The 285470-nt window shown below is 48.0% G+C and overlaps 3 protein-coding genes and 1 long non-coding RNA gene across 40 annotated transcripts; 2 read left to right on the top strand and 2 right to left on the bottom strand.

Moving 5' to 3' along the window:
• Positions 1-8318: 8318 nt before the first annotated feature.
• On the top strand, positions 8319-110160 carry TNRC6A (trinucleotide repeat containing adaptor 6A). Of its 22 annotated transcripts, XM_070064560.1 has the most exons (26): positions 8677-8861; positions 9283-9330; positions 35251-35338; positions 43362-43383; positions 62786-63229; positions 64169-64270; positions 75137-77731; positions 79042-79218; positions 80699-80874; positions 82026-82058; positions 83667-83747; positions 84065-84116; positions 88653-88795; positions 89179-89325; positions 89482-89619; positions 89985-90113; positions 90547-90624; positions 90886-91096; positions 94270-94401; positions 100647-100805; positions 101832-101972; positions 103167-103274; positions 104546-104767; positions 106087-106157; positions 106919-107058; positions 107363-110160. In XM_070064560.1, the coding sequence occupies exons 6-26, from the start codon at positions 64222-64224 to the stop codon at positions 107736-107738; spliced, it is 5358 nt and encodes a 1785-aa protein (XP_069920661.1). In that variant the 5' UTR covers positions 8677-8861; positions 9283-9330; positions 35251-35338; positions 43362-43383; positions 62786-63229; positions 64169-64221; the 3' UTR covers positions 107739-110160. The 22 variants fall into 22 exon arrangements, with proteins under 22 accessions (XP_051703476.2, XP_051703483.1, XP_051703482.2 ...); XM_051847516.2 differs by lacking the exon at positions 64169-64270 and having other exon boundaries at positions 8319-8861; XM_070064568.1 differs by lacking the exon at positions 89179-89325 and having other exon boundaries at positions 8682-8861.
• On the bottom strand, positions 67193-76430 carry LOC138847034 (uncharacterized). The gene is made up of 2 exons (XR_011384649.1): positions 67689-76430; positions 67193-67322 (listed from the first exon to the last, which is right to left on the bottom strand). It is a non-coding gene; the product is annotated as an uncharacterized lncRNA (long non-coding RNA).
• Positions 110161-122812: 12652 nt separating the features above from the next.
• SLC5A11 (solute carrier family 5 member 11) lies at positions 122813-173347 on the top strand. Of its 6 annotated transcripts, XM_051847381.2 has the most exons (18): positions 122813-122957; positions 123180-123234; positions 130426-130598; positions 132144-132302; positions 136428-136499; positions 138834-138938; positions 140373-140432; positions 145786-145890; positions 147254-147359; positions 148927-149007; positions 150403-150608; positions 152830-152965; positions 163713-163820; positions 164107-164257; positions 167587-167755; positions 168122-168337; positions 170356-170524; positions 173043-173342. In XM_051847381.2, the coding sequence occupies exons 4-18, from the start codon at positions 132168-132170 to the stop codon at positions 173246-173248; spliced, it is 2025 nt and encodes a 674-aa protein (XP_051703341.1). In that variant the 5' UTR covers positions 122813-122957; positions 123180-123234; positions 130426-130598; positions 132144-132167; the 3' UTR covers positions 173249-173342.
• Positions 173348-178357: 5010 nt separating this feature from the next.
• On the bottom strand, positions 178358-271410 carry LOC100357058 (rho GTPase-activating protein 17). Of its 11 annotated transcripts, none has more exons than XR_011384646.1 (22): positions 271228-271410; positions 232708-232747; positions 228024-228128; positions 222880-222953; positions 221241-221352; positions 220557-220633; positions 216128-216239; positions 211137-211205; positions 210899-210980; positions 205888-206015; positions 203972-204083; positions 203629-203710; positions 201896-201976; positions 200241-200354; positions 195936-196027; positions 194299-194455; positions 192425-192658; positions 190335-190504; positions 185878-186498; positions 184470-184725; positions 182877-182925; positions 178358-179151 (listed from the first exon to the last, which is right to left on the bottom strand). XR_011384646.1 is itself a non-coding variant. In XM_008257896.4 (21 exons), exons 1-20 carry the CDS (start codon positions 271278-271280, stop codon positions 184679-184681), a joined length of 2562 nt encoding a protein of 853 aa, XP_008256118.1. In that variant the 5' UTR covers positions 271281-271410; the 3' UTR covers positions 178358-179151; position 184678. The 11 variants fall into 11 exon arrangements, 6 of the variants coding, with proteins under 6 accessions (XP_008256118.1, XP_008256119.1, XP_008256117.1 ...); XR_516932.4 differs by having other exon boundaries at positions 184678-184725; XR_011384647.1 differs by lacking the exon at positions 182877-182925.
• Positions 271411-285470: the final 14060 nt, after the last annotated feature.

Genomic DNA, 285470 nt, shown 5'->3' with positions numbered 1-285470 from the left:
CCCCCAGAACTCTTCCAAACGCTGGGAATGCCACCGGGTCTGACCACGGCTGAAACATTTTTATTGTTTCTTATGTAGTTAAATATACATTGTCCCATGATCCAATAATTCTATTCCTAGGAATCTGAGAAGAATAAAAACATATATCTGCTGTATAGGTCCACACTAGAAGACTCAGATGAGGCTGTTCATAACAGCTTTATTGATAATGGCCCCAAACTGGGAAACAGTCCAACGTCCATCATCAGAAGGCTAGGTAAACTGTGGAATAGCCATTCAAGGGAATAATTCTCAGCAATAAAAGGAAATGAGTTGATATATGCAATGATATGAATGACTCTCCCAGGCATGTTCAGGAAAGAGAAGCCAGGCACAAGGGGTTAACCATGGCATGAGTCTATTAGTACGAGCATCCAGAACAGACCGTATCAATTCACAGTGACACAAATCAGAAAAGTGGTTTAAGATGCTGCTTGGGACTACCACATCCTACATCAAATTGTCTGGTTTCTAATCCCAGTTCTGCTTCCAACCCAGCTTCCTGCTTATGCACATTCTGAGAAAGATGTGGCTGGTAAAGGCTTAAGTGCTTGGGTTCCCGCCACCACATGGTAGTCCCAAGTTGAGTCCCCAGCTCCTGGCTTTCACCTAGCCCAGACCTGGGTATTGTGGGTGTTCAGGGAGTGAACCAGCAGATGGGAGACTCTCTCTCTCTCTCTCCCTCCCTCCCTCCCTCTTCCCCCCTCTCCACCTTTCGATAGATTAAGCTTTTTTAAAAAAGAAAAGTGGATTCTTGATGGCATGTGTGCTACAAGAGGGGGTGCAGGTGAATTCCTGAGAAAGGTTACAAAGGAATGCTCAGAAGTGATACGAGTGTTCTATGTTTGGATTAGGATGATGGTTACAGGAGCATATTTATTTGTCAAAATGCATGAACATTTTCACTGTGCCTGCATGAATTTTATTGTATGCAAACCATGAACATCACCACTACAGCAAAAGAGAGGGAAGAAGGATCTGGAGTTTTCAGGGTGTGTGAGAGGGGTAGCAGAGGAGAAACCGATTGGGGGAGGCTAAGAAGCAGGTCGGACCACTTGCTGATGTGTTGGCTGTGGGAGGCAAAAGTCAGAGCGAACTCTCAGGTTGCTGGCTGGGGCAGCAGAGCAGTGTTCCTGATCCTGTCACATGGCTCTGTTCTAACACTCTCTTCCTGTTCTCCCTCCTACCTTGCTGACTTCTTCCCTGCAGTATCAGACTGCCTAAGGACTGAAGCTTCTGCTCTTCTCTAAATGGGCAGGTGTTGGGGCACAGCAGGTGAAGTCACTACAGTGCCTGGGACTCAGTCCCACTCTCCACTGCTGATCATTTCCTGCTAATGTGCCTGGGAGGTAGCAGGGGATGGCCCAGGTTCGTGGGTCCCTACCACCCAAGACCCACATTGAATTCCTGGCTCCTGGTTTGTGCCGGGCTCGCCACAGTTGTTGAGGCCATTTGTGGAATGAGCCAGCAGATGGAAGATCTTTCTCTCCCTTTCAAATAAGAATAAATAAATAAATAAGTTTAAGAGAAGAGTGGGTCTCAATAATGTAATGCAGTTAACTCTCCATTGAGCCAGCATTGTGGTGCAATGGGTTAAGCAGTTAACCCTCCATACTCATGTGTCTACATTCTTGGATTCTGTCAACCATGGATCAAAATTATTCAGAAAAAAATTGCATCCATACTGGGCATGCATAGACATTTTTCTTGTCATTATTCCCTACCCAGTAAAGCAAAACAACTCTTTACATGGTGTTTACTTTGCAGTAGGTATTATCAGTCATTTAGAGATAATTTAAAGTATATTAAGAATATGCATATATGGAAAATGTGCACAGGAAGTATGCAAATGTTCTGCATGTTATATAAGGAGCTTGAGTATCTGCAGATTTTGATGTCTTTGGGGGGACCTGGGACCAGTTCCTCATGGATACTGATGGATGACTGTATCCATGCACTCCACACTACTCCTCATAGGGTCTGGGGAACAGCTGGAGTAGTTTTAGTTGATGCAATGAGGGGAGAGGCGTGTGCTATTAAGAGTTCACAGCTGGGGCCAGCGCCGCGGCTCACTAGGCCTTGCGGCGCCGGCACACCGGGTTCTAGTCCCGGTCGGGGCACCGGATTCTGTCCCGGTTGCCCCTCTTCCAGGCCAGCTCTCTGCTGTGGCCCGAGAGTGCAGTGGAGGATGGCCCAAGTCCTTGGGCCCTGCACCCCATGGGAGACCAGGATAAGTACCTGGCTCCTGCCATCGGATCAGTGCCTTGCGCCGGCCGCAGCGTGCCAGCCGCAGCGGCCATTGGAGGGTGAACCAACGGCAAAAAAGGAAGACCTTTCTCTCTGTCTCTCTCTCTCTCACTGTCCACTCTGCCTGTCAAAAAAAAAAAAAAAAAATTCACAGATAGGAACCGTGAATGCTAGATTGAGACAGTCCCACAAAATGAGGAGTGCCTCCTCTTACTGGACACTCACACTGATGTGAAAGTCACATTTATGGGGCCTGGCTTTGTGGCTCAGTGGGTTTGAGCTGCCATCTACCTTGCTGGCTTCCCATATGAGCGCTGGTTTGAGTCTCCACTGCACCACTTCCAATCCAGCTGCCTGCTAATGCACTCGGGAAGGCAGCAGAAGATAATCCAAGTGCTTGAGCCCTGACCACCCACATGGGAGACCCAGATAGAGTTCTAGGCTTCAGCCTGCTCCAGCCCCAGCCAGTGCAGCCATTTGGGAAGTGAACCAGCAGATGAAAGATTCTTTCTCTCTCTCAAATAAAAATAATACAAAAGAAAGCCACGTTTATGATGATCTGAGGTGACACTTCTCTGTCTTCAAAGGTTTTATGCACCTGAACATTTCCAGTAATACACTCACCACATAAATGGAGGGAGAGATGCTTTTGTTTTGTTCAAACTCAATTGAGATTCATTCCCCATCCTGGAAAAATTACATCTGGACATGACTACAGCTCATGGCGTGTGGGTGATCAACCTGACACTGCTGTGTGAGTCTGCATTGTGCAGTAGTGGCACGGCACATTGGAGCTGGCACCTGTCCACTTCCCTAGGTCTTCCAGTATGGGCAGTCCCCCAAGTGATCACAGAGGGAAAGACATTCTGTCTAATTACAACCACTTTCCTTTTACTTCTCCTTTATATCAGAGATAATCTATTACATGTGTGTTTTTGGAATTATGCCCTAGGTAAATTATATAAGGGTATTTCAAAAAGGTCATGGAAAATGGCATTAAAATATATTTTGGAGTAAAATTTTTGAAACCCATGCATAGTTTTTCCATAATATATGTTTTTTCATGAATGTTTTTGAAGACTCATTATACATGTGGGTTGAAAACGTTTCTTCACCAAAGTAAACTTTTTTTTTTAAAAAAAAGATTTATTTATGTATTTGAAAGTAAGAGTAAACAGAGAGAGAAGGAGAGGCTGAGAGAGAGAGAAAGAGAGAGAGAGAGATCTTCCATCTGCTGGTTCACTTCCTAATTGGCCAGAATGGCCAGAGCTGAGCCAATCTGAAGCCAGGAGCCAAGAGCTTCCTTCAGGTCTTCCCACGTGGGTGCAGGGGCCCAAGGACTTGGGCCATCTTCCACTGCATTCCCAGGCCATAGCAGAGAGCTGGATCAAAAGTGGAGCATCTGGGACTCAAACCAGTGCCCATATGGGATGCTGGCACTGCAGTGAGAGAATTAACCTACCATGCCACAGCGCCAGCCCTGAGAAAAAAAAACTTTAATTTAAAAATATTATGTGTGTGCCTTGCTTTAAAAATATATATAGGGCTGGTGCTGTAGCATAGTGGGCTAAGTCTCTGCCTGCTTTGCCAGAATCCCATAAGGGATTCAAGTCCTGGCTGCTCCTCTTCCAACCCAGCTCTCTGCTATGGCCTGGGAAAGCAGTGGAAGGTTGCCCAAGTGCTTGGGCCCTTGCTCCCACGTGAGAAGCTCGGAAGAAGCTCCTGACTCCTGGCTTCAGATTGGCTCAGCTCCAGCTGTTGTGGCCATCTGGGAAGTGAACCAGCAGATGGAAGACCTTTCTCTCTGTCTCTCTGCCACAGCCTCTCTGTAACTCTACCTCTCAAACAAATAAATAAAAATCTTTTTTAAAAAATACATATGTATCTCACTATAGTATTTGGTGAAGACTTGGAAGAAAAAAATCCTTTTCTTTCAATACATAGTATCTGAAGGTTTAGGGTGGTCATTTATCCTTTCTTAGGAAGATAAGAAGAGTCGGAAAACATGTATGCTCTAGTGCCCTCAAGGACTGAAGGAACATGGGGTCAGTGTTGTGGTGCACCAGGTTAAGCTGCTGCCTGTGAGGCTGGTGTCCCATAGGCGTGCTGCTTCGAATTCGGGCTGCTCCACTTTGGATACAACTCTCCACTAATGTGAAAAGCAGGGAAAGCAGCCAAAGATGGCCTGAGTTCTTGGTCTCCAGCAGCCATGGGGGATACAGATACTCTAATGGAATTTCAGGTTCCTGGCTTCAGTCTGGGCCAACCCCTGCCAGCCGTTGAGGCTATTTGGGGAGTTAACCAGCGGATGGAAGAGCTATCCTTCCTTCCTTCCTTCCTCCCTTCCTCCCTCCCTCCCTCCTTTCCTTCCTTTCTTATTTCCTTCTCTCTCTCTCTCTGTGCATTTGTGTGTGTCTCCCCCTCTTGCTCTGTAACTCAGCCTTTCAAATAAATCAATCTTAAAAAAAAAAAGAACAGAAGGAACTGATGTGGGCATTTCGCACAGTGGTGTAGTTGCCACTTGGGGGGCGCCCCCATCCTATGTCACAGTGCCTGATTGGAGTCTCCTCTCCACTTCCAGTTCCAGCTTCCTGCTAATGTGCACCTGCTAATGTGGGAGGCAGCAGGGGGTGGCTCCAGTACTTGAGTCCCTCCCACATGTGTGGGAGACCTCAGCGGAGTTCTTGGCTCCTGGCTCTGACCTGGTCCAGCCTTAGTTGTGATGGGCATTTGGGGAGTGAACCAGTGGATATGTGATGTCTTTCTCTGTCCCTGTCTCTCTGCCTTTCAAGCGACATGAAAATAAATAAATATGTAAAGAAAGGGAGAAAGACAAATGCAGAAAAGGCCTTATTTAAATTTGTAGAGCCTCTTTACATGGGATTCTTTTCTGTTTTTTTTTTTTTTCTAAGATTTATTCATTTATTTAAAGGCAGAGTTACAGAGAGAGAGAGAGACAGAGAGACAGAATCTTCCATCTACTGGTTCACTCCCTAATTGGCTGCAATGGCCAGGGCTGGGCTAGGCTGAAGCCAGGAGCCAGGAGCTTCTTCTGGATCTCCCACATGGGTACAGAGGTGCAAGCACTTGGGCCATTTTCCGCTGCTTTCTCAGCTACATTAGCATAGAGCTGGATTGGAAGTGAAGCAGCCAGGACTAGAACTGGTGCCCGTATGGGATGCTGGCACTGCTGCCGATGACTTAACCTGCTGTGCCATAGCACCAGCCCCCTTCTCCCACCCCAGTTTTGTTCCTAATGAATACATAAGTAGAATAAAAATGGTGGCCTGTTTTCATCCACAAAGATGACACTCAGGTAAACCTCCAGCTTGAACCCTTCCTCCACGATGGCTGGATCCTGGTTTGACTCTAGCACCCTTCAGTTCTCAGCGGAAACTCATATTTTCAAAGAAGCCTTACTCATTATGAGTAATGCTATGCTCCTTTGTTTCATGCTTTCTCGGGGCAACATTCCTTTCCTTCTGTGCACCTCTTGTAGTTTGCAGCTATGCTTTTTATGGTTTGCTTTTTAAAGCAAACTAGCTAGACTTAGGTTGCCTTTAAAGTAGTTATGAGTGCCAGAAAACCAAGCCCTAACACAATATGTGGCACCATAATAGGTACTTAACAAATAGTTGTTGTGTGGATGAACTGTCATTTTGGTATTCTGGGGTACACAGGTGAGACATGGCCTAAAAATAAGAATTTGAAAGTCATCTGCATTTAAACAGTGCTTAAATACAAAAGAACTAGTGAGATTACATGTCACCAATGCAAAGTGGAGAAAGAAAAAGTCTAAAAGAGAGCATTGGGAATCTCCAACATTCACTTTGTATAAAGTAGGAAATGCTATATGTATGTGTGTGTACATATATATATATGTATATACATATATATGTATATATATATATACACACACACACAGACACAGAAGAATGGCTACAGAGATAAAAAAAAAAATCTAAGAAATGAGACTCCTTAAGGAGGGAATAGTCCACCATGGAGATGAAGCTAAGAAGTAAATCAAGGTGACAAAAAAAGTTACCATTGAACGTGGCAGCTTCAAGGTCATTTGTGGCCTTGACAAGGGCATCAAGGGGAGAGGACTAGACATGTCAGGGTAAGCAGGAAAGCAGGGTGAGCAAGTGGAAGCCGCTTGTGCAAAATGATTTTCCAAGAAGCTTTGCTGGAAAGGACAGCAGGAAAATGGAATGGACAGGAATGAGGTGTCAAGCGGGAATTTGGGGGTTTGGTGGTTTTAAACAGAAAGTTACTAGAGTTTGTAGGATATTGGGAAATACTTGGTTGGAAAGACTGATTATTTGGTAAAGAGAAAGGATAATAAGAAAGGACCCCTTAGTAGATCCCCAGTGAAGAATCCATGCTGGCCTTATATTATCAGTCTTCTTTGACCTACTTGTACATGCCAAGCTTAAGAGATAATTAAAAAGTGACTAGCATGAATTCCCGTAGTGCACTCTATTGTAGCCCAGGAGCGACCATATGGGATGTGTCAAACCACGATGGGCACACCTTCAAAAAAAAATCACATCTTCTTAGGCTTCTTTTGGGGCTGGGAATTAGCCCCAGGGTTTCTTAACCTTGGTGCTACTGGCATTTTGGTTCAGTGTGCTGGGGCACTGTCCTGGGCATTGCAGGATTGTTCTGGAGAATGTCCTGGCTTCTACACAATAAATACCAGTCGCACTCAATGTGACCACCAAAAACCAGATATTGCTCAATGTCCCCAGGGGTGGGAATTGGTGGGCAAGTTGCCCTGAGAACCACTGAGATAGTCAAACCTCAGAAAGTCTAATTAAAAAAAAAAACTAGCTGATCTTAACAGCTGTGCAAATGTTGATAAATATTGCTGTTTTCATTGCCTTCTGCTGTTGTGGAAAATTATTCATAAACCTGGTATGAAAACATATTGTGCTACACATATATGTTCATTTTTTTTAATTCCTAAAAAATATGGTAATGTATTTTTTAAGTAGAAAGGATCATGAAAGAAAAACAAACACGGGATAATGGCAAGAGAAGAAAAGTCACTAGGGTTTCTGTGCTTCGGTGCCCCCCTATTTATTTTTTTTTCCAAAAAAAAAAAAAAAGCGTTTTTCACATGCTTATAGTATAAGAAGAAAAAACAAACTAAAAAAAAAAAAAAAAAGCTCCTTGTATCATCAGTTACCATTTGGGGTCCTGGTTTTCTATCTTCCTGGCATTCATTCATCAGCTTAGTCACTACATTATCTTTCTCGGAGAGCACAGGGAGTGGACAGTGCAGAGCAGTTTTGCTTGTTTTTAAAGGGGAGAGATTTGAGCATGCCTGAAAGCCCGCCGAAGGGCGTGGGTTAGAGAAAGGCAAATGGGATGAGCCCCCCCGCCCCCCCCCCACCGGGAGGTTTCTGAGAAGGTAAGAGGGAACGGGGTCCTTGGCACGCAGAAGGAGCTGTCATGAGGGGAATGTCCGTGTGAATAATGTTATCCGATTGTATCGACATGCACACTGTATCCACCTGTAAGGGATCCATGTGTCTTGTTGTATCTACACGGATACTTATTTACTTCGTCCACACCTACACCTCCCCACTTACTCCATTGTAACCACCCCTCCGCCCCCACGCCCGTATTCCTCCTCTACATCATCTTGACAATCTCCGAATGCAGACCAGAAGCCGTTTCTGAAAGCCACGTCGTCACGCTGGACATTTTGCTCCTCTGACAGCTTTTTTTTTCACCATCATCCATGCCACGGCTGCTGGGTGACATGTCTGGAGATGCCCAGGGTGATGGCCCGGGCAGGCGTTCGTGCCCCGGGAATTGTTGAGTCAAAGGGTGTGCGAAATTCGGTGGATTAAAAAAAATCGTTCCGAAACCTCACAAACCGCCTCCAGGTATGCATTCTTTACCTGAGAAGCCCGGAATACCTGGCCCAAGGTCAAAAATAATCAGGAGTGGCCGAATTCAAAAGCCGCGCGGGCTCCTGCGGCAGGGATTAGAATTTGCGGTTTAGGCGATTTTTTTTTTTTTTTTTTTTTTTTTTTGGCTTGTGTGTCAGTGGGGGATGGGCCGGGCGGCAGGGAAAGGAAACTTGTGTCGCAGCAAAGAAGGTGGAAGAGGAGGAGGACGAGGAGGAGGAGGAGGAGGAGGAGGGGAGGAACCCAAGCCAAGCCGGCCGCGGCGACAACGGCTGAGCTCGGGGCTCCGAGGGTCCCCCTCAGCCGCTCTCCCTGGCACCTCGGAGGCCGTGACCTCCACGGAGGTCCCGCCGGGGGTCGAGCGCCACTCCAGGGCGGTTGCCAAGGGCTTGCCCCGTCTGCGGGTCCAGTTGCTAGGGCCTCCATCTTGGGACTGGTGGCCGCGGCGCCCCCGGAAGGGGTTGCCGAGCGGGGCATTCACTTCCGGTCTGGGGCCTGCGGCGGCGGCGGTGGCGGCGGCGGCGGCAGCGGGTCGGTGTAGAAAATGGCGCTGGTGCAGCGGCTCGGGCCTCTCCCCGCGGCGCTGCGGAGGGCTTGAGGCTCGCGAGCCTCATTCACCGCGCCCCACTTGCTCGTGCACTTTACACACATGAGGTGAGCGGCGCGGGGGGCCTCCCTGCGGGCGGGAGCAGCCTGGGGGCGCTGCCGCAGGGCCCGCAACTGCGGGCGACGGTGATGACGGCGCCGGGGCGTCCCCGGGACCTCGGGCCTCGGCGGGAGGGCGCGGGGCTGCGCGGCTGCGGGGAGCCGGGCGGGTGGCCCGGAGGGGTTGCGCCTGGCCGCGCCGCCGGGGCCGGCCCCGGGGGGCTGCGCCTGCCCGCGCCGCCCGACCGCAGTCCCGGCTGCAGCCCGGCAGCTTTGTGAGCCCCCTCCCCCGCGGCTCCCCACCCCTCCCCCATCCGGCCCCCGGCGCGAGCCTCTGCCGCAGCCACTCGGTGTTCACGCGCTTCTCGTTCTGTTTTTTGTTTGTTTGTGTGTGTGTGTGTGTGTGTGTGTGTTTTGTGTTCTGTTTCAGAGAATTGGAAGCTAAAGCTACCAAAGACGTAGAAAGAAATCTTAGCAGGTAAGATGGGCGAGCTTTGCGTCTCCCGCCGCGTTTTCCTGTGCGTTCCCACCCTGGCTCGCCCGTTTTCTGGGTTTCCAAGTTCCCCTGTGTCATTTTCTTTCGCACGCAGGGAGCAGGCATTGGGGAGAAGCGGCCTGAGGGAATACTGGCTGGAGGGATTGCGGGGAGATGCGTAATGACGCGTGTGTGCTTTTCTTTTATTATTATATTTTTTGTTGTTGTTAAAAAAAAAAGCCAAAAGCAATTGTTGTAAACTTAGTTAAAGCATTCTCACCCTTTTAGAATTTAATTAGGGGACTTGTGCATTAATTACTATTGTAAATGATTGCAGGCATTGTGTGAGTCATGATTGAGGCGGCCCTTATGGCGGGCTGTCAAACTGTTTTGGCTTCCCCGTTATTACTTTGTAGCTCAAATTGTTGCCTTTATAAAAAGATACTATGTGTTCGTTTTTTTTTTTTTCAACACTTTGTAGTCAGGCGGATTCTGTTGCATTGGAAACAGTTTTGCCCTTGAACTTCAAGCAAGCATAAACTGCGTTTTGTTTTTCTTTTGAATCTGCATTTGAGATTATGTTCTTTGCATGCTTTTTATTTTTACTCAACTGGTAAAATAATTAAAAATCTGTTCCCGGTAGGTGGTTACCGTTCTTACTGGGCTTGAGTGCTTTTGCACTGGGAACTTAAAGCAGCCACAGCAAAGGGAGGGTTTTTTGGTTGTTGTTTACATGAGCCTTTATGGAAATGTTTGGCTTTATTGAGCTGTAATTGCTTAAGCATCAGGGGATTGCACTGTACTTAACTCTTTTTCACATTCATTTTCTGTCTTTTGCTTTCTTATTCACCTTTTTTCTTTTCGAATTCTATTGGGACACTCAGGAGAAATTAACCCCTTACGGGAACTACTGTCTTTCACTTGGACAGAATTAAATAAAAAATTCTCCAATGGCAAGTCTTAGTGTAGTTTGTGCTTGATGAGTGTTAGTTTTAGGGTTATGTTGGAGTTATTAACACTGTTCAGGTCACCTGCATATTGCTCACCATGTACAGTTGTTTCAAACTGCTGCGTTTGGGAGCGTTGTAGGTACTAATCTTTGCAGAGAATCCTTAAGGAATCTTCAGCTGGTGAAGGGTGGTCACCATTGGTTTACCCAGGAAAAGACTGCTACTACTCAAAGAAATTATGGCATCATTTAAAGGAAATTAAGACTGACATCCCTGCCTGAGTAACAGGTAGATATTTGCATAGGTTTTGTTGTCAGAAGCTGTTAAAGAAATGTTGATATGGAATCATTAAAGAAAACAGACTGAGTTCTTACAGTATAATTTCAGGAGCATAGAGGAGCTTGGGGTTTGGGTCTGTTTCTCATGCTTTTGTCATATAATTGTGTCATAATTCTTATGAAGATGTTCTAGGATTGGGTTAAAAATTTTCTATAGGACAAGTATAATTTTCATGTGCTGTTACCATTGGCCAGCCATGAATCAGTTTGAATTCCAGCTCTGCCACTTTTTTTTTTTTTTTTTTTTTTTGACAGGCAGAGTGGATAGTGAGAGAGAGAGACAGAGAGAAAGGTCTTCCTTTACTGTTGGTTCACCCTCCAATGGCCGCTGCGGCCAGCGCACCATGCTGATCAGATGGCAGGAGCCAGGTGCTTCTCCTGGTCTCCCATGGGGTGCAGGGCCCAAGCACTTGGGCCATCCTCCACTGCACTCCCTGGCCACAGCAGAGAGCTGGCCTGGAAGAGGGGCAACCGGGACAGAATCCGGCGCCCCGACCGGGACTAGAACCCGGTGTGCCGGCACCGCAAGGCGGAGGATTAGCCTAGTGAGCTGCGGCGCCGGCCTCTGCCACTTTTAAAATATGACCTTGACACTTGGCGAGTCACTTAGCGTGTCAGTCTAATCTATAAAATGAGAAACTTGGACCAACTAGTTGCTAAGGTTTGTTAGGCCTCTTGGGTTATATAAAAAGGAGTCAAGTGCTGTCCATGCCCACAGAGGACATGTACAATCTAATAGGAAGACTATAAAAGGCACATAAATAACTGTAATATGATGTAGATGACATAGGGGTCAAAAGTAGATGCCATCCCATTCATGTGCTTAAGGATCTTCAGTTGGTCCAAAAAGCACAAAAAGGAAATGCAGGCATCTGGGAGGTTTTAAGGCAGTGTGTACTAAGAATCCAATGAGAGGAGCATTATTTAAAATGAGAAGTGTTCTGAGGAGGGAGAGAAGCAATTAGGTGGTCAGATGCTGCCGCCCCCCCCACCCCCAACAGCAGTCTTTATAGACTTTAGTGCTCTCCCCAGGAGGCCCAGGCAGTGTATTTGGTTAATAAACACTTATTGAGTGTCTTCTGTATTTCAAATGCAGGATAAGGTGGGGGGGGGGGACTTGGGGGAGGAAAATGTAAGGGGCAAAATTTGTTGAATGCTTCTTAGGGACCTGGCACATTTGCCCAAGGACTTTATGTGGAGTCCTCTGATCTTTGAGAAATGCTGAGAGGTGGGTGCTATTATTATCTGTTTCACACAAGAATTGGAGGCATAAAGAGTTTAGGTAACTTGCAAGAGACCATACTGCTGGTAATTGAAACCTGGCAGACTTCAGATGGTATTTATACTGTCTCTTACTAGAGGCATGGCTCTTCGCCCTTGAAAAAATGGAACATTTCTTTTGGGAGGTAAAACCCACACATGCATACCATGTGTCTGGATCAGTTTCTCGACCTAGGCCCTGTTGACATTTTGGAGCAGATAATTACTGTGAAGACTGTCCTGTGCATTGTAGGATCTGCAGCACCTGCCGGTAGCACTCCCTGCACAGTTGTGACAGTCAAAAATGTTTCCAGATATTGCCAGATGTCCCCAGGGGTGGGGGTGAGGCAAAATCACCCCTGGTTACGAACTACTGTTCTGAATCTTCATTTGGATTTTTCATGCAGAAACCCCAAGCCTTTAGATGTTGAATTAATCAAAATAGCTTTTAATACCATGGGAACGCAGCCCCGCTCGTGCGGACTGTCAGTTTGGAAGTCTAGTTTCTGAATGTCAAAGAGGTTCGGCGATTTTCCTTTTCCTCTGCTGAGCAGCAAATCTTTTTCAAGATGATGTGCCAAGTAGCCAGTTCCAGTTAAATAAAACTGGCACAAGGGATATATTTTAGTTTGCTATCCCAGGTAAATTGTCTTTTAAAATTCACTGTTGGGCCTTAAAGTGGTCACATTTATGTCAGTATTGTGGGCAGTTTTAAGAAGGAGCTCTGATGTGTAAGAGTGAGCACCCTTGGGATCAGTTTTGAAAGAGCAGAAGTCAGAAAAGGGTGCAGGATCCAGAAGGCTCAAGAGGTTTTGGTGTAGCTGACCTGTTATAAAAGGCACATGTAGCAAAGTACTTGAAGGTTCTTGAATGTCAGGTTGAGCAGTTTGTGCACCAGTCTTTAGGTGTGAGGAGCCATTGCTTGCCTTTGGGTAGGGTATTAATGGGATAGGGATTAGTGATCAGATTTATTTATTGGTAGATAACTAATGGGTCTAGGCAAGAAGTGAAGGGCTGAATTAAAGTGATAGTAGAAAAGAAGTGAGTTACTGAGAAGGTGGACTGTGGGATGTGGGGTGTGATTAGTTGAGTCAAACTACTCATACATGGAGGGGTTGGGGTTGGGCTGCTTCTAAGGTGTGTGGGGTATTGACCGACCCCTGAACAGAATAGAGGTCAGAGCAGAAATAGGCATTTGGGGAAGAGGAGCTAAGTTACATTTTCCAGTTAACAACAACTCTAGTTCAACAACAGATCTATTTTAAAAAATACTTTGGAAGCCAAAGCCATGGAATCATTGAATATTTAAAGCTGGACCGTAAGCTTCCAGATCAGTCAGTATTGTGACTCCTTCACTTTTCACTTGAGAGCACTGATGGAGACAAGTCCAATTTAGTACGCAAGGGTGTATTCTCTTAGCAAGTGACAGAGCTAAGTGGGTTTTGTGTCCACTCTAAGTGTCCTTCCCATGAAGCACTGTTTTAAGTTACACAATAGATAAAATACAATTTTGGTTTCTCCCTTCTTTCTGAAAAAGGAGTTACCTCAGTATGTTATGCCCATTCCAGTGGTGAGTTTAATGTGGAATCTGTTGTCTGAAGTAGCACTTAACATGCTTTGCGATTTTTTTTTTCCCTCTAATATACAACATTGGTAAAGGTACCGTGTGCCAGTAATGTGACCTCTGAGGTGGGGCGCTTGTGTGTGGGACACTTGCCTAGAACAGATGCAGCATCAGAAGAGGTGAGGGCAGCAGGAGGAAGCCAGGGCAGTGCATCTCCCTGGCTAACGTGAGCTCTGGACCTTTATCTGCAGGATAGGAGTGAGAAGGATTACCTCCTGATTTTGTTAGGCCTTATTTTTTTTTCTTGTTAATATGCCTTGCAGATTAGGAAGTTCATTTAGGTATCTCTAGCAAATTTGAATTATAAACATAAAAAACAATACCATTCTGTAACCTGTTTTAAGTTTTGGTCTCTGAAATATATGAAAGTATAAATTGGAAAGACTTAAAGTCCTTTAGATTTCTGCTTTGTGACTAATTCAAAAGTGTTGCCCATGAGCAGAAAGACTAAAATGTAGACTTACATATAGACTTATGATGAGTGGATCACAAAAAGTCAAGAAAAGGTACCCTTCTGGTTTAAACTTTTATTTTTTAATGTTTTTAAAAATTCATCTTATTTGTTTGAAAGGCAGAATGACAGAGAGAGGGAGAAAGAGAAAGAAAGATCTTCCCTCTACTGATTCACTTCCCGATGGCTAGGGTTGGGTCAGGCTGAAGGCAGGAGCCACCTTGTCTCCCCTTTGGGTGGCAGGAACCCAAGGACCTGAGCTGTCCTGCAATGCCTTCCCTGCCATATTAGCAAGGGGCTGGATAGGAAGTGGAGCAACCAGGAATGGAACACTTATATCTTTTCCTAGGTGTACCAGCTATATTAATATTTTGCCACATTTGTTTTATCATGAAACATCACCCCAAAATGTGGCAAATGTGGCAAAATGTGCCACCTAAGAAGTTTAACTTTATTATTAGGTCCATATTCACATTTTCCTAAAATTTTTTGTAGTGCTTTCCTTAAAAATGTGTTTTTTCTCTCAATTTCTTAATTCAGCACTGCGTTTAGTTTTGTATCTGAAGTTTCCTTGCATCTGGGGTAGCTCCCTATCCTTTTTGTGACCCCCTCCCCCCAACCTTTTTAAAGATTTATTTTATTTGTTTGAAAGACAGTTACAGAGGTAGAGACAGAGAGAGATGTCTAAATCTGCTGGTTCACTCCCCATATGGCCGCAAGGCGGGAGCTGCACAGATCAGGAGCCAGGAGCTTCTTCCAGGTCTCCCACGTGGGTGCAGGGGCCAGGGTCTTGGGCCATCTTCTGCTTTCCCAGGCAGAGCTGGATCAGAAGTGGAGCAGCTGGGACTCGAACCACTGACGCCCGTATGGAATGCCGGTGTTTCAGGCCAGGGCTTTAACCTGCTGCGCCACAGTGCCGGCCCCTGTGCCCCTTTGATGACTGGCATTTTGGAAGAGTCTAAAACTTGTTTCTGCAGACTTCTGTTTGGAGTTGTCTGATTGTTTCCGTATGATTAGATTCAGGTTGAACCTTTTTGGCAGGAATAACCCAAAGGTGATGATGTGTTTGTTCTCAGGGCATCTTACCAGGCTTCCTCAGTATTTTTAAATAGATTAGCTGAAAGCTTATCTAATATTTTTATCTTTACACTGATTCAGTGTTTCTTTCATTTTAGGAAATGCAAAACAATTAGTTTAAGTGGAGATAGACTTTTAAATATTTGAGGTTATAATAATAACAAGTCTTCAGTTTAAATTGGTTGTAAGGTTTGTTTTTATGAAGCGTTATTCTGAAGGTAACTCCCTTATTGTGGGACATAGAAGTTGCTTGTTTTTAGCTTTGACTGTGTTGAACTGATAACTCTGGTAGGAAAATGAAACAGGCTGGGCTTGTAATACACAATTCTTAAAAGAATGTCCCATTGAAATTGGAATGACTATACCACCAGGACAAGGGTTCTCATCCTGGGCTCCACAGAGAGACTACAAATGGTATGAAGTAGTCTGAAAAAATTGTGTGCTTAAAATACACACACACACCTACCTTAGCATTTATCAGATTTCAAAAGGTCATTACTTTTCAAAGACTGAGAAACATTACAGTGTAGGGAGGTTGTTAGAGGAGCTGAATAGTATCAGTAAAAGGGAGATTTTTGAGATTCAGAAGAGAGAAAGCTCAAATAAGGCATGGTTTCTCTCTATATTAAAAAAACATGAAACTATAGTTTACATTTCTTATTTAAGATGCCTTATTTTAAACATGATTTGCATACTCTGTATATGTGTTTGGGTTGGCTATGAAGGAGAAACCTTGCCATTTCTGCTCTTGTAACGGGGAAAAGCATTTTGAATTTTCGGCAGTAGGATGTTATGTGAGGATGACTCAGCTTACTTCCCTTTTCAAATGGAATGTTCAAAACAGATTGAGACCTGGCTGTGGAATTTTATACTTTGAACTTACAAGGTATTTTCTGCAAACAATGATTGATGGGCTTTTGTATACTAGCAGGCAAGAGGAGGCTAACTTGTTTGTTTCTGCTTTCTTGTTGGTGGTTTTCAATCAGTGAACATTAGTTGGGCAATTTGCTGCAATGATATTGAATATTTTTGTAGTTATGACATCTGTATTTTGTTAATACGGGTCCCTCCTTTTCTCCTATTTTTAAGTTTCCCCCTAAAACAAGTGTGTGTTCGTCAGAAGGAAATGTTGTATATGATATTTAAATATGCACTGATTTAAAATATATGTTTAACTATTACTTAGTTGTTTGTTAATGCACTATACAGAGGTTGTCATAGAAATATAATGTATTATTCTACTTGTGACTCCCTCGGCTTTGTGAGGCATATAAGTGAAAAATGCTAGTTTTTAAAAACAATTTTAAGATTTATTTATTTACTTGAAAGAGTGACAGGGAGAGTCATTGAGAGCGTCTCTCCATTGGCTCACTTCCCAAATGGCTGCAACAGCCAGGTCTGGGGACCAGGCTGAATCCAGGAGCCAGGAACTCCATCATGGTCTCCCGCATGGGTGGCAGGGGCCCAGGGTAGGCATCACCCACTGACTTCCCGGGTGCAAAAAATCTTACTTTGTAAAGATAGAAGGGGACATAACATTGTGCATTTTCTGCACTGCAGCAGTTAATCATCCTCATGCCACAGTTTAGAGTGTCAGTCACTATTTCTTAGAAATCTTTGCTAGCTCACCAGTGACTCTGGAACTGAAGCCCTGATTCCTACTTGTGCTTAAGCTCATCTCTTCAGCAGTAGCCCTTTAAAAACTCCTTTTTAGAATGCATCCCTTAATTTCTCCATCAATTTTTTTGTAACAGCTTTACTGATAGGAAATTCACATGCCATAAAATCCACTGTTATGCAGTGTGTGATTTAGTAGAATTACAGTTGTGGAGTCACCATCACTAATTTCAGAACATTTTCACCCCCTGGGCCAGTGCCATGGCTCACTTGGCTAATCTTCAGCCTGCAGCGCCAGTACCCCAGGTTCTAGTCCCAGTTGGGGCACCGGATTCTGTCCCGGTTGCTCCTCTTCCAGGCCAGCTCTCTGCTGTGGCCCGGGAAGGCAGTGGAGGATGGCCCAAGTGCTTGGGCCCTGCACCCGCATGGGAGACCAGGAGGAAGCACCTGGCTTCTGGCTTCGGATCGGTGCAGCGCCGGCTGTAGCGGCCATTAGGGGAGTAAACCAACGGAAGGAAGACCTTTCTCTCTGTCTCTCTCTCTTTCTCACCGTCTAACTCTGCCTGTCAAAAATAATAATAAAAAAATTTCTTTTCACTCCCTACCCTAAACTCCATACCTAATAGCAGTCACTCCTGTTTGTCCCTCGCTCCAGGCTCTGCCAGCCACTAGTCTGCTCTTTGAATTTGCCTGTGCTGGACATCCATATAAATGAATCATACCGCATGAGTGTCTTTGTGTCAATCCTACCTCCTCTAAGATCCTATGTTCAAGGTTCATGCAGGTTGTAGCCTGTATCAGTTTGTGAGACGTATTCCATTGTGGGGTTATGCCACATTTTGTTGATGGACTTGTGGGTGGCTTTCACTTGGACTGTCACGACTGAAGCTGTTATGAACGTTCATGTACCAGTGTTTGTGTGGCCTGTGTTCGGTACTGTGAGATGCATACCTTGAGGTGGCCTTGCTGGGTTATGTGGGAGGAACTGCCAGGCAGTTTCCAAAACAGTCAAGCCATTTCTCTTCACCAGCAGTGTGTGAGGGTTCCATCTTCTGCACATCCTTATCACCACTTGTAGTGTCCTTTTTGATTATAGCCATCCTAGTATTATGGTTTTGAGTGACTCGTGGTGTTGCCCATCTTTTAATGTCATCCTTGGCCACTTGTATATCTTATAGTGAGAAATGTCTATGTGCTCATTTTTTTAGTTGGGTTATATGTTTTCTTCCATTGTATTGTAAGATTTCTTTGTATAGTTTAATAGAAGTCCTTTATTTGATACATGATTTACAAATATTTTTCCATTCTGTGGGTTTTTGTTTTACTTTCATTTAAAATTTCTAAATTTTATTGACATAAAAATTGCACATTTATAGAGTAGCAGATGATGTTTTGACATATGTATGCATTGTGTAAAGTTCAAATCAGGGTAAGTAAATGTATCTCTTCAAACATTTATTATTTGTGGTAAAAACATTCAAATCCTTTTTTTTTTTTTTTTGAAATATAGAGTATATTATTGCTCTCTGTGCACAGAATATCCTCACTTCTATAATTGCAACTTGAAACCTAATGGCCAACGCTTCCCACTCTCTTCTCTCTCCAGCCTCTGGTGATCACTGTTCTCAACTTCTGTAAGATCAGTTTTTTTGATTGCACATAAGTGAGATTGAACAATATTTGTCTTTTTTTGCTTGACTTATTTCATTTAACCTAATGTCTTTCAGTTCCATCCATGTTGTCACAAGTGACAGGATTTCATCATTTTTATGGCTGTGTGGTATTCCATTAAGTAAATATATATATATATCACATTTTCTTGGTCTATTCATCACATCTTAGGCTGTTTCCATTTCTTAGTTGTTGTGAATAGTGTTGCAATAAATATGGGAGTGCATGACATGCACTGTGACTGCTGGTCTTTTTGATATGCTAATTTTATTTCCTTTGGATGTATACCTATTAGTGGGATTGCTAAATTATATGGTGTTTCTGTTTTTAATTTTTTGAGGATCCTCTATACTGTTTTCCATAGTGGCCAGATTAATTTATATTCCCACCAGTAGAGTACAAAGTTTTTTTTTCTCTGCATCCTGCCAGTGTTTGTAAGCTTCATCTTTTTGGTAATAATCATTCTTCTTTGTGGTGCCTCTTGAAATACAGAAATGAGGCCGGTGCCGCGGCTCACTAGGCTAATCCTCCGCCTTGCGGCGCCGGCACACCGGGTTCTAGTCCCGGTCGGGGCGCCGGATTTTGTCCCGGTTGCTCCTCTTCCAGGCCAGCTCTCTGCTGTGGCCCGGGAGTGCAGTGGAGGATGGCCCAAGTGCTTGGGCCCTGCACCCTATGGGAGACCAGGAGAAGTACCTGGCTCCTGCCATCGGATCAGCGTGGTGCACCAGCCGCAGCGCGCAGACCATGGCCGCCATTGGAGGGTGAACTAATGGCAAAGGAAGACCTTTCTCTCTGTCTCTCTCTTTCACTGTCCACTCTGCCTGTCAAAAAAAAAAAAAAAAAGAAAGAAAGAAAGAAATACAGAAATGTAAAATTCTGTTTGTCCAGTTTACATATTTTCCCCCTGTGGTTTGTGCTCTTTGTACCCAATCTAAAATCACGTAGTTCACTCATGGTGCGTTTTCCTTGAATAGTTTTAGAAGTTGAGCTGTTCCATTTAGGCCTATCATCTATTTTCAGTTACTTTTTGCATATGAAATGAGAATTCCAGCTTTCTTCTTTCTTCATTCTGTCTGGTTGTGCCAGCACCATTTGTTGAAAAGACTTCCTTTTGGCCCTCTTGCTGATCAGCTGATCTTAATTTGATGAGTTCTGTCTCTGGACTCTGAACCACTCATCACTATGCCAGTTCTACACTGTCTTGAATACTGTAGCTTTGTAGTAGATTTGAAGTCAGGAAGGGTAGTCCTTTGCTTTTGTTCTCTTTCAAGATTGCATTAACTGTTCTGCTTGCATTTCTGTATGAATTTTTGGATCTACTTGCTAATTTCATCCAAAAAAAAAGCAGTTAGGATTTTAATAGGAACTATGATGAATCTGTAGATCAGTTTTGACATCATTGGCATTTTAATTATATTCAGTCTTCAGATCATGAACATGGAATCTGTTTCCATTTATTTAGGTCTTTATTTTTTTAAGAGTTGTCATAGTTTTCAGTGTACAGTCATGCATGTTTTATGAAATTTATTCCTAAATATTCTATTTGATGCTATCATAAATGACATTGTTTTCTTGATTTAATTTTTGGATTGTTCATTGCTGGTGTATAGAAATCCAGTAGATTTAAAAAAAAAATTGTTGAACTACACATAAAAGGTATTTACAGTGTTACCATTTTAAGTGGCATAGTTCAGTGGCATTAAATACATTCAGACTGTAGTCCAGTCATCACCACCATCCATCTCCACATCTCTTCACCTTACAAACTTGAAACTCTGCACCTGGGAAGCAGTAAACTTCCCATTCTTCCCGTCCGCCCCAGCCCCTGGCAACTACCATTCTACCTTCTGCTTCTCTGATTCCTTTAGGCACCTCATTAGTAGAATCATCAGTGTGTGTTCTTTTGGGACTGGCTTATTTTGTTTAGCATAATATCTCCAAGGTTCTTCCATGTTGTAGTATGTGCAGGCTGATTGATTTTCATATGTTGATCCTGTATCCTGCAGCTGGGATGAACTTGTTTACTAATCCCAGTAGTCTTCATATATGTGGATTTATTAGGACTTTCATGTCATCTGTGACTAGAGATAGCTTTTTATCTTTTCCAATCTTGCCCCCACACCTCCACTTGATTTTTCTGACTAGAAGTTCCAATACAGTTTTAAATAACAAGTGGCAAGGTTGAACATCTTTGTCCTCCTTAATCTTAGAGGAAAAACATTTATTCTTTACCATTAGGGATGATAGGCTGTGAACTTTTTTGAGATGGCCTTTATTAGGTTTGTTTTTTTTCCTAGTGTGAGTGTGTTTGTCTTGTGATGAATGGGTGCTGGATTTTTTCAAATGCTTTTTCTTTGTCTGTACTCCTTTGTCTTAACATACTCTATTTGGTTTTCATGTTAACCAACCTTGCATTCCTGTGAAAAGTCCTGTTTTGTGTAATCCTTTTTATATGTTGCTAAGTTTGATGTATTAGTCTTTTGCTGAGAAATTTTGTGTTTGTATTCATAAGGGTTATTGTTCCCTTTTTTTTTTTTTAAAGATTGATTTATTTATAAGTCAGAGTTACACTGAGAGAGAAGGAGAGGCAGAGAGAGAGAGAGAGAGAGAGGTCTTCCATCCGCTGGTTCACTCAATAGTTGGAGCTGCGTGGATCCAAAGCCAGGATCCAGGAGCTTCTCCGGGTCTCCCATGTGGACTTGGGCCATCTTCTACTGCTTTCCCAGGCCATAGCAGAGAGCTGGATTGGAAGTAGAGCAGCCAGTACTTGAACTGGCACCCATATGGGATGCCAGCACTGCAGGTGGCAGCTACTTGCTATGCCACAGTGCTGGCCCCAGGGTTATTGTTCTATAATTTCTTTGTATCTTTGTTACCTAGTACCCATTTTGATCTAATATGAAATCTAGGCCATTAGCTGTTGGTTTGGCATCTACTTTATTCGGCTACAATCTTTTTTTTTTCTTCAAAAATTTTATTTAGTTTATTTGAGAGAGAACAGAAACAGAGTGAGATCTGTCATCTGCTGGTTCACTCCTCAAATGCCCACAATAGCCGGGACTGGACCAGTTCAAAGCCAGGAGCCTGGAACTCAAATCTGGGTCTCCTATATGGCTGGCAGAGACCCAATTAGTTGAGCCATCACCCGCTGTCTCCTGCTGTGTGCGTTAGCAGGAATATTGAATTCAGAGTAGAGTCGGGATTCAAACCCAGGCACTTAGAATGGGATATGGGTGTCCCAATCTGCATCTTTACTGCTATGCCAAATGCCTGCTCCTATAATAACTATTTTTTTTAAAGATTTATTTACTTACTTGAAAGAGAGAGAGAGATCATCCATCCACTGGATCACTCCCCAGATGACCACACAGCCAGGGCTGGACCGGGCCCAAACCAGGAGCCAAGAACTTCATCCATTCTCCCACCTAGGGACAGGACCCCAAGTGCTTGGGCCATCTTCTGCTGACTTCTCAAGTGCATTAGCAGGAAGCTGAATCAGAAGTGGAGCAGTTAGGAATTGAACCTGTGCCCATTTGGGATACTGGCATCAGAGGTGACGGCTTACCCTACTGCGCCACAGCAATGGCCCTCATATAATTATTTTTATATATTCAATTCCATTTTTACTGTATGCTCTCCCTCCTTTGGTTGCAGCCTTTGTGCCTTAGCCATAGCCTAGTGCAGCATTTTATACCAAGTCTTTTGTAACAATTAACGTACACTTATGTGCATCTGTTAAGCAGGTCATCAGTATTGCCTAGTTTAATCTTCATAGCCACCCTTTGAGGGAGTTACAGTTTGAGACCTCCTATAAATTAGGAGATGGAGGCTTTAAAAAAATTAAATAAATTACTTAAGTTACACAAGTAGTGGGGTTGAGATTTAAGTCTACTTTTATTTGACTTTGGACCCAGAGCTCTTCACTGTATGCTGTGTTATCTAGGAAGTGTGTGTTTGAATAGATGGGAATTAAACCCATCCTTAAAAACAGTAGAATGTGGGTAGGAGTAAAAGTGAAAAGAGTGCATTTTTGGTGGTGACAGTGGGGTTATAGTGTTAGTAGAAGCAAGGAAGAGGAATTGGCATCTAATTAGAGTTGCCCAGTGCCAGAAAGTACAATACAAGTAGAGCAACTGGTTTTTTCCCCTCCTTGGACCAGTAATTAGTCCTATTTGGAAGAGTGAGATTAACATCTAAAATAATTAGAACATGGTACTGTTTAATTAGAGGTCAAGGGTGAGGCTAGTATGGGCTGGGAAGAATCTTGAAGGAACTAGTAATTAAGCTAAACCTCAAAAGAGGAGTAGGATTTAGCTGGTAGATCTGGTAAACTGGGTTTTGGGTCAGCTTTACCACAGCCTTGTACCATCTGACAAATCACTTAGGTCCTCTGATCTTGAGTTTCTTTGACTGTCAGAGGGAATCATGTCAATTGTGTTTCATGGTTGTAGGTTTAAAAGCAGCTTGTAAACTGTAGAGTACATCTGTCATTATGGTGGGGTATTTATTATTTCCTCAATTTCTAATCTCACTAATTTTCCCCGGCTTGATCTTTTTTACTTTGGAATATTTTTTTTTTTTGTTTAAAGATTTATTTATTTATTTGAAAGAGTTACACAGAGAGAGGAGAAGCAGAGAGAGAGACAGGTCTTCCATCCGATGGTTCACTCCCCAGATGGCCGCATTGGCCATAGCTGCGCCAGTCCGAAGCCAGGAGCCAGGAGCTTCTTCCGGGTCTCCCACTCGGGTGCAGGGGCCCAAGAACTTCGGCCATCTTCTGCTGCTTTCCCAGGCCATAGCAGAGAGCTGGATGGGAAGTGGAGCGGCCAGGTCTCTGACCAGTGCCCATATGGGATGCCAGCATTTCAGGCCAGAGCATTAACCCACTGTCCACAGTGCTGGCCCATTAGAATAATTTCAAATATAGAGAAATGCTGTAAGAATGGAACAAACAATCCCTGATTAGCTTTCGCCATTGTTCCTTAGATGTTAATATTTCATCACATTTGTGTCATTCCTGCTTTATATATATATATATATATATATATTTACCATTTCAGAGTAACTTGCAGTGTGATACCCCTTTATTTTGCAAACTTAAATATTTCCTAAAATCTAAGACATTTCCTTAGTAACTATATTACCATGATAAAAATTGGGAAAGTCACATTAGCACAGTAATTTATTTAGTAGAGAGAGGGACAGGGAGAGAAAGGGGCAGGCGTTTTTTGGGGGGGCACACTCCCATCCACTGGTTCATTCCTTAAATACCTATAATAGCTGAGACTTCTGTGCCAGCTTGGTAGAACCAGGAGCCAGGAACTCAGTCACATCTCCCATGTGGATGGCAGAAACCTAATTACTTTAAGACATTACCTGCTGCCTTACAGGGTATACATTAGCGAGAAGCTGGAATCAGGAGCTGAAGCCAAGAAGGGAACCCATGTACTCCCTTGTGGAATGCAGGCACCCTAATCCACCTCTTAATTCGTAGGCCAGTCGCCTTCTCTTGGAACAGTCTTAATATTAAACTGATCTACAGACTTTATCCATATATTTCCAGTTGTCTAAATAATGCCCATTAGAGCAAAGCAAAAAATTCTTCCGGGTAGGGATTCAATCCAAGATCACAGATTACTTTTAGTTTTCTCGTACTTAGTTGCCTGCATTCTGGATCATTTTCTTAATCTCTGTTCTCTAGATCCTTGATACTTTTAAGGGAATACATGTTAGTTATTTTGTAGACTGTTCCTCATGTCTAGATTATGATATATGTTTTGGCAGGACTAGTACAGATCTGATGTTGTGTTTTTCTTAATACATCGTATCAGGAGGTGCATAGTATCCACTTAGGTCATTACAGATGATGGTAACTTCAACTGTTTGGTTATGGTGGTAGCTGTCAGGTTTCACCACTGTAGAGCTGGTATTTTTCCCTTTGTAATTTTTTATAAGATTTTAATTCATTTATTTGAGAGGTAGAGTGACCAACAGTGAGAGGGAGAAACAGAGAAAATGTCTTCTGTCCGCTGGTTCACTCGCCAATGGCCGCAACGGTCAAGATGCGCCAATCCAAAGTCAGGAGCCAGATGCTTCTTCCCAGTCTCCCATTGGGTGCAGGGGCCCAAGCACTTGGGCCATCTTCTATTGCTTTGCCAGACCACAGCAAAGAACTGGATTGGAAGAGGAGCAGCCAGGAGTAGAACCGGTGCCCATATGGGATGCCGTTGCCACAGGCGGAGGATTAACCTGCGCCACAGTGCCAGCCTCCTGCTTTGTAATTAGTACTAATATGTTGAGAGATCCTCTCAGAAGATCTCTCACAAATACCTTGTGTCTCATCAGTGTTCTTGCCAGGATCAGTGAATTGTTAAATAACGATCTTTTAAGTCCACCATTGTTTCTACATTAGTTGATATTGTCTCCTTTACCCATTCACTGACTCATTCATTCATGCCATTATGGCATCATCAGATATTTTATTCAGTGGTTAATAATTCTTTATTAGCATTATTTATGTATTTTTAAAAAGACTTATTTATTTGAAGAGCATAGTGAAAGAGCCAGGAACCCCCATCCAGGTCTCCTACATGGGTGCTGCCTTTGCAGGTGCATTAGCAGGGAGCTGGAGAAGGAAGTGGCGCAGCCAGGACTCAACTGTAGCTCTGAGATGGGATGCTGGCAGTGAAAGTGGTGACTTAAACTTGTGCACCACAATACATGCCCCACATTATTTACATTGTTGCTCAAAAGTTCCCTTTTAAACCCAATCTCCTTTTTTTCTTTCTTAAGATTTATTTATTTGAAAGGCAGAATTACAGAGAGGCAGAGAGTGAGAGAGGTCTTCTATCCACTGGTTCACTCACCAAATGGCTGCAACAGCTGGAGCTGGGCCAATCTGAAGCCAGGAGCTTCTTCCAGGTCTCCCACATGGGTGCAGGGGCCTAAGGACTTGGGCCATCTTCTGCTGCCTTCCCAGGCCATAGCAGAGAGCTGGATTAGAAGTGAAACAGCCAGGACTTGAACCAGCACCCATATGGGATGCCAGCACTGCAGGCGGCGCCTTTACTGGCTATGCCACAGTGCTGGCCCCACCTCATTTTTTAAAAAAAGATTTATTATTTGAAAGGCAGAGTGACAGAGAGTGAGAGCGCAAGTGTGCTTCCATCTGCTTGTTCACTCCCCTGTGTTCACAACAGCCAAAAGTGGGCCAAGCTGAAGCCAGGAGCCAAGAACTCCAAGCTAACAAGGTCTCCTATTTGGGAGGCAGGGGCCAATGATTTGGGCCATCTTATGCTGCTTTCCCACGTGCATTAGCAGGGAGCAAAGTAGTCAGAACCAGTGCTCCTATATGGAATGCTGGCATGCAAGCGGTGGCTTTACTCACTGAACCACACTGCCAGCCTTATTTCCTTTCATTTTAACAACAAAAGATGACTTTCAGAACCTGACACACACACACACACCCCATTTAACTATAAACTTTTATGGCTGTTTCGTATTGGGAATGTAGAGGAGACCTTATTAATTGGTTTTGTAGCTGCATAACACTCCATTTCATGGAAGCATCAATTTTATTTGAATAATTTTGCATTTGCAAGTATTTACCTTTGATGGTAAGGAGCCACCAACATATCCCCCCACCTGTGATTAGTTTCTTTGATACATTTTTTCTTTAATCTCTTTGTACCTCCTGATAAGAACTAGTCTTCCTTATTTTAAAAACAAACTATAAAACTTCATTTTATCATGTACTTTTCATTTCAGTGACAAAATTTGAAGAACTGACCCAAACCCCTGAACTTACAGCCCCTAACTGTTTTTGCAACAGTTGGATTTCTGTTACTACTATAGGTGAAATTATAATTTTGAAGGTTATGGTACCAGTGACTACCAATAATTGTATAATGCTAGTCTGGTCTTGTGTTTAATTAAGGTAGTAGGACACAAATGAGAAAAAAGAATGGGAGGAGGGGACTATCGCAGGGAGACTAGGAGGAAGTAAAGTGGCACCGTGTGACAGAAGACACTGTTTAGACAGAAGATGTGAAGTGTGTATTTATAACTGGCCTGTAATGTTCAGCTGAGAAGTAGTTGCTCACCGATAGTCCGATTGTGCCCTCTCGAAAGTTACTTCCAGTTTTCTCTTAAAACAAAATGGAAACAGTAACTGCTTGCTTGCCTCATTGTTGTCATTTCTGACAACAGAGTCACCAGTTTAAAATTTTTGATTCTGAAAATCTGGAGCTGTCATTAACATGTCTCATTTTTGTCATTCCTGTCAATATTGTCAGCTATTGCAATTTATGATCATTTTGGATTTTTCCTTGCTTTTCCACGGTCACCATTGTGATGCAGTGCCTTGGATCTGCACCTGAATCTCTGCAGCGCTGTTCTTACCCTGTTTAGCCTACTTATTGCCTGTTGTTTTTTTTTTTTTAAAGATTTTATTTATTTGAAAGGCAGAGTTAGAGTCAAAGAGAGAACCTTCCATCCAGTGGTTCACTCCCCAAAAGGCTGCCAACGGCCAGAGCTGGGCCGATCCAAAGTCAGGAGCTTCTTCTGGGTCTCCCATGTGGGTGCAGGGGCCCAAGCACTTGGTCTATCTTCTGCTTTCCCAGGCCATAGCAGAGAGCTAGATGGGAAGTGGAGCAGCTAGAACTAGAACTAGTGCTCATATGGTTTTACCTGCCATGCCATAGCACCAGCCCCATTTATTGCCTATTTTTACCTAATGGTTTTCCTGCTTTTTGCTGTTCTGGTCAGTTCTGTCCCCTAAAATTGTCATCCTGACAGGTCTCTGATGTGCTGAGCTCATGACTTCTGTGCTCCCTTGCCTGAAAAGCCTGTGTACTCTGACTGCAGAAATTCTGCCTTCCTGTCCAGTCGTTGGGGTTCACTAAGGTGGCCGCCGGGACTTGATGTGGCTAGGGCTCACTACAGCAAGAGTGTACGAAAGAGCAGCTGCGGGAAGAGGCACCCAGGGTGACTCCAGGGGAGAGCTGGGTGCGGGTGTCCCCGAGTGTCCTCTCCGTGGAATCTGAGAGGACATGCTGAGTTTCTCCAGCATTAAATTGTAAGGAAGTTTAACATGTCTGCAAGGGGAGCTCGTTAGAAATTCAGTGCCCAGGGTTTCTTTTAGGTGTTAACTCTTGTAAGTGGCCTTTGCCTGACACGTGCCCAAATTCCATGCTTTCAGAAGCAAAGCAGGAGTTTGGGGTGAGCCATATTGTTGGACAAATAGTTTAGGCACAGTCAGGGGTGCTGTTAAAAGTCACTGTGTGATATTCTGTGGTATTGACTGAATCGTGGTTTAACTTTTCCCTTTTTTATTGGCTTTTACAGTATTCACCTTTGTGCAATTCCTGTTTAGAGGCTAAATTGGAGTTGATAGATAATAAGGTAGTGACATCTAAAAATTCATTAGGAATAGGTATTTCCAAATTGCTCACCCGAGGGCTTTGAGTGACTCCATATTTCCAGTAATAGTGTGCAAGGTTATCTTTTAAAGAGGTTGATTTCAGTGATGTTTGTGCTGTGAATGTAGGAAAAACTGGCCATCAGGCATCAGGAAGTGCAGGAGTCAGAGACATCCCTTCCCTGGTGTGTACTCTGCTGCTGAGTTAGGTCCTTGCCTTGCACTGTATCTCCCTGCCTCCTGGGACTCCTAGTGTCTAACACAAGTCTACTTCCAAATCTCAGATATACACGAAAGTAGAGTAAGGAATCTATGAGAACCCATTGCCCAGTTTTGGCAGTAGCCAACAATCTGTGAATCCCATTTTATTTTTCTCTCTTTTGGGAGAGTATAGTGGGGCTTGGAGTCATGAAAACAAATGCTAAGCATCTGACATTTTTTATAATAGATTATAAAAGTAATGCGTGCTAACATAGTGTTTATTTAGAGGTGTGCTTTTTAAAAATAACTCAGCTAAATACTTGCTCCAGAGTGGAGCAGCCCTGTTGTTTCTGTTTCTAGGTCAGGGGTGTTTCCCTGTGTCTTTCTCTAAATTTTCATTAAGACATTCAAACATGTACAGATACCTCACTTTAAAAAAAAATATGGAATAAGCACTGTTCACACTTCTGCAGCTTGCTTTTTTCATTTTTTTTTTTTATAAAGATTTTGTTTATTTATTTGAGAGTCAGAGTCACAGACAACAAGAGGAAGAGACAGACAGGTGCTCCCTCCGTTGGTTCACTCCCCAAATGACCACTATGGTCGGAGCTGCACCAATCCAAAGACAGGGGCCAGGAACTTCTTGCCAGTCTCCCACATGGGTGCAGGGGCCCAAGGATTTGGGCCATCTTCTACTGCTCTCCCAGGCCATGGCAGAGAGCTGGATTGGAAGAAGAGCAGCCAGGACTAGAACCGGCATCCCATATGGGCACCGCAGGCAGAGGATTAATTTACTGTGCTACTCCACTGGCCCCGCTTTTTTCATTTAAAGGAGTGTTTAGGGACGTTTTTATAGAACTCATTTCAATATGACATACTATGTTGTAGCTATTTGTTTATTGATGGACTTTTTTTTAACTTTTCAACTCTTGTAAACCTTGCAGTGAACTTCCTTGTGTATATACCCTTGTGTACTAGTGCTTTATTGCTGTATGATACATTCTAAAGAATGATGTGTGTGGCTGGGTAGAGTCTGTGTAACTTAAATTGTTACAACTATTACCATCATACTTTCAAAAGGTTTTGGTAGTTTTCATTCTCACCAACAATACAAGAGTTCTTTCTTCATTTTCTTCCTTACTAACACTGAATATTATTGCACCTGAAAAAAATTTTGCCAGTAAAACTAGTAAGAAATGTTCTTTTTCTTTTGGCTTTTAATTTTCCTTTATAAAATAAAATCCAGCAATTATATATGTTCGTATGTATATATATACATGCATATATATATGTATAGTTGAAATTTTAAAAAAAGTTTGTATTTCTTTATTTGAAAGGCTAAGTGAGAGAAGAGATATCTTCCATCTACTGGTTCACTCCCCAAATGCCTGCAACAGCCGTGGCTAGGTCAGGCCTAAGGATCTCTCATATAGTTTTCCCTCATAGGCAGGAATCCACACACTTAGGTCCTCTGCTTCCTCCCAAGTGCATTAGCACTAAAATGTATCAGGAGATGAGGGCAGATTGGATCCCAGGGACTCTGATATGAATCTCAGGCAGCAGTTTAACCCTCTATGCCACAACATGCCTCAGGATTGTTGTGCATTTTCCATGATTTTTATTTATTTATTTATTATTATTATTTTTTATTTTTTTGACAGAGTGGACAGTGAGAGAGAGAGACAGAGAGAAAGGTCTTCCTTTGCCGTTGGTTCACCCTCCAATGGCCGCCACAGCTGGCGCACCGCGCTGATCCGATGGCAGGAGCCAGGTGCTTCTGGTCTCCCATGGGGTGCAGAGCCCAAGCACTTGGGCCATCCTCCACTGCACTCCCTGGCCACAGCAGAGAGCTGGCCTGGAAGAGGGGCAACCGGGACAGAATCCGGCGCCCCGACCGGGACTAGAACCCGGTGTGCCGGCGCCGCAAGGCGGAGGATTAGCCTAGTGAGCCGCGGCGCCGGCTGCATTTTTTCATGATTTTTAAAAACAGAAACCTTTGCTCATTTCTGATAGCTTTCTAGTTACCTCCCCGTTTTTCTCTTTTTTAAAAAACTTGAATTTTTCAAATGGGGGATCTCGCAGCTGTTCACTAGCTGTGCTTGTTTCTTTTACCTGGCTCACCCACAAACATTCACAAAATAAAAAACGCTGAAGTTGCTCTCAAAGATCACCACTACTTGGGTCTCTATTGTTGAAACCAGTATCTGTTCAGTCTTTGTCATTCTTGGAGGTTTTGCTGTTTTTGCACCTAATTACACACCAGTGTTCTCGGAACTTTATTACATTGCGGTTTCTGCAGTACATTCTGTTGAAATAAAAGCTTGTGTAGGCATATGCTTTTAGGGAAAAATGTGCTATAAATAAGATTGATCACTTAACCTATGTAAAGGAAAAGGATTTATTCTGTGTGTTTTTTTAAAAATTTTTTAATTTTCATCTTATCTAAAAGGCAGGAGAGACAGAGATCTTCCACCTGCTAGTTCGCTCTCCGAATATCCACAATAACTACGGCTGGGGAAAACTGAAGCCAAGAGTCCAGAACTCTGTCCAGGTCTCCCACGTGAATAGTGGGGATCTAAGTACTTGAGCCATCACCAGCTGTCTCCCAGGGTGCACATTAACAGGAAGCTGGATCAGAAGCAGAGGAGCCAGGACTCAAAACTGGCCAGAGGCCTAAAGAGTGGTGATCTTTAAGAGAGCCAACTTCAGGGACCTGTGTTGTGGTGCATCAGGTTAGGCTGCGGGCTGTGATGCCTGCATCCCACATGGCAGCCATTCATATCCTGCCTGCTGCGTTTCTGATCCAGCTCCCTGCCAGTGTGCAGTGCAAAAGCAGTGAAAGATCCAAAGCCAGGAGCCTGGAGCTTCTTCCAGATCTCCACATGGGTGTAGGGACCCAAGGACTTTGGTCATCCTCCACTGCTTTCCCAGGTGCATTAGCAGAGAGCTGGGTCAGAAGTGGAGCAGCTGAGACTCAAACCCGCACCTATATGGATGCCAGCACTGCAAGTGGTGGCTTTACCTGCTATGCCATAGTGCCAGCCCCAACTTCAGTATTTTTTTATTTTGTGAATGTTTGTGGGAAGTTTATAATGGGGCAACCTGTGATCATAGGCATCATCCGAAGCAGCTTTTTTAAGATTTATTTGAAAGGCAGAGTTACAGAGATACAGGGAAAGGCAAAAAAGAGAGAGAGAGATCAGTCTTCTATCCACTGGTTCACTCCCCAAATTGCTGCAATGGCTAGGACTGGGCCAGACTGAAGCCAGGAACCTGGACCCTGGCTCCAGTTGGATTTCTCACATATGTGGCAGAGCCCAAGCACTTGGCCCATCTCTGCTGCCTTCCCAGGTGCACTAGCAGGGAGCTGGATTGGAGGTGAAGCAGCCAGACCTTGAACTGGAGCCCATATCAGATGTGGGCATCACAAGCAATGGCTTACTCCTGTACATTACATCGCTGCCCTCCTCCAAGCAGCATCTTAACTGCTATACCAAATACCCACCCCTCTCTGTGACTTCTGAAAAGAGTGCTGATACTTACTTTGGGAGATAGCATGGTGTAGAGAAGCATCTTAAATGAGTCTTTACTAGGATTTAAATCCTAGAAGTGGAGTGTTTGGGCACAGGTGGCATTTTCATGTTTTTCCCAGTTGGCTTTCTGGGGGAGGAGATGTGGGAGAAGCATAGTTGGCTGTGATAATGGTGTTGAAGAGTAGAACTCTTTTCCGTATGCTTAACAATATCTGCTCATATTAAAATATTTGAGAGAAAATGTGGTTCATCTTTTAAAAATACCAGGAATATTTATGGACAGGAAGGCCCTTGCTACCCTCATTAAAAAGCCTTTAAAGTGCAGTTTGAGGGAGGAACAAATTCCAGATAGTTAGGCAGCATTTGTGGAGTAGAATTGTGGTGGTACGGAAGGTCAGGAAAGGACAGTCTGTAAATCACAGGAGAACATGGTGAGTAAGTGCTGAAGATGCCGGTGTTTCTGCATGAGTGGCCGTAACACCCTAACGTAAGTAGGGTAAAGGTGGTCTTAGGTGCCACTGAGAACTGGTGGGATGAATTCGTGATGAGGCGTTTGAGTGCATACTAGAAGTATTGTGTTAGGTAAACACTCCTCATCCAGTCATTGTAAAAATACAGTGAAGTAGATATACCAATAGTACTTCCAAAAGTCTCTAGGGAATAGAATTAAAAGAGAAGCTTGATATCCATACATATTTTTTTTTTTACAAAAAAAGATTTATTTATTTATTTGAAAGAGTTACACAGAGAGAGAAGGAGAGGGAGAGGGAGAGAGGTCTTCCATCTGCTAGTTCACTACCCAATTGGCTGCAACGGCTGGAGTTGCGCTGATTGAGCCAGGAGCTTCCTCCATGTCTCCCACATGGGTGCAGGGGCCCAAGGACTTGGCCATCTTCTGCTTTCCAGGCCATAGCAGAAAGTTGGATCGGAAGTAAAGCAGCCAGAACTTGAACTGGCACCCATATGGGATGCCTGCACTACAGGTGGCGGCTTTACCCACTGAGCCACAGCACCAGTGCCCATACATAGTTTTTTTAATGCACATTTTCCACAGAGTTTTTTTTTTTTTTTTTTTTTTTGAAGTACTTTAGAATATGGTCATTTATCTCTCATTAAGAAATTATATTTGCAGGGCTGGCGCCGTGACACTGCTGGCATCCAATATGGGTGCTGCTTCAAGTCCTGACTGTTCCCAATTAATGACCCAGCTCCCTGCTAACGGCCTGGGGAAGATGCTCCTGGCTCCTGGCTCCTGGCTTCAGCCTGGCCCAGCCCTGGGCGTTGCAGCCATTTAGAGAGTGAACCAGTGGATGGAAAATCTTTCTCTTTCTTCTCTCTCAATAAAGATAAGGAAGAATTATATTTGGGAGAAAGAGATAGAGTGAGCGCCCATTCTCTGATTCACTCCCCCAGTGCCTGCAGTCCCAGCTGGACCAAAGCCAGCATCAGTGTACTCAGTCTAGGTCTCACTTAAGTAATAAGAACCTGACTACTTTCCCAGCGTCTCCTTTATCAGGAAGCTGGAGTCTGGAGAACCAGAGTCAGGCATTGAGCCCAGGCACTCTGATGTGGGACATGGGCATCATAAATGCTATCTAAATGCCTGCACTATCCTCAGTTTAAAAATATGAAGAGACTGAGGCTGAAGAAAGTTAAGTATTCAGAGCTAGTGATCAGCCTTTACCTTTGAGTTCTGCATATCTTGGGTCAGATAACGTGACAATGTATAACTTAATTGGCTTTGTTTACTAATTGTATCTGCTGCTGTAGGTTATCTAGATCCTTGGCTTTCCTAGGATTGTAATATGAATGAACTTGTTCACTCTTAACCTCCCTCAAACAGAATATGAATGAGTCATGGTTCCTGTTGGCATGAACACTATTCCATTAGGCACATGTCAGTTGTACTTGCAACAAAATGACAGTGAAATATAGCAACAGTTATACTTTTCTTCCCAACATTTAGTTTTAGCAATTATATACTAAATTAGCATTTGTTATTCATAACATAAAATATTCATTTTAGTTTTCAGCGTCTACCTGCCTCTCCTCTCAATCTCTTCATCAGCAAAGCCAGCTTCAGTTTTGTTTAATCTCATTGCAGTGCACATACAGCATTCCTTCCCAGTCTTTTATTTGCTTGCCTATCTTTCTCATTTGACCTTCTGCTTCATCCCCACTGCCATTTGTGTTTCAGTCTTGATAAATGATTTGCACTTTCATAAATGTCTAGTTCAGATTCCCACACCTCTCTCTGTGTCTGCTTGATGATTATTTTGTCCCCTCTGGACAGCTTCCTTAGGACAAGGTTAGGTGCAGTGTGTGTGTGTGTGTGTGTGTGTGTGTGTGTGAGAGAGAGAGAGAGAGAGAGAGAGAGAGAGAGAGAGAGAGAGTGTTCTTCATGATTTTGTGTATCATGATTTTTGGATGTCAGTATGAATCAACTTCTAGGTTGTGGATTCTAAGATAATTAATGAAGGTAGCTGGAGTGAGTTTTCTGTACTTTTGCACAGGTTTCCTTACCAGTGTGTCCTGTGTTGTAGACATGTCTGTTACATCTTAACTGTGAGAGGAAGGGATGATGCAGAGCTGTGTGTTTGTGAAGGTTGTTGATTGATAGGCTTCATTTTAGAATGTCATTGAGGGAGTGACCTAGCCTCTAATAAGACGGGTTTTGTTCTGGAGCAACCAAATGCATTGCAGGAAACTACCAGTCTGCTTTGTATGGTTTAGTTTCTTTGGAGAGTTGTTGTGTTTTTGTGTGTTTGTTTTTTGTTTTAGGCTGGACTCAAGCAGCTGCTGCTATCTGTAGCTCTGTGGGCACAGGCATGGGAAATGAGTGGGAAGGGAGGAGGAACTGGCCTTTCTGTTTCGTGGGCACTCTCCACCTTGTGTCTGTTTCTGCTCCCCATGCTCTGATCCTGGCTCCTCTCTAGAGCTCCCTGGGAAAGGATGAGCCAGAACATGCAGAATTCTCTTGTGTTTGTTCTTGGATGTGGCCTCCTTTGCTCTTGTTCATTCATAAGCTCTGAATAGTTAGTGCCTTTATTCATGAATTTCCATGAGGTAGAGGGGGAAGGAGGAGGCAGACACATTTGCTCAGTTTGTCATTTTGAAATCCTGAAGCAAAGGTTCTGTTGACAACTTGAGCATTTGAGATTTAAGAAAATTTAAAGAGGCTGATATTATTGATTGTTTCCTGAGGATGGATAGGCCAGTTTGGAGTGTTTTGTGGAATATGGAATATTCCATATTGTGGAATATGGAATATTCCATATTGTGGAATATGGAATTATTGTAATGCTGAAATGAAAGTCACCTATTTACAAATAACTTATGCTTTAAAAATATTTCTAAAGCTATGTAGAGCAAGTAAATCAATCTAAAGGTGCCCCTAAATGCCTAGGCAGGAGAGGATTGTGGGAGGTCCCAGACACTGCCATTAGCTACTGGTTGATCATTGGTTACCAATAGCAAGGTAACGCCAACTTACAGTGTTTACATTCTAGAATTGGAGGAAACTGCTGATTTCCCAATGTACATTGCTATTTCAGGCCATATTCCTTGATATGACATTATTAAAATAAATGCTGTGCTACTAATAAAAGTGAATTTTACTGTATTGTGGCTATATAGATTTAGTTTGCAAGTTGTGTTTTATTTCAACGAATGATGGAAGAACAATTTGCCATGTTTTCTAACAAGTAAAAATGAACTTTTATGCAACATTATTTTTATTTCTTAATATATTTTGGGAAAGTTAATTGCAACTGTGTGGTTCAGGGATTTAGTGCAAGAAGAAGAACAGTTGATGGAAGAAAAGAAAAAGAAAAAAGACGACAAGAAAAAGAAGGAAGCTGCTCAAAAGAAGGTAGTATGTATATGAAATATTTATGTTAAGTGATTTAAACATAGATTTAAGAAATTCCTGGATTTTTCAAAAGTATTTGATTTAGTGTTTTAACTTCACCAGAGAATAATTGTAATACTTAATGTTTGAATATGCATATGAAGTAGCTTTAAGAGTGTATACAATTTAATGCATAGTTATTTAATGTTGTAAATTTTTCAAAGGTAAGTACATTATATAGGTCTTTATCTTTCAAATTACCTACTCCTAGGTGTTTTACAGTGTGTCCTAAGTGGGAATAGCATGGGCTCTGTAGTCATATAGAGAGGCTTTGAAACATCACTCTCCCACATAGCACATAGCATAGCGTGGCTTTACATTTTATTTAGCCTCTCTGGGCCTTAGTTTCCATAAGTTTTATAAAATGAAGATTAAAGTACATAAGAAAACATAATATGCATAATAGAAAATAAAGTAATACAGGTGTATAGTATTAAAGTAAATGATAGATATAATAAGGAATAAAGTGTCAATTCCCTTTTTATTTAGAACCTGGACTGATTTTTTTAAAATCTGTACTTTGCATTAGGATACTATAAAATAAGCCCAAGACATTATTTGCTGCAAAAGAATTTTAACCAATACATTATAAGAAATTAACTAAAGCAACTCAAGGCAAAAATAGGCTGTGTATAAGAGAAATTTTTACAAACTGTTAATGCTAAGGGCTGATGGCAGATAACTACACTTTATGCTCATCTCCTTGTGCATCAAGGTTTCAGGGACCTTAAAATGTTCTGAAAGACCCAGTGAAATTAGTATTCAATTTCTCTATTGTAATGAAAATTAAGTTTTAATATGTGCCTCTTTTGTGCCCAGCACTGTGCTTGGAGCTGGGTACTGTATAGACAGACTACTTGTCTCCAGATTGTTCCATAGGGAAAAGGGAACTGTTTGTTTTTGTGGAAGATGTTGAAGCACAGCCTGGTGCATGACTTGGCCTGAGATTGGGCAGAGACGGGGCAATTTTTTTTTTTTTAACATTTATTTATTTGTTTGAAAGGTGGATTTAGAGAGAGAGAGAAAGAAGGAGAAACACAGAGATCTTTCATCCTCTGGTTCACTTCTCAAATGGCCACAATGGCCAGGGCTATGCCAGACTGAAGCCAGGAGCTGCTTGTGGGTCTTCTACTTGGTGCAGGGGCTCAGGGACCTGGGCCATCTTCTGCTGCTTTCTCAGGTGCATCATCCGGAAGCTGGATGGGAAGTGGAGCAGCTGCCACTCAACTGGCTCCCATATGGGATGCAGGCAATGCAGGGTGGGGCATAACCCACTGTGCTACAGCACTGACTCCAGGGAAAGTTTTTTAGAATAGAAATTACTCATGTGAGTAAGGAACAGAGTAGAAAAGGACTCTAGCAGAGTGAATTCAGAAGTAAGTACTCATAATCTGTATATGGTAAGGTGTGGGCTTTGATTGGAGGTTAGCAGGAGAGAGTAGAACCGAGACAGGAATGGTTGGTGATATCTGTCGGTTTCTTGGGAGCTTTAGGCTTTGGGGAAGATCCTGAAGGTGTTTTAGTAGAGTGACATAAAAGATTTGTATTTCAGAATTTTTGGAAAATTGTGGAGCTGGATTAGAAGGAGTTGATACCAGAGACCAGTGAAGGGACCATGTGAATAACCCAGAGACATTATCTAAAGGATACTAAGGGAGAATAACCTAGATTGGCATTTAGGTTACAGATTGAGTGACTAAGTAATGTTTTGAGAGTTAGTTGTGTTAGGGGACACAAAGAAAGGGGAACTCATAACTCAGTTTTGCATGTGCTGAGCTTAGGGTATCAGCAGCAATTATTAAGGCAAAGAGTGGAGCACAGAGCATCTTGGAGAGTACGAGATGAAAGGAGGTGACAGGTGACCCTAGTCATCTACCTGCCTTTTGGTTGTTCTTGGATGACTGGGGGTAGGGGTGCCTAGGTATATGTCTCAGTTACCATAGGCTTCTGCTATAGGGTTTGGGCATTGACTGATGCCTTGGGCCTCTGCTACAGGTCAATTTATGTAGAATGGTCTTTGCAGTCTGGTCAGTTCTTGCTCAGGATTTGATAAGAAAAAGTTGTGTTTTCTGTAGGGCTAACATAGTGTGAAGGCTTCTTAGCTAATGCAAGGAGCTTCTCAGAAACTTCTAAGGTTTATGGGGGGGATGCTTGGATAAAGTATATGTAGAATCGGTAGTTTGGCAAGCATCTGAGTGTTGCATTAGGCCTGTTGGCCTCTACATTTAAAAGAGTTCAGGATGTAGCTGCCAAGACAGAATGTATATGAAATGACTGGAGAAGAGGACAAAGGCAGTAGATATGTGAATTTATTTGAAATTTATACTATTTACCAAGGAAATTCTAAGAAGGGATGGGGTCACTAGAATAATTTTCATGTACATATTTTTTAGGAAGATTTATTTATTTATTTATTTGAAAAGCAGAGTTAGAGACAGACCAAGATCTTCCATCTGCTGGTTCACTCCTCAAATGGGTGCAACAGCCAGGCCAAAGCCAAGATGCAGGAGCTTCCTACAGGTCTTACACTGCTTTCCCAGGCACAGCAGGGAACCAGAAGTGGAGCAGCCCCTGGGACTTGAACCAGCACCCATACGGGAGGCCAGCTCTGCAGGCTACAGCTTTACTTGCTACACCATAGCAGCGGCCTCTTAGATATATTTTTATAAGGATAATCTTTTCAAGTTAACATACACAGATAATGGTTCTAATTGTTTAAGTTCATCTTTATATTGTTTTGTAATCAAATGTGAGTCACCAAGTCAGTATAGGTGGTCCCTTATGTGTGCCTGCTATAAATATGCCTCTGGTACATGGTGATTATTGCGCCATTCAGCTTCTCACCAAATCAGAAGTGACAGCGTCTTGTGGTCTTGCCTCACCCCCATGCTTGTAGTCTCATCGCCATCATGTCCTGCTAGAACTGTCATTAGAGGCTTAGAGATAGTTTTTCCTTCTTTTGCCAGATCTTCAGCACTGATAGGGTATTCCTACTTATCCATAGACACGTAGTAATATGTACCCATGAAAACTAATAAAAATGAAAGGTTTTTTTTTTAAGATTTATTTTTTATTTCCTTGAAAGGCAGAGTTGCAGAGAGAGGAGAGCCAAACAGAGCTTCCATCTGCTGGTTTACTTTCCAAGTGGCCCCAACAGCCACATCTGGGCAAGGCCAAAGCCAGGAGACCAGAGCTGCTTCTGGGTCTCCCACATGGGTGCAGTCTTTGGGCCATCTTCTGCTGCTTTTCCAGGCAATTAGCAGGGGGCAGATTCGGAAGTGTAGCAGCCTGGTCTCGAACTGGTGCCCATATGGGATGCTGGTGTCATGGGTGAAGGCTTAACTTGCTATGTGACAGCGCCGACCCCCATAAGTGAAAGTTTTAGGCTTTTAATACATGTTAAATTTGATAGCTTAACCTGCCACTATAAGTAAGCTTACAGGTGAATTTGAATACAACCTGCTGGTGAAGTGAGGATAGCTGGTATTTCCATAGCTTGAGCAAATAGTTTTTTAATAAAAAAAGAAACTTTGAAGTGGGCACATCCCATATGAGAGACTGAATCGGAGGACTCTGAAGACAGGTTTCTTCGAGATTGTCTTTGGTCTGTGGTAGAGGCCAGCAGGGGTGTCCAGGCAGGCATCAGGCATCTTCATGAGTCAGCCAGTCAGACCCCTTTGTAAAAATATTGGAGCATAAACTCACTATGGTAATAACAGATTATCTTTTATGTGATCTGTATAGTTTCATTTCTGAAAAAGACTGAAGGTATTATCTGTTCTAAGCTATTCATTTTCAGTGTAGGGAAGCTAAGCATCAGAATGAGTTAAGTGGCTATCTAACCTTGCTTTCATGATGGTGGCAGAATTAGGAATAAGAGTTGAAGTATGCTAGCTCCTCCACCCATTGCTTTTCTGAAACCCTGTCCCATGCTTTATCCTCTTGATATAGAACATTACTTTAGTTTTCACCATCTAAAGATGAACTTTAAAGTTGGGAAATAATATGCAATGATAATTTTTTAAATAGGGCATAAAATAAGTACCTATGCCATGAAACAGAAATACATAGATTCTAGCAGTCTCTAGTAATCACTTTGGTGGTTTAAGGTAATTTAAACAGACACCAACAAGGATCACTAAAATATTTTTATTGATAGTTTTTCTTATTTTATTACTTAAATATAAATATTGTTTCTCCTATAAGGAAATTTTGCATAAAAACTAGGTAAATTTTATTATGCTTCACCTTCAATCGTTTTCTAATTAATCCATTATTAATATCTCCATTAATTAATGACAGGATGACTTTAATTTTTTTTGAGAGCCATTTTCATAAAAAACTGTGTATAATGCTGTTTCACATCCAGGGATCAAGCTATTTAGCTGTCTTCTGATTCTGGGGCTTAGGGTGTGGGAACATGGTTTCCATACCTTTAGGGAGGGAGGGACAACCATAGTAGCAGTAGGTTGCCACAGATTTCTCCCCAGGTTTCATTTTTTAAAGAAAAACTTTCTTAAAGGACTCTTTTTTTTTTAAAATATTTATTTATTTATATAACTGAAAGAGTTAGAGAAGGTGAGGCAGAGAGAGAGAGAGGGAGAGAGGTCTTCCATCTGCTAGTTGACTACCCAATTGGCCGCAACGGCTGGAGCTGCACCTAGCCGAAGCCAGGAGGTTCCTTTGGGTCTCCCACGCCATCTGCTTTCCCAGGCCATAGCAGAGTGCTGGATCGGAAGTGGAGCAGCCGGGACTCAACTGGTGCCCTTATGGGATGCCGGCGCTGCAGGCGGTGGTTTACCTGTTACACCAGCAGCACCAGCCCCTTAAAAGAATCTTAAGGGAAGGGTAATAAAGGAAAAAGGGTGTTGAGAAATGTGTTAATTATAGAAGGATAATTGTGTGTGACCTTTAAATGTGGAATTGTAGTTTCTAGAAAGCATATAACGTGGAGGGCTGAGGGAAAGCAGCAGTATAAATTGGGATCTTTTGGTGTTAGAATGTTTCAACACTCATGGATTGTTGTTGTTGTTGTTGTTACTGTGTTAAAGGTGAAAGGATTTTTATAGTTTTTTATTTAAAGTACTGAATTTTATGTTTAAAGGAGATTTGGGTTATAGAAAACTTCCGACTTCATTCACCTTGGGGATCATATTCAGCTACCATAATTAGTCAGTTTTCTCAGGAACCTTGGGAGCAGCATGACCAGGCCTGAAGCTGTGCGCTCATCTAGGGCAGTTAAATGTATGCTTTCACCTTTTCTCTTTTTCTCATTTTTTAAAATTCATTTTATTCAGCAGACCTGGATTCTAGACTGGATGCTGCTAGCTAAATCATAGGAAAGTTCTCTGAGTACTAGTTATCCCACTTAAAATAAGTGAACTGAACTAGATTAAGTCTTTATTCCTAGAATTAGGCTAAAATACAAAAGAAAAAACAATTCCTGGGAACTGGGAGTGAGTGTGCAGTCAGCATATCTCCAAATGTGAGAGAAAGGACTGAGGCAGAGCTTCACATGGCCGCCGTGACTGCAGGAGCCACGATCTATTGGGTGCTTTTCTGTCTGTTAGGTACTGTCCTAAGTGCTTGATACCAGTTACATTCCTTTCATCTCATGACAGTTCTGAGGGGTGTGGGTGTTTGCCTTTGTTTTTTTTTTTCCTCTGTTTTATAGATGAGGCAGTCAAGGTTTGGAGAAGTTAATTAACTTGAACAAGGTCTCACAGTCTAAGTGGTAGGCCAGGATTCAAATCTAGGAAGTCTGGTTTCATACATTAACTTGATAAGCACTGAAGGATGCTTGGAGATCTTGAGAGTTGGGCTAAGCAGTGCAGAGCCTTACGGAAACAAAGCAACTTCCGTGTTCTCTGTCTGCCACTTGTGGCTCGCAGTTGTAGCAACTGTGATCATTGTTTGTGGAGTCACAACTCAGATTTAAGGAAAACATTTAAAATAGAAAGCATTTTGCTTCTAAATGTGTCAGAACATCTTCTCTTGTGCAAGATCTACAATGATAGATCACATTTGAACAGCGTATAGTTTTTTCAAAACATATCTTTCATGTTTTATTTGACTCATAATAACCCTGCAAGGTGAGCAGAACAGTTATTTTCTCCATTTGGAGGAATAGGAAACTAAGACCCAGAGGGTTTAAATCATAAGATCATTTAAAAGTAAAAGGAAGTAGTTGAGGATAATATTAATGTATCTTATAGAACTCAATATAAGGAAAAATGTTACTATTTTAATATGTAATCAATATGAAGTATTATTAATGAGTTACATGATATTTTAAAAATACTGAAGGTTAGAAATGGTAGTTGCACATCTCAATCTACTCTAGCCACATTTCAGTAGCCGTATGTTGCTAGTGACTGCCATTTCGGACAGTACAGACAGTTCTACTTGGAATATTCCATTTTTAATAATTTGAAGGCACTAGATTGCCAGACCAGCCCCAGAAACCTGCATTAAAGAAATGGGACTCTTGTCATTTCCCCTTCCTTCTAATCAGTTGGGAGCTCTGGTACTTAAAAATCCCTTCATTGTATTTGGTGTTCTGAGGGCAAACAGAACTTTGGGATTTCCTTTGGTGCCATTGTAGATGACAGAATAGTGAGGTTGACCGTTGTTCTCAAGTAGCATGGAGTTGTTTTTCCTAAGGAGTTGTGTAGATGTCCTTTTTGTAATACCTAGAAGAGCATTATTTTACACCTTGGGTTTTAATAATATGGCCGTGGCTTCTATACACTGAAACTTAGTTTTAGTGGAAGTAAACTCTGAAAGAGGTCAACAGGTTTTTAAAAAGAGATTTTTAATGTGCCAAATAATTTTGTAGTAATTCTTTGGCAATGATTTCTCCCAGAAATAAATTGTTGTCAAGTTAATTGACTGTCTTTTGACATTGTTCTCTTAATTTTTTCAAGAAATTTTGATTCATAGAGTAAAAGATAGGTGTCCATTATTTAGTCCTTCACTGGTGCCCTAATCCCTGGTAAAGCACTTCAGTCCCTGAATGGACTCTCTGGCTCTCAGGGGAAAGATTAATATTTTATGTGACTTCACTATTAGAGTGATTACTATAGTTCTTACCATACATGTGTATATTGATATAATTTAAAATGGTATTTTTGGTGACCTAATTTGTACATGACTAAGCAAAGTCAATTATGCCATATCACAGTTAAGGGAAGCCTTTTCTTCATTTAGAAACAATTGCTGGTTATTCAGTTACTAATTATTCAGTCTTCCCTGCCTCCTTCCCAATTGTATCTGTTTTTCAGGACTCTTACACAGTTGGTCTTGAGCAAGGGATCGATTTTTGCCATTGGAAGTTGTAGCTTAGTTGCCTTGAGACAATCCCACTGACCTCCAGCCCTGGTCACAGTCATTTTTATGAATTCTCAGATGTGTCAGGAGTAATTTTAGTTTCCAAGTTTTTCCCACTCACAAATATTTAAAAGTTGACCATGTTTAGCCATAGCAACTTCAACTGCTCCACGAGTTAAACTTATTACTAGCTTGGCCAAAATGATTCTATGCAGCTTTTCTTACAGAAGGCTTAATTCATCTGTTATCATTTGTATCAATTTTTTAACTTACTTAAACATGCAAAGCTTATTAAGTCCATTAAATATAAAGGTGATAGTTATATAAAATCATTTTTAAATTGAATAGAAATGTGTAGTTCCCATTTAAAAAGCTAATTTAGTCATACAATGATGTCTCCTATGATTTGTGTGTAAAGAAACATTGCAAAAACTTTTTATTAATAAAACATAGCATCAAGGAAATGGGGCACATCTGTGGGAAAAGCATGCTTTCTTTGCCTGTCTTTTCCTTTGCAGTCAATCTAAATGACTGATTCTTTATTTAATAAAAGTATATGGCTTGTATAATAGAAATATTTGAGCATTTTATCATAACAATCCATTTCTTTCAGTTTCATATTTACATTGTTTTTTGTTTGTTTGTTTTATTTTAGGCCACTGAACAAAAAATCAAAGGTACGTTGTTTCAAGCTACTTTTTATTCTTTTTTTCATTAAAGCAAGTTTGTTTATATGCATTTTTATTCACCTCCAGGATGGGAGAGAGAAGAGCATGAAGGAAACAGGGTGGGAACAGTTTCTTCAGTGACAGCACCTTGGAGTCATCTTTGGGTGTTATGGTTTACTGTGGTATATAATACCACATTCAGAATGTGGTGCCTCAAGACCTGCTTAACACTTGTCTCCTAGGGTAAACACCACTTCCTAATGCACCCCTTGTTTTGAGTCTTTGTGCACATGAACCTTTCCTTCAGTCTTCTACCTGAAAGTCTTCTGGTGTGGGGCTACCACGTGACCCACAGCATCCCTTGTAGGTTCTGCTGCTGCTCTCCTAGTTCTCCATATATTGTCCCCACATCTTCTTGAAGTAGAAGTGACATCCATCTTGGTAGTATCAGCTAGGGTATTGCTCCAGGTTGAACATCACCCAATGAGAGACTTCAGTGTGAGAAGTAAACAGAAAGCCTAATTTCTCTTTGATTCCATATCAGGAGTTCATCCTAGGAGCTGACTACCTGGCAATGAAAGATGTCAGGCTTTTAGAGGGTTCTGAAGTGTTTTTTTTTTTTTTTTTTCTTTAGCTATATCAAGAGTGTGATGCCTGCATTTGTTTGTTGCATGCACTCATGATACTGTCTTTACTTGAGGTCTACATTAAAGTAGCATAGGGTGTGGTTGTACTGAATGAGTAAGATCAGGCATTGCTTATATTTCACTGGAGCAAGCCTAGCAATGTGAGGACACACTCCAACCCTGTACAGTGTAAACGTGATTTGGCTGGAAAGTCTGAAGTTGTCTTGAAGTCCAGAGGATTGATTATTAGCTTAACATAGGGTTTAAGAAAGACCTCCTTGAGACTGGGTGTCCTAACAGATGAAATGGCAGAGGCGTCAGCATGATTCATGGCGTAGAGAAGTAGTGTGATGTTATATGCAATGGTGTCGCTATGCCTAGAGCATTAAATACTCAGTGGCAGTTGTGGTTTTTTTTAAGCAGTTAACCACTGTACATGGAGTGTTGAAATGTGAGTAGAGATGAAAAAGACAAAGCTTAAGAGAAGAAAGGCATTCTGGGAAGAGGAGACAAGTGGACAAGATCAGGGACTGTGAGTATGCAGCATTTGTCTTTCGCAGAGAAGAGTGCCGTGAGGAGGTGAGAGAATGTAGGCCTGGAGGTAGGGAGACCAGAGGGCTTCATGCTGCTGAGGAGTGGAGAGCCAGCAGAGGTGTTTGCCTTCAGAGTGTCATGGTTAAAACTGTCTTCCGCGGCGTCTCGGTCAGGAGTACCTGCTGTCACAGTAGAAGCAAGATCTTCAGATGGGGAAGAGAAGGATTAGAGAGCATAATAAGAGCTTAAACTGAGGTCTTTTCCATAGGTGTGAACGAGTGACAGATGTGAGGGATAATTGATGGGATTGGCAGCTGGTGAGATCAGAAGAGGAATTCAAGGTGAGATTGTGGCTTTGAATCTGGATGTCTAATACAGTTAACAGGGACGTGGAATACAGGCCGGAGCATTGCCATATTAGCTCCCTAAACTCTGCTTTCCTCACAGCACTCCACTGCATAGGAATGTTAAGTTGTCCCTAGTTGTTCCAGCTTGAAGGCCAAACTCCTGCTCAGCTTTCAAGACCCTCTGTAATCTGAGCCGCACCATGATGTAAGCAACATGGTTCCATCACTCCCTTGTGCATTTTAGAGCACTCAGCTCTTTCATGTTCATGCCTTGTTCCTTTTTGTCCGACTTCTCAGCCAGGGATGTCTTTAGTATGCCTTTCAGCTTTTCTGTGCCTCTCAGAATTCATCCAGTGGATTGCTCAAACTGCAGCGATCTCCCCCTGAGCAATTTCTTAGGATTTCGTGATGTATCCTACATTTGGGCACTTGATTGTATTGTCACCGACTCCTGTCTGACACATGGTATTTCTCCAACCTGATCTGAGTGCCTACCCTTTACATCCTGTCCACATGTAAATCATTTTATATCCTCACGTACAACCTGAGTGTGTTTGGGTCTTGTTCTTAGATTTCCCACAAGTCTGAGCGTGTTAGACTGAGTAGATGGAGTCTCTTCAAACAGATTGTTGTTTTGCCAGCTGCTTCACTCAGTTCATCCTTCTTTTATGGCACTTACCTTCATAAATGGTTGTACTTCTTCTGATTCACAGAAATGGGTTTTTCTTCTGTATGCTATGTGGTATTTATGGTTTGAAATTCACAGTGTTTAGAAATTACAAACTGGGCAGGCGCCGCGGCTCAATAGTCTAATCCTCCACCTTGCAGTGCCAGCACACCGGGTTCTAGTCCCGGCCGGGGCACCGGATTCTGTCCCGTTTGCCCCTCTTCCAGGCCAGCTCTTTGCTGTGGCCCAGGAGTGCAGTGGAGGATGGCCCAAGTCCTTGGGCCCTGCACCTGCATGGGAGACCAGGAGAAGCACCTGGCTCCTGCCTTCGGATCAGCACGGTGCGCCGGCCATTGGAGGGTGAACCAACGGCAAGGGAAGACCTTTCTCTCTGTCTCTCTCACCGTCCACTCTGCCTGTCAAAAAAAAAAAAAAAAAAAAAAAAAAAAAAAAAAAAAACAAAAAAACAAGACTTGAGGGGCAAGTTTATCTCCTCAATGTGTGTGTGTGTGGTTTTTTTTTGTTTGTTTGTTTTTGTTTTTTGTTTTTTTGACAGGCAGAGTGGACAGTGAGAGAGAGAGACAGAGAGAAAGGTCTTCCCTTGCCGTTGGTTCACCCTCCAATAGCCGCCGTGGCCGGCATACCGCGCTGATCCGATGGCAGGAGCCAATCCAAAAGCCAGGAGCCAGGTACTTATCCTGGTCTCCCATGGGGTGCAGGGCCCAAGCACTTGGGCCATCCTCCACTGCACTCCCTGGCCACAGCAGAGAGCTGGCCTGGAAGAGGGGCAACCGGGACAGAATCCGGCGCCCCGACCGGGACTAGAACCCGGTGTGCCAGTGCCGCAAGGTGGAGGATTAGCCTAGTGAGCCGCGGCGCCGGCCTCCATGTGTTTTACTAAACTTAAATTTAGAATGACTTTACATTTGTAGAAAAGTTGGAAAGATGGTTATAGAGATTTGTCATATACACTTCACTCAGTTTCCCCCACTGTTAACATCTTACATTACTGTGGTACATTTGTCAAAACCAAGAAACTGACATAACTTGCGCTGATTCACCTAGACTTTCTTTAGGATTTGCCAGTTTCACAAAGTAACTTTGAATTTTGGTTAAAATTTTGAAATCCATGGATATGAAAAGCCTACAGAAAGCTAAAAATGTATACTATGAAAAAGCTGTGCATAAATTTCACAAATTTTTTGTAAGAAACATCTTTTGAAAATTTTTTAATTTATTTGAAAGACAGTTGTTTCCCATCCATGGTTCATGCTCCAGATTCCTGTGATGGCTGGGGTCGGTCTGGTTCAAAGCTGGAAGCCAGGAACTCAGTCTGAGTCTGTCATGTGGGAGTCAGGGTCTCAACTGCTTGAGCCGTCACCTGCTGTCTCCTGAGATGTGCATTAGTGGGAAGCTGCAAACAGGAGCAGAACTGACCCTGGGACAGACACTCTGATAAGGGATGCAGGTGTCTCAACCACAAAGTCAAGATCTTGTCCCTAAACTTGTAATCCCACATTCCATGAACTTGTTGATGCACCTTCATATTATGGCGTCTATAAAAACAACATGTGTAGCCACCTGTGACTATCAAGTGTTTGGAATGAGATGTGGCTAATGTGACTAAGGAACTTGGTTAGAGTCAGGCTGCTAGTGCTCAGCCTGAGCATCAGCTATTAGGCTGTAGTACCCCCCGTAGAATTCTGTCTTAGTGAACATTTCTTTTCACAACTATTTCCCTTTCCAGCTGAATAACACCTATTAATACTGATGTCATGCAGTGGCAAACCTATTTTTAATATAAGATTTTTTTTGGTAACATAATATAAATTTTGACCAGCTTTCTTAGATTAATACAGTTAGTTTTTATTTGTGGCAATGGATTCAGGATTCATTAAATTAAAATGCAGACCAGTGTAATGAGTTGCATAATGAAGTTGTTTCAGGTTTTTACCTGTGACTTCAGCTTTGAAAATTTAAAAGTTTTTCAGAGCATGAGTATTTGAATGTTTGGGTAATTAGAATGTCTTTTTAAAATATGAGTATCTCAGTGAAACAGTAAATGAGTTAAGTGTTGAAAAGTTTATGGTGAGATACAGAGATCGATCAAATTTAAAGTGCTCTATGGCCTATATAATATAATGACTGGTAGGCATTAATTTCTCATCTTCAGCAAGATTTATTTATTTATTTTATTTGAAAGGCAGAATTACAGAGAAAGGAAGAGACAGAGAAAGAGAGAGATCTTCCCAGACTGAAGCCAGGAGCTTCTTCCAGGTCTCCCACCTGGGTGCAGGGGTGTGAAGACTTGGGCCATCCTGCACTGCCTTCCCCAGGGAGCTGGGACTCAAACCGGTGCCTATATGGGATGCTGGTCCTGCAGGCCATGGTTTAACCTGCTGTATCACAGCGCCGACCCCAGAAAGTAAAACAATTTTGAGGACCAAACAAACTTACTCTAAAAGCTTTCTGTATTCTTCGATCTCCTGGGAGGTCCGCATATTGATGCCAGATTTAGTGCGAATACAGTACAGCCCAGAACCCCTAGAGTCAAATGATCCTCCTGCCTTAGCTTCCCAAATAGCTGGGACTTAAGGTGTACCCAGCCTTTTTGTTTTTAAAGAATGATTTATTTATTTGAAAGGCAGACTAATACAAGAGTGGGAAAGACAGGTATTTTTCATTTGTTTCTCATTCCACAAATGTGTGAAACGTCCAAGGCTAGGCTATGCTGAATCCAAGATCCAGGAACTCTATTCAGATCTCCCATATAGGCCTCAGGGGCTTGTGGGCTGTCTTCTGCCACAGCATTAGCAGGAAGCTGGATTGTAAGCATGGAGTAACCAAGACTTGTACCAGGCTCTCAGAGAGAGGTCTTCTATCTGCTGGGGTTCATGCCCTGAATGGCCACAACAGCCGGAGCTGAGCTGATCCAAAGCCAGGAGCCAGAAGCTTATGCATGGGTTCAGGGGTCCAAAGACTTGGGCCATCTTCTGCTGCTCTCCCAGGTGCATTAGCAGGGAGCTGGATTCGAAATACAGCAGCAGGACTCAAACCAGCGCCTGCAGGCTGGAACTTTAACTCGCCACACTACAGTGCTGGCCCCTCTCATTGTATTTCCATTTTCATCTTTATTCTAGTAAATGTAAATATATTTTTTAAAGACTTTTATTTGTTTGCCTGTGAGCTCAGCTTACCATTCCATTTTTTCCATAGTTTTAATTTATTGTTTACAACATTGTTGACTGTAATCCCTGTGTGTTATACATCAGATCTCTAGATTTATTCATGTTATGTAACTGTAACTTTGTACCTTTTGATTTACATCTCCCTGTTCCCCTCATCCTCACCCCTGATGACACCATTCTACTCTCTACCTCTGTATATTTTTGAAATCATATAGTATTTTTATTTCTTTGGCTTGTTTCACTTAGTATAATGTGGCTTTATTTATTTTATGAAAGAGTTACACAGAGAAGAGGCAGAGAGAGAGAGGTCTTCCATCTGCTGGTTCACTCCCCAGTTGGCTGCAACGGCTGGAGCTGTGCCGATCTGAAGCCAGGAGCTTCTTTCAGGTCTCCGACATGGGTGCAGGGGCCCAAGGACTTGGGCCATTTTGTGCTGCTTTCCCAGGCCACAGCAGAGAGCTGGATTGGAAGTGGAGCAGCCAGGACTAGAACCGGTGCCCATTTGTGGTACCGGCACTGTAGGCAGCGGTTTTATCTGCTACACTGCAGGGCCAGCCCCATCGCTTAGTATAATGTTTAACCATATTGTGCAGATGGCAAGATCTCCTTTAAGGCTGAATATTTTTTCTGTGTGTGTGTGTGTGTGTGTATGCACACATGCATGCTACAGTTTATTTCATCTGTTAACAGACACTTAAGTTTCCATGTTTTGCAGATGAACAAGAGAATACACATATCTTCTAGGATTCTATTTTTTTCCTAAGATTTTATTTATTTATTTGAAAGGCAGAGTTACAGAGAGGCAAAAGCAGAGATACAGAGAGAGGTATCTTCTATCCTCTGGTTCACTCCCTAAATGGCCATAGCTGCTGGGGCTGGGCCAAACCGAAGTCAGGAGCTTCTTCAGGTCTTCCACATGGATGCAGGGGCCCAAACAGTTGGCCCATCTTTTGCTTTCCTTCCCAGGTGCATTAGCAAGGAGCTGGATTGGAAGTGCAGCAGCCGGGACTTGAGCCGGCGCCCATATAGGATGCTGACACTGTAGGTTGCAGCTTTACCTGCTTTGCCACAGCACAGGTCCCAAACACAGATATATTTAGCAGGTGCTGATTAAATTCTTCTGGGTATATATCCAGAAAAGTACTCTCTGGGTCACATGGTAGTTCTGATTTTAATTTTTTGAGACTCCATTGGGTGTTAATTTTCTCAGTGGTGAAGCGTTCTATTTCAGGAACTTTGGTGGCTTGACAGGGATTAATGCATAGATTTTTATAGAAAACTGAGGCCCAAATAAGTTGTGACTTCAAGTGTGTAACATAATAGCACTCATAAAAAGTACTACTCATGGAACTGTTGAAGCCACTGAAAGCTTAAGATGCCAGTTCCAGAGACTCTAGTCCCAAGACTGAAGCATCATCCCTTTAGCACACCTGTGGTCCATTTCTGTCAGACAGGTGAGGAGGTTCTGCTATTAGAACTGAAGTTTAATTCAGTGTTTTCTCTATAGTATACATAGCAGAAATATTGAGTTTTGTTTTATTGACTGGTATTGAGTGTAATACTAGACTAGGTTATGATTCCAAATGTGGTATGATCATTTTTTGCTTTATAGGATTTTTTTTTTTTTAAGTGAGATACCCTTTTTTAATTTGAAAGGCAGAGTTAGAGGCAGAGACAGGGAGAGATCTTCATCTTCTGGGTCACTCTCCCAGTAACTGCAGCAGGCAGGACTAAGCCCATCCAAAACCAGGAGCCAGGAGTTTCTTCGGGTCTCCCACATGGGTACAGGGGGCCAAGTACTTGGGCCATCTTCGCTGCTTTCCCAGAGAGATTAGGAGGGAGCTGGATCAGAAGTGGAGCAGCCAGAACTCCAACTGCCACACATGGGATGCCATTGTCTGCAACCCTGGCCCTGTGGGATGTCTTGAAGGCACATGTGTTAACCTTTTTGAAATGGAAGCAGAGGTTTATATGGTTAAGTTTTACTAAAGGCAGATGGTTTTTTTTCTACGGATGTGCGTGTAGCAAATACAATGTGTAGCTCTGTACTAACAGGATGAAAAACATGATGCTTTCTGCTTTCATGGGGAAAAGTCAGTAAAATTAATATTTTTAGGTATACCAAAGTCAGCATTTTCCCTTTCTTCTTATTGAGAAGGAAAATTATTTATATGGATATATATATATATATATATATGTTAAGTCTAAAATTATGTGCTCAGTAAATGAAGACTGCTAAGGGCTCCTTTTTTCACTTAGGCAAGAATCACTTAGTCTTTTTTTTTTTTTTTAAAGATTTATTGTTATTTGTTTGAAAGGCAGAGTCATGGGGTGGGGGTGGGGGCAGGCAGATCTTCCTTCTGCTGATTCATTCTTCAAACGGCCACAACAGCCAGGGATGTACCAGGCCAAAGCCAGGAGCCTGCAGGTTCTTCTACATGGCTGTACTTCTACTACATGGCTGCTGAGGCCCAAGCACTTGGGCCATCCTACACTGATCTTCCAGGTTTATTAGCAGCAAGGCGTCAGAAGTAGTGGTAGAACCTGCTATGCCACAATGCAAGTCCCAGAATCACTTAATTTCTAACAAATATACTATGTGTTTGCTTATAAATACTAACAAATTATTAAAATTGGTAGAAATGGAAAATTTTGTATATTCAGATGTCTTTGATGAAACTGAGTAATATAAGACAGAATAGATAGGAGAAAAATAAAAGAGTGCAATGAGCAAAGTGAGCTATTGTCAATAACTAGCTAGATTCAGGAGAAAAAAACGAAAATTGTTGGAAGTTTGTAGGAGCATCTGAAAGTTGGGTCCTGAACCCTGAGATTCCACCTTGGCAATAATTTGTTTCAAAGGAAACAAATCTGTTGCCTCCTGGTTTAAATTTTGGAGTAGAAATAAAGATGGATTGGCAAGAGAAGCTTTGTCAGTTATAGTGAGTTACAGGGAAGCTCTAGAGTAGGAAAAGCCACAGTGTACACCATAAATTGCTTGTCTGTGTTTAATTTATACTTTAATATTTCTTTAAAGAACGCCATTTCTGTCCCTTCGAATGCATACTGAATGAGAGCTTTCTCTGAGTGTGGAAGCCTTCAGGAAAATGTACTTGGTATAGCAGGGCTTTGGGGTAGCAGTTCTGGCCAGAAGCCAAAAGCATTGAATTATCTACTGAAGATAATCTGGGAACTTTAGCATAGATGCAGCATACTGGCTAAAAGTCCAGGTTTCTGAATCAAATAGACTTGAATTTGAATATTTCCTTTTTACTTCTCATTTCCATGACCTTGGCAAGTTTCTTAACCTCTAAACTTGGTCTCTGAAAAGGAGATAATGCAGCCTGCTTCAGTGTTGTGGGAATGAAAAGTTATATAGAACATAAGCTATAGGTTCCAGATGTAGTAGATGCTGAGTGTATAACACATATCTTACTTCTAAGTGTGCTGTTTAGAAATTCTTGATTTGTAGCTCTTAGAGATGCACTAAGCTAAAATACCACTTCAGCTATTCCGGTAGAAATGAATGGTAGCATTTTGTCTTATTTTTCCATTAATGTTAATTCATAGAGCATACCTTCATGTTTTAGTTTTATCAGTTTTAATGATTATAAGTAACTTTGAAAGTGGCTAACCCATAATTAGCCATTCCTGTTTTTTAAAAAGATTTATTTATTTGAAAGGCAGAATGACAGGAAAAGGGAGAGATAGGCCAATGCCAGAAGCCAGAAACTCCACTGGGGTCTCCCACTTGGGTGGCAGGGCCCCAGGACTTGGACCATCTTCCACTGCCCTCCCAAGTGCATTAGCATTTTCCCTTTTGTTTAGAGTTTGTTTTTGCTCTTGTAATTAAGATGAAATATAATGTGCAAGTATACTAGAAGGAACATTTGTTTGTGGGGGGTGGGGTGGGAAGAGGCTCAGATTTAAACTGCGCTGTTTACCAGATGTTAGAGCAAGGGCATCTTTCTTCTGAGTCTCAGTTGCCTCTTCTGTAAAATGTGGATATTTTAAATGTATAGAATCATTGTGAAGCTAAAGAGATAATAGATAACCTTGCCAGCTGGCATCCTACTGGTGTGTGATCAATTTTGATTTTTACCACTGTGGTATTGCCGTATCCTAGCAGTGTTTCAGCCTCTTGTTTGTTTATTTTTTAAAGATTTATTTATTTGAAAGAGAGGGAGAGACAGATCTTCCATCTGCTGATTCACTCCCCAGATGGTTGCAACTGCTGGAGCTGGGGCTGGGGCTGGGGCTGGGCCAAGCTGAAGCCAGGAGCTTCTTCCAGGTTTCCCATGAGGGTGAAGGGGCCCAAGCACTTGGGCCATCTTCTGCTGCTTTCCCAGGCCATAGCTGAGATTTGTATTTAGAATCTTTTACTTTAAATCATTGTTCCTGCTACTAACTTCTAGATAGCTTAAAAAAAAAAAAAAAAAAGATTTCTTTATCTATTTGAAAGGCAGAGTTGTTACAGAGGGGCAGGGGGAGGGTGGAGAGAGTCTTCCATCTTCTGGTTCATGCCCCCGATGGCCACAATGCCTGGAGCTGCACCAATCCGAAGCCAGGAGCATTTTTAAGATTTATTTATTTATCTGGAAGTCAGAGTTACAGAGAGAAGGAGAGGCAGAGAGAGAGAGAGAGAGAGAGAGAGAGAGAGGTCTTCCATCCATTGGTTCACTCCCCAGTTGGCCACGACGGCCAGAGCTGTGCCCATCTGAAGCCAGGAGCCTGCAGCTTCTTCCAGGACTCCGATATGGGTGCAGGGGCCCAAGGACTTCTGCCATCCTCCACTGCTTTTCCAGGCCATAGCAGAGAGCTGGATCGGAAGTGGAGCAGCCAGGACTCAAACTGGTGCCCATATAGGATGCCAGCACTGTGGGTGGCAGCTTTACCTGCTAGGCCACAGCACCAGCCCCCCTAGATAGCTTTATAAAGGTGTTATCCTTTGAGTTAAAATGGAAGCCAAAGTTCTAGGTGTTGATATAGGGTCTTAGAGAAACTCCAAACTTACTTAGACCTGAAAGCCCTATGTGATACTTGTTTTTTTAAAATACAGTTTCTCCTTAGTAAGTGTGAGGCTGTGACTCTGAACAATTCTAATTAAGCAAATTTGGGGTACCCATATGGGATGCCAGCACCACAGGCAGATACTTAACCTACTGTACCACAGCACTGGCGCCATAAACTTTTGCTTTTAAGGGATGTGCCTGTACCTGGGAGATAGATCTTTAATTATTTCACTTTGAAATCTTACACATTAGGACAAGATTCAATGGATAGTTTAACTAGAGATTTTGCAAATAGCATGTTGTGAATATTGTAGGTGTCTTCCATCTCTGAATGATGATCCTATACTTTAGATCAGATACAGCTTGCTCATTTTGCTGAAGAGCATAATTTGTTTATAGGTTGATTTCATTATAAATTTCTTCAGTGAAGAAGCTTAGGGAAGTTTCTTATTAAATGATGTAGACCTGGAGAAGTTATCAAGATAAAGGAGCTGTTCTTTTTGTGTTAGTCATTCAAGATAGGGGATGTTTGAATAGAAAGCTAAGCGTCCCACAAGGGAGCAGAGTTAAAGAGAATACAGTCACATATTAGAAACATTAACGATAGAGAAGAAAGGAGTAAGTGATATTGCCCGATAGACAAATTTTAAATATGCTAGTTGTGTGTTAACTTTTATTCTAAGGTTTTTATTTCATAGCTTAAAATAATGGCCTGTAATAAAGATTTTAAAGAATGTTTATTTGTAGGGATGATCCTTTAAAACTATCATTTGGGCTGGCGCCGCAGCTCAATAGGCTAATCCTCCACCTGCAGTGCCAGCACCCTGGGTTCTAGTCCCGGTCGGGGCACCAAATTCTGTCCCGGTTGCTCCTCTTCCAGTCCAGCTCTCTGCTGTGGCCCTGGAGTGCAGTGGAGGATGGCCCAAGTGCTTGGGCCCTGCACCCCATGGGAGACCAGGAGGAAGCACCTGGCTCCTGGCTTCGGATCAGCGCGGTGCACTGGCCGCAGTGGCCATTTGGGGGGTGAACCAACGGAAGGAAGACCTTTCTCTCTGTCTCTCTCTTTCTCACTGTCTAACTCTGTCAAAAACAAAACAAAACAAAACACTGTGTATTCTACAGATGTTTACTAAAATGAACATCTGTTTTAATTTTTTCATTCCTTTTAATAATTCAAATCCATATTTATATGTGGTTATTTTCTGGAGATAAACTTTAACACTGTTTTTTAGAAGTGTTATGATATTTTGTATATACTAAACCTATCATTTCTGCCAGTATTTCAGAAGATTGACTATGTAGCCAGTGTGAACCCTATTGTCAAAACTAAATTGTTGACTTATAAATAGGATTACTGTCAAGACTTTTGAGTTATTAAGGCATTGAAGTTGATATTTTGGGGTTGGTAATATTCAGATAATTGATGAGAGTTAATTTTTAAATTGTTTCTATTAAACTTGTAGATAGTAAAAATGAAGTTCATTATTTTTCTGAAATGCATATATTAAAATTACATTTTAAATACTATTTTAAAGAAATATTAAAGAGATTTTGTAGAATTTGAACTTGGTGTATTTAGAATTTTGGTTATTACATTGTCTGTTACGTATTCCTTGTTGTGAGGTAGGCATTTGGCACAGCCTGGGATGCCAGCATTCCATGTCAGAGGGCCTGAGTTTGAATCCCAGCTCTGTTCCTCACTCCAGCTTCCTGCTAATGCAGTCCCTAGGAGGCACCAGTGAGGGCTCAGATGGTTGAGTTTGTAGCTCCTGGCTTCAAGTAGATGCATTTTTGTTCAGTGAACCAGCTAATAGGAGATCTCTCTCTCTCTCTCTCTCTTTCTCTCTCTCTCTCTCTCTCTTTCTCTGCCTTTCAAATAAATAAACCTTTAAAGTATTTTAAAAGACGTGGTTGTGAGTTTTTACAAGTTCATAGAATTTATTTTTATAGGATATGTTTTTACATGCATAATACAAAACTCGAAGTAGAAAAGTGGCAAAAATTAGTAATTCTATTGTATTATTCAGTCGTTTTATTTCACAAAATTGGAAGCCTAAATTTGGAATGTAGTTTAGAAAATGTTGCCTTCAGTTCTCTGAATAAACAGTTTTTTCATTCTTAAAAATCCAGCTTATTTATTTATGGGCCAAATTTGGATTTCACCAATCTCCTCTATACAGTGGCAAAAAATATATATGCAGTTTCTTACTGTATATGTATGTTTTATACTAACTGAATAAAGTAGTTACCGTTACTGTCTTCCTATTCATTGTTCTGTCCTTTTTACCAATTCTTGATTACTTCATCTCACGAATGCTGGTATTCTGTGATAGCTGCTCATCAGTGGTGTTCTGTGTTCTGTGGATTCGGTCATCTCCTATGCTGCCAGTTCTTAAATTGTTCATTCAGCCCGCAGGTCTTAAGCCTTGCTGTGCTTTGTGTTTGGAGTGCCAGTGATAACGTGAGAGAGAAGTAAGAAACCAGAACCTGAGGGCACATGCACTGCCGTGTAAAAGTTGTGAGAGTTTTATCACAATGAAGAGGGGCAACTTGGTTTCTAAGACGCTTCTGAGATTAACTGAATCTGAGTGGGCTTAGGTTGTGATTGAGTGTTTCCGAGTTGGGCAGGAAGATTTGCATGGAGGATATCAAGGCATCTTAGGCAAAAGGAATAGTGACTACTTGGTGTGTCATGGAAGAGAAGGGAATGAATGTGGATGTAGCAGGATGAGAATCTGGGAAAATGGTATAGATGTGTCATACCAAGGAGTTTAAGTTAATTTTGAAAGTGATTTTTGATGCAGAGAACTTGGGGAGGGGTGAAAGTGGGTGGAATGGAAATAGAGGCTTGAGCCAGGGAGACCCATTAGGGGATTTTGCAGGGTAAGGTGATGATGACCTTAATCACAGCAGTGGCACTGGGGACACTCAGGTGAATTTGAGTTCTATCAAGGAGATCATCTATTAGGCTTGTTGACTGACTAGACAGATGTAGGAGGATGGGGAGAAACTGAGGATGATATTCTTGCCTAAGTAACTAGGTAGTCTACTGAGTGAAGTGAACACATGTTTTCTCCTACTTTTTTTGCACTTACAACTTTTTTTTTCCCCTTTTCTTCTGTTATTTAAACCAGCTCTTTACATCCTGTCATTTCTTCTCACTTCTGTGACTCTCATGACTTCTTTTCCTACCTCTATGTTGAGTCCTAAATCCATAACTCCAGAACCATGTATTCATTTGGCTTTCTGTCACAGTTGATCTGAGGACAAGACCCCTGGAAGGTTCCCTGAAATTCTTTCTTTAGATGCACAATGTCAGAACTATTTTCGTAGTAACAGGAGTTCAGTTGCCCTCATCACTCTTGCTTTTGAATATATAATGGAGTGTTCCAGAGGCTACGTATTGTGGGATATCAGAACTGATTGGGTAGAGGTGCTTATGTGATCGTGCATTGCCTTTTGTTAGCCAGAAAGGAAAAGACTTGCAAAAACGTCTAACACTGCCATGCATTTTGCTTTGGGGAAAAATACATTTATATTAACATGAAAGCTTTATGTGAGTTAATAAATATTATTCAAATTTCTCTTATTAAACTTCTATAGGATAATATCTATAGACGTAACCTATATAGGAAAACCATTTGGAGTTCTCATTTAAGACTATGAAGGAGTCTTGAGACCAAATTAACTGCTATCCTTTTGTAACAAACCTAATAAAACCTAAAATGAAACTCATTCTTGCATACTTCCCAGACATGATTTTTGTCTTGTATTTCAAATCTTGGTAAATGGTACCACTGTCTATCCAGGTTCCCAGGTCAAACACCTGGGCTCACCCCTTATTCCTTCTTTTCTTATCCACATGTTAATATTAATCATTAACATTTATTGAGTACAACCTAGGCTCTGTTCCCAGTTCTTGTCATCTATCATCTTGTTAAAGCTTCACGATAAACTTACCCTTGGTTCACAGATAAGGAAATGGAGGTATAGTGTGGTCAAGTACCCTGCTTGTAGTCATAGAGCTAGTAAGTGACAGAACTGAGATTGGAATCTGTAAAGTCTTTTGAATCTGTACTTATTTGTCCTGGAGCAGTTTATGTAAGATTAATATTACATTTCTTGATAAACACAGGCTTTCTTGATGTAAAGTCATCTGGACCTGGTGCTTTTTGAAGGATAAATCTTGGAGAAACTTTGCAGTTTCTTTTGTTTATATTACCAGCCCTTCTCTTCCATGAGCTTGTTTTGGTAAATTTTATTTTCGAAATTGCAGCCAGTAGGCCAAATCTGGCTCACTGTCTGTTTTTGCATATGAAACATTGTTGGAATACAGTCACATCCATTCATTTACCTATTATGTGTGACTGCTCTTATACTCCAGTAGCAGAGTTAAGAAGTTGTGGCAGAGGCTGTGTCGTTTGCAAAGTCGAAAATGTTTACAGTCTTGCATTTTATGTGAAGAATTTGCCATCCCATTACAGAACATTATTCAGTTCAGCTGATTTTTCTGTTTTATTGGTGTAAGTTGTGTATAATATTCCTTGCTTTCCAGAATCTACATTTGAAGTTAATGTCTTCCTTTTTATTTGCAGTACCATTTACATCTCTTCTTTTTGATTATTTGGAATCAGTAAAATTTTATTTGACTTATTCATAACAATTTTATGTTGGTGTTTCATCATCTTCTATCTTCTGCAGCTACCTAAATGTCACTAGATTTAGAGGTATATCTTTCTTAAAAATATTATAGTAAAGTGGCTGGCACTGTGGTGTAGCGGGTAAAGTGCCGGCATCCATATGGGCACTGGTTCAAGACCCTGCTGCTCCACTTCTGATCCAGCTCTCTTCTGTGGCCTGGGAAAGTGATGGAAGAGGGCCCAAGTGTTTGGGCCCCTTCACGCATGTGGGAGACCCAGAAGTTCTAGGCTCCTGGCTTTGGATTGGCCCAGCCCGGCCGTTACAGCCATTTGGGGAGTGAACCAGCAGATGGAAGACCTTTCTCTCTACCTTTGCCTCTGTCTCTCTGTAACTCTGCCTTTCAAATAAATAAATAAACCTTTAAAAATAAAGTATAGGAAAAACAAAAAAGTAAGATAGCATTGATAACTAAAAATATGTGGTCCTGAGGAGTCTGTGAATAAATTTCCCCATTTCTTCTCTGTTGATACTTAAACTACTTAACTCTCTTTCCTCTTCGTCAGTGTTGAATCATTCCCTCTAGATTTTCAAACTGTTTATAATTAAGTGTAAATAAATATCTCAATTTTAGAAATTTTTTTTTGTTTTTCCATTTTCATTTCACAGGTTAGCTAGTCGCTTTTTTCATAGCTACATGTCTTAGATTTATTGATTTACTTGTAAAGTCATTTCTTTTATCACTGAATAAGTCATTCTTTCTCTTTCCTTTAGTTGATTTTTCACATTCTTTAATTAGATTGTAACTTTTCTCAGTTTTTGGGAATAATTAAGGCTATAAATTTTTCCATGAGTGCTGGTTTAGCAGTATCTCAAAATTTATTAGTTGTAGTGGTTTTACTATTTTTTGAAACCCTGAAGTTTGTATATTTATTTCATCTTCCACTTGGAATTTATTAAAGACAGTTTTATTTGCTAGTTTTGTTGTAGTGATGTTTTTGTGTGAGAAATTTGTATTGTCATCCTGAAACATCTGCGTTATTGTATTCTTTGCCCTTTATTGATGTTTTTTCAGTACTGCATGGGGTAGGGGTGTGTGTCCTTGAATAGACTTTCTTCCATGACTGGGTAATCTTCAGAAAGGTATTACCTGTTTTCAGAGTGTATCGATTTGGTTTGGTAGGGTTTTCTTTTCCAGTTTCTTCTCTTTCTGTCTCCGTTTGGTTTACATATTTTGATACTGTGTTGTCGTTATATAAAAGTTCTTAACTGTTTATATATTTTTACTTCTCTTATTAATATATCTCTTAATCTCTTAATCTTTTTGATGTTTTTCTCCTTGAGTTTTCTTTTGTCTAATATTAAGGTTGCTTTTATTTTAATTTTCTTAGCATTTCTTGGTAGTATATACTTTTTATTTTTCAGATTTTCTGTATTGTATTTGTTTCAAAAGTGCCTTTTAAAAAGTATATTCCTTCAGTTTTTCTTTTCTTAACCTAGTTTAATAGGCTGTGTCTTTTAACATGTGCATTTAGCCCATGTACAGATATTTTAAGGTTTACTCTTGGCATTTTCTTTTGAATGTTATATTAACCACAATTTTGAAACTTTTATTCTCATTTTCTGTATCTATTGAACGGATGGAGTTTTTAATGTTCTTCTCCCCCACCCCCTTTCTGGTGGTTTGAGAGCTTATTGATAAAATTAGTTTAGATTTTTAGCTGCACATAGAGAGTTGCCAAAATATTTCAGTATTTATATCTGTTCTCCAGTAACCCTTTATCCCCCACCTGGTACCCACTTGTTAGCTGCTTTTTTATTCATTATTACCTTATCACAATGTATTTCTGAGATTATACTTCATTATTTAGTTTAATGTTATAATTTATAGATAATTGTCTAAAGTGTTAGCTGGTTTCTGTGAATTTTTCCTGGTCCCAGAAACAAATGCATGTCTTGTTCTTGTTTTCCGCTTGGTGCTTTGTGGAGGCGTACAGTAGTTCTTTGAACTTGAGGTGGGTTGCTGGGTCACAGATGTAGATACTGCCGTGAACCCTGGTCACTTGTGATGTAGTGTTAAGGTTCTTTACATGTTTTTATGTAGGCTATTCAGTGTTTAGATGCAGGTTATCTTCTAAGTTTTGAATATATGAAATGAATTTTCTTGCTTTCTCACATGTAACACTTTGTTTAGGTATAAAATTGTTACCGCAGTGTAACAGTGTATAGTGTGTGAAGGCATGTTGACAGGCACTGTATGAGCATAGCACTAATGGTACCACTTTGCTCACATTCAGTTGCCAGATGCAATGCTGAGTCTAGTGCTAAGCATATAATACTGAGTTTGAGCTTTTATGTTCCCTGATTTCATGGTTATGGGAAACTTTTGGTTTTGGAAGAACTTCAGAATATTTCATTGCCTTATTTTCCTCATGAAATAAGTGTCTTTAATAACTAATATTTGCTTATTTTTATGTGATGCTTACAAAGGAATGTACATTATTGCTACATATTAGAAGCATTAAATTGTCTATGAAAGGAAATTTTCATACACAGCTATAGAAAACACTTGGCCCAAATTATTAATACGAGACTTGTCTGGATTCCACACGATAGAATGCTTATCATTTTTTTTACTGTGATTCCTCCTGCATGGCTTGTTTTACTTTAGAAATTAAGTCATACTAGGGAAATAACAGGCCAGAATCACATATTAAAAAGTATTAGTATGAGTGACATGGGCTAAATCCACCAGATGTTTAGAGAAGACAAACAGTGGTAAAGTTAGATTGTTAAATGAATAGAGGCATAGAGCTGAGACGGAAAGGAAGTAGAGTGACTATTCTGACAAACACAGGTGACCAAGGTTTTAATCAAAGGGTCATATTCATTGTAGGCATTTTGTAAATATTTCTTTTATTTCAGCCACAATAGTAGACTCTGTAAGTGGTTCCCATACACTGCTCACTTGACAGAGATCGTCCCTGCTGCATAGAGAGGAAGACCCAGAGATAACCCAAGTGGTAGGGGTGGGGCTATTTTAATTCCAGAACTGAAGCTTTAACCATTGAACAGAGGCTTTTCTCTGTGTCCTCAGCAGTAACGTGGAGGTGTTTACTTCACTTACCTGTCACTGGTGTCTATGAAGATGTAACAAAATCTCATAGGAACATTAAGCTGCTACGCAAGTGTAAGGAGGTATTGTGGGGCCACACTGTAGTGCTGCTCCAGCAACACCAGCTTCCCATATTGACACTGGTCCGAGTCCTGGCTGCTTCCTGCTAACGCGCCTGGGTAGGCAGCAGAGGATGCCCAAGTGCGTGGGTGCTTGCTGCTCATGTGGGAGACCTAAATGGAGTTTCAGGTTCCTGGCTTCAGCCTGGCTCAGCCCTAGCCATTGTGGTCATTTGGGGAGTGAACCAGCTGGTAGAAAATCCTCACCTCACCCCATCTCATCCCCACCCCTGCACTCTGTCTGTCAAATTGAAAAAAACAAACAAACAAACAAACAAAAAAAAAAAAACCCTTGTTTTTTGAAGTGGTAGTGTGCTAGTCTCTAAAGAATAGGCACTATTTATATAGCTAGTGTTCTGTACTTTGTAATCATTAAAACTTTTGACCTTAGGCTATGCTGCATGGCATAGGCATCATTCCCATTTTCCAGAGGTGATAACAGGCTCAGTGAAATTTATTCAACTTGTGCAAAGACGCACCAAAAACTTGCATACTGTACTGTCTCTCGAGTTTTAGAGGTTGGTGTATTTTGATTGGTTTAAGACATTTTCATCAAGTTTGCTTCATTTCTTACAGGTGTCTAAAACAGGTGTCACTATTAACAGTGTCTGATTTTTAAGACAGTGTATCTAAGTTATGCCTCCAATTTTGATTATTCTCATAGGGCTTCAATTCTGTTGTCTTTGTGTTTATTTACATATTCTGAATTTGTCTTATTTGATTCAGACTTTACATGTTAACAATGAAGCCAGCAGGTTTTCTGTCCTTGTTCTTGAGTTATGTTCCGAAGATGAAAAATTAGGGACAAGGTCGAAGACGAATATGAGTAGTTACTAGGGAAAGGCTACCAAAATTGATGTGCCATGTTTGTTCTTTTAGTCGTGGGGTCTTTGGTTATGTAATGAATGCTTGTCCTCAGATCAGAGAGCAGTATGGGAGAAGAGATGGTGAGTGTGAGTTGGATAGGTAGTTAGCAGAAGAATTTGACCCCCGTCAGTGATGTGTCCCAAGAAGACTTGAGTTGTGAATGAGGCTGTCCCTGAACACTTGAAGCTTCTGTTCCTTTAGGATTGTTTTTCGTAGTGCCTTTGAATTTAGATGGCTTACTGTGGAGGTATACTTTACTGGCTAATCTTTTCCACCCCTTTTCTTTTGTTGGGATTAGTGCCAGAACAGATAAAGCCCAGTGTAAGCCAGCCTCAGCCTGCCAACTCTAATAACGGCACTTCCACAGCAACCAGCACTAATAATAATGCCAAGCGAGCTACAGCCAACAGTCAGCAGCAGCAGCAGCAGCAACAGCAGCAGCCGCAGCCGCAGCAGCTACAGCAGCTACAGCCGCAGCCACAGCCGCAGCCACAGCCGCAGCCGCCGCAGCAGCAGCCACAGCCGCCACCACAGGCCTTGCCTCGGTATCCTCGTGAAGTACCTCCACGATTTCGCCACCAGGAACATAAACAGCTTCTAAAGAGGGGTCAGCATTTTCCAGTCATAGCAGCAAACCTGGGATCTGCTGTTAAGGTGTTAAACAGCCAGTCAGAAGGCAGTGCTTTCACACACCAACAGCCACAAAATAACGGAGAGGTGCAGAGCAGCAAAAACCAGTCAGGTGAGAGAAGGCGTTTCCTGCACGGCTCGTCGCTGGCAGTGTAGCAAGGTCATGAACTCAGAGCTTTGTGGTGATGTGTTTGTATTTATCAGGATCTGGGCTTTAATGTCAGATTCTATACAGGAAATTGTGAATGGGGATTCTTAAAATGTTTCCTGTAAGTTACCTGCCCTTCCTACTTTCAAAATGATGATTTTGTTAATTTACTCTCCCTTTAGGTGCTGCCCATTTTAGTAGGGAGCTTATAGCTAAAATTGAGCACTTCTCCCCACGAGTCATATAAGCATTCATACATATTATTGCATTTAGTCCTCAGCAATCCCATACGATGTAGAATAAAGGAAACTGAGGCACCAGGACGTGAAATAACTTGCCCAAGATCACTCGTTACCGCAGGCCATAAAAACACTGCCATTCATGAAAATTACATCCAAATAGAGCAGATGCATTTGGGTATTTGTCTCAGAATGGCTTTTCTCGGCTCAGTAATGACCGACAGAAATAAATTTAATATGGGATTACAAGTTTTCTCAAAGCCCAGTTTGTTGCAACATCTGATCGTCTGATAGTTGAGTTGGTCCATCCATCCATCCATTTATTCAACTACGTAAAGCTCTACCAGAAGCCCGGTGGGAATGAGGTGCTGGAATGGAGGAGACTCAGGGTTCCCAGACCTGAAATCACTTAGAGAGGCAGTATGGCATACTGATAAAGAAGGAAGTCTAGAGCCACGTGGCTCTGGTTTTCAGGTCGCAGCTCCACTCTATCCCAGTGTGTGTGTGACCTTGGGCAGGTTATTTAATTCTCTGTGTGTCTGACTCTCATTGGAGCAGCCTTTCCTAATTGTCTCAGGTGGAATTACTCCCTTTCTACCTCTATGCTCTCTTATATATACCAAGAACTACTCTGTGCATTATAATATATTATGGTGTTTCACAGCTAATAAGTAGCAGATCCTGGACTCACAGCAAGATCTGTCTGACTCCAAAGCTATGCTCGTAACCACCATGCTGTGCTTTGGCAACATACTGGATGTGATAGGTAAGGAGGAAGAGGACATGATGTGAGTTTTCTAGTATAGGTACTTAGAAATCACAATATTATTGGAAAGGATACAAATTTCAGTTGCCATCCTGAGTTAATACTTACTCCCTATTCCCCTAGCCTCTTATTACCTGTGTGACCTTGGCCAGATAGCTTAACTCATCTGATCTCCCCTAATTTGTACAATGTGGACAGTAGTACCCAACGCTAAGGTTGCTTTGAGGAGGACTGAGTTGTAAGACATGTTAAAGCCGTCAGCTCAGTGTCTTAGTACTTAAGTGATGAAATACTTAGCTTCCCTTTAACTTCTACAGGACTTCTTCCCTTTTCAAGAAGAGTGTGATTTAGGCATATTATATTGAATACCAGGTGATAGGTAGTTGGCAATCTGAAGTTTCTTTGGGTGGGTCGCGTAGAAGCAGATGTGTTGGTCATCAGCTTAAAAAATATGATGAAAACCTTGGGGGAGATTATTTATCCAGCAAATGTTTGATTATCTTATGTGAGCTAATAAGCAAGGTGGTATGATAATTAAGAAAACAAACAACATGGATGAGACACTATATTTAGAAAATATGTTAAATATTCATTTTTAGTTTGGGAGATGAAAGAACAAAGCTGTTTTTGAAGTGGAAACAACAGGAATGTAAGAATCTTGGTTCCAAAAATGGGTATTTTAGTAAAACAAACAAACAGGCAGGTGTGCATTAGGATGAAAAGAAGGCCTAAAGAGTAGGCCTAGCAAGAAGACTTCAAAAAAGGCCGAGAAACAAAATCCTTGCAGTTTCTAATATTGGAGGTTAAAGTGGAAGTAGGAGGCCGCAGCAATCTGAGATTTGTAATTAAATCCCCAAACAACTAGAGAATGTGGACAATGTCAGCAAGGCACTCTGGAGAAGAACCAGACTTGTACTTTTATCTTTTAAAACATGTTTCTGAATCCTCACTTACCAGCATATTGCACATGTTTATGTTAAAATATCTTGGTAGATGCTACTAGAAATGGTAAAAGAAACTTAAGGAGCTTCTTCCAAGTATCCCATGCCAGTGCAGGGGCCCAAGGACCTGGGCTATCTTCCACTGCTTTTCCAGGCCATAGCAGAGAGCTGGATTGGAAGAGAAACAGCTGGGACTCGAACTGGTGTCCATATGGGATGTTGGCACTGCAGGCGACAGCTTTACCCACTACGCCACAGTGCCGACCCCTCAGAGAGGGCTTCTTAGAGGAGTTAGGTCTGTCAGCTGCTGCTGAGTTACAGGGAGTAGTGGTTAAGACACAGTGACTGTCCCTTATGGAGTACTTACTATGGCTACATGCTGTATTAACTCATTCAACTCTTGTTTTACAGATAAGGTAGTATCATCTTCATTTTATAGTTGAGGAAGCAGCTTAGTGGTCAATGGAGGATAGAATAATAGATCATTTAACAAGCATAAGCAAGTTCAGAAACAAAAAATTTATGTTGTGAACTGTGGTTCTGAATTACGGGAACATAAATCTTAGCTATTTTATTTTTGTCTATTGGTTTTTTTTTTAATTTGAAAGGCAAACAGAGACAGAGAGCCTTGGTTCCCTGGTTTACTCCTCCAATGCCCTCAATAGGCAGGGCAGAGCTAGGCCACAGCCAGAGCTGAAAACTCAGCCCCGGTCTCGCCAGCTGTCTCCCAGGGCCCACACTGACAGGATGCTGGAATCAGGAGCTGAGACCGTGTATTGAATCCAGGCTCTTTGATATGGGACGAAGGAGTCTCAAATGCTAGGTCAAATCTGCCCTCAATGACTTTTTTTTTTTTTTTTTTTAGTTTATTTTTATTTATGTGAAAGGCAGAGCTGCAAAGATTTTCCATCTGCTTATTCACTTCCTTAATGCCCACAATAGATAGGCCTGGGCAGGTGGAAGCCAGTAGCCAAGATCTCCATGCAGCTCTCCCATCTGGGTAACAGAAACCCCAGTACTTAGACCATAATCTGTATTTCCCAGACACATTAACAGGAAGCTAGCTCAAAAGCAAAGGCAGAACTCCATATCAGGTACTCCAATACTGGCATGAAGTTTTCCCAAACTGGTGGCTTAACCCACTGTGCCACATTGCCTGCCCCTGTATTTGGCTTTCTGGAACACAAATAGTTAATAGAGTGGACTTAGCATTTAAATTAAAGACTATGATTACATAAAAATTCAACGTTTTCATGGTGAAAAGGAGAAATGCTGGATTCTCTTCCCTTGTCTTCATTTCTGGCCAGGCACTGTGGTACAGCAGGTTGACCTGCCACCTGTGACCCTGGCATCTCAACTGAGTCCCAGTTCAAGTTCTGGCTGCTCCACTTTAGTGCCCAAGAGAGCAGAGGATGATGGCCCAAATACTTGGGCCCCTGCACCCATGTGAGTTCCAGGCTCCTGGCTTCAGCATGGCCCAGCCCCAGTCAATTGAGGTCTTTTGAGTAGTGAACCAGCGGATGGAAGGTCGTTTTCTGTCTTTCCCTCTCTCTGTGTCTAACTCTTCTTGTCAAATTAAATAAATAAATAGGTCTTTAGAAAGAATACCTTTCTGACTTAGTGCAGTCAGAGTAGGGATAGTACTTAGATGAGATTAGGAGTTTTAATCAGAAGCCACAAATAAATGCCCGCAGGGGTAGCAGGGAAGCGTAATGAATGATGGAAACCGTAGTAAATACGTGATTTTGTACCCTTCCTTAGACACCTTTACATTTTCGTTTTCATGTTTGTTTTAGAACCCTGAGTTGATCAAACCAGACAACTGTACAGCCTGATTTCTGGCCTGCTAGCTTATGGCTGTGCCTCCAGCAACTGAGACTTAAAACCTCCTTTTTACTCTTGACTTCTTAGAGCCCTTCTTAGACCCTGTTGCTACTCAAATAACCCTGGAATTTGAGGGGCCCATTAGCCATGTAATGAAGGATTTGGGGGGATTCATAACAATTAACAGTGCTGGTAACAGCACTTAGTGTTCTTTCGGGCCAGTGTTCTATTCCACTTTTTATTGCCCAGCTGGCTTGAATCATAAAGAAAAGTTTAAAACACTTACTCTCCGGCCGGGGCCGCGGCTCACTAGGCTAATCCTCCACCTAGCGGCGCCGGCACACCGGGTTCTAGTCCCGGTCGGGGCGCCGGATTCTGTCCCGGTTGCCCCTCTTCCAGGCCAGCTCTCTGCTGTGGCCCGGGAGTGCAGTGGAGGATGGCCCAGGTGCTTGGGCCCTGCACCCCATGGGAGACCAGGAAAAGCACCTGGCTCCTGGCTCCTGCCATCGGATCAGCGTGGTGCGCTGGCCGCAGCGCGCCGGCCGCGGTGGCCATTGGAGGGTGAACCAACGGCAAAGGAAGACCTTTCTCTCTGTCTCTCTCTCTCACTGTCCACTCTGCCTGTCAAAAAAAAATAATAAAAAAAAAAAAACACTCTCCACTCAAATCTAGTAGTTGTTAACGTAGTCCCATCTTGATTTCACACATAATTCACATATATTCAGTGTTGAACCAAAAGTTTCTAAGCATCATGACACTTCACCTTAAATAATTCTACAAGTGTTTTTGTTTTTAAAGTGTAGTCCCCTGTACAACCATAATATCATCACCTCCAAGCAAAAGAATATTAACTGTTCAATAGTATCTTCTAACTGTTTGTTTACAGGTTTTTCCAAACTTGTTTTTTATTTGTTCACAGTATGATACCATTTCTATAAAATATAAAGCATGAGAAACACCAGTATTGCTTAGGGATGAATTCAAATACAGCGACATATAAAGATGTACATGAGTGAGTACCACTAGGTTACCTATGGGGTTACCCACTGGGCAAGGAAGGAAATGGAATCAGAGGACTAAGCACAAGCTTTTTTCTCTATGAATAAGGTATTTCTTATGGGTATTTTTAATAGTTTTCTTTATAGCCTTTCCTATATTTGAAGTACTTCCTTAATAATAATAATAAAAAAAGCTAAAGGACATTTGAAGTGTAATGATGAATGACCTAGAATCAGAAATGTTTTAACCAAAATTGATGGATTCTGGAGATGTTTTGACTGTTGAAATACTGTCTGCTACTCATTTTGTTGCATATTTCTTGTCTTCAACTTGTACGTTACCCTTCCTCTGAACACTAAAGTCTCTAGTGTCTTCTAAAAGGAATGAGTTGAAATGCTCTATTCTTCTGAGGCTATTACGGAATTCCCTCCTCTGCTTTGTCTCAGCGTTCTTGAAGGAATAATCTTAAGTGCATTCCATAACGCAGCAGTCCTCCACAGTCTGCCTCTTGCTCACTTGACTCAGATGAGCTGTTAATAAAGTCACTGATTTTTGAACGTCAAATCCAGACGTTGCATTTTTTCAGTTGTGGTTAAGTCTCATGTTTTTATCTGAATAAAGTATCTCCATTTTTCACTGCTGACTATTTTATTAGAAGCCCTTTGCCTCTCTGTCACCATCTTCACCTTGTCTCCCTCAGACCTTTCTGCTCCACTTTTACGTTTTGCATAGCTTTTCTTCCACCAGCTTTCAGGTTTTATTCCCTCCCATGGCTTTCCTCAGTCTCCCCGAGTCTTGGGTTTATGTCTTCAGCTGATGCTGGGCTCTTCAGTCTCAACTTGCTGTTCATTGTCTTGCCCCCATACCACTTGCTTCCTCTCAATTCCTTTGCTCAAAAGCTGGTACCCTCACTCAGCTAGTGACCTGTCTGGAATCCTTGGAACCATGTGTGACTCTTCCCTCTCCTTATGTCTCACAGGCCACTGGTTACCTTAGCTTTCTTGTTCCAGCTCCAGAATATCTCTCCGTTGTCCTGTCTCCCCTCACTGTGGCCGCCAGTTGCTGTGGTTGCCATGTTCCCTCTCTGGTCTAGAGCAACGTCTCTAAGAGTTTATTCTGTAGCTTGTGTCCTCACCATGCTCACCTCATCTCGGAAATCAGAAGCCAGTCGTGGTCTTCATTGCATTTGGCTGTGGTAAATCGTAGATTGGCTTTTAACCTATTTTAGTCCAGTTTTATTGGAAGATTGCCCCACCCATTCATTTTCATATAAGTATACTTTTAAAAGCATGTGGAAAATTGAATTAAAAGATAATTTAGGGGCCAGCATTGTGGCACAGCAGGTTAAGCAGCCACCTGTGCCTGCAGTGCCAGCATCCCATACCCGAGTGCTAGTTCAAGTCCCACTTGCTCCAGCTTCCTGCTAATGTGGCTCGAGTGCTTGGACTCCTGACACCCATGTGGGAGAACAGGATGGAGCTCCTAAGTCTGGCCTGACCCACACTTGGCCAATGGAACCATCTGGGGCATGAACCAGCAGATAGAAGATCTCTCATACTCTTTCTTTCTCTCTCTCTCTTTCCCTCTTTCCCTCTTTCTCTCTTTCTCTCTTTCTCTCTTTCTCTCTCTCTCTCTCTCTCTCTCTTTTTCTCTCCCCCCCCATCAAATAAGTCTTTAAAAAATGTTTATTTTGGTGCAAAACATTTTGAAATCCATGCATAGCTTTTTTTTCATGATATTCGTTTTCCACGAACTTTCTGAAGACCCTGGATACTATTTGGCTGTTTTCAAGCTACAAGCTACAATGGCAGGATCCAGTAGTTACCACAGAACATCTAGCCCCCTAAGCTTATAATACTTACTAACGGGACAAGCTGGCCCACCCTTGGACCAAAGGTTAGCATAACTGAGGAGACATCTTGAACTTTCCTGAGAACTGTTAGAAATTGTGTATTTAAGGTTCTCGCATAGTCTCAGTAGAACCACCTCAGACTTTGAAAACACTGTAAAATCTCACAACCTCTGAAACTCCTTTCCTTCTGGTAAGACTGAAAGTCTTTTAAGGAAAGCAGAAAGTAAATATTTATTCTGTTTTGTTACGGGCTATATTTTTTAACGAAAATGAATGAATTCTCATGCATTTTACTGAATAAATTAATGCCGTATCTCATGAGTCACTTGATGTGTCACACGTCTTTGTGCTCCTATGCAGAGGCTCTTCAGTGTCTTTGTGTAGGCTTTCTGCAGTGGACTGCCATATTCTGAGCTCTGGCTCTGTGGCTGCTGCCCCTTCGTATGATCATTTTGTTTAAGTGTAGGATGCTGATGATATTTTGAATTTCAAATGTTTCTGCAAAAATGTGCAGCCTTCCAAGTCTTAGTTTGTCTACAGTATTGCAGTTTATAAAATTGGTATTTTACTCCTCTGAAACTCAGCTGTCCCCTCTCCTGTCACCAGCACAGGGATATACAGTCTTAATGTTCCTCACTATTGCCTGGAAAACTTTGTGGGACTTCTCTACTTAATGTGCATTCATCCACTCAGAAGTAGAGTTTGGGCTTCCTTGTCCTTAAGGGAAATGCATTATTTGCTGCCTTCTTACTATGAAGTTGGCTTTGACTCTGAAACATTGCAATTGTGGTTTCTGAGAAGTCCTGTTTTTACTGCTTTAGTGAGAATAATATCCCCACCCCTTTAATTTTTCTTTCTAAACTATAATCATTTTTATAACCAAGGATCCGTTGTGACTCACCCTTGGTGACCGAGTTTTCAAAATAGGCTTTATTTTGAAAGTATCAAGTAGGTTTCAACTTTAAAATGACATTTTAGTAATTACTGATTAAATCCACCCCCCCCCAATACACAGAAAGATATAGCAAAAGACAAACACCCCACTACCTTCAAGCCAGGTCATGACAAGAAGAATCTGAGAGGACTATTCACTAACATTAAAGATGATAAAGCTTGCACAATGCGTTCTTGTTTTTATTTATTTTTTTGTTTGCTTTTTGTGAATTCTTACATCAAAAAGCTTATATCTGGGGGAGAGGCGTGTGTTGCTGTGGTGTAGCAGATTAAGCCCCAGCCTGCAGCACCAGGCAGCCCCTATGGGCACCGATTGGAGTCCTGGCTGCTGCCCTTCCGATCCAGCTCCCTGCTAACGCATGCTGAGAAAGCAGCGGGAGATGGCCTAGATCCCTGGGTTCCTGTCACTTGCTTGGGAGACCTGGAAGAAGCTGCCTCCTGGCTTTGGCCTGGCCTAGCCCTGGTCATTGTGGCCATTTGAGGAGTGAGCCAGTAGATGGAAGCGTTCACTTGCTCTCTCGCTCTCTGTCTCTCCATCTCTCCTTCTCTCTCTGTAACTCTGCCTTATAAATAACAAAATAGAACTTTAAAATAAATAAAATATTCAAGTCTGTCATTTCTTTTATGGTTTCATCTGTTACCTTTAATCTTTTAATTGTCTAGTGTTATTTTTGATATCTTATTATAAAAATATTTTTCAAATATCAAGTATTTTTCTTTGCTAAACTTTGAATTAATACTTTATCTTTTTACTTTATATCTGGATCTGTTTGGGGGTTGCTTTCCCTGGTCATTTGAGTTGCTTCTCTGGTGATACATTGCTGTTTAACTATTGGGTGATAATGCAGATTCTTTCTCATAAACTCTTTTAAATTTTTCTGAGGATTATCTTTTTTAATATGACTTTAAAGTGACTTTTAATATTATATTTATCAATGACTTCTCAAGCTTAGAGGTTTCAATACTACATCTTACTGTGAAGAAACAAGTTTCTGTAATTGTCTTCTGTGGCCTGCTATGAAGTACAATGTTAGAAGACACACATTTTTCTTAGCTCAAGTTATTTTATGACAACCAATGGTTAGAATCTTACCACATTTTTTCACCGATTCTTCTTAGTATATAGAGAAATTATTGTTTTTTACATGTTGATCCTTTCTGTCTTGTTTTTGCATCATATTTCATGGGTTAATACTTCTAGCACAGATGGAATGATACTGATGAAGATACATGTTCCTGTCTTTTGTCTATCATTATGGAAATGCTTCTTAGGTTTCATTTTTAAATTCTCAGTACACTCTTTTATTTTCAACCTGGGTAGTTTTGTTTCAGACACTAAATCTTTACCTTTTTTTTTTTTTAAGATTTATTTGTTTTTCAAAGAGTTACAGAGAGAGAGAGAGAGAGAGGGAAAAATCTGCCTGCTACTTCACTCCCCAGGTGGCCACAATGGCCAGTTCTAGGCCAGGTTGGAGCAAGGAGCCAGGAGCATCATTCAGGTCTCCTATGTGGGTGGCAGGGCCCCAAATGCTTGGGCCATCTTCTGCTTCTTTCCCATTCCATTAGCAGCGAGCTGGATCAGAAGTCGAGCAGCTAGGACATGAACCAGCACCACCAGGGACACCACAACTCCAGCCCCAGCCGATCTTAACATTCCTACTGCTGCCTTATGCAGTTGGCAGCACTCACACACAAGCAGGTAACAGCAGCAGAAGCACTTGTCCATGGTCCAGGAGGGTATGATGATGGCTGTGCTGTTTATGATTTTAGAAAGTGTATCAGTTTGGGACTTTGTTGTTTTAGTGTGTTGTGCACAGGATAATGTTGGATTTTAGGAAACTTACCGAGGTAAGGAAAACTAGTATGAAACGGATTCCCCCCTTCTAGAGGAGCTTTCTGTTTGTGTGTCCATCTAGTAATTAACGTTCTGTTTGAGACATCTAAGTGCAGATTTTAAGTGAACAAGTTCTTACATGATTTCTCATGTTCTTCATGGTGGAGTAAGAAACATAGTCTTTGGAGATAGGACTAGAAAATGATGATAACTGTTGGCATGCGTTAATTAACGATAACCACCCTCGTTTATTAAGCCCCTATTCTGGATCAGATAAGGTTCAAAGCACTTTTATTAATTGATCGTTTAATCCTCACACCAGTTGTATGAACTTGGTGTTTTTGTTCCCACTTACAGATGAGGATCTTGCCTGTGGTCCCAGAGCTAGTAAGTGATAGTGTTTGCAGTGGAAGCAGTCCAGCTCCAGGATCTGTGCTTTGGCACTGAATCAGACTGCCTCTTGGGGAGCAGGCATTTGTAGCCAGCATCCAGCTCTATACTTTACTTAAGGTGGAGTGGTTAATGAACCAGCAGAGTTACGGAGTACAGTTTTGGTCCCTGTTTGTAGCTTTCGTCTTACAGCAGCTGCTACATAGAGTCTTGGTTTCAATGTAGGTGTTCATAAAGCCACCTTGCTTTATGGACGATTCTGATGAATCCTGCCCTTCTCCCCTGCTTTTCCACATGTTAACCGCTAAATCTCCATTTCCATGTCTGCAAAATGGAGGTAATGCCTGTGCTGTAGGGTTGTGGCCAGGATTTGATGATGAAAGTTAGTCCAGTGCTTGTGATACACTGGTACTAAATGTCAGGCATTTGTTGATGGTGCCAATGCAGCTGTTGGTATGTGGATTCATTCAGCCTGATATGTTGGTGTTCTTTGTTTCGTGAGAAATTTTCCTTATGCCTATTAAAAGATGACAAATTTTATATGGCAACTTTTTTTTTTTGAGATGTATTTATTTATTTGTAAGGCAGATAGAAGGTGAGGGGAGAGAGAGACAGAGATCTTTTGTCCTCTGGTTTACTCCCCAACTGGCCGCAGTGTCCAAGGCTGGGCCAGGCCAAAGCCAGGAGGCAGGAGCTTCTCCCCAGTCTCCCAAGTGGGTGGTAGGGACCCAGAGACCTGGGCCATCTTCCACTGCTTTCCCAGGCCACGTTACCAGGGAGCTGGATTGGAAGTGGAGCAGTTGGGACTCTATGTCCATAGGGGATGCCAGTGCTGCAGGTGGAAGCTTAACCTTCTACACCACAGCGCTGGCCCCTTATATGGCAACTTAAAGTAATGATTCTTAAACAGAGAGTGCAAGTGTCACCAATAGAACTTTGAAATAAATACCTGGTGAGTTATATATACATTTCTGGTTTTTCTCTGGTCCCCTTTCTAGCTCATTGTCTTTTGCTTCTTAACAGTTGCTTTGAGAGGAAAAAATGCAAACTAAATCTGATTTTGCATAATAGCAAAGCCACCTAATAGCAACTTTTATTTCCTAGGCCTATGACCCCTGGAGGTTGTTTCGTTAGTTCTGGGTCATACTTGATCCATTATGTGGGATTCTGATTCTTACTGCAGTAGCGAATTATAGGATAAGCACCCTCCTCAAGACAATCTAAATGCCAACATGCTATACAGTTTAATGTCTCTGAGGACTTTGTAGGCACCAGATCCTTAAACAACGAGAATGAAGAGTCTTGGGAACTAGCAGAAGCAGTAGAACTGCCCTATCTGTAGCAGTACGTCTAAGATTATAGTTATGTGACTGGTCATTGATGACCTTCAGTGTTAGCAGTTCATGGCTTTATCATAACAATTGTCTCTTAATAAACATGGCTATGAGAGAAGGTCAATTCAGAAATTTTTATGATGGGGAATCAATATTTTTGCTTGTATGCAATATTTCAGATTACATATGGAATTCTTAATAGACTTGTTATACCACCCAAAACAGTTGTGGAAAAGGTACTCTAGGATGTGGAGAATGGAGAAAGGATTCTGAATACATTTCATTGAATTTGGGATCTACCCTTTGCTTACAATTCTGTATCCCAACCCCCTTTTACCCGTGTCAAGCCTCCGGGCCTGGATTGCTCCATTTTCCTAAAATGTCCCTACCATCCATGTCTTTCTTGACTCCAGAACTCACTCATCAGTGTGTTAATAATTTTTTTGCTCAGCAAATGTTTATTGAGGAGCTCTTGTATTCCAAACACTGCCGAGGGTCTTAGGATAACGTCAGTGAATGAAGCAAACTTCCTAGCTTGTGTGAAATTCCTGGATGTGGAAAGTTGATGGTTGGAAGATAATCACTGATGCCCTTGTAACCGCAGGGCCAAGTATCTATCACATTAAATTTGAGGAACCACATGTATTCATAATATGTTCACCTTTTTCTAAGGGCTATTTAGTGTCAGTTTGAAATGACTCGCACTTTATAAATAGTTGTACTTCTCCTTTATTCTAGATATAAACCACAACACTTCAGGATCCCAGTATGAAAATCCCCAGCGGGGACCTCTGTCTTCTGCGAGTGACCCTAGCACAAACTGTAAGAATGCTGTTGTAAACGACTTGTCAGAAAAAGAAGCATGGCCCTCAGTCTCTGGCAGTGATCCAGAGTCAGCTTCAGAATGCATGGATGCTGCTTCTGCCTCCAGTTCTGAATCAGAGAGAAACATCACTATCATGGCTTCAGGGAGCACAGGTGGTGAAAAAGATGGCCTTCGGAATAGCACTGGACTTGGTTCTCAAAACAAGTTTGTGGTTGGTAGCAGCAGCAGCAGCAGCAATAATGTGGGCCATGGAAGTAGTACTGGGCCATGGGGTTTTTCCCATGGGGCCATAATAAGCACATGTCAGGTCTCTGTGGATGCTCCTGAAAGCAAATCAGAAAGTAGCAACAATAGAATGAATGCTTGGGGCACTGTAAGTTCTTCATCAAATGGAGGGTTAAATCCAAGCACTTTGAATTCAGCTAGCAACCATGGTGCCTGGCCAGTATTAGAGAACAATGGACTTGCCCTAAAAGGGCCTGTAGGGGGTGGTGGTTCTGGCATCAATATTCAGTGCAGTACCATAGGCCAGATGCCCAACAATCAGAGTATTAACTCTAAAGTGAGTGGTTCTTCTACCCATGGTACCTGGGGAAGCCTTCAGGAAACTTGTGAATCTGAAGTAAGTGGTACACAGAAGGTTTCATTCAGTGGTCAGCCTCAGAATATCACCACTGAAATGACTGGACCAAATAACACTACTAACTTTATGACCTCTAGTTTACCAAACTCCGGTTCAGTACAGAATAATGAACTGCCTAGTAGTAATACGGGGGCCTGGCGTGTGAGCACAATGAATCATCCTCAGATACAGGCTCCATCAGTTATGAATGGCACTTCCCTTTCTCATCTTAGCAATGGAGAGTCAAAAAGTGGAGGCTCTTATGGTACTACATGGGGTGCCTATGGTTCTAATTACTCTGGAGACAAATGTTCTGGCCCGAACGGCCAAGCTAATGGTGACACTGTGAATGCAACTCTAATGCAGCCTGGCATAAATGGGCCTATGGGCACTAACTTTCAAGTTAACACAAATAAAGGAGGAGGAGTGTGGGAGTCTGGGGCAGCGAATTCCCAGAACACATCATGGGGAAGTGGAAATGGTGCGAATTCTGGAGGAAGTCGAAGAGGATGGGGAACCCCTGCACAAAACACTGGCACTAACATACCCAGCGTTGAGTGGAACAAACTGCCTAGCAATCAGCATTCCAATGACAGTGCAAATGGCAATGGGAAGAAGTTTACAAATGGATGGAAATCTACTGAGGAAGAGGATCAGGGTTCTGCCACATCTCAGACAAATGAGCAAAACAGTGTGTGGGCCAAAACAGGAGGTACAGCGGAGAGTGATGGTAGTACAGAAAGCACTGGACGCCTTGAAGATAAAGTAACTGGGGAAAGTCAGAGTAGAGATAGAAGAAAAATGGATCAGCACACATTACTCCAAAGCATTGTAAACAGAACTGACTTAGATCCACGTGTCCTATCCAACTCTGGTTGGGGACAGACTCCTATTAAGCAGAATACTGCCTGGGATACTGAAACATCACCTAGAGGGGAACGAAAGACTGACAATGGGACAGAGGCCTGGGGGAGCTCTGCAACACAGACTTTTAACTCAGGGGCATGTATAGATAAGACTAGCCCTAATAGTAATGATACCTCATCTGTATCGGGGTGGGGCGATCCCAAACCTGCTCTGAGGTGGGGAGATTCCAAAGGCTCAAACTGCCAGGGGGGGTGGGAAGATGATTCTGCTGCTACAGGAATGATCAAGAGCAATCAATGGGGGAATTGCAAGGAAGAGAAGTCCGCATGGAATGATTCGCAAAAGAACAAACAGGGATGGGGTGATGGACAAAAATCAAACCAAGGTTGGTCTGTTTCTGCCAGTGATAACTGGGGAGAAACTTCTAGGAGTAACCATTGGGGTGAGGCCAATAAGAAATCCAGCTCAGGAGGGAGTGACAGTGACAGATCCGTTTCTGGTTGGAATGAACTTGGTAAAACTAGTTCTTTTACTTGGGGAAATAACATAAATCCAAATAATTCATCAGGATGGGATGAATCTTCTAAACCTAATCCTTCCCAGGGATGGGGAGACCCTCCAAAGTCTAATCAGTCTCTAGGTTGGGGAGATTCATCAAAGCCAGTCAGTTCTCCAGACTGGAACAAGCAACAAGACCTTGTTGGATCTTGGGGAATCCCACCAGCCCCCAGCAAACCTCCTGGTACAGGCTGGCTGGGGGGACCTATACCAGCCCCAACAAAAGAAGAAGAACCCACAGGCTGGGAGGAACCATCCCCAGAATCTATACGACGCAAAATGGAGATTGACGATGGAACTTCAGCTTGGGGAGATCCAAGCAAATACAACTACAAAAATGTGAACATGTGGAACAAAAACGTCCCAAATGGCAGCAGCCGCTCAGACCAGCAAGCCCAGGTACATCAGCTGCTGCCAACTGCAAGTGCCATCTCAAACAAAGAGGCGAGCAGTGGCTCTGGTAAGTTCTCTCTGTGGAATCTAGTGTTACCAAAGACTTCACAGCATTCTGAAAGTGAGCTTGTTTCAGCTTACTGTTACTGTAAGATTGCTTTAACAAATTACTTGAATATGTACTCACAGGCCTTGACTGTAAAAGTTTGAGAAAAATATAGGGGTGATGGTTACCTTGAGGAAACAGCTCCCCTTTCAGCAAGGTGTTTGTGAATCCTGCGTCCATCATTCTCTGTTAGGAAAACAACAAAAGGCAGAATTGGAAAAGCGGGATCCAGTGGGAATGTTGTTTTCTCCCAGTTCTGAATCAAGCCTTAACTTTTTGGTTTCCTTATTTGATTAAAATATGTCCACAAGTAAGTACCTAAGTGCAGTAGGACTCTGTAGACATTAGGTACTATATCTGGCCTTCGAAAGCCTTTTTTTTTTTTTTTTAATAGGAATGAAACCCAAATTTAAAACATCCAACAATGCCTTTTCAGTAAATTCTTTCTTTCCTTCTCCTTCTTACAGTGAACTAATTGCTTTCTTTGTAGATTATCCTGACAACATTTTCATAAAGTATAATTGGCACGCATTGTCTTTGTTAACTTAGGGACTTAATTGAACATAGAGATTAGAGTGTTTTCATGAACTAACCTTGTAGCACCTATTTTTTTTTAGTCGGCGTATAGTATACTGTAGCAATTTAGGCTTCATTTATAGATGAAAAAGGTATGTATCTAAGGGAGAGTCTGTTTCTTTTGATTCTTTTAAACAAAATATGAGAATGGCTTTGATTTTCTTCACTTTGGACAACTTCAGCCTAATGATTTGGGTTTTTAATAAGTGTTTCCCAGCTTGTCTATTTTTAGACTGCTTACCCATTGTTAGTCTGGTAATTGATTGTTTTTGCAGTACAGTGATATGGAAAGGTTAAAATTGTATCCATATAGTACTTTACAAGCCTCATTACTTGCCTCAGTTCACTAGGGTTGGTTCAAATAGATTTTATTTTTCCAGGAATTAAATTCATCCTCAGAGGAAGGTGATTTTCTATAATTGAGGTTTTTGAAGAGAATCTGCTCTAGGTACAGAGGGCAATTAGGAAAAAAGAAAACTTTTAAAAAATTCACAGCATATAGGTAAATTATGTTAATAAATGATTTGTCTTTACGTAAAACAGATACTGTTTTGCCTATATCAGAGCATCATTATCCAACATGTCAAATGAAATTCTTTATCCTTGATTACCTAAGTGTTCTTTATTTATTGCTTATTTCGCTGTACCCCCCTTACCATCTATGCTGATAACTTCTTTTCCCACACTTTTTAAAGGCTGGGGTGAGCCCTGGGGGGAGCCTTCTACTCCAGCCACAACTGTGGATAATGGTACTTCAGCATGGGGTAAACCCATCGACAGTGGTCCCAGCTGGGGGGAACCCATTGCTGCGGCATCCAACCCATCCACGTGGGGCTCCAGCTCTGTTGGTCCACAAGCATTAAGCAAATCTGGTAAGCTATTAGCAATCTCCGGTAACTGTTGCAGTGGTGATCATTTGACTATAATTGGATAATGTTTCTCTATTGATAATGTATCCATATAATATGCCATACTAAATGATATTCAGTATTTGGTTTGCTGTTTTTACTCTTTCTGAATTTTCTCTCATTTTCTTAGAACTATGACTATTAACAATTTCATCTCTCACCAAATCTGAACTGTATTTTACCAGATGAGATTATCTGGAAATAATCTAGCAACTTTCATGCCATCCAGACTGAGAGATTGAAGAGTGTAACCTTGAGGGCACATATCCGACTGTCAGATTATTTCCCAAAAATTACACAGAAAATTAGCCTGGCTCAGAAAGGACCCCTAGCTTCTGATGTTGCTGTCCTGTAAGATTGTGCATAAAACATAGCCCATGGAATCCCAAAGCCATGTGTGGAGATAACAGTGGGTTTTTTGTTTGTTTGTTTGTTTTTTGTTTTTTGTTTTTTTTTTTTTTATTTGAAAGAGTTAGAAAGGAGAGACAGAGAAAGAGAGATCTTTCTTCCACTGGTTTACTCTCCAATGGCCACAGTGACAGGGACAAGGCCAGGCTAAAGCCAAGAGCTTCTTCCTGGTTTCCCACGTTGGTGCAGGGGCCCAGAGACTTAGGCCTTCTTCCGCTGCTTTCCAGACACATTAGCAGGGAAGCTGGATCAGAATTGAAGCTAAGAACTCAGTTGGTGCCCACCTGGGATGCTGGTGGTACAGGCCATGGCTTAACTTGCTGTGCCCCAGTGCCAGCCCCAGATATGGTGGTTTCTACTTATGACTTAAAATACTTTTGGCCACTCTTTTTGAAAATACTTATCAGAATTGGTTCTTTCAAATTTTATCCATCCTCTTTGTTCTGTGTGTCACTAGGCAGATTAAGTGGGTACAAAGGAAAATACTACCATTGTCCATGTTAAGGAGCCCTCTTATTTGTAAAGACATGGAAGAAGTCTTACTAATTTATTTTAAGATTTATTTATTTCTTGGAAAGGCAGAGTTATAGAGAGATTTTCTGTCCACTGGTTCACTCCCCAAATGGAAGCGGGAGTAAGGAGCTGCTTCAGGGTCTCCCCAGTGGGTGGCAGGGGCCCAAATAATACGTGGGTCTTCTGCTTTTCCCAGGTGCATTAGCAGGGAGCTGGGTCAGAAGTGGAGTGGCTGGGACTTGAAGCAGTGCCCATATGGGATGCTGCCTTCACTGGTGGTAACTTAATCAGTAGTTGCCGGTGCCACATCACTGGCCCTGAAGCTTTAAATGAACTCATTTTGAATGACACTTTTATTTCAAAATATACATTTCCATTATGCAAATTTGTGAAGGGAAATTTTTTTTTAAAGTCTTTCCTGTTGTCTTAGGGCCCCTCTCCCACTTTTTAATGCATGCTTGTCCTCCAGAAGGAATTTTTTAATTAAAATGTGTTTCTCTTTGTGTCACAAATCAACAATCAGGGCCAAAATCTATGCAAGATGGCTGGTGTGGTGATGATATACCATTGCCTGGAAATCGCCCCACTGGCTGGGAAGAAGAGGAGGATGTCGAGATTGGAATGTGGAATAGTAATTCATCTCAAGAGCTCAACTCATCTTTAAATTGGCCACCATACACAAAGAAAATGTCATCGAAGGTAAACACTTCAAGGGAAAAACCCTTGAAACTTTAAATTCCAAAGGTAGTTTACCCACAGAAAATTAATCTCTTGCCTGCCCATTTATGGCACTCAGTACAGTGCAGGCAGTCCCCACATAGTATAGCCTCTCGTCTGGGCAGCCACCTAGAAAAACAAGACCACAGGAACTTCCTTTCTCCCCACTGCTACAGCTTGGGATTTCTCTCCTCCTCCCCCTTCACCAGTGCTGCTTGGGACAACCCCTCACCCCAGGGTGGTGCCTGCAATGGTGAGGATGAAGAGAAGGGCAAATCTCCATGTTGACTTCCATCCCACTGCCAGTTCATCTCCCATCCCACCTCCCCCCTGGAGTCCCTGACCTCCCCTTTACCCAGAGTCACCGTCCTCTTTATTTATCTGCCATCATTGTCCCTTCCTCATCCTAAAAGGTCCTGTGACAAAAATCCCTAGGAATGGGCCAAGCTTGACTTTGCTTTTATGTATGGATAAATTGTGTTCCTGAATCTGGCTTGGCTGTTCATCAGAATCTTGTGACATTTATTAAAAATATAACTTCTTTACCCAGTGTCTCCTGAATTTTTGGAAATCGGACCAAGTTTCCTGTCAACAGGCCCCCCAAGTGTCTGATGGAGAGCCAAGTTTAGGAACCACTCTTCAAGATCATTGGTTCCTAAGAGGTGGTACTGGGTGGATGATGGCAATATATGCCTAGTCCCTTAAGTGATTCTAATACAACCTCCCCTCCTTAATTGAAAATGATTACCTTTTGAGGGACCTTAGAAGTCAGGTATCCAGTGGGTTGCTGGAATAGCTGACTGCCAAAGGTTCCTCCCTTTTAATCCTGGGATTGTAAGTCTCGGACCTGCCATTTTCATTTTTTAAATTATTCATTTGGCTGAATTTACCTGTTGCCTTGCCATGTAGCTTACAAAATGCTTTTTACATGTTTTACATAAATCATTTGATCCTCATAACCTTCTAAGGTAGGATAGTGATGAGGAGTTTGACACTGGAAAAGGTGGTGACTTGCCCAAAGTTGCATAACTAGTAAGTGGCAGAGCAAGGACTTGAGTTTAGGTCTTCCAATTCCAAACCCTGTGTTCTTCCCACTGGACCGTGCTGTTTTGTGACTTTGTCTTTCCTTACAGGGTCTGAGTGGCAAAAAAAGGAGAAGGGAAAGGGTGTGTAGCCTTTTTACTCTTTCTCCTTTGTTTCTGCTAGTAAAAATCTTTAGAAAGCAACTGCAAACATTTATTTAGCCTCTGCTGTGTGCCAGGTACTGTGCTTGGTGCTGGGGATTGAGATGCACTAAGATGAGCTACACCTTCGAGGAGCTCGTAGTCTGATTTGGGGCCTCAGGAGAGCTTCAAAAAAATATCAGCTGAAGTTTGGAAGATGCCTGGAGGGTGGGATGTGTTAAGGAAAATAGTTGCCTAACATGGCTACAATGTAGAATTTCTAGAAAGAAGTAACAAGGGATCTGGCTGCGTAGTTAGATTAAGGTTAGATTGTGACGTGTTTTCAATATCATGCCAAAGAATTTGAACTTTATTCTGTATAAAGTAAGGAGCCAATGAAATTAAGTAGAAGGCACAATCAGTGGGATTCTTTGTGACTTTTTCAAAAGAAAGCTAACCAGTGAGAGTATGAATGCAAATTGGAGCAGAGGAAAGGCCAGAGTTAGGGATCTCAGGAAACTTGTGCATTAATTCACGTTAGAAAGGAGGTCCTGAATTGGGCAACAAGAGTGGACATATAGTCGAAGGGACTAATTTGAGAACTTTCCCAGTATAGGGGACAGAAAGACTCGCCCTTAGAACATGGGGGTGGGATTGAAAGAGGAAAGGGAATCAAAGCCAACTTCAGAAACCCCGGAGAGGGCTAGTTGCTTGCTTCAGAGACCTGCATTTAGGGGGAAAATTATGAAGCCGTGTTCTGTTTCACAGTCAGAAGGAACAGGTAGCAGCAAAGGGAAAAGGAAATTAAGGCAACAGACTGAAAATGGTCCTGTGATCTTCCCGTAAGTGGGAGACGTAGGTCTCCATGGCTTGCAGCCTCTGTCTGTCAGCACTGCTGATCACAGGACTCTTGACTATGTCAGTTCATGTCTTCATGCAGTTTCTGTACTGCCCACACTCCAGCCTGCCCCAGAGAGCTGACACTAAGTAGAAGGAGTCCCAGCTTCAGCTACTGCTGGAGGTGTTATGTTCTTGGCAACAGAGATTGAAATTTTAAAATACTTATACATGTGGAAACACATGGATTTTTTGTTTTGTTTTATTTGTTTTTTTGTTTTGTTTTTTCTTAGTACAGTATACAGAACATAAAATTATGGGCTAAATTGATTTCCTTGGACTAACTTGAGAGCGTACTCATTATTTTTTACTTTGGTTCGATCTGCAAGTTCCAAAAGTCCAAATTATTATTTATCTTATAGAATGCAGTCCATCATATATTGGGAACTGACCGACAGTTCTCCATTACTTAGAGGCCCTTTTTCTTTTTGTGGGTCGTCAAGGCCCTTTGCTTCTGTCTTTTCCTTCTGACTGCTTGCCTTTAGAGATTTCTCTGTACATTACAGCTATACCAGAGGACTGGAGCAAAGGAAGTTGAAAATCAAATAAGTTGATTTTTTTTAATTAATAACAACTCTGATAAGAGTTGTTTGGAGGAGAAATTATTGACTAAAAATGAGAGTTGGGAATTGTCTTTAAGTTTATTAACCCGTCACTGTACCCAGATAAATAGAGATGGCCATGGCATCTTTTCTGCTCTTTTATTTTACAAAGGGAATGATGAAAGGTGGAAACAAACAAGAAGATGCATGGATAAATCCATTTGTTAAACAGTTTTCAAATATCAGTTTTTCGGTAAGTGTGCTTTCTTAGCAGCTCTTTCCCCTTTTGATGATCAAGTCTATAATGTATCCCAATTTCATGTTTTGTTAAAAATCATTCTTTTTTATAGAAATATCCTTGAAGTTAGAGTAAAATTGGCCTACAACCCTTCATTTTTTTTTAACTGTTTCAGCTAGACACTTTGGTCATTTTTCTTATTTGAAATTTTATTGTTGTTGCATGAAGCAGTGAAAAATGAAGCTTCATAATCCACTTGAATTTCACAGATCATGAACATTTTTTTGTTCTGTTGATAATTTATGCTGACATGCTGCTGTTTCTTTCTTCAGAGAGACTCACCAGAAGAAAATGTACAGAGCAATAAGATGGACCTTTCTGGAGGTAAGAGAAGATTAAATCCATTTATGTTTTTATTCATCACTGATGGACAGGCACATCTGTGCTGAGACCGTACTGAGAGAACCCTGTCGCAGACCAGGAGAGGGGAGACTCAGCCGCACGGTTGTGGTATTCGTGTGCTTTCCAGTATACATTGAAGTGCATTGATTAAATGACTTGAAGTGTCTTTAAAGTGCAAATCACTGTGCAGAGCGAAGGATCTGGGGGCAGTAGTCTTTGATAGCATCCTCTCAGGAGTGAGTTATCCACCTTGGGGATGCAGCGTTCTTGATCAGGGAGAGTGGAGAAATAGCAGGTTGGACCAAAACTGGGCCAAGGAATACAGAATCGGTGGTTAGGTGAGGGTCAGAGACAGTCGTGGTAAGGATGCTTGATAACACCAGGCTTACTGTTAAACGACAAGGAAGTTGGGGTCTGGATTTGATTCTGTAAGTATGGGATTGAAGAGTTCTAAGTAGAGGAGAGCAACATAATTTGGATTTATGTCTTATAGATTGATTACAGATGACTCCCAGCTTTCTTACCTGGACTGTTTAGTAGGTGGTAAAAAAGTTCATAAACTCAACAAGAAATTAGAGATAGTAATGGGTGGCTGGTAGGCACTAGAGAGTACAGCAAAGAATGTACGAGTAACCGATCCAAGGAGAGGTCACTCACCTCGGGAAAAGACTGCTGTGCCCTCCTCACCCAAACCACACCCCAGACTGAGATCCAGTGTCTTGGGCATGGGCATGACTCTACATGGCAAAGAAGTCCCTATGCTGCCACCCCAGTGGGACTGTAGGAAACCCACCCTCTAAAATAGCAGCTCATAGGACAGGTCACTAGTGACTGCGAGCAAACTGCCAGGGGTGGTGAGGCTGGCCCTGCTGGCACCTGGTGCTGGGAAAGCTGCCTGAGCTGTAGCAGTGAGCACACTAGAGCCAGGAAGCCAGACTCGCTCCTGCAGTGTCTCCTTGTGCCCTCTGCTGGCCAAGCTTCCATGCCAGCTCCCAAAGGAAGAAAATATGTAAAGGGCCCTGATGGGTTTGTGTTTTTTCACAGAGCAAATGGGTGAATTTGGAGCTCAGAGGCAGTAAGTCAGTGCAAGTCCAAACTCAGGACAGTTCATGTCAACTTGTTTCATTTTAGAGATCTGTTTATTTATTTGAAAGGCTGGACCAGGCTGAAGCCAAATCAGTGGAGTTGTCAGAATGGGAGGCAGGCATTTTCTAAGTGGCTCATTGGCTATAATTGTGTGAGAAGCCACTCCCACTTCGACATTTTCATTCCTAGACCTGCAAATTCTTGTAACAAGGGAGACAGTACATCTCATAGTACAACTTATGAGACAGAAGCCAATCCAAAGGATCTTGCCTCCCACTTCTCTTTGTAGCTGAGTCTTCAACTAGCCATTCTACCTATTGATGTAATTAGCTGCCTTCAGGTGGTGGTGTATGTGATAAAAGCAGTTAATGGCCGGCGCCGCGGCTCAATAGGCTAATCCTCCGCCTAGCGGCGCCGGCACACCGGGTTCTAGTCCCGGTCGGGGCGCCGGATTCTGTCCCGGTTGCCCCTCTTCCAGGCCAGCCCTCTGCTGTGGCCAGGGAGTGCAGTGGAGGATGGCCCAGGTGCTTGGGCCCTGCACCCCATGGGAGACCAGGAAAAGCACCTGGCTCCTGGCTCCTGCCATCGGATCAGCGCGGTGCGCCGGCTGCAGCGCGCCGGCCGCGGCGGCCATTGGAGGGTGAACCAACGGCAAAGGAAGACCTTTCTCTCTGTCTCTCTCTCTCACTGTCCACTCTGCCTGTCAAAAAAAATAAAAAAAAAAAAAAAAAAAAAAAAGGCAGTTAATTCCACAGATATATCCTTTGCTATGGAATGAGCTTCTTGATCAGACACAGTGCATGAGGGGGACCATGAGAGGAGCTAAGGCATTCTGTGACAGCATGCATGACAAAAGCTTTAATAGCAAGAAAAATCCATATCTAGGCTATGCATCTATTCGTCTGCCTCCTCCATGGTCCACGGAGTGACAGAGAAGTTGCTGGGATGATGTGCTGGTGAAGTTGCCAGAAAGCTGTCCTGTAGAGTGCTGGAGAAAACTGTTGATAAAGAGATAGCTCACCAAATCTACTACAGAAGTCTGGAGGTATTGGGGCGGGGGCAGGGGATGCTGGAAGCTGGCCGCTAATGCTGCTGACCAGCCAGGCACAGGGAAAGCCATGGAAGCTACCAAAGCCTGCCAAATGAGCACACTGCACTGGCAGCAAAACTTTTCCTCCTGCACTCTCTAGTGACTTCTAATGACAAAGCCTCAATACCAGTTGGCAAAGGAGGAAAAAAGTCCACATATAAATAGAGCAGTCAGAAAGGTTGAATTTGGAGCTGAGAGACAGTAAATCCTTCTCTGGTCATTATTTGATATAAGAAATATAGGAATGGTAAATTTGATAGATAAGAAATTGCATCTATTGTTACTATGAAAACTATGTCATAATGTCCACTAAACAGTAGAAAATCTGAATGTGGAGTACAGAATAGAGCTGGAGATGTAATATGTGTGATTAATGAGACATGAAAGGTACTTAAGGCCCTGTGAATACATTGACCAGAGAGAGTTGTAAGCTAATGAATGGAAGGCAGAATTCTGGGGAGTAAGAATGAGGAGAGAGAGGACACATTAGATTAGAATTAGAGCAGTTTTTCAGAAGGCAAGTGAATACAGTTATGGGAAGAGGAGAGTGGTTGTCAGGAAACAGATGTGACAGCAGGACTTGGAGTAAGCCATTGGTAACGAAACAATCTCGTTAGAGGACTGAAAGACTAAGGAGAGATTCCTACTCTATAGGTTTCTAAAGGGGTGCACAATGTTGGGGAGATGCGACACACTACTTTTTACACAAGCAACAATAACATAGATCACTAGGAAGGGACAGCTTGGAAAGAGATTTTTGAGAAGCGCTGGTTGGAGTTGGTTGCGGTACTAGATGGAGAGAGGGAGAGAGCAAGATGGCCAGCCTGCAGGTATCAGTGAATAGAGGTGCTGCTAGCCAGGGGTAGAGAGAGTAAAGGAAGAGGTCCTTGTAAAGGTTGTTGATATTCAAGGGAAGGTCTTAACATGTTAAAACGCCTCACCCATACTTCAAGAAGCTAATGATGTTTTAAAACTACCTATTTTAAGCATTTTTTTCCTTTTCCACTTGCCTTGAATGAGGGTAGTAAGGGTAAGTATTATGACGGTGGTAAATATCTCAAAGAATAATGATTTGCAAAGAAACAGATTTGAGGAATGAAAGATGTGGAGAGTAAGGTTTAAGGAGAAGTCTTGTGTGAGAAGTGACAATGGTACATTGAAGTAGATATACTTGTATCTGGAGGTCACTTGATGGCGATGGTTGCTGCCTTGGTAGTACATGAAGCAGGTTTATAGAGGCAGTGAAACACAGATGCTGAGTCATCTTGGTCTGTTCAACACACCAGGGAGGTGGGCTCAGTTGCGCAGGGAGGACAGAAACTACTGAATGTGTGGTAAGGATGGGTATGCAGAGAGCATTGTCTGCTCTTTTCAAAAAGAAAGAGGAAGATAAAGAGGAAAAAAGAGATCCTCCATCCGCTGGTTCACTCCCGAAATGACTGCAACAGCTGGGATTGGGCTGGGCCAGGCTGGAGCCAGGCGCTCAACCTAGGTGTCCCACATGGGTGGCAAGGACTCAAGTACTTGATCTCCTTCATCTGCTACCTCCCAGATGCATTAACAGGGAGCAGGATCCAAAGCCGAGGTAGCTGGGACCTGAATCTCTCAGTACTCGGATGTGGGATGTGGGTTGTGGGTGTTCCAAGCAGCAGCTTAACCTACTATTGCCACAACACCTGCCCCACATTGTCCACATTTTAAAAGATTTATGGAAAGGGGATGGTAGCTTAAAGGCTGGCCCTATCAAGAAAAAGACTGTTGGAGAGGCGTTTCCCTCGTAAGCGGTCATGTTTATAGCAGGGCAGTCAGAATTGGGGAGTAATGAACAGCAAGGAAATAGAGGAAGGCATTAATTACCCTGTGTGCTAAACAGGGATGATGGCTATAACCCTAGAAGCATTAAAGAAATACATATAAAGCCCTTAGGGTAGCCCTGGCATTTTTTTAAATAGTAGTTTGTCATGATGGGTTTTGGTGGTTGTTTTTGTTGCTTATTAATGGGAAGGATTTTTGTTATAAAATTAACCAGATTCCAGATGACTTCCAAGATGTCTTACATTAATGTTGCTCAGAGCTTGTCTTAAAATGAGATTCTTTGCAACCTTTTGTTGACCAGTCCATTTTCAAGTTAATGGGCTCAGTAAGGTAACAGCATCTGCTACACCCTCCTTCCCTCGGGAGGAATGCAAGGTGCATGCAGTGCAAGTGCATTTCTCACATTCCTTGTCGAGGCAGAAGTCATTTCAGTTTGGAAAGTGAGTATTTTGCTTTTCATTGCCAATTTATCTGAATCCTATTAGGTTGTCTTCCTTCTTGATAACATAGTCTCCTGTGTTTATTAGGAATGTTACAAGAAAAGCGAATGGAAATAGATAAACATAGCCTAAATATTGGTGATTACAATCGAACGGTCGGGAAAGGCCCTGGTTCTCGGCCTCAGATTTCCAAAGAGTCTTCCATGGAGCGCAGTCCTTATTTTGATAAGGTAAAGTTTTTTTCTTTTACCTCTGTGACCAATAAACCAGTACACTTAGTAGCATAATCGTCATGTTAATATTTTAGAACATTTTGTATAATCTAAAGTGTTATAATCCAGTGCCAAATCCTATTACTGAATTTACAGTTCATTGTCTTTTTATGTCTCAGTTTAGTATAGAAGTTGCATTTATATTTTCTTCTTAATCCCATGAAATATGTTTGGCTCTTTGTATGTACTCTAAATTAACACTAATCTGATCTCTTCTGTTTTCTACCTGTTTCCTGTTGATGCTGGAATGTCATGTGACTTCTCTTCTGTTCCTGCAATGATTTCTCCCTTCCACTTGTTTGCTTGGCTGGTGTTGCACATCTTTCTGTCTGTCCAATCAGGATGGCATTGTAGCAGATGAATCCCAAAACATGCAGTTTATGTCCAGTCAAAGCATGAAGCTTCCCCCTTCAAATAGTGCACTACCTAACCAGGCCCTTGGCTCCATAGCAGGGCTGGGTATGCAAAACTTGAATTCTGTTAGACAGGTAAGTCCAGACGTGTATTTTAGGCTCTCTGTTGAATGATTTCTATTAGTAATAAGATCTCTCTTACATGTAGTTACTGTGTTTTAATCAATGATAAGATTCGTAATGAAATGGTTCATCCTTAAAGAACTCACTGGTACTTTATTGTTTTTGTAGAATGGCAATCCCAGTATGTTTGGTGTTGGAAACACAGCAGCACAACCCCGGGGCATGCAGCAGCCTCCAGCACAACCTCTTAGTTCATCTCAGCCTAATCTCCGTGCTCAAGTGCCTCCTCCATTACTCTCCCCTCAGGTGAGTACTCCATCCTCTCTGCCTACCTGGAAAAGAGCGTTGCAGAATTTTATATTTGAACAAGAAGACTAGTTGAGCATCAGGATATTTATTGGCGTCTTTGCGATGCAGCTAGTTCTGAATTATACAGAGTGGAGAAAATGAGTCAAGGATAATTTAAATCCAAAGTTTACCATGTTTTTCCTATACTACATCTTGGGAAAAGGACAATAGCAAAAATTACCAGATTAATATTTATTCTGTCATCTTTTGGAAAGACCACAGTTCCCCAGGGACTAGCCCAGAAATGTAACTTCAAGTCCATTGCACATTTAGCTGAGTGAGTTACTTTATGAACATTACTAAGTTGCCATTGTGATCGTTAGGTTCCAGTTTCATTGCTGAAGTATGCACCAAACAACGGTGGCCTGAATCCGCTCTTTGGCCCTCAGCAGGTAGCCATGCTGAACCAGCTATCCCAACTAAACCAGCTTTCTCAGATCTCCCAGTTACAGGTAAGGACAATAGTAGTCTTGTTCACTATGCATTTATTGAGTGTCCACTGTGTGCCAGACGCTAGACTCTGTAGAACGTACTGCAGTAAAGGGAGCAGATCCTGGCCCCAAGAGCTTAATGTTGATGAGGGAATACAGGTTGCGAGCAGGCATGTGGAAGGAGTTTTCAGAGAGGTGCAGGATGCTAGGAAAGCAGCCCCAGCCGGGTCTGCAGGCAGGGGACAGGATGATGAGGAAAAGTTTCTCTGTGAAGGGGAGAGTTTGAATTGAAGTAAAGACTGAATTTGAGCAGAATGACTACAAGCCAGACTGTCCAGGCAAGCAGTGATGCGGCTGAGGCAGGGCATGCGTCCGTGGCTCCATCTGCAGCGGTCTCTGAGGTATCCTGAAATGTGGTGTGGTAGTGACAACCTTTTTGCCCTCTTCTCTCCAGCGATTGTTAGCACAGCAGCAAAGGGCGCAGAGTCAGAGAAGCGTGCCTTCTGGTAACCGGCAGCAGCAAGACCAGCAGGTAGATCAGATCCTTCACTTGTGGCGCTGTCCTTTGTTTTAAGAAACTCAATTAGCAGCATTTCCATTGTAACAAGCAATGTGATGTCTTTATACTGAAACTCAATGCAGTGTGGTGTTTGCTATGTTTGCTGTTTGTCCTGAGTCATGTTAACTATTACCATGTGATTATCTTCTTGTGGAGATGAAAGTGAAATCAAAAATGAAGAGGAATGTGTAGGAGTCTATGAAGAATTTTTCCCAATCATTTTGTTGTTTGAAGGGTCGACCTCTTAGTGTGCAGCAGCAAATGATGCAGCAGTCTCGTCAACTCGATCCAAACCTGTTGGTGAAGCAACAGACCCCGCCATCTCAGCAGCAGTCACTCCATCAGCCAGCCATGAAGTCTTTCCTTGATAATGTCATGCCCCACACTACACCTGAGCTGCAAAAAGGGCCATCACCAATAAATGCTTTCAGCAACTTCCCTATAGGTGGGTTTCTCCTTGGCCAGGGCGGTCAGCTGATGCTGTGGTATGACAAGCATGCGCTCTCCTGTCCTACTCTAGCACGTTACTGCTCCATGAAAGCTACATCGCTCCTTTGGCTGTTCCCTCTCACGGTTGCCATAGCCTCTTCTAGGATCAGCCCATACTCATGCTTCAGGGCAGAGCTTTCTCCATTTAAAAATACCACACCATTTCAGAAGTCCTACAGTCACTTTGCTTTTTAAGACTCTGATATTGTAATTGTAGAAGAAGAAGGGGTGGGAAAGGCTAATGGGATTAAAAGAATTAGCACCTGGAGAATTTTTGAGCAGTGTTGCTTTGGAGAAACAAATGGAGTGGTCATAGTCACGTTTGCTAGTTAGAACTTGAAAATGCAGTTGTTTCTAAATATTTATAAATGATTACTCAAAGAAACATAAAATGAGGGGAAGAGAAGGGATTTCGTTGGCTTTTATTCACTGTGTGGAAATTTCAGGCATGTGTGTTACCTCCTTTCTAGCTCCCATTTTTTTCCCTGAGCCCTTAAGTGCAGTTTGCCCCGTAGTTGTGCGTGCCTTGTTCATTTTGTTTTTTCTTTCTTTCCTTACAGTGGTTCTGGTGAGCCTGCTTTGTTCTTTGCTGCCCAGCTGTGTTAACCACTGGTGCTGGGCTGTGGGCAGAGGTTGGGGCATGCTGTTGCCCCTGCTGTTAGTTCTCCCTATGGCTGAATTAAGACATGGTTTGGCTCTCCCAGTATGGCCGTGGACTCTCAGCTAGGGCAGGAATTACCCTTGGGGCTTTGGGGTTGTTAGCGATCTCTGCGCATCTCCAGGAGCGGTTCCTTTGTCAGTCAGCACTGGAGGTGAATGTGGTGGTGATGCTGTGATCCCAGAGACACAGGAACAGTGATAACAGAGAACAGTGACTGGTTTTGATCTTACTATTTGACTCCATACTTGACCTATAAATTGGGTCAGTCGAGAGATCAGGTCTAAACTGGGGATTTCCTATCCTTGCATTTTAGCAAGAGATTTTTTATTTTTCTTAAGATTTATTTATTTATTTGAAAGAGTTAGAGGGAGGGAGAGATCTTCCATCTGCTGGTTCACTCCCCAGATGGCTCCAATGTCTGGTACTGGGCCAGGTCAAAGCCAAGAGCCAGCAACTTCCAGATCTCCCACGTGGGTATAGCAGGGGCCCAAGCACTTGGGCCGTCTTCCACTGCTTTCCCCAGGCCATCACTGGGAAGCTGGATGGGAAGTGGAGCAGCTGGGCTATGAATCTGTGCCCATATGGAGTGCTTTCGTTGCAGGCAGTGGCCTCAAGAGATACTTCTTGTTTAAGAAGTAGAATTGTCTAAATCAGAGTGTTATAGGATTGTATCCATGTCCTTTACGTTAACACATTATCTGTGGCTGCTTTTGTGCTGCAGCAGCTGAGTTCTATCAGGACAGAGACTGGGGGCCAGCACTGTGGCGCCACAGGTTAAAGCCCCGGACTTCAGCGCTGGCATCCCATATGGGTTCCGGTTCCAGTCTTGGCTGCTCCACTTCCAATCTACCTCTCTGCTATGGCCTGGGAAAGCAGGAGAAGATGGCCCAAGTCCTTGGGCCTGAGGACCCGCGTGGAAGACCTGGGGAAAGCTCCTGACTCCTGGCTCCTGGTTTCAGATTGGCCCAGCTCTGGCCATTGCAACCATTTGGGGAGTGAACCAGCAGATGGAAAACCTCTCTCTTTCTTTCGCTCGCTCTCTCGCTCTCTCTCTCTCTCCCCCTCTCCTTCTCTCTGTAACTCTTTCAAATAAATAAAGCCTTAAAAAAAAAAAAAAAAAAAAAACAGAGACTATGCGGCCCACAAAGTCTATGATAACTATCTTGAAGTTTTAGAGAAAAAATTGGCAGCCCTTAATCTAATTCATAGCTCCAATTGCAGCAAATTTGCTCTTTGCAAAAATGCGGATGATATTACAGAATGTATGTTATAAAAGTTAACTTTGACAGACCTAATATCACATGGGTTCTCATCAAACCAAACAATTATATATCACCTAATTTGAAATTGTAGATTAAGAACTATTTGGAAGTGGGTTACACAAAGATTCTGGGTCTCCCTAGAAAGTCTTCATTTTTAAAAAACTATTTTAGGTGATTTCATGTAAAAGTTTTCTGACCACTGTATCTTTCTTTCTTTTTTTTTCTTAAGATTTATTTTTTTATGTGAAAGGCACAGTTAACAGAGAGGCAGAGAGAGAGAGAGAGAGGTCTTCCATCTGGTTCATTCTCCAGGTGGCCACAAAGGCTGGAGCTGCGCCTATCCGAAGCCAGGAGCCAGGAGCTTCCTCCAGGACTCCCAAGCAAGAGCAGGGGCCTAAGGACTTGGGCCATCTTCTACTGCTTTCCCAGGCCATGGCAGAGAGCTGGATCGGAAATGGAGCAGCTGGGACTTGAACATAGCAGGCGGCTTTACCTGCTATGCCACAGTGCTGGCTTCCTCCACAGTATCTTAAAACTGAAATTTCTATCCTCAATTCAAGAGAAAATCTAAGTGGCGGCTAGGATATAGACATTGCCTCCTTAGATGTAACTGTAAGGACAGGTTACTTTTACTTTAAATAACATCCTTTGGGTGGCTGGTGAGCCAGCTGAAAATTGTTTAGTTTGTAAGCAAAAGGTAGTGACTGAAAGCGATTACATATTCTTCATGTTTAGGGAATAGCTAACCTGATATATTTTATTAGAAGTAAACTTACAAACTATATGACTTGGCATCTGTAAAACTGTTTTCTCTCTAATTTTGCAAGGAATTTAAGAACAATCAAAATTATATGGAGAAATAGTTTTCCACATGTAATTATACTGTTAACATTTTATTGCTTGGAAACAGCCTATTAAATGTTTGAATCTCTGTTTAGGATTCGTACGCACAGCTTTCTCTCTGATAGTCTGGAAGACTCTTTCTCTCGTCAGTGTTTCTGCATGACCTTGGCCAGGAGCCCAGAGAGTTTTCCACCTTCCTCGCCTTCATCATTTGGCAGTGCCAGATTTGCAAGTGATATCTGTTAAGAAACATTAGCAGAATTGAAAACATTAATTACTTATGTTTTTCTAGGACATAGAAGTAATGGTACCAGCAGGAAAGTATGCTATATCTTATAAATTGTGTTTTCTTTTCTTTTTAAGGCTTGAACTCAAACTTGAATGTAAATATGGATATGAACAGTATTAAAGAGCCACAGTCAAGACTAAGGAAGTGGACTACAGTGGACAGCATTTCTGTGAACACATCTTTGGATCAAAACTCCAGCAAACATGGTATGAAATATGTTTTCTTTTAAAAAAAAAAAGTCTCCACAGAATACTAAACTTAGATCTTTAAGTATATGTTTTCTAAGCCAGCTGATTTTACATCTTTTCCTCATTTTAAAAAGTATTCTAAGGGTAGGTGTTTGGCACTTAAATCACTGATTGGTGCACCAACATCTGAGGGCCTGATTTGAGTCCCGCCTCCCTTGTTTCCAGTTCAGTTTCCTGCTAATGCAATAGGAAACAGCTGGTGATGGCTCCAGTTCTTGGGTCCCTGCCACCTACATGGGAGTCTCAGATTGATCTTTGGCTCCTGGTTTGGCCTGGTCAGGCCCTGGCTGTCGCAAGTATTGGGAGTAAACCAGCAGATGAAATCTGACTCTCTCTCTCTCTCTTATCTTTAAAATAAATATCTGTTTTTAAAAATCATATTCTATGAATAAATGTGAAAAGCAAAATCCATCTTTGTTGTGCTGCTTTACAAAGAGGCATCAAATGATGCATTTAAATACTCCCCTTTTGATGTTAATTTCGGGTTTCTGTTAAGTGATTTCATTGTTCTTAAGTTCTTTATAATATTTACTGAATTTGATATTGAAAACTTGGGCCAAAGTTTTATTGCTATCACTTTCTTTATATTGACACATTTACACATTATATTGACACATTATTTCTTTATATATTTTGTTTCTGTGTGTAAGTCACATGAATTTAATATTGTCTTCTCAGCAGTTAAATTTTTTTCTCTTAAGATTTATTTCATTGAAAGAGTTACAGAGAGGGAGGGAAAGACAGACAGATCTTCCATCCACTAGTTCGGTTCCCAGATGGCTGCAATGGCCAGGACATGGCTGCAATGGCCAGGACTGTGCCACTCAGAAGCCAGGAGTCAGGATCCTCTTCCAGGTCTCCCATGTGGGTGCAGGGGCCCAAGCACTTCGGCCATCTTCTGCTGATTTTCCCAACTGCATTAGCAAGGAGCTGGATTGGAAGTAAAGCCAGCCAGACATTGACCCGGCGCCACTATGGGTTGTTGGCATCACAGGCGTTGTCCTTACCCACTGTGCCACAACACCAGCCCAGCAGTTATATATTTTTTTTTCATTTCAAGTTATTTTCATTTATTTGAAAGGCAGAGAGATAGAGACAGAGAAAAATCTTCCATCTATTCTTCACTCCCCAAATGGTTGCAATAACTAAGGCTGGACCAGGCCAAACCCAGGAGCCTGAAACTCTTAGCAGGGACACAAGTCCTTTAGTTGTCACCTGTTGCCTTCCAGTATGCACAATGGCATGACAACTGCAGTCAGAAGCAGAGCCAGAACTTGAACCCAGGCAGTACTATACGGGATACAGGTGTTCCAGGCAGCATCTTAACTTCTGTACCAAACACTATCCCCTTAAAGCTTCTTTAGAATTACTATTTTCGTCTTACTTAATATCATCCATTTGTTCAGGAAGTATAAATGGACTGTCTTTTGCTTTCTGAGAACTGTGCAAAGCCCCTGGAATACATATGTACATATGCTCATATGTACTCATATTTGAATATATGCGTGTAGAGGTGCGTGTGTGTGTGTGTGTAAAAGTAGCTACCCCTGAGGGGCAAGTTGTAAGCAAAAGTAAACCCGTAAACAGCTTTGTACAGCAGTACAGTAGGTACTGTAAAAGCTGGTGCTGATCATATAATAACACGAGGTTACACAGTAGTATCAAGGCAGGAATAACTGAATATGCGTGGGTATTGAAAGCCTTCATAAATATTCTCATCTTGAAATGAGTCTTCATGTTTTCCAAACAAGTGGAGCAAGAACAACCAAGAGGGTATAGTGTATGTGCCGTTCAAAGAGGACAGCCTGGTGAATTCTTGAATCTGGATGCGTGCGGAGGTGAAGTTACAAAGAAAGGCAGATAAAGTTGGGTAGCAGTTACTTGAACATTTTCTCCTGTATGATGGGAAAAACGTTGACGAGTTTTAGACTAGGAGCTAACATTTGGTTTACATTTTTTAAAGGCTCCTCTGGTGCAGTTTGGTAGTGTAAAGAACAGAATAGCAGGGCCGGTGCTGTGGTGTAGGGGTAGAGCCGCCACCTGCATTGCCAGCATCCCGCATGGGCGCCGGTTCAAGTCCTGGCTGCTCCTCTTCCATCCAGCTCTCTGCTACTGCCTTGGAGAAGTAGAAGGTGGCCCAAGTGCTTGATCACCTACACACACACGGGAGACTTGAAAGAAGTTCCTGGCTCTTGCCTTCAGATTGGCACTGCTCCGGCTATTGCAACCATCTAGGGAGTGAACCAGCAAATAGAAAGCCTCTCTCTTTCTCTCTGCCTCTATAAAGAAATCCTCAGTAGTATTAAAGGGACATTAAAGAGGCCTAGTAGTATTAAAGGGACATTTTTGTAATAATTCCTTTCTTTTCTGTTGTATCTGATTTTTGAAACTTCAATTCACTAAACTTTGATTAGTGATCAGTTTTCTAGATTGTACAACATTGAGTTGATGATTATCAAGAAAATAAGGGTAAAATTATCTTAAGATAGAAGGAACATTGAACCATAAATCAGACCTGGATTCTAGGTTGATTCGCCAATCAAGGAACCAGCCCAAATTTTTCTTAAGGGTGAGAAGGAGGAATTGAGATAATGGGGGTGTTGAGACCTACCTCTGCTACTAAGTAGCTACTTACTAGTAACTTGAATTTTCTGAACTTCAGGTGCTTCTCCTGCAAAATAGGAATGATTATAATGCCCGTTAAGGTGTTTTGAGTATGATCGAGGCGATAGATCCCAAGCACTTACACAGTAACAGAGGATTCGACATATATTTGGTCAGGGGATCTTAGCCATCCTTATTGTTGCCTTTATTGTTATCTCATTACATGCCATGCCTTTTTTTTGGGGGGGGGGACAGGCAGAGTGGATAGAGAGAGAGAGAAAGAGGTCTTCCTTTGCCATTGGTTCACCCTCCAATGGGCACCACGGCTGGCGCACTGCAGCCGGCACACTGCGCTGATCCGAAGCCAGGAGCCAGGTGCTTCTCCTGGTCTCCCATGGGGTGCAGGGCCCAAGCACTTGGGCCATCCTCCACTGCCTTCCCTGGCCACAGCAGAGAGCTGGCCTGGAAGAGGGGCAACCGGGGAAGAATCCGGCGCCCCGACCGGGACTAGAACCTGGTGTGCTGGCGCCACTAGGTGGAGGATTAGCCTAGTGAGCCATGGCGCCGGCCCAGCTTCCTCCTGATGAGCACCCTGGAAGGCAGTGATGATGGCTCAAATGATTGGATTCCAGCATTCCGTGTGAGAGACCTGGATTGGATTCCTGGCTCCCTGCTTTAGATTTTTAGGCAGTGAATCAGTGGATACTTACTCTCCCTCAAATAAGTTAAAAAAAAAGGGGGGGGGGGCAGCCTTAGAAGAGAGTGACTTGATGCTGCTGCAGACACTGAGTTAGGGATGGGTTAGTGCCCACCAGTGAGTGTCATGAGGAAGGCAGGGGACCAGCTCTGAGTATGAGTAGCAGTCTGGATGCAGCCATAGGAATGGACAGAGGACTCTGCTGTGTTTGATCAGGAGTGAGTTTTATATCTATCACAAGTTCGCGTTTTTTAAAAAATTTATTTTATTTATTTGAAAGAGTTACAGAGAAAGGTAGAGACAGAGAGAGAGGTCTTCCATCCACTGGTTCACTCCCCAGTTGGCCGCAACGGCCAGAGCTGTGCCGATCCAAAGCCAGGAGCTTCTTCCGGGTCTCCCACGCGAGTGCAGGGACCCAAGAACTTGGGCCTCTTCTACTGCTTTCCCAGGCCAAGCAGAGAGCTGGATCGGAAGAGGAGCAACCAGGACTAGAACCAGGGCCCATATCGGATGCCAGCGCTTCAGGCCAGTGCTTTAACTGGCCCCACCACAGTTTTTTAACATTTGCATTACTCCAAAAAGAACTCCTTAAGTTGTCACAGCCCTCGTTCTCCCATTTTCCTAGTCATAAACAAAAACCAATCTGTTCTGTACAAGTGTGTCCATGCTGGGCATTTCATCTAAATAGTGTGTATGTGTTCCTTAGTGACTGGCTGCTCTGACAGCGTACTCTTCTCAAGGTTCGTCTGCGTGATAGCATGCACGGGAACCTCGTTACTTCCTCGTCATTGTGTTGGAAAATACAGCGGCGTGGTGATCCACTCACTAATTGATGGGAATTTGACGCTAAGATATTCTTCATTTCCCAACTGCCACATCTGATCCATCAATGAAGAATGGCCGTTCCGCTTCAAAATTACATGATTTATCCTGGGTGATCTCTCTCGAGGGCCTCCTGATGGGTTCCCTGCTTCCATGGTTACCTCCCTCTTCTCTGATCCATTTCTTTTTTAAAGATTTATCTTATTTATTTGAAAGACAGGGTTGGGGGTTTGAGGGGTGCAGACAGAGAGAAAGGGAGATCTTCCATCCACTGGTTCACTCAACAAATGGCCTCAAGAGCCAACGGGCTGCCAAAATCAGGAGCCATGAGCTTCATCCAGGCCTCCCACGTGGATGTAGGGACCCAAGGACTTGGGCCATCTTCCACAGCTTTCCTACAGGCATTAGTAGGGAGCTGGATCAGAAGTCAAGCAGCTGGGACTCAAATGGGTGTCCATATGGGATGCCGCCATTGCAGGCAGAGGATTAACCTGTTGCACCACAATGCCAGCCCCTTCTAATCCATTTTCAACACTGCAGCAAAGCGATCTCAACACAAAGCTTCTCTTTTTAAAACCCTTCAATATAAAAGAACTTCCTGTGGCTTGCAGAGTACTTCATGAAAGTGCTGTGCCTTCAGGCAATGGGATATAGTGTGGTTGAAGTGGGAGGGTGTAAGCCAGTGAGTTCCCTGGCCCAGGACTAACTGCAGTGTGCCTGTCACAACAAGGCCCACTGAGTCAGGGACCAGCTTAGCGGGACAACCCATAAGGGTGCTGGTTTAAGTCCCGGCTGCTCCACTTCCCACCAGCTCTCTGCTAATATGCCTGGGAAAGCAGCAGAAGATGCCCCAAGTCCTTGGGCCCCTGCATCTACATGGGAGACCTGCCGGAAGCTCCTGGCTCCTGGCTTCAGACCAGCCCGGCTCCGGCCATTGTGGCCATTTGGGAAGTGAATCAGTGGATGCAAAATCTCCCTTTCTCTCTGCCTCTCTGTTACTCTGCCTTTCAATGAATAAATAAGTCTTAAATTTAAAAAAAAAATGACACATTGGATCATTCTTGCCTTCAAAATCAGGGCCCAGTTCCTTGATGCTGTGCATTCTTCCACTTCTCATTCTTCAGACAGAATAGTTCTCAGTTCCACAAACATAACACGACATCTTTCTCTTTGGGTCTTTGCACAAGCTGTACTCACTGCCTAGAACCACTTCCCCAGTCCTTCACACCCCTCGCCTCTCCTGGCCACATGTTCTCTCCTTCCTGTCTGCTTTGAAGATATAGTGTCACTGAGGGCAATACCCCATTGATTGGTCTTGGGCACTTTCCTACATCCAGCATTCGGCGCAGCCACTGCACTGTTCCAGTGAGAGTGTGATGTGCTTTGCTGCTTGTAGTAAAGCACTAGTCATTGCAAGGTGTGAGGAATAAATCGCAGGATGACAAGTGATTGTTTCTAAGGTTACATTGTGGCTATATGGGATTACACACTTACTTTGGTAAAGAATGTTTTGAGTGCTGTGTATTTACAAGGAAGTGGAGTATGGGGTAGGAATGTCAACATCCTGGTAGAAAATAGTATTGAGTCTTTGCATTGCAAATACAGGCATCTTGCAGGCATAGTGCTTTCTGGATTCTGAGATAAGCCTCTACCACTGACAGTGATCCTGACCGTGGTTGGTTCTCTGCTGTCACAGTTCTGTTTAGCTTCCTCTGATTCCTCATTTGCATACACACACACCCCCAGTACAAGAATCTCCCCAACAAAGAGTTCACTGTACCTGTTCTTTGTTGTTTTTGTCTTTTTTTTTTCACTTGTTCTTAATTTAGAAATAATTCTAAGCTCTGATTGTGATCCCTTATGATGGCTCTAGTCCCTGTATCCTCCTTGATCTGAAGTCCTCTGATCAGTCTCAGGTCCCCTTCATGTGAGACGTTACAGTGCCAGTAGAGACAAGAGCTGAAGTCTGCAGAGAGCTGTCTTCTCTCTTTGCACCTCTGCACAGTTTACAGAACACCTGGGAACCCACAGATCTACATTTGCTCCTGTACTTTGCTCACGACCATTTTTCTCCTTTTAGGTGCTATTTCAAGTGGTTTCCGGCTGGAAGAGTCTCCATTTGTTCCCTATGACTTTGTGAACAGCAGTACTTCACCAGCCAGTCCTCCAGGTTCAATAGGAGATGGCTGGCCACGTGCCAAATCGCCTAATGGCTCTAGCAGTGTTAATTGGCCACCAGGTAAAACACTAACGGCTTTCCTGAAACTGTGTTTCCAATAAAGCATTCTCACGTTGGGCTTACTGACTAATGATTTCGTCCCATCCTGCGTGGTCGGACTCTCTGCTGATAAGAAGGGAGCATGGGTGATAGAGGGAAAGTTGGCCATGAGGTCTGCTGTGTGTCCACCTGTTCCCGGTGACTGGACACTCCATGCAGTGAAAGTGGAAGGAGTCCCATAAAAGTCTTAATTCATTGTTCCTCTTCGGCTGAGTCAGGGAATTAACTTGACATTATTTTGGGTTATCCAGAGGAATTGCTAGAAATGCATCCATAGCCACTCTGTCTGACGTCCAGCTGCTGTGGCTTTGTAGTTTGTCATAAAGCACTTTAAAATGTTGCCTCTTTAGAAATACAGTAACCTACCCCTTAAAGTGTACAATTTATATATGCCTGTTTAAATGTTTAACATATGTTAAAGTTAAATCTATATTTAATAATACATACAATAATTATATGTCTGTTTATGTCTACACACACGGGCAGCAGGTTAAGCCACAGCCTGTGATGGCAGCGTCCTGTCTGGGCGCCGGTCTGAGTCCTGGCTCTTCCACTTCCGATACAGCTCCATTATGCACCTGGAAAGCAATGAAAGATGGCCCACGTGCTTGGACCCCAGACACTCATGGGAGACCTGGATAGAGTTCCAGGCTCCTGGCTGCATCCTGGTCCAGTTCAGTCATTGCGGCCATTTTTGGGGGTGAACCAACAGATGGGAGATCGCTCTCCTTCTCTCCATGACTTTGCATACACACACACACACACACACACACATACATGTATATATACACACACACATATATATCAAAAAATTTCACATTACTCATAAAGAATAATTGATATTATAATGGCTGTATTACTGAACCAACCTATTAGGATATTAGTGTAAATTGGGAAATATGTAAGATTTTAAAAGTTTTAAATGTTTAATAATGTACTTTAAAATGATTATTAAGCCTTAAACTAATTTTAAGCTTCCATTTCCAGAATTTCGCCCTGGTGAACCATGGAAAGGTTATCCAAACATTGACCCCGAAACTGACCCTTACGTCACTCCTGGCAGTGTCATAAACAATCTTTCAATTAATACTGTGCGGGAAGTTGACCACCTCAGGGACAGGAACAGTGGTACGTGGGGGCCCAAGTCCGTTTCTGACGTGCTGGGTGATAGCTTGGGAGTGGCTCAGAAGATGGGAAATTTGGGGCAGCAAGTCACCCAAGCACCTCAGCGGCCCTGCCATCCAAGGGAATCATGGGAATGAAAGCAGGATCCTCCTTCTCCCAGAAGTGACTTGCTTATTGCGCCCTCTACAACGATGAGGGTCCGTCATCCCTTGATGTAGTAAATACATAAATGGGTTTACGTTGACACAAAGGGCCAACAAACATTTGCTTTCCAGTAATTGTGTTAGCAACTAAAGGTTACAAGACTTCAGTTATTAGAAAACAGGTGTTTTGCAGAAGTTTATATTAATTAACAATATATGTCCATACAATTGGACTATTAAGTGACTTGCATCTGGAGAAGTGAAAGTAGGGGCACAGACCCAAGCATACAACCTCCCGGCATGGTGACAACCAGACGACTCCGCCAGCTTTCAGAAACAGGCTTTCTTGCCTGTGGAAGGACCTGAAGGGAGAGGCGGCTGGAGCCGGCATTTGGAGTGCATTATTGAAGGCTTTGCTTGGCAGCTGGGGGTCTAACATGGGGAATCTGACAGTGGTGAGCGGAGTGCACTGGGCTGGGGGACCAGTTAGGCAGCCATCCTAGCGCTCTGGAGATGAGTCCAGAAGTAATTCAAGGATGGGAATATTTTTTTTTAATGGGATAAAGGACTAGGATTTGGAGCCGGAACATGGGCCGTGCCGGAGAAGGCTGGAGGCCTGGCCAGTGAGTTGTGCCGGTGCCAGGGTACCTTGTGATCAGGCTTGCTGGGGGAGAAGCACCAGAGTTCAGAGCAGCAGGAATGGTCCCCCTTGTAGAACCCAGTTCTGGGGAGGAGGGCCAGTGGCTGGCTGAGTTGCTGGGCCTCATTGTTAGAGTATGTTCTCACAGACGGGGGACAGGTGGGGCGGGGTGGGGGAGAGTGGGAGAGCTGACCTGAGCCAGAGTAAACACAGCAGGTTCCCCTGGCCCTGCGCAGTCTGCGAATGACTGCTTGCTTGCTGGCAGCACAGAGAGCAGTGTGCAGGGGCTGCTGCTGGGATCTTGCCCGTCTCCTTTCACTCAGCATCACTCTTCGGCTTGTGTTTCTCTGGGAGCCTTTGCTTGTTAAATGCCATGTGCCTCGCTCTGGGTAACTGGACTCCTCCTCCATACAGGGTCATCCTCATCCTTGAACACCACGCTGCCTTCAACTAGTGCCTGGTCATCCATTCGTGCCTCCAACTACAACGTTCCCCTCAGCAGTACAGCACAAAGCACTTCAGGTGGGCCTCGCCTGCACTGACCCGGGGCCCCTCTTGGGAAGGGAGGTTTTTAATGCCCTATTCTTTTATCTAGATTTTTTGTTCAGGGTTTTAGGAGACTTTGTGAGCCTGTAAAATATTTTTAACAGCATTTGTTCTTGTTTAAATTTAGTGTACCCAGCAGTCATCAACCAAAATAATGAGTTTTCTCTGAGCAGCGCTCATTCTCCCCTGAGACCACCTCTGCTGTGTAATTAAATCTAATTTTCAAAGCGGTTTTCTTTCACTTCCAATTCTCTGTAAACTAGCACGTTTCTCACATACAGTGAGCATGAGTTTTGAATTCCTAGAGACGGGAAGCGTACGGCAGAGTTCGCAGTCGCCTCTCCGTACTTCGGTGGGGCCAGTCTTCTGAGCGCACTTTTGAGTAGCGCTGGCTAGAGTTGGTGGTGATGGAAGATAGGATGTTGTCCATCCCGTTCTGTATCGTGTTGCTGTGAGCCTCACCCTCGGTGTGCCTGGCGCCCTTGTTGAGTGAGGAAGTGTGCACCGGGCATTGCACTTGCGTATTTGGCTTTTTCCTCCCTGCCGTCTCCCATGGTGTTTGTTTCTTTTCCCCAAGCCAGGCAGGCTCAGGGTTGAATTCGGGCTCTGCATTGGACCTACAGGCAAAGGACTTAACCTCTTTGACCCTGAGTAGGATGTGCCAGGATCAGGGGTGGTATACGCCGGGTACGCAGCAACTCATTGACTCTGAGTAGGATGTGCCAGGATCAGGGGTGGTATACGCCGGGTACGCAGCAACTCACTGCTTGGCAAGGAGAGGCAACCCCTGGCGAATACCTTCCCCAGGGGACTCCCGAGCTGGGCTACTTTTGCATTTTTCCATGAGTTGAACAGCAGAGTTCTCAGGTGCATCCAGTATCCTATGTCAGTCTTGAATGGCACATGACGGTTATTAAGGTGAGGATTTCACAATCGCCGTCCTTGGGCAGTGCAAAGCAAGATTTTCTGTTTTAGGTTCAATTAGAATACAGCTTGTGCACGGATCTGAGAATCCCTAGGGTCTTCAGACTCCCGATGCAGACGAATGGCCTGCGTGTGTTGAGGGAGGGTGCGGCTTCTTTGGGCTTTCTGTTTCTCTTCCTTGGTGATTTAGTTTTATTCGGGGTTTTTAATAGTTTTTGTTTGACTGCTTTTTATGGAAGAGTAGCTATTACTGTTATATAAATTTCTTTTTTCTTAAATAATATTATTCACCTCTCTCCATTTTTTTTTTTTCCTTTGAGTAGCCAGAAATAGTGATTCCAAATTGACGTGGTCTCCTGGTTCAGTCACAAACACCTCTCTGGCCCATGAGCTGTGGAAGGTCCCTTTGCCACCTAAAAACATCACTGCTCCGTCCCGCCCGCCTCCGGGCCTGACTGGTCAGAAGCCAGCCTTGTCTGCGTGGGACAATTCTCCCCTTCGTGTGGGTGGAGGATGGGGAAATTCTGACGCCAGATACACCCCAGGTAAGGGCAAAGGTGGTCGGTCGCAGGGGTTTGTTTGCCAAGCGCTCACAGGTACCAGCAGCCTCATGTGACACACCTGAGCGGTGCGTCACTCGTCACCTCCGTGCCGTGAATGACAGCGGACATAGACGGTTCCCAGCGCCTTGCTGTCAGTAGGCCTGCACAGCAGGGCAGAGCCGCTGTTGGCAAGGCTGGGGAAGGTGGCAACCACCCAGGCGGCCTCGAAGACTGTGGGTGATAGCTTGGCCTATATGTCAGATGTGTTGTCAAAACAGGGACGTTTGAGGGTAAAAGAGGGGCCTGTTAATTGGTCCCGCAGGGCATGGACCCGAGTGTGCTGGAGAAACTGGGAGACGCGGTTCCCCTGTCTACACGTTCTGTAGCCTAGTGCCGGCTTTGTGCTGACACAGTGCCTGTGCTTGCCATCCCAGCCGTGCGCACACGCCCACGCGCACACACGTGCGGTTTGACTCCGAGCTGACTAGCACTTCGGCCAGTAACTAGGATGCCATGCTTCATCCCCCTGCCCCCAAACTGTCGCAGTCGTTCTCACCGCCAGGCTGGAAGTGTGCGATGCCGTCTGGTCCAGTTCTGACTTCCAGTCCCGGCTGGCGGTGGGCCACAGGGCAGCTTGCAGCACTCCCTCCCTTGCGGAAAGATCACTGGCGTCCCAGCTGAGCTCCCACTTGTAGACTGACGTGATTGGATGCCGCCAAGTGGCTGGCGGTACTTGGTGAGGGAGGAGCCCCCCCCCAGGGCAGACGCGGGGAGAGGAGCAGGAACTTGTCAGAGGGGACAGCCGGTGCCAAAGCTCAGGCCTGACGGCTCCAGTTCCCTGGGAGGTGTTCAAGGAAGGGGCAGGGCAAGGCTCAGTGGTGACCAAGCAGGGGCTGGGTGCGGCCGCGTCTGAGGCCATCCGGAAGTATTCGTGAGGCACTGAAGGGGGGGCGGTCAGGAGCGAGCTGTGCTGCCGGGCGGAGTGGGCGCACGGAGCCAGGTGGGGAATGTGTACCCCAGACCTGGGCTGTCTGGGTGGCCGTGTGCTCTCACGTCCCCTCAAGCTCCATACCCTGAGGGATAGACATGCACAGTCCCCTGAGACCTGGACATGAGAAGGCCCAAAGGTCCCTGGTCTGGTGTGGCTCACTGCTGCCCGCCCCCGTGATGAGCTGGAGGCAAGGGGACGTAGGGAAGGAAGCCAGGGAGCGGGTGGTCCTCCGAGTGTCCGTCAGAGCCGCTGTGCTCTGCCCGTGCCACCGCCCACAGCCTTGGGAAACCGACTCGGTTTTGTTTCTTTTCTTTTCTTTCCCCTTGTTCAGGTTCCAGCTGGGGTGAGAGCAGCTCAGGGAGAATAACAAATTGGCTTGTTCTAAAAAACCTTACACCTCAGGTAAGGGCGCCAGGGCCTTGGTCTGTGTGAGCTGAGGGCTCCTGGGTGGTAGTCAGGGCTGGCCACGGCCAGTGGGCACGGAGGCCAGCCCGAAACCCGGATTCCTGGGTCTCGCCCAGCGGGCTGGGGTCTGGGCACCAGCATTTCATGAGGGCATTTAGATGGACAGATGCACGTGGCTCCTGCTACGCCTTAAGAAAGCCTGGTCTGCTCTTTATTATAATTATTGTTATCGATGTTTTATTCTCTTTATTTGAAAGGCAGAGAGAGAATGAGAATCTTCCATCCTCTGGTTCGCTCCTCAAATGCCCACAACAGCCAGGGCTGAGCCAGGCCCAAGGCAGGCGCTCAGGACTCCTCTGGGTCTCCCGTGAGGGTGGCAGGGCCCCAAGTACCCTCCCCTCCTGTCTGCTCTTTGAGCTTAGAGCATTTTCTTAGCCCCTGGCGGCTGGATATTATGAACCCAGCTCGCTTCCCACCCCAGGAGCAGTGCCTTGATGGGCCCCGTCCTCGCGTCAGGGAAGAGAAAATACGAAGCCGCAGCAGGGGCAGGGGCTACAGAACTGGGGTCCTGGGGGTGTCCGGGGGCCTCAAGGCCCCAAAGGTGCTGCTCTGGGAGGAAGGTGAGGAGGGGGCGCCGTCTCCCAGCCCAGCGAGGGCCACGGAAGCGCAGTGCCAGGAGCAGCGCCGAACCCGGGACCGCTTTCCTGCTGGCCCTCACGGCGCCTTCTCCGCCCGCCCGGCGTCCCGCTCTCTCCTAGATCGATGGCTCAACTCTGCGCACCCTGTGCATGCAGCATGGCCCGCTCATCACATTCCACCTGAACCTCCCACATGGAAACGCGCTGGTCCGTTACAGTTCAAAAGAAGAGGTAGTGAAGGCACAAAAGTCTCTGCACATGTGAGTAGGCCGTGCCCCTGCGGCGGCGAAGCTGGGGGCGGGGGGGGCCCGGCGCCCGTGCCCCCGCTGCAGCACACTGCCAGTCAGCCCTGGGCGCCGTGGCTTCGCTCCCAGGAGAGCGCAGCAGGCTCTCGGCACCACGCTGGCCTGGAGGAGGTTACTCTGGGAACGGCCGGGCCAAGCCACCCGCGCGCTCCCTCTGCACGGTGCGGAGCTGTTGTCCCGCGGCCAGGCTGCGCCCTTGTTTGGGAATCGGGAAGCCCTTGGGGAGCGTCCTCACGTGCCCGCTGTGCTCTCTCCGCAGGTGTGTACTGGGGAACACTACTATTCTTGCTGAGTTTGCCAGTGAAGAGGAGATCAGTCGTTTCTTTGCACAAAGTCAGTCTCTGACCCCTTCTCCTGGCTGGCAGTCTCTCGGGTCCAGCCAGAGCCGGCTGGGCTCCCTCGACTGTTCCCACTCGTTCTCCAGCCGGACCGATCTCAATCACTGGAATGGTGCTGGGCTGTCGGGAACTAACTGTGGAGACCTTCACGGCACTTCACTCTGGGGGACCCCCCATTATTCCACAAGCCTGTGGGGTCCTCCCAGCAGCAGCGACCCCCGGGGAATTAGCAGCCCATCCCCCATTAATGCTTTTCTTTCTGTTGACCACCTGGGTGGGGGTGGAGAGTCCATGTAACGGTGTAGACGTAGACTCACAAACTGTGACCTCAAGACGCGAAAGAAAGGAGCACTAAGTTGGGCTCGCCGCCTGCAGCCAGGGGCCACCTGTGGGAACAGCTATTCTCTGCACATTTTCCACTTTGTTTTCCCCAAAACATATCAGTTTGAATACTTGAATCATGCAGGCCAATATTATAATGTGAAAAGGTATCTATCTATCTACACTCCCAAATAGCGCCATACATGCTAAGCCGTATCGAACGAGCTCACTCGTGTGTATTCATCATGTTTAGCCTTCGGAGTCTTTCTTTTTTCTACCCCTCCCCTTCTTTCTCTTTTTTTTTGTTTTCTTTTTTTCTTTTGCAAAACCATTTTTTGGGCTGATAATGTATGAGCTTTTACCTTTGCACTGAAGGATGTTCTCTCCGTCTAATCGGCAACGTGGGGGGGCAGCTGTTCCAGTGTAAGTGTTTACTCAAGGATGCTCTTCCAAGGTGTGCGCTCTCTACTATGCCTTGATGTTGCCTACCTTGTTGTGGTATCGTGGAGTTTAAAAGATCAAGTTATGATACTGACTTAGGATTATTAATGAAAGTGTTGCACCAGTTTTTTCATGTTGTAAAACTAAAGAATTTCGCTCTGCAGTTTGAAAAACTGTGGCCACAGCTGTGACTTGCAGCCCACCTGCCACCCAGGACGGGCCCTGCACTTTGAATAGGCTTTCCATTTTGTTTTGAAGGTTCCCACGGTGAACCTTCTTGTTTACAGATTTTTTTGTTTGTTTTTGAGAAGAAAAATGTTTACTCTCCATCATTTAAAAAAAATTTAAAAGACAAAAAAAAAATGGAGGATGATTTAAAAGATGCTTTCTATCTCTGGGAAAAAGGAGCAGCATTTGGCCATGTTCTTTTGTTTTCTATTCTTGTCCTAAATCAAAGAGCATGGTTCTCAGGAAAACCAGTTCCCCAGTTTAAAAAAAACAAAAAACAAAAAAAAAAATCCTTGTAGTTTCTTATAGGAAAAAAAAGAAAAACCCCAACTTTTAGCACTGATACTACGTATTGCTCTGTTAAAGAATTTTCTCTGCCAAAAAAACAAAAAACAGGAAAAAAAAATGCTTAAAGCTGGAGTTTGACATTCTGCTTTCAGATGCTGTCTTTTTATTAGTGAGTGATGATGGTTTGCTAATAATCAGTAGGTAATCATTTTTGTAATCCCATCAAGTGGCTCTCTGTTTCTGCTCTCTCGTGACTGTGTTCATGTTTAACTGTTGTCCCTTAAAGCCGAAATCCGTAACTATGCATACTGTAACCAAGGTATTGGGCTTACAGAGTTGTTTGTTGTATAAAGAAAATTTTAAATGTTGTTGCAAACTAACGAGTTACACCATTTTTAAATTTCTCCCCCCCCCCTTTTTTTGCCCACAAATGGTATTATAATGCTTGCTTAGTCAAAGAAGAGAGACTAAACAAGGGTAAAAATTTTAACAGTACAGAATTTGCCATCATTTCATTGCCTTGATTCTAACTGTTTGTGTCCTAAGATGCAAAAGAAGTCAGTGGCTTTTAACTGTTTACAAATAGAATGTGATTGTAAAATGTACAGTTTGGTTGTGTTTGAATTATGAAATTTCTTCAGATATAATAAACCATGACTTTTTGGCTGCTCAACATTAATTGTCTCTTTTTTGTGAATTTATTTGTAGGCTCTTTTTTATAATGAAAGTTTCAAAGTTGCTATGTATGAGGGTTCTCATAGAGCAACCGATTAAACATCTAAGCAAAGATTTGAACATTTTCTCTGAACTCGCCCACAATGCCACCCTGAAACAATGTGAGAACGATGGGAAACTGTAGCTCGCTCCTCCGCCCTCTGAGCACCGTGGGGTCTTGGTGCTCGGAACCTTCGGTGACTTCATCTTCCCCACCATTTGTGCCCATCTCAAGCCTCAGCAAGAGACCATGTGGAACACGCAGCTTAATGACTTGACAGTGTACTAGTGTTAAACGCTCATACCTCTGTTACAGCACGCGAAATGCCACAGCCTGGACTGGCCTTTCCTCCCCTCCACGGCCCGCACCTCTCACCGCAGGGGCTCCGGGGCCAAACCTGTGTTTGTATCTCAGTGTATGACTTCAGATCATGTTCCAGCTTGCCAGGTGTAAGCTAACGTTGTTGGACACCTGAATTCCTAGAAGCAGATGTCGTTCAGTGCTTTCAGTGTATATTGACTTCCATACTGGTTTTTCCAAAAACCAAAGGTAGCTTTGAAAAACCACGTCTGGAACTGTTTGGAGCGTTAAGCTAATGGACCTTTTGGGGCTTTGAGTAGTATATAATTGACTTCAAAACCTGCGTTAATTGTATTGTTAAACGTGTTTGGGAGTTTTTTGCGCTTGTTATGTGGAAATAAAAGTGTTTGATTTAAAATTTTTAAAGTGGTTTTGATTTTTTTTTTTTTTTTTTTTTGGCCTGGTCCCCAAGTGTAGTGCAGCCCTGTTCCCCAGGTGACCGTCACTCCCGAGTGGTTCTGAACGTGGCCCCAGTGCCAGCCCCTCCTCCTGCAGAGCGGTTGTCCCGGCCTGACTTGGGCCCCTCCCAGCCTGCAGGAGTAAACCTTTGCGTGAAGCTCACAGCTGCGCTCCTGGGGACGTGTTCCGAGCTCTGCTTCCCGCCCCCACGCCCCGAGACTCGAGGACCCCTCCAGGGCAGCTTCCCCTGTGCTTTCTCCCGCCCGTTAGGAGCAGGAGGCATCTGCCCCTCCCTGTGCTGTGATCCTGGGCGGGGGACTGGCGGCCTAGCGAGTAACACACCAGGTGGGACCCCCGCATCCCATGTCGGAGTTCCTAGGTGTGGATCCCATCTGTGCTCATGACCCCAGCTTCCTGCTAAGGACACCCCAACCTCCGATGATGGCCACCAGCTGTTCGTCTTTGTGACCCCGCTCGATGGAGGGCAGGAACTACTGGAAGGGGGCCTGGCTGCGGCCTGTCAACACGAGGACGAGAGGTTGTGGTGGAGCCACACTGTTCGGTTGTAGGGGTGATGAACCGGGGAGACAGGGAGAGTCGGACCCAGGGTAAGCGGTGTGAAGACAGGGATTGAGGTGAAGCGGACAGACGTGTATCAGGGCTGAGGGGTGACAGCGGGCACGGAGCGAGTTGGCTTCACAGTCGATGAAGACATCTTTTCTCCGCTGCCCGTCTGATCCAAGAACTAGGACAAGAGACAATTGGAATCTGAGTAAACCTGGACAGAGACCAGGTCTTTGGATGATGGTAGAACTCCGTTAGGCATTTGCAAGTCCTGGGCGAGGGGGAACGATGGCACCAATGTGTCGGCTTTCTCCCTCCACTTCACTCAGAACACGCGGCCTGGCCCTAGAAACAGGAAAACAGCGCCATGTTGCGCAAACTGTCCCCCGGGGGCCCCCAAACCAGTGTATGGGGCGGGCACCAGCTCTTGCCTTTTTTTTTTTTTTTTAACTAGAACTGTCACCATGTGCTGTCCCTATGTTTTCCTACTTTCTGTCTCCCCTAGAGCCACACCCAAGGGAACCTCCCTCCCTGTGGCAGCCCCAGCAGGTCCTGGGCTTCCAGGTTAGCTGGGTCTTTGTGATGAGCTCGCAGGGTCTCCACCGCTATGGAGCAGCACTTCAGCATCTGAGGCCAGCGGATGAATGAATGAATGAATGAATGCCAGTATCCTGGCTCTGAGCATCCTGGGAGATGTTCCCACTGAGGAACCGGTCCTGTGTCCATGAGACCCGTCTCTCCCTTCTAACCTTGTGTCAGTCGTCCCGATAAAGATGTCAACTAGTGTAACTTAAGCTGTAAGAGCATCATCAAACCGTATTTTTGATACTGTAGATACTTCTTTTTAAAAGATTTATTTATTGGGGCCATATGAGCGCCAGCTCATGTCCTGGCTGCTCCGCTTCTGATCCAGCTCCCTGCTAATGCACCAGGGAAAGCAGTAGAAGATGGCCAAAGTGCTTGGGCCCCAGCACACGTGGGAGACCTGGAAGAAGCTTCTGGCTCCTGGCTTCCGCCTGGTCCAGCTCAAGCCATTGTGGCCATTCGGGGAGTAAACCAGCAGATGGAAGACCTCTCTGTCTCTCTCTCTCTCTATCTCTGCCTTTCAAATAAATAAATCTTATTTAAAAAAAAAAAAAAAAAAAAAAAAGGAAAATGAGTTTTCACCCAGTGCCTGGTTCACTCCCCAAATGGCTGGGGATTGGATCAGGCCAAAGCCAGGAGCCAGGAGCTGCATACCTGGCTTGGGTCTCCCACGTGGGTGGCAGGGGCCCAAGCACTTGGGCCATCATTTGCTTACCTTTCCGGGCCATTAGCAGGAAGCTGGATCAGGACTAGAGCAGCAGGGACTGGAACGGGCAGCAGCAACTTAACCCACTGTGCCACCGTGAAATGCCAGAGCTCCTGACCGCCAGGTTTCTAAGTGAGGGAAAACAGATGAGAGAATTTGCTTGGTTTTTTGCCACTGTAAAGGTGTGTGCTTATTTGAATATTGACAATGGAATAAATAATAAATTGGCAACAGAAACTTGAAAAAAGATCAATAAGTGATCCCTGAGGGTCTCTTAGGGGCCTGTGCCTGGGGTGTTTGCTGGGGCCAGGCCCCCAGCCCCAGCCTCAGAGTTCATTTGCATTTTCTACAGTGTGCATGGGGTTGGGGGTGGTTGGTTTTTGTTTTAATTTTTTTCCCTTTGAAATACAGAGAAGTGATTAAAAGGAGATTTTTCTCATGTTCTGAGTGCTAGCAAAGACTGTAGGTCCTTATTGCATAATCATCAAAAGTCCCTCTCTTGGGGCAGGGTCTTCAGCCTAGCCATTAAGACGGCCAGTTGCATGTCGGGAGTGCCGGGGGCGGGGGGAGAGGGTGCTGGCCCTGGCTCCTTGCTGCATACTCCAGCTTCCTGCTAATGGAGACCTGGGAGGCAATGGTGATGGTTCAAGTCATTGGATTCTGGCCCCCAACGTGGGAGGCCTGATTGAGTTCCCAGCACAGTGCAGACATCCGGGAGCGATGCGGCAAATGGGACTGCACTCCCTCTCCCTCCCCGCCATTTTTGTTTTGTTTGCATTTTTAATTTAATAACATTGCTTTTATTCTGTTTAAGATGATTTATTTGAGAAGCAGAGTTGCTGACAGAGGGAGAGATAGACAGAAAGGTCTTCCATCTGCTGGTTCACTCCCCAAATAGCCACAACGGCCGGAGCTGAGCTGGGGAGCCAGGAGCTTCTTCAAGTGCAGGGGCCCAAGTAATTGGGGCATCTCCCAGGGCCTTCCCAGGCCATTAGCAGAGAGCTGGATCAGAAGAGGAACAGCCAGGATACGAATCGGCGCCCATAATGGGTGCTACAGGTAGAGGCTTAGCCTACTGCACTACAGCGCCAGCCCCAAAACATTGGTTTTGTTGGGTTAGTTTCTATCCCCCGCCCCCATCCCGTGCTAGATATTGCAGACAATGCTGGTTGGTTAAAGCTTTCTTTTAAAGAAATACATTTTGGTTTTGCTTTTTCAAGTGAGCCAACTTGAAAGAGGCTTGCGGATAAATAACAGCTGGTGCGATGCTGTGGCGGTCGAAGGGCGGGGCACAGCAGAGGGAACCCTCTTTGTCCCTGGGATTTGCTGCGACTGTGGCTTTTGGGGTGGACCAGCGGGGTAGGAATTCTCATCAGGCCATCCACCGGCAAGTGTGGATCCCCAGTATCCAACCCTTTCACTCTTCCTCCAACCAGATTTTTTTTTTTTCCAAGATTTATTTATTTGAAAGGCAGAGTGACAGAGAGAGAGGGAGAGACAGAAGCAGGGATCCTTGTCCACTGGTTCACTCCCCAAATGCCCACAACAGCCAGGGCTGATCCAGGCTGAGGCCAGGAGCCGGGAACTCCATGCGGCTGTCTCACGTGGGGGGCAGTAGCCCAAGCTCTCAGGCCAGCTTCTCTTGTCCCCCAGGCACATTCACGGGACTCGTGATCAGAAGCAGAGCAGCTGGGAATTGAACTGGTGGTCCCATATGGATGCCAGTGCCGCAGGTGGCGGCTTAACCTGCTGCACCACAGCGCCAGCCCGTGGATTGTTTTATGTCTGTAAGTTTTAATTTACTTCTTTGAAAGGCAGAGCTACAGAGAGAGGGAGAGAGAGAGAGAGCGAGCCAGCTCCCATTCAGTTTCACCCCACCCCCACCCAAGGCCCCCAACAGCCAGGATCAGGCCAGGCCAGAGTCAGGGGCCTGGAACTCTCTGGGGGTCTCCCACATGGGTGGCAGGGGCCCGAGCACTTGAGCCATCATCTGCACCGTCCCAGGCACATCAGCAGGAAGCTGGATCTGAGTGCTAAGTAGGCTGCTTCCAGTCCTGGCACTCCGATGTCGGATGTGGGTGTCCGGAGCAGCGGCTCAACCTGCTGTGCCACAACACCCATCCACCCCCCAAAACAGGCTCACCAGCCCCGTGACCTTAGCCATGACTCCCTGCTGCTTCCTGGCTTCCACTCGCCACAAGAAGCAAAAGGGAACTTCGGCTTTTGGCCATTTCAGAGAGAGGAAATTTCCATAGCCCAAAATGCCCAGATGTAGAGTCCACAGTTTGGGCGAAAGCAGCCACCCGTGCAGCCCCCACCCCAGCCGAGCTCTGACACATGTCCATCGCCCCGGGAAGCCCCCTGGGACCGCCACCTTGGGGTTGCCATGCCACCCAGTGGTTTTCCCTGAGCAATGAGGCAAACACCCCAACGCCTTACCCAGCCTTACCACACAGAGAGCTGCAGCCACAGCTCCGAGAGTGGCAGAGAGCCCCAGTCTGGCACGGCGCCCGGGCAGCTCCACCCCCGGCCCCTCACACTCCTCCTCTGTCACAGCTGCCAGTAGCCACCCTTCCCTGCAAGGCCGAGATCAGTCCCCCCGCCCCACCTTGTACCCAGGGATGACCTTGGGGAATGCAGGGGTTCCCAAGGGAGGGACGCTGTGCACCCCTTGTCCCCATGGGACAGGCGTGTGAGGCTCTGGAAGGGTTTCAAGGTCACCTTCACTGGCCTGTGTGTGTGGGGGGGGGTAGGTTGGGAAGACTAAGAGCCTCCAAGAGAACCAAATCATTCATTCATTCATTCATTCAGACTGCCAGGGCTGGGCCAGTCTGAGGCCAGGAGCCTGGAACTCCATCCAGGTCTCCCATGTGAGTGGTACTTGGGCCGTCTTCTGCTGTTTTCCCAGGTGCTGGATCAGAAGCAGAGCAGCCGGGACTTGGTGCTCCAATGTGGGAGTCGGCGGCTTCACACACTGCACTACAACACCAGCCAGAGACAGGAGATCTTCCATCACAACGCCGGGACGGGGCCACTCTGAAGACAGGAGATCAGAACGCAGTCCGGGTCTCCCTTGTGAGTGGCAGGGACCCAACCAAGTACTTGGGCATCCCCTGCTGCCTCCCAGGGTGCTGGAATTGGAAAAGGAGCCGGGACTGGAACCCAGGCATTCGGATACGGGATGTGGGCGTCCCATGTAGTATCTTAGCTCCTATGCCAAATGACAGCCCCCATTCAGCTATTTCTGAAATAAACATACACTGGTCACGTGATCAAGCCATTTCACTAGGACTTTACCCAAGAGAAACAAGAGATGTGTCCACACGGAGCCCCGCGCTGCTGTCCACAACACTTCACTCACACTCAGCCCAAACTGACAATGACTCAGAAACCCATCAACAGATGGACAGCGACCCAGATGCTGGCGACCACTGACATGTACAATGCAGATGACCGTCACGCTGCGTGTAGAAAGCCAGACCCAGGAGAGTGCGTGCACACTTGGTGATGCCATCTATAGAAAATTCTAGAACATGCAAAACCTAATCTGCAGTGATGGAAAGCGAATCAGTGGAGGTCCGGGGGTGAGTCTGGGGGAGATCATAAGGGCACAAGGGAACTTGGGGGGATGGCGGATATCACCTTGTGGCAAAGGTGTCACAGGGGCATGCACTTGTTGAAACTCACCCATCGGACAGTGTAAATAAGTGTGGTTGGTTGTGCTTCCATTCAGTTATCTTTTTTCTTAAATAGGAAAGATTCTCTTTGACTACAGCAGTGACTGGGCACTGGGCAGTAGTGTAGGATGCAGTAGTGCAGCATCCCATGACAGAGAGCTGGATTTGAGTCCCAGCTCCACTTCCGATCCAGCTTCCTGCTAATGCACACCCTGGGAAACAGCGGTGATGGCTCAAGTACCTGGGTCCCTACCATCCGTGTGGGGGGCCTGCGCTGAGTTCCTGGCTCCTGGCTCTGGCTTGGCCTGGCCCTGGCTTTGTGGTTATTTGGGGAGTAAACTACCAAATGAGGGATTTGTGTGTGTGTGTGTGTGTCTCTGCCTTACAAATAAATTAATAAATTAAGATTAAAATAATATGATGGTTTCGGGGCTGGTACTGTGGCATAGTGGGCTAAGCACTAGCATCCCATATGGGAGCTAGTTCGAGTCCCAGATCCACTTCCGATCCAGCTCTCTGCTGTGGCCGGGGAAAGCAGTAGAAGATGGCCCAAGTGCTTGGGCCCCTGCACTCATGTGGGAGACCCGGAGGAAGCTCCTGGCTTCTGACTTTGGATCAGCAAAGCTCCAGCCATTGTGGCCCTGTGGGGAGTGAACCAACGGATGGACGACTTCTCTCTCTGTCTCTCACTCTCTCTGTAACTCTACCTCTCGGATAAATAAATAAATATTTTTTCAAAAATAATATGATAGCTTCAAAACATAAAGTACCTTTCCTCACATGACCATTGCAGCGGCCCTGGTGGGCGTGACCTTAATGGCACCTGGACTGCCCCTGGTGGGATTTTGAGCCCTGGACTTACTGACCTTTAAGTGGAGGAAACAACCACCAGGGGGCGCACTGTGGTTCCCATTTTTCCTCAAAGCACACGCCAGCAAGACAGACCACGGAGAGAGACGTTTGTGAGTGTCCATCCTCCACAGACCTGCGATCCCAGGCCTCCCACCTCGCCTCGTGAGCCCCAGTCCTGGACAGACCCTCACCGCGATGTTCACAGCAGCCTCGCTGCACCCAAACGTCCGTCCTTAGCATTTGAATGACAAGTGTCTGAAGCTCCAGCAGGCGTGGAGTCGCCCAGGGACTTTGTGGGAAGGCAGAGTCTGACTCGCTGGGCCTGGGTGTGGCTGCTGCATGTTGGGGTTATTCCCTGGAAGAGAAGTGGCTTCAGACCTCAGAGAATTGACGCTGGCGCCACTGCAGGTGGCGGCTTTACCTGCTACGCCACAGCGCCGGCCCCCAGCCTCATTTAAGTTTGCCGTAGAACAGTGGTTCTCGGACTCCTTCACACTGTAGGACCCCAATAGTTTCCTTTCTGTTAAATATTTCCTTTGACATTGGCAGCATTAGACATTGAAGGAGCAATTTAAAAAATATATTCATTTATTTACTTGAGTGAGAGAGAGACAGAGACAGACATATCTTCCATTCGTTGGTTCACTCCCCAGATGGCTGCAATGGCCAAGGTTGGGCCAGGTGGAAGCCAGGAGCCAGGAGCTTCATCTGGGTCTCCCACGTGGGTGCAGGGGCCTGAGCACTTGGGCCATCTTCTGCTGCTTTCCCAGGCCATTAGCAGGGAACTGGGTAGGAAGTGGAGCAGCAGGGACATGAACTGGTGGCCATAGGGGATGCTGGCGTCACAGACGGTGGCTTTATCTGCTCTGCCGTAATGCTAGCCTCTAAAAAATGATTCGTCATATTAAGAGTAACAAATTCACTTCATGTTAAATAAATAACATTCTTATTTTTTAAAATGATGTTTCCAAAAGATCTAGGAAGAAGAGTTGTCTATTTTGCAAATCTCTTTCATGCCTGGCTTAATAGGAGATTGCTGGATTCTCGTATACCCCCTGCATTCATCCGGTCTGTTGCAACAGCTCCTGTCATAGGTTCTGGAAATCTCCACTGGACGTTCAAGATAAGGGAGACAAAAGAGAAAGGTGACATCTTGGTATTTGGAAGAATGCTATGTGTGTTTTTCAGTTGAATCTCCCTGATAAAACCCAAGAGTACATCAAACATTTCATGAGCAGTGGCATTAGAAGAGAAGTTTATGGGGGCAGATGTGTGGGGTGGTGGTTACAGCACTGCTTGGGACACCCCCACCCCTTTTCAGAGTGCCCGGATTTGGGTCCCAGCCCCACTTCCAACCCAGCTTCCTGCCTGTGTGCAAAGGCAGCAGGAGAGACCCATACACTTGGCTCCCTGCCACCCACGTGGGAGACCCAGCTGGAGTTCCAGGCACCTGGTTTCGTCCTGGCTCAGCCCCCACTGATGGGGCCATCTGGGGAGCGAATCAGTGGACGGAAGATCGATTCTCTTTCGGTCTCTCTCTCCTTCAACTAAAAAAGAAAACAAATTTTTCTTTAAAGATTTACTTATTTATTTGAAAGTCAGAGTTACACACAGAGAGAAAGGGAGGCAGAGAGAGAGAGAGAGAGAGAGAGTCTTCCATCTGCTGATTCACTCCTCAGATGGCAACAACGGCTGGAGCTGTGCTGATCCGAAGCCAGGAGCCAGGAGCTTCCTCCGGGTCTCCCACATGAGTGCAGGGGCCCAAGGACTTGGGCCGTCTTCCCCTGCTTTCCCAGGCCTCAGCAGAGAGCTGGATCGGAAGAGGAGCAGTGGAGACTCAAACCGGCGTCCACAGGGGATGCTGGCACTGCGGGCGGCGGCTTTACCTGCTACACCACAGTGCCGGCCCTGAAAATAAATTTAAAAAATGTAAAAACCCTATTTATTTTGCTGCAGAAAAAGTTTGAAGTCATGTATATGAAGAGCCTTCAGCAAGTTCACGGGAAATGCATATGATGCAACCATATCTCCTTTTGGGGGACCCCATTATGTGGGCAGGAACCCCCAAACAGGGTCTGTTGTCCGTTTGGTACCAAAGCTGAGCACTAACAGGTACTCAGGCAAGGCGGGAGCCTCCCTCGCAAATCACCTTTCCCATCTGCTGGAGTCTGCCGGGTCTTAGGTGCAGGGCGACCCGGACGAGAGGGGAGAGAGACGCTAATAAGGGGGAGGAATATTCATGGTTTTCCGAGAAAGGGGCGGTGTGATTCTTGGAACTGGGGAGCCGCCTTCTTTGTGTCCTTCTATGGGCTCTTCCGGTGGTTGTCATGGTGACCGTGGGCGGTCAAGGCCTTGGTGCAAGCGTCCCTTACATGGGAATGGGGCAGTCTGAGGGCTTCCGAAGGTTTCTCCGGCAACCGTGTTGGGGCCGGCTGTTCCAGCCGTCAGCAGGAGGGGCACGCGAGGACTGCCAGCCTCCTGTTCCCAGTGCTAGGCCAGGGGAACAGACTTACCCAGGCTGGGCAGGCCCTGCTCTTGACGACAACAAACCTGGATAACAAACAAGCTGTGTATGGATTGCAAGCATTTTTGCACCAAAATAAAGTTACCTCTTCATTCCCTTTTTGATGGACCCGTGAAGCTGGGTGCCATTATCAGGACATCCCCTTTCTCAGATGGGACAATTGAGGCTCCAGGGACTTCAGCCAGGAGCAGAGGCGTGGGAAGCAGGACCCAAGTCTGTTTGTCTCCTTGTCTCTAGGTTCTTAGCCCCGACCCCATCCTGCCCCAGCTAGGGATAAAAGGCAAACAAGGTTTGTGACAGCAGAGACTCTGGGGGAAAATGACTAAGCAAACAAAACAGAGAAAATAGGAGAAAGCAAGGGACATTGGCGGTTTCCTCTCTTTGAAGCTCTAAAGCTTGACCTTACCCACGGCAGCTAAGTGAGAGGCAGCAGCTTGGGCTTAGCCTGGGGTGGGGGAGGGCCAGGTGCACCTCCAGGTGCCTCATTTAACCCTCATCCAGCCTCCTCAGGGTGGGTGATTAGGAGCCTCGCTTTGCAGAGGAAGAAACTTTGCATCCAGAGAGGTTAAGTGACTCTCACAGTTACTGAGTGCAAAAGCCCGGCTGGTTCTGTTCCAGCTCCTGCACTCCTTCTCGCAGGGGTGTGTGTGCGCACGGGTGGGCAGTGAGGGAGGGCTGGGGGAGGAACCACATCCCTGCCTGGGGCTCAGCCACACAGATACAGGCCACGATTAAAAGCCCTGGGCGGCCAGCTCCGTGGCTCAATAGGCTAATCCTCCTCACACCGGGTTCTAGTCCCGGTTGCCCCTCTTCCAGGCCAGCTCTCTGCTGTGGCCCAGGAGTGCAGTGGAGGATGGCCCAAGTGCTTGGGCCCTGCACCCCATGGGAGACCAGGAGAAGCACCTGGCTCCTGCCATCGGATCAGTGCGGTGCGCCGGCCGCAGCGCACTGACCGCGGCGGCCATTGGAGGGTGAACCAACGGCAAAGGAAGACCTTTCTCTCTGTCCACTCTGCCTGTAAAAAAAAAAAAAAAAAAAAAAAAAAAAGCCCTGGGCATCCCCTGCACACACACAGCCACACACAGCATCTCAGCCGTCTGTGTTCCCAGCTGACTACTTGCAAAAACCTTATAAAGCAGGGGCATACACAGACTCAACCTTTTGGAAAGTCAGGCACTTTTGGCAACCTGGGATCTATATTCTTAGGAGGTGACCACGAGCTGTAAGTAAATCCAGGGAGACAACAGTTGGGGCAGGACCTCAGCCTTTGCCACCAGACTAACAAAACTGCCTTGGTCACACTCACAGAGCTGCTCCCATTTTTAAGATATAATTTACAATTAGTAGACTGCCTAAATATTTTTTTAGATTTATTTATTTATTTGAAAGTCAGAGTTACACAGAGAGAGGAAAGGCAGAGAGAGAGAGAGAGAGAGAGAGAGAGAGAGAGGTCTTCCATCTGTTGGTTCACTCTCCAATTGGCTGCAACGGCTAGAGCTGTGCTGAGCTGAAGCCAGGAGCCTCCCCAGGGGCCTCCCATGTGGGTGCAGGGGCCCAAGGACTTGGGCCATCTTCTACTGCTTTCCCAGGCCATAGCAGAGAGCTGGATCAGAAGCGGAGCAGCCAAGACTCCAATCGGCGCCCATATGGGATGCAGGCACTGCAGGCGGCAGCTCCAACCACTACGCCACAGCGCCGGCCCCTGCCTAAGTCTTCATCATTCATTGAGTTCAATGGTTTAACCATCGTAGATGCCCTTGTAACTATCGCCCAAGTTGACACAGTGGAAATTTCCAACAGGTCCCTTCCAGTCGATTCCTGTCTCCCACCCCTGACCTCCATCACTGTGGGTTTGTCCTCCCTGTTCTTGAACTTCAAACAAACAGAATCATAAGGGACAGACTCCTTTTATGCCTCTTTTACTCATCATGATATTCCTGAGTGTCACCCACAGAGTTGATTTGATCCTTTTTAAAATGTCTGTTATTACTACTCTTTATCTGAAAGAGAGAGAGAAAAAAACAGAGAGTTTGCATCTGCTGGTTCACTCCACAAAGGCATGCAGTGGCTGGGGCTGGAGGCAGGAGTCTGAACTCAATCCAGGTCTTCCACGTGGGTGGCAAGAGGCCAGTTATCTGTGCCACCCCCCGTTGCTTCCTGGGATCTGCATTTGCAAGAAGCTGGAATCAGGAGCCAGGAGCGGGAATCAAACCAGGGCACTTGTGGGAGACTTGGTCATCTTAACTGCTAGGTTAAACAGCGGCTCCATGCTCCTCTTACATAGCTCAGTTTCCCACGTGTCTCAATGCACTTGCCGTTGGGTTGCCCACGCTTTGGGTGTGTTGGGAGTGCGCTGGCAGGGGACCTCTGTGTGTTAAGTCTTTGTAGCAATGTCTGTTTTCACTTCCCTGGATAAACAGCAAAGAGTGGGACTGCTGGGTCATGGGCCAGGTGCACTCATATGTTAACTTCATCAGAAACGTCCAAAGAGCTGATAACGTCATTCTCTCCCACTCATTCGCAGTGCCAAGGAGCAAGGGAGAAGCTTGACAATTAGAGCCATTGTCAGAGTTGACAAGACAGTAGCCAAGTGGGCCGCATCTGGCCCTCACGCATGAATAGTCATGAGGTCTTGTCGAACTTTTCTAGAACAATCGGAAGTTCCGGCCTCCTGGCGCGTCTTCCCCAGCTGCAGCTGAGTCATGGCTGGCCCCTTCCGCTGGGACGTCGGCTCCCCAGATGGCCACGGGCCCTCTCCCTCTGCTGGAGGCACCTGGGACAAGGTCCTACGTCCCACCGCTGTGCCCAGGAAGTCGGGACCAGAATGCGCCTTGACGGAGCATTACAGCCCCCGCTGCCTTCCCTGCTGGTGCAGCCTCTGGTCTTCCAATCCCTGGTCCCGTGCCTTCTCCCTTCCTCCAATCCCAGTTGTCATCGGCAGCACAGGCGCCTAACCCACTGGCCTTACCATGGTGTCTCTGCCTATGCGGGCCGACCTCCAACCGCTGATGCACCTCTCAGCCCTCCCACCCCCTTACCATGCCCCCACGGCTCCTGCACGGTTCTGTAACCACGTGGGCTGAGTTCAAATCCTGGCTCTGCCACTTGCTGGTGGGCTGGCCTTGGGCCAGTTACTTATCATCACTCCCTCATCAGGACCACTGAGGTTGCAATAGGACCTGTCTAGTCAGAGGAGTGTTTGGAAAGACCGTGTGGGTGGGTGAAGACATGTCAGTCACAGCTAAGGCTGGGCCAGGCTGAAGCTGGGAGCCAGGAACTCCATCCAGGTCCTGCACATGGGTGGCAGGAACCCAAGTCCTTGAACTATCACCTCTGCTTCCCTGGGTGCACATTAGCAGGAAGCTGGAGTCAGGCGTTGGAGCCCAGGCACTCTGACGTGGGCTGCAGGTGTCTCAGGTGCTAGGCGCAACACCTGCCCCTTAGCAACTACTTCTGAAAGAGCCTGGGTGCTCTGAGCATTTAGCAAAAGCTGTTGCAATGCCCACTGGCTTTCCTGGGAGTCCTGGGCTCACTGTGGAGTGGGGGTGGGGGGGGCTTCCCTGGTCACGGCCAGGGCACTCCTCCTGGGCACCACAGTCTTCGTCTTTGCCCTGGCCTGGAGGGCACAGAGAAGTGGCTGAACCAGCAGTGGCCACTGCTGCTGCCTCAGCTGGGGCTGGGCTGTCAGCTCCCCTACATCCCCAGCCAGTGTCTGTCCTCCCCCGCCCCCTCCAGCTGTCCCTAGCCGGCCTGTCCCCAGCGAGGAGGCGGGCCAGAGGAAGAGCGAAGGAAGCAGGACAGCGCCCTGTGCTCCAGCGTCTTCTCCGGCCCCTCCCAGCCATGGGCTCCCCGCCAGGTGAGGACCCTGACCAAGGCCACGTGGGCAGGGCGCAGAGCAGGCCACCTTCTCCATGGGGGCCTGCTCAGAGTTCAAGGGTTCCGGGGAGATCATTCACGCTTCCCTTAATCCCTGTGGTGGTGGCTGAGGCTGGAGTTTGGAGTTTGACCTGCTTGGAGAAGCAGGCACACAGGAAGGGTCTCGGCCGTGCTCTGAGGCTCTCGGTCTCCCTTCTCACAGCCATCTCTGCCTCCAAAGACCAAGCAGGGCAGGTGCACCTTGCGTCTGGAACAAGGTAAGAGACTCCCTCCTCCTCCTCCCATCGCGTAACCTCTCTGCAAACTTGGGAGCTGGGCTAGGGACATGGGGCAGGGGGAGGGGGCTGCAGAAAGTCCCCAGCGGTGAACCCTGGGGTGGGGGTGGGGGCTCAGCCCCTCTCTGCAGAGAAGCAGAGTCAGGCGCTAGGCAAACGGAGTGTGTTTTGGGAGGAGGGGGGACGGTGGACATTGTGACACGAAGCTGGCAGCCAGCGGCACTGGGCATGGGTCCCAGCCCCTGCGCTCTCCCAAGTTCAAAGACATTGAAGCCAATCTTTTCACTTCGCTGAGCCTCTGGTTTCTTATCTGTCAAGTGGAAACGTGAACCTCAGCCTGGCACAGCGCACAGGTGTGCTGTATAAGGACCCAAAGAGATAGCAGAGGTGACAGAGCGGGAGAGACCAACAGCTACGGGGATGTTACTACAACACCACGGTAGTTGCCATTAACGACAAAGCAAATATAGCCGGACACACACAGAGAGCTTTACAGCCTGGAACCCGTCTACCTGGCACGGTTACCTGGTAAGGTAGGCACAGGCACCCTGATTCATGTATGCCCAGAGCCTAAAAACCACGAGCAGCTTGTTGAGGTAACACAGGAAGCAGATGGCCAGGCCGAGGCTCTGCTCCCTCGGCTGCGAGCTTAGCGGTGCCATCGTGTTCCTGGCTGGTGCTGGGGAAGCCGTGGGTAGCAGAACCCTCCCCAGGGGGATCCGACTCCTTGGGAGCTCACAGTGTGCCCGGGTCTACAGTGAAGGTTGTAGATGCCATGCGTGTCTGTAAAGCCCACGGTTATGGGGCTTGTTTTGAGGATGCAGTGTGAGTGACATAGACGTGGTCCTGGCCTCCATGGAGCTTACAGCACAGGACAGCCACGCGGATGCACGAGACTCATACAAACCAAACATCGGGCTGGGTCAAATGGTGACGAGAAGCCAAGTTTTCTAGGACAGCCAATAACTCATGGACCCAGGTTAGATCAGGCTCCTCTGGGGCTAACCTCTGGGGTTATCTGGGGATAGAGTGACCATGAAAGGATGAGCAGACAGGCAAAGAGTGTAGGGAAGAGCCTCGCAGGCAGAGGGGGCAGAACGATGAAGACCCCCAGGCCAGAAATAGTTCAAGGAGCAGAAACAAGGCCAGTCCGCCGTGAAGCTGGGGAAGGAGGGGGCCCAACAGCAGGTGCACAGATGGTCTGAACAGGAGGATGATCTGCCCTGACTTGTGTCCGGAGACCTCGCTGGCATCTGTGAGGCGTGGATTAAGAAGGACGCATGGAGGAGGCCTGACAGGAGACCTCTGCTCTAGGGGAACAGATGCTGCGGGGGGCTCGGAGGGGGCATGGACATAAAGGCGAGGGGGAAATGGACGAACCGAGTCATGATTCGGAAGCAGAAGAGGATGGACTTATGGGGTCGATGGGTCCTGGGAGGAGATGCTGTAAATTCTGACGCTGTGTTTGTGTGCTGTGACATCCTGGAAGTTTAGATGCCATGGCAGACGCAGAGAGGTGTCACAGAGCACGTGAGGAATGGATGGATGGATGGATGACTTCAGGGTGACTCTCTGGTTTCTGGCGTGAGTGGCACAGGGGCTGAGGTTGCTGTTGAGTGAGAGGACAGGAGGCAGCACCTGCTCGGTGCCCGTGTGAACTCTGAGACGTCCACTGAGCCAGACAGGTGCTCCCTTGACTTTCATTCCCTCCAGGAATCGTGAGACAAGGTCACCCCTGCATGGGAGTTGCTGGGTGCTGGGTGGAGAATGCTCACCCATGTCCCCTGAGCCATCAGTCACCTTCTGTGGGCCATGTGGGAGAGCTGCCTGCCCTGCCGTGCCTGGAATCTGGCTCTTCCCAGTGGGCTGGGGGTGACCCAGCCTCTGCTTCAGCCCAAGGTGCTGCAGTCTGTCGACTGCCCACTTTCTAGAGAAGTGAGTTTTTTTATTTGAAAGGCAGAGTTGCAGAGAGAGAGAGGTCTTCCATCTACTGGTGGTTCACTCCCCCAGATGGCTGTAATAGCCAGGCTGGAACAGGAGCCTGGAACTTTATTCAGTTCTCCCACATGGGTCCAGGGGCCCAAGCACTTGTGGCATCTTCCACTGCTTTCTCAAGTGCATTAGCCAGAACGTGGAACAGACGGGAGTTGAACCAGCACCTCTATGGGATGCTTGTGTTTGTAGGCTGCACTGCAATGCTACCCCCATAGGCAACTGTTTTTTTTTTTAAAAAAAAAACTCTGGGATGGGGCCAGTGCTGTGGCGTACTAGTAGGCTAAACCTCTGCCTATGCACCAGCATCCCATATGGGTGTCAATTTGAATCCTTGCTGCTCCACTTCCAATTCAGCTCTCTGCTATGGCCTGGGAAAGCAGTGGAGGATGGCCCAAGTCCTTGGGCCCCTGCACCCACGTGGGAGACCTGGAAGAAGCTCCTGGCTTCAGATTGGCTCAGCTCTGACCATTGTGGCCAATTCAGGAGTGAATTTCTCTGTCTCTTCCGCTCTCTCTTTCTCTGTAATTCTACCTCTCAAATAAATAAATCTTAAAAAAAAAAAAAAAAAAAAAAAAAAAAAGAAAAGAAAACCCACAAAGCTCTGGACATCAGCTGGTCAGGAGATCCAGAAGTGGTTGTTTGGCTTCTTCCTTCTGCACTTCCAAGCCCTGACAGCCCCCCTCTTCCTTGCAGATTAGACCTCCTCCCTCTGACTGGGCTCCCTGCTCTCAGGCCAGTCCATGGCCCAGCTTGGAGCTGGGAGTAGGCAGCCACCCCCGCTGCAGGCAGCCACGGCAGAGGGAGAGGGAGGGGTGTGTGTGGCTGCCAGCCAGGGGCGATGACACTGGTGCTGGCCCTGGTTATCACCTGTGGAATTTTCCATGGCAGCGGCGTGGTTAGGAGCTGGATCAGTCATTTACCAGCAGTGTGGGCTGGGCTGGGCCTCAGCTCTCTTTCCTTCCCTGTGCAATCGGAGACTTGGCCCCTCAGGGTGCTGCGTTTGAGAGGAGGTGGGGCACACAAGTGACTAATGTCTGCCCAACCGCAAAGGCCACCCTCCTTTCATTTTTTTTTTTTTTTACATAGTTTTATAAGCAGAATGGGAACAGCTCAAGTCTCCTGTACCTAATCGTGTTATATAACAAACTTGCTTTCCTGCTCTTAACCAACCTGTGACATGCATCGCATTAATAGTCCCCATTTTATAGCCGGGGACCCCAAGAGGAGGTGATTTGCTCAAACACATGGAGCTAGCAGGAGGCAGAGCTGGGATCTGAGCCAAGGCAGTTCTAAGTCTACACCTTATCTGCTCACATCTATCTCCAGGTCTCAGGCCCGTTAACACAAGTTGTGATGAGACAGTCGTCGTCAGCTTTGGTTAGTGTGCAGGCAATTCCCCTGGTTCTCTCTCCCCTCTCTCCCCCTCCCCCTCCTCCTTCCTCCCTCTCGCTCCTGCCACCTGCTCTGGCGTGTTTCATATTTATCAGCAAATACTCCCGCATCCTGGCAAAATACTTGGTGCTACTCTGTGTATTTGAGTACTTTTTTTTTTTTTTAAGATTTATTTATTTACTTGGAAGAGTTACACAGGGAGAGAAAGAGAGACAGAGAGAAAGAGAGAGAGAGGTCTTCCATCTGCTGGTTCACTCCCCAGATGGCTGCAACAGCCAGAGCTGCGCCAATCCAAAGCCAGGAGCCAGGAGCTTCTTCCGGGTCTCCCACGTGGGTGCAGGGGCCCAAGCACTTGGGCCATCTTCTACTGATTTCCCAGGCCACAGCAGAGAGCCGGATCGGAAGTGGAGCAGCTGGGATTCGAATCGGTACCCACATGGGCTGCCGGCACTGCAGGTGGCAACTTTACTCGCTACGTCACAGCGCCAGCCCCAATCTTTGAGTATTTCTAATACATGCTAATGGTTTTGTGCTTGAGTCTTTTTTTTTTTCCCAAAGATTTATTTATTTACTTGAGAGGTATCTTTACAGATAGATAGAGGGAGAGACACAGTGAGAAGTCTTCCATCCACAATTTCATCTCCCAGATGGCTGTAATGGTCAGAGCAGAGCCGATCCAAAGCCAGGAGCCAGGGGTCCAGGACTTGGGCCATCCTCCACTGCTTTCCATCATCACGGACCCAGCTTCCAACAGGAGACAGTGAAGGCTCCTGCCCATGTCCCCTGGGCTGTGGAGCTGCTTGCTGGCTTCTTCCTGGCACTGGGGCCCAGACCATGTTCCACCTGCCAGCGCCACTGGTGTGCAGGGTGAGAGCGGGCCCTGTTGGTGCACAGGTACCTCCAAGGCAGGGCCTCAGGCAGCCTCAAGGGCGGGATGAGCAAAGCCTTTGGGACACAGCAGAGTGCCCTCATGAGAGAGGAAGCCAGAGCCCATGCCAGGTCGGCCCGCCCACCTGAGGCAGGCAAAGAGCACAGCACCCCAGTGCAAGGGGTCAAAGAGTGCTGGGCCACTTTCCCAAGCAGCCCTGGGCACACGCGGCACTGCGAGGCGCTGGGCTGAAAACCCACGGTGGAGGGGTGAGGGTGGGGGGCTGCCTTTCTTACAGCTTTGTTCTTTGTGCTGAAACGGAGCTTAGTGTTTGTTCCACAAAGTTTCCAGGGTCTGGCAGAGAGCCTGACATGCAGCTGGTACCTAACCAATGCTTGCTCCACTGACTTTCCAGCGCCTAGTATGGAGCCTGGTATACAGTTGGTGCCTAATGAAATGTTTGTTACATGGAGTTTCTAGGACCTAGCACAAAGCCTGGCACGCAACTGGTTCCTAACAAATATTTGTTCCACTGAGTTTCTGGGGCTTAGCATAGAGCCTGGTACACAGTCAGTGCCTAATAAATGTCTGTTGCACCGAGTTGTCAGCACCTACCACAGAATCCAGCACACTGATAAATATTTGTGGAAAAGAAATACAGCTGGGGCTGGTGCTGTGATATAGCAGGTAAAGTTACCTCCTATGACACGGGCATCCCATGTGATCGCTGGTTCAAGTCCCAACTGCTCCACTTCTGATCTGGCTCCCTGCTATTGCCCTGGGAGAGCAGCAGAGGATGGCCCAAGTCCCTGGATCCCCGCTCCCACTTGGGAGACCTGGATAGAGTTCGAGGCCCTTGGGTTTGACTCAGTCCAGCCCTGGCTGCTGTAGCCATTTGGTGAGTGAATCAGTAGGAAGATTCTCTCTCTCTCTCCATCTTTTTCTGTAATTCTGCCTTTCAAATAAATAAGTAAATCTTAACCAAAAAAAATTAAAAAAAAAAAAGAAGAAAGAAGAAACAGAGACAGAGAGAGGCAGGAGATCAAAGGGGAGGAGGGCTGGTGGAAGGGAGGAGAGAGTAGGGCAGCCGGTACTGGATAACACAAGCAGTTCTGATTCAGCACCTGGGTTCAACTCTTACCTGTGGGGTTTCCTGGGCCCTGGAAGCCAGGGGCACAGCCAGGGCCACAGCCTGGCTCCAAGGAGACGTCTGTCTCTCAACTGCCGAGCGGAGGTGCAACGGCGTGGGCCTAACAGCCTGGCACTTGCACAGAAATCACTGTTGTGCCCATGGGATGTCTTAGTGAAGAAGGGGAACACTGCGGGGGGGGATCAGCCTGGGAGCCTGAGGCCCGGCTCCCAGCCCCACCGCCCGGGGGCTCAGGAAGGGCCCAGAGCCGTGCCAGCCTCCCCAAGGCAGTGATGAATGACTTGTTTATCTGCTGCAAGCTGCTCCCATCCCTCCCCGGTGCCTGGCAGGCAGAGGGCTGCAAGGGAGTGGGGCGGGGCAGGGTGCCCACCAGCCGGCCACGCCCAGTGCAGTTCTGGGACAGCTGGCCCCACTCCCAACACCAGCATCCCCACTGCAGGTCTCCACCTGGAGCTGCTTCCTGTGTGTGCAGTCCTGGCCTTGCACCAAGTCTCCTGTTGTGGAAGCAACAGTTTGAAGTGCTTGGAAACACGGGCAGACCTGGGTTCGAGTCCCAGCTTTGTCACTCATCAGCTGTGTGACTCTGGATGGGATGCTAAACCTCACTGAGCCATGACTCACTCAACCACTAGGAGCCATGAGACCTGAGACCTTGAGACCCTCCCACCTTCCATCTCAGGCTGCAGCCTCCAACTCTGGGGGTCTCCAAGCCCCATCCTTGTTTCTACCTTCTGCATCAGACACCTGAAGTCCCTGGTCCACTTAGGTTAGTCCTGAGCAGGTACCATCATCATCACATTTCATGGCACCAGTGATCACAAAACCCCCACCTGACCAAGACTCAGAGAGGTGAGGGGTGAGCCAGGTTGGGGTTTTGGCTTCTGCTACTTCCCCTGTGTTTTGTGGGTAAGAGACAGCAGAGCCACAGCTGCCCGTGCTGGGGTCTCTCTGCCTCCCCTTCCTCCTCTCTCGTCTTCCCTCCCCTGCGTCTCCTCTCCCTGAATACTCCACACCAGTGCTTGCTGTGTCTCCTCTTCCTGGAGGGGCCACCACACCCCAGGATGGTGAAGTTCAGAAAAGCACAAGCTTTTATGTTCAGGGCATTATCTCGGATGTTTTTCAGAAGATGGATTCTTAAATTAAAAGCATGGGGTGGGCATTGTGGCACAGAGGCCTAAGCCATCACTTACAACACAGGCATCCCATGTCAGAGTGTCGGTTTGGGTCCTGGTTCCTCCACTTCTTATCCAACTCCCTGCTGATGCACCTGGGAAGGCTGTAGATGATGGGCCAAGTGTTTGGGTCCTAGCCACCTATGTGGCAGGTCCCAATGGACTTCCAGACTCTTGGCCCAGCTCTGCCTGTCACCGGCATTTGGGAAAGGTAGAGTTATGGAGGTGGGGGAGAGAGAGAGAGAGAAAGAGATCTCCCATCTGCTGGTTCACTTCCCAAATGGCCACCATGACTAGGGCTGGGCCAGACCGAAGCCATGAGCCTGGAAGTCCATCCAGGTCTCCCCCGTGGGTGCAGGTGCCCTAGTACTTGGGCCATCCTTAACTGCTTTCCCTGGTAGATTAGCAAGGAGCTGGATCAGAATTTGAGCGGCCAGAACTGGAACCAGTGCTCATATAGGATGCCAGTGGCTTAAAATGTGGCACCACAACACCAGTCCCAATCAGGCATTCTCAAATGGAAACTTTCTGGTGTTGGCAGGGCTGAATTCCTTCTGGATTCTCCTAGAGACAGCTTGCCCCTTTGTTTTTTCCAGCTAGCAGAAGCTGTTGACATCCCTTGGCTCATGAACCATCACCCCATGATCAAAGCCAGCCACCTTGGAGCAAATCTTCGCCACACTCCCATCTCTCTGGCTCTCTGGATTTCATCTCCCCTTGTGACTACATTAGACCTACCCAGATAATCCAGGCACCTCCGTATTTTAAGGTCAGCTACATCCAAGTATTGCTGACTAGCAGCCTTAATTACATCTGCAAACTTTATTTTAAAAAAGATTTTATTTCTTTTATTATTGAGAGGTAGAGTCAGAGAGAGAGAGAGGTCTTCCATCCACTGGTTCACTCCCCAGATGGCTGCAACGGCCTGGAGTTTGCCAATCCAAAGCCAGGAGCCAGGATATTCTTCCAGGTCTCCCATGTGGGTGCAGGGGCCTAAGCACTTGGACCATTTTCTGCTGCTTTCCCAGGCCATAGCAGGGAGCTGGATAGGAAGAGGAGCAGCTGGGACTAGAACCAGTGCCCATATGGGATGCCATCACTGCAGGTGGAGGCTTAGCCTACTATGCCACAGCGCAGGTCCCCCATCTGCACACATAATTGTCCCTTGTCATGGATCAACATATTCACAGGTTCTGGTATTTAGATATCAACATCTTTGGGGGCTGTTCTTCTAAGAACCCCTTAAATTGCCTGTGGAAGTGCAGTAGACTGAAAAACAGCTTAGAACTATGATTCAAAGCAGATTCTGGAGCAAGATTATTGGAGTTCAAACCCTAGCTCCACTACTCCGTGCTGTGTTGTGTTGGGTAAGTTACTCCTCTGTACTTTAACCTCAACCATGATAACAAGAGTGCCAATTCTGCAGGTTAGTGAACACTTAGAATGAGGCCTGTCGTGGTGGAGGGGCTATTTTTAGGTGTATAGTAAGCATATGTCGGCATCAGCACTGTGGTGTTGTAGGCTAAGCCTCTGCCTGTGGTGCTGGCATCCCACATGGGCACCAGTTCATATCACAGCTGCTCCTCTTCTGATCCAGCTCCCTGCTAATGCCCCTGGGAGAGCAGCAGAAGATGGCCCAAGTGCTTAGGCCCCTGCATGCATGTGGGAGACCTGGAAGAAGCTCCTGGCTCCTGGATTCGGATCAGCCCAGCCCTGGCTGTTGCAGCCATTGGGGAGTGAACCAGTGGATGACAGAACTTTCTCTCTGTCTCTTCCTCTCTCTCTCTCAAATAAATAATAAAAACTTTTTAACAAATTAAAAAAACCACATGTACCTTTGTGGGCTTGTCCAGCTTTGGAACAAGACTGCAGTGCCTACCTGAGCTTCAGGCAAGATCAGTGGCTTGACTCTTGTGCAGCTGTGATGTACGTTGGAAGTGGGGACTGTGACTAGGAGCCCCATTCTCCTCTTACTCCAGAACACTGCTTACCAAGTGGATGTGCTCACTAAACACGTGCTAACTGAAGAGGATGCTGACACCACATCCACTATGCAGACTGCCATGTGAATGGCTGACTTGGTAAAACGTCCACTGCGATTTAATGGGACTTGTAAACGTTTGTTGAATAAATCAGTGAGTGGATGGATGGATGGATGGAGGGAGAGAGGGAGGGATCTGCCTTTCTACATTGTCTCACCACACTCCCCTCCACCTGGGGCCTCTTCCTCAGATGCGCCAGGGAGGCAGCTACGGAAAGGGTGAGAAGAGTGATTCTGGGATCCGTCACCTGACGTGTGTTTGTGCTTCTGCAGGAGTCGGAGCGCGTGTTCAGGACCATGGAGAGCAGCACCAGCAGTCCTCAGCCCCCGCTGTCCGATCCCTTGGATCCTTTTCCCCAGAGGAGCCTGGAGCCAGGTGACATTGCAGTGCTGGTCCTGTACTTCCTCTTTGTCCTGGCTGTTGGACTATGGGTAAGCCAGGCCATGGAGGGCCGGGCGGGGGGCAGGTGGGGAGGAAATGTCTGACCAGAGATGGCAGTTAGCCACATCCTTTTGAAGATAGGATACTGATGACGAAAAAAAAACTAGCTCAAGCTCATAGAATAATCAGTGTCATAGAGTAATGTGTCAGGCACTGTGTTAAAGCTTTTTCATTTATGTTCTTCCTCTCTGAGATTTTTATTTATTTATTTATTTATTTGAAAGAGTTACAGAGAGAGAGGGAGAGACAGAGAGAGAGAGATCTTCCACCTGCTGGTTCACTCCTCAGATAGCCACAATGGCCAGGACTGAGCCAGGCCAAAGCCAGGATCCAGGAACTCTATCAGGGTCTCCCATGTGGGTGCAGGAGCCCAAGGAATTGGTCCATCTTCCACTGCTTTTCCCAGATCATTAGCAGAGAGCTGGATTGGAAGTGGAGTGAGTGGACACGAACTGGCAACCATATGGGATGTCAGTGTTGGAGGTGGTAGCTTAACCCACTAAGCCACAATGCCAGCCCCACGATAAACTCCTTGGAGCAGAACCATCCAAAGAATAGATGCCTTTATGATTATTGATTTTAGGTGTGGAGCCAATCTTTATTACATCGTCCATGTGTGCAAAGTCTCATCACTGCCTCACCAACAGTATCTCCCTCTCACAGGGGAGATAACATCTCAGTATATTGCTAATATGCACTTATAATAACAAATGAGGCTAGACACCTTTGTGTATGTTTAAGGATAGCCTTATGTGGACTATGGTTTCATATCTTTTGCCCATTTTATTAGGTTCTTGCCTTTTTTCCTTGTTGATTTCTAAGAGCTCTTTATATATTAAGGATCTAGTAACTTTGAGGCAAGGATGGTATGGAGAAGATGCTGCTGACTGGTTTTTAGGTTTTCTGGCACCAGGCACTTGAGCACTACGGTGAACTGAGGTGTGCTTACTTTGGGCTGACTCTGCAGGTCTTTTTGCTACTCCCACCCCTTATCTTTCACTCACTTGGGCCAAGAAAGGAAAAGTGCTGGACACTCCAAAGGCCATGCACTTGACCTTTCCCCGTTTGCCCTACCTTGGTAAGACATACAGGGCTGAGTTGCCATTAAATCAGACAGGCCTGGGGTCAGGGTCAGGGTCAGGGTTATGGTAAGGATAAAGGTAGAGGCCCTGGAGACAGCAGTGAGTGCAGGTGCTGGTGGCTTTGCCTAGTAGCAGCTCTCTCAATAAGTCCCATGTTGTGGAGTTGTTAGGTTGGGGAAGAAACTTCCAGAACCAGAGGTGCAAGGACAGTGGGGTCAATTTCAGGAGAGTGGCATTTTGGAGCAGAGATCCACGCAGTCTCTCCTGGCCCTGCAGATGGACAGAGTCACTTGATGTCCACCCTCGCACAGGGAAGAGAGTGCTGGGTTGGCTTGTGCCGAGTCCTGTGGCCGTCCAAGCAGACGCCAGCCAGGTGTCCACTCTGAGTGTGTTGCTGACACCTGAGGGAGGCTCCACAGAGGCCTGCACAAGAGGACCATGCAACTCTGCCATGTCCCTGGTTTGGGAAGTCCTGAGTTAGATAATCTCTTCAAATCCACTTCAGCACAAGGAGCACTTGGCTTTTGTATTTTAAATTTTATTATTTTATTTGAAAGGTAGAGAAATGATAGATACATAGATAGATGACAGAGAAACAGAGATTCAGAGACAGAGAACAGATATCTTCCATCCACCGGTTCACTCTCCAAACCTCCACAACAGTCAGGTCTGGGCCAGGCCAAAGTCAGGAGCCCAGAACTCCATCCAGGTCTCCCGCGTGGGTGATAGGGACCCATGTACTTAAGTTGTCACCTGATGCCTCCCAGAGTGTGCATTAGCAGGGAGCTGGAGCCAGCAGCAGAGCTGGGACTCAAACCCATGCACTCTGATACAGGATGTAGGTGTCCCCAGCAGTGTCTCAACCACTGTATCAGACACTGACCCTGGGTTCTTTATTTGTAGGAAGTACTTCCTGTGTCAGAGTTCATCAGGAAGGAGCCACAGGGGCTGTTTCCTATGGCAAGATCATCTGCAGGTGTGAAAACTGGCTATCTCCTGTGCAAAGCAAGAATCCCCTCCCTGACATCTACACCCAGGGCTCAGAGAGTGAAACACATATCCAAGATGACACAGCTACACAGTGACCAAAATGTCCCTATTAAAACATTCTCAGTGGCCAGCGCTGTGGTGTAGCTGGTAACGCCACCATTTCCAGCACTGGCATCCCATATGGGTGCCTGTTTGAGTCCCAGCTGCTCTGCTTCTGATCCTGCTCCCTGCTGCTGTGCCTGGGAAAGCGGCAGAAGATGGTCCAGTGCTTGGGCCCCTGAACCCACGTGGGAGACCCAGAAGAAGCTCCTGACTCCTGGTTTTGGCTTGGCTAACCACAGCTGTTGCAGCCATTTGGGGAGTGAACCAGTGGATGGAAGATTTTCTCTCTCTCTCTCTCTCTCTCTCTCTCTCTCTCTAACTCTGCATTTTAAATAAATAAAACAAATGTTAAAAATAAAACAGAACACTCTCAATGACAGGAAGCTCACTCTTGGGAAAGGTGGGCCCGCGGACCACTAAGAGCACAGACTCCCAACTCAGGCTGACCTGGGTTTGAGTCACCGGCTCTTGCGCTGTCTAGAGAAGTGACGTCACTTCTGACGAGCTGTGGTCTGAGTGTATGCCCCCAGGTTCACACGTTGAAACTTAACGGTCAATGTGATAGCGTTAGCAGGTGGCACACAGAGGAGGTGGTTGAGATCTGAGGGCAGAGCCCGCAGCAAGGGGCTTGGAAGCCTTTTTTTTTTTTTTCAGGCAGAGTGGACAGTGAGAGAAAGAGAAAGGTCTTCCTTTTGCCGTTGGTTCACCCTCCAATGGCCGCCACGGCTGGCGCGCTGCAGCTGGCGCACCACGCTGATCTGATGGCAGGAGCCAGGTGCTTCTCCTGGTCTCCCATGGGGTGCAGAGCCCAAGCACTTGGGCCATCCTCCACTGCCTTCCCTGGCCACAGCAGAGAGCTGGCCTGGAAGAGGGGCAACCGGGACAGAATCCGGCGCCCCGACCGGGACTAGAACCCGGTGTGCTGGCGCCGCTAGGTGGAGGATTAGCCTAGTGAGCTGCGGCGCCGGTCATGGAAGCCTTCTGAGAGAGGCTGGAGGGAGCCCGCCAGTCCCTGTCTGCCCTTCTGCCCTTTGGCCGTGCGAGGTCACAGAGGAGGCGCCCTCTCCAGGCAGTAAGTCTGCCAGCACCTTAGCCTTGGACTTCCCAGCCTCCGCACTCTGAGCAGCTAATTTCTGTTGTTAGAAGCCACCCAATCCCGGATGTTCTGCTACAGCAGTGCAAAAAGCGAACAGACCAAGACACACGCCTCGGCTCCTTCATCTGTCACAGCCGCCTGTGACACCAAGCTCGTGGGGGGTTGGAAAGGATTAAAACGCGGCGATGGTGACAAAATGCTTAGTGCAGTGTCTGTCACCTGGAAGCCGCCATCGTAAGCAAGCCACGAATCTAAAGCTCAGGCGTTGTCAGGTGCGTGAATCAGGGAGAAGAATCCATGGCTCCTCTCGAGACATTCAAGCCAACAATTTCTTTTTTTTTTTTAATTTAATTTAATTTAATTTAATTTAATTTTGACAGGCAGAGTGGACAGTGAGAGAGAGAGACAGAGAGAAAGGTCTTCCTTTACCGTTGGTTCACCCTCCAATGGCCGCCGCGGCCAGCGCGCTGCGGCGGGCGCACCGCACTGATCTGAAGCTGGGAGCCAGGTGCTTATCCTGGTCTCCCATGGGTGCAGGGCCCAAGGACTTGGGCCATCCTCCACTGCACTCCCTGGCCACAGCAGAGAGCTGGCCTGGAAGAGGAGCAACCGGGACAGAATCCGGTGCCCCGACCGGGACTAGAACCCGGTGTGCCGGCGCCGCAAGGCAGAGGATTAGCCTAATGAGCCGCGGCACCCCCAACAATTTTTTACTATCCATAGGGCAGACGAGATGCCTTTGACACCCAAATCTGGCCCTGCTGGGCCCCCAGGTCACCGGTCCTGTCCTGGGCCACCTCTGATTGCTGCCGCTTCCCCTCCTGAACCCCTTTTCTCTGTTTCAGTCCACAGTGAAGACCAAAAGAGACACAGTGAAAGGCTACTTCCTGGCTGGAGGGGACATGGTGTGGTGGCCGGTAAGTGCTCTTTGGTTCACTCACAGCCAGCTCTCAAGGACAAAGCGCTGATCTTTGGATGCCTTGGTCCCATGTTGTCCCATGTCCCACGTTGGCAGGAAGTCACGGTCCAAACTAGAGAAGGCTGGGCTCCCCTTTGGTTCACCCAAGGGAATACTCTAGGGTTGGCCAGGTTTTACGTAAGCTCAAGGTATCTGTAGCTTCTCTCTACACTTCCTATAGAAATGCGAGGGACCCAGATTAGCCCAAGCCATCCTGAGCAAGAAGAATCAAGCTAAGAACTCAGGTTTCTGATTCCACGAAGCCTTTTTTTTTCCACGAAGCAGTAGAATGCTGTGATTCTGGGCAGAAGGGCAGACACAGAACAGGGCACAGAATTTGATGAGAACCAGAGACTAGAGTCTCACTAGGAGGCACAGCATCCCTCACACAGCTCTCCCTCCTCCTCCTCCTCCTTTCCCCCACCCCCCTCCCTCTCCCTCCTCCTCCTCCTCCTCCTCCTCCTCCTCCTCCTCCTCCTCCTCCTTCTTCTTCTTCTTCTTCTTCTTCTTCTTCTTCTCTCTCTCTCTCTCTCTCTCTCTCTCTCTCTCTCACCTTCTTTCTCCTCTTTCCCACCAGACTGGCGGTGATGAGCCAGTGCTGAGCACAGCTCTGCAGTACCTACCCCCAACCCCTGCCACGTACTTCCCCCTGGTTTCCCCAGCCCCAGTCCCAGGCACCACCAGACATTGTACCCAAGCTTCAAATTCCCCACAGAGAGAGCACAACTGCCCAGGCCCAAAGCCCATCCAGCCCAATCAACTGAAGCCAGAGACTGGAGTCACTGAGCACAGCTTTGGCTGCTTAATGTCCAACCAGAAGGAGCTGGGGAGTAGCACAGGCTTCCTGACTCTCATTGTGAAGCAGTTTCTTAGTTTCTTTTCTTTCTTTTTTTTTTCGGACAGGCAGAGTAAACAGTGAGAGAGAGACAGAGAGAAAGATCTTCCTTTGCTGTTGGTTCACCCTCCAATGGCTGCCGCGGCCGGTGCGCTGCGGCCGGTGCACCACGCTGATCCAAAGGCAGGAGCCAGGTGCTTCTCCTGGTCTCCCATGGGGTGCAGGGCCCAAGCACTTGGGCCATCCTCCACTGCCTTCCCAGGCCACAGCAGAGAGCTGGCCTGGAAGCAGGGCAACTGGGACAGAATCTGGCGCCCCGACCAGCACTAGAACCCGGTGTGCCGGTGCCGCTAGGCAGAGGATTAGCCTAGTGAGCCGCGGCGCTGGCCAGTGAAGCAGCTTCTACAAAACCTGTTCCCCTTTCCCCTGTCTCTGCCTAGGGATGCTCTGCACAGTTGTTCAGGCTGTGCACTGTGCAACCCTAAGGAATGCAATTTACACTTTAGCCATCATAGACAAGCATCATCTTTTTAAAAAGAGATTTATGTATTTATTTATTTGAAAGCCAGAGAGAAAGGAAGGGACACACAGAGTGAACCATCCGCTGGTTCATTCCCCAGATGCCTGAAACAGCCAGGGCTGGGCCAGACTGAAGCCAGGAGCCAGGAGCCAGGAGCCACTTCCAGGTCTCTCATGTGCATAGCAGGGGCTCAAACACTTTGGTTATCCTCCACTGCCTTCAAAGGTCACTAGCAGGGAGCTGGGTCAGAAGTGGAGCAGGGGTGGGCACTGTGGAGTAGCAGCTAGAGCCACCGTCTGTAGTACCAGCATCCTATGTGGGTGCCGGTTCAAGTCCTGGCTGCTGCTCTTCTGATCCAGCTCCCTGATGGGAGCTGATGGCCTGGGAAAGCAGTGGAGGATGGCTCAAGTCCTTGGGCCCCTGCACCCGCGTGGGAGACCTGGAAGAAGCTCCTGGCTCCTGGCTCCTGGCTTCAGATTGGTGCAGCTCTGGCTGTTGAGGCCATCTGGGGAGTGAACCATCGGACGGAAGACCTCTCTCTCTCTCTCTCTCTCTCTCTCTCTCTCTCTCTCTCTCTCTCTCTCTCTCCCCCCGACCCCTGCCTCTGTAACTCTGCCTTTCAAATAAATAAATAGTTTTAAAAAAAATGGAGCAGTCAGAGCATGAACTGGCGCCTATATGGGATGCTGGCATAGCAGGTGGAGGCTTTACTGGCTACACCACGATGCCCCCCCTGTAAACAAATTCTGGCAACTTCTGACAGGTGGCAGTGAAGCCGTCCTGGGGAAGGAGACTCATTTTCTAATCTGAGCAAAGATGCAGAGGGCACCAGGAATGGCCCTGCCGGCTCCACTTCTGTCTCGGTCCCTCTGGGGCTTGACAGGAGAGGGGTGCGGGAGTTGGGGGTGTGGGAGCACTGATTGTCCGTCTGCCCACAGGTGGGGGCCTCCTTGTTCGCCAGCAACGTTGGGAGTGGGCACTTCGTGGGCCTGGCAGGGTCGGGCGCTGCAACAGGAATTTCTGTAGCTGCTTACGAGTTTAACGTACGTACTGGAGCTGGGTGTGGACCTCTTACGTGGGCGCCGTAGCCGGGGCGGACGTCTCACGTGGGCGCCGTAGCCGGGGCGGAGGTCTTGCATGGGTGTGGTAGACAGGTGTGGACGGCTCAGGTTGGGCGTCATAACCTGGGTGGACATCTCGCGTGGGCGCTGTAGCTGGGTGGATGCCGTAGCCTGGGTGAATGTCTCGCGTGGACGCCATAGCCGGGCATACGTCTTGCGTAGGCGCCATAGCCTGGGTGGACGTCTCGCGTGGACACTGTAGCAGGCTGGACCTTTCTCCTCCACACGCGCGGCTGGTCCTCCAGGAGAGCCAAGTGAACGGCGGCTTCCAGTACACGGTGCCTCTTTCTGAAGGAAGCGAACCAGGGCCGGGGGCCTTCCGGGCTCCCTGGTCCGCAGACTCACTCTGCTTTGGGCGTCTCAGGCTCCCTGTGTCTGCTGGGTGGGGGCCCACTGGTGTGGACAGGAGCAGTCGGGGAGCTTCCCTGTGGGAGCAGAAGCAGGTGGCCAGGACTTGGAGGGCATTTCTGTGTATTTGAGACATCAGTTGGCCATCCCCCAAAATCACACTGTTCAGTACTTGTTTCTGCTTTTTTTTTTTTTTAAGATTGATTTATTTATTTGAAAAGCAGGGTTACAGAGAGAAAGAGATCTTTCATCCGCTGGTTCACTCCCCCAAATGGCTGTAACAGCCATGGCTGGCCCTGGCCAAAGCCGGGGGCCAGGAGTTTCATCTGGGTCTCGTGTGGGTAGCAGGAGCCCAAATACTTGGGCCATCTGCTGCTGCTTTTCCCAGTCCATTAGCAGAGAGCTGGATTGGAAGTGGAGCCGACGGGACATGATCCAGCACCCATATGGGATGTCAGTGTTGCAGGCAGCTGCTTAACCTGCTGTACCAAAAAGACAGACCCTCAGTATTGCTGCTGCTGTTGTTTTAAATCGGTTTGAAAGGCAGCATTATATATAAACAGATCTTCCATCTGCTGGTCACTCCCCAAATGGCTGCAGTGGCCAGTGCCGGACCAGGCTGAAGCCAGGAGCCTGGAACTCCATCCGGGTCTCCCAACTGCGTGCAGGGGCCCAAGCCTTCAGATCATCATTGGCTTTTCCAGGTGCATTAGCAGGGAGCTGGATGGGAAATGGAGCAGCCAGGACTTGACTTGGTACTCATGGGGCCCCGTGGGTTTCCTTGCGACAATCAAATGAGGCACTGTTATATCAGCTTCTCTTCCCTACAAAATCCTCTCCATTTTAAAACTGGAGACAGGAAGGCCAGGGAGGGTGAACCACTAAACACGTAAGGGATTAAAGCAGAGGTGGAGTTCAGGTCCAGTGACCTCAGGGTGCAGAGAGAAATCCCAGGGGGCCCTTGGCCACAAGCGAGGGGCCGAGTCCTGACTGTGTTTTCTTGGGCAGGGCATGTTTTCCGTGCTGATGTTGGCCTGGATCTTCCTCCCTATCTACATCGCGGGCCAGGTGAGTCTAGGGGGTTGGGGGGTTGGGGGGCTGTGGAATGGGACCCTCTTTGGGCAGGTCAGCCCTGCATTCCTCCCCTCCCCTCTGTGGACATCCATCAGAGCCACTTTGAGGACCCGGTACTGCGGGGATGGTGCATGGGTGAGACCACCAGGAACCCCTAGCAGATCCCGCCCAGTAAGCAGTGTCCTAGGGCACAGGGGTATTCAGTATATCACAGCACTATTCACACAGCAAATACACAAAGTAGGAAGAGTTTAAGGATCAGAGGTCACATTTAAAGTCACCTCGTCCAGAAAGGCAAAGTTACAGACATAGAGAGAGACCTCCATCCACTGGCTCACTCCCCAAAGGGCTGCAATGGCTGGAGCTGAGCCTGTCAGGAGCCAGGAGCTTCTTCCAGGTCTCCTACGCAGGTGCAGGGGCCATCTCCACTGCTTTCCCAGGCCATAGCAGGAAGCTGGATCAGAAGAGGGGCAGCTGGGACTCAAATTGGCACCCATATGGTATGCTGGTGCCATAGGAGGTTTAGCCTACTATGCCACAGCACCAGCCCCCCAATGAACTTATTGTTTTTTCTTTTTTAAAAATATTTATTTGAAAGGCAGAGTTACAGAGGGGCAGAGGCAGAGGGAGAAAGAGAGAGAGAGAGAGATCTTCCATCCGCTGGTTCACTCCCCAGATGGCTGTAATGGCTGGAGCTGAGCTAATTCAAAGCCAGGAGCCAGGAGCTTCTTCCAGGTCTCCCACGTGGGTACAAGGGCCCAAAGTCTTGGGCCATCTTCCATTACTTTTCCAGGCCATAGCAGAGAGCTGGATCTGAAATAGAGCAGCTAGGACTCAAACTGGCGCCCATATGGGATGCGACGCTGCAGGCTGTAGCTTTACCTGCTATGCCACAGCGCCGACACCCATGAATTTTTTGAAGACCCCTTGCTTGCTTTTGCTGCATGTAGCTGCTGTGTCATTTTCATGCCTACGTAGTATTCTGCAGTGACTCCACCGCAGGGTACCGCAGGGATCCGCTGTGTTGTTCCCAGTGTTGACCGTGATGGATGGTGCTGGTATGAACGTTTTTACGTGTTCTGATGCACATCGATGTGTTGATAAACAGGGAGAGGGTCCACCTTTGAGTGAAACGTCAGGTCATCGCACATCTTGGCTTCACAAGACAGCGCTCAATTTCACTGCCAACGTCATGGTGTCAGCTCATTCTCGCCTCCCCACAGTGTAGGGGAATACCTCTTGCTCCAGTGCCCACATCCGTGCCAACACTTGTGATTCTCTCACTTTGAAAGTCTTGCTACTCTGCTGGGTATTGTAGTATCGCCCCGGGCTTTTGATTGGCAAGTCTGTGTATGGATTTCCTCTTTGGACTTTTAGTTCCTTTGCCCATATTCCTGCAGTTTTATGTCTTTTCTTATTGATTTTTTTTCAATGTTTCTTTTTATTCACTTGGAAGGCAGAGAGACAGAGGGAGAGACAGACAGGGAGATCTTCCATCCATTGGTTCTTTCCCCAAATGGCCATGGCAGCTAGGGCTGGGCCAGTGTGATTATAATGGTGTTACTCCCATTAATTAGATTGTGTGTGTCTCTCCCACCAGACCAGGGTTTCTCAACCCCGGTACTAGTGATATTTGGAGCCTGATAATTCTTTGGTGGTGGTGTGTGTGTGTGTGTATGTGTGTTTGGCAGTGGGTGTATTAGATGTATGTGTGTGTGTGTATGTGTTGTATGAATGTGTGTGTATGTGTTATGTGTGTTAGGTAGAGGATGTGTGTGTGTTAGATGTTAGATGTTGGGTATGTTTGTTGTGTGTATGTGTTGTGTTGTGTGTGTTAGGTAGTGGATGTGTGTGTGTTAGATGTGTGTGTCGGGTATGTGTGTTGTGTGTATGTGTTGTTCATTGGGTGTATATTGGGTTATGTGTTGGGTGTGTGTGTGTTGGGTGTTGTGTATATTATAGGTTGTTTAGTAACTCTCTACCCACTAGATGCCAATAGCACCTTTCAAATTGTGACACCCAACCCGTGTCCAGACACATCCAGGTATTCCCTGGGGGGTGCAAAATCTCCATCGGTTGAGAACCATTGCACTAGACTGTGCATCTCTCCCATGATTCTGTAAGATCCAGGAGGGCAGGGACCAGCCGTGCTTCCTCCCCCAGTCCAGAACAGTGCGTGGCACCTCGCAGATGCTCGGGAACTATGTGTGAAAATTCATCAATACGAGGGTCTCACCTGAGCGCAGGTGGAAATAAGATGAAGGGTGAGCCCACACCCGCGAGAGGAACCATCTGGGGACACGAAGTCTGGGTAGAGTCCCCAAGCAGAGTCAGCAAGTGGGAGCTCTGCATGGATGTCGAGAGGGAGCAGGGTCTGGGAGGTGACCGGGCAGAGAGAGGGAGTGCTGGGCTGGCGGTGCTGATCTGATCTGCTGCTGCTGGCCTTGAGCAAACGGATTCTGCGCATGGTGCGTGTGGGTGCGTTCTCCCACTGTCACTGGAACTGTTTCTGTTTCAAGCAAGAGGCTAGCAAGACAGGAAGACAGCAGAGCAGTCAGGATCCCTGCTGGATCTGGGGGAGCCCCAGGGTGGGGTCGATTTGGTATTACCAGATGGCGGGGGTTCCAAGGAAGAAGGCAGTCCTCATGAGCCCGGGTGGTGGCAGAAGCTGCTCCCTCCCTCTGCCACCAGCTTGCTGGGGTCCGGGGAGGGAAGGTGGTCATCTCCCCTGCTGTGTCATTCACTGCACTTAATTTCTCCTTGGCATTGACCCAGCTCCCACCAGCGGGTGCTTCCTGTGTAAATAGCCAGCCCCTCCTCGCCAAGGCAGGGGGCAGCTGGAGCCAGGAGGGGTGTGGGGAGCTTAGCCTGAGGATCTGGGTCATTTCCTAAACACCCTGTGTTGGGGGTCAGGGATGTAGTGGGGCTGGAAGCCCCGTGTATAATGTGCTAATATGATTTCTCTCTGTCTCACACACACTGGCCAATTGTGCTTGTAGCAACCTACAAGCAGTAGCGTCCTCTGCCCACTAGCTTCACATCCCCCGAGTCCGATTTCAGAGGCCACCCAGTACTGCCCGCGGCCTGGTGACCTTCCTCCCACCTTCCCAGCTTAACTCTTTGGAAGCTTCCGGCACTTGGAGGCTCTGCTGCTCTCTCTAGATAAAACGAAGGTCAACTGAGAATAAAGGCTGTCGGCCAGCAATAAGCGAGCCTCATCACCCCGGCCAAGGCCGGCGACTGCTGTGCCCCACGGGGCAGAGACCGACTCCAGCCCAGAGCCATCCAGCTCGGTGCATTTGTCTGCATGCCCTGAGCCCCTTTCGTGACCTCACGTGCCCGCTAATTAGCGCTCTCGTGTTGTCAGCAAGAATCTGTCCCACAGTCAGTGAGGTCGCCTTGAACTCCCTTGAACTCTTCCTTGATAGAGGGTCAGAGTCCAGGCGATGCCTTTCTAGAAACTTCTTGCTTTGTTTGCAGAACACCAGAATGCTACAGCAAGATGTTCATAAAAGGTCAGAATCCCAAGTGGCCCTTTTCGGGGGAGGGCTGAAGGAGGAGAGAAAAGCAGTTCATTTTCTTTTTCTGTTTATATGTATCCATTTGTTCCTGGTGTTCATGAAAAAAGGTCAAGTATTTGTCGAGGTTTTACAGTGAACACTCCTAGATTCTCCCATACCCAGATTCCACCATGAGGCACCTGCTGCTCCTACAGCAAGTCTGGCCCTCCAGGCTCCTCCACTGCCTGCTCCCAGGTGCTCCTCCCCCACAGTCTGACCTTGACCTTACCGTGGATGGATTGCCATTTATCAGCTCGTGGCTTCACACCCATTAGACTCTCCTGAACTAGACTTGGGCACACTCAAAACCACAACAGGCGGGAGGTGGGGCTGCAAGCATTCGAGCCAACATCATTGTCCCTCTAACATGCCTGCCTGGCGCCTTGTGGAAGAACATTTGTTGGTCCGAGGGCCAGGATGCAGCATTGTGTCAACCCCGAGTCCAGGGCATTCAGTGGGGGCAAAGACTGGGAAAGACCATGCCCACTCCCAAAGAAACATGCAACCCCCAAAGTAATTCTTGGCGGAGTGGCCCAGGCCCTGGGGTGCCCCATTCTTCTGCCTTTGCACCGCCCACACCAGGGCCTCGCTGGTGCTGTGGATTTTCCTGCTGCTCCTAGTGACCAGGCTAAAGTTGTTTAGGAGAGCAAGTTTCCCATAGGTTAGGACGTGGACAACAGAAATTCTTGAGACGATTTTAGGTGTTGGACTAGGGCCATCTACATGAACCCTTGTTGGGAAGTTGTCCCCTTTGCCACTGGCTTTCAGATTTTTAGACTTAATTGTTTAAGTGTTTTATTTTTAACTGACACATAGTAGTTGTACCTGTTCCTCGGGTGCCATGTGATGTTTCAAAACAGGTGTGCATTGTGGGATGATCTTACAGAGGGAACTCGGGCAGGCCTCATGTTGAAGACTACATACTCTCACCACCTGCCCCCAAACTCAGCACTCCTCTCCCCCCACCTCCCCTCCCCCGCTTCTCTCTCTCTCTTGAAACAAAGAATGAGTAGGGTCTTGGTCCAGAGACTTTGATATGCAGTAGTAAAGTTGCTAGAAAAGAATTTTTTTTAAAAAATGAATTGTTCTATTATCTTTATTTTCCAATTTCCTTAAATCTGGGACTGACTTTTCCATTCACAGTGGTGGTTTAAAGTTACCCAGGTAGGGGGGCCCATGTTGTGGTGCAGCAAGTTAAGCCACCACCTGCAATGTCGACATCCAATATGGGCAATGGTTTGAGTCCCAGCTGCTCCACTTCCCATCCAGCTCCCTCCCAATGCACCTGCAAAAGCAACAGAAGACGGCCCCAATACTTGGGCTCTTGCCACCCACATGAGAAGGGTTTCAGGCCTGACCATTGTGGCCATCTGGGGAATGAACCAGTGGATGGAAGATCTCCTTCTCTCTGTATATATAACTCTGCTTTTCAAGTAAAAAGAGGTTTTTAAAGTTCCTTTCTTTAGGTAGGTCATTATGAATAAGAAGAAGAGTGGGTTGAAAGAAGAACATCAAGTCAAGAGTAGTACAGGTTACAGGGAAATCGGATGGGGATATGCACCATGCATGGGAATAGACGGCTGGGCTCTCGCCCTGCACACAGCCCTGCCTCCTCCACACCCCACCCCTTCATGCCTTCTTAAGTCTCGCCTTGAGAGTCCCAAGAAGACCTCCTGTGCTTCTGAGTCTGGGGAGGTGGGCTGGGGTGGGAAAGGTTGTAGGGGGGAGGGTGTAGGGTGCAGACCGAAGGTAGCCCTGGGTGGTGACAGCCCTGCTCTGACCCCCAGGTCACCACGATGCCGGAATACCTGCGGAGGCGCTTCGGCGGCAGCAGGATCGCCATCACCCTGGCCGTCCTCTACCTGTTCATCTACATCTTCACCAAGATCTCGGTAAGGCGGGCACAGCCCGGCCACGTTCCTGCCACCTTGCAGAGACCACAGGGCCAGTCTGCCGCTGGGGGTGTCTCCTCCGCGTTCTCTTGGGCCAGCTTTGGGGAGGTCAGAGGACAGTGGGAGGGGCTGGAGAGAGCAAGCATGGGCAGGGAAGTTGGGAGAAACGACGGAGGGAAAGACCCCTCTCCTGCCCCTGCCAAGCCCAGAAAGTGACAAAATAGCAGTAGCATTGCCACCTCCGGCACGTGCTCCTCGGCCAGCCCTGCTCATGCCAAACCCACCTTCTCCGGCAGCCCGGGGTTGGGAGGACACTGTGGTGTGTGAGGCGGGTGAACAAGGGGCAGAAGGATTTCCACTCAGTCCAAGCAGCAATGACCGACTGACCCTGCGCTAGCTCCAGTCTCGCAGGACGGATGCACGGGCTCCATTCTAGAACATTCTCTCGCAGTCTGGTCGGAAGCTTTGCAGTACAGGGGGGCGTTGTATCTCAGGATGAGTTTAGCTGCTGAAGAGGGAACTGGTCTTCCCGGTGGATGTTTCGGCACCGGCCAAAGCTGGGAGGCTGGGGTGAGCGTGAGCTGCTGGGGAAACAGAGTTTTCAGAAGAGCCCTGCAGACTGGGAGTAAGAAAGAGTAAAGGGGGCCGGCGCCGCGGCTCGCTAGGCTAATCCTCCGCCTGCAGCTCCGGCACCCTGGGTTCTAGTCCCGGCTGGAGTGCTGGATTCTGTCCCGGTTGCCCCTCTTCCAGGCCAGCTCTCTGCTGTGGCCCGGGAGGGCAGTGGAGGATGGCCCAAGTGCTTGGGCCCTGCACCCACATGGGAGACCAGGAGGAGGCACCTGGCTCCTGGCTTCGGATTGGCGCAGCGCTGGCCGTAGTGGCCATTTGGGGGGTGAACCAACGGAAGGAAGACCTTTCTCTCTGTCTCTCTCTCTCACTGTCTAACTCTGCCTGGAAAAAAAAAAGTCTAAAGGGAACGAAGCTGTGAGCCAGGCCAAATGGAAAGGGCCTAGCAGCCAGCCACACTGCTTTGTGTGCTTAGCCTTCATCTTGGGGGCAATGAGGAGCCGCTCTAGGGTTTTGTCGGGGAGCAGGGTGATTTGCTGGTTTCTGACGAAGGCTGCAGTGTGGGGGATGGGGTACAAGGTCAAGGGCCGAGGTGGGAAGAGCACTGAGGAGGGGGACGCATTAGCCCAGAGCAAGGGTCTCAGACTTCATTCTGGGATGAGATGGACGAAGAAACGAACAAGGCGTGGTTCTTGTGTCCTTGCCAGAACGTAGCTTAGGGGCTGATCCAGGGCACAGCACTGTGACTGCCCATTGGTTCCTTTGTTCATCCGTCAACGATGTCCTGACTCCACAGGTGGACATGTACGCCGGCGCCATCTTTATTCAGCAGTCCCTGCACCTGGATCTGTACCTGTCCGTAGTCGGGCTGTTGGCCGTCACAGCGCTGTACACTGTTGCAGGTGGGCAGGGGCCGAGGGTCACCCCATCTCTTCCTGGCTAACCTCCTCATGTCCCAGTGTGCTCAGATCATGCATTCATTAAACCTCTTCACGCCAGATAATCAGATTTTTCTTGTCCACCATCCAGAGGAAAAGTGTTGCCCAACAAGAGAATTATTATTAAAGATTTATTTGAAAGTTAAAACTACAGAGAGAAGGGGTGAGAGAGGTCTTCCATATATTGGTTCACTCCCCAGTTGGCTGGGCCAAGCCAAAGCCAGGAGCTTGGAGCTTCTTCTGGGTCCCCCACATGGGTTCAGGGACCCAGGTACTTGGGCCATCTTCTGTTGATTTCCCAGGTGCATTAGCAGGGAGCTGGATTGGAAGTGGAGCAGCCGGGACTCAAACTGGCACCCACATTGGGATGCTGGCATTGCAAGTGGCAGCTTTACCTTCCATGCCACAGTACCGGCCCCAAGAGAATTATTTTTTTTTTTTAATATTTATTTATTTGAGGGGCCGGTGCCATGGCTCACTTGGTTAATCCCCAACCTGCGGCGCCAGCATCCCATATGGGCGCCGGGTTCTATTCCCGGTTGCTCCTCTTCCAGTCCAGCTCTCTGCTGTGGCCCAGGAGGGCAGTGGAGGGTGGGCTTGGGCACCTGCACCCACATGGGAAACAAGTAGGAGGCACCTGGTTCCTGGCTTCGGATCGGCGCAGCACCTGCCGTAGCGGCCAATTGGGGAGTGAACCAACGGAAGGAAGACCTTTCTGTCTCTCTCTCTCACTGTCTATAACTCTACCTGTCAAATAAATTTTAAAAATTTTATTTATTTATTTATTTGAAAGGCAGAACAACACTGTGGGACAGGGAAAGAGGAGAGAGATGGATTTACTCACCAGTTCACTTCCCTCAAATGCCTGCAACATCCAGGTCTGAGCCAGGCCAAAGCCAGGAGCCTGGAACTCCACCCAGGTCTTCCACATGCGTAGCAGGGGCCCAAGCATCTGTTGGTTCCCTCCCTCAAATGCCCACAACAGCCAGGGCTAGGCCAGCCTGAAGTCAGGAGTCTGGAACTCCACCCAGGTCTCCCACATGGGTGGCTGGGACCTAAGAACTTGAGCCAGCACCTGCTGCCTCCAACGGCATGCATTAGCAGGAAGCTGAACTAGAAGTAGACTAGCTGGGACTTGAACCAGGCACTCAGATATGGGAAACAGGTATACCTGACCCTAGACTGGGATTCTTAAAGCTTGGGTTCTCAGGGTAAGAATAGAAGAGTTAGAACGGAAGCTGTAGTCTTCCTTGAAAAAAATTGCTTCTATCACATTCTGTCGTTCAGAGCAAGTCTCAAGGTCAAGGTCACATTTTAAGAGGCTGAGGAATTGATTGAACAGGAAAGGAGAGCAGTCACGTTGCAGTGAATGGGCATGCCCACCGGGGGGCGTCATTGTGACCAGTGGCAAGCAGTCAACACTAGGAATCTCCTGTCTGGTGTTGACCTTTGGGGTCCCGTCTGAGGCCCAGGCTAATTCCCCCGCCCCCCGCAGGTCGCCTGCTCCTTACCTCTGTGCTCCTCCCCACAGGTGGCCTGGCCGCTGTGATCTACACCGATGCCTTGCAGACTCTGATCATGCTCGTCGGAGCGCTCACCTTGATGGGCTACAGTGAGTGCAGTCCCGGGGTCGTCTGGGTGGATGACAGCACCAGTGTCTGCTCTCATCATTGCAGTCAACAAGCCCAGCTGTCAATAAGTGGCATTATTGGGGGGGGGGGGGGTTCCTATCACAGCCTCATTGCTTAAGGCATGGTTTATTCTAACCAGAAAAGAATTGTACTCATCACAGAAAATTACTGGTTTTGAAATTTTTAAAAAATTTATTTATTTTCATTTGAAAGAGAGGGAGGGAGAAAAGAGACATGTAGAGAGGTCTTCCATCTCCTGATTCACTCTCCAAATGCCCACAATAGTCTGAGCAGGGGTCTAAGGTCTTAGGCCATCTTCCATTGCTTTCCCAGGCCATTAGCAGGGAGCTGGAACAGAAGAGAAGCATCCGGGACACGAACCGGGGCCCATATGGGATGCTGGCGCTGTAGGCAGAGGCTTAGCCTACTGTGCCATGGTGCTGGCCCCCTAGCAGGGTTTCTTAACCTGGGCAGAACTCAGGTTATCAGTGAACTTCAACAGGAACAAGTGTATCTCTATTTCCACACATCTGAACTTGAAATTTAGCATTTCTTTGTTCCAGATGAAGACCACGAACCACAGTAAAATTAGGAGTACCTCTAGGACCTGTGATTTTGCTACCGAAAGATATCTCAAGTGTTTTCATGTTACATGATACTCGTTGCTAATGTATCTGAACAGTTTGTGTCCCCAGCTATTTTTAACACTAAATCAGTGGCTGGCATTGTGGCACAGTGGGTTAAGCTGCTGCTTGGGACACCGGCATCCCATATCCGAGTGCTGGTTCAAGTCCCAGCTGCTCTGCTTCTGATCCAACTTCTTGCTGATGCACCCGGGAAAGCAGCAGATGATGGCTCAATTACATTGGCCCCTGCCACCTACATAGGAAACTCGGATGGAGCTCCTGGCTCCTGGTTTAAGCCTGGCCCAGCCCTGGCTGTTGCCATCAATTGGGGAGTGAACCAGTGCATGGATGATCTCTCTCTCTCCTTCTCTCTTATTCTGCTTTTCAAATAAGTAAATACATAAATCTTTAAGAAAAAAAAAAACTTGAATCATGATTTGACCTACTTCAAGGTCAAATTTACTGTTTACAAGGTCAAATTTCTATTTAATGGAGCAAATAATTTACTATGTCACTGTTTAAATATTTTAATGGTTGCCTTCTATCCTGTGTACTTTATTATGCATTTGGACTGTTTCGTGGAGAAGTCATGCACAGTAACTCCCCAAGGCATTTTTGGAAAAGGGGCCAAGACCTCCCTAGTGGGCAGATTCTCCTTGGTAGCCCCGCCCTCCCTGGGCCCTCCACCTCCAGCCAGCCCCCATGGCTTGCCTGAGACAGACCTGAGTTCCTGGCTTCTCTGGACTACAGGTTTTGCTGCAGTTGGCGGCATGGAAGGCCTGCAGGAGAAGTACTTCCTGGCCCTGCCCAGCAACCGGAGTGAGAACAGCAGCTGCGGGCTGCCCCGGGAAGACGCCTTCCATCTCTTCCGTGATCCGCTGACGTCTGATCTGCCGTGGCCCGGGATCCTGTTCGGGATGTCCATCCCATCCCTGTGGTACTGGTGCACCGACCAGGTACGGAGGGCTGGCAGGTGCCTCTTTGCTCAGGGAGGCAGAAGCTGGTATTTCTCCTCCCTGCACCTGTTCGCTCCTCTGTGTTTTCCCCCACTCCCTCTGTACTGCTACGTGAGCTGTTTTGCTTCTTGCTCTTGCTGATGTTAATGCAAATCCAAAGCTGTGGATCTTTCCCCTTAACTCCTTACCTCCTTTGTAATGTGTGGGAAGAGCCAGTTGGCAGAGTAGATGCATAATTGTATGTATTTATTTACTTATTTTATGATTTGAGACAGAGAGTGTGTCCTCCCATCCCCTCGTTCACTCCCCATATGCCTCCAGGGGCTAGGACTGGGCTGGGGCCTCGGCCAGGAGCTAGGAACACAATCCAGGTCTCCCATGTGGGTGGCAGCGTCCCGATCACTTGAGCCCCTACTACTGCTCCCCAACGTGTGCTGTTGCAGGAATCTGGAGTCAGGCCTGGCAGCCAGGCATCAAAACCCAGGTGCTCCAACACGGGCACAGCGCCAAACCCAGGTGCTCCAACACGGACACAGCGCCAAACCCAGGTGCTCCAACATGGACACAGCGCCTTAACTGCTAGACGGAATGGCTGCTCCTGCTAGATTGTCAATGAAGCTTAAAACATGGTGAATATCACTGGTTCAACAGATACTCCCTGGTGTCTTCTGTGTCCCAGCTATGCCACTGGACACTTGAGAATCAGGAGCAAGCAAATGAGACATAGCTTTCTGGCCTCGCTGCTTCTACAGCGAGTAGACAGAGACTTCCTTCGTAGGTTTTAAACAAAGTGAATATGTCGCCTGCTGCAATGTCTCCTGTGGCATTAAAGATTAGAGATCTGTGTACCATCCCGGACACTATACTGCACAGGCAAGGCTGGGCCGAGTTCTTGGGCCCCTGCACCTGCATGGGAGGCCTAAAAGAAGCTTCTGGCTCCTGGCTTCAAATCAGCCCAACTCCGGCCATTGTGGCCATTTGGAGAGTGAACCAGTGGGTGGAAGACCTTTCTCTCTGTCTCTGCCTCTCTTTGTCTGTAACTCCACCTCTCAAATAAATAAATAAAAACTTACATGACTTGGAGTTTAGAAGTGGACTCCAGAGGCCGATGTTGTGGCGTAGTGAGTAGAGCCACCGCCTGTGACATCAGCATCCCATACGGGTGCCAGTTCCAGTTACGGCTGCTCCACTTCTGATCCAGCTCCCTGATAATGTGCCTGGGAAAGCAGTAGAAGATGGCCGAACTGCTTGAGCCCCTGCACCCGTGTAGGAGAACGGGAAGCACCTCCTAGCTCCTGTCTTCAGCCTGATCCAGCTCTGGCCGTTGCAGTCATCTGGGGAATGAATCAGTGGATGGAAAATCTCTCTCTTTGTCTCTCCCTCACTCTCTCTCTATGCCTTTCAGACAAATAAAATAAATCTTCAAAAAAAAAAAAAAGAGAGAGAGAATAAGTAGAGTTCACTAGTATGTAGGGGAGAGGGCAGTTACTATGGGTCAGACACTATTCTACGTATGCTAAATGTTTTGACTTCAGTTAATTGTCAAAACTGTCCTGGTACTATCCCCATATTGTAGATGAAAAAACTGAGGCAAAGAGAGGTAAAGTTACTTACCGAAGGTCACACAGCCAAGAAGTGGAAGAGGAGGATCTAAACCCAGCTGTGTGGCCCCGGTCTCCAGAGTTGGCACTGTTAGCCAGACCTGGCACATCTAGGCGGGAGGGCTCCCCATGGCACCAGACGTTGTATCTGTCCCTTTGCGTCTCCTGGTTTCCTTTCCTCTGCCAGTATCGTGGCAGATGTGCAGCCAGCAGTTCTGGGCCACCTGCCAGGGGAGTGACTCCAGGGGGTACAGCTGGTAGGGAGCCTCTCTCCTTTACCTTTCCTAGGAAGAAGTCCTTGAGGGCTGCAACTGGACTGCCTAGGACCCCTGCTTCTCCTTAACTGATAGTGGGAGCCAGTGGGGTAGGACAAGAATTAATGGAGAATTCTAAATAGCCAAAGCCAAGTTCACAGATAAAGGAGTAGGGAAGGGGGAGGGGACGGCCTCACAGCTGCCCCAGTCAGACCTCAGGGGCTGAGGACAGGAAAGAGCTGCTTCTCCCTAAAGGGGGCCAGGCAACCCAGGATGCTCAGCCTACCCCCAGCCAAGAAGCTGTGCACGCATGGCGCACCTCGAGAGAAAGCCAGCTCACTCCCAGCCACCCTCGCTGTTTTCCAGGTGATCGTCCAGAGGAGTCTGGCCGCCAAGAACCTGTCTCACGCCAAAGGAGGTTCTCTGATGGCCGCCTACCTGAAGGTGCTGCCCCTTTTCATCATGGTGTTCCCTGGGATGGTCAGCCGCATCCTCTTCCCAGGTGAGCAGACAGCGGGAGACGGGCCCATCGGGGTGTGGGTCCCAGAGCCTGCGGAGGGCTTTGTGCACACTCCTGGCTGCCCCGTGAGAATGTGGCGAGTCTGTCTTCCTAGAGACCGGACTGGGGCACCTGCCGACTCCCAGTGTTGGTTCAGTGGGAAAGTCCTCCCTCTCGGGCTTTCAGTCAAGCTGGGTAGAGACTCACCTGGGCCTTGCTTCTTTTTGATAGGCAGAGTGGACAGTCAGAGAGAGAGAGACAGAGAGAAAGATCTTCCTTTACCGTTGGTTCATCCTCCAATGGCCGCCACAGCTGGCGCGCTGTGGCCGGCACACCGCGCTGATCCGAAGGCAGGAGCCAGGTGCTTCTCCTGGTCTCCCATGCAGGTGCAGGGCCCAAGCACTTGGACCATCCTCCACTGCCTTCCCGGTCCACAGCAGAGAGCTGGCCTGGAAGAGGGGCAACCGGGACAGAATCTGGTGCCCCAACCGGGACTAGAACCTGGTGTGCCGGCGCCGCAAGGCGGAGGATTAGCCTACTGAGCTGCGGCACCAGCCTCGACTGTGACTTCTGAAATCACACCAAGCCTCAAACCTTGTGGTTCCTGGTGTCATTTACCTGAGGTCTCGCATGATCTCCCCTCTCTCGCTTTCCTGTTTGAGTTCGGTGGTTGGATAACTTTGGCCCAGGGGAATCCTTTTTGTGGTATGTCCCGTGTTACTTCTAAAGCATTATTGGCCTTGGTTTGCTGGTTTTCTAAGGTGGTGCAGGGATAGGTCTGTACCGTGGGGACAGACAATACCAAAGACACAGAGATGCTACAGGGAGCTGCTGTCTTGTCAGGAACTGGTGATCACGCAGGAAGGCTCCCCTCTGCCCCCTCAAACAGTAAACTTTCTTCCCCACACCCTGGGGCTGCATCAAGAGGAAGCTCTCAGGCCGGCGCCATGGCTCAATAGGCTAATCCTCCGCCTAGCGGCGCCAGCACACCCGGTTCTAGTCCCAGTTGGGGCGCCGGATTCTGTCCCGGTTGCCCCTCTTCCAGGCCAGCTCTCTGCTATGGCCCAGGAAGGCAGTGGAGGATGGCCCAAGTCCTTGGGCCCTGCACCCCATGGGAGACCAGGAGAAGCACCTGGCTCCTGGCTTCGGATCAGCGTGGTGCGCCAGCTGCAGCGGCCATTGGAGGGTGAACCAATGGCAAAAGGAAGACCTTTGTCTCTGTCTCTCTCTCTCTCTCTGTCCACTCTGCCTGTCAAAAAAAAAAAAAAAAAAAAAAAAAAGAGGAAGCTCTCCTCTTCTATGCCTTATCCCATGTGAAGTTATGCAGAAATAAAGAAAGGGTGGGATTGGCTCACAAGTTTGGTCAAAATACTTTAGAAGCCTCAGGAGTTAGCAGGGAGGGAGTTGGGGGTCACTGTCCCTGGATGTCACCTCTCCAGCCCAGACAGGATGAATAACCCTGAGGGTGGCTGGTCCTGCTCCCAGGGAAAAGTTTCGAGGTTTGGGAGGGCCCCAAGGGAGGGATCTGGTTTAGGGGTGACCTGGGAGGGGCACTTGGAGCTGTTGAGGAAAACCTGGTGGTTGAACACATGACATAGCAACCACCAGCATTCGCTCTGCACCGGCCAATGCACAGTGCCAGCCAGTGCTTGCAAAGAGTCGCGACCATGGACTCTCCTCTGGAGTGCCCAGGCCTGGAGCTTGCCTCTGCCTCTCACAAGGCAACAGTGGATAGGCTGGTTGAGCTCTCTGCCTCCGTTTCCTCACCTGTAAAGGGGGGATAATGACACTGCACGAGGCCTGAAACAGTTTCTGACTGTTTTAGCAGGCACTAGAGAAGCGCTCACTGTTCTTACCTGTGTACAGCTGGTCTCCATATCCCTGAGTTCCACATGTGCAGAATAGTTCCACTCTTCTGGAAACATCACATCTGTATGGAACGTGTTCACACTTTTTGCCTCGCCATCATTCCCTAAACAATGCAGTGTAACAGCTATTTGTGTAATACGAGGCGTCATGAGTAACCCGGGGTGCTTTAAAGTAGATGAGGGGGTGAGCAGAGTTTACCTGCAGACATTGCACCATTTTATTGAAGGGATTGGAGCAGCCTCAGATGTCAGCTTCTGTGAGGGGGCCTGGAGCAGATGCCCTGAGAATGAGAACTGTTACCCCATTGCATCCCCTGAATGACCTTTTGGGGAAACTACTTTTTGTTTTTGCTTTTAAAATACTCATTTCAAGGGCCGGCGCCGCGGCTCACTAGGCTAATCCTCCGCCTAGCGGCGCCGGCACACCGGGTTCTAGTCCCGGTCGGGGCGCCAGATTCTGTCCCGGTTGCCCCTCTTCCAGGCCAGCCCTCTGCTGTGGCCAGGGAGTGCAGTGGAGGATGGCCCAGGTGCTTGGGCCCTGCACCCCATGGGAGACCAGGAAAAGCACCTGGCTCCTGGCTCCTGCCATCGGATCAGCGCGGTGCGCCGGCCGCAGCGCGCCGGCCGCGGCGGCCATTGGAGGGTGAACCAACGGCAAAGGAAGACCTTTCTCTCTGTCTCTCTCTCTCACTGTCCACTCTGCCTGTCAAAAAAAAAATAAATAAATAAAAAAAATAAATAAAAAAAAAATACTCATTTCAAGAGGCCCCCACCCCACCCCCGCATCTGCTGGTGCTACCTCTAAAGACCAGCTCACTCCGTGGAGAGAGTTCTACTCCATAGAGAGTGGCTGGGCTCAAATCCCACCTCCTACTTCTGTTACCGGAGAACGGCAGGGTTCTTGTCTTCACGCAAGAAAGAATTCAGGCATGAGACAGAGAGTAGTGGAAAGTAAAAGTAGCAAAGTTTATTAGGGCAGGGACATCCATAAGGACGGATGGGCACCTCTTCAGACAGGACCTGAGAGAGAGTGCCGTCGCTCCAACTGGCGGAGCGGGGGAGGAGCGAGGTTACATGGTTGAGTGGAGAGATCACACCTGGGCAGGCCAGGCGGGCGGCTCAGCAGAGAGGCAGAGGGCTGAGCGTGCCTTCCGGTTGAGGCCGAGGGTTTTTAAGGAGAGGGGTCTCTGTCTTCACACATTTCCTCCTGAAACAAAGGATTTTATGGCAGTAAATAGTAAGAAGCTCCTATCTGAGTTTTCCCCTGAAGGTATCAGACAGGAGGAAGGCTAACTGGTGCCATCCTGAGTTTAGAGGAAGGGTGAGCAGGACCCCCTGGAGAATGGGGATCCAGAGCAGGGTGTTTGAAATGCAGATACTGGGCTGCACCTGGAAGGTTATCAGGCAGAAGGGGCGGGGACCCCCACCTGGCAGGTTATCGGGTAGAAGGGGGCAGGGCAGGATGCAGATACCGGGCTGCCCCTGAAACGTTATCGGGATGACTTTGAGATGCAGATGCAGATGCTGGACATAGACGTCTTCTCTTTAGGCCTGTCACACACACATAAGCTCATATCTGACTTCCTGCCTAACACTTCCACCAGCCCACTGTCGGGCCCACTGTGAGGGCTTGGGACTAGGGCTGCTGGCAACTGGGGACCTAAATGTCCAAAGCAGTGTCACTGAGCCACCCTCCCAGGACCCGGGAAAACACCTTTCTGGGTTATTATGACCCCCACAGCAAGACAGGACGACAGACACGCCCTGTCCAACCCAAACCAGAGCAGCCCGTGGCATTCTTCCGGAAGCTCTGGGAGGCGCCTGCCCAGCACAGGCAGGGCCGGGAAGCTGCCGCAGCCCTCCCTCAGCCCCAGCCCCAGTACATGCTGCTCAGCTGTGGAGCCAGAGAGGAGGAGGTGGGCTGTCCTGGGGAGCCCTCTTCTGCAGTGCCATCGCTCTTGTTCCCAGCTTACGGATGAGGACACTGGAGCTCAGAGAAATCAGTTGGTTCACTCATTTACTTCTTCTTCTTCTCTGTGTCCAGTGACTATTTTGAGACCCAGTGATCCAGCAGGCCCTATTCCAGCAGATCCTGGAGATCCATTAGGGAGTTACACAGGATCCCCACTGCAGTAGGACTTACCCTGCGGTGCTGGAGGACCCAGACAGGAAGGAGTAAATCAGTAAGATAACATTGCGGTCGGCGCCGTGGCTCACTAGGCTAATCCTCCGCCTTGAGGCGCCGGCACACCAGGTTCTAGTCCCGGTCGGGGCGCCAGATTCTGTCCTGGTTGGCCCTCTTCCAGGCCAGCTCTCTGCTGTGGCCCGGGAGTGCAGTGGAGGATGGCTCAAGTGCTTGGACCCTGCACCCCATGGGAGACCAGGAGGAAGCACCTGGCTCCTGGCTTCGGATCAGCGCGGTGCGCCGGCCGCGGCAGCCATTGGAGGGTGAACCAACGGCAAAGGAAGACCTTTCTCTCTGTCTCTCTCTCGCTGTCCACTCTGCCTGTCAAAAAATAATAATAATAAAAAAAGATAACATTGCATGTGTTAAGTGCAGTGAGGAAAACACACAGGGGATGCCAGGGGCTCCTGCTGGCTATCACGGCCTGGGGAAGTCATTTAACTCTGGGCCTCAGTATGCTTGTCTTTTTAAAAGAGATTGATTTATGTATTTATTTATTTATGTATTTAAGAGCAACAGAGACAGAGAGAGAGAGATCATCCACTGGTTCACCCTTCATAAGACTGCAACAGCTGGGGCTGATGTAGGCTGAAGTCAGGAGCCAGGAACTCAATCCCAGTCTCCCATGTGGGTAAGAGGAACCCAAGTACCTGGGACATCATCTTCTACCTCCTAGGCGCATTAGCAGGAAGCTGGGTCAGAAGCAGAGATGGGACTTGATCCCAGCCAAGCACTCCAATATGGGAAGCAGGCATCCCAAGCAGCGGCTTAACCCATAGCACCACAGCACCGGCCCCCTACTTGTCTTTAAAATAAGGATAATAATAATAATATCTTCCAGACTAAGTGGTGGTCGTGAAAATTAAAGGAGGTATGCGCACCGTGCTTACTGTAGCATCTATACACGGAGATGGCCGGGTCTCCCACGTGGATGGTGGGAGGGGCGCAAGTACTTATATCATCATCTGCACCTTCCTAGGTGCATTGGTGAGAGCTGGATCAGAAGCAGAGCAGCCAGGACTCAAATTGTTGCTCAGATACAGGATGCCAGTGTCACAAGCAGTGGTTTAAGTCACTGTGACACGGTGCAGACCCAGGTCTGAAGTTTTTGTTTTTGTTTTTTAAGATTTGTTTTATTTATTTGAAAGAGTTACAGAGAGAGGTAGAGACAGAGGTCTTCCATCCACTGGGTCACTCCCCAGATGGCCACAACGGCTGGAGCTGCACCAATCCGAAGCCAGGAGCCAGGAGCTTCTTCTGGGTCTCCCACGTGGGTGCAGGGGCCCAAGGACTTGGGCTATCTTCTACTGCTTTCCCAGGCCATAGCAGAGAACTGGATAGGAAGAGGAGCAGCCGAGATTAGCACTGGCGCCCATATGGGATGCTGGCGCTTCAGGCCAGGGCTTTAACCGGCTGCGCCAGAGCGCCGGCCCTGGAACTTGTAAACAAGAGAACCCACTCCATATCAGAAATGGTTGATTGATTAATCCACGCAGCTGAGTAGATGTTACTGCACCGCGGTTAATGATCACAAGGGTGTTGGTTTTGTTATAACTTGACTGAACCAGCTAATTTGCCCATAAGGAGCACGTTCTTTAGAGTAATTGGGCGAAACGTGTCCTGCAACAAGCCAGCTTAGTAGACCCGCGTGTGCCCTGAAGCTCAGGGCTACAGGGTACCTTTCCGGGGAGTGAAACCGGAGCTGCCCAGTTAGCAATCACATGTCTCAGGGGGATTCCTCCTCCTCCTTTTGGCTTCTGCCTCTGAGAGAGCAGCTTTTACTTTTCTTTAAAGATTTTTTTTTTTTTTATTTGAATGACAGAGTTGCAGGGGCCGGCGCTGTGACATGGTAGGCTAAGCCTCCACCTGCGGCGCCAGCATCCCATGTGGGCACTGGTTTGAATCTCAGCTGTTCCACTTCTGACCCAGCTCCCTGCTAATGGCCTGGGAAAGCAATGGAAGATGGCCCACATGCTTGTGCCCCTGCATCCATGTGGGAGACCCAGAGGAAGCTCCTGGCTCCTGGCTTCAGACCAGCCCAGCTCTGGCCATTGTGGCCATGTGGGGAGTGAACCAGCGGATGGAAGACCTTTCTCTGTCTCTCCCTATCTCTGTCTTTAACTACCTCTCAAATTAATTAATTAATTAATTTTAAAAAAGAGTTACAGAGAGAGAGAGGGAGAGAGACAGTGAGAGAAAGAGATCTTCCATCCCTGGTTCACTTTCCAATTGGCCACAACAGCCAGGCCAAAGCCAGGAGCCAGGAACTCCACTGGGGCCTCTCAAGTGGGTGGCAGAGGCCCAAGGACTTGGACCATCTTCCATTGCTTTCCCAGGTGCATTAGCAGCGAGCTGGGTCAGAAGTGGAGCAGCCAGGACTCCAACCAGCACTCATATGGGATGTTGGCACTGCAGGCAGTGGCTTTAACCTGCTGCACTATGACACTGGCCCCAAGAGGCAACTTTTAGATGAGCCACAGCTCATATAGACTGAACTTAAATGAGACCTTTGACCCTCACAGTGCTCCTGCAATGAGAAGGTAAATATTTTCAAATATTCTAAGCTTATTCACAAGAGTCATAAAAGTCAAGAACTTTGACCTTCTTGAAGGCATTTTTTTTTCAATAAATTGTTTCTTCTCAATACAAGGAGTATGTACACCATCATATATAAAGGATCTTCAAAAGGTTCATAGAAAATGCATATTTTGGAAAAAAAAAATACTGTGCATGGATTTTAAAAAATTTTTACACTAAAATAGACTTACCTTTTTTTTTTTTTATTTTTATTTTTTTGACAGGCAGAGTGGACAGTGAGAGAGAGAGACAGAGAGAAAGGTCTTCCTTTGCCGTTGGTTCACCCTCCAATGGCCGCCGCGGCCGGCGCGCTGCGGCCGGCGCACCGCGCTGATCCGATGGCAGGAGCCAGGAGCCAGGTGCTTATCCTGGTCTCCCATGGGGTGCAGGGCCCAAGCACCTGGGCCATCCTCCACTGCACTCCCTGGCCACAGCAGAGGGCTGGCCTGGAAGAGGGGCAACCGGGACAGAATCCGGCGCCCCGACCGGGACTAGAACCCGGTGTGCCGGCGCCGCTAGGCGGAGGATTAGCCTAGTGAGCCGCGGCGCCGGCCTAGACTTACCTTTTTATTCCATTTCTCCAAGAACTTCTGAGGTTTGATTGCATCATTGAAGTTTGATGTCTTAATTTTGTCTAAAACTGAGACATTTGCGGCCAGGGTTGTGGAACAAAGGGTTAGGCTGCTGTCTGAGACACTGGCATCCCATGTGGGCGCTGATTCAAGTCCTGGCTGTTCCACCTCCGATCCACCTCCCTGCTAATGTGCCTGGGAAAGCAGCGGGAAGATGGCGCAAGTCCCTGGGCCCCTGCACCCCTGCAGCCCCGTGGGAGACCCCAGTGGAGTTCCTGGCTCTTGGCTTTGGCCTGTCTCAGCCCTGGGCCATTGCAGCTGTGGCGTGAATCAGCAGATGAAAGATTCTCTCTTTCCGTCTCTCTGTCTTTCCCTCGCTCTCAGTGATGTTGGGTTTCAAATAAAATTAATCTTTTTTTAAAAACTGAATCACGGTTTTGGGGGTATCTACTTTTATTCCATAGAAATTGCTCTTTGTATCATTAATTATGGCCTCCACACCTAATTTCTCTCCCATTGGTAGTACTGGAGGGTAAGGTCTCAGTCATGAGAAGAAATCATCGTGGGGGAAGAGGTGTTTGTCTGCTTTTTGTAAGATTTATTTATTGAGAGGCAGAGTCACAGAGAGAGGGAGAACTGGGCCGATCCAAAGCCAGGAGCCAGGAGCTTCTTTCAGGTCTCCCACATGGGTGCAGGGGCCCAAGGACTTGGGCCATCTTCTGCTGCTTTCCCAGGTGCATTAGCAGGGAGCTAGATGGGAAATGGAGCGGCTGGGACTCGTACCGGCGCCCATATGAGATGCCAGCACAGCAGGCAGAGGCTTAACCCACTACACCACAGTGTCGGCCCCCAGGGAAGAGTTTCATAAGGAGCTGTTAGCCCTTGGGTGCTCCTCTCAGTGGAAGAAAAGGTTTCGGGTCACTTCCATTTCTTAGTTCTTCTGCTCTGCCAATAAAGAAAATAAATATATAACAATATTAGATTTTAAGGTTGTGTTGAGCTTGATATGTTTACGTTTATTAAATTAACGTTCCCAACACAACTAATAATATGGGGACTAAATGTACAGTGCACCCGAGGGTGCTGTCGGACTCCTGCCTTTGAGGCCGGTGGAGAACTGCAGAGCCCAGCCTTGGTTGTCACAGCGGCCGGAGCAGGGGCGGAGCAGCCCGAGCAGGGACAGGCTCCTTGCGCAGCCCTGCACAGGGTTCAGGGTAGTCGCATTGGCCAGAGGAGACAAGCTGAAGGCGGCACCGGACTTGTGGGCGAGGAGGAAGGGCCGGCGTCTCTGGGTTGCTCTGTGGAAAGGCCTGGGAGTTCTCCCTCATCCACCTGTTACAAGGGCTGAAGCACTCGTGGGAGCAGCTGGCCTGGGTTCTCTGTGGGAGCTCAAATATGAGAAGTGAGGCCGGCGCCGTGGCTCAATAGGCTAATCCTCTGCCTTGCGGCGCCGGCACACCAGGTTCTAGTCTTGGTCAGGGCGCCGGATTCTGTCCCGGTTGCCCCTCTTCCAGGCCAGCTCTCTGCTGTGGCCCGGGAATGCAGTGGAGGATGGCCCAAGTACTTGGGCCCTGCACCCCATGGGAGACCAGGAGGAAGCACCTGGCTCCTGGCTTCGGATCAGCGCAGTGCGCCGGCCGCGGCAGCCATTGGAGGGTGAACCAATGGCAAAAGGAAGACCTTTGTCTCTGTCTCTCTCTCTCTCACTGTCCACTCTGCCTGTCAAAAATTTAAAAAAATAAAATAAAAAAAATATGAGAAGTGGGCGGAGATGAAAGGGACCCTTCAGGCCCAGGCGGCAAACCAGGGAGACAGCTTGGAGAGTTGTGGAAGTCCTAGAGGACGCTGGGATAGCACTGACTCTCCTGGCCTTGGAAAGACTGGACAGGGAGCCGAGAGCTTGGGTGAAGCCCGGCTCTGACCCAATCGTCCTGGGCGACTGGCAGCAGGTCCCCTCCTCTCTCTGAGACCTTCCTCAGAAGTGTGAAAAAGATCATGGTCAGGGCCCAGCCAGCCTCTCCCCACTGAAGGGGCTGAGCACAGACCCTGTGGCACACAATCGTAGTCGGGGTTTTTTTGGTTTTGGTTTTCTCCCATCTCTGCATCAGGAGGCCTTTGCTATGTGCCTGGGATGCATTCAGACCAGATAGAGGTGAACACGCAGAGACACCAGGGAGGCTGCCTGGACTGACAGCCGTGCCTGGTGTGTGCAGGAGATTGGTTCCAGGACCCCCACGGCCTATGCACATCCTCCCACGGAGTTTGTCTTTTTGTTCTTCTGTTTTCTAAAGATTTATTTATTTATTTGAAAGTCAGAGTTACAGAGAGAAGGAGAGAGAAAGAGAGACAGAGAGAGAGAGATCTTCTGTCCGCTGACTCACTTCCCTTACAACAGCCAGGACTGAACCAGGCTGAAGCCAGGAGCCAGGAGCTTCATCCATGTCTCCCACATGAGTAGCAGCGGCCCAAACACTCAGGCCATCCTCTGCCGCTTTCCTAGGCACATTAGCAGGGAGCAGGATCGGAAGCAGAACAGCTGGGGCATGAACTGGCTCCCGTGCGGGATGCCAGAGTCGAAGGCAGTGGCTTTACCCAGTACACCACAATGCCAGCCGCACTCCTCCAGACTTTAAATCATCTCTAGTTGACTTATAATACCTAATACCATGCAGATACTATGTAAATAGTTGTTACAATTATTGTTTAGCAAGTAATGGCAAGAAAAAAAGTCTAGTACAAGAGCAATTAAAAAAAAAACTAATATTTTATTTGAGTTAGAGAGTGAAAACAAATAGAGAAAGAGCGCCCTCCCATGCACTGGTTCATTCTCCAGCCAATGCATGGGAACTGGGAATTCTGTGGCGGGGACCAACCACTTGAGCCATCGCTCTGCCTCCCAGGGTGTGCATTAGCAGGAAGCTGGAATCAGAAGTGGAGCCAGGACTCGAAGCCAAGCACTTGTATATGGCATGTGGCTGGCCAAATCCACAGCTGCTGGAGCTGGGATACTGTGAGGCTGATAGATAGATGCTGATGCGGAAATGAAGGAGGGGGAGGAGAGGGAAATTCAGAGGCCGCCTGGTGGAGCCGTGGAGTCTACGAGGAATGGCTGCTCGGCCCAAAATGCGCACCGAGAAAGAAATAGGGACAAGAGGGATTTTTAAAACACCTGCAGTGTGTCTAGCAAGGAGTGACGACGGCGCAGATGTGCCTTGCTTTCGTCCCCTGTTGCAGAGGTCAGGGAGGTGGGGCCGGCTGTGGCGAGAGGGGCTGGCAGGTGTCTAACATCACCTGGGTTACAGCTGCCATGGCTGACCTGTGTTCACACAGTGCGGAGCGCTTTCACACACTGTGAGTTATGCCATTACCCCAGGCTTACAGATACACACCTCAAGTTCATAGAGGTTAAGTGACAAGGTCGGTCACAGCTTACAAAGCCTAGGCTCCTTTTCACTCTACTGAGCTGGTGCTGGCCCACGCGTCCGCAAGTGTCGGCCGGACCTGGGGCTCCAAGTCTGCTCAGCCTGGGATTGTGTTTCCCCCTGCAGATCAAGTGGCTTGTGCAGACCCAGAAACCTGCCAGAGGGTCTGCAACAACCCCTCCGGCTGTTCCGACATTGCCTATCCCAAGCTGGTGCTGGAACTCCTGCCCACAGGTAATGTCCCCTCACCCCTAAGTGGAGTCCCCTGGGGCCCCCGGGCTCTGATTGGAGGTAGGGGCAGGGTGGGAGGGCTGTGGCCAGGAGTAGGCTCGGGGCTCAGGGGCCTGGGGCCTGGCTATCCAAGGAGTATGTCCTGAGCATCCTCCTGAGGTCCTGCCCCTCGCAGGCGAGCCCACACTGGGGCCGGCTGGCTTTGGACCTGGGCCGCCAGAGTCCTGAGTGAAGGCAGCAGCTGTTGGCAGGCGAGCCCCCGGCCCATAGACCTCCCTTCTGCCCCCAGGACTCCGTGGGCTCATGATGGCTGTGATGGTGGCTGCGCTCATGTCCTCCCTCACCTCCATCTTTAACAGTGCCAGCACCATCTTCACCATGGACCTCTGGAACCACGTCCGGCCTCGGGCATCCGAGAAGGAGCTCATGATTGTGGGCAGGTCAGGCCTTGCGGAGTGGGGCCGGGCAGGGCGGGGCTGGGCCATCCAGACACCCAGGCAAGGGAGGGCTGAGCCCACCCGGACGCAAAGTGCAGCCACTGGCTCGCCGAGACCGGGTCAGCCTCCACTGTGAACAAAGATGAGTGGCACTGGGGGCTGCATGGATGAGTGAATCATTCAGCCAGGGAGAAGTGGGGAAGGGTGCTCTGGGTTGAGGAGAGGGCTCCATACCCAGGCTTCTTCAAAGTCCTCCAATCAACTGGGGGAAGTAGAGAGGGCTGGAATGAGTGATATGTAAATTTTATGTTAAATACATACAAATGACCCCCTGGGGGCTCCACTCAGAGGACTGTCTCAGCCTTGAGTTAGGAAAAGATCTTGGAGCAGGTGCTGTGGCTCAGTAGGTTAAGCCTCTCCCCTCTCCCCCACCCCCCGCCAAAGTGACAACATCCCATATGGGCATTGGTTCAAGTCCTGGATGCCCCACTCTGTCTCAGCTCCCCGCTAAGATGCCTGGGAAAGTAGCAGAAAATGGTCCAAGTGCTTGGGCCCCTGCCACTCATGTGGGAGACCAGGATGGAGTTCCTGGCTCCTGGCTTTGGCCTGGCCCAGCCCCAGCTGTGGTGGCCGTTTGGGGAGTGAACCAGCAGATGAAAGATCTGTGCCTCTCCCTCTCTCTGTAACTCTGCCTTTCAAATAAGTAAATCTTTAAAAAAAAAAAAAAAGGAAAAGAGCTCTTAGATATGACACTGAAAGCACAATCCATAAAAAAAAAATACACTGGACTTCACGGAAATGTAAAACATTCCTACTTGGAAAGATACCATGAAGAGAGTGAAAAGATAAAGCGCAGTTGGTGAGGAAATATTTGCAGGCCAGGTGTCTGATAAGGAACTTGTACTCTGGAATCAATGAAGAACTCCTAGAACATGACTGAGACCAACAGCAGCAGTTTCCAGCGGACGTTTCAGCAAGGAGGAGAGAGGGGTGGCAACGGGCAATGAGATGTGCTCACAATCAGTGAGCAAATGTGAACTACAACCGCAGTGAGAACTTACTACACACCCAGCAGAGCGACTCTAACCAGAAAGACGGACAAGGAGGTGGAGGGACTGGAACTCCCACACGAAGGCACTTGAACAAATTCATGGAAGTTTTAAGTTAAGGATGTTTATTTTGGGCTGGCGCTGTGGCATAGTGGGCTAAGCCTCTGCAGTGCCAGCATCCCATATGGGCGCCAGTTCCTGTCCCGGCTGCTCCTCTTCCAAGCCAGCTCTCTGCTATGGCCTGGGAAAGAAGTGGAAGATGGGCCAAATCCTCAGGCCCCTGCACCCATGTGGGAGAGCCGGAAGAAGCTGCTGACTCCTGGCTTTGTGTCGGCTCAGCCACAACCATTGTAGCCATCTGGGGAGTGAACCAGCGGGTGGAAGACCTTTCTCTCTGTCTGTAACTCTGCCTCTCAAATAAAGAAATAAAATCTTTATTTAAAAAAGCATGTTTATTTTGGTGCCAAAAAAATGGAAATTCTTGCAGAGTTTTTCACAATCTGCATTTTCCATAATTTTTATAAACATTAAAATTTTTTGATTAACATGTAATGCTTGCACATTTTTATGGGATGTAGAGCAATATCTCAGCATGTGTGTACAGCATCAATTGATCAAACCAAGCCACTAGCATTCCTATTTCTTTATCTGTTTTCTGTTTGGAGCCTGCAACTTCTCTCTGCCAGTTCTACTCCATGAGCTTCCTAAAGACTCCTCTATGCACAGATTTCAAAAATTTTTACTTCAAAATAAATTTATCTTTGATTCCATTTTCCAGTGAACTTTTTGGGCCCTTGTGTGTTGCAGGTGGAGATATAAAATGGTTTGAACATTCAGAAACAGTTCAGTGGGGACTGGTGCTATGGTGCAGGGGGTTAAACCACTTTGGATGCTCCTGTATCAGAGTACCCAGTTCAAGTCCCAGTTACTCCTCTTCCCACCATCCTCCTGCTGATGCATGTGCAGTAGATGATGCCTCCAGTGATTGGGCCCCTGCCACCCATGGGGGAGACCTGGATGGAGTTCCAGGCTCTTGGCTTCAGCATGGCTTAGCCCCAGCTGTTGCAGGCATTTGGGGAGTGAACCAGTGGATAGAATCACTCATCCTCTCTGTCTCTCTCTCTGTCTCTGTCTCTCTCTCTTTCTTCTGTTGTGCCTTTCAAATAAATAAAAATAAGCATGAAAACATTTTGGCAATTTCTTTAAAAAATATTAACACAGTGGCGACTCAGAAATTGCATTCTTGGAAATGAAAATATATAAGGAGCCTTCAAGAGTTCGTGGACAACACATTTTATGAAAAAGCCCATGCGTGGATGTCAACAGTTGCTTGCACCTCTCTTCATTCCCACTGAAGTACCCTCAGGTGCCCACACAAACATACGATTATTCACGTTCCTGGAAACACTATTTGCAATAGACAGAAAGTAGAAACAATTCAAATGTCCACCTGTTGGAAAAGAAGAAACAATGACCTGTAATGGCATGACCATGACAGTGGAATACTTTACAGCCATGAAAAGGAATGAGCTATGGCCATGTGACAGCATGCATGAACCTCAGAGCCCACTGCAGGTAGTGAAAAAAAGCCAGGTGCAAAACCGGTGCCATCCCACATGACACCACCTGGTGGCGATGTCCAGAAAGGGCAGCGGGATGCGGCGGCCGGGAAGCAGGGGAAGCAGCTCAGTGCTTGGTTAGGGTGGGCGCAGGAACAGGGAGGTCTTTGGTGTGAAGGATGCTCTAAATCTTGATGATGCTAATGGCACAGGCAACCGTCACTGGGTTGTGCACTTGCCATGGCTGGATTTTAAGTATGTAAATTCTACCTCAATAAAACTACCCACCAAAAGTGAAAGAGAAGTACATCTTCTTTTTTAAAGACTTATTTTTTAAGTTTATTTGAAAGGCGGAGTGACAGAGAAAGGGAAACAGAGAGAGAGAGAGAGAGAGAGAGAGATCTTCCCTCTGCTGGTTCACTCCGCAGGTGACCCCAACAGCTGAAGCTGGGCCAGGCCAAAGCCAGGAGCCAGAAACTCCATCCAGGTCTCCCATGTGGGTGGCAAGGGCCCAAGCGCTTGGGCCATCTTCTGCTTCCCTCCCAGGTGCATCAGCAGGGAGCTGGATTGGAAGCAGAGCAGCAGGGTCTTGAGCCAGTGCTTGGATATAGGATGCCAGTGTCACAGGCAGGCGGTGGTTTAACCCGCTGCACCACAATGCTGACCCGGAAGTAAACCTTCAGGGAAGAGGGCGCTAATCCAGGGCCTCTCTCCCTCTGCACAGGGTATTTGTGCTGCTGCTGGTGTTGGTCTCCGTGCTCTGGATCCCTGTGGTCCAGGCCAGCCAGGGAGGCCAACTGTTTGTCTATATCCAAGCCATCAGCTCCTACCTGCAGCCGCCTGTGGCCATGGTCTTCGTCTTGGGGTGTTTCTGGAAACGGGCCAATGAAAAGGTAGCTCTGGGATGACCCCCCCCACAACCCCTGTCATGCCATGCAAGGATTAGTGCTGCCCATGAAGCTGGGAGGAGAGGGGGTGGGAGAGGGAGGGAGGGGGAGGGAGCTCTGGGGCAGCAGCCGCAGGGGCGGTCACCGGGCCTTTGAGAAGAGGCCATGAGAGGTCTTAGCAATATCCTGATGTAGTCTGGCCGTTAAATGGGGTCCTGGAACCCTTCTCCCCAGATGCCAAGGGAGAGAGACGTAGAGACTTAGCTCCAGGCATGGACCATCCCAAGACGGACGAGCTCCTGATGCGGCTTCCTGAGCCTTCCCGGAGGCCCGGCCCCTCCACGTCTCTAACGGTCTCGCTCTGGTTTGCAGGGCGCCTTCTGGGGCCTGGTCTTGGGCCTGCTCCTGGGCTTCATCAGGCTGATCCTGGACTTCATTTACGTGGAGCCTGCCTGCCACCAGCCCGACGAGCGCCCCTCTGTGGTGAAAAACGTCCACTACCTCTACTTCTCCATGATCCTGTCTTCGGTCACTGTGCTCACCGTGACGGTCATGAGCCTGCTCACAGAGCCACCCTCCAAGGAGATGGTACATCTTTGTGGATGCCTGTGTCTGTTGAGGCCCCTTACGAGGACTGAAGGTTCCAAGAGCTGGGCTTCAGGGATGGTCTGTTCAGGATTCAGAGGTCATCAGAATTCATCTCTCACTTCTACTTGGAGTTTCAGGCCCTGCGTGTGGCCACGTTTAAAGGATTTATTGGAGAGGCAGAGTTATATATATATATATATAGAGAGAGAGAGAGAGGTCTTTCTTCCTCTGGTTCGCTCCCCACATGGCCACAATCACCGGAGCTGGCCCGATTCAAAGCCAGGAGCTGGGAGCTTCTGGGTCTCCCACGCAGGTGCAGGGGCCCAAGCACTTGAGCCATCTTCCACTGCTTTCCCAGGCGCATTAGCGGGGAGCTGGATCGGAAGAGGAGCAGCCGGGGCATGAACCAGCACCCATGTGGGTGGTTGGCGTCACAGGCGGAGGCCTAACCTACTGTGCTACAACACTGGCCCTGGTTGAGGGAGCTTTGAAAGGCAACAATGAGGGGGATTATGTCAGATGGATTGACGACAAAGGTGGTGTTGGGCCCAAGGTGAACATCACTTGCGGGTGGATGTCCTGGTAGAAGAACTTCTACCTTTGGGTGAGGTTGTGGTTCTGGCAGAGTTGCTTTTTATTTGAAAGGCAGAGTTACACACACACACACACACACACACACACACACACACACAGATCCTGCATCCACTGGGCCACTCCCCAAATGGCCACGATGGGCAGGATTGGGCCAGGCAGGAGCCAGGAGCTTCATTCAGGTCTCCCACATGGGTGCAGGGCCCCAGGTACTTAGGCCATCTTCCACTGCTTTCTTAGGTGCATTAGCAAGAACTAGATCAGAAGTGGAGCAGCTGGGATTTGAACAGCACTCATATGGGATGCCGGTGTCACAGGTTCCTACTTAACCAGCACCACAGTGCTGGCCCCTAGAGTGTTTTTTTTATTAAATATTTATTTTATTTATTTGAAAGAGTTACAGAGAGAGACAGAGATAGAGAGAGAGGTCTTCCATCCACTGGTTCACTCCCCAGATGGCTGCAATGGCTGGGGCTGTGCCGATCCAAAGCCAGGAGCCAGGAGCTTCTTCCTGGTCTCCCACATAGATGCAGGGGCACAAGGACTTGGGCCATCTTCTACTGCTTTCCCAGGCCATAGCAGAGAGCTGGATCAGAAGTGCAACAGCCAGGACTAGAACTTGCGCCCATCTGGAATGGAGCTTCAGGCCAGGGCTTTAACCCTCTGAGCCACAGCGCCAGCCCCATAGAGGTTTTTTTTTTTGTTTTTTTTGTTTTGTTTTGTTTTTTTTTTTTTTTTTTTTTTTTTTTTTTTTTCCTATTGAAAGTTACTATTGTGGGCTGGGACTGTGGCATAGCAGGTAAAACTGCCACCTGTGATGCACACATCCCATCGACATCAGTTCATGTCCTAGCAGTTCCACTTCAATCCAGCTCCCTGCTAATGTGCCCAGGAGAGCAGCAGCAGGTGGCCCATACTTGGGTTCCTGCACCCACACAGGAGACCTGGAAGAAGCTCCTGGCTCCTGGCTTCAGCCTGGCCCAGTTCTGACTGTTATGGCCATTTGGGAAGTGAACCAGCAGATGAAATCAATCCCCCCCCCCCCGACTTTCAAATAAATATGTCAAAAACAAAGTTACTATGAGGCAAAGGTACGTGGGACCCTTCCTGCCTAACTTTCCGGCTTCATTGATTTAGGTTTAGGGTTGACACAAGCGACTCTGTTTTTATTCTGATGATTTTCACTGATTCAGTCCCAGGGCCAGAGACCCGGAAGAGCTAAGATGACTGCAGTCTGGGATCCATCGTGCCACAGGGCTCAGGGGACAGAGGGTTGGGTTCCAACAGGAGAGCAAGGATGGGGATGTCCTTGTGTTCTGTAGAGTAGGAGGGTGGGGGCCACAGACTGGATTTGAAGGCTGTGCTCGGGCTTGGGCAGGGGACGTGGGGAAAGGACCGACCTCACACTTGGCCTCTCTGCTCCTCAGATCAGCCACCTGACCTGGTTCACTCGCCGCGACCCCGTGGTCCAGAAGGCACAGGTGCCAGCAGCCACGCCCCTGCCGCCTGCCCTGTCTCACAACGGGACCGCGGAAGCCAACAGCGCCAGCATCCAGCTGGAGACGATTCAGGAAGGCGCGTCCAAAGCCCACAGCAGTGAGTACTTGCTGTCCCCGGTGACAGCAGGAGCGGTGAGGAGCGGCGGGTGGTTGTGGGGCACAGGAAAAGGGGCGGCCCCGGGACTGCAGCATCCGCCCCGCCCCATCCCTGCTCTCCGGCCACCAGAGGGAGCTCTTCGGCAGCCTCCGTAGCACTCCTAGAGCTGGGTGAATCCGAACCTCACACCAACCCACACAGAGGGCTGGAAGGCACATTCTTTACATTAGGGGCGTGCTGACGTGTTCTGGTGTAGCCCCCTACTACTGTCATCAGACAGGGGCCAGCATTTAAAAACCACTCAACATTCCAGATTTCCATCTGCTCTTGAAAAACAAGAAGATCTGGCAACTCTGGGCCCATGTGCAGGAAGCTGCTGCTTCACTTAGCCAAGGTCCTCACCGCTCCTGGTTGTCTCCATGGTCCTGAGGCTGTCCATTATCATGGCCGTTGCTTTTTAAATTTTTTTTTAGAGATTTATTATTTATTTGAAAGGCAGAGTTAAAGAGAGGGAAAGACAGTGATCTGCTGGTTCACTCCCCAAATGGCCTCAGTGGCCCAGGGCTGGGCCAGGTTGAAGGCAGGAGGCAAGGGCTTCGTCCAGGGCTGCCACGCAGGTAGCACAAGCCCAAGCACTTGTGCCATCTTCTGCTGCTTTCCCAGGCACGTTAGCAGGGAGCCGCATGAAGTGGAGCAGCCGGGATGCAAACCAATGCCCATATGAGACGCCAGCAGCACAAGAGACGGTTTAACCTGCTATGTATGCCACACATTTTGCAGATAGTTATTTGAAAGAGTTACAGAAAGAGAGAAAGAGACAGATGAGACTCCCCAAAAGGCTACAACAGCCAGAACTGATCCAATCAATATGAAGCCAGGAGCCAGGAGCTTCTTCCGGGTCTCCCACGCGGGTGCAGGGGCCCAAGCACTTGGGTCAACTTCCACTGCTTTCCCAGGCCATCAGCAGGGAGTGGGATTGGAAGTGGAGCAGCTGGGACTTGAACCGGCACCCATATGAGATGCCAGCACTGCAGGTGGATTCTTAACCTACTACACCACAGTGCCGGCCCCTAGTCCGAGTCTTAATTTCTGTTCTTGAATATGGTAGAAATTCTTTTTTTTTTTTTTTTTTGACAGGCAGAGTGGACAGTGAGATGAGAGAGAGACGAGAGAAAGGTCTTCCTTTGCCCTTGGTTCACCCTCCAATGGCCGCCGCGGCCGGCGCCCTGCAGCCGGCGCACCGCACTGATCCAATGGCAGGAGCCAGGTGCTTCTCCTGGTCTCCCATGGGGTGCAGGACCCAAGCACTTGGGCCCATCCTCCACTGCACTCCCTGGCCACAGCAGAGAGCTGGCCTGGAAGAGGGGCAACCGGGACAGAATCCGGTGCCCCGACCGAGACTAGAACCCGGTGTGCCGGCACTGCTAGGCGGAGGATTAGCCTAGTGAGCCGCGGCGCCGTCCTGGTAGAAATTCTTAAGAAAAAAAAAAGCAATCTTCCAGAATTAAAGGGTCTTTCAAAATTAAGGCAGTAATGAAGTCAGCCTTCCCTCTTCATGTTGCAGATGTTGGTTTCAGGATCTGCATAACCCCCAAATCTGCAACTGCTCAAGTCCTTATACAAAACAGTGGCCTATGGGCACTGGGTTCTAGTCCTGGCTGCTCCTCTTCCAGGCCAGCTCTCTGCTGTGGACCAGGAAGGCAGTGGAGGATGGCCCAGGTGCTGGGGCCCCTGCACTCGCATGGCAGACCAGGCTCCTGGCTTCGGATTGGCACAGCGCCGGCCGTTGCAGCCATTTGGGGAGTGAACCAATGGAAGGAAGACCTTTCTCTTTGTCTCTTTCTCTCACTATCTATAACTCTACCTGTCAAATTAATAAAAAAAAAATAGTGGCCTAGTATTTGCATATGCATATCCTTCTCTATGCTTAATTTCAACTCTACATCATTCATAACACCCAATCCTGTGTAAATGCTGGGTAAGCAGTGGTTATATTGTATTGTTCAGGGAATGACAGCAAGGAGGGAAAGTTTGTACACGGTCAGTATGGATGCAACTTTTTTCAGGTTTTTCATCTAAATTTTTATTTATTTGAAAGGCAGAGAGACAGAGAGAGATCTCCCATCTGCTTGTTCACTCCCCAAATGCCTGCCACAGACCCAGGGCTGGGCCAGGAGGAAGCCACGAGTCGGGAGCTCAAAGTGGGTCTCCCATGTGGGTGGCAAGGACCCAGTTACCTGCTCCTTCCCAGGATGCACACTGGCAGGAAGCTGGAATCAGAGGAGTGGAGCCAGGACTTGAACCCAGGCACCCTGCTACATGATGTGGGCCTCCCACGCAGTGTCGTAACCGCTGCCCTGAACAGTCACCCGTTCTCGGAGCTTTCGCCAGCCACGGGGCACTGCCCCTGCGGGACCAGATCTGAGCCCGACCCTTCCAGAAGAGGTGCAGGAAGTGTGCACCTCTCCTGGGAGACACGGCGCATGGCTGCCACCTTCCTTTGCTGGGTTCTTTGCAGGTGACGTGACCCCGAAGCAGTCCAGAGTGGTGCGAGCCCTGCTGTGGCTCTGTGGGATGGAGGGCAAGAGCACGGAGCAGGCCCCGAGGCCAGCGGAGCCCGTCTTGGCTTCCATAGAAGAAAACCCCGTCGTGAAGACCCTCCTGGACGTCAACTGCCTGCTGTGCATCTGCTGCGCCTTCTTCCTCTGGGGCTACTTCGCCTAGCGCCTGCGCTCAGCCCGCCACTCCTTTCCCGTGCCCTGTTGTTTTATAATGAAAGAAAAAGATAATAATAATAATAAAGCTTTTGTTTGTTTACCGTGAGGCTTCAAAGGTGTTTGCAACACTGGAAGGGGAAAGGAGAGTTAGAGGCTGCAAAGTTTAAAAAAAAAAAAAAAAAAAACACCTTCATGTTCTCAAAAGCGAGCTCCTCACCCTTCCTATCCACCGTGCAAGATCCATGACCAGGGCTGGTGCCGCGGCTCAATAGGCTAATCCTCCACCTAGTGGCGCCGGCACACCGGGTTCTAGTCCCGGTCAGGGGATTCTTTCCCGGTTGCCCCTCTTCCAGGCCAGCTCTCTGCTATGGCCAGGGAGTGCAGTGGAGGATGGCCCAAGTGCTTGGGCCCTGCACCCCATGGGAGACCAGGAGAAGCACCTGGCTCCTGCCATCGGATCAGCGCGGTGCGCCGATGCCAGCCGTGGCGGCCATTGGAGGATGAACCAACGGCAAAAGGAAGACCTTTCTCTCTGACTATCCACTCTGCCTGTCAAAAAAAAAAAAAAAAAAAAAAAAAATCCATGGCCAGACACAAAGAGCCCGCAGGTGCCCCAGCTGGATGGCAGCTCAGCTGCTCCTGGCCTGGTGGGGCAGCCTTTGGCCAGTACCCAGCTCACCTGGGTGGTGCAGAGTGGGACCCGCCTCCTCTCCCTGCCGGCCTTGCTAAAGGATCGCCCGGTTCCCAAAGGCTTCCTCGTGATTCTCACTCCTGGGTATGATTTCTTAGAAATACACCCCAAGTCAGTGCCCGGAAGTCAGACGCTGTCAGGAAATCCGAGAATTGTGTGCCCTTCGCAAGTTCGGGCTTGGACTGTGCTGCTGCTGCTTCCTTTTTTGTTTTGTTTTGTTTTTTGTTTTTTAAGATTTATTTAGACACTTGAAAGGCAGAGGCAGATAGAGACAGGGACAGAGACAGAGGTATCTCCCCTAGGCTGGTTCATTCCCCAGATGACTGCAACAGGGGCTGGGCTGCCCTGTAGCCAGGAGCCTCCTCCAAGTCTCCCATGGAGGTGCAGGGGCCCAAGCCATCTTTCTACTGCTTTCCCAGGTCATTAGCAGGGAGCTGGATGGGAAGTGGAGCAGCCAGGACTCGAACCGGCACCCATTGGGATGTTGGTGTTGCAGGCAGCTTTGCCCACTATGCCACAGTGCCGGACCCAGCCCCGGCTTTTCTATAGTAATTCAAGCAACACGGGTGGGCTGCATACCCTCTGCCCTCCCAGGTAGGGGCTCGTGTGGGGAACTAGTGGTCCTATGTGGGTCCCCATAACCGGCTTCTGATCTCCCAGGGGAGGCCATGCTGCCCTCTCCATGGGCCAGGGAGGAGAGAGGGAGGCCGGGGTGTTCTCACCAGTGACCTGGCCCCCACCCCCACCCTGAGCTGTGCCCCTCACACAAGACCTCTGCACCTGCTGGGGTTTCAGGGAGAGCTGTCCCAGCCCGGGCCTCTGCAGTCTCTGTCCCCGATAGCTGCCCACAGGCTCCTGCTTGGCCCTCCCATGCCCAGCCTTCCCCACGCCGCAGCCAGGGGCAGGAGTGACTCTAACCCAACAGATCTCTCAGAATCTTCCAGAATCTTCCAGTGACTTTCTCCAGGCCTCAGGATGGAGTCCACGTTCCTGCACAGGAATGCAAGACCCCCGACGACCAGGCAGCTCCACTCACTCTGCCTTGGCAGTCTGAGGTCTGACCAAAGCCTTGCTCTTTCTCACCTCGGCCTTGCACCATGGATGGTGTAAAGAGGACCCAACATGTGTGGCTCGGGATCAGACCAACAGGTCGGTGCCCATGGTCTCCCCTCTGCCTTCACCATCCCACCTTCCTTCTCTGTTGGACTCCTATTCTGCCTGTCTCTGCTCAGACATCACTTCCCCCAGAAAGTCCTCCCTGATTACCCCCACCCCTCGGTGACTCTGAAGCATGGGTCACACTTTCTTAATAACTGCTTCGACGGCTGCTCCACTGGAGTGCCTGGCAGATGAACAGGTGGACAACGCTCAGAACACAAAAGCCCTCTGGCTCCTGTTCCCCAAACCCCACCCCCTCCCCAGATACCCATGACCATGGGACATTCCATAGCCCCTAGGGAACCAACCGAGTCACTCCAATGGCATCCAAACGCTACACGAGTGACCGCAGGGTCAGAACCGAGCACAGTCAGGGCAACCATGCGCCCCCCACGACCCTCTCTGGCCTCCCAAGTATAGATCAAAACCAGATCCTGCCAGGAAATCAGACGAATGCTGAGCTCAGCAGGAGGCTGGCTGTGTGGTCCAGTGAGCTAAGCTCCCACCTGGGACGCCAGCATCTTCCATCAGAGCATGGCTTCGAGTCCCAGCTGCTCCGCTTCTGATCCAGCTCCCTGCTCTTGTGCCTGGGAAGGTATGGATGATGGCCCAAGTAGTTGGGCCCCTGCCACTCTCCTGGACGACCAGGATGGAGCTCCAAGCTCCTGCCTTCAGCCTGGACCAGCCCCAGCTGTTGTGCTCATTGGAGTAGTGAGCCAGTGGATGCAAGATCTCTGTTGCGCTCCCCTTCAAATAAACAAATAATTTAAAAAAAGGTGGGGTGTATGTAGTGAGAGGAACAGGTCTCTGCCCCTGGTGTTGAGGTGGGGGTGAGGCAGCCGGACAGGGGAGTGTGAGCATGCACAGGCCTAGAACTTCCTAAGAAATTGTGCAGAGAACAGAAGAAAACCATTTGCAGGGGAAGATAAGCAGCAGTAGCTTCTCCCTAGGGCCCAGCACCCTCCAGGATGGCCGCTATGCATGAGAATGTAGATGACAGACTTGTGGGGTGCCAGGGAAGGTGACAAGCAGTGTGACAACTCCCCCAGCAAGAGGAACCACAGGTCACAGAAATGAGGATCCAGGTGCCACTCCTGGGCCTGGCCCCTCACGGGCACAGGTGCAGTAACAGCCCTGCAGGCCCCACACCGAGCCACCAGGCCCCACATCCTGGCCCAGCTCCTCCCAGATGAGGGACAACAGCTCTGGTCTGGCTTCCCTTTTGGCACATATCCAGGGGCAAACACGTCTCATTGCTATGGCAATTGGAGTTGTTGGGGTAGGGAGACTGCCACCCACAATAGGAGAGTAAAAACTCAGTGCTGTTCTTAGGACAATGAGTGTCTGGCTTGCTGGGTGTCACACTCAGCAATCACACACATGCTATATTCCTGGGAGAATGTCAGGAGGGGACCTTCCTCATCCTCAGATGCCAAGGGGGAAGGAAGCATGCCCAAGGGGCTGACTGTGGACAGTCAGCTCCTCGGAGACGGACTCAACAGTGAGCAGCAACTGACAGGCAAGGAAAATAACAGCACGCTGGTACAGGAGGAGTGGAAGTACGAGCAAGCGTGCACTCACGATACACGGGGAAACAGATGTACAGGTGCATATGCTTTACAAAGACTGACTTGTTGATTTGAAAGGCAGAGGGCTTGAGAGAGAGAGAGAGCGAGCGAGCGAGCGAGCCGCTACCTGCTGGCTAACTCCCAAGACGGCCACAACAGCCAGGTCTGGACCATGCCAAAGCCAGGAGCCCAGGAACTCCATCCAGGTCTCCCATGTGGGTGGCAGGGGTCCAAGTACTTAGGCTGTCCTCTGCTGCTTTCCCAGGTGCATTAGCAGGGAGCTGGATCAGAAGCAGAGCAGCTAGGACTTGAAGGCACTCAGATATGGGATGCTGGCATCCTTAGCGGTTGACTCACCTGCTGTACCACAACGCCAGCTCCTAGGTGCATATTTTCCATATAATAAATGCAGGGAGGGGCCGGCGCCGCGGCTCACTAGGCTAATCCTCCGCCTTGCGGCGCCGGCACACCGGGTTCTAGTCCCGGTCGGGGCGCCGGATTCTGTCCCGGTTGCCCCTCTTCCAGGCCAGCTCTCTGCTGTGGCCAGGGAGTGCAGTGGAGGATGGCCCAGGTGCTTGGGCCCTGCACCCCATGGGAGACCAGGAAAAGCACCTGGCTCCTGGCTCCTGCCATCGGATCAGCGCGGTGCGCCGGCCGCAGCGCGTCGGCCGCGGCGGCCATTGGAGGGTGAACCAACGGCAAAGGAAGACCTTTCTCTCTGTCTCTCTCTCACTGTCCACTCTGCCTGTCAAAAAAAAAAAATAAATAAATGCAGGGAGGAGACAGCATTTTAGCCTAGCAGATAAGACGCCTGCCTCCCACATCAGGGCACTTGGGTTCAGTTCCCAGCTCCAGTTTCTGACCCCAGCTTCCTGCTAACGCAGACCCTGAGAGGCAGCAGCAACGGCTCAAGTAATTGGGTTCCTGCCTCCTACATGGGAGACCTGGAATGAGTTCCCACCTCCTGGCTCTGGTCTTAGCCCAGTCTTGGCCACTGTGGGCATCTGGGTAGCGGACCAGCAAATGGGACGTCCCTCTGCCTGCTTCTCAAATAAATCAGCAATTCTAAATGCAGACAGTGCTCCTTTCAGGGTGGGCCCATTAAGTCAGTTCACAGTGGAAGCAGGTCCAGTAACTTCTAAGCCAGGGACAGGTCACTGCCACAGACGACAGACGGGTCCACCCGTGGAAGGCCAGGGCAGCCAACTCGGGTAGTGCGAGTCCCTCTCTGTTCCCAAAAGGAAACCACTTTATCTGGGTCACGGGGAGGGGCGGTCAGCCTCACTTTGCTCCGACTCCCTCTCACTGTATTCTAATCCTGAGGTGGGGGGGAGTGGCCTGGAGTAGGCAGGAAGGCATCAGTCACTGGAAGAGTTCTGTGCTCAGCAAGAGCTTCCGGCGTGTATAGCAGCCCTGTGGGAGCTGAGTCTGAAATCCCCTACAGGAACAAGACACAGGTGCAGGAACTGGGGAGACCAAGGGCTCGGCCCTACCCATGGAGTACTTGCTGAGGACAGCCAGTGTGGGAGGTCGCCGGGCAGCTGCCGGCCTTTCCCACGGCTGTGACCTTGCTCTCTGCTCTTTTAAAGTCCTAGTTACACCGAGTTCTGCCTCCCCCGCGAGGTGTCCCAGCCACTACAGGTGACAACACACACATGCGTACACAATCATACAAGTGAGAGCCTCCAAGAACGACAAGTTTTCATATAAACCACAGAATATATTTAATTCAAATTAAACATGAAACTTGAATATTGTTCGGTCCTTATCAAGTAGCAATTACATTGTTTAAAAAAAAAAAAAAGAGAGAGAGAACAGTACATTTCTTTCTACATTCTGGCGATTCAACAAGGCACAAGTCGCATCCAGTTTGTTGGGGTGACAGATCCAGCAGTCACCATCAATGCTCAGGGTCTGGAGGGGACTGGGGCAGACACAGACCATTCTGAATACAAGACGATTCTGCAGCAAGTCTGGAGGGGGAACCTCCTTCCTAGCTAGCACAGCGGGATCAAAGTGCGAGGAGCAGGAAGTAGGCGCCTTGCAGAATTAATGCACTTTATTAAATAGATAGTTAACGCACTGCTTCTCATTCATTCCACATGGCTGATGGTGCTGCCTGCCTTAGCAAGCTTCCTAGACACGTCTCGGCACTCTAGCTAGCTACCTCTCAGTTTCTGATTTTTTTTTTTTTGGCATTATTTCTTTATCACGTAAAGAAAAACAATTTCTTCAAGACACAGGTCATTCAGCTTTAAGTGTCGGCCCCACGATCTCCTGGGGCCAAGGTCCGCGGTGGGGGCTGCTCTTCCCCGTCACTGAAAGCTGTTCACTGTCTGGTCTGCTGCCGGGGCCGGCGTCTTCACAGGGCCGTGCTTTCCGTCTCGTTGTCTATGTCCAGCAGGATGTGGCCCGGCAGCTCCTTGCTGGCTGAGTCCGAGTGCACTTCAGGAAAGATGCTGCGAAGCGGTTCTGAAACCCTAGAATTGGCGTCTGGACAAAAACACGAGGAGACACGGCATGAATGAGAGGTGTGGCCGAGGAGACAGCAGGTGTCAGGGTCGGCCCATGCCCACGCACACACATGGCGCCCTGCTGCAGGCCTCGGCCGCGCCCAGGAGCAGAGGCTGCCAGCCTCTGGGATCCCACAGGGCCGCTGGGTGGCACAGCCCTGCCTCCCCTACTCCCTTCTGTGTGCCCAGCAGTCCTCATGGACGCCAGCTTCGAAGGATCTGCTTGCTCTGATGAGGGAGAGGAACCCACATTGCTACCAAGGCCTGGAACACTCTGGCTGCAGCCTCCTGACGTCTGGGCTACAAGGAACTGTGCGGCTGCGCTGGCAAGAGCTCTCTCCTGAGCTGCAGGGTTCCCTCCTGTCGCTAGGGTCACAGATTAGAGAGGGCGGGCTAATCGCTGTGGTGAGGCGCTGTCCTGTGCACCGTAGGAAGCTGAGTGGCACCCCAGCCTCTTCCCACCAGACGCTCGGGACACATGACCCTCTGCCCCTGCGTGATAACCAAAAATGTCTCCAGACCCTGCCATGAGTCCCCTGGGGAACAGTCACCGAAGTAGACCATCAAATCGCTATCAAATATTGACTTTCTCTTCTGACACGTCCAGTTCCTTTTCACGTCTTATTATGTTAGCTGAAACTCATTTTTTGTAGATAGCAAATACGGAGTCCCCTAGACACTGCGCCTCATTCTCACGCTCACGAGCCACCTTCGACAATCACGGCCATTTTTCCAGGGCGGCCCGTGGGCTTCTGTTTCACTCACTCAGAAACAAGCATCGGGTGAGTGTGCACCAGGCACTGCGCTACGAGCTGAGGGTGCGGCAGTGAACCACACACGCGGCCTTCAGGCTCTAATCAAGACGGAAGGGTCGGTTTCTGCAGCAGGTGGGTGCGCCAGCCAATTAGGAGAGCCCTGGGAGGTATCTTAGGGCTGGCATAAGAGAAAAGGGAGCTGTCTGGGTCTGTGGTAGTTTGACTTTGCAGGTTAGCGCTAGCTGGACAGGAGACGAGTTTGCTCGGGGCCTCTCTCAGGTGAGGAGCTGCTTTTCGTCCTGGCTGCCCTAGGTGCGCGCCATGCCATGCCTGCCCCTGCTTGTGCTGGGACTGCTCTGTCTTCCCCAACTCTTCCTGCTCCTGTTCCCACAGCCCTGAGCTACAGGTCTATTTACTCTCCCTGGGGCGCCCCTTTTCTCCCAGAGACCCAGGGTGGGTGCACCTGTCCCTCAAGGGTTTCCTGTGCACCATCACTCTGAGAAATTTCTAGATTTATGGGAGTGTCAGGGTGTCAAGGAGTGTCGGGCTGAATGTCACTGCAGGTAATTCAGGTCTGGTGCAAGCCGTAGGGGCAGCTGAACTGCAGGGAATGGCACCACGCACTGTACACAGCAGTTGGTGCGCACGGAGCCCAGGAGTCCGGGATTTGTCCTCAGCATGGGGGAAGTCAATGAGGGCAGAGCCCATGTGCTCTGTGGTGCTCAGAGCTTATTTCCAGTGCCTAGACTTGTGGCTGGCAGATAGTGGGGGCTCAGTAACCTCTGTGGCTGGACACTGGACAGCTGGACACACGGGTCACCAAATGCAATCATCTTTCAAGTACTCCGCCCCCCCCCATCTTCCAGCAGAGAAAAGCTGTGTCTCCCAGGCAATACTGACAAAGTCAGTGCCACTTCAAACCCGTCCATGTTATCCTAGCCATGAGGCCCCAGCCACCGCCTTCTCTCAGCCCCAGAAGCTTGCCACAAACCATGGAACACCCATGACCTGCTGGCATCCGTAATTAGATTTCTGTTTGTGAACATCTATTTGGACGCAAGCTAACGCCTGCCGTTTCCAAAGGGCAAACTAGCTCTCTTTCTCTTTTCCTCACACATCCCAGGTAATTTCCAGATTGGCACTTCGCTGAATTTCTCCAACTATTTACAATGAACACACAGGAATTATACATTCAGGAAAAAAAAGTGGGTGGGTGGGGACATGCAGAAAATCCCTGCCTCTGTCTCTGCTCCCAGCCCCTCAGTCCTTCAGGAATCATTTTGTGAATGAAAATAAGGAGTCAGTTTACATGCAGGAAGTGGTAAAAGTGAGGGCAATGCAAGCAGAGCCAGTGTTCAGAGAGAGGCTAACCTCTGTCACCATGGGGTCACACTGGGGTCACTTCGAGACACCAGAGACTGCTAGGGGCTCCCACACACAGTCACACGGGGAAACGATCCCAGGGCAGCCCCAGTGCCACTGTGCAGCTGTGAAAGGCGGGCGGCGAGGGCTCTGCTTGCTCTCGCCCACGGTGGTGGAGGAGGGGCTGAGCCAGACCAGCTGGACTCTGGGTCTTAAGTAACATAACATCCCCTGCACCCCGCAGAGGACTTTGAATAGCTCCTTTATCTGAGGAGATAATGGCTTCACAAGGAGGAAAAGGTGATTTTACAAAGATACCTGCAAGCACCTGCTTTATGTTTGTTTTTAAACTGAGCCTCTCTGCCTAGGACTTTACATATTATTTGTATTTCAAAAACAGCTGGTCTCTGAGCACCGAGCTTCCAGTCCCAGCTCTGCTTCTGATGCCAGCTTACTGCGAATGCACACCCTCAGAGCTCTGCACAAGTGCCTGGGTCCTGTCACCCACGTGGGAGAGATGGATTGAGTTCCTGGCTCCTGGGTTTGGCCTGGCTCAGCCACGGCTGTTGTAGACAGTTGAAGAATGAACCAGTGGATGGAAGAAGTATCTGTCTCTCTCTCAAATAAATACTTTTTTTTTTTTTTTTTTTTTTGACAGGCAGAGTGGACAGTGAGAGAGAGAGAGAGAGAGAGAGAGAAAGGTCTTCCTTTGCTGTTGGTTCACCCTCCAATGGCCGCCACGGCCGGTGCACCACGCTGATCCAAAGGCAGGAGCCAGGTGCTTCTCCTGGTCTCCCATGGGGTGCAGGGCCCAAGCCTTCCCGGGCCACGGCAGAGAGCTGGCCTGGAAGAGGGGCAACTGGGACAGAATCTGGCACCCCGACCGGGACTAGAACCTGGTGTGCCAGCGCCCCAATGAGCCGCTGCCTAAATAAATAAAATTTTAAAAAGAAAAGCCAGTGGGACATCAGATCTAAATATGGATGCCTGGGCCCCACCCCCAACCCCAGTGTCTGGGTCCCAGAAGGCTGGGCCTGGGCGGATAAGGCTTAGAAACGTTGACACACAAATCTAATCTGTAGCTCTGATTAAACTGTTCCAGATAAAAATGATAAACAGCTACCATTCACTTGGATCCATTCATATTAAGAACTGTAACAAGTGCTTTTTAAAATCCCATCTGATTGAATCCCTTCAACAAACCTGACAGATGTCACCAGTTTACTGTTCAATCAGCCTGTGCCTGCCCAACTTTACCCAGAGGGCTCAAACTCTAATTCAGACACATCTGACTCGAGTGTGTGCTCTTGCTACTATCCCTGAAGCCTGCCCGACACAGAAAAGAATGGAAATTAAAGAGGTGATCAGGCCAGCCCCGTGACCACCTGTTACACATCCGTGAACATTTAGCATCCAGAATGACTGACAGCAGGCACGGACAAAGCCAGTCCTCCTTTAGTGCATGCACTGTTAGTAGGGATGCAAGCAAGGCAGGGTTAGGGTGATCGGTTAGTCAGCAGCCATTAATGCATAAATATGATCACACAGTAGCACAAACGCTTTGGCCAATCAGGTGCCTTTTCCTTACCATTAAATACTCCAATTTCAGTTCTGACTGAATATGGCAGGTCATACATCTAAATTATTTAATAAAATGTTCGAATTAGAACACTCTTTGCTAAAATCTTACTTTAAAAACAGCGAGATACCAGCTCTTTGACTTGGGAATTAGAAGCCCATTGATCGCCTTCTGGAGTCGCAGTGCAGAGGAGACTCGGGACGGCGGGACCCCTCCCTTCCGTGCTTTGGGGCTGCGCTGCAGGAAGTTGGCTGCCAAGCCTTCCTGGCAGCAATGATCTCCCCCGAGGCGCTATCCTCACTCACAGGCCTTAATTCCGCTCCTTATGATTCAATGCCTTAAACGAGCCAAGTGTTCTTAGGAATCTGCCTGTCTGTAGTTTTCCAACTGAACACATGATGTCATAAAGGACTGTCCTGTCCAAGGAAGCGCTGTGTCCTCTCTCTTGAAAAACTGAGCGGTTTTATCCGTGAGTGGTTGACGGCAGCAAGACCGATAACCAGAGATCATAAATCCTCAATGCTGGCCTTCTAGGGGCTTCCGGGAGCAGTCCAGAGGATTCTCAGACAATAGAGGTTAATTCTGTGACACAGAGGTCACTGTGGTGACGGGAAGGTCCTTGAGTCACAAGAACTCAGCATGGATGACTTCTGGGGTAACTTCGAGAGTCAGGGAGGTGGACGCACACCTGTGCCTGCAGCTGCACTCTAGGGGCGGGGGAAGCTACCGCCTGGGAGGCCTGCATCCCACATCGGAGTGCCTGGGATTGAGCTTTGCCTGCTCTGCTTCTGATCCAGCTTCCTGCTAACACACATCCTGGAGGCAGCAGACTTGGTCTGAGTTCCAGGCTTTGCTTTGGCCTGGCCTAGTCCTGCCTGCTAAGGCTTTTGGGGAGTGAGCCAGCAGAAAGATCTTGATTGATCTCTTTATTTCTCTCTGCTTTTCGAATAAGCAATCAATAAGTAAGCATTCTGTGTGCTTCACGTTTCATGTAATCCTCAAGAAATAAAAGGAAGCCAAAGAGTGTATTTTTTAAAAAGTTTAAGAAAAAAAAATAAGTAAACATTAAGAAAAAAAAAAAAAAAAGGCTGCACTCTGGTCTTCGCCTTCTGGGATCAAAAGAAACCCTTACTCAGACCAAAGCTGTGAACGCTGTGGCAAAGTAGCCCATAGAAAGGCTTAGGGCTCAGCTCAGCCGGTTAAAGATTTGCTGCCCAAATGTGGGTCTAAAGGCAGACTGAGGTGAGCCTCACAGCCCCTTTTAAAAGGCTCACAAGGTTTAAGAAAGCAAAAATGTAAGTGTGCTAGAATGCAAAGGAATGTAAAGGATCTTTGGAGATTTATTTTTTTCTGTCCTGAGAATTTCAAACATCAAATTAAAAAGCTCCATGCAGTTAACTTGCACTACAGAGACCAAAATTAAAAATTAAAAGCTCAAGACACGAGGGATACAATTCTCTGTGCCAACAGCACCCGAGCACTGACAGGTAAATCGCGTTGAGCAGAGGGCAGTGTTGGGAGAGGCTTCCCAAAAAGGAAGAAGACATTCTCAATATCTCATCTGAGCCGCTGGAAACCAGGCTCCCCATTACTGACATCTACCTCTCGGCTCTGGAGCACTGCAGCTCCAGTGTCTCTGACAAGGACCACAGGAACGTGTACGTGCTGCAGAACGGACGGCCCGCTGGCTGCCGCGGCGCGGGGGTCACCTGGCTGTTCCTGAGCACAAGGTCACAAGCACAGATGCGGAACACGGCTAAGCAGGAGCGTTTGGAGCTATGGTACAAGCTGCTTGGGGGGAGTTACAGACCTTAGTCCTGGAAACCTTCCCCACCTGTGAGGGCACTAGGAAGGGCATCTATTGGGAAAGAAACAAGTAAACAGACCAATGTGGCTTCGTTCTTTTCAAAATAAATGCTCTGGTATCATCAGGAAAAAAAAGTTATTAACCATTCATAACACATATAAATTATGCATTCTATTCCTGGGGGGGTGGAAAGTTATCAAATTTTTTTTAATAGTCAGCTACCCCTCAGCATTTGGGGATGTCCACTGGGGTGTCCCCATGGTGTTTTTTCCACTGAGAAGTCACTCAGGATGGTTAGAGAGCCCAGGGTGTACCTCAGGTTCCTCTCAAAAGTGTCTCCACTTAGTATAAGATTATAAGTATCTTCACTTAGTATATGTATATAGATTGTTGAAAGAAATGATTTGAAGCTTCTAGCTGACACTTTTTAAAATACTTAAAAAAAAAAAACACAAACCACTATCCATCTTTACGTGATTAGTAAATTAGAGCATCTGGGATGGAAATGATTAAAAAATTACAAGTAAACAAAATAGTCACGTTCTGAACAGCCTTTAAAAAACGCGCCATCAGCAGAAGCCACCCAAACCCATCTGTACAGTCACCACCGCTCAGAGCAGGTTTCCCTGGGGATGGGACAAGTGCGGTTCTTCCTGGCCAAGCCCCTCTGGTAGGATCTCGCCCTGAGACCGCCGTTCTCAGCTTCTAATCTGGCATAAAGCATACTTTTTAAAGTTATACCTTCATTTGTCACTTACTAGAATACTTTGACTCTTAGAAGGGAAACAAACATTTCAATAAGGAACTCACTAGGAAATGAATTTGAAGCTCGTGTTACACAATGCCTGTACCTTCCGCCTGGATTCAAATTCACTGTACCTAGGAAAAGGTAGATGTAGGAGGGTCCTAAACACCTACGCAGGGGCCAGCAAAGTTCCAGGGCCACGCAGTATGAATTTCAGGCTTTGTGGGTCCCCTGCTCTCTGCCACGGCTACTCAACTCGGCTGTTTTGGCACAAAAGCAGCCACGGCCAGCGTGTAAAAAAAGGCCTGGCCATGAGCCAATCACACTTTCCTGACAAAGGCCAGCTGTGGGCCGGATCTGGCCTCCAAGGCAGTGTGCTGACCCTGCTAAGCCCAAGCCTAGGTGAGAGCGAGCACCCAGGAGCACAGAGGGCGACGTGGGACCCGGCGCCTACTTACCCGTGACTACTTTGGAAGCTGTCGGTGCTGCGTTGCTGAGGCCGCCTTCGCCGGCTGGGTGGGGGCCAGGAGGGTGAGGGGGCGGGGGCATGCTGGGCCGGTTCCTTGGCTTTGGCACCGGCCTCGGTCTCGGTAGGGTGCCAGTGTGTGGCTGTGCAGTCTCAAGGTGACTCACCGCCGGGGTCTGAGAAGCCGGCAGGCTGGGATTCTGTTTTGCCAGGGGCGGGGTACTGGGGGGCGTTGGTGTCTGGGGCGGGGTGTGAGGCGGCTGCTCAAGTCCATGCTCACTGGGCAACGCCACGGGATTGGGAGGGCCCTGGCCACCAGGCTTGCTGTGCGCCAGCGGCGAGGCCTGCGTCGGAGGCTGCGGCGGCGGGTGACTGGGAGCTTGGATCGGAGACATGCTGCTGGAGTACCTCCGGGGCGCCGAGAGCTGGGCGGCGGCCGAGGGCTGGCCTGGAGCCTGGCCTGTGTGCTGGGGGGGAGGAGAAGGACTTCGGGTGGACGGCTTGGGGGACAGGCTAGGTGGAAGCTGAGATGTTCCTGGAGAACTCTGGCCCCCGGAATGGCCAGGAGGTGGGTTTCCTGGTTTCGGGGGTGCTGGAGCTGGCTTTTTAACAGCTGCACAAAGGAGAAAAAGACCTTTCAGTAGGAGCACAGTGACAGCCAACACTGCCGTAGCCGGGAGATGGAGGGCGAGCGCATGTCGATGCCACTCACCCAGTGCGATGGGGGCAAGGGCACCTCGCTCTGTCTCTTCCCCCCAAAACCCGCAGTCCAGGTGTAATCATCAGGCAAACCAAGAGACTGTTCCAAAGGCTGATGCACTCCCCGGGTTGTCAGGGCCATGAACACACAGGGGAAGACGGAGGAACTGGTGCGGAGCAGACTAAGGCGATGTGATGACTAAAGGCCGTGAACTCCCCTGAACGGGATTCCAGGACAGAAAACGGACATCCGTGGCAACGCCAGGGAAATCTGAACCAAGTCTGAAGTTAACAGCAATGCACTCATGTTGGTTTCTGAGCTGGGAAAAATGCAGCACAGTGATGTCAGAGGCCAAGAACAGGGAGACTGGGTGAGGGGTGCATGGGAACTCTTGTATGTTTCATCTTTGCAACTTTTCTGTGAGTTTAAAATTCCTCTAAAATAAGGTTGATTTAAAAAAACCAAAGAGGCCTGTGCTGTGGCATACCAGGTTAAGCCACCGCCTACAGCACTGGCATCCCATATGGGCACTGGTTCAAGTCCCAGCTGCTCCACTTCTGATCTGGCTCCCTGCTAATGTGCCTGGGAAAGCAGTAGAAGATGGCCCAAGTCCCTGGGCCCCTGAATCCACGTGGGAGACCCAGAAGAAGCTCCTGGCTTCGGCCTGGCCCAGCCCTGGCCGTTGCAGCCATTTTGGGAGTGAACCAGCAGATGGAAAACCTCTCTCCTCTCCTTCTCTCTCTCTCTGCCTTTCAAATAAATAAATGAATCTTAAAAACAACAACAACTAAATGCATTATACATACAGAGGCCTTTACAGGCCTGTCATTTTAAAAGTTCATTTAGAAGTCTCAAGAACAGCAGCCAACCTGCCAGCAGCCCCAGCGCCCTCTCACTCGCATTCCCTGAGAACCTGGGGTGACAGGGAGACAGGCAAAAACAGCCCCGCCCAGCAGACTGGTCTACCTTGACAGGCCACAGCCCCAGGCCATCTTCTCCTACAGGGTTTGGGTTTTTGTTTTTTTTTTTAAAGTTCCAGAAAGTCTTCCAATTCCAGAGTCATCCGAGTTAATAGATAGATCCACAATAAAAGTACAAGGAAATCTAGAAAGGCTGCCTGGCTGCCTTAGGACTACTCTGCTGAGAGCCAAGCCACACTTCTCTCTTCCCTAAACCAGCTGAGACTGGGCTGGGAGCCTGGCAGTGGGCAGAGGAGGATGGACAAGGACACACCTGGAGACCAGGCCTCCGGCCGCTCCCAGCAGGACGGTGGAGAGGAGAGGTCAGCATTTTAAAAATCCTGTTGGGAGCTTATTGCTCCCCAAGATAGGGAGAAGGAAATGAAGGAAAGAAGGACACGGGGCCCACGCCCTGACACCAGCACCAGGTGGCCCCTTTCCTGCGTTATCTCACGTGACTGAGTCTACAGGCTCATCACTGCAGGGCAGGCCCTGCTGCACACACCCCACGGCAGAGAGACAAGTGTTTCGTGAGAAGCCCACACACACACAGCGGACACGTGGCAGGACAGAGACCCACAGCCACGCCAGGGGCACTCCCTGGACTCGTCTTAGCTCTTCCTCCCTCCTGCACTGCGAGGTTCCCTGTGCACAGGGCCCAGGATTTACGAAAGCCAAGTCGGCTCTGCAGGCCCAGGACGCTGAACCCCGGCACTCAGAAGACCCTTCCCTCCAGCAGCAGCCGGCTTTCAGAGGATGGGACCCTGGTACTATCACCTGTACTGTGGCTGCCAGGAGCACCTTTTAGAAAAACACCGAGTTTTCGGGCACGCCTGAGCGTGAGCATCGTCTATGCTGACGGAGATTCTCACTGGACACATTTTTAGGGGGCTTCAGCATTGCTCTAAGTTCAGTGAACAAGTGAAGAACTAACTGAGCTCTGTTTAGGAAAAAGAACAAAAACCCTAGCTCCACCGGGTTTGCAGAGCCACCAGGAGGCCCTGGCTGTGGAGGGAGACATGGACCTGCCCGCAGCACCTGCCGCTCTGGCTCTGTGCTCTTCTCTGAACTGGCCCCTGCTTGTGTGAGAGCAGCTACGGAGCGCCGACTTCCCTGAGCACGTGTGGAAGCAGTCGCTGCAACCATATCAAACCCTTGGTTACGTGTGTGGCCTTGGAATTTTTTATTCTCTAAGGAGTCAGCGTGTCTGTACCCCAACCACTGCGACTGGAGGTTTTGCAATGACAAAACTGCTATTTGTTCTATTTCCTCAGTCTTGGCTATGGAGAAAATGATAAAAAGAATGTGGACTCAGAAATGCGTTCACTACATGCAAAAGGCACTTGCTGTAACAAATTCACTGTTTCTGGAGCTAACGAAAAGCACAAGCCACTCTGCAGAGGAGTCGCCCACAACTCCAGTAAACGAAGTCAGGCGCAAGACAGGGGCAGTGGTTCACTGGAATTCATGTCTTTGTTGAATCATGGATCTTTCTACACTGAGGTTTCTCGGTCTGAGCCCTCCTGCACTGTGGGGCCAGGTGTGCCTTTGCTGGGGCTGTCCTGTGTGTTATAGGGTGTTTCCCAGCATCCCTGGCCTCTTCCCATCAGGTACCTAGAGCAGCCACGGCCCACACATACATACCTTCTGTGACAGCCAAATGTCTCCACGCATTACCAAATGTCCCAGAGTGGAGGGCAAAATCACCCCAGCTTTCTAGACCTAAGAGGCACTCAGACCCACAAAACCGTATCGAGTGCCCACTGACAGGCATGGTACAGGGCTGGAACTGTGGTACATGAGACAGGTAAGCGCCCAGCTCGCTGAGAACCACCTAGGGAGACTGGCAATACATTAAAAGGCAGAGTTTACAATTTCAGATGGAAAGCAAGAGTGGCAGGGAGGTCACTTGGCACAGGTTACGATGCTGCATGGGACACCAGTGTCCCGTATCAGTGCCTGGGTTCAAAACGTGGCTCTGCTTCTGACCCCAGCCTCCTGCTGACGCATATCCTGGGAGGCAGAAAATGATGGTCCAAGTACGCGGGTTCCTGCCATCCACGTGGGAGACCTGGATGGAGCTCCTGGCTCCCAGCTTTGGCCTGGTCCAGCTATTGCAGGCATTTGGGCAATGAGTCAGCATATAGAAAATCAGTCTTTCTCCCTTTCTCTCCATCTTCTTTCTGTCTGCTTCTTCTCTTTCTGTCATTCTTTCAAATATATGTGTATATGTGTGTGTGTGTGTGTGTGTGTGTGTGTTTAAAAAAGGACCTCATGAGGATACAGGACAAAATGTCTTGGAAGAGAAAGCGAGCCCAGAAGCTCCAAGGAGGGTGTGAGTTTAGTACAGACATGGACAGTGAGCACAGTATGAGAGAGGGGGCACAGTCTAAGAGCTGAGCTCAGGGACAGGCTGGGTTGCCAGGTAGAGGACCACTGGGAAGACAGGCAGGAGCCGTTCAGATGATGCTAAACAGGACCCAGACAGCCCTGACCGCAGTTCAGAGGGCACAGTGGCTCCCCAGCCCTCAAGACCTGGCAGTCCAGAGGCTGTGGTGGTTCCTGCCAAGCGGGGAGCACTGCTGTAGAGAGAACTGTCTGTTAAGCTTTGCCGCTCCTAAGGGAAACCAGGTTCTTACATGTCTGCGTCTCTGTTCTCGATTCAGCCATCTTTTTCTTTCAAGGTTTTCCCCTTTAGCGACTGACTGTCCCCACTGCATTTTGTGACAGACACGGAGATCTGTGCAAATCCTTGCACTCCCTGCAGGGCAGGGTAAAGGCAGTACTGACCTCGGCGCAGCGTGTGAGGGCTGGGGCCCGCTGCACTGTGAGCGGGGCCCACGGAGAGCTGGTGGGAGCCGGCAGCTGCCTGGGCCTGGCTCTGGCCAGTGGTCATCGGGCTGCTGTTTCTCCCTGGTGCAGGCACAGCTGCAGGCGCAGGGTCCTTGGGTTTGGGAGGACTAAGGGGAATAAAAGTCAAGTTAGATGTCAAACACTGCCAGCCAGGAAAGCTAAAACCTATTAGCAAACATCAGATTCCAGCCGAGTTTGCCCGTCACCAGGCACAGAGTGTGACATTCCAAATAGCTCTCGCTGAGTCTGGAAAGCTAACGGGTCACGTGGTGCCACAGAGGTCTCCGTACTTTATGAGACTGGCTGCCTCAGACGGGCCCCAAGAACTCCGTCCTCAGCTGTCACAGGACACCCTTTCAGAGCAGCCAACAAGAGACTGCCACCTCTACCCTGCTTGTACTTAAGTTGGGCAATAGTAAAACAAAAGAATAAAAAATAAATAAAGGTCTTCAGAATTTTGACACGTACACCACAGTAAACGATTCAAAGTCCCAATCGGGTGGTAGGTGGCAGGGCAGAGAGCGGAACCGTTAGTGAAATGCGCACAAAATCTGCAGAATGGAAACAGCGAGCAAACTGATGCGCACAGCCCCCGTCTCTGGGCAGTGAGGACTATTTACTGTTTTAAATGACATGGGGGAGTGACCTTGATGAAGCAAACACAGTGTCAGGGGCAAGCGAGGCTCTAGGAATCTGCTTAAATTCTTTTTCTCAAACAAACAAAAAATTCAAACCAAAATGAATAGACGCGTGGAAGAGCAGTCACTGACAAACCAACAAGGAGGCTATGGTGAGTGCATGACGCCCTACGAGGTTGTAAGCAGTAAAGCCTTAATGTTTCTTAAGCAAAACGTGAGCTTCCTCGCTTTCCGTGAGTAAAGAAGGGATTCGGAACGCATAAGGCATCCAGAGGCCAGTGGTGACCGAACACAAGCAGACTCACAGCCTGTGGGCTCTCCCTCAGCCACTGCAAGGAATCTCCCCAGGCACATGCATCTCCGCGCCCGGGGGAAAAACGTATGGGTAAACAGGCCAGCCTGGTTTCACACACTTTAATGAGGGGATTTCCGAAAGTTCATGGAAAAAGAGTTAAAAGATGGTTATTTTGGTGCAAAAAAAGTTGAAACCCAAGCATATGTTTATCATAATGCACATTTTCCATGAACTTGTTAGAGACCCTTCACATTTTATTTCAAATACACTTAGTGCTTTGCAGGTGGCCAACACAAAGCAAATGGCAAGGAAACTCCAGCACACAGCAGGGCTCTTTTGCAGGACAGACACCACCTGCAGTGGCCTCGGGGGCCATCTGCTCAGGGCAGCGTGGGGAACTGAAAGAACACAAATTAAGTGAAGATCTCAGGTTCGAAGGCACCTTCTTGTAGAGTTGCTATACATCTGAGCCCACTCTTGGTGGTTTTTCAAATGGTTAAGCAACCTAATAAGCCTTTTTTTTTTTTAAAAAAAAAAAACCACTGTATTTTCTAACTTTTACTTATGTGTCAATTTCCATGCAGAACTGAAAGACCCAAGGGGTGTGGGAAGTCACAGTCACCTCCTGTGCCTGCATGATGCCTGGCACGTACCAGTTACTCCACAGATGTCTGATTAAATGAAACAATGAATGCCGGGAATATTATGACCTGACAAGCCGCTACACTGAAATGCTGACTAGTTAGCACAATGGAGGACAAGAAGCAAATGTCACACAGTTACACATCAGACAAGGAAACAAAGTCTGTCCTACTGTTAGACACCTGCTGGCTTCCAGCACCAAAGCAGCATGGCAAAGAATGTACACAAGTGCTGCCTTTTTTTTTTTTTTTTTTTTCCCCACAAAACAGAAAAGGAAGCAAGGGATTTGCAGTCCTTCTTCCGTCCTTTGCCAACTGGAGGAGTGAAAGCAAATCTGGGTCACTCCATACCACAGTGGTTCTTTGGGCGTGGATGCCAGACCCAAAGGTGACCACGTGCCAAGAGCCCCGGGGCCCCCAGCCTCCACTCCCAGCAGAAGTCGGCCTCCTTACCTGCTGTCGCCCGGGCTCAGCCCCTGCTCCAGTGTGCCCGCAGAGGAGGGAACAGTCCCACCCCCTGAGCTGCTTTCAGCCCTAGAGCCCTGGGGAGGGGTCTCTGGGCCCGCTGGAGCCAAGGTGCTGCCATCTGTGGGTGGGAGTGGCGGCTGGAAAGCGGGGGACATGTGCTTTCTATTTAGAGTGCCACCCCGCCGGTGGGCCTGGAAGTCCATAAGCTTCACACCAAAGCTACACAGAGAGAAGAAACAGTCAACACACCATGCGAGCCGACCACGGAGACAGAAGCCCATCGGTCCACACGTGTTCAAACCACACGTGGGACGGCCACCCAAGTTGCCCGGCATGCAGCGAAGCGGCACAGACCAGATCAATGGTCACCCCTGTCACCGAGGCCTGCAACTCAACTTGGCTTCAAATCTGAGCCAAGCCAACAGATGCAGCGCGGACAACGTCCCAGGCGGAAGCAGCTGAGAGCAAACGGGCAGGCTTGTCCCGAGTGGCAGGATGCTAAGGTGTTTATTTCTACACTACCGAATTCCATCTCAAAACTGTGCTCGGGGAGTGTGGTGGAGGCTGAGGCCAGGATGCCACCTGGTGGCAGTGGGAGGTCCTGACGCTAGGATGCGATGGGCAAGCTTTCACAGCTGCCTGTGAAAACGCAAAGACGCATAAGCCTGGAAGATAGCGCTTTGGGAAGGGCCTGGTGTCTGGAGAACCGCACGGAAGGCAGACTCGCTTCTCACAGAAGCCCTTGGTATCCGAACTTGAAAACTCAAGTTTTCAAGCCCCTGGGCTTGAAAGTTTCCATGGCCCCTGGACTCATGTTTACTGGGTGGGCTGGCACCCAGGCGGGCGGCTGACAAGTGTGTGTCACAGGCTCACTGGACTCAGAGCACTGCATTTTACAACTTAAAGTCTATGAAAGCTTATTTTGTCACAGGTAGCGTCTGTCTTTAGGAAACACTACTGATGTGTGTGAGGAAGGGCTCAGATGAGCAAAACTTCTGTACGGAATAACTGTAGGTTTCAGAGCGACAGAATAGCACAGTAAAACATTTTCCTTTGCTAAGCATAAAAACCCCAAACAAAGCAAAACAAAACAAACATTTTGCTGTAGGACTTGCTGATTAAGAAAAAAACAAGAGCATATTGTTCAGTTTGTGAAACTATTTGCAGCAATATTGTTACATATATGCAAGGAAAGCGCGTTCCTTCTGAAGGCCTCTTAGCTCTTTGTATTACAGGTGAATACAGCAGCATTGCATCATACACACTGGGAAGGCTGGCAGCTGAAGGCCAGAAATTCACAAGGTTTTAATTACCCTCAGAGAGTCCCACAAATTTCCCACAAAGCATATAGGGAAATACTGCTTCTCACTCGGCCCAACCACCCTTTCCTTCCCGAATTGGCAAATACTGAGGCTTCGCCTGAACGTCAAATTCAGTGGCTGGCTTGACTGTGAAGCCACCCAATGTCCACCCAATGTCAAATCACACAACTCACGGAGAGAGGTGAGCTGTTCTCACATTCATCCCAGACACAAGTCCACACTATTTAATTATTTTTCCTTCCTCTCTTGTTGGGTGGATTTGTAGCGTGTGTATGATGCCGTTCCACTGTGGGGCTGCCCAGAGACCACCAAGTTAAGCTCACATGTTAGCTGACAAGCTACATGTTTTACTCTACAGTCAGGCTAAGGCTCAGAATGAGCTACAACATGAAAACTGCGTGGGTTCTTCCAGTCACAGATGCACAGGGGCCACTCTCGAATCACAGGCTCACTGTGCCCAGACGAGATACTGCAGGCCTAACGATTCTCCCGCATGGAATCTACTGCTGGTTTGGAAGTGACCAGCTCTCAACACACCTCTCCTTCTTCACCAAGTCTCCTTCCATCACCGCCATGCTGGCAGGCCGCTTCCTTTCCAGGGTCCCTGAGTCAGAGTCGTTTCCAGTGTGGGATGAGTGATTAGAATTTGGGGTGGCAAGAGGCACAAATGCTTCTGATACATTGAACTCCACCTCTGCAAAAAGACAAATAAACAAACGCATGAGCCCCAGAGCAAGGGGGGTCAAGGGAGCTCTAAGACACCCCCACTGGAACAGGAGCCTCCTCCTTCAGTCTGGAAGCCCTCCCTGTTTTGCAAGTAGTGGCTGCAGGTGCTCGCATCTTAAGAATGATTTCTTAAGCCAGTGGGAAGTAAAGTATGAGAACCAGAGATAGGGGAAGTGGCACGATTCGGAATATGCGTTACACAACTCATCTGCTTTCTCTTTCATGGTTAAAAAAAAAAAATCATGGGAAAAATCAGAGTGCCTGGGTTTAAGTCCCAGCTCTGCTTCCAATTCCAGCTCCTCGCTAATGTGCACCTGGGAGGTAGCTGGCGATGGCTCAAGCAGCTGAGTCTCTGACACCCACATGGGAGAGATGGATTGAGTTCCAGGCTCCTGGCTTTGGCCTGGCTCAGTCCTAGCTGTTGCAGGCATTTGTGGAGTGAACCAGCATTTAGAAGATCTCTATGTCTCATTCTGTGTCTGTCCCCCTTTGACATAAAACAGAAGAGGACAATGAGCCCAGATTACTCACTCGAATCACTTACACAGTGAGAGACAGCTACGCCTCGCGATCAAGTAGAACTACAAGGTGCTATCAAGGGCACACTACTACCTACAGAGCACACAGGAATCCCCGCCTCGAGGGCATCTTGGGTGGCATGCGAACAAGCACTCACCCATCACATCTCTGCTGGGCAACCTGCATGAGTGAGGACTGAGTCTGATGACGGGGCGACAGCACAGCCCTCAGCAGGGAGCCTGCCCCACCCCCCCGGACGGGGCAGCTGGGAGTAGGGCTGGGACCGCCAGACTCCCAATACCTGCTCCCTCAGGACCCCCAGAAGCAGCCACAGGAGAACCTCTTGGGACCCCAGGACTACATCAGCCCTGGCTTGAAAATCTGTCACCTACAGGGTGAGATGTTAATTCTCTGACAGAGCCAACTCAGGCCTTCAGAAACTGGCCCCAGTCAACCTCTCTGCTTTATCTTACAGCTCTGCACACATCTACCTACCTGGCTAGAGAAATGAAAAGCTCTCTTCCAAGTGGAATACTCGTGCACACTCGATGCTGGCTCCCACACAAAGCAATCCCAGTGCCTGAATGGGCCGAACACCTGGTGCCTGAACTTGCATACCTGTCTTCCTCACTTGCTGTGTGTGCTAATTCATCTGTGCACGTGGCTGCCTTCTCCCGGGAAAGCAGCACATCTCACCAGCAGTACAGCACCCAGTGGGTGCTCAACAAACACTGGCTGAACGTGTTTTAGTGAAGCTAAGTGAAATGCAAAGTGATAGGGTTACCAGTATGTCCAAATATGAATGCAAGAGAACGTCTGGAAGGAAGTCTGAAACAGCGCGATCAATTCAGTAATTGTGAAAGGATTACCAACCTATTTTCTCCTCTAAAAAGACTTTTCAGAGAGGTATCATAATGCTCCGGCGTTACCTTCAGGGAAGAACCAGTCGGCGTGCTGAATGATGGGCTCGATCACCGCGACCACGTGCACGGAGGTGGCCGCTGCCATTTCGGCGAGCGTCCTGCACAGGAAGGTCACAAAATTAAAATGCTTTCCCCACAGGCTGTGTCAGGACAACTGAGCTATTTTTAAAGGGTAACAAAACTAAATACAGATTAAAAAAATTAAATCCAGTAGGTCCTGGCCTATAAAGGTAGCAGTGATCACCCAGGAGAAAAATTACCCAACTCCCTGTTGCTCCTTAGTCCACACTGATAACCGCTACCGTGTGCATGCAGCCGTGAGCAGGCATGGCAGGAAATGATGGTGTGTTCAAAATGCATTTTCCCACTGGAACAGCTGTACATGTGGTAGGCACTGACTAAGACTGAAGATCAAAAACCACTTTTGCCCCAGGAGGATGCACTGCTATGGCATGCCCCTTATTAGAACACAACACCTGAAGCCCCACGTCTATACTTAAGGTCATCACACATACGGACTGGTCCCAAGATGACTGCCCAGAGGTTCAAAATGCCTCATACCAGGTCTCAAAAGGAAGACAGTAAGATAGAATTGGAGCTGGTGCTGTGACACAGAAGGTAAAGCTGCTGCCTGCAGTGCTGGCATCCCATATGGACGCTGGTTCGAGACCCAGCTGCTCCATGTCTGATCCAGCTCTCTGCTATGGCCTGGGAAAGCAGTAAAAGATGGCCCAAGTCCTTGGGCCCCTGCACCTGCGTGGGAGATCCGGGAGAAGCTCCTGGCATCAGATTGCCACAGCTCTGGCCATCTGGAGAGTGAACCGGCAGATGGAAGTCTTCTCCTTCTCTCTCTCTGCCTCTGCATCTCTGTAACTCTGCCTTTCAAATAGATAATCACCATCCCTGCTGTCAGGCTCACTTTCCAGGTGGTAGTGGGGACACCACAGAAGCCAAGGACCTGCGAAAGGCCTGACACTTACAGAGCACCTGCCATGCTTCAGGTTCTTTCCTCCATTCAACAACCTGCTCTGAGGCCTGTCTTACAACTGAGGACGCCCGATTGCTATGGAGCTTTGCCCTCACATCCGACTGCCTCAACCTGTCCCCTCTCTCATACTCCACTCTGACCGTTTCTCCCATCAGAACACCTGCGCCCCATCTTCCAGTCACACAGAAGTTCTAGCTCCTTTCAAATCCAGCATAAAACACAAGCTCTGTCTGCGAATCAGCCCTCCCCCTTCCATCCCAGGTGGATTCTCATTGGTTTTTGCACCTTACAGCCTTACTGGCCTGCGGAGAAACAATCCACTCACATTCTTTTCCAAGGATGTTTTTTCCTTTAAAGAAACATTTCTTATGCATTTCGTATATTCTGGACATGTCTGGGGGAACTCCAGTTCATTTGTGAACTGCAACTTGTCATCTTGTTTAAGGTGCTTTCCGACAGACAAGCATTTAGCTTTTATAAGGTTAATTTTAAATGTATTGCTTTTTGCACTTTTTTTTTTTTTTTTTTTTTTTTTTACAGGCAGAATGGACAGTGAGAGAGAGAGACAGAGAGAAAGGTCTTCCTTTGCCGTTGGTTCACCCTCCAATGGCCACCGTGGCCAGCACGCCGCGCTGATCCGATGGCAGGAGCCAGGTACTTATCCTGGTCTCCCATGGGGTGCAGGGCCCAAGTACTTGGGCCATCCTCCACTGCACTCCCTGGCCACAGCAGAGAGCTGGCCTGGAAGAGGGGCAACTGGGACAGAATCCGGCGCCCCGACCAGGACTAGAACCCGGTGTACCGGCGCTGCAAGGCGGAGGATTAGCCTAGTGAGCCGCGGCGCCGGCCTTTGCACTCTTTTTATGCTTAGAAAGCTCTGCTTCAAACCAAAAGCTAGCAAATATTTTATCTGCCACTTGTACGCCATCACATTTTTTGTTTAACTCTTTGATGTGCCTGGATTTATTTGCTATAAGATACAATCTATATAATTAACTTTGTACACCTACTTTAATTCGGCTTTATGATATTGATCTCTTTAGATCATTTTATACTTTCTGAGACAAAACTAGACACATGAATGGTGAGCGGGTGACAGAAAGACTCTGATTCTCAGAAGTCACTGCATTTGTAATGGAAACTTGAATGGTTCCTGATCAGTAGGAGGCAGGCGGGGGGTGATGGCTCAGGACACTGGGCTCTACCACTTCCCTGCTGTGCAAACCTCTCGTTCTATGACTGAGCATCCCCACCTGCAAAAAGAGGGCAGCAGCGCCCGCTCCCAAGGCTGTCTGTGAGGACCACGCGAGATCATCATTGTGCCCCCGGCACTGTGGCGACCTCCCAGAAGCTTTCTGGCTCATCTGCCTGACCCCTTTCCTTTCTTCAACCTACACTTCCCAGCACCAACTAAACTCCCTCTAAGTGCAATTGAATCAAGACCACCATGGGTCTGGCGCTATGGCATAGTGGGTAAAGTCGTTGCTGGTAGTGCCGGCATCCCATACGGGCAGCGCTTCGAGTCCCAGATACTCCACTTCCAAGCCAGCTCTCTGCCATGGCCTGGGAAAGCAGTGGAAGATGACCCAAGTTCTTGGGTTCCTGCACCCACATGGCAGACCTGGAAGAAGCTCTTGGCTCTTGGCTTTGGATCAGCCCATTGCAGCCATCTGGGGAGTGAACCAGTGGATGAAAGACCTTTCTCTCTGCGTAACTCTGATTTTCAAATAAATAAATAAATCTTAAAAAAAAAAAAAAAAAAAAAGACCACCTTCTGCTTTGGAATCCTGAGAGCACCCGCGTGCCCTGGAAAGTGAGCCCCAGACAGGAGGACACACGAGGACACACGAGGCCCCTCGTGACCCGGCTCGGCCTGCCCAGTCACGACCTGGGTTCCCTGCCTTCAAGTCATCAAAGCACAGCTCAAGCGCCATTCCCTAACCAGAGCTTTCCCTGAACTTGTCAGCCTGGATTCTGCCCTTCTTCTATGTTGTCACCATACCTTACAACACCTGTGATACAGAAGGATAGCAGAATGGGACAGTGTGCCCCTTTGGCGAGAAGACTGTGTTAAAGACACATGGAAGACAGCAGATACAAGAAGGGCACCCTGATTGCCCTTTTCTTCCTGAAAGCAAGAGATAAACTCCCCGGTGAAAGATGCCCTCCTTGTGCGGGGAACAGCCTTGTAACACAGAGAGGGCATCTGAAGACAAGCCCTGGCGAGCTGACCCTTATCTTCTCATTACCTGCCCCAGGCCAAGCCCCTTTTTACCGACTCACATTTTTACGATTTACTACTTTTGGTTCAACTTAGTATTAAGGTGTTTCAAAAAGCTTGTAAAAAAAATGGAATTCAAAGAAAAGTTTAGGAGCGGGTGTTTCGCATGGTAGTTGGGATACCTGTATCCATATGAGAGTTCTTGGCTCGAGTCCCAGCTCCACTTCCAATCCAGCTCCCTGCTACTGTGCACCCGGGGAGGCGGCAGGGGATGGCTCAAGTATTTACATCCCTGCCACCTCCGTGGGAGACTTAGACTGAACTCCGGGTTCCTGGCTTTGGCACTGCTCAGCCCTGGCTATTGTGGGCATTGCAGGAGTAAACCAGTGGATGAAGGATCCCTTTTTGTCTCTCTGTCCTCCTGCCTTTCAAATAAAAGGAAAATAAATTTTAAAAAAAAAGCACCTTACTTTAGTGTAAAAATGTTGAAGTCTACAGATATGAGGGATCTTCAAAACAATCATGGAAAGTGCATATTAGGAAAAAGTCATCCTGCATGGATTTAAAAACCTTTTTTGCACTAAAATAAACATCTTTTAATTCCATTTTTCCACACGCTTTTTGGAGTCTTCTTGTCTATTCTTTAAGTGGTTAGCTCTAATTTCCCCTTTAGGTTTTCATTTTCCCATGGGAGCTCCTATGTACATATAAAAACCTATGGGTATACATCTCTCCTACCCATCATATTATGTCAATTTAATTTCCAGGCCAGCCAGAGACCCTAGAGGGCCCAGGTAAAGTTTCTCCTCACTGCTGCAGCAGACACACATGCACAGATGTGTGTCGTCAGTGACAGCACTGTAGCCACGGAGCTGCCTGAAGGCCCAAGCGTTGGGCTCTTTGAAGACTGGGATGATGTCTCACAGGACTTTGCGTGACCTCATAGCTGCATTCCAACAACTCTGGCTGAATGGAAAAATCAACTCTGCCACACCTTGAGGTGCATCTTGAAGCAGACCGTGTATCTTGAGTTGCACTTCTGTTCACCCCGTATGACGGGAAGAAGAAACCACAGCAATGGGACGTGGGGGAGCTTACTTACCCTTCATTCTTGGCCCACAACAAGTTGGGGCCTAACACGATGGCAATGTTGCTGGGAGTCATTTTATTAACGTCACTGGTCTGAGCAAGCCTTGCAAGGAACTTGATTAAATACCTATGAAACCAAAGAGAAGAGGCAAGAGCATCCCCTCTGGAACACCTGTAAGAATGTTCTTCCCACCCAGTTGCCCAGGGGTCAGCTGTACTAAATCAGAAGCTGGGGGCTGGCGCTGTGGCAGAGCAGTTTGTTAAGCAGCCGCCTGTGGCACCAGCATCCCATATGGGCGCTGGTTCAAGTCCCGGCTGCTCCCCTTCCAATCCGGCTACCTGCTAATGCGCCTGCAAAAGCAGATGGCTACTGGGCTCAAGATATTTTTTTAATATAAACATAGTAAAAAAAAAAAAGTATAGATACATGGCTTAAAGAAGCCTGTACTTGAACATGATTGATGCTGTATTATGAGAATATCCAATTTACCACATATATTCTTTCATACAAGGGTACTTAAAAAAGTACATGGCAAATGGCATTATTAATTTATTTTGGTACACAGAAAATCTGAAATCCAAGTATATTTTTTCGTAATATGTATGTTCCAAAAACTTGCTTAGGATCCCTTATCTAAGTACAACAGCATAAAAGTAAAAACTTACAAAAACACTAGAAATTATACTTCAGTTTCCACCACATCTGAGATTCTAAACTAAGTGTGTTTATTATAAACTCCAACCTATTCATAAGGCAAGGTTGATATTTTAGGCATTAAAATGGGATATATGCTTAGTGATCAGCCTGAGACTTGAAGGTCAAATAACATCCCAGTGCATCACCGGCAAAGTATTTGTGGCCTCTGACCACGTCCTCTTAGAATGTTGTTTTTGGTCATAAATGATCTCTCCCTTTTTGCTACATGTACTCAAACCTACATTTTAAGTCAAAGGGAGAACAGAGTTTGGTTCTAGAAGTCTGTTCCATAGTCAATTTTCTTAGGAGTATAATTCTTCCATAAAGCAGGGGTGAAGAGAATCTTGGCCGTGGGCTGTGTGAAGCCCACAGATTCATTTGGTCTGACCCTTGCAATGCAACCAAAGGCGGTACTTCAAATTCAGTAAATCTCTAGCAGGCTGATTTTTAAGTTGATCATTTTGGATGGCCCATGGATGATGCTACAAATATCCAAATGGCCCTTGGCAGAAAAAAAGGTACCTTCTCCCCACTTGCCCTAAAGTAACACATAGTATCTTTTTTGTAATTGTGTGTAGTAAAATGTTCATGACCTATTTAAAATAAATTAACACCTATGAAAGATATTACAGAATGTGCGATTGTTAATTTTGTCTTTTACACAATGGACAGCTTAGATTCCAAACCTAACAGAGTCACCCCAACTTTTCATAATTATTTTGCTGATAGCTGCAGTGGTAAAAAATAGTTAAGACAACCTATGTACTTAGCCCAGACATGACACGGACGCCTCAGGTGCATCACAACAATATCAAATCCCAGACTCAGCTGCCCCAAGTTGCTCTCCAAAGCATTTTTCATGTGCCAGGTTTACTTGAGTTAGGTGGCATCTCAGTTGGGGGTTAAATATTTCTTCCCTCCACAGTCACTGAACTTGGTTGCTTAACTGACAGAATGCCAATCATACATACCTAAAGTTGACAAAATTTTGTGGTGGTAACTTCTGACACGTTCTCCACAAATCTTGAAGCTTTTTGTCTTGATCCTGCACACTGAGAACAAAAATGTTTTATGCATAACAACACAGCAGAACACATATCAGTTGCACCTGTGTTGACTGGCGGTAAGAACAGTGAGCCACGCAGAGACAACACGTGCAGTGAATTCTGTCTACAGAATGCACGCGTAGCTCTCTGGTTCCAGAGAGTCCAGATCCCCCTCTCCCACGTGCAGCCAGGCACCCGGGAGTCCTGCCTTGCTCTCAAGGCAGCTCAGAGGTTTCAGATGAAGAGGCCCGTTCCTGCAACGCAGTAGGCCCAGGAGCTCTTGGACTGCGCCACGTCAACACATGAACTTGCAGACACAGAAAACGGAGGCAGCCGAGCTGAGAGCCCACTAGGGGCAGAGTGCTGGGCGCTGACAGCAAGACACAGCTTTGGACTCGAAACGTCCTCTAGAACTGAGCTGTTTGGCAAAGCTGCAGACAGAGGCCCAACGTCATTTTATTCTAGGGGCCAATGATGAGTCACTGGGATGTAGGCCCATGCCGACATTGCTCAACTGAACAATCACTACACCAGACACCTTCTCTTCCAAGTTAGTTTTCTCACAGGGAAGAGTTCAGAGCAGAGAGGAGTTAAGGTTACGCGTGAAGGAGGCTACCCATGGAAAGAAATCCCATGGTTCTTCTCTTCCTGACGCAGACTGCTGGGTTCCATTTAATTCAGTCTCATAAACATCAGTAAAGACAGCAGGCTGGGCCCCAGACTGGGTTCCCAGGGATACAATGATGACCAAGAGCTTGTCTTTGAACTTAAAAACTTTACCACCTACCAGGGACAAAGAAACTCAATTCCACAGTTACAGAGAAAAGCTCGAAGGCAAACACCTGGGATGGACACAGGCCCCACCACAGTCACCGGTGAGAACAGACCACGGGTGGCTCACTACAGCCTGTCATATGGGGAGGGATGGGAGCGGAGGTTAGATAAGTTCCTCTTCCCTTAGGGGTGAGGCGTTAGGCACCTCAGGGAGGAAATGAGTCAGAACTACGAGGAAAAGGCAACAAGGAGGCTGGCTGGAGAGAAGCCTCAACCACTTTTTAAATAAGAATGCCCTGTTTAAAGCCAACTCCTTCTAGAGAGACCACAGCTGCGGATGGAGGCAAAGGGCTCTGACCTCCAGCCCTGCCAAGTACTTGCCACAAGCCTGGCCCTGTTCCTTGCCAAGCCTCAGCTTCCTTATCTGTCAAATGAGCACAAGAACGCCTGCCATTTATTGTATTAAGTAAGGGTTACAAGAGCTACTGAGGATGAAGATGAGCGCAGTATTTAGCACATAATCAGTGCTCAGTAAACATCAACTATTATTACTGATGATGTCCCCACCACGCAAGCTGCTCTGCAGGCACACTGTCCCTGGTCAGGAGGACACTTGTCTTCAGTTACAGGCTCTGTCCAGTCCACTGATGGGGGCACCACTCTGTCTTCAACCAGGTTGATCATGAATTCAAATCAGTGCATAAATAGTGACTTTTCTACATTACTGGAAATCAATATATTCACTCACTCTAAATACAAATAAGGACAGGGGCACATAATATTCAACAAGTATGCTACTTCGATGCTATTTTATGATCCCAAAAACCAAAATGTCTTAGATATGGGGTACAATATGACCTCATTTCCTTTCACTGTGAACTTACCTTGCAACTTGCGTCCATTCTTCATACAAATTAAAAGTCATCAAAGGTTCCGGCAATTCGCGCAAATAGGACTTCAAAGCACCTGAAATCATTGACACTCTCTTTGACCATTTTACAAATTCATTGATCTCAAGTACAATCGTTCAAGGTACACTGAAGAAGTCATGATTTGACAGCAGCCACTAGAGAATGAAACACTCAGAAAACTGCAAAAATATACCGAGAGCAATAGAAAATAAAATTAGCCTGTAGGCCATCTTCTGACATACCACTTCTCCAGGTGGATCTGGATTTGGGGGGACTTTGGGGGCGACTCAATTTGCAGGTACTCCTTGGAGCTCACCTGCTACAGCATGGGGGTCCGAATAGAATTCGTCCAGGTGAGAAGTAGAACAGTCTAAAGCAGCTTTCAGTTTCTTTAACTTGGAGGCCCCAGCCCCAATTCGGAAAAGGCCCTAAAGACAAGAAAAGGCCATCAGCATCAAGCCCAAGTTGGCAGGGACCCCCAGCCTCACCCTGACCTCAGCACACCTCCGTATCTGTGACAGCAATGTCACAGGGCCGGCAGGAGGGATGAAGAGCACCGAGCACACACCCACAGTGACAAAGGCTGAGAGCAGTCCGTGTTTCCGGAAAGTTATTTAAACATTTTTTTATTTGATAGGGAGACAGAAAGTCCTCCCATAGGTTAGTTCACTCTCCAAATGCTTGCAACGGCCAGGACTGGGCCAGGCCACAGCGAGGAGCTGGGAATTCAATGCAGGTCTCCCATGTGGATGGCAAGAACCCCTCTACTCGAGTCACCGCCACTGCCTTTCAGGCTTACATTAGCACGGAGCTGGAGTCAGAAGCTGGAGGCAAGCATCACACCTGGGCACTCTGATAAGGGACACAGGTGTTTTAACAACTAAGCCAAATGCCTGCCCTGGAAGTCCACTTTTAACCAATGTTACCTCTCATGTGCCTATTGGAAATCTAATTATTGCTTTCTTTTTACTTCTGGAAGGTTTATGTTTTCCTAAGATTGACCACCACAGAGTTTTCTTTAGGATTTTTTTTTTTTTTAACTGAGACAGGCATACGGCCTAGTGGTTAGGACACCACTTCGGATACCTGCATCCCGTACTGCAGTACCTGGGTTCAAGTCCTGAATCTGCTCCCAATTCCATCTTTCTGCTAGTGTGCACCCAGGGGAGGCAGCAGGTGATGGCTCACGTAGCTAGGGGCCTTGCCACCCAGGTGCGAGACAGTGATTGAGTTCCAGGCTCCTAGCTTCAGTCTGGCTCAGCTCTAACTGTGGTGGGCATTTAGGGAGTGAACCAGTGGACAGAAGATGTCTCTTTCCCTCTGCCTTTCAAATAAACAGAAAACTTTAAAAAGAAAAATATACTCATATTTTGATTCCAGCAAGAACCCCCTGCCTGCTGACTTCCTACCTATACAAGAAAAGTAATGACAATGTCCCTGATCGGTTCCTTGGCATTTGTTTTCGGTAAAAATCCTCCCATAAAACCAAGTCTGTAGATGCTCCCTTCTCGCTCAGCAGTACACAAACGTAAGATGCCTGCTTCTGAGGCTAAAGCTCCTGGCATCGCTGGTCCACGGGTGCGTGATGAAATCCACTGCTGCAAGCCACAAGCAGTTCCAAAGGAAACAACCAGAACAAAAGCGAGTCAGTGTGCACCTCTGCCAGTAGGAAAGGCAAATGCTGCTCTGAGAAACCCCTGATTCCTTTATAGACAGACAGATGCAACATCGGGTCTCCATTTAAAACGCAGGGCACAGGGGCCAGCACTGTGGCGTAGCAGGTGAAGCTGCCACCTGCAGTGCCGGCATCCCATATGGGCACTGGTTCGAGTCCCGGCTGCTCCACTTCCGATCCAGCTCTCTGCTGTGGCCTGGGAAAGGAGAAGAAGCTGGCCCAAGTCCTTGGGCCCCTGCACCCACGTGGGAGACCTGGAAGAGGCTCCTGGCCCCTGGCTTCAGATTGACTCAGTTCCAGCCATTGTGACCAATTCGGGAGTGAACCAGCAATGGAAGACCTCTCTCTCTTTCTTTCTCTGCCTCTCCTTCTTTATCTGTGTAATTCTGACTTTCAAATAAATAAATAAATCTTTAAAAAAAAATGCAGGGCATGCTGACCAAATACACAAGGCTCTGGTCTACAACACACAAGGCGAGGCCAGGGAGTGGGGCGTGGCAATCGGGCGGAGGAGAGGCAGGGAGGCTGGGTTCGCAGGGCCCCGAGGCGCCGCTCACCTCCTCCTTCATGCCCGTCTCCAGGAGCAGCATGACGCAGGCTTCGATGGGCAGCGCGATCTCGCGCCCGCTGCGCTTCAGGTGTTCCTCCAGGGGAGTCCCGAAGGCGGGCTTTTCCGCCCACTTATCTAGAGCGGCAAAGCGTTCAGTCAGACACCCGACAACATCCGGCCTCACCAAGCAGTTTTCTCCCCCAGCTACCACAGGGGACTTTTCCAGCAGACCGGCAGCTGAGGGTTGGGAAAAGGGGAACACCTGCTCTATTCACTTTCATGTACCATTTACTGGAGCACAAAGTATGTGCTAGGCTGGGGCAGTTACCGGTGGAATGCAAGCCCTGAGCATGACTATGCAGTACCCAACAGGAGCTGTCCAGTAGGGGCTTCCACAGTGCGCCTGCACAGGCGTCACATGACACTGACATGTACCAGGTTGGCTGCTTTGTGTTAAAATGAGGATACACCTGAGCACACCGTGTTCCTTGAAATTTATCTTAGCCATGCAGAGCAGCACCGACCTTCTAGCTGGAGGACACGAAATAGGCTCCTTCATTGTGAAAATGGAAACCGTCCCCTAAAATCTCGGACACAAGCCAAGCATCTGTCCTCCGGGGCTGGAGCTGGCCCAGGTCACCGGGTGCTGGATGCCACATCTCCACGACATGCAGCACATCAGAATGCTGCATCCCTACACAGGTCCAAAACTCGTTGAGTGGGAGAAAAAAAAAAAAAAAACAACGCAGCAGCTACAGCCCCACGGCACATTACGCTGAAAGCTGGGCTGACAGCAAGAGCACTATTCTCATAGCATTTTCCTGTCTTAGGCCCTGCTTTATGCCACAAAAGATCTGAGGCGGCTTAGCAGAAATATATACAAGAAAGCGGGAAAACAAAAGAAACGTCTAGAAAATGGACCTAGGAGCTGAGCGCAGGTGGCGTTGCTGGGTGTGGCCTGCTTGCAGGAGCTGAGATGCAGAGAAGCACAGGAGGGAAAACTAGCAGGTGACAGATACTCGGGGAGATGCCCTTCACCCTGCCCAACACCAGGGGGCGCACGTCTTCTCAGCACCTTTAACACCTGCCTGTCCTTTTGCCGCTGTGCTATTTGAAGGGAGGACTGAAGGAGGCGCTAGTGAGCCTAGGGCACCCTCTTCACACTCTCCCATCTCCATGGGGCACACGGCCTATAATGGAATCTGCACAGAGGGGAAGGAAGAAGAACGAAATGCCACAGGCCCCAGAGCTGCGGCAACGTTAGTAATGGATGGGAAAATCAAGAGGGGGAAGGGAGGCAGTGGGCTGAAAGGAGGAGCAGCCACCAGCCGCGCGGGGCAGTCGGGGCCCTCCAGTCTCTGGCCTGGCCCCAGCCCTGGTCCAGGGGAATTTCTAATGGAAAAAATAAAGAATTCATTTTTTTTTTTTTCTGGGCCTTTCCAGAAGACAGAACTCTGACAGTTCTCTTGGAGGTCAGATCTTACCTGGAATACTCTGTCCCTCTGATTAAAAGCAGTGATTCTCTAAACCAAGGCTGATAAGGCTACACCACTCTTACTCTAGGGGATATAGCAATCATCAGGGGGAATTCTCACCTGCCACCTGCCACTGCCTCCACCACCTGCTGCACCTCTGCTAGAACCTTCTAGTTAACACTGAAGTGTGTGCCTACCCCTCACCTTGGTGTAATGTTGGCGGAGGGTGCCTGTAAGAATCACTGACCTAGAGACAGGGCCTAAGGCAAACCCCGCCTCCAGCACTGGCCCCTCTAATAACAGACCTACAAGTGCCAGGCGAGGCGGTAGGCCCACAACAAAGTCCATGGAGATGCCCTGCCCTCAGGATGACAGCAATCAAATTGTGAAGAAAATACAAGACATACAGGTGAACACGGAACAGCGATGAACAAGACGAGACGTATCTGCTAAGTCACGGAGGTCAATGGTATAGACAGGGTCGCAAACAGGGGCCAGGTAAGCAACACAGCTCAGAAGTCAGCATGGGGCGTGCACGGCTGTCACTGTGACAGCTGCTCCCCAGCACCGCACACTCAGTGTCACCAGACCTGAATTTTCAAAAGGAGTCAGATACCTGGATTAACACATTTTAAATGATGGCAACTACTGGTTTTTTTTTTTTGTTTGTTTTGTTTTAAATAATTTGCTTAACAAGATAGGCCTTCTGGTGTAAGCCATAAAGGCTACAGCAACTCAGGCGACAAAGCTGGCTTCAGCTGTGAGAGAAGCCTTCTCAAAGGCAGTGATCTCAGAGGAGGTTCCCATCAGGAACAGGAGAAAAGAGGTCAAGAAACAGCCCAGCACATCTTGTGGAGGGCAGCAGCTGGGGAAAGACCAGGCGTCATGGGGCTGGGCATGCACATTTTATCCCACAGCTCGCACACAGGTGAAGACAGCGCGGCACAGGGGACAGTGGGAGTCCAGTGACAGGCGATGAGGGAGGAAGGCTCCAAGGTTTCAAAGCTGGATGGTGTGGAGAGCTGGTGTTGGGGAGCCAAGGAGAGAGCGAGGGGCAGTTTGAGTTGGGGAGGGGCCAGGTGCTTCCTCAGAGTCCTGGTGCTTAAGGTGAGCGCCTGTCATCATCAGGCTGACGCTCAAGAGGCTGCAGGCACAGGATGCAGGTGCGAGGCGAGGATGTCAACGCGAAGGAAGAGCAAGAAGACAGGAGCAAGCACAAGACCTCAGAAAAGGCTGGCCTCCAGGCCAGGGGCTGACAGGGAGACATCAGAGTCCCCACACAAAATGAGGACCATCGAATGAGAGGAGGAGACATTAACAAGGAAGTGCTGGCCCAGGCCTTGCCAAACACCGGGCCCCGACAGGATGCTGCTGGTCCTGTGGGATTTATAAAGTGTTGTGTTTGCTTTGAGACAGCAGAGTGACTGGGGGAACCAAGCAGTCTACAAAGGGTTAAGGAGTGGGAGGGGTTAAGAAGATGGAGCCGGCCAGAGAAGCAAAGGTGAGTGAGTCCCCAGGGGCACAGGGGCCGTAGGGTCAAGTCCCACGTTTTCCCTATAGCAAGGGCACCCAGAATCTTTCTGAAAACCAGGAGGACAAAAGAGGAGGTGGAACTGAGAATCTTGGGGAAGGGGGGGGACCTTAGAAAGAGACATGGGCCACACTTCCTCCACTGCTGCCTCCCCACATTCCAGCTTTTCCTGTTCCATCCTAAATCTTCCCTGCCCACCATGACTTTCTAACATATTTCTTTCTCTAGGAAAAACAGGGGGAAATAGGATGGGGATTTTTTCACAAAGAAGGACAGCTTAAGAAATCCCATCTTGGCGCTGGCTTTGTGGCACAGTGGGTTAATCCACCACCTGTGATGCCGGCATCCTGTATAAGAGCTCTGATTCGAGTCCCACTGCTCTGCTTCCAATCCAGATCCCTGCTGATGCATCTGGGAAAACAGTGCAGGATGTCTCAAAGTGCTTGAGCCCCTGCCACCAACATGGGAGACGTGGACGGAGCTGCTGGCTTCAGCCTGGCCTAGGTCTGACAGGTGTGGATATTTGGGTAGTGAACCAACAGATAAGAAGACCTTTCTGTCCCTCCCCTTCTCTCTGCACTCTTTCAAACAAATAAATGTTTGAGAAAGAGAGAGAGAGAGGGAAGGAGGGACAGAGGGAAGGAGAGAAAGAGAGAGAGGGAGGGAGAGAAAGAGGGAGGGAGGGAGGGAGGGAGGGAAAGAGAGAGAGGGAGGGAGGGAGAAATCCAATCTTCTCTTTTTTGTGCTTGTTAGGCAATTCTTCCAAGTCAGACTTTGAGCCCATAAAAGGATGATGTCTGCTATTTTGTCCCATGCAGGGCCCAGCCTTCAACAGGTGTCTCATAAACTCATGCTCTTGGTGTCAGTTCTTTGGAAGGCTGGACGCTGGCCAGAAGTTTCATTCCTTTGCACTGTGACTCAACACCATCATCCATGAACTGAGAAACTGGATCATTTAAGAAACAAGGACAACTTGTCCAGTGATGACTGGCTGAGGAGATCAGACAGTGCACATGAGACTGCTGAAGACCTGGCTATGGGATCAGGCAAGAGAGAGGAGTTTCTAATTCCCTACTTCAACAATGTTCAGGCACAAAGCCAGATGCTGTTAGGATCTCCTAACATTTGGGACAGAAGGAGCAGCATTCCTGAGGACGCCACGTATGTGCATATGCACACCCACCCACCTGCCCACTGGCTTTCCCAGTCACACAGTCGTCACACTCCACACTTGGCCTGACCCCTCTCAGCCCAAGGTCCAGATTCCACAGGGGGAACCTAAGCTCCAATGTCAGGTCTACACCACAAGTCAAGTAGCAATAGCACTAAAGATAACAGAGCAAGTTCTGCTTTAACAATTTTGCTTATCTCTGCTGGTAAGTGATGATAAACCAGAGACAGGTAGAATCAAAAGCTTTAGGGAGAAAGAAAAAAAAATGCTTTGCACATCCACTTAAAACTAGGCATCAGTGGGAAGTCCAGTCCACTCACAACTCATGGATAAAATCTGCAACACAGTTGACAAAGATTAGTGCTGATAAGGACAAGAGCTCTAGGTGAAGACAAACAAGCGTTCATGATTTTACAAGGCAGTCCCACTTATTAGGTGACATTTCTCTTTGGGGAAGTCCACAGTATTTTCCCTAGAACTGATGCTTTTGAAATCACAGGACCAGAATTGAGCACTATGGAACAAATAAGTGATCTGCCCAAGGATAATTAGGTGCTACAAATTTCAGTCCCTGGAAGACAGAAAAAAAGACACTCCCCAAAGGGGCCTTCAGCTGAAGGTTTCAGAAGAACTGCAAACGTTCCATTAGTATGTTAATTTGGGTTGGGAAGAAATTAGAGAATGCGGCAAGAAAGACCAAATTATGCTGGGACATAGAGCCCTCCCAGGCAGAGAGACTTTATCCAAAGGAAATGCATGCAAAGGAGTCAGGGGAAGAAGAAGAGAGGCAGAAGGCGCGGAGGCGAGGAGGAGGCATCGGCCAGCACGCGGGTTACATTACCTTGATGGGCTCGCATTTCGGGAAGGGCCTTTTCTAAGACTGCTAATGCTTTTCTATGGTAATCTGCTTGGGCTTCTAATAACTGAGAACAGACCCACATTCAAAAACAAAAGTAACGTTAGCATCGGATGGACACACACACAACGCTGAGCAAAACTAAAAATGAATTTTTTTTGCAAAAAAGCTAAAATGACTCAATTTTACAGTGTGCTAGCATTTACCAAGGGAAGGTGCTTACCGTAACAAAGAACTTGCCGTACTCCCCCTCTCTGGCCATGAAGCTGTACATGTCTGCTGCAAGCTGATCCTGGGGTAAGTGAAGAGCAGATATGTCACAGGAGAAGCAGCAAGAGAAAAAGGCATTAACTATAATCTCTGTTATAACCTCTGTGAGCTCTGAGATCAGAAAGTAATGGAGGGGCCGGCGCTATGGCGCAGTGGGTCAAGCCGCTGCCTGTAGTGCCAGCATCCCATGTGGGCGCCAGTTCAAAGTCCTGTTTGCTCCACTTTTGATCCAGTTCTCTGATGTGACCTGGGAAAGCAGTGGAAGATGACCCAAATCTTTGGACCCCTGCACCCACATGGGAGACCCAGGAGAAGCTCCTGGCTCCTGGCTTTGGATTGGGCACAGCTCCGGCCGTTGCAGCCATATGGGGAGTAAACCAGCAGATGGAAGACCTCTCTCCCTCTCTCTCTCTCTCTGCCTCTCTGTAACTCTGCCTTTCAAATAAATAAATCTCTAAAAAAAAAAAAAAGGTAATAGAAACAGCCACAGATTAAACATCTACCAACTGATGGGTGCAGTCATATATTAGAATAACAAAGAACCAGAACTTATTAGGGATTAACATGGAAATATCTCCAGGATACATTGTTAATATACCAAGAAGCAAAGTATAGAACAGTACTCATGATATATGACCTTTGGGGCGATAAAAAAAAAAGGAGAAGCAGGGGCTGATGCTTGGCCTGGTAGCTAAAGTCGCCAGCTGGGATACCCATGTCCCATACTGGAGTGCCTGGGTTCCTTACCCACCCCGAGCTACTGACTCCAGCTTCCTGCTAATGTAAACCGTGGCGATAGCTCAGGTAATTAGGGTTCTGCCTCCCACACTGCAGATCTGGACTGGCGTCTAAGCTTCTGGCTTTAGATCTGGCCCAGCTCTGACCATTGCAGGCATCTAGGAAGTGAACCAGTGTGTGTGTGTGTGTGTGTGTGTTTCTACCTCTCAAGCAAATTTTTTTTTTTTTTTTTTTTTTGACAGGCAGAGTGGACAGAGAGAAAGGTCTTCCTTTGCCGTTGGTTCACCCTCCAATGGCCGCCGTGGCCGGCGCGCTGCGGCCGGCGCACCACGCTGATCCGATGGCAGGAGCCAGGAGCCAGGTGATTTTCCTGGTCTCCCATGGGGTGCAGGGCCCAAGCACCTGGGTCATCCTCCACTGCACTCCCTGGCCACAGCAGAGGGCTGGCCTGGAAGAGGGGCAACCGGGACAGAATCCGGCGCCCCGACTGGGACTAGAACCCGGTGTGCTGGCGCCGCTAGGTGGAGGATTAGCCTAGTGAGCCGCGGCGCCGGCCTCAAGTAAATATTTTTTTTAAAAAGGAGAGGAAAAATATTGCATTTTTTGTTATACATATGCAAAAATATGTCTGGAAGAAAAACAAAATATTAGTGACAGTAGTTACTGTTGTGAGAAATGGAAATTAGGAGAACAAAAGTGGAAGACTTCACTATATACTGTTCTCTTTTTTTGCAATAACATTTTCGTAAGTTTCATTCATTTATTCATTCAAGAGGCAGAGACAGAGCAACAGAGACAGACATATCCGATGTGAAGGCTTCCATCTGCTGGGTCATCCCCCAAATCCCTGCAATGGGCCCAGACCAGGGCCAGGAACTCAATTCACATCTTCCATGTGGGTATCAGAGACCCAAGTACTGGAGCCATCATCACCGCCTGCATTAGCATGAAGCTGGGGTCAGGAGCTGCTGCTGGTACTGAAATCAGGCACTCCATCTATTTTATATTTCTTAATATTTTAACTAATATAAATTAATTGCTTATAATAAAAAATTAAGTAACTTTTTGAAAAGTAACACAACAGGCAATTGGACATGTATTTTCAATCTTTGTACAAATATATGAATTCCTATATATATTAGAAAATCTTTATCTATATATATATTATACACACACACACAAAGGAAGACATATGTCTGCATCTTTTTACAGATAGATGGATATATCTCTAATACTCACTTTGCCATTCAATGAAAGGTAAAAAAAAAAAAAAACTTTTTAAAATTGATTTTATTCATTTGAAAGGCAGAATGACAAAGAGAAGGAAAGACAGAGAGAGATCTCCCATCCACACGTTTATTCCCCAAATGGCTGCCATAGCTGAGGCTGGCCAGGCCAAAGCCAGGAGCCTGAAATTCCATCCAGGTCTCCCCTGTGGGTGGCTGGTGCTCAAGTAGTTGGGGCGATTTTCTGCTTTCCCAGGTGCAATAGCAGGGAGCTGGATGGGAAGTGGAGCAGCTGGGACTCCAACTAGCACTTGGATATAGCACTTCAGGCAGAGGCTTAACCTGCTGTGCCACAATGCTGGCCCCACATTTTTTAAAATGCTTAAAACAACAACAGGAACTCACAGTGATCATGAGACTTCACAAACATAGGGCTGCTTTTCTCAGAGGTTGAAATCTGAATTTACCATACTTGTGGTTTGGGAAGCCCTAAACTGAGAAAGTTGACTTTGAAATGAAACTGGATTAGTATTACTCTCTGGGTAGACTTATTCTCAATCCCCAGGAATCCCAGAGATAATGCCCTTCTTAAAATGAGTTCACAACACAAAATTACAAAACACATGAGGAATCAATCCACCATGTATAACCTCCCACCACTCTCAAGGGAAACTTCTCCCATATGTGCAGGGGCCCAAGCACTTGGGCCAACTTCCGTTGCTTTCCCATGCGCATTAGCAGGGAGCTGGATTGGAAGTGGAGCAGCTGGGACTCGAACTGGTACCCACATATGATGCCAGCATTGCAGGTGGCAGCTTAACCTGCTATGCCACAGTGCTGGCCCCAAATAAATCTTTCTTAAAAACTGCAATATAATACTTCTTATACTACCTAGTAGAATAGAGAGACCAATTTTTGGACAATGATGAATAGTAATAGCAGGAAAAGTCTACATCAATGATCCCAAGGCTCAACAAGACCTGTTTCTTTACCACGTCAAATAACACTGGAGTGACATCTATTTCACAGGTCACTTAACCATCTAACTAATCTGGAACTTAACTTACAGTTTTATTTCTCCAAAATTACAAACCAATTGTTCCAGCCACATTTATAGAATAATCTTTCCCTTCCCAGTGAATAAGAAAACGAATTTACAGCATAGTAAATCTTGTACATTCACGTTAGAAAACTGATAATATTCTACTGATCTATTTTTGTGGCTATGGTGCATTGTTTTTATTTCTTTATCTGTTTGCTAGGTTTTTTTTTTTATCTCCTTTTAAAAATTTTTTAAATTTATTTTCATTTATTTAAAAGGCAGAGAGGGGCCCGCACAGTGGCGTAGCGGGTAAGGCCGCTGCCTGCAGTGCCGGCATTCCATATGAGCGCTGGTGAGAGTCCCGGCTGCTCCACTTCCCATCCAGCTCTCTACTATAGCCTGGGAAAGCAGTAGAAGATGGCCCAAGTCCTTGGGCCCCTGCACCTGTGTGGGAGACTCAGAAGAAGTTCCAGGGCTTTGGATTGGTGCAGCTCCGGCCGTTGCCGCCCTTTGGGGAGTGAACCAGCAGATGGAAGACCTCTCTCTCTCTCTCTCTCTCTCTCTTTCTCTCTGCCTCTCCTTTTCTCTCTGTGTAACTCTGACTTTCAAAAGAAATAAATAAATCTAAAAATAAAATAAAAGGCAGAAAGACACACAGAGAGAGACAGAGATGGAGATATTCCATCAGCTGGTTCACTTCCCAATGTCTACAACAGACAGAGCTGAGCCAGTCCAATTCCAAGAGCTGGGAGCTCAATCCACATCTCCTACACGGATGGCAGGGAACCAGGCAGTTGACCCATCATCACCTGTTGCCTCGCAGGATGTGCACTGGCAGGAAGACAGACTTGCAAATGGAGCTAGGACTCGAATCGGGCACTCTGATGTGGGATGTGGGCACTGCAGGCAACATTTTAACCACTGTACCAAAGCCTGCCCCTTTCTCCTTTTTTTAAGCTAGTTTTTATTTTAAATAAGTGTAAACATTTTGTCTAGCTTTTAAAAGTACCCTACCTGAATTTTTTAAAATAAAGTTTTATTCTCATTATAATGTAGTTCGGAAAAATAAAGAAAAGAAAAACCATTTTTTTTAATACTATTAAGAGGATTCTGTTGGGGGGCCGGTGCTGTGGCACAATGGGTTAATGCCCTGCCCTGAAATGCCGGCATTCCATACGGGCGCTGGTTCAAGACCCAGCTGCTCCACTTCCGATCCGGCTCTCTGCAATGGCCTGGGAGAGCAGTAAAAAATGGCCCAAGTCCTTGGGCTCCTGCACTCATGTGGGAGACCTGGAGGAAGCTCCTGGCTCCTGGCTTCGGATCAGTGCAGCTCCGGCTGTTGCAGCCAACTGGGGAGTGAACCATCGGATGGAAGACCTCTTTCTCGCTCTCTGCCTCTCCTTCTCTCTCTGTGTAATTCTGACTTTCAAATAAAATAAATAAATCTTTTTTAAAAAAAGAGTATTCTGTTGGAATTACGTAAAATGTTAACCAATTTCCAGGGCTGGCACTGTGGCGCAGGGGGTTAACGCTCTGGCCTGAAGTGCCAGCATGCCATATGGCCGCTGGTTCTAGTCCCGGCTGCTCCTCTTCTGATCCAGCTCTCTGGTATGGGCTGGGAAAGCAGTAGAAGATGGCTCAAGTCCTTGGGCCCCTGCACCCACGGGGGAGACCCGGAAGAAGCTCCTGGCTCCTGTTTCGGAATGGCACAGCTCCGGCCGTGGCGGCCAATTAGGGAGTGAACCATCGGATGGAAGACCTCTCTCTCTCTCTCTCTCTCTCTCTCTCTCTGCCTCTCCTCTCTCTGTGTAACTCTGACTTTCGAATAAATAAATAAATCTTTAAAAAAATGTTAACCAATTTCCAATACTTAACTTTATGCTATTTGTAAAAACAAAAGACTGATGCAAGTGCACGTTCATGAGGGAGTTCTCGTACCTTGCACTGCTCTACTTTATTTCCAGCTTCATCCATTTCTTCCTTGAGTGTATCTATTTTTGACGGAAGCCCCTGAAAGTTGGTTCCTGAAGATTTGTGAGCTTGGTTCCACCTGTAAAACAAAAGGGGGGATCGAGAGCTGAGAACTTGCTGTATGTGCACAGCACGGTAGAGCCAGGCCTAAGGACAGAGATCCTCCCCTAAACGTGTTCTCCCTGGGATGGGTAGCAGTACACTGAACAGCAGCCTCTCTCAGCGTCCGAGGATGGAAGCAAGCAAGAAGAGAATTAGCTGCCCCTGGCAGGCCTCTCGTAACGCTGTGGGTACCTGTCTGCTGTGAGCATCACAGACCACATCTTGTCTCACACAAATCCAGCGCTGCAAAGCAAACCATGTAACCCCTTCCCTGTGCGCCCAGTCATGGAATCCTGCCATGAAGCACCCCTCAGCTCTCTCCTGCTCTGATCTGGAATGCTCCCTGTGGACCCCACGGCCAGCTTGTGCTATGGAGGACTCCTCATGACAGCTCTGTCACCTGTGATTCCTTTCACCAGGGAAAAGCCAGAACTTCAACCATGGAACTGTGAACGCACTTTTTAAAACAGAATCGTGGCTGGCGCTGTGGCTCACTAGGCTAATTCTCTGCCTGGGGTGCTGGCACACCGGGTTCTAGTCCTGGTCGGGCGCCGGATTCTGTCCCGCTTGCCCCTCTTCCAGGCCAGCTCTCTGCTGTGGCCCGGGAAGACAGTGGAGGATGGCCCAAGTGCTTGGGCCCTGCACCCCATGGGAGACCAGGAGAAGCACCTGGCTCCTGCCTTTGGATCAGCGCGGTGCGCCGGCTGTGGCGGCCATTAGAGGGTGAACCAATGGCAAAAGGAAGACTTTTCTCTCTCTCTCTCTCTCTCACTGTCCACTCTGCAAAAAAAAAAAAAAAAAAAAAAAAAAAAAAAAAAAAAAAAAACCAGAATCATACTGGGGCCGGTGTTGTGGCACAGTGGTGTAATCCATACACTGCAATGCTGGCATCCTATATGGGTGCCAGTTCAAGTCCCAGCTGCTCCACTTCTGATCCAGCTCCCTGCTAATGCGCCTGGGAAAGCAGCGGAAGATTTTCCCTCGTTTTCTCTCCCTCCCTCCCCCCTCCTTCTCTCTCTGTAAATCTGCCTTTCAAATAACTAAGTAAATCTTAAAAAAAAAAAAAAAAAAAGTACCACTGGGGCAGGAGGGCAGTGCTGTGCTGTAGCAGGTAAAGCCACCACCTTCTATGCTGCCATCCATATGGGCAACAGTTCAAGTTCCAGTTTCTCCATTTCTGATCTAGCTCCCTACTAATGTGTTTGGGAAAGCAGTAGAAGATGGCCCGAGTCCTTGGGCCCCTGCAACCACGTGGGAGACCCGGATGGGGCTCCTGGCTTCGGCCTGGCCCAGCCCCAGTCATTGTAGATATTTGGGGAGTGAAACAATGGATGGAAGATCTCTCTCTCTTTCTCTCTCTCTATAACTCTGCCTTTCAAATAAATGAATAAATATTTAAAGGGGGTGGGATTATATTGCAGGAATAGGAGGGGGGCAGGTTAGAATAAAGCGTTTCATGGAAAATCCTAACATCATGTCTGTGTGTCTATCTGGAAGGCAGAGTGACAGCCAGAGAGGAAGAAACAGAGGGTACGCGTGCACGCGAGAGAGTATGCCTCCATCCCCTGTTCACTCCCCAAATGACAACAGCCAGGTTTGGGTCAGGAGGAAGCCAGGAGCCAGGAACTCCATCCAAGTGCCCCACATGGGTGGGAGGGACCCAAGCATTTGGGCCACCAGCTGTTGCCTTCCTAGGAACATTAGCAGAAAGCTGGGTTTAAGTGGAACAGCCAGGACTCGAGCAGGCACCCAGATATGCGATGCCAAATGTTCCAAGTAGTGGCTTAACTCACTGTGCCACAGTGCTAGCTCCCTAACACTTCAGATAGAAACAGAGATCGTAAACAACGGCAGCATGAGGGCTCCTGCTGGCAATTTAGCAGGTTTCCCAGGTGGCTATGTTCCCTTGCAGAGCTATGTTCCACTCACTTCACCTCCTCGACAGAAAGGCCGCAGGAATCTGCAGGTGCACCACGAGCAATGCCACGCTGCAGGCAGAGCCCAGACTGCAGCGTCCCACGTGCCCGACTAAACTAGCTGTGTGACCTAATTAATGACTCAGCCTCCGCGCCTCAGCTGCTTCATCTGAAAAAGTAAAACAACAAACACTGGATGCCTTGTGAAACTGGCATAAGAAGTCAAGGAGACACACAAATATCTATGTATGTATGCATCTGGGCAGAAAATACCTGGTATATTAAGGGTCCCTACCTAAGGTCAGCTATCATCATTTTCCTCCACAGAAAAGCACAGGAATAAGTAAAAGTAAAGATGAAATATTCACGGGGCTGGCATAGTGGGTATAGCCATTCCCTGTGATGCCGGCACCCCATATGGACACTGGTTTGTACCTTGGATGCTCCATTTCCAACCCAGCTCCCTGCTAATGGCCTGGAAAAAGTAGCAGAAGATGGTCCAAGTGCTTGGGCCCCTGCACCCACGTTGGAGACCCAGACAGAGCTCCTGGCTCCTGGCTCTGGCCTGGCCCAGTGCTGGCCATTGCCATCATCTAGGGAATGAACCAGCAGACGGAAGACCTCTTTCTCACTGTCTCTCCCCCTCTCTAACTTTGAATTTCAAAATAAATAAATAAATCTTTTTTTAAAAAAACTAAGTATTCAAGTATTTCAGGTTCTCTGATACCCATTTTGATTAAGTGAACAAGACCACGAGTACAAGATCAATAAGCAGTGCTGAGACCTTCTATGGGAGGCGTGGACTCCAGATACGCAGTTCCTGGCAGATAACATCTGTAACGCTGTTCAACCAACTCCAGTGACGAAGCACTCACACAGCCTTGTTGAATTAACCTTTAAGACATTCTTCTTTATCCTGAGCAAAAATGCACTTCTGGGTGGCCTACAGTCCCTAATCTGGTTCTGTCACACAGGATTTTTTTTTTTTTGGACATATTTATTTTTATCTGTTTGAAAAGCAGAGCAACAGAGAGAGACAGAGGGAGCTATTTCCCATCTACTGGCTCACCCCCCAAACGCCTGCATCATCTGGGGCTGGGCCAGGCTGAAGCCAGGAGCCCAGAACTCCATCTGGATCTCCCATGTCCCGTTGCAGGGGTTCAAGTGCTTCAGCCATCATCTGCTGCCTCCCAGGGTACGCATTAGCAGGAAGGCGGATCAGAAGCGACACAGCGAGGACTCGAACAAGGCATTCTGATGTGGAACGCAGGTGTCCCAAGCAGCCACTTAACCACTGACCCAAATCCCTGCCTCTGATGTGCACATGTAATGGACGGGTATTCCCCTCCCGCCGAGCAAGCTGATATTAGATCAGTGATGCATCTAATATCCACTGGCATCTTAGAAACAAGGAAATGCAGCATTGTTACAGGCACTTCCTAAACCTGTGATCAAAGTCCCTGACGCAGAAGGCTCCAGCAATGACCGCTCTATCACCATGATTCCCAATCACCTCAGCTTCCTAGAACTGCAATATAAATCAAGAGACCTGCCAGAGGCAGGGTCAGCGAAGCTGCCTGGTTTTTGCACATCAAGTTTGACTGGGCCACAGCCACACTATTCATTTCTGCAGCAGCAGAGTTAATCCAGGCTGCAGAGCCTCAAGGACAGACTATTGGGACCTCTGCAGGATGTGCAGCCCCTGGGACAGAGGATGAGCAATGAGTGGGTCGAGGTGGTTGCACCCCTATTTCCAATTCTCACCCGCCTGAGTGGAAAGCCATGTCCACCAATGATTAAAAAAAACTCCTGAGGCCAGAGCACAGCTGGCAGCCCGCCAGGGATCTCTGTGGCCTCCTCGCTGACAGATCCACAAGTCAGCCACCCTCTGGGCTGGGCCACGTGGTTCACCTGAGTCCCTCCCTGGTGCGTGCACGTCTCTTGATTGTGAAGCGTAATTCTAAGTACACTGGGCTTGCGACACCGCAGGACCCTCCAGAGCTGTTAGGGCTGCAGATCTGCTTCCTCCAGCATTCCACTGTCCCCAGGGCCAGGCTCTTGGCACTGTGTGCCACCATCCTGTCCCCTGTTTAACACGCTCATTAGTTTTCCTTAGTTTTTTTCCTGTTTCCTTTCACTGCTGGCTCACTAAGAACAGGATGTTCTAACAACATCCCCACTGCCACGTTTGGGGAAAAGCAGCCTAAAGGAGTTGCACACAGGCCGTGACCCAGGGTGGGCCGAGCGCGGGGGTTTGGGACTTCGTCCTTCTATGCACTCAGAGGTCATTCTCTCGGCGGCGGTGGAGACGGTGACGGCTGCGGGGGATATGACGCGGCGCTGCTGCATGACGGGCTATTGCTACAGCTTGACCTTACCTGGCTCTGACCGAATCCCAGTCTAGCACCAACTTGGCGAGCTGTTTCCTCTGCTTCTGGATGTTGGGAATCTCCACCTGGAGGGAGAAACATGCCAAATGGGATGTGCTCGGGGCTGTCTGGCTTAACACCGTATTTACAAATGTTCTCTTCTGCAAAGGTTTTTTTTTTTTTTTTTTTTTTTTTTAATTTTTGACAGGCAGAGTGGACAGTCAGAGAGAGAGACAGAGAGAGAGAGAAAGGTCTTCCTTTGCCGTTGGTTCACCCTCCAATGGCCGCCGCTGCAGCCGGCGCACCGCGCTGATCCGATGGCAGGAGCCAGGATCCAGGTGCTTTTCCTGGTCTCCCATGGGGTGCAGGGCCCAAGCACCTGGGCCATCCTCCACTGCACTCCCTGGCCATAGCAGAGAGCTGGCCTGGAAGACGGGCAACCGGGACAGAATCCGGCACCCCGACCGGGACTAGAACCCGGTGTGCCGGCGCCGCAAGGTGGAGGATTAGCCTATTGAGCCACGGCGCCGGCTTCTTCTGCAAAGGGTTTTACAACCCCCATCGACTGCCCTTACTGTCCAAACATGTGTATGCTGAGCCAGATTCCTGTTAAATCTCGGACACGAGTGACCCATTCACCACCCAGTCTGGCCCAGTCTCAGCTCCTCCATGGTGCAGGGCACGAGCACCCACCTCTGCTATGCCATAGAGCGGGTCCACGATCTCTTTCTCCACAAAGACTTCGTGCTGAGAGAGCTCCAGGGCCAGCTGATTCGCAGCATCCCCACACGTCTCCAGCATCTTCCTTTAAGAACAAGACCCAACACCAAACAGGTGCGCATTCAGTCAGGGGTCATCACGTGGGCGCTGCTCTGCTTGCAGGCAGGGAACACTCTGGAGCACCCCACCCGATAAAGCCTTCAAAACAGGACGGGTGCAGGGCAGCGCCTGAAACCCGAGTCCTCCGATTTGTGCTTTAAAAAAGCAATGTCTTGGTCATGTGTTTGGCATGTGTACGCACGCAGGCTGGGGATGCACATGCGTGAACTATGACGTCACAACTTAACTCAAGAACTGAGTTCTCAAGTCAGGTGGAAACCAAAAGTGTTTCTCAAAATACCCCAAATCTTTCACACCACTGAAAGCTGCATGCCTAAAGCGAATGTGGTTTTCTACTGCCCAGAGAGGGGCTGACGTCAAGGGGCGTGTCACACGGGTCGTTTCCATGTCGTTCTCCTGTGAACATGCAGCTGATGTCACACCAAGTGCATCTGCAAATGGCACAAGGCCGCTGTCTGTCACTCCTTCTCTCCTCTTCCTCTCGTCCTGCCCCAGCTCTGACACTAGGGATGTGGTGTGTGGGGGCGTGGTGGACTGGTTCAGGGTGTACTCTCAGAGGTGCCCCGTTTCCCAAGTTTGAAGGCAGCTTTGCTGTTTCTCAGCTGTGTGGTCTGAAGCAATTTCCCTACCCTCTCTGGTCATCAATTTCTTCATCTGTAAAACGACAGTGGTATCATCACCTACCTCCTGGGCTACTCGGAGGCCTCAAGGAGCTATTACTCAGAAAGAACTTAGCACACGGCCAGCACACGGCCTCACTCTGCTGTTATGAGGGCACCCTTGTGGGAGGAGATGCAGACACAGAAACACATCCAGCCTGTGGACATGGCCACTCTCCTCCCAGGGCCGGTACCCCCAAATGCGGGAGCACAGAGAAGACAAGGGAAGGCTGGGAACAGGGAGAGGACTGTAGTCCCCAGGAAACGGGCTCAGGAGCGTAAAGGCCACATCTGTGGAAGCAGGGCCCGTGGTACGGCAGGAGAGGGCAGTGGCTGCAGGGGCCCAGCCTCGCTGGATTCTTACGATGAAAACGGCTTTGTTATTAGATTTATTATAAATAATACACGCCTAATTAGAAAAGAAATCCAAAACGTATATGCTCTTTATCAACCATCACAGACATTCTGGTGACCCTTGTTAAAGGTGACTCAGGTAGTAAAAGGGACTGGCTGGAGTTCACGGATCTGCATCAACAGGTGAACAAGGGCCAGACAGCCCACATCCAAGGTCAGAGGAATAGATACTGACCCCATCGGTCACTTCTGTTGGCCGCCCTTTCTACAGTACGAGCCTGGCTCCTTCTGAAAGGAAGATTCTTAGCAAGCCAGTGGCCTTAGCTCTACTTCTTCTTATGGAGTCAGGCAGATGAGCCACATCACCATGCTCCTGGACCATCCAGTCCCACAGGTGGCTGCCATGTGCACCACTCAGGGCCCACCCACCCCCACCGACCCACAGGGCACTCAGCAGCCTCAAAGCAGCTGACTCTTACCCCAGGAGAGAGTCTTCCAGCTGAGTCGATGCTTCTTGCATATTCTGAGCAAGAGCTGTCAAAGGGAGTTTTTTCTGGAAGGCAGAAGATAATATGTGTTTTTCATTACCTGACCCTCCCATTCAGATCACACTCACCGATTTCTCCCTCCAGGGAAATTTCAAAGGTAAGAGACAGCCTGCTTGGGTTCAGGATCCAGTCTCAAGGTGATAGTTGTGAGGTGCTCCAAAACCCAAAATTGTTTGAGTGTCACTTATTTACTCAAAGAGTTTTGGAGCATTTTGGATTTTCAAATCAGAGATGCTCAACTTGTACCATGTATGTTCCATGCCCTGAGGACATAGGCTCTCCGATTTTCATGACAAGTGCAATAAAACCTTTTGGGACAATGGTCAGTCTTAAACTGCCTCTTAACTTGGCTATAATCTTAAAATTTAGCATTAGTTGAATATTTTTAAACTTCTGGCTAAATATTTTTTTTAATTGCAATGTTAGTAAGCTCAAAGCCACGATCTTCTTATCTTAGGTTTGTAACCACAGAATCACCTTATCCAACATCCTCATCATACAGTCAAGGAACCTGAAGCCAGGCACCCCGGTAGAGAGCAGGAGAGCTGGACCTCAAGGCCCACGGGCCGAGCCCTGGTTCATGGCCAAGTCGATGGCTTATTTCCCGTTACAGGCAGCGGACGTCTGAACGTAGCAAGTGGGTTGGCTTCTGATTCTGCAGCGCTCCGTGAAACTGTGCCTTCCCAGCAGGAAGGGGCAGGTGACCCTGACGTTCCTGCCCCCAAAGGGCTCCATCCAGGTCACTTACACGTGTGCCAGCTTATGTTATACAGTACCTCTGGAAGGCTATGCAGGAAACTGCTAATACCGGGGGCTCTGCAGTGGGGAGCTGGGTGCCTGGGGAACAGGGCAGGGCAAGACCACACTTTATGTTCTTTTAACAATTGTGAATTTTGACCATGTAAATGTAGAACCTAGGCAAAAATGGTATATTGACTTTGAAAATAGCAAACAGCAAATATATACTTACCCATCTCGCCTCCCCCCAAATTATTTTCAAATAAATAAAAGGGGCCACCTCTGCTCCCTAGAGACCATTCCCCACCGCCAACTTCTAGAACAGGAAGACATGAGGATAACAGAATATTTCATACCTGTGAGTTATGCTGCCTTTCTAAAGGAAGTGAAATATAAGATCAATAAAAGAATCCAGAGAACTACACTCTCTGCAATTCTGGAACTCTTTAGGTCTATGGGGAATAGAGGAATCTATTTTAACAAGGATCATTTAAGATCTCAGTCATACAAAGGTACTTTAAAAAGTTCGTGGATAATGTATATTACAAAACACTGTAAATGGACTTCAAAAATTGCCTGCACCAAAACACTCAACCTTCAATTCCATTTTCCCATGAAATTTTGAGGTATTCTCATAAATCGCCTTGTAGCTTCCACGCCCTCACCCCACCACACCAATCCCATCTTCTGATGTGTACAAATGAGGGGATCCTGCTTCACACCTGAGCAGTGACTTCTTCTTATTTAAAGATTTTGGGGGACCAGCACCGTGGCTCACTTGGTTAATCCTCCACCTTTGGCGCCGGCATCCCATATAGGTACTGGGTTCCAGTCCCGGTTGCTCCTCTTCCGGTCCAGCTCTCTGCTGTGGCCCAGGAAGGCAGTGGAGGATGGCCCAAGTGCTTGGGCCCTGCACCCGCATGGGACACCAGGAGGAGGCACCTGGCTCCTGGCCTCGGATCAGCGCAGTGCCAGCTGTGGCGGCCATTTGTGGGGTGAACCAAAGGAAGGAAGACCTTTCTGTCTGTCTGTCTCTCTCTCACTGTCTATAACTCTACCTGTCAAATAAATTTAAATAAATAAATAAATAAAGATTTCGAACACCTGAGCATCTTAATAATGATGATGTCGTCCACAACCTGAACTCCCCTCCCCGACAGGTAGGGGCTTTGGGTTTCCTAGAGAAAACATCTTTTCTATCTCAGGGACGAATTCTCAAAGCTCTACAGCATTAATCTGTCAACGCCTGAGAGCTGCACACACAGAAAAGAATTCCCTTAGATTCTCAGGCCTGGCTGAGGCTGTCACCTGCCCCATGTCTCCTCTCCCCAGGTCTCACCTCTTCACCTGCATGGGAGCTGCTGGGGGCCCCCCTTCTGTTTTCTACAGCCCTACAGACTGCTGTGACCCTTGTGGTCACCTCGCTGCTCCCTCTTTCCAGGGGCAAGGCGTAGACACCCTCTGGCCCTGTCTTTGGCACTTTCATTTGAAGTTGAAAAGAAAAAAAAAAAAAGGAAGCTAAGCCATTAGGCTTCAAAAATGGGCCATGCATTATTTTACTTTATTTTATTTTTGTCTCTGCTGCCTGGAATATTCCCATCACCTGTCACTGATTTCCTTCCTTCATAGCTCAGACACCAGCTCCTTCAGGAAGGCTTCCCTGACCATCCTCCTCCACCTTTAGTGCCCATTCTTGGTCTGCTGTGCATAACACTCTGCATATTTTATGTACAATGCTATTTTATAATTATCCACTCGTCTGGCATAGGAGTTAGGGCGCTGCTTGGGTACTTGGGCCCCTCCCAGCCATATGGGAGACCTGGATGGAGTTCCTTCAGGCTGGCCCAGCCCTGGCTGCTGCTGTCATTAGGGGAGTGCACCAGCAGATGGGAGAGTCCTCTCTGTCTCTCCTCCTCTGTCTGTATCTCTGCTTTTCCAATAAATAAATCTTTAAAGAAAAAAAAAAAAAGACGTTGCTTGGCACACCTGGTTTTGAGGCCCAGCTCTGCTCCTGATTCCAGCTTCATGCTAATGAGCAGCCCGGGAGGCAGTGGGAGGCAGTGCGTGGGTGCTGGCTCAAGCAACTAGGTCCCTGACCCCCATGTAGGAACCCAGATCCAGTTCCGGACTCCTAGCACTGGCCTGGCCCAGCCCTGGCTGTTGTAGGCATCTGGGGAGTAAAACAGCAGGTGAAAGTGCTCTTTTTGTTTTTCTGCCTTTTAAATAAAATATATTTAAGAAAAAGTGAATTCCTATTAAAAAAAAAACTAGCCATGTGTATGTATCCTCCACAAACAGGCCAAGAACACTTAACCTTTTACTTATTTTGTATCTCTAGCATTTTTACGCAGTAGGTTTCTGATAACTATTTGTTCTCGAAGAACGTATGTGACATTGGGTCATGTCTCAGAGCAGACAACAGAAACCAACAGGACATAACTGTGAGAAGAACAGGGACATAGCTGGGGACTGGTGGGTACCCCGCGGATGGAATGAATGAGGAGATGGAATGAATAAGAGGAAGTAGGAGACCCGAGGCTGATAAGGCAAAACGGGATCAGATTACAGAGCTATGTCCTGCTACAGATCCTGGACTTTCTTCCGGCAATGGGAAACAGGCAGCATCTCTTAAGAGGTGGCCCTAGTATGCGGCACTTCCAAGGGTGGAACTGGTCCCCCAGGCACTACAGAATTTTTACCATCTGGGTTCTCACCCTCCAAATGCCAGGAGTCTCCCCCAGTCCTTATGGTGACCCAAATATTCCCTACACTCTTCCAAATATTTCTGGAGGGTAATCCTGGTACCTGCTGAGAACCACTAAGATAAGTTTAATTTTTTAGGCAGGAGGAGAGCCAGCCTGATTTGTATTTCAGAAAACTGATTTTGGCTCTCAGGCTGAAGACAGACTGGAAAGGAGGGAAAGTAAGAGGCAGGGAAGGTAGCCAGGAGGTAACAGTCCAGTAAGAGGAAATCAGGTCTTGCATTGAAGTGAATGAAGGTGGTGGAGACACAGTAGGGGGAGGCATTTAAAAGATATTCACATGCGCTCATCAGGCAGCTAGAAGAGGGCGGAGGAGAAAATAAAAGGGAGTATAAAACCACCCCAGGGTTTCTAGCTTGCATCACAGGAGAGGTGGAATTCCAGAGAGTCAACACAGAAGGAAGAACTGGTTACGGATCCTTCAAATGACATCCAGGGCAGGAAGATCCTGGCTTGGCCGAAAGTGATCTAGAAGTCAATGGCACAGATTAATGAGATGCCGCGAGAACACAGGAGTGGCTCAGAGCACAGCACTCTGTGAGAAGGAGAAGAGGAATGCTGGGAGACAGATTAAAGGGTAAACAGCAGAGACACCACAGCAAGAGAACGAGAAGGAACAGCAGGGCAGAGCCAGGGGATGGGTCTGGTTCTGAGGGCTGGGAGCCTGCAGGGAGCATTCCTGGATTCGTAGGCGGATGCAAACTTCCAGCAGAACTCTTGTGCAAGGCGGGAAAACCCTGTTGTCAAACCCTGTTGCCGCAGAAATGTCCAGGAAAAACAAAAGGGCAATATAGATCATCTGCATACTGGCTTTTCCTTTTGAGACCTGTGACAACAAAGCCATACAGCAAATCCTAGCTTCCCTGTGTGTCACCTTCATGGGGTGTGGGCTCTCAGGGTTATTAGCGCGTGCTCATAAGCTAGGAACCTGGAGCAGCAAGGACAGATCTGCATAACCAACGAGAGCACCTGAATGTTTTGAACAAATGTGCCCTGGAGTAGACACCGGATGCCTCTCCTGCTGCCTCTCTTTCCTCCTGTCCGCAACAACATCTGATTATTCTTGAAGACCTACCAAAGCCTGTGAGTTGGAGGCAGGCTCATAGCCCAGGCTCCAGAGCTGGAGCCCATCAGCCAGAGCCAGGCAGAGCATCTCAGCTCCCTGCCCAGCTTCACCCTGTCTTCCAGCAGGTGATGAGGGTGAATGGGGATGCGGAATGTGGGCTTTGTTGCCTCTGAAATGCTAGACCAAAGACCACCTCGAGCCCCTCCCAGCCTCAGGACCTTCCAGTCAGCAGGCCAGTAAATGACTTCTACTTTCCACGCCCATTTAAGATTGGCTGTCAGCTTCCTGTCATCAAAGGATTCCTAACCAACACGCCCTCTCTCTTATCAATGTCAAACAGCGGCTTTAAGGCCCGGGAAGAAGATTCAGCGTGAGTGGGGCTTGCAGGAGGTATCACATGTATGGGTGGTGACAGAAGAGACCAATCTGCTCACGCCACTTGGGAGACACTAGCCAATCATGTCACAGAGACAGGAGAACGGACGACCCCAGTCACATCTGATACTCACGTGTCTCCTCTCGACGTCGGTGCCGTGCTGGCCCTGGAAGCACGCCATCAGGCGCTTATGGGAATGGTGGCACATTGACCGCACTGTGTCCAGGCGCCGCTCGATCTGGCAAGGCAGAGACAAAGCCGTCATCTTTACAGTCCGAGAGCAGAGTGGTGCTGGCGTGGAGGTAGGGAGAACACCCTGCAGTCCAGCTCTTTGCTTTGGGTATAAAACATCAAGGTTCTCACCACTGACATTTTGGGCTAGGGTACTTCTTGGTTGTGACAGTCGTTCTCTGCAGTGTGGTGCATTTCGCACCTCCGGCCTCTACCCAATAGATATCAGTAGACCCCCAAATCCCAAGTTGTGACAACAAGAAAGGTCCCTAGATACCGTGAAATGTCCCCCGGAGGGCAAGATGGCCCCCAGTTGAGAAGCACTGACCTCCCACTTGCTGTCAGACTGAATGGCGGCCGTCAGTGCACAAGCTACAGCACCAGCAGGGCCCCAGGTCCAACGGAGCAGAGCTACAAATGTACAGTGCAGGTCTAGGCTCACTGCCAAGAGGGAAAAGCCACAGGGATACCTGGAAATCTCTCCAGCGCACGGCGATGGAGCCTTCTACACACGGCACATCAGACAGAAGATCAAAGTTAATGTTCTAACACTTGGACTTGAGATTTCAGGTTTTCAAAATCATTTCTTATTGGGGTGGGCTTTGTTTTGTTTTCTCCTAAGTAAAATTTCTAAAGCAGACTAGAGAGTCAAGCAGGAAGAAACACTGGCCTAGGGGACCCACACATCACGAGAGGCTTCCCAGAACACTACTGCTGGGATATGGCTGTTTATGGCAAAGAGAGCTGCTTTTTATAGGCAGGAATGCCAAACATGCGCATTCTGATGACTCATGACAAATGAGAGCAGGCCCGTGGGGACGCTTTCTATTTTAAAGAAAAATCAACAAATTCAGAGCAGAATTCATTTTGACCCCAAAAACATGTTATCCAAGGAGACAGTCCGTGCTCTTGCTGAGGTCCTCATGGCACGGGCAGCTTTTCTGCAGTCCCAGGGCCCCGTCACCAGGACTCTGTTCTGGCAGCAGGATTGCATTCAGGAGCAGAGGCCACACGAAATCTTATGAAGACCACATTTTAAAACGTTAAAAGCGGAAGGCATTTGGCGGACAGTTCAGACGCTGCCTGGGACGTCTGCAGCCGCGTCAGAGTGGACAGGGTTGAGTCTTGCCTCCCCTTTGGAATCCAGCTTCCTGCTGATGTGCACCCTGGAAGGCAGCAGGTGATGGCTCTGGTCCTTGGGCCCCTGCCACCCATGTGGGAGACCCAGATAAGAGTTCCTGGCTCCTGGATTCAGTCTGGCCCAGCCCTAACTGTTGCAGGCATGTGGGGAGTGAGCCTGTGGAGGGAAGATAGTCAGATAGATAGATCTCTTTCTCTCTCTTCTTTCTTTCAAATAAAATAATAAATAAAAAACCCAAAAGCACCAGGAAACTAAAGGCACATCCTTCATTTGTCATGGGAACAAAATAAAAAGCGAACGCAACTCCTTGATTTGATTTTGATTCCCGTTTCCACTAGCAGAAGCACACAAGGACAGGAGCCCCTTCCTGTTCTGTTCGCTGCCTGATGCTGAGGGCCGGGAATGCTGTCACAGGAACAGAAGGTGCTCTTTCACTATTCTGAACAAACAGGACACATGTCTGCTGAGTCCCTGTGCGAGGCGTCGGCAAAACAACAGTAAACACATCCTGGATCTCCGCCTGGGATTCTCAGCCTCCCCGGGGAAACTCAGCACAACCAAAATAAAAGGCAGCGGCTCCAACAGAGACCCAAGGAAAGAGGTAGGAGCACACAGAGCAAATCAAGGTGCACCTCACAGGAGAAATATCCCAGGAACATCATCTCGGCCGCGTGGAGCAGTGGCAGTAACAACAAATCACTCACAGCCGGCCCCTCCCACGTGCGAGGCTCTGCGGCCAGCGTTTGCCAAGCTCAACTCACTGACCCCCCTGACAACCCCATGGGGTGGACACTGCCCTGGTCCTCCTGCAGAGAAATGGAAACTGAGTCACAGAGAGCACGAGTGAGAGAGAGTGAACTTTGCAGTGCTAACTTAAGTGGGTCAGGGAACACCTAACACCCTGGGAAAGCATGGTGGTGGCCATGTGTGTGAGGGTGCTTCCAGGCGAGATCAGTGCGCTGGTCTGATGTGAAGACCCAGCCACAACGTGGGCCGAGGGTCTGCAGAGCCCTGAAAAGGAGGTGAATTGATCTTTTGTCCTCACACCAGGGCAGACTGGGCTCCTGCCTAGATATCAGCGGCTGCCTCTGAGCTCCGTAACTGACACCCACCGCCTCGGGCTCCAAGTTAGACCCTCGGCTTCCCCGAGTCTGAGGGCGGCAGACTTGGACTCAGTCTGTGTCACACGACGGGCACCCCAGCGTGCATCTCCAGCCGCTCGCGACCCGTCATGGGACTTAGCTGCTGTCGTATGAGCAGACTCCCCTAATCCACGCCCCTTTGTGTACCTGCACACTCTCCAGAGAGCCCTGAGAACCACAGCCAGAGTCAGCAAATCCCTGAGGCCACAAAGAGCCTGGGGCCCACCTGGCCCTGGGATTCAGGTGGCTGGCACCAGTGTCTGAACTTGTGACCAGTCACCTCCTTTCCAGTGGAGAACTCCCGAAACCAGAGTGGGAAAACACGGCGAGTAGCGAGGGCAGACCGGGGGTTCCTGGTCACTGGCAAACCCCTTGGACAAAGGGACAGCTGCCACCTCGCTCCAAGCAGACTCGGTCTTCCTGCAAGTGCCTGCAGGGTCCACCGGCCTTGCCTCAGGGCTTCAAGGATTAGCAGATAATGTGTACACCCAAGGTGGGACGTGGGAGGGAAAATGCTGACATGAAAATCCAGTTTGGTTAATGCTTAACTGAACCAAAGAGTAATTCTCCACATCTGAAAATGAGTTTAAAATATATTATAGAAACTACTAGGGATGTTAAGAATATGATTTTTTAAAGAACTCTTGGGGCAGGCTTTGTGGCACAACAGTTTGCCTGCCACTTGGGATGCCTGAATCCAACACTGGAATGCCTGGGTTGGAATCTCAGCTCTGCTTCCAATCCAGCTTCCTGCCGATGCACACACACTGGGAGGTAGTGGGTGATGGCTCAAGCACTTGGGCCCCTGCCACCTACATGGGAGACCCAGATAGAGTTCCTGGCTCCTGTTTCAGCTTGGCCTAGTCCTGGCTGTTGAAGGTATTGGGGGGACTGAACACACAAATCAAAGATCTCTCTCCCTCTCTCCATATATCACTCTTTCAAATAAATAATTTTAAACAAACATGTTTTTATATAAAGGTTTATTTGAAAGGCAGAGTTAGAGAGAGAGGGAGAGAGAGAGAGAGCGAGCTTCTATCCATTGGTTCCCTCGCCAAATGGTTACAACGGCTGGAGCTGGGCCAGGCCAAAGCCAGGAACCAGGAGCTTCTTCTGGACTTCCCTATTGGATGCAGGGGCCCAAGCACTTGGGCCATCCTCTGCTGCCTTCCCAGGAGCATTAACAGGGAGCTGGATCGGAAGCGGAGAGCCTGGACTTGAACCGGTGCCCATATAGGATGCCGGTGCTGCAGATGGGGGTGCAACCCACTGCACCACACAGTTGCTGGCCTCTAAATAAATCTTTTTCAAAAACCTTCTATTCCTCAATTTAAAAATTTTCCTAAGGAGGGGAGGGAAGACCTTAAACAAACAGAAAACCCCAAGAAGTACTCTGATACCATTCCACCTGTGGTGGCTGTGGTAACTTACAAGGATGCCTTGGCATGGTGTGGTAGGGGCAGCATCTTTCTACACAGGAAGAAACTCTCCAGGGACTCACCTGAGATGACTGCTATGGGTTGATGGGTTGTGGAAATGAAAGGCAAGCAGACAGGTGAGCAGGCTTCATGGAAACTTCTACGCAGAAGTTTGTCCTTCGTGAGTACTCTGGGGTTGGGTGAAGGGATGTGGATAAAGGATCCACAGCCGTCTGGGAGAAATCCCCAGGCCCACTGTCAGGAAACCTTGTGGACAGAGTGGAGTGGCCCGGGCCAGGTTCCCTCTGTCTTTAGGGAGGAAGGAAAGTCTAGGCTGAGAGCACCCTCTGGCCTCAGTGTGGTGCTGGGAGAAGTGGCTGCTGTCCCTGGGAACCTACGCCCTTCAGGCCCCAACCCAGTCTGGAGCTCGAGTGCAATAGCATGAGAGGGAGCAAGACCTGAGAGCTGCAGGCTGGAGCCAGCGAGCCCCCTGCTCCCACTGGGAGGGCCTGTCTCATCAAGGGAGCCATCACAGAGACGGACTGGAGTCTCATCCACCCAGGACCTGAGCTGAGGTCACAGTGCCCGTGCCCTGGCCAGGCCCTCCCTCAGCCCCACCCCAACACCTGGAACCTGAGAGTAGGCCTAGCCCCATGTGACCCTCATCACAGAACACCAAAGTTTCAGATCCCCTTTTATCACCAAGCAGCCAACTGCGTTTCTTTCCTACTCAAGACCAGGCTAATTTGATACCATTTCACATAAACACACACACACACACACACACACACACACACACAGAACCGCACAAGCTTCCAACCTCACTTATGTATTTTTTTTCCCATGTCCTTAAACAGCATTTTTAAAAAGTCTCTATTTTGTTACCTGTAATAGATCTTCACTGAGGACTTCTGTTTTCTCGGCTCTGTGGGAAAAATTGAAAGTTCCGAGTTAGATATCCAGAAATGAAAAGCAGCTCACGAAGTGTAACAATTACTACTAGTCTGGAGGTTAAAGCAGAACAATCGGAAATAAGTGATCAGGGGAAATACTTCACCGACTTTCAGATCAGGGGACAACTTAGAAACACCAAAGAAACAGAAGTTTACAGAGCATAACAGCCACAGAGGTGACCTCGAACGGCTGCTGCCTACTTCAGTGGGTCTGGAGCGAGAGTGCACTGTTAACAAGGCCCTCCCTGCTCCAAAGCCCACTACAGGAGCCTACAGACCACGCTACAGAAGCTTCCATTTCAGTTCCTAGAATGATCATTTCCACGTTTCATAGCCTTACTGAAACAAGCTAGGCGCGAGCCTAGAAACAATGCAAAGATGCAAGCCTAGGCCATCAATCACAGTAGCAGTTGAGTGTGCCCTCCTGACTTCTCCCCACCTTCACTTCTGGAGAAACAGTGGGTTTCCATAACTGTCCCTCTGCTATGCTACAGAACTATTAACAGCATCTACCTTTCCAGGAAACGGAGGCGGTGGCCAGCACTCAGAAGAGGGGCATTCTAAGCTGATGCAGTCTCGGCTGCCAGACCATAATAACTTTGCCTTTTCTCTACAGTTCAGAAGGGCTGCATCACGGTGAATACCTGAAGCTGCCACAATTTAAGTGCATTTTTGGATATCTGGTTCAAAGAGTGATTGGACTCAAGTCATTTGATATCCCTACCAAATTTCCACTGAAATGAACGAGGAAATTTTTAAGAGAAAGAAAAAGTCTGTATCTGCCCTAAACAGTGATAGGTCTGGGAAGAGGCCAAAGTAAACCTAAAAACATAAAGCCTTTTTATAAGACATATTGTAGGGCAGGGATTTGGTTTGGCACAGCCGCAAGACATTGCTCGGGATGCCAGCATTCCTCATTGGAGAGTCTGGGTTTTGCATGCTCCTGACTGTAGCTTCCTGCCAATGCACACCCTGGAAGGCAGGTGATGGTTCAAGCACTTGAGTCCCTGCCTCGGATCGGGGAGACCTGGACTGAGTTCTGGACTCCTGACTTTGGCCTCGTCTAGCCCTGGCTGTTGTGAGCATTTGGGGAATTCAGAATGGATGGGGAGGAGTAGGGGTGAGAAAGACTGTGTGATCTTGGCTATGAACTAATGCAAGAGAAGGAAAAAATATTGAGCCAAAAAGTGAATGGGACCCCTGGAATGACCTCAAAACACTGCTTAGCTAGAGCAGTACCAGCTGTGGGTGAGGGCAAGAAGTACCACGGACCCCTCCGCCATCCCAGCCTACACTCAGGGCAGCAGCATGTTACTCAAGCTGGACACTGCCAGAGAGGGTCCCAGTACCAACCATCACAGCAGCGTCCCTGCTAACCTGCAGGTGCATGCAGGAGTGGCTCTTTAACCAGCTGCTGCAGGAAACCAGAACTCTGACCTGACCAAATACCTCCAAGGGCCAAAGGCTCCAGCCCCCACTTCAGCTCCACGCCCAAGTGTCTCCAGCAGCAAGCTGAAGTATGCCATGCTAGCCCTTGCTGGACACAAGGCACAGGCGAAGCTGAAGCGCCAGACATGGGTAGTCGCACAGCTAGGTCCTGTGCAGGAACACAGCTAACGGGAGACCACAGCTTCCCCATCATAGCCTTCCCTGCCGCTCACCAGCACACCCACCTCCGCCTAGCAAACACCCCTCCTGGGCTCTGCAACTTTCTCCTTTTCTGCTCTGGCCAGGGCCTCAAACCTGGCCAGGGTCCTGCCTCCCAGGGTGTGACTGGCAGGACTGGATCCAGAGGCACTCTGATGGGAAGTGGATGTTCCAGGCCGCAGCCTAACCCACTACGCCACAATGTCCACCTCTCTTTTTGAAGTACCCTGCATATCCTCTTACAAAACAAGTTACTCTTAAAAAAAAAAGTAATAGGAGAAAACTTATTCTAGAATTCCAATGTGGACTGTTAGCAAGTACGGGAGAATCAGTGACAACCCAGTAGCATACTAGAGCGGGCTGAGGAGAACTGTGTTATGTCCATCTTTCCACAGCTCCTTGTTCAGGGAACTCACACTAGTAACTTAAATCAAAATAAAATACACAAACAACTACAAACAAATCAAATCAGGGTTTTTTCTTTTTTTGACACCCTACTTTAAAACATTTATGAGCACAATGCTGCAACAGTCACAAAGAAAATAAGGCAAAGGTGAAAGATAGCAAGTAGGGGCTGGTGCTGCGGCACAATGGGTGAAGCCACCATCTGCAGCACCAGTATTCCTGATCGTATCCCAGCTGCTCTACTTCTGATCCAGCTCTCTGCTGTGGCCTGGGAAAGTGGTGGAGGATGGCACAAGCAGTTGGGCCCCTGCACCCACATGGGAGACCCGGAGGAAACTCCTGGCTCCTGGCTTCAGACTGGCGCAGCTCCAGCAGTTGCAGCCAATTGGGGAGTGAACCAGCGGATGGAAGAGCTCCTCTCTCTCTCTCTCTCTCTCTCTCTCTCTCTCTCTGCCTCTCTCTGCCTCTCTCTCTCTGTGTAACTCTGATTTTCAAATAAATAAATAAATCTATTTTAAAAAAAGAATTTATTGTGTTTTGTGATAAGCTATTTACTATGATTCTTAATTTTTAATTTTTTTTTTTTTTTTTGACAGGCAGAGTGGACAGTGAGAGAGAGAGAGACAGAGAGAAAGGTCTTCCTTTGCCGTTGGTTCACCCTCCAATGGCCGCCGCGGCCGGCGCGCTGCGGCCGGCGCACGGCGCTGATCCGATGGCAGGAGCCAGGAGCCAGGTGCTTCTCCTGGTCTCCCATGGGGTGCAGGGCCCAAGCACCTGGGCCATCCTCCACTGCACTCCCTGGCCACAGCAGAGGGCTGGCCTGGAAGAGGGGCAACCGGGACAGAATCCGGCGCCCCGACCGGGACTAGAACCCGGTGTGCCGGCGCCGCTAGGCGGAGGATTAGCCTATTGAGCCGCGGCGCCGGCCTGATTCTTAATTTTTAAACTACATGCACACATGGTTCCAAACTTAAGACAGTATGTGAGGGGTCTGCACTGTGGCGTAGCAGGTAAAGCTGCCGCCTGCAGTGCCGGCATCCCATATGGGTGCCACTTTGTGTCCTGGCCGCTCCACTCCCAATCCAGCTCTCTGATAATGACCTGGGAAAGCAGAGGAAGATGACCCCAGTCCTTGGGGCCCTGCACCCACGTGGGCGACCTGGAGGAAGCTCCTGGCTCCTGGCTTCAGATTGGCACAGCTCCAGCCGTTGCGGCTATCTGGGTAGTAAACCAGCAGATGGAAGACCTCTCCCTCTCCCTCTGCCTCTATCTCTCTGTAACTCTGCCTTTCAAATATTTTAATTAATTTAAAAAAAAAGACAGTGTGCTATATTTTTAAGTCACATTCTTGGTATGGTTAGAGATGAAGTACCTCCAACTTAAAGCAATGAGTCCAACTGTCAATCTCTACAAAAGAATAATAGGACACAGACCTCATCCAAAATAAAAGTTGGTATATTTATTGTCCTTGTCCCAAAGTAACACTGTTATGTTTTAAGTTTAGAGGTCATTTACCCGAAAAGGTCTTTGGAAGCTGAGAAATATACTAAGCATACTATATGAAAATGCTAGCATGCTGTTTAAATGTGAGTTTGCCTTATGTTCCCTGCCTTTGTGGATATTCTGCATAGTATACGAATAAGATTAATTTTAAGAAAAGATTCATTGTGCCTTAGATTTTAAGGTTCACTGAAATTGGCCGGCACTGTGGCTCACTAGGCTAATCCTCCGCCCGCGGCGCCAGCACACCGGGTTCTAGTCCTGGTCGGGGCGCCGGATTCTGTCCCGGTTGCTCCTCTTCCAGGCCAGCTCTCTGCTGTGGCCCGGGAGTGCAGTGAAGGACGGCCCAAGCCCTTGGGCCCTACACCCGCATGGGAGACCAGGAGGAAGCACCTGGCTCCTGGCTTCAGATCAGCACAACGCGCCAGCCGTAGCGGCCACTTGGGGGGGTGAACCAATGGAAAAAGGAAGACCTTTCTCTCTGTCTCTCTCTCTCTGTCTAACTCTGCCTGTCAAAAAAAAAAAAAAAAAAAAGATTCACTGAAATTATTAAAAATGACCTATAATCAGGAATGATGACGCTCAAATGGCAAATCAACATTGCAGAATATAACATACAAACTGGGGTGGCTCCCTCAGAGAGATTCCTCTGTTGGCCCTGTGCTAACTGCACCTTAAGTTTATGGACCCATTAGTGTCCCTACCTCCCCCATTCTGTGATCCAAATGATCTGATTTCCTGCATCACAGTGGATGCCCAGCTTAGCCTTATCCATCCTGGACTGTTTGGGAATGTTCATATTTGTCAGTGACGGGGAATTTTTATCGAAGGGAATCTATTCAGAATACTGGCCGAGGCACCCACTCACTAGCCAGATACATTAACCATAGAAATTTGTTGGTTTTTACCAAGATGTGTTTTTTTTTTTCATGGTGGGTTTTGTTTTGTTTTGAGTTTATTAAAGCAAAAAGAGCAGGCAGGGGACAGACTGGATTTATCAAGACACTGATAGACAAGAAATTAAAACAGTAGACAAAGTGATCCAATAATAAAAACAATGCTTGCTAAGTCAGATTGTATTAAGTCAGACATTTTGCTGCACAAACCAAAACATTTGGCCTATGGGTCTTTTCTGCTTTGTCAGAACCTTCTTTGTGTTCGAGGTTCTGTGCTTGAAAACACACTTGAACGCTTCCTGTCCATGACTGCAAAAACAATACGACTCAGGAAGGAACTTCCCACTCGCCGTGTCACCCTGCGGCTTGTTGTTCCCTGGGCAAGCCCCTCTGCAAGTTCACTGGCCATTCAGACGGGGCGAGAGCGGCCGGATTTTCAATTTACGTTTTGGTAAAGCACATTTCTCCTTATGATGCCTGGGGCCGTAAAGCAGCAGAGCTGTGCAGGCCTTCGTGCGCTGCTCACCTTTCCCCCACACAAGGTGTGGTCACCGCCAATGCTTCAGTGGTGGCCAACAGGAAGTTTCACTCAGCCCACTTACCAGGCAAGGAAAAAACAGAAATGTTCCCAATCAGAAGGAGTTCATGGTACCAAAGGAAAAAAGCAAAAATGCTCAAGACCAGCAGACAGGGTCAAAGGAAAATTTCCAATTGGCCTGACAACTTCCATCTCCACTCAGGGGCTGACTTGCGGCACAGTTACTGTCATCACTGTCACTACACTCCAGTGCCCAATCCCATGGCTCATAGCCTCCAGGCTGCTTCCCAGGATCCCAACTCTGCCCCCTGGGGCATCTACACCTTCACAGACCGTGCACGGCAAGAGCCACGGGCAGAAACACTCAGTGCAGGCTGTGGTCTCCAAGCACCGAGTGTCACTGACCTACTAGACCCCGAGTCCCATGGGGTCAGAGACCAAATCCGCGTGCTCCTGCCCAGAGCCTTCCTGCCGTGAGAGAGGTGCCAACGGACCAAGGGATGGCAGTCTCAACCACAGGGGAAGGGTAAAAGAAAACAGCTGCAAGGGGGAAACCTGAATACAACTAGGTAGAAAGGCAGCCATCAGGTGTACAGAATTGCCTTCTGCAGTAAAATCCACAAAGACCACAACTGAAATGTGTGACAGTGTCTCAAAGTTAAAGCCTTTAAAAATGGCAAAAAAAAAAAAAAAAAAAAAAAAAAAGGTAAAACCATTCACATTCACAGTTCTTAAACTTTATGTTAAAAGAGGAGTGGCCGCTGCCGTGGCTCACTTGGTTAATCCTCCGCCTGCAGCACCGGCATCCCATATGGGTGCCGGGTTCTGATCCCGGTTGCTCCTCTTCCAGTCCAGCTCTCTGCTGTGACCCAGGAGGGCAGTGGAGGATGGCCCAGGTGCTTGGGCCCCTGCACCCGTGTGGGAGACTAGGAGGGGGCACCTGGCTCCTAGCTTCGGATCAGCATAGTTCAGGCCGAGGCGGCCATTTGGGGAGTGAACCAAAGGGGAAAAGACCTTTCTCTCTGTCTCTCCTCTCTCTCACTGTCTAAAACTCTACCTGTCCAAAAAAAAAAAAAAAAAAAAAAAAAAAAGAGTGGAGGAGCTGGCACTGTGGTATAGCAGGTAAAGCCATATGGGTGCCAGTTCAAGTCCTGGCTGCTCCACTTCTGACCCAGCTCCCCACTAATGCGCCTGGGAAAGCAGTGGAAGACGGCCCAAGTGCTTGGGTCCCTGCATCCATGTGGGAGACCCAAAAGAAGTTCCTGGCTCCTGGCTTCTGATTGGCCCAGGCCTGACTGTTGCGGCTATTTGGGGAGTGAGTCAGCAGATAGATCTCTCGCTAGCTCACTCGCTCTAACTCTGCCTTCCAAATAAATAAGTAAATCTTAAAAAAGAAAAAAAAAAAAAAAAAAAGGAGTGGAAACCATTCCCATTCCAGAGGGAACTATTATTACAGATTTCTGAAGAATTTCTAATTTTTTTTTTTTCTAAATTTAAACCAGTGGTTCTCAGTGGGAGGCAAGAGTGTCCCCTTGGAGACACCTGGTAATGTCTGGTGGTTGCTTCTGGCAACTTATAGGTAAAAGCCAGAATGCTATTGAATATCTTCAATGCTCAATGCACCCCAAGCCTAAATCACATATAGAACTAGAAGGAATGATCTGGCCCTGTATTCATCTGGCGATGCTGTAACAAATCTCCTCAAGCTTAGGGGTTTAAACGATTCTAATTTATTCTCCTATAGTTCTGGAAGTCAGATGTTCGAAATAGGTCTTGTTGGGCTAACACTGAGGTGTCAGCAGGGCTGGATTTCTTTGTGGATACTGAAGACAGAACATGTTTCCTAACCACCTGGAGGCCGCCGCGTGCCTGGGCACATCAAAGCCAGCAACATTCGCTCAGGATCTTTCTTCCACCGTCACATCCAGCTCTAACGGACTTTGCAACCTCTGCTTTGAAGGGCATCTGTGATCACACTGGTCCAGGAGACTTTCTATGGATTGGCAACGCGAATTCCATCTCCCACCTGAATTCCCCTGTGCCACAGCTGCCCAACACATTCACAGCTTCTATGGAATAGGACCTGGACAGCTATGGGCAGGGGAAACGTTATTCTGCCTACCAAAGGGCCCAGGGTCAACAGTGCCCAGGTTAAGAAATCCCGATTTTAAGTGACACACACATCCATAGGCACACAGATATTATACATGCAGTACACACACACACACACACACAGACATGACAGGCACCTTCACAGGCCAGAACACAGAAGTACAGCTCTACCTCCTTCTGTTTTGATGGCTGCACAGTACATCTATATGTGGACATATCATAACCTATTTATAGCATTTAACTGCAGGAAATCAAGGCAGCCCCACCCAAACCATCCGTCCTCATTCTGAATCTAATCCAACTGTGGACTGCAGACAGGTCAAGAGAGTCAAACCTCCATATCGGAAGTGGTTTCTAGGGGGCTGGTGCTGTGGCGCAGTGGGTTAAACCACAGCCTGCAGGGCCAGCATCCCATAAGGGCACCGCTGACAGTCCCAGCTGCTCTGCTTCTGATCCTGCTCCCTGCTGATGGCCTGGGAAAGGCAGCGGAGGATGGCCAAGTACGCTGCACCCATGTGAGAGACCCAGAACAGGCTCCTGGCTTCTAGTTTTAGCCTAGCCCAGTTGCAGCCATCTGGAGAGTGAACCAGCAGATGGAAGATCTGTCCTCTCCTCTCCTCTCCTCTCCTCCCCTCTCCTCTCCTCCCCTCCCCTCCCCTCCCCTCTCTTCTCTTCTCTTCTCTTCTCTTCTCTCCCTGTGTAACTCTGATTTTTGAAAAGCAGAAAGTTACAGAGAGGCAGAGAGAGAGGACAAGAAGTCTTCCACCTTCTGGTTCACTCCCAGTCAGCCTCGATGGCTGGAGCTGCACCTATCCGAAGCAGGAGCCAGGAGTTTCTTCCAGGTCTCCCACGCAGGTGCAGGGGCCCAAGGACTTGGGCCATCTTCTACTGCTTTCCCAGGCCATAGCAGAGAGCTGGTCATAAGTGGAGCAGCCGGGACTCGAACTGGTGCCCATGTGGGATGCCACACTGCAGGTGGCGGCTTTACTAGCTACACCACAGCGCTGGGCCCATAAATAAATCTTTAAAAAAATAAAATAAAAGAAGTGGTTTCTTCAAGGCTGGGGGTCCCTCGGAGCCTTTAAGAAGGGTTGCAGTTAACACTTAACAGTGGCTTTCCATGCCAACCACTTCCCTCTGCTGACAACAACATCTATTCTTACCTTAAATCTCACATCATTCCTATGTAGTAGGGACTACTATGACCCCCATTTTACAGGTGAGCAAAAGTGAGGCTCTGAGAGGTAACTACCCAGGACCACAGGCTAGTAAGTGGAATTACAGGATGCAAATCCAGAAGCCCTGGACACTAGGGCTGTGTGTCCCAGCAATCAGCAAACTACATCTACAGGTCAAATCCAGCTCACCACCCAATTCTATATGGCCAGGGAGCTACCAGGAGGCTTTGTTTTTAACTGGTTGTAGAAAACCAAAATGGGAATAATGTTTTGAAATACATGGAAATCACATGAAATTCAAATTTCAGTATGTATTAATCAAGTCTTATTGGTACACAGCCAGGTTCATTTGGTTATGAATTATTTATGATGCTTTTTGGCTATGATGGCAAAGTAGGGTTGCTGGGAGACAGACCTTATGGCCTGCAGAGCTCAAAGTATTTACCATTTGGCCATTTGCAGGAAAACATTTGGTGCTTACAGGATGTGGTACAAACCATGCAAGCAGGCTCTCAGGCTCACTCCGAGGGCTGTCCGTGAGGCTGATGCGGACGTCTATTTTCTCTTCTTTGACACCGTGCTTCATCTTCAAGAAGCAGTGCCCAAACTGACCCTGATCATAAAGTACCAGCGTGAAGGCACAGCCTAGCAACCGGGGACGCAAGTGACAAGAAAGAAATCCGCAAATCTGTCCTCCATGCCCACCTCCACCCACGTGTGCCCTCAAAACACTGAGATATGACTGCTGCTGTCTTTCTGATCTCTACTTACAGACACAGTTCAGTATATGACGCAAATAAAACCATTCTGGGGGCCAGTGCTGTGATGTAGAAGGTAAAGCTGCCGCCTGCAGTGCCAGCATCCTATATGGGCGCCGGTTCGAGTCTCGGCTGCTCCACTTATGACCAGCTCTCTGCTATGGCCTGGGAAAGCTGTAGAAGATGGCCCACATGCTTGGGCCCCTGCACCCATGTGGGAGACCCATAAGAAGCTCCTGGCTTCAGATCAGCGCAGCTCTGGCCATTGTGGCCAACTGGGGAGTGAACCAGCGGATGGAAGACCTCTCTCTCTCTCTCTCTCTCTCTCTGCCTCTCCTTCTGTCTGTGTGTACTCTGACTTTCAAATAAATAAAAATAAATCTTTTTAAAAAATAAATAAAACGATTCTCTATGTAAGGGCTCAGCAGACTTGCTCTGGAAAGACCGAAGAACAAACACTTCAGGCCTGCAGGCTGCGGCCCATTGCACTCCTCAGCTCTGCCATCGCAGCAAGCGCAGCCACAGACTACGCACAGACGAAGGAACCTGGCCCCGTTCCAGCCAAACTTCATGTATGGGCACGGACAACTGAATTTCACCTAATTTTCATGGGTCACAAAATCGTGTTCCTCTTTTGATTTTTTTTTTCAAGCATTTAAAAATGCAAAAACCATGCTGAGCCTGTGGCTCCAGATTTGGCCTGCAAGCCAGAGTTTGATGACGCCCTGGTCTACGTATGAGTTAAGTACTATTTCCCACGAAACTTCAATCCCTTCTAATCACTTCCAAAAATCCAAATTCTTCTTACTCTGGAGGGGATTTGTGCACTTTCCCAGCATGCCTTTCAGAGACCGAGAGACGCTGGCTTTTCAAGACTGTGTCAAATGTCTCCTTTTCGATCCTTTCAGCCTTTCTGGGGCCTTGAAGGCAGGAGTTCTACTTGCTCCCACCCAGTGCACTCACAAGTGCGTGGCCGGGTCACCAACACTAACACCAAACACCAACGGTTCCTACAGCCCCCTTGGCCCAGCGCTATCGTTCCCTGGTTTACAAACTCACAGAAGCGACCACCATTGCTGCTGCTGTTTACATGTGCATCCACTCTGCTCTGCTAATTAGAATGAGAGCGAAATGCGCACAGCAAGAAATTCTTGATAAAGTGGTGTTCAATCCTGGTGATGTGGAAATATCTTAAGGGCATCTTCGAGAAATGGTATAAGCTAGTACTGATATCCCCAGGGACCTGAATACTGCACAGAGGGTCACAACAGAAAACCTGCCACAGTCCACTGCTTTGCATTCACTGTGAAATTACAGCAAGCAGATCCATAGTGTGTGCTGTTGTGCGGGGAATCCAACTTCGTGCAACACTGTCGCCTCCGGCGTCAAGTACTCACAAGATCCACTTGAGCCCTTGCACTCAGCACGGATGCAGTCGTTGGATTTCACGGCGGGGCGGTGGGCTGAGTGAGCTCTCACTGTTTCATCTCATTAGATGGGCTGCCTTCTTAAATTTCTGAGAAGGAGTCTGAAATCTAATCTACTTAATTGGATTTTAAAAATAAAGGACCCTCTGACACTTCATAAAGGAAACAATTTGCTACACATTCCACAAAGTAGTTTAGAAAGGACTGAAAAAAATTGTTCCCATACTTTAATGCTGACAAGAAAAAGGGTATTTAGCAGGGGGAAACGATCAAGTACAAAATATCTTAGCAAAGATACAGGAAAAACAGACCTAAGACTGGAGTTCTATACTCTGAATCATTGCCCTCAAGAGATGAGGCTTGGTCCACATGCTTATACCTTCTCTAAGACAGGGTTATTCCTCCATTTTTCACTTTAAACAACAGTAACAACGCCCGTATCAACCTCCACCCAACCGTCACGTTATTTGAATTCTGATCTGTGACTAAGATGAACAGTTACATGGGAAGATAACCTGGATGGAGGGTTATCGCTTTCCTTCACATGGAAGCGGCCGCAGCAGCTTTGTGTTTGGTCAGTTGGCTTTTTCCCCTCTGGCATATGAAATGGAATCTATTTGCTGTCCGTGCCCTGACCACGTGACCTAAGCCTAACAGCTCCACCAAGGTTTCCTGCCTATGGCAAAGTCTGAAGGAAACTTCTCTGCCACCACCACACTTGGCGCTTCCCTCAGTGCGCTCTCAAGCACTTCACTCCCCAGCCTACTCCTGTGGGCCAGGGTACCTGCTCCGACCCAGAGGCAGCTGAGTCTGGGATAGCAAAACCAATGTTAGCAGTCAAAACTACCTGAGAAGTATTCTGCACAAAGCACGGTGCAGACAGTGCACAGAGGGCTATGAGCTGAAGGCAGCCGGGGGCAGGGAGACCACAAGGGAGTCCAGGTTACAGCTAAGGAGGGCGGGAGGAACTGAAACACACACAAAAACCTACAGCAGAAGTGCCAAGGGCTCAGTCTCTGCACCTGGGCTGACTCAGAGCTGTGGCCAAGACAGGTCGTCAGGCTCCTTTCTGAGCAGTTCTTCCTAACTCAGCACCTCTGGACTCCCCTAGCATGCAGGTCATAAAGGATCACACGTTCCCAGTCCTACTCACAAGGACCCATTTAGCTCAGAGCTTATCTAAAAGGTGTCCCTGGCAGGGGCCTATTGTTTTTTCTGAGTCACTCTGAGCCTTGGGAACAGTGGAGAAGGAAAAAATAAAATAAAATAGCAGGTTACAGTGGCTCTCAACTATGGCTGCATGTTATACTTTTTTTTTGGTTTGTTTTGTTTCGTTTTTAAAGGTTGATTTGTTTGTTTGAAAGGCAGAGAGAGAAAGAGATCTTCCATTGCTGGTTCACTCCCCAAATGGCTGCAAAGCCCAGGGCTGCATCAAGACCAAGCTAGGAGCAAGGAGCTTCATCAGGGCCTGCCATGTGGATGCAGAGGCCCAATGACTTGAGCCATCCTTCACTGCTTTCCCAGGCACATTAGCAGGGAGTCAGATTGAAGGTGGAGCAGCCAGGACTCGAACCAGTGCCCCTGTGAAATGCCGGTGTCATATGGTGGCTTATTCCACTGTGCCCCAATATTAACCCTAATTCTTAAGGCTTTAAAAAGAACACAGATGATTTCATTTCTGTGAAATGGGCAGAGAAAGCAAATCTATGAAAGAAGAAAGCAGATGAATGGTTGGCTGGGGATGGGAGAGAGATAGGGCTTAACTGTGCAGGAGCACAACAGGCCTCACTGGAGGTGATGCCAACACCCTAAAATTGAATTGTGGTGATGGTTACCCAATTCTATACAACCACTAAAAATCACTGAGCAGCACACCTAAAAAGGATGAATTTGCTGATATATGTAAAGTGTACCTCAATCAAGTTGTTTGGGAGCCAGCACTGTGGTGTGCCAGGTTAAGGGGCTGTGATGCTGCAATCCCTCATCAGAGTGCTGGGTCCGAGCTGCTCTGCTTCCAATTCAGCTCCCTGCTTACGCACCTGGGAAGGCAGTGGGAGATGGTCCAATAACCTGAGCCCCTGCCACCCAGGTGGAAGACCCAGATGGAGTTCCTGGATCCTAGCTTTGGCCTGGTCCAGCCCCAGCTGTTATGGTCATCTGGGAAGTGAAATAGTGGATAGAAGATCTCTCTCTCTCCCCCCACCCTCCTCTGTCATTCTGCCTTTCAAACAAACAAGCAAATAAATAAATATTTTTTAAAAGATGAGGAGAATAACTCAAGACATTTAACAATAAAAAATAAACGTGTTTGGGGCCGGTGCTGTGGTATATTGGGTAAAGCCACTGCCTGCAGTGCCAGCATCCCATATGGGCACCATTTTGAGTCCTGGCTCCTACATTTCTGATCCAGCTCTCTGCTATGGCCTGGGAAAGCAGTGGACGATGGCCCAAGTGCTTGGGCTTCTGCACCAATGTGGGAGACCCGGAAGAAGCTCCTGGCTCCTGGCTTCGGATTGGCCCAGCTCTAGCCATTGCGGCCATTTGGGGAGTGAAACAGTAGATGGAAGACCTCTCTCTCTCTCTCTCTCTGTTTGCCTCTACCTCTCTGTAACTCTGCCTTTCAAATAAATAAATAAATCTTTAAAAAATACATTTAAAAAAAAAATATGAGTTGAGCATTTTTCATTTAAAAATTTGAAATGTTCCAAAATCTGAACCTTTTTGAGCACAAACATAATGCCACAAGTGGGAAAGGCCATACCATAAAACTTTTCTTTCATGCACAAATTAAAAATATTGTAGAAATTCATCTTTAGGCTATGTGTGCAAGGTATGTACAAAACATAAATGAATTTCATGTTTAGACTTGGGTCCCATGTCCAAGACATCTCATTATGCATATACAAACGTTCCAAAAGCCAATTAAAAAAAAAAACAAACAAACCTGAACTCTGAAACACTTTTGGTCCCACACGTTTCAGATAAGGGATACTTAACGTGCTTTGAATCAACAGGATCTCAGCCCACAAGAACTGAATCCGAACCTCTGTGGTGTAGCTTGGTGGTTTTTCTTTCACTTCCCAAGTGCAGCCGGCATTGAGAGCCAGCATGGCAGAAGCTGGTAGCACACTCGTTAGTCCTGGTGCGTGCACTGGAGTTGGCAGGTAGAGCAGCTGGAGGCCCAGCAGGCAACAGTGGACAGAAGCAAAGACAGTCAGAAGTGTTCATGTGCACGAGGCCATAAATGTGCCCTTTGGAGGTGAGAGCTGCCCAGAATGTGTCTCAAGGGCATGAGTCACAACTGGGCTTAGTCTCTTGCCTTCCCAAGCTGAGTAAACTGACTGATAAAGAAACCAGTGAATCCCACATCCTAAGTTTCATTTTAGAAAAAAGATAAGGACAAACGAGATAGTGGAAGCTAAGAGTAGGGCTCTGGAGTCAGACTTGACTTGCATTCCAGCGTCATCAGCCATTGCAAGCTCTCCTGTGTTCCACTGTAAAACAGGAGTAAAATAACTATAATAATAATAATAATGCCACCACTGCAATGGTTACCTAGAAACATGATCTAATTTCTCATTTATTTCACTTAACATGGTGTCTACCACCGAATGAGAGCTCACGGAACGTGGGCTGTCCTGAGATTCACAACAAATAACAACCTTCAGATAAAACCCAAGTCTTATCAAAGAACAACCTTACTGAAGTCATCAAGTTGTTCTAGCTTCTCCCCGGAAGAAGATACTGTTGAGCTCAAGCCTCAAAGACAAAAACTTATGTCCGACTTATACCAGAAGCAGGGCAGGCTGTTCAACCGCAACAAAGGGTTGGTTGTGATAATGCAGCGTGGGCCGGGGGCCACCGAAGAGAACTCAGGCACACAATAAACAGAAACCTCGAGACAGAATGCGTGGTGAGTTAGCAAAACCCTTCATCAAAGGATCAACTTCGTAAGCTGCTGTGCATCACCCTGCTGGTCCTGAGGCTGTCAAAATGCCTGCACCAGCAGTTCTGAGGTCTGTACACACAGGCGGCTGAAGCAGTTCTCTCAACTCCAAGCCTTCTACCCTAGGGTGGACTTGCTCCAAGGTGTTTAGATCTTAGTATTTACAGAGCTCTCGCTAAATATCAAGAACTGAGGAGGAAAAGAAAAGGAAAAAAAAAAAAAAAAAAGGAGAATGAGCCAGTCTCCACTTTGAAGAGCTCATGAGAAAGAGAAATGGAAACAACATCCCTCCTTCAGAGAGTGATGGGCGCACAGGAGGGAGACCGTGATCCTGTGGCCAGGGAAGGTTCCCAGGGAAGCAGTCAAAGCTGACCCCATCCAAGACAGGGGTCTGGGCACAGGGTCTGGGGAGAGCTCTGCACTCACCAAGGCAGAGAACAGGAGGTGGCGGATCTGGCTGCCGAGAAAGGCTCTGCCTGCTAAGGAACCGGGAAAAGGAGGGGCGGTGATGGTTGTTCAGTGATGGAAGGACATGGAGTTTGAGTCTCAGGACACGGTTCTGACACAGAGCACACCACAGAGCGAGAGGGAGCCCCTGGAGCCTCTGCAGCCCTTCTACCAGAACGTGTACCCCCAAGTCACTGACTAAGAGCTATCAACTTGAAAACCACTCCAAAACGCATAAGAAAAATTCAGAAGACATGGAGTGCTCTCTGGTCAAGAAACAAATCAAATACAGAAACTGGAATCCATGGATAGTAATATACATTCAAAAGAACTTTTACTTAATACTATATTTCCAGTAGTGAATTATAAAAAAAATTTAATAGTAGTACTTGGAATCTGTATATTCATTTTTCAAAATATTTATTTACTTATTTGAAAGGTAGAAATACAGAGAGAAGGAGAGAAAAGGGGAAGGGGTGAGGGGAGAGAAACAGAGAGATCAGTCTTCCTTCCGTTGGTTCATTCTCCAAATGGCCACAACAGCTAGGGCTGAAGCCAGGAGCCAGGAACATCCGCCAGGTCTCCCATGTGGCTGCAGGGTCCAAGCACTTGGACCATTTTCCATTGCTTTCTCAGGCACATTAGCAGGGAGATGGATCAGAAAGTGGAGGAGCCAGGACTCAAACCAGTGCCTATATGGGATGTCAGCACCACAGGTGGAGACTTAAGCTTCCACACCACAGTGCTGGCCCCAAATTTGTATAATTTTTATGAAAGCACTTTCACATGTACTATTTCATTCTCCTCTATTACATGCACCCTTATAAGGCAATTTTTATTACTCCTATTTCACAGATATGGACAGAGGCAGATGCCCACCAATGAATTACACAATGTGAAATAGTCTTTGAACCTTCAGAAATACAGCAGTTTCAAGTTCATGAACCAGAGTTTCGTTTCGTTTCTTTTTTTTTTTTTTTTTTAAGATTTATTTATTTGAAAGGCAGAGAAACAGAGAGACAGAAGGAAAGAGATCTTCTATCCACTGGTTCACTCCACAAATGGACACAATGGCCAGGGCTGGGCCAGGCTGAAGCCAGAGGATAGGAGCCTCTGCTGGGTCTCCCACAAAGGTGTAGGGGCCCAAGGACTTGGGTCATCCTCCGCCGTTTCCCCAGGTGCATTAGCAGAGAGCTGAATCGAAAGTGGAGCAGCTGGGACTCCAACCAGCACCCACATGGGATGCCAGCACCACAGGAGGTGGCTTTACCCCTAACACCACAACACCAGTCTCTAGAATGTCTCTTAAATTTTCATGCCAGATTCTGGTCCTAGCTCTACCACAAACTAACCATATGATCTAAAAATATACCCCTTAACCTTTCTGCCCTTCTCTTTATTTATAATTGCTTCAACATTCTCACACATCTTTTAATAACAGACTATAATGAAACAGCAAAGGAGAAAACATTTTGAAAACTTTTTAATAAAAAACTGTGCTTCACCAAAGCACGATTTTATCTCTAGAAACAACAATGAATGTGACCTTAAAAAAATCCTTATCTATTCATTTTCATTTTACTTGAAAGGCAAAGAGACAGAAAGAGAGAGATTATCTGCTGGCTCACTCCCCAGATGCCCACACCAGGGAAGGCTGGGGCAATACTGCCACATATGTGGCCGGGACCCAAGGACTTGAGCCAGCACCCACTGCCTCCCAAGGCACCCAGCAGTGGAGAGCTGGAACTCCAACACAGGCATTCTGACATGGGTGTGGGCATCCCAAGCAGCGGCTTACCCACTCTTACCAAAGCCCAGTGTCACCTATTTGAAAAAGGAATCAGCTGTTGAGAAGTTGGACCGCAGCAGCTCCTCAATAAAAACACACAGATGCAGCCCCAGAGTTCCATGATTAATGTTGTGAACAAACTAGTCACCTGGAAAATCAGGGTGCGGCAGCTTCTGAGGGATGATGGGTGGACTCTGGGTGGGGAACACCGTAAATCTCCACTCGTCCTTTTCTAAAGGTCAGAGCAAAGAGTGCTGCTGGGATGACTCAAAACAGATTTTTTTTTTTTTTTTAACAAGGCCTTTTCTCAAAAGGATATTCAGAATCACTACATGGTAAAGGCACAGAGCTCAGAATTCAGCTACAGGCTGGTGTCATGCATATTTTGCCACGAACCTTTTTCTTGCCGTTAGTCACTGAACAAACATTTGCTGGACTCCCTTCCATGAGCCATCATGAGTAAGAGACCTGGATCCTGCTCTGAGGGCGCTGCAGAGCTATCGAGGAAAACAAGAGCTCACACCCCAGTGCCACGGGCGCTCCCTCGGGGAAGCACAGGGCCCGCTGGGCAGGGGTGCCATGAGCACAGCTAACGCTCACTGAGCTCACATCCAGTGCTCGGCACCGTCCCGGGTGCTTGGCGAGAACTAATACCCTTGACGCTCACAAGAACTCTGTGGGGTAGGGACTGCTGCATGTGAAGAAACCGAGGTGCAGAGAAGGTAAGCGACTCCCCTGACCTTTCACACTGGGCTCTGAGACACGCTTTACATGCTGTACCCAGTTACTCCTCAGTATGAGATGGGTACTGTTATTATGCCCGCTTTAGAGACCAGAACCTAGGTAGAGAGAAGTTAATTAACTTGAGAAGACTACAGACATGACAGGAAGAGCCCTGAACGCAGACTTGGGATACCAGAAAGGTTTTCTGAAACGGAGAATGGCTCCTGAGACCCAATGGATAAGCTGGAACCTCAGTGCTGGACACTGTACAAGAACACACTAGGCCGTGGCGAAGAGAGCTAAGAGGCAGCCTGTGACACAAGGCAGAGAAACTACCCCTAAGCCAAGGTGCAAGAGGCCTGCCGAAGTCGGCAAGCAGAACAGGAAAACTGAGAGGAAACTCCTGCACCTTAGGCCTCACGGGCAGTAGGAAGGCAGCTGAAACCTATGACTGGGGCCGGGCAGAGGGGCTGAGAAGCATCCCTGCCAGTGAGGATGCAGGGCCTCATGGAGCACAATGAGGAAAACTGAGAGACCCTGGGGGATATGGAGCATTAGAATGACTGTCGGGCACTAGCCCTCTACTGACAGAAGGGCAAGACGGCGAAGAAAATCCCTCTCAGTGCAGGCACATCGGCCTAGGAAGCTTGAAGAGAAGGCAGAACTGAGATAAAAAAGATCTGCCAAGGGGGAAAGGTTGATCCCACCCATTGGCACACTGAGTGTATCAAGAGTAAGGACAGGCCGGCGCCGCGGCTCACTAGGCTAATCCTCCGCCTAGCAGCGCCGGCACACCAGGTTCTAGTCTCGGTCGGGGCGCCGGATTCTGTCCCGGTTGCCCCTCTTCCAGGCCAGCTCTCTGCTATGGCCCGGGAGTGCAGTGGAGGATGGCCCAGGTGCCTGGGCCCTGCACCCCATGGGAGACCAGGAGAAGCACCTGGCTCCTGCCATCGGATCAGCACGGTGCGCCGGCTGCAGCGCACCAGCCGTGGCAGCCATTGGAGGGTGAACCAACGGCAAAAGGAAGACCTTTCTCTCTGTCTCTCTCTCACTATCCACTCTGCCTGTCAAAAAAAAAAGAGTAAGGACAAAGCCTAGACTCATGCAAATGCAACTACAGATTAGACTGACAGCAGTCCTGACACCAACAGCCTGGGAGAAGAGGGGTCATGCCACCTTGACTTTCTACACACACCTGCTACTCAATCAAAAATGTGTTGGGGGTGGGGGTGTGGGTCAGAAAAAATGACTCCTCTTCAAGACATACTACAATCAGTACAACTAGACCCAGAGAGTGACAAGATAATGGGATTATGAGAACAATTGTGATAAATATTTTAAAGGAGCTGGCAGAAAAAGCAACCAAAATGCATGAACAGATGAGGTATTTCAGCAGAGGTTTGGAATTATCCTGACTAAGACCCTAGAATGGTAGAAAAATTGGAACCAAGTATCTAAGATCCACAGGCAAATCTCAAACAGTCTATCATGTATGTAATTAGCCTCAGAGGAGAAAGTGAGAGAACATAGGATAGAAGAAATATTTGAAGAAACAACAGAGAAAATTTTTGAAAATTAATGAAAGCTTAACCCATAGATCCAAGAAACTCAGAAAACCCCAAGCAGGATATGCACATGCAAAGAAAAACACAACTGAAGATATCAAGGTCATACTGCTGAAAACCAGAGTAAAGGTGGGAGGGTGGGAGGAATGCATTACACATGGGAGCAGTGATAAGAGTGACAGCTGACCAAACACTGAGACGGAACGCCAATGGAATGACATCTTTCAAGTGTTAGAAAAATTATCAACCAACAATCCTACATCAAACAAAAATACCCCTTAAACACAAACGCTAAATAAAGACACTCCTAGACAAAGGGTGAAAAAGAATTCATCTCTATGTGACCTCGCTGTAATATCACAGTGGGGAGGGAAAAGGGAGATGAAAGAACTTAGGCAGTTCCTGCTGAAGCAGTTTGAGTTGGTGCAGCTTCTGAAGGGATGATGACAAACACCTTTAATACGTCCCATGCCAGCCCTGATTAGTCACAGCCCACTACAGTCCTGGTCAAAGAAGAGCCACACGGCCGGTGTGGTACAGCAGGTAAAGCTGTAGCCTGCAACGTCAGCAACCCATGGAGCATGAGGTTCACGTCCCAGCTGCTCCACTTCTAGTCACGTTCCCTGCTAACGTGCTGGGAAAGCACCAGAAGATGGCCCAAGTATGTGGACCACTGCAACCCACGCAGGAGACCTGGATGAAGTTCCTGGCTTCGGCCTGGCCCAGCTGGCTATTGTGGCCTTCCCTCTCTCTCTGTAACTCTGCCTTTCAAAATAAACAAATAAGGGGCCAGCGCTGTGGCATAGCAGGTAAAGCTGCCACCTGCAGTGCCAGCATCCCATATGGGCGCTGGTTCAAGTCCAGCTGCTCCACTTCTGATCCAGCTTCCTGCTATGGCCTGGGAAAGCAGTGGTGGATGGCCCAAGTCCTTGAGCCCCTGCACCCACGTGGGAGACCCGTAAGAAGCTCCTGGCTCCTGGCTTTGGATCAGCGGCCATTGTGGCTGACAGGGGAATGAACCAGCGGATGGAAGACCTCTCTCTCTCTGCCTCTCCTTCTCTATGTAACTCTGACTTTCAAATAAATAAATAAGTCTTAAAAGAAATAAACAATCTTAAAAGAAGACAGAGAATCCTGAGGCTGTATCTGGACTCCCCAGGACACAGGACCACACAGGCCTGCCACAGAAGGGAGCAGTGGGAGGATCCAGCAGTCACTCTGGGAGTATGTCTGCCCCAGGCTAAGTGTCACTCTGGACATCCACCTGAAGTTTCACTCTGCAGAGTGATTAGGCACCATGGAAGGTTGAAGATTTCATCTGCTCTTTAGCAAATGATTAGCATAGTTTAGCATTAAACTGCCAATTTAACCACTTATGGTCTGCAAGACCTTGGGAATATTTTGCCTGCAGGCCTGGTAGGCTCTGTTTAAACTCTTGGCACAATTGACCACCTGGGTCTAGATAATTCCTTCCCTTTTTTTTTTTTTTAATTTGACAGAGTAAGACAGTGAGAGAGAGAGAGACAGAGAGAAAGGTCTTCCTTCCGTTGGTTCACCCCCAAAATGGCCGCTACGGCCAGAGCTCCGCCGATCCCAGGAGCCAGGTGCTTCCTCCTGGTGTCCCATGGGGGTGCAGGATGCAAGCACTTGGGCCATCCTCCACTGCCTTCCCGAGCCACAGCAGAGCTGGACTGGAAGAGGAGCAACCAGGACTAGAATCAGGCGCCTATACGGGATGCCGGTGCCGCAGGCGGAGGATTAACCAAGTGAGCCATGGCGCCAGCCCTGGTAATTCCTTCCTTTGAGGGCTAACCTTGGTGTTACAGAGTGTTTAACAGGATCCCTGGCTTTCACCCTCAAGTGACAACACGTTCTTTTCTCCCCTCCCTCAACAGTGGTGACAACCAAAACTGTCTGGGGATATTGCCAGATGCCCTCAGGGAAAAGAAAAACTGCCCCAAGTTGAGAACTTTTTGGTTAACAGGAAGAAACCTTAGGGCTGCCAGAAAGGAAAGGCCTCTTGATAGCAGGAGGCAAAAAGGTGGCAGCCTCTGCGTGTGGCAGGGCAGCACCACCCAGCCAGGCTCCTGGAATGTGAGGTTGGGGGAAGACAAACTGGGTCCTTCCGACTTGTAATGACCTGCAACTAAATGCTCTTTATCAGTGGCATTTCTGATTATGCAAATTTAGGGCACCCCTAAATCCTGGAAAATGAACACAGAAATTTGCTTTCAATCCACTTCCGAGACTGTTTCTTTTTTAGTTCCCCTGCGACTTTTCCTGAATAGGTGTATCTGTCGGCTTCTCAGAATACCTAAGACAAGCTACTTAGGAAGGGAGGAGGTGTATTTCGGCTCACAGTCCGACACTGGGCAGCCCCTTTAGTTCAGCACCTGGGGATGGCGTGCTTGCTGGCAGTCTCAAGGCAGCAGGAGCGCCACATGGCAAGAGAGAGGACAGCGTTCATCTCTGTCCTGATGAAGCCACCACAATCAGATAGCACCCCAACAACCCAATCTGATCTAATCTCTTCCCAAGGCCCCACCCCTAAATATTACAATGGGACTAAGTTTCTACCTTTACAACCACTAATATAAGGCTCTGGGGACCAAGCCTTTAACAGATGGGCTCTAGGGGGACAGCCTTACCAATATCCAAATCATACCCATGGGTTATCGTACTATTTTTTTAAAAGATTTCTTTATTTATTTGATATCAGAGTTTCACAGAAAGAGGAGAGGCAGAGAGAGAGAGGGAGAGAGAAGTCTTCCATCTGCTGGTTCACTCCCCAATTGGCTGCAACAGCCACAGCTGTGCCGATCCAAAGCCAGGAGCCAGGAGTGTCCTCCAGCTCTTCCCACATGGGTGCAGGGGCCCAAGGATTTGGGCCATCCACCACTGCTTTCACAGGCCACAGCAGAGAGCTGGAACAGAAGTGGAGCAGCCGGGACTCAAACTGGCACTCATATGGGATGCCAGTACTACATGCGGCGGCTTTACTTGCCACACCAGAGCGCCGGCCCCATGGTACTATATTCTTTAATTTCTAAGAACTCCGTATCTTTGTCTTAGTAGCCTGCTTTTTCCCCCTTAATGGATATAACAGACTTTCTAAAGAGTTTTCTTATATACGGTTTTTCTTATATACCACTGTCCTGCCTCAGATAATGAATGAACAAATACAATTCCACTTGTGCCAGTTATCTAGAGACCTATTTTTAGTGGTAAGTACACCTTGGACTTTTTCTGAAATGGCTTTCAATTTCTAAGACCTAAATGTTACTCCTGTAACATCTCGGTGGACTTCAAGGGGAGAGAAGAAACAAACATGTGTTCCGTCTGTCTTCAACTGTCTCCCATTGACAGTGTCCCTGGGGATCTTCCTGCCATCAACGATTTCAAGAACCCATCCATGGAGACAGCCATTCAATCTGTCGTGCTATGTCAAATAATTATGATAGCTGTATTCCTAAGAATCTGTCAACAAGTTATAAAATAAATTGACACAATGGCAGGAGGGGCAGTAGCAAAAGGAGGGAGCATTTTAAACCGACTAGTAATTTCTCCAGCATTACTGGACAAATCTAGCCTCTCATCAGATATGGACACTGTTCAAACAGGATATCAGTCTTATTATCACAAGCACTCTAACTAATGAGAACACCTTATACACACACATACTCCTTCACCACCCACAACTCTGAAAGCACAACAGAAAAATGCCCAACAATGTGTGTTCTGAAGGCACCCACCTCCCACCTCCACCTCCATCAAGGTGCTAGTTCCCTGCAGGTGGGTAAAAGGGCTAAGACCGAAAGCCTGGTGCAAGTGTGCGGAGTCAACCCCAGCCCAGCACCTAGGAGCCATGGAGCAATAAAGCAGAAGATGTATCTCTCTGTCTCCATTTCCTTTGGAAATGCAGATATTGGGGCTGGCACTGTGGCACAGTGAGCTAAGCCTCCACCTGCAGCACCGGCATCCCATATGGGTGCCAGTTTGTGTCCTGGCTGCTCCTCTTCTGATCCAGCTCTCTGCTGTGGCCTGGGAAAGCACTGGAGGACCACCCAAGTGCTTGGGCCCTGCAACCATAAAGGAGACCCAGAGGCTTCAGATCAGCTCAGCTCTGAACGTCGTGGCCATTTGGGGAGTGAACCAGCAGATGGAAGACCTTTCTGTCTGTCCCTCTCTCTATAACTCTGCTTCTAAAAAAATAATAATAATATGCATTAAGTGCTAATCCCTAAAAAGGTCTGGGGACCGGTGTGATGCTACAGGGGCTGCCACTTGTGATGCTGGCATCCCTCACTGGAGTGCCAAAATCTGAGTTCTGGCTGCTCTGCTTCCTATCCAGCTTCCTGCTAATCCACCAGGGAAAGCAATGGATGACGTTCCAAACACATGGGTCTCTGTCGCCCACACGGGACACCAGCCTTCAGCCCAGTCCAAGCCTTGCTGTTGCAGCCATTTTGTTGTTGTTATTTTAAAGATTTATTTAAAAGGCAGAGTTACATGGTAGGGGTTTGGCAAAAGACAGACAGGAAGAGAGAGATACTTCATCCACTGGCACACTCCCCAAATGGATGCAATGGGAGGAGAGGGGGCCAAGCTGAAGCCAGGAGCCAGGAGGCCTCTCAGGATCTCCCATGATGGTGGCAGGAGCCCAAACACCTGGGCCGTCTTCCATTGCCTTCCCAAGCACACTAACAAGGAGCTAGATCAGCCGTGGAACAGCCAGGTCGCAGAACTGGCACCCACACAGGATGGCCTAACCTACTGCATCACAACACTAGCCCTGGCTGCAGCTATCTGGCGAGTGAACCAGCAGATGGAAGATCTCTGTCTCTCACTGTAGTTCATTCTGTCTTTCAAATAAATAAACAATCTTTAAAAGGCATTTTTTCAACTGTTACACAAGGAAGAGTCTTGTCTCTGTGACCTCAGACAAGTTACTGAATCTTCCTGGGCCTGTTTCTTCATCTGCAAAGACGAACGTGAGGTCCAACTGAGAAGGGAACCAGGAACCACGGTATGTGGAGGTGGGCACAGAGAGCTACTGCAGGGGAAGATGTGACCTGGGTGTGGATGGGAAAAGAGGGGAGAGCCTAGGATACCCCACGTTTCAATGCCAAGTGCCCCTTCGTGCAGAGAGAATCTGGGAGGATCTGCAGGTGCGGTGAGTGAGGTCAGCTCTGGAAATGCTGTTTCAGGGATCTGTAACTTCTGATGGGGACGTCCAGTGTGGCTGTGGCTGCATGGCCCTGAAGCATGGAAGAGGCATCTGGACCAGAAACCCAGGGCATGCTCTACCTATCAGCGGCAAACGGATCTAGGGCAGCTCACTCAGGAGACAGATCCTGCAGAGAAGATGGGGTGAAGGACGGATGAGTCAGGAATATACCGGAAGAGGAGCCAACACAGGAAACAGAAAAAGAGTCCCTAGAGAGGGCACGCAAGAGAGCGGGACTGGGTGTGAGCAGAGCAACTCTGCAAACTGCAGCAGAGAGGAAAGGAAAGGAGAACTGGTCAGGGAGACCAAGATGCAGGGCACTGATGAAAGAGCCCCAGGAAGGGAGGGGAAGGCTGAGAATGTCCCGACACGACTGCAGCAGCCACAAGAGGGAGGCTGAGAATGCACAGCAGCAAGGGGAAGACCCTGGTGGAACGCTCGGGGCATGTGGCACAGGTAGGAGAGGCTGGCCCCAGACAGCTGGCAGGACCCGAGACCCTTGTAGAATGCTTGGGGGGGCACGTTTGACCTGTAGGAGAGGCTGGCCCCAGACAGGTGGCAGGACCCGAGACCCTTACAGAATGCTCGGGGCACATGGCACAGGTAGGAGAGGCTGGCCCCAGACAGGTGTCAGGACCCGAGACCCTGATGGAATGCTCGGGGCACGTGGCACAGGTAGGAGAGGCTGGCCCCAGACAGGTGTCAGGACCCGAGACCCTGATGGAATGCTCGGGGCACATGGCACGGGTAGGAGAGGCTGGCCCCAGACAGGTGGCAGGACCCGAGACCCTTACAGAATGCTCGGGGCATGTGGCACGGGTAGGAGAGGCTGGCCCCAGACAGGTGGCAGACCCGAGACCCTTACAGAATGCTCGGGGCATGTGGCACGGGTAGGAGAGGCTGGCCCCAGATAGGTGGCAGGACCCGAGACCCTGGTGGAATGCTCGGGGCACATGGCACAGGTAGGAGAGGCTGGCCCCAGACAGGTGGCAGGACCTGAGGCCAACAGGCAAGATGACGACCACAAAGACTGGTATAAACAGGAGCACCGGACTCTGGGAAGCAGAGGCTGCACTTGCTCTTCTCTGGGAGTGAGGAGGCAGGTCATCTGAGGAGAGTGGGTGTGTCTGGGGAGGGTGGAGTGGGTCTGAGAAAAGTGAGAGGCTGGCAAAAGCACTCAGGAAAATGGGAGAGGAGCTCTAGCCAAGGACTGGAAGGCAGTAGGAAAAGCTCAGCTGAGCTAGGAGGCTATAAAATGTTGGCAGCCCTAGCCTGCATAACTGGATGATCTTTCTGGGCTACACCCCACACCCCAGGTCTGGGAGTGGAGAGGTCAAAAAGACACAGACCCAGGCTGTTAGCTGGCAGCACAGGTGACAGAAAAAGGCCAGCTGGACAGATTTGAGAGTGATGTCAAAGAGTAACCGGCGTGACTGACTCAGGAGGCAGACGGGAGTCTGGAACGGTAGGGGCTGGGGGTGCACAGAGGACAAAAGGTTAGGGTTAAGACTTTATCAGTGGTCCTTACAGGGCAGGGGCAGCTTGCCTCCTGGCAGAGCACGTCGCTTTGCATTCCCACGGGCGCGCGCACTGCCCGGCCTCTCTCACCACACCCCATAAAGCAAAAGGTCATTGTCTTGAACTCTGCGACTTACTAAGCAAAAGAAGTGAAAAATGAAGCCTTGAAGCCTTGCGTTTCCTTGATTACTTGCACTGCGGAAGGGCCACACGTATTTACTGGGCGTCTGTACCTCATCTGAGAACCTTCTGCTCAGGATCTGCACTCGTGAAAGGGGAGTTCTCCAAGTTGATTAGCGCTTCATGCATTAAGGACATCGCCCCTCTGCTGTGGTGCCCTTGGCTTTCTCCAAGTAGTCACTCGACATGATTTTAATTATGATGGCATTATATATTTATTTAATAACAGGCAAAAGTTTAATTATTATGTGATCATCTATTATTCTTCATTCTTTGCAATTTTCTGCTAAACGATGAAGTACTCCCCACTGTGAGCTATCTTTTCTTCTATGTATTTTATGGTTTTATTTTTCTCGTGAAACGCCTAATCTGTCAGAATTTACCTTGGCCCAGAGTGGTAGGTAGAATCTGACCTATTTCCCCAGTGCAGCCTGTCGTCTTGTGCTGTTTCCTCGCCATCTTTGATGCCTCCTCAGCACTTGCCCACTTCTTAACCAGACCGGGGCGGTCCCTGTGCGTTATCAGGAGCCCCATGTTACAAGCACGGTCGTGTTACAAGCCAAGGTCAGGGAGCAAGCCGGCAGACGGCACAGCCGGACTCTGAGTCCCCAGATCCAGTCCCCTGCACTTCTACTGCAGTTTCAGGATGTTTCAGCCCTGGTCTGAAAACTTTTGAAAACGGAATGAACTCCTTGCCAAGAAAGTCAATTCTTAAGGGAAAGTAATTGCCAGACCAGCAAATCGCATCACAAAGAACCACATTTCTGCTCGCGTGCGGGGGAGACTCTCGGTTCTGGGAACTGGCAGAACCACACGCACAGAGGAGAGACAGACCTGGGAGCACACACCTGCAGTGTGTTTCTCTAGAAGCTTCTGTGTGGGCTCCCCGCTGTCAACCACATACTTGGGTTTTCTGTGTCTTTTTTTATATAGGCCAGGTGTTTGGTGATTTTATTCAGTTGAAAGCAGAGAGGCTGAGACAGAAAGAGATCTCCCACCTGCTGGTTGATTCCTCAAATGCCCTCCAAAGGCCAGGGCTGGGCCAGGCAGAAATCAGGAGCCAAGATCCAAGTCCCCCATGAGAGCAGCAGGGACCCAACCCTTTGGACCATCAAGCACTTCCTCCAAGGGTGCAACATTAGCGAGAAGCTGAAACTGAGAACAGAGCTGGGACTGGAACCAAGGAATCTAATATGGGTTGCAGGTGTCCCAAGAGGTGCCTTAACTGCTACACCCAATGCCTCGAATCCTGGGTTCTTTTCCAGGGGCTTGAGGATGTCTGTCTAGCCCATGAAACGATATGGGTATCTGTGTGTGTGAATGATTTTTCCCAGCAAGAGTTGTTAGAGCCTCCACCTGGGGTGGGCGTCATAGTGCAGCAGGTTAAGTTGCTGTTTGGGATGGCACTCCCAGCTGCTCTGCTTCTGATCCAGCTCCCTGCTAATGTACGTGGGAAATCAGCAGACAATGGCCCAAGTGTGTGGGTCCCTGACACTCCTATGGGAGACCTGGATGGAATTCTTGGCTCCTAGCCAAGGTCTGATACAGCCCTGGTGGTTGTGGCCATCTGTGGAGTGAATCAGCAAATGGAAGATTTCTGTCACTCAGTCTTTCAGATAAATATATAAATCTTTCAAATAAATAATAATAGCCTCCATTTCAATCCACAGGTAGCAAGGCTTCAGAGCCTACGATTAAGTCTACTGCCCACTTTGGTTAATGACATTAACATACTGCCATGTCTGCTTCATTTACACTCTTCGTTTTACAACTTCCCCTTCTAACTCCTCCCTATTTCTAAAGTGAATCACATTGCCTTCTCCATAGGGTTGGAGTGCTACAAATTCAGCATTCTGCTTTTAAGAACACCTGCCAACATTATGACTAAGATACAGAATAAAGGCTCAAATATCAGACACACTAAAGGGGCCGGCACTGTTTTGCAGCAGATAAAGCTGCCACCTGCAGCGCCAGCACCCCATATGGGTACCAGTTTGAGACCTGGCTGCTCCCCTTCCAATGCAGCTCTCTGCCATGGCCTGGGAAAGCAGTGGAAGATGGCCCAAGTCCTTGGGCCCCAGCCCCTGCGTGGGAGACCTGGAAGAAGCTCCTCGCTCCTGGCTTTGGAGCGGCTCAGCTCTAACTATTGCAGCTATCTGGGGAAACCAGTGGATGGAAGACCTCTCTCTCTTCCTCTGCCTTTCAAATAAATAAATCTTTAAAAAATAAATACATAACCACTTGAAACATAGATACACTAAATATGTGTGGCTCAAAAGAAGCAAGGGGCCAGTGCTGTGGCACAGCAGGTAAAGCTGCCGCCTGCAGTGCTGGCATCCCATATGGATGCCGGTTCAAGTCCTGGCTGCTCCACTTCCGATCCAGCTCCCTGCCATCTTCAGCTGCTTTACCAGGCGCCATCTGCAGGGAGCAGGATGGGAAGCACCGCAGCCAGCACTCAAAACGTCACCCTTATGGGACGACAGCAGCGCTAAGGTGGGCTTAACCTGCTATGCCACAAGGCCAGCCCCACTATATTCGTGTTTTAAGAGTAGTAATTCTGGGGGCCAGTGCTGTGGTGCAGCAGATTAAAGCCCTGGCCTGAAGTGCTGGCATCCCATATGGGCGCCGGCTCTAGTCCCGGCTGCTCCACTTCCGATCCAGCTCTCTGCTGTGGCCTGGGAAAGCAGTAGAAGATGGTTCAAGCCCTTGGGCCCCTGCACCCATGTGAGAGACCTGGAGGAAGCTCCTGGCTCCTGGCTTCAGATCGGTGCATCTGTGGTCGTTGTGGCCATCTGGAGAGTGAACCAGCAGATGGAAGACTCTCTCTCTCTCTCTCTCTCTCTGCCTCTACCTCTCTCTGTAACTGTCTTTCAAATAAATAAAATAAATCTTAAAAAAAAAAAAGTATCAATTCTGGGGCCGGCGCTGTGGTGCCGCAGGTAAAGCCACCGCCTGCAGTGCCGGCATCCCATATGGGCACCGATTCCATTCCCAGCAGCTCCACTTCCGATCCAGCTCTCTGCTATGGCCTGGAAATGCAGTAGAAGAAGATGGCCCAGGTCCTTAGACCCCTACACCCACATGGGAAGCCCCAGAGGAAGCCCCTGGCTCCTGGATTCAGATCAGCACAGCTCTGGCTGATGCGCCCAACTGGGGAGTGAACCAGCGGATGGAAGACCTCTTTCTCTTTCTGCCTCTCCTTCTCTCTCTGTGTGCAACTCTGACTTTCAAATAAATAAAATAAATCTTTAAAAAAATACCAATTCTTCTCAAGGTATTACTCATACACTTACTGGGCCATAAATGCCTGGGTTTCATTTATTTTATACCCTCAGGGCCTACCCCATATCAGATACCCAATAAAATTTATTTGAATGAATGAGCCTATCAAAACCCTAAATGAATTTTCCGAGAAAATTAGGAAAAAGGTGACACCAACATTTGTCTTATACAAAATTAAGAGAGAAAAACTGAGAAGGAAAAATTGAGAGAACAGCTCTACCAGATTTAAAATACATTACAGATTAATATGAAAAACAGTGGCACACTGATGCCCACATATACGCACATCCCAAGGTATAAATCAATGGAATATTAGAGAAAGGCCAACCCAAGGTTAAAATATATATAAGAATTACATGTTTGAGGCCAGTGTTGTGGTACATCCAAGTTAAGCTACTACTTGCTATGCTAGCATCCCGTATTGGAGTCCCAACTACTCCACTTCTAATCCAGCTTCCTGATGATGTGCCCAGGAAGGCAGCGGAAGACGGCCCAAGTACTTGGGTCCCTGCCATGCACGTGGGAGACCCAGATGGCGTTCCTGGCTCCTCGCTTTGGCCTGGATCACCCTGTGCTGTGGCAGGCAATTGGGGAGTGAACCAGTGAATGGCTGATCTCTGTCTCTGTCTTCCAATTAAAATGAGAACAAATGAAACTTCAAAAGAAAAAAAAAAAAGAAAATCATTATAAAGCCATGGAAAAGTGAGTATTATTGTGTTACCTATTTCAGACATAAAATCCAGCCATAACCTGAACCTTTTCAGCTCTTCACTTTCTCTTTCCTTCTTGCCAAACATCACGGTATTAGGTATTTTTCCCCAATCGTTCCCCAGTGGTACCGCCTGATTTCTGGCTGTTCTCTCCTCTCTCAGCCTATTTCAGCAACTTCCTAGTAGTCTTCTTTCCCCTCCTCCCTCTGCCTATTATCAGAGTTCTCTTCCTAAGTATCAACTCATCTTTCTCAATTGTCTGCGTCATTTAGTCCTGCCATCTTGGGGTTGTTTGGGGGAGAATTAACCCTGGTAGGTCCAAAACTACAGAAATCCTGAGAGTACTAAAATAGCAGATGTCCAAGTACAGCTGGAAGTAAAGAAAATAAAAAGTTACACTGTATGCAGTCATGATAGATTTTAACTTGCAAGAAGACTGCCAAGTTGGGGGAAAGGTGACCATCAGTTTACACTAGGCAAAGAACATTATGCTGGTCTGAAAGCTTTTTAAAGCTCCCAGGAACCAACTTATACTTTCTTTTGGATGGAAATGCATCCAGGGGCTATAAACTGAAATGGCAGTCACTCTGGCCTTAAACAATAAGTAGATCTAACAAAGAGCCATTCACTACCAACTGATTTAAAAATAAAAGAGCTGGACAAAGTTGTTCCCCTCCTAAGAAGCACACAACAGGGGTTTAACTGTTAAACTGAAAGATACAATTTTCAGAGTATGAGGTTTCCCTAAAACGGTTTCTGCCCTCTTGGATTCTCAACCATCTGTTGTCTCTAGCTGCCTGCTCTTAAGATCAGTCAAGGGTCTGAGTCGTGGGGCAGTGGCTCGGAGCACCAGTTCAAGTCCTGACTTTTCCACTTCGAGGTCCTGCTAACAGGCCTGGAAGAGAAGCCCCTGCGACCCACGTAGGGGACCAGGACGGAGTTCCTGTTCCTGGCTTCTCACTGACACAGCCTAAACGTTGCAGGCATTTGGAGAGTGGACCAGGGGATAGAAGATTTCTCTCTCTTAATGTCTCTCTTTCTCTCTCTCTTTCAAACAATAAGTAAGTCTTAAAAAAAAAAAAAAAAGTCCCTCCAGTGTTACATGTCCACAGAAATCCTCACTGACCTTCCAAGCACGTCTCAGAGCCACTCGTGCCTGTGCCCCTGCTCCCTCAGGCCTAGCACACACACACCTGATGCAGTAAATACTGTGCTGTACCTCCCCACGGTGCAGCAGGGCATGGTTTCAAGTGGCCGCTCCAGCCCAGGCATCTGCACCTATCCAATGACCACATGAAATCCAAGCTGGCTGATTTAAAATGTTCACCCTGACAGGTGACAGGTAGCCAGTAGGTGCTTGGAAAGAAGTTCTGTGAGTTTTTAAACATTCATTTATTTATACTCCTCTGATCACCTGTTTATTTAGTCTCCAATTTATAATATAGAGTCCTTAAGCAGCATGAACTTGGCTGAACCACGTGGAAGAACACCGAGAAACTATAGAAGAAATGCTCATGAAACATTCAAGGAGAGATCGCGTCGAGGACTAGCAGAACAGCATCTCTGCTAAGGAAGACACCTGGGAAAGCAGAGGAAGGCAGAAACATCTTATCACGGCACAAGCAAGCAGCCAGTGCGACTAATCACTAAGCTGTAATTAATGGGACAGAGTGTGGCACGGGAACCCAGGTCTTACAGACCGGACACAGTGGTACAGCAATGCCGTTTTGACCGTGACTGTGCAAACGTGGGACAGTCATAATCGAACCTCCTTTAACTCAAACCTGTTTTAAAAGTGCTCCTATTTTTAAGGAGAGGATATCATTAACTTCTCCAAGAAAAGTAACTTTGAAGTTTCCCATTTGTAGATGACACAGAAAACTGCCTACTGGCTAGAAAATAAGGCAGTTTTAAAATAAAGTGCCCATCAGTGAGTGTATTATTATGAGATATGTTATACACAAAAACACCCAGTATGTAAGAAATAACAAATAAAGATAAAACAAATGTACCCCTCCAAAGCTTAAGAAATACTTTATTTCTACCACCACTGACAACTTTTCATACCTTGGGCAGACAGCCCAAGGCCAGATAAAGATTACAGATATGTTTTATTTGGCCTACATACTGGATTTTTTTTTTAGTTGCCAACATTTAAATATCAAAAAACTTCACATGGAAGCCAGCAGTCTAGAGCATCCTTAAAAATGGGAAGGTGTGGGGGCCAGTGCTGTGGCGCAGCGGGTTAACGCCCTGGCCTGAAGCACCAGCATACATGTGAGCGCCAAAGTCCTGGCTGCTCCACTTCCAATCCTGCTCTCTGCTATGGCCCAAGTCCTTGGGCCCCTGCACCTGCATGGGAGACCTGGAAGAAGCTCCTGGCTGCTGGCTTCGGATTGTTGTGGCCAACTGGGGAGTGAACCAGCGGATGGAAGCTCGCTCTCTCTCTCTCTCTCTCTCCCTCTCTCTCTGCCTCTCCTTCTCTCTCTGTGTAACTATTCCAAAAAAAAAATAAATAAATCTTAAAAAAACTCATTTAAAAAAAAATGGGAAGGTGTGGCTCCACTGCACCCACATGCACCATGGCAACAAATGGCTGAACAGGAGCAACACCTTTAAATGGCCATGTACTTGGCAGCACACCGCAGTCCCCACCATGCCCTGCTGTTCCACCTACCTCCCATTTCACTTACTCATTTTACCTGCCTGGCTTCTGCATCGTAAGTGTGACCTCGGCTTATACATCACAATCTGTGACCCCTGCTTGTACATCATAATTCACGACTGCCCCTTATACATCATAATTCACGACCTCCCCTGGTACATCACAATTGTGGTTTCCAACCATTTGGGTATGAGAAACATTATCTAAAGTAAAATAATTATGCAAACTCAACAGGTCTATTACTAAAAGCAGGGCAGATCCGCAATCTCTACTCAGCATTTTAAATCCAAAACACTCCAAAAACAAGTTTGTTTGTAACTCACTTGGCAACAACACTTGACCTGAACTGACATGAGGCTATTTATAAGCTTTATGTTTCCATTTAGTGTGGCTAGATTCATACATTTCACTATAAAATTAACAGTATGTTTGACTGCTGGTGTGCCCCAGGCCCATTGAAGATACCATTGATGACCATCATTACTCTGCCAACACCTGAAAATTTCAGAATTCTAAAGTTCATTGGCCCCAAAGGTTTCAGATTAGGGACTGTGAATTTACTTTTTTTAAGAAATGTATTTGAAAGAGGTACAGAGAGAGAGGGAGAGACAGAGAGACACACAGATCTTCCATCCACTGGTTCACTTTCCAGAGGGCCACAACAGCCGGCACCAAGTCAAGCCAAAGCCAGGAGCCATGAACTTCATCTGGGTCTCCCACGTGGGTGGCAGGGATCCAAACACTTGGGCCATGTCTTGCTGCTTTCCCAGGCCAATAGCAGAGAGCTGGAAGGGAAGTGGAGCAGCCAGGATCTAACCGGTGCTAGCATGGGATGCTGGCGTTGCAGGCAGCAGTCCCTGTGAATTTACTTTTTTTTTTTTTTCCTTCTTTTTTTTAATTTTTTTTGACAGGCAGAGTAGACAGTGAGAGAGAGAGACAGAGAGAAAGGTCTTCCTGTGCTGTTGGTTCACCCCACAATGGCTGCTGCAGCCGGGGCGCTGCAGCAAGCACACCGCGCTGATCCGATGGCAGGAGCCAGGTGCTTCTCCTGGTCTCCCATGGGGTGCAGGGCCCAAGGACTTGGGCCATCCTCCACTGCACTCCCGGGCCACAGCAGAGAGCTGCCCTCGAAGAGGGGCAACCGGGACAGAATCTGGCATCCTGAATGGAACTAGAACCCGGTGTGCCAGCGCTGCAGGCGGAAGATTAGCCTAGTGAGCCGCAGCGCTGGCCCCCTGTGAATTTACTTTTAATAACTACATTTAAGTAAACAATACACACAAACAATTTGGGGTGTAACCATATTCTGAAAGGGATCTGTAGCTGATTAAGTACTACAGCATCTACCTGTATTTGAGAAAGAGAAGGACGCACACAAAACAACCGTGATCCGACAGAACTCACGGTGCACACACTGACTCTGGGGCCCCAGGTCAAACCCTCCAGGTTTAACTAAAAACCTCAGACGCAGGGCAAGTTCACAACACAAGGGCACTCTGAGAGGTTCACAGACAAGGAGAATTAAAAGATAATGTGCATTTCCCACAAAGTTTGTGATTCACAAAGGATGATGCCAACATGATCACATCCTTTCACATCTGGTTTTTTTCCCAACTCATCTAGAAATACTCTTGATATTCTAGGATTTCACAACATACATGTAACAACAAGGCCATGGCAGATCAGACTAAAAAGACATTGCAAAGATGCAGGGCCGCTTTCCACCCCAACTCAATGCAGACGCTGGATGGAACGCCTGGTCCAGAAGCAGAGCACACCTACCTGTCCACTCTGAGAAATACTGCTTGGGGCTGGTGCTGTGGCACAGCAGGTTAACACCCTGGCCTGAAGTGCCGGCATCCCATATGAGTACCGGTTCGAGTCCCGGCTGCTCTACTTCCAATCCAGCTTTCTACTATGGCCACAGCTGGCCACATGTGGCCTCAAAGCATTTTGTTTAGTTCCGTGTACAAGGGGTCTTCACACTGTAGGAAAACTATGCCTGGATTTCTAAACAGCTTTGTAACAAAATGAGCTTAACTTTTAATTCCATTTTGGCACAAGGTCTTGAAGAACCCCTGTAGCATCATGGGGGTTGCTGAATTTGAAACGAATGCCCGCCTATCGTTCACTGAAGTCCAGATTTCAAGGTTTTCTTGAAAACACCAAAGATCAGGGCACACAGGGTCCACATTCCTACCTGGCTCACAGCAGACATTGATTTTACTAGCCTGGCCCTCCAGGCATTTGGGTTTCTAACCTTGGCTTATCTAAAGACAACCATCTGGAAAAGCATTCCGAGTTCCAGGGGAAACTGGTCACTGCGGAATCAATACCCAGGGAGATGCTCCCTCCCGGAGCCTGGGTACTGTGCCCTCTTAGTTCCATCCCTCAGATTCCTCCGTTCCTTGACACCTCCCATAACACCAAGCTCCTGGTCCTGGTGTACACCTTCCCCATTTAAGATGTGGCCTGCCCGAGAGCACCATCCGTGTCCACCGGATCGCCTTCATTAAAGGTTTTCAAGAAACAAAACATCTCTTGTTCATTCCAGCAGGACTGCAGAACACACTGTATGATGTCCATGCTTGCCTGACCCACACACATTCTCCCCTTTGGCCGGTAACAGCACCCAGTTTACCCTGGGGAGGCAGCACTCCTCTACCCTCAGTCCATAGGGCTGGGGTGGGGCTGACACCATTCCATTTCCAGGCAAAGCCTATGACTCAAAGGCATTCAGAGCCAATCCTGGGATTCTGGCGACAGGGACCAGGAGAAAAATATTCTTTCCCTCTGTGACTTCAACTGAGGACAATGGGAGACTGTCGGGGGCAGGGGGTCTCCCTGTGGACACTGCCTAGTAAGGAGTGGAACTCTCTGGCTCCAGCGAACTATGAAGCCACACTACTCTTGGTCTCCTTTGGTCATTTATGTGCCCATTTCTATCTTTGGTCAAGGCACCTGAATTGGATTTCCTTCCACCCAAAGAGACACAGTCAGTACAAGAAAAACCTGAAAGTGCTTAAAGATGGAGGAAAAATCAAAGGCTCTGCTCATACTTTCTCCTCTGGAAAACTTGGGCGACCTCAGTCCACCCAGTCACAGCTAGGTTTTGCCCTCTGCATCGGCCTTGCACTTATCTCCTGGACATAATTATGTTCTGCTTCCCTATCTCCTCTACAAATCTACTGAGCTCCTTCAGGGCAGAAACCAGGCATTCACCCTTATTCTTTAATGTACAAGGGGGAACAGTCTGGGCTGACAAGCTCCTGTTGAATGCCTCAATCAACAAAGGCAGTGGACTAGAAGAACCACCCACGTCTCCTCTTTGGGACACCACATCAGGACCCCAGCTCCCAAGCTTTGCCCCGATGATCCACTAGACCATCTTCTCGCACAGTCTCACCCACCCATCGTAAACAAATTGCATCATGAGTACTCACTCGTCCAGGCATTACTAACTCTCCACACGTCCATCCCAAGGAGCCCCACTGTGGGGTTAGTCACAAGGTCTCCATGCTAGGGAGAAGACTTCATTGCAAGACACCACCAACCAAGGGGCATGCCACTCACATGTAGAGCTTCCTTCTCCACCCAGATCATGAAGGGCGGAGGGGGGGTGCGGGATCTTCTAGGCTTCTAGCCTTCATCTTTACCCAAATACATTCAGGATCCTGATTCTGATACACACCATCCATCTGCTTCCAAGAACTAGGCATTCGGGGGCTCTCTCCTGCTTCCATTTTTTTTCTTTCCTAGTTTTTTGTGATGATGTTAAGTGGAAAAAAAATACAAAAATATCTAGGAAATCAGCAAGTAAGAAATGCAACAGGTTCCTCAGTGTAGACAGATGTTCTGACTTTGGGTGCATAAACACCACACCCTTAATAGCTCTGCAATAGCTGCAGCTTCCACTGGCATCTAGCAATAAAGATTTTCAAACAAAGTCAAAGATCAGATCCAGAATTACACTTCCAGCATGAATCACCCCTCTATTTAGTTCACCGTTTCCCATACTGGAGCCCACACCACCAGGGCAATCCAGTAAGAACCAGAATCCTGGAGTTAACAGCGTTCAATGAGCATCTATCATGTGGCAGGACCCATAGCTGACCCTGGGCATGAAAGGCAACACAGCAAGGACTCTCAAGGTGTTCAGTGTCACCGAGAGCACAGACAGGGGGAAACCAGGTTACAGAAAAGCAGGGGTGCAGGGGAATAGGAAACACCCGGGACGGAAGGCTTCCAGAGGCACAGAGACCTCTAAAGGAAGACTTGAAGACTGAGGTGGCCACAGGCAAGGTGTGGTGAGACAGACTTCCCAGAGTTCCAGGTCAGAAATGAAGAAAGCACGGCCTCCCCTAGAAACTGAAAGCAGGCAAGCTAGGCTGGAATTTAAAGTGTGAGAGGAGAAGCCTAAGAGGAAGCAGGAACTAGAGACCCTAAATGGCTTTATAGACCCAGAGCTCTCAGAACTTTGCCTGGAAACAGCAAACTTTCCTTGCCTGACACAACAATGTAAAAAAAAAAAAAAAAAAAAAAAAACAGCCAAAGTGACCATCTAAGCACTGAGCAGTAATTCTAGACTGCACGAATGCAGGCACCAAACTCACAAGGACTTCTATCATTCACTTGCAGATCCTTGCTTGAAACTTCAGCCCCTATTACTACTCACGTCCACCTTCCTCCTGCCATTATTTCTTTAATTTTCCCACAGATAACAGCAAAGGAGCCTTGGCCACACGTCAGGAGCAGGGATTAACTCTCCAAACGGGAGAAAGGCCCACCAAAGACACCACGGCAGGGCAAGGAAAGAAAAAGGACAAAACTAAGCAAAACGTTGAAGGAAACGAAACAGTGTAAAAAGCAAATTTAGAAAACTCAAGAGGAAGTAAAAGTATTTTCACAGACACACAGAAAAAGAAGTGTCCCACGTGCTGCAGCCAAACCAAACTCCCCTTTACTGTTTAAAAGAAAAAAAAAAAAAGGAGAAGCTGCAGCAAGAGCTGTGAAAAATTCACACTTTCATATCTCTTCGCAGAATAAACAGTAAATTGGGTTACAGCACAGCCCAGCTGCCCTGGAAGTCCTTGAAATGCTTGGCCCAGCCGATAGCGCTCATGGTAACCACCTCTGAGAAGTTCTCCAAACCACAAATCATTCCTGCTCCGACATCCTGTTCACCCACGCACTCCAGCTCACTTTTGTCACTTAATAATCAATAACGATTCTGCTTAAGCGTGACAGCAGCACCAAAGAGCCACGGATGAGCAAGCATCCGTCTCCAATTCCAAGGGGGAAGACTGTGTCACGGGCACAAGGTGTCTCCAAAAATCCTTTTCCTCCCAACCCCGGATTTCTAAATGTCAAGAACTTGCAGCCGCTCTCAAAGTTCCTATCTAAGCCCAGGGTTGGAGACAGCAGCACCTCCGAATGTCCCGAGCAAATCCGAGCGGCTTTCATCAGCCTTTAGCTACCCTCCGGCCACCGTGCACTTGCAGGAGAAGGGGCTGGGGAGGGGCTGGCAAGGCAAGTCCCCTCTGCACAGCGCTGGGCACAGAAAGGGACGGGGGAGGTTCAGCACGAGGCGGCGAGCCCGGGCAGACTCGACCCCCGAAGAGGGAAGCTAAGGATCGGGTCTACTAGTCCCGCAAGGGCAACGCTGCTCCGGGCCGGGACAATGAGCAGCCCGCAGCCCCGAGGGGTGGCCCTGGAGGAGGCAGCGGGCCGCCCGGCTCGTCTCGGGGGAGCCGCCCGGAGCTCGCTCGGCGCCCAGGCCCCGGCGCGGCACAGCCCCCCGACTCCGAGCTCCGCGGGGCCCCGGGCGGGGCTCTTGAGGCCGCTCGGGAAGCCGCTGGGCCCGAGGAGGGGCCGCCCGCCCCCAACCCCGAGGCGACCCCGGCCCGCCCCGGCCCGCCCCGGCCCGGCGCACTCGCCTGCCCACGGTCTGGTTGGCCAGCTGCTTCATGCGGTTGAACTGCTTCTTCATGGCGGCGGCGGCAGCCCGCGGGGCTCGGGCCGGGCGAAGCAGGGGACGGCCTGGCGGCTCCTACATCGCTTCCCGGCCCAGGCGGCGGCGGCGGCGGCGGCGGCGGCGGCTTCCCCGGCCCGGCCCCGCCTTCGCCGCGTCACTTCCAGCGGCGCCGCCCGCCCGCCCGCCCGCCTGCCCGTGAGGAGGCCGAGCCGAGCCAGGCCGAACCAGGGAGGAGAGCGAGCGAGGGCCCGGGCGCCGGCCCTGGGAGCCTCGGCCGCCCCGCCGGGGCCCCTCACCGCGCCACCACCGCTCTAGTCGCTTTCGGTCCCTGAACCCGCGCCTCGTGTGGCGCCCCAGCTCGGTGCCCTTATGGTTAGCTGATCGATAGATCGATACGGTCCGGTGGGGTTCGATCATTTCAAACCCACCACCCTGAGGAGACCGCGAACAACGGACACAGGACAACACACGAGTAAATCACTAACACCGGCCCTAACTCCAAGATGTGGGCTAGTCCCGGGACGGAAACAGCCGATGGCCTCCCATGCGCCAGGCTTGTGCGCGGGTGTAGACCTCTTTCAGTACGCTCTGAAGGTACCGCTCAGATGGCTGTGTTTCACCGTGGGAAAACCTTCCTTCCATTCAACAAATGATTGTGGGGTGAAAATAACAAGGTTGCGGAACACCAATGTTGCGACTCAGTGCAATAATGAAAAGGGGAACGGTGACATGTATTACTCCTTACAAACATTTTTTTGTATTTATTTGAAAGGCAGAGCAGAGAGCGAGCGAGCGAGTAAGGCTCGCATCTGCTAAGGGTTCGCTCCCCAAAAGCCTGCTACAGCCAGAACAGGGCCAGGCAGGCGGAAGCCAGGAGGCAGGCACTCGGTCCCTTCTCCCACGTGGGCGGCAGGGGTCTGGCGGCCTCCCTACTGCGCATGGGCAGGAAATTGGGCTCTGGAGGGGGTCCTAGACTCCACCCAGAGGCTTGGATGTGGAATGTGGGTATTCCGAGCCGGGGGAGGGGGCGACAGACCGGCCAGCCCCTGTATTTTTTATACCGGGGCTCGCACACGCTCTGGGAAAGATCCTTTATTTGGGGGCTTTTCGCGGTGTGGTGCCGGCAGCGCCTGGCGCTGGGGAGCAGGGGCCAAGGGCCGACGGCGCCAGCAGGCTTTGGGGGGACGGGGCGGAGGCCGGTGGGCGCGGCCTGGGCTCTCCGGGCAAGGCCCTGTGATGGAGAATAAGGCCCATTGTGGTTCTGCCCTATATAAGCCCCCAGCGCGCGCTGGGGCGGCGACACTTGGCGGGACTGTCCGACTGCCCTGGACGCTTTCCCGAAGCGACCCAGGTCAGTTCTGTGACCCGCAGCAATGTCCTCGTGGCTTGGTGGCCTTGGCTCCGGCTTAGGCCTCTCCCTGAGGCACGTGAAAGACAACGTGGCTTCCCTCGGGAGCCAATTATCGGACGTTACAAAGGGGGTGCTGAGGAAGGGTGTGGAATCCTTGCAAGATGAGAGGCTAAGAAGTCTCTGCAGAGAGCTGGAAGAAAAGTACCAGGCAGCAGAGCTGAGGAACCACCTGCAGGCCACCCAGTACCAACGCACCTTACAAGAGAAAGAGGCTGAAATCCAGCTTCTCCAGGCAAGGCAGCTGGCGCTAGAGAGCCAACTGGAGAAACAACAGGCCCAGCAACTGAAATCCACCAGGGACATGCAAGAGCTGGAAGACAGAGTGCAAGATCTGAACATCAAGGTATCTGCTGCCGAAAATACAGAGAATGTCTTGAGACAAGAACTAGACCTAATTAATGAGAAAGCAAGACAGAGGGAACGTGCACCTAGTGAGCTGCTCAAGGCTCTCGCCAGTCTGCTGTCTGAGGTCTCTCAGCTGACGGTCATCAACGGTTTTCTGGAGGAGGAGATAAAACATCATCAAGAGGTGACAGAGGTGGAGACGCAGGGCACGGACTCTGCGGCAGCTGCGTCCATTGACACCAAAGGCGCTCTTCATCCTCGGCAACACCTCCTAGTGTACACCTGGGAGAGAGAGCAAGTACTCTCCGTTGGCAAGGACTGGGCTGGAGAATACAGCTGGCTGAGAAAGGAGTATCTCCTAGGCTCTCTAGAGAGTCTCCAAGAACACAGCCTCTCACAGCATCGAGAGAAGTACACGGAAGACCGGGCAGGGCGAGCCAGAAGGCCAGCCCAAAGTATCCAACACGAGTCCCTGGAGCTTCGAAAGGCATTGAGACAGCTTTCCACACCATCTGTGACAGACAGAGAGGACGACGACACTCACTTGGCCCAACCTGAAATGAGCAAACACCAAGAGATGGCTTCTCAGATAGAACACCTGAAGAAGAAGCTAGACTTTTTACAAAGACTGGTGACAGGCAAGGGCCTTTTCATTAAAGCCAAAAATGACCAACTGCGCTCTCTGAAGAACCACCTTGCAAACAAAGTGAGAAAAAACACGACTCTGAGGCAAGCGGTGAGGAGCCTAGAAGAAAGCAAGTCAGCGCTAGAAATGGAGGTCTACAAACTGCGCCAAGAGAAGGAGGACGCAGTGGACACAGCCAGGACCAAGGAGAAGGCTTTACAGGACTCGAACCTGAACCTTCAGATGCAGCTCCAGGAGCGGGACTTTCACTGCTACGCAGTGAAGGAGAAGCTGAAGCAGAAAGAGCGAACAGCACAGCAGCTCGTCCGTGTGCTCCAGTCCATCCCGGAGAAGCTGCTGGCATTCGAGCGCAAGCAAGATGCGGTGCTGTTGGCGCTGCAGCAGACGCACGCGGAAGAGCGAGCCCTGCAGCGCAAGAGTCAACATCTACAGGACAAGTTACTCCAGGAGCTGCGGGGAGTGCTCGGCCATCTTCTCCCATCTGCAGGTGCTGAGGTCCCTGAGACAGCCGATGAGGAAGGTGGACGGGCTGGCATGGGATCCCCGGGAGCCCCGAGAAGCCCCACGGGGGCCTGGCTGCCGCAGCCAGCCCTGGTCACCATCCCCGCCACCAGCACCACGGGCAAGGGCCTCCCAGGGCTGGCACCTGCAGGCGACAAGAAGATCATCGCCAGGAAGGTTTTGGGCACCGTAAAATGGTTCAACGTCAAAATGGGATATGGCTTCATCCACAGGCACGACAGCAAGGAAGACGTGTTCGTCCACCACACGGCCATCACCAAGAACAACCCGAGGAAGTACCTCCGCAGTGTGGGAGACGGCGAGACGGTGGAGCTGGACGTGGTGGAGGGCATGAAGGGTGCCGAGGCGGCAAACGTGACGGGCCCCGGGGGAGCTCCCGTGCAAGGCAGTCAGTACGCGCCGGAGCGCGGCCATTACGGACGCTACCCGCGGCGGAGGCGCGCTGGGCGCCATGACCGCGACAGCGACAGCGACAGCGAGGGGTCGCAGAGCGCTGCCGAGAGCCAGACCCGAGCACGCTGGCCCCGAGGGCTGCTGTGCCCTCGCTGCCTGAGGGGAGCCCCCGGGCGCGGACGAGCGCAGCGCCCCCAGCCTCCCGTGCAACCCGAGGGGGCGCGCACGGCCCGGCCTCGCCCCAGCCGGCCCGCGGAGGACGCCCCAGGTCTGCAGCCGCCTGACCGCCACAGCGGTGACGCACGCGGGCCCCCTGACGCCTCCAAACCCCGCGACGGCCAGGAGACCCGAGCCGCCTGTCCAGCCGCCGAGAAGCCGGGCGCCGCCCAGGCTGAGTGACTGCGGGCGCCACGCCGCCGCCGCCGCCGTCGTCCGCCATCGCCATCCAACAACGAACGGACGTGGAACTCCGGCGCATGGAGCGAGCGGCATAGTACAGCCCGAACTCTCACTATGTTTTTTCCTTTTTGTTTTTCTCTTTCTCTTTCTTCTTTATCTCTTTCTTTTTCTTTTCTTTTTGTCAGTTGACCAGATTACTAGAACTATTTCCATTCTCTATGCGGCACGCGGTGTTTATTATTTTTAGCTAAAGATCTTTTTTTTTTCAAATTCTCGTTTTTCTCAAGTATACCTTTTAAGGTTTGAAAATTATTTCAGATCTGTTCAAGTTGAGATTTTTAATAACTGTCTTTAATCTGTAAGAAAAGTTTACAACTTGACTTTTTTCCCAAAAAAAGTCAACAAACTGAAGCACCTGTTCATAAAGGTCTTAACAGGAAAAAAAAAAAAGTGATACTGACTCCACTAGCCAAGTTCTCATATTGGAGGAAAAGCTAGTTTCACCTGCTGATGACTTGGAATGTTCTCGCAGGAAGTTGCCTCACATAGTGAGTCCAGAAAAAGTCAACGATTATCTCCAAACGAGGGCTGAAAGGCATGACAGCTCTCTGTCCCAAAAGAACAAGAGAACCAGTGTGTTGTACGGCTGAATGAGAAGGAAGGTTTAACACTTCCTCAGAACTGTCTGCAGAAGAAGATTTGCACGCAGCAAACCAGAGAACCCACACGGCGAGATCCAACAGGAAGTACCACTAGCTTTCGAGAGATGGGGGAAATATTAAACCGAACACCAGAATGTGTGACAAATTTTCAATAAAGTTTTAAAACTCTGCAAAAGTGTTTGGAGGAATTTCTGTAGAACCTCCCAGATGGTCCACTCACAGGACACACAGCAAATTTCAGCCTGAGGGTGAGGGTAGGCGAGGGAGAGGGGATGGAAGAAGTTAGGATTGCTGGGGCTAGCACTTGTGGTTCAGCGGGTTAAGCTGCCTGCAATGCCAGCATCCCATGTGGGTGCTGGTTCTAGCCCCAGCTACTCTTCCAAACCAGCTCCCTGCTGATTCATCTGGGAAAGCAGCAGAAGGTGGTCCAAGTGCTTAGGCACTCACCATCCACATGGGAGACCCAGGTAAAGTTCTTGGCTCCTGGCTTTGGCCTGGCCCAGCCTTGGCTGTTGCTGCCATTTGAGGAGTGAACCAGCAGATGGAAGATCTGTCTTTCCTTCCCTTTCTCTCTCTGCGACTCAGCCTTTCAAATAAATATCTTTTGTAATAGCGATTTATGTGCAACCTGCAGAGCAAGGAATGAGACAGCTCTGACTCAATCCCCAGGCTCCCCAAGGAAAGGACTTAAATCTTAGTATTTAAAGTGTGGGCTGCAGTCCATGAGCAGCTCATGTGTGGACCCCTGGTTGGTACACAGTGCACGTGGCCTGCCTTGATTGGTCAGTGGGTTTCTTTTGGAATGGCAAGAGTGGGCTCTGGTCTGTCTGGGTCTGAGGGCGGATTGGTATTACTCTGAGCAATGAGATGTTAGCTGTAGAGCAATGTGAGTCCTTGTGACTCAAAAGACTTTGGCTCTGCCTTTACCCTTGTGTCCCTCCCTTAATTTAATGAGTTACTCTTTACAACGGAACTGCAAGGCAAGGGAGATACTGGGGCCTGATAAAGAGTGCATCAAAGACAATGAACAGGGACTTCACTGCTTACAGATTCCTCTCCTCCAGTCTAATTTCCCCAAGTGGCTGCAAGTGAACCAGGAACCTCCTGATGATCTAGAAGTGGCGGCACACAGTGAGGTGGCCCATCCAAGAGTTAACTACTCTGCCTCCTGCAGTAAGTCACTCCGCTATTGTTCTTAACCAAGCTGGCCAGCCTTCTGCGACAATGCCCAAATTCTTTGAAAAGTATGCCATGGGGTGTTTAATTTTTTTCTTTAGATTTACTTATTTATTTGAAAGAGTTACAGAGAGGCAGAAGAGGCAGAGAGAGAGAAAGAGAGATCTTCCATCCAGATGGCTGAAATGGCTGCAGCTGCGCTGATCTGAAGCCAGGAGCCAGGAGCTTCCTTTGAGTCACCCACTCGGGTGCAAGTGGCCCAAGGACTTGGGCCATCTTCTTCTTCCCCAGGCCATAGCTTAGCAGAGAGCAGGATCGGAAGTGGAGCAGCCAGGACGCAAACCGGTGCCCAAATTGGGTGCCAGCACTGCAGGCGGCGGTGTTACCTGCTAAGCCATAGCCCTGGCCCCAGGGTGTTTAATTTTCCCAAGATTTCTGAGTCTATGCTGTTAGTCCTAATAATTGCCTCGTGTATACAGTGAGGTTAAAGTGCCTTCTCAGGTCTGGGAACACCAGTGTGGGTGCTGCATATAGGTTTTCACATACGGTTCGAGAACACCAAGCATCACATCTAGTTGGCATCTCTCTTGAAATGATGGCCCTCTAACTCTGGCAGTCTTTTTGTGATAGTTACTATCAGGCAGTCATGCATAAGAGCCCTTCATAACCTCTCAGCTTTACGTATTCTACTTTCGGGTTTACACCAGTGACTCCAAGTTAACTTCATTTTTTTTTTAAGATTTATTATAGGGGGCTGGCACTGTGGCATAGCAGATAAGGCCACCATCTGCAGTGCCAGCATCCCATATGGGGGCCATTTCAAGTCCCAGCTGCTCCGCTTCCCATCCAGCTCTCTGCTATGGCCTGGGAAAGCAGTGGAGGATGGCCAAGTCCTTGGGCCCCTGCACCCACGTGGGAGACCCGGAAGAAGCTCCTGGCTCCTGGCTTCAGATCAGCACAGCTCTGGCCATTGTGGCCAGTTGGGGAGTGAACCAGCAGATGGAAGACCTCTCTCTCTCTCTCTCTCTCTCTGGCTCTCTCTGGCTCTCCTTCTCTCTGGCTTTCCTTCTCTCTGTGTGTAACTCTTTCAAATAAATAAATATTTATTTTAAAGGCTTGTTAGAGATTTTTCAATCCACTGGTTTGCTCCCCAAATGATCATGAGAGCCCAGGGCTGTTCCAAGCTGAAGCCAGGAGCTTTATCCAGGTCTCCTATGTGTATGCAGGGGTCCAAGCACTTGGGCCATGTCCTGTAACTTTCCAAGGCCCATTAGCAGGGAGCTGGCTCAGAAGTGGAGCAGCTGAGACGAACTGGCAACCTTATGGGATGCTGGCATTGCAGACAGTGGCTTAACCTTCTACGCCGCAACGACAGCCCCATCTTTCACTTTTATATTCTCCCATGTCATCATTTTTCTAAAACATCGCTGCTTAATCATCCCGTAGTTCGGTTTTGCTTGGCCTTCATTCTGGTTGGATCTACCCAGATTGCTAGTCTGATCTGGTCCTGTATTCTGGAGGGATGGGAAGTGACTGACAACCAAGAGTCTTGTCAACAAACCTTTCAGCAACATTTGAGCAACCAAGGGGTTTTAAGAGGATGCGTTCTTAAAATAACTTTACTTGGAATCCATCATTAAATTTAGTTTCATTCTGTTGTTGACATGGGTATATTCTAATCTTTTTCAGGTTCCTGGTTCACACAAAGATAACCTTTTTTTAAAAAAATTGTATTTATTTATTTGAAAGGTAGAGTTACAGAGAGGCAGAAGTAGAGAGAGAGAGAGAGAGAGGTCTTCCATCGGATGGTTCACTCTCCAGATGGCCACAATGGCCAGAACTGTCCTGATCTGAAGCCAGGAGCCAGGAGCTTCTTCCAGGTCTCCTATGTGGCTGCAGGGTCCCAAGTACTTGGGCCATCTTCTACTGCTTTCTCAGGCCATGGCAGAGAGCTGGATGGGAAGTGGAGTGGCCGGGACTTGAACCGACACCCATATTGATGCTGGCACTGCAGGTGGCAGCTTTACCCGCTATACTACATCACCAGCCCCAAATAGAAGCTTTCTAAATGCAGACATCTGTAAGGTACACAAATAGAAACAGGATTTATTTAACAGTAAGAGAGAAAACATAGATTCACATGCAAGTCTGGGTTGCCCCACACTGAGAAATACCCATTATGAGTGGGCCAGAGAGCTACCCACAGGGAGAGGTGTAGAAAGCCTGAATATCACCTTCAGCCATGGTCCATGGTGACAGAGAGTGCTCACCTCTGATGCTTGCTCTTATGAGGTAGGAGGTGTGTCTCTGTATGCAGGAAGCTACCTGGGGACTTTATGATACTTCCATAAATTCACATGGGGCTTAATATCCAGATTTTCATGGTGTCACCCTTCTAGGGCCTGAATGAAACAGGTGCATCCTGGGAAAGAGAACACCTTGATTGATGGGTAAAGGGACAGCATTCCAGAGACTTCCAGCTCCCTCGGACCTAAACTAGCTACCTAGTAAAACCACGTCGGTTCTGTGGGTGAGAGTCACCATCTCAATGCTGGCCCAGCATTGTCTTGCTGGGAGTTGTATGTCTATAGAATTCTGACAGGCAGCAGGCATAAAATCTAGAAAGGAAAACCCAAAACAAATCCAACAAGAACATAAAAAATCAAGTGTGCCTCTTAAAGGCAATAAAAAGAATTACAGCCTAATAGCGGGTACATTATACTTGACTGTTTGCATTAGTACAAGAAAAGTTGATTTACTATGTAGTGATCTTAGAGAACTTTCAGAAAAACTACGTCAGACTTCAATTTTTTAAAAAAAAAGTATAGTACCTCATCTTTTGAAGTTTGACGATTTGCTAACAAGTTACAGTTTGTTTACTCACTGCAAGGCTTGGAGTTCTTGAAGTCTGGCATTCTGTGTATATATATATATATACACATAAATATTATAAATTTGAAAGTCAGTTACAGACTGAGAGGGAGAGAGAGAGAGATCTCCTCTATCCACTGATTCACTCCCCAAATGGCTGCTGGGGCCAGGCCAACTTGAAACCAGGAGCCTGAAACTCTATCTGGGTCACCCATGTGGGTGGCAGGGGGCCGAGTGCTCGGGTCATCTGCTGCTTTCCCCAGGTGCATCAGCAGGGAGCTAGATTGGAAGTGAAGCAGCCAGGACTCTGTGGGGAGCAACTCGGACTAGACTAAGTTACTGGAATTAAGACTTATTCTATGCATCTGCTCTCCCACAATATGGCGCTGAGAAGGGAGTAACAACTTCTACGCAGCTGCCTCTCACCAATTTGATTGACTGAGCTGCAGGAGCTGATCTTGCTCCTGATTGGAGGAGAGCAGCATACTCGGCGTGTGGGTAGCAGAGTTGGGATTGGTGGAAGAGGACTATAAAGGAGGAGAGAGACACCATGCACCAGGAACATCTAAGGGGAACATCTATCTGAAGGAACACCTGTGCAGCCCCCGAGAGAGCCAGCCAGCGGTGTGCCGCTCCCCCGCGGAAGTGGGGAAGGTGGCAGGGGGAACCGCTCTTCCACGGAGGTGGAAGGGACGGTAGCCAACCCGGGAAGAACCAGCAGCAAACCCGGGGAGGGCCGAGCAGGCAAAAGAACAGCACAGGGTCCTGTGTCGTTCCTCCACGAAGAGGGGGAGCGACAGGACTCCAACTGGCACTCCATCCATTATGGGATGCCAGCGGCATTGTAGTCGGTGGCCTAATCTGCTGTGCCACAGTACTGGCTCCCTGAGGATATTTTTAGATATGCCAAATGGTTCAAATTGTATTCTATCATGAAGAGAACATGTTCTTAATGAATTTATGCAAATAATCACTTTGCACACAGAAAAAAGATGATAATAAACAGTTTTTGAACTTCGAAGGTATTCAGTAGGAAGGAAAGGTACACATGTTTATCTTTTTTTTTTTTTTTTAAGTTTTATTTGAAAGGCACAGTTACAGAGACAGAAAGGTAGGGACAAAGAGAGACATGGATTTTCTATCTGCTGGTTCACTCCCCAAATGGTCACAATGGCCAGGGCTGGGCCAGACAGAAGCCAGGAGCCAGGAACAACTTCTGGGTCTCTCACTTGGGCTCTGGAGCCCAAGCACTTGGGTCATCATGTGCTGCTCTCCCTGGTGCATTAGCAGGGAGCTGGATTGGAAGTACAGCAGCCAGGACTCAAATTGGTACCCTTTGGGATGCCGCTGTTGCAGATAGCAGCTTACCCACTACGCTACAATGCTTGCCCCCATCTGTGTTTTTAAAAACACACTTTACTAAAGTGTTGTAAACCCTAGAAATCTCAAGAAAAAAATTCCCTTAAGCCTAGAAGGCAAAACATTTAGGTATAAAACCAATATTGACTTAAATAAGACCTAGAACCCCATATATTTCATTAGTTCATTGAGTATTGTGTAATTATTGTCTTAATTAATCAATTACAAACATTTGCTGAGTTTTTTTCTGATTCTAAATGTTTCCAGAGAAGACCTCGAACTGTTGGTGGCAAAAGACTTAAAACCGGGGCCAGCACTGTAACACAGTGGGTTAAGTTGCCACCTATAAACTATATCAGAGTACAGGTTTGAATCCTGGCTGCTCAGCTTCTAATCCAGCTCCCTGCTAATGCACCTGGGAAGATAGTGGGAGATGGTCCAAGTTCTTGGGCCCCTGCCACCCATCGGGGAAGCCAGGATGGTGTTTCTTGTCTCCTGGCTTTGGCTGTCATTTGGGCAGCAAACCAGTAGATGGAAGATCCTTCTTTGTCCCTCTCTCTCTCTCTTTACTTCTGCCATTCATCTGCAAAATATAATACATCTTTAAAAAAACACATAATTAAGATTTGTGTAACAGTTCAGCAATAGACAAGTATATTTAGTTACTTTTCTTGTAATAGCATTTTTAGAAAGCACAGTAAGGTTTCTTCTTCTTTTTTAAGATTTATTTATGTATTTGATTGAAAGGCAGAGTTACAGAGAGGCAGAGGCAGAGGTCTTCCATCTGCTGGTTCACTCCCCAGATGGGCACAATGGCTAGAACTGCACCACTCTGAACCTAGGAGCCAGGAGCTTCTTCTGGTGGGTGCAGGGGCCCAACTACTTGGGCCATCTTGTACTGCTTTCTCTGGCCCTAGCAGAGAGCTGGATTGGAAGTGGAGCAGCAGGGACTCACATGGGATGTCGGCACTGCAGGTGGCAGCTTTACCAAGTCTGCCACAGTGCCAGCCGCAGTGTTCACAAACAATTCTTTCAGCCCTCCTGGCCTTAGGGAGGAGGAAGGCTCTCTCTTACACTAAGGTATCAATGCTATCACCAGGAACCCCAGACCTCTGTAAACGTCATATACAACTGAAGTTTAGCATCAGGGGTGTGTGTTTGGTGCAGCAGCTCAAGTCTCCACTTAGGGTGCCCACAAGCCTTATAAGAGTACCTGGTTTGAGTCCCACTGCCTCCGCTTCTTTTTTTTTAATTTTTAAAGATTTTATTTAGGCCGGCGCCGCGGCTCACTAGGCTAATCCTCCGCCTTGCGGCGCCGGCACACCGGGTTCTAGTCCCGGTCAGGGCTCCGGATTCTGTCCCGGTTGCCCCTCTTCCAGGCCAGCCCTCTGCTGTGGCCAGGGAGTGCAGTGGAGGATGGCCCAGGTGCTTGGGCCCTGCACCCCATGGGAGACCAGGAAAAGCACCTGGCTCCTGGCTCCTGCCATCGGATCAGCGCGGTGCGCTGGCCGCAGCGCGCCGGCAGCGGCGGCCATCGGAGGGTGAACCAACGGCAAAAGGAAGACCTTTCTCTCTGTCTCTCTCTCTCTCACTGTCCACTCTGCCTGTCAAAAAAAAAAAAAAAAAAAAAAAAAAAAAAGATTTTATTTATTTATTTATTTATTTGAGAGGTAGAGTTACAGACAGAGAGAGGGAGAGACAGAGAGAAAGGTCTTCCTTCCGTTGGTTCACTCTCTAAATGGCTGCAACGGCTGGAGCTGCACTGATCCAAAGCCAGGAGCCAGGTGCCTCCTCCTGGTCTCCCATGCAGGTGCAGGGGCCCAAAGACTAGGGCCATCCTCCACTGCTTTCCCAAGCCACAGCAGAGAGCTGGGTTGGAAGAGCGGCATCCAGAACCAGAACCCGGCACCCATATGGGATGCTGGCACCGGAAGCAGAGGATTTACCAAGTGAGCCACAGTGCTGGCCTCCCTCCTCTGCTTCTGATCTAGCTTCTTGCTGATGCACACCCTGGAAAGCAGCCAATGACGGCACAAGTACTTGGGTCCTTGCTACTTACCTGGGAGAATCAGATGGAGTTTCAGGCTTCTGGCTTTGGCCTGGCCTAGTCTTCCTATTGGAGACATTTGGGGAGAAAATCAGTGGATAGAAGATCTGTATCTCTCCACGTTTCAAATAAAATGAAAATAAATAACATTTTAAAAATTAAAAAAAAAGTCTAACATCATTTCACAGCCCAATAGTACCTTCCATACAATCCAGATAAGCCTAGTTAACTCTTGTCTCTCCAAGATGAGCAAGAGTTCATTAGAGGATCTCAAAGAGCCCAACCGGAAATGCTGATGTCAGAAGACCCGGGGCAGGTGTATGGGGACATGGTTAGGACATTGGTTGGAATGCCCACCTGCCATTATCAGAGTGCTTGGTTTCAGTCCCTAGTGCTTTGCTCCTGATCCATCTTCCTGCTAACTCACACCCAGGGAGACAGCAGGTATCAGCCCAAGTGCTTGAGTCCATGCCACCCACGTGGGATACCCAGATGGAGTTTCTGGCTCTTGCATTCGGCCTTGGTTGTGGCAGGCATGTGTGGAGTGGACCAGTGGCTGTTAGACCTCTGTCTGTCTGCCTTTCAAATAAAAATAGGTATACAGGATTTTTAAAAGCAGCATCATGACTCCTATACAAAAACAAGCAAAAAGCGGTAGTTGTAAATAGATGGGTTGAATAAATTAAGTGAAAACAATAATTTTTATTTCTGGAGTCATAAAGTCACATGTTTGTTTGTATGGGTCTCCACAAGATGACAGGAGGTACAGATTTCCGGGTGGTTATGGGGAAAGGAGTCCAGGGGTTGACTCTGTAGGTGGCCTACCCCTTCCTCCTGGAAATGCTAGCCACTCATCCCAGTGTGGGGATCTATACCCAGTAAATTCATCTTTTCTATGGCCAGGTGAGGCTCTCAAATACCTTGATCACAAGATCAGCCATTGCGTGCTAGGACAGTAAGCTGTAGTGCCAAGCAAAGCCCATTGGTGCTTAGGGGTTTCCAAGTGGGAAAGCAGTTGAGTACCAAACGCCCTTCCTCCTACATCTTTGTTTTGTTAATCATCACTTCTGGCCTAAAGCCATCCCCGGAATGCCATGGAGGTGCACTTCCAATCAGGAGAGCTCAGGACAGCAGCAAGGGAAGCATCAGCCCAGGAAACACCACTCCTGCCTGAACACAGTATTTCTAGGCAGCAACCGGGAAGCTGTTTTGAAACTTTCCCGAGGTAGTGGGCTCATTCCTTTCCACAAACTAAGGGTGGTCTCCAGGCCTAAGTCCTGAGAAAATTCTCCCAAATAGTGTCAGGATGAGGGTCCCACACTGCTAGTGATGGCCGGTGGCTACGTACAGTGAGCGAAGGGCTCTGTACTGACCTCCAGTGAGTGGACTTCAAGAACCTACCAGCTAGGATGTTATGTTGTCACTGCTCCCAAGTGACAGCCTCAGAGACCAACTGGCAGATACAGGCACGGCTGATGGTACCTCACCTCGGGAAACAGTCAGCCAGCCTTTCTTAGGGTGCACAAGATGTCCACACTCACTCACTAGCTGAAGTGCAAGCTGGTCTGCACCAGGCAGTTACATCCCAGACGCTCACTGCCGCCTTAGGAAACCAGCAGTTAGTGAAAGCTGGAGCAGGTGCATCCACAGTCGAGGATGGGCTATCGTGTCTGTGATTTCAGCAGTTTTACTGATTGCTCAATCCGCTGATGAAGGAGGGAGGGATTCTCACCCTAGACTGACTACACAACACTTGGCACTGCACAGATATGATCCACAGCAGCTATTACACACACACACACACACACACACACACACACACACCCACACGGTCAGAGGAGAAGGATGTGGCACTGTGCAGTTGTAGGAACAGGAGCAGCTGTTGCACGCAGACTTTGTAGACACAAAAGGCAGAGGCGGCTGCCGTTGCCGCTGGTTAACCACTGACCACGGACTGTGTGCACGGCCAGGCTGGGGTCGCTGGTTTTGCATTACACTCTTGGTAGAGGGCCATCCCACGAAAGTGGTGTGTTTCAGACCATCACCAACTGCCTGGCAGGAGTCCCCACCTCAGTCACTCTGCACTGTCATTTCTCCCTTGGGCATCAGTGAGTTCTTGGCCTCCACTGAAGACTAAGCGAGCATGAGATGTCCCATCTCACCCCAAGCTGAGTGTCTGAGTTTCTGTTGCCATTTATTTTCCTTTTATTTTCTTTCTAATGGGTGTAATTCAGGGTTCTTCAAGTTCGAGTATATCCATTCACAGCTCCCAACACCTGTCAGATAAAATGGAATACATGGATACACTTTTTCATTTAGAAAATGCTTTAAGTGGCAGGCGCTGTGGCGCAGTAGGTTAATCCTTCGCCTGCAG

The sequence above is a fragment of the Oryctolagus cuniculus genome, chromosome 19 (assembly GCF_964237555.1).
Source record: "Oryctolagus cuniculus chromosome 19, mOryCun1.1, whole genome shotgun sequence".
In the NCBI taxonomy this organism is placed as follows: domain Eukaryota; kingdom Metazoa; phylum Chordata; class Mammalia; order Lagomorpha; family Leporidae; genus Oryctolagus; species Oryctolagus cuniculus.
The sequence above is the reverse complement of the archived record's forward strand: the minus strand, read 5'-3'. Positions and strand labels throughout refer to the sequence as shown.

What these genes read in the sequence shown, in the direction of transcription:
- TNRC6A (XM_051847516.2), top strand. An exon ending in GTAGAAAGAAATCTTAGCAG is followed by an intron (nt 9,331 to 35,250) that starts GTAAGATGGGCG and finishes TGTGTGGTTCAG; the next exon opens with GGATTTAGTGCAAGAAGAAG. An exon ending in TACAGCACAAAGCACTTCAG is followed by an intron (nt 103,275 to 104,545) that starts GTGGGCCTCGCC and finishes TCCTTTGAGTAG; the next exon opens with CCAGAAATAGTGATTCCAAA.
- SLC5A11 (XM_070063723.1), top strand. Translation starts at nt 132,168, where the DNA reads ATGGAGAGCAGCACCAGCAGTCCTCAGCCCCCGCTGTCCGATCCCTTG. An exon ending in GGGACATGGTGTGGTGGCCG is followed by an intron (nt 136,500 to 138,833) that starts GTAAGTGCTCTT and finishes GTCTGCCCACAG; the next exon opens with GTGGGGGCCTCCTTGTTCGC. An exon ending in GCTCACCTTGATGGGCTACA is followed by an intron (nt 149,008 to 150,402) that starts GTGAGTGCAGTC and finishes TCTGGACTACAG; the next exon opens with GTTTTGCTGCAGTTGGCGGC.
- LOC100357058 (XM_008257895.4), bottom strand. Translation starts at nt 271,280, where the DNA reads ATGAAGAAGCAGTTCAACCGCATGAAGCAGCTGGCCAACCAGACCGTG. An exon ending in GGACCCCCATGCTGTAGCAG is followed by an intron (nt 203,711 to 203,971) that starts GTGAGCTCCAAG and finishes CAATGATTTCAG; the next exon opens with GTGCTTTGAAGTCCTATTTG. An exon ending in GAATGGACGCAAGTTGCAAG is followed by an intron (nt 201,977 to 203,628) that starts GTAAGTTCACAG and finishes TTTTGTTCTCAG; the next exon opens with TGTGCAGGATCAAGACAAAA.